At 38.5% G+C, this 288,358-nt stretch overlaps 2 protein-coding genes across 11 annotated transcripts; one reads left to right on the top strand and one right to left on the bottom strand.

The window, feature by feature from the left end:
- Positions 1 to 3,377: 3,377 nt before the first annotated feature.
- Positions 3,378 to 172,683, top strand: FSIP1 (fibrous sheath interacting protein 1). 10 transcript variants are annotated; one of them, XR_001292235.2, is made up of 16 exons: positions 3,378 to 3,508; positions 4,666 to 4,797; positions 6,149 to 6,338; positions 7,233 to 7,319; positions 9,118 to 9,290; positions 10,227 to 10,311; positions 13,496 to 13,591; positions 16,175 to 16,275; positions 16,970 to 17,077; positions 19,063 to 19,224; positions 30,021 to 30,158; positions 86,682 to 87,228; positions 90,289 to 90,312; positions 90,765 to 90,921; positions 91,034 to 91,199; positions 172,601 to 172,683. XR_001292235.2 is itself a non-coding variant. In XM_013940428.2 (14 exons), exons 2-13 carry the CDS (start codon positions 4,672 to 4,674, stop codon positions 90,309 to 90,311), a joined length of 1,836 nt encoding a protein of 611 aa, XP_013795882.2. In that variant the 5' UTR covers positions 3,378 to 3,508; positions 4,666 to 4,671; the 3' UTR covers position 90,312; positions 98,902 to 99,202. The 10 variants fall into 10 exon arrangements, 8 of the variants coding, with proteins under 8 accessions (XP_013795882.2, XP_067152731.1, XP_067152730.1 ...); XR_001292234.2 differs by lacking the exon at positions 172,601 to 172,683 and adding an exon at positions 98,902 to 99,202; XM_013940428.2 differs by lacking the exons at positions 90,765 to 90,921; positions 91,034 to 91,199; positions 172,601 to 172,683 and adding an exon at positions 98,902 to 99,202.
- Positions 99,212 to 116,728, bottom strand: THBS1 (thrombospondin 1). The gene is made up of 22 exons (XM_067296627.1): positions 116,569 to 116,728; positions 116,297 to 116,388; positions 114,979 to 115,556; positions 114,363 to 114,438; positions 113,893 to 114,089; positions 113,577 to 113,702; positions 111,889 to 111,982; positions 110,489 to 110,662; positions 109,916 to 110,092; positions 109,396 to 109,569; positions 109,086 to 109,213; positions 108,815 to 108,967; positions 108,051 to 108,269; positions 107,398 to 107,505; positions 106,849 to 107,008; positions 106,340 to 106,458; positions 104,165 to 104,399; positions 103,530 to 103,757; positions 103,123 to 103,394; positions 102,601 to 102,698; positions 102,335 to 102,474; positions 99,212 to 101,605 (listed from the first exon to the last, which is right to left on the bottom strand). The coding sequence occupies exons 2-22, from the start codon at positions 116,361 to 116,363 to the stop codon at positions 101,598 to 101,600; spliced, it is 3,531 nt and encodes a 1,176-aa protein (XP_067152728.1). The 5' UTR covers positions 116,364 to 116,388; positions 116,569 to 116,728; the 3' UTR covers positions 99,212 to 101,597.
- Positions 172,684 to 288,358: the final 115,675 nt, after the last annotated feature.

Here is a 288,358-nt window from a genome sequence, read left to right on the forward strand (position 1 = left end):
AATTTTCCAGATACATTTTCAGCAAGGAGAAGGTAACGTTATCCTCACTGGTTTCAGAAAAGTAGATTTACTTTGGATTAAATTGTTAACACTGACACTTCTGAGGTCACACTTGTGAAAGTACCGTCTTGAACATGCCTTGATATTAGGGTAATTACGATATTTGTTATGGAACTGTGAGAACCCAATCTCTGAATGTGTGCTAGGGTGGTGGTGGTTTGGGTTTTCTTTGTTCTTCTTTGTATATATCACGCCATGGTCTGTTCATTCACAGCAGTATGAGACGAGGGTCAGAGTTAACAAAGGTGTATGCAACAAAGTGAGAAATCCTGCATCACACTGAAGAAAGGGCACATGCACAGCACTGTGTGATGAAGTTGGGATCTTGGATATCTACCACTTCTGCTTTTGAAAGCTATCGGTACTAGCCTTGTCTTTATACCAAGTTCACATAAAACATTTCAGATGGATGTAAAAAGATTTAGTACTTCTGTAAAATTCAGCTTCCACAAATCTCAGAACACTTGAAAACCGTACATTAAACCAGTGTCTCAAAACTCACGTAAAACTGGAAAACAGATTTTTTTTCCATTTTATGATTGTGGAAAAAAGGGTTCTGCAAAATTCAGTTAAGGCCATGTTCTCCTCAGTGTTTTACTATACAATGCTATACTTTAGTGTAACAGCTATAAATTTTAAACATTTCACAGTTTACTGAAACTATCATATGACTTGTCTTAGCCTTAGAAAAGGTGCTATGGCCAAAGTGAGCAGCCATATTAAGAGAATATTCCATCATGCCTGTGATGGGAAATGCAAGGATGGGGCTGGTGAGCACCACTGTCTTTTCAAAGACAGTGGCAGATTATCTAGATATCATTTACATCTGTGCCCTTCATGTCACCTTTCAATAAATTGTTATTTACTGTATGATGATGTGCTGAAAATAAACTGATGTATCAGCCCTCTTATTTATTTTAGGATTTGAGATGAACCCTGTGAACCTCTTCTTTTCCTTTCTGTGTCTTTTAGGATATGTAACACACAGATCATAAGATCAACTCTGATTTGACATATCCTTGCTAAATGACTACCATTAACTCTCAAATGTGACAGCCTCATAGAAAATCTTTGCTGATTCTGTCTAGACGAGCAGCATTAAGAAATACACTGCTATATACTGGGCCACTTTCAAAGGAGATTTATGTTAGTTTATTACCAAACACAGAGAGCTGGAGACACTATCTATATCTGCTCTTTAGAGGTGGCAGGTAGTTCACAATATGGAAACTGACTGCAAGTCAGTTTACCAGCCGTTAAGAATATATACTCTAATTGCAGAAAGAAAGGAATACCAGGGTTGTTATACCTGGCTACTTTACACATGTTGTAATTAATAGTGTAATGTAATTCCTAGTATAGCTAAAAACAGATTTTAGTTTAGCTAGTTCTGCACTAAATTTTCCACTGCACTGCTTTCTCATGGTCCTTACTGGCCTTATATATTTGACTTGTGGATGTCAACATTCAGTCTTCGATTTTTGCTTTGAATTATGATACGCACCATCTGAAAAGCACCACACATTAATCTTCATAATACAGTTCTCCCAGCACTAGAAATACTCCATAAAGCCTCTATAGATTCCACTAAGGTACTGCATTAGCAATATCAGGATTAATATTAGAGTTTTAACATTCCTGGAGCTCAGTGTGCTCAAGCAGGAGGCTGAAATACATTTGGCTCACTAGAACATTTTCTGCATTTATCTTTAACACTTCAATTGCAAATCCTATTATATCATTACTGCACTAAATACCAAAAAAAGTACCAATAAGGGGAGAACAATTCCAAGAATGTGACAGCGAAGTGCCATACTCTCACAGAGAACTCTACTGCATAAGGCAAACATATGCCTCAAGAAGCTAAGACTTATTTTGGCAGAAAGATTTGACAATACAAAATTTACATGGAACAAAATGCAGGGTTTTTTTTTCCAAATTATTGTAAATTGTTCCTGCCAATGGATTTAACCTATATGGGTATCAAAGAAAGTTGTGTTTTGAGTAACTTGTGCCAACTGCAGAGACGGCCCCATACAAAAGTTACTCCTTGCATCCTATTTATTTGTGGTGGGAAAAAAAATTGGGGTGGGATTAGAAGTTTGGATAATCACCCTCTCCTATTATAATCCCTCATTAACAGTAAATAATCAGGTAAATAACGGTGAACCACAGTATTAAAGCTTTAATGAGTTTATTAAAAACAGTCATTCAACTACTCATGCTTACAGGTAAACACAAGACCAGACAAGCAGATCATCATCAGAACAAACAATGATAATCCATTTACGGCATGACTGTATTATTTTAAGAGTTCTTTATAGTACTCCTGTCAGATTAAACACTTCAAAAAAATTTTTTTTTTACTGAAAAGGGAATGACAACAGCTCTGAGAACTATACCCCCAGGAGGATGGTTGCACCTCACGCCTACGGCACCCTGCCTGCCAGCTCTCAACGCCGCTTCTAACGGGAAACCTTCCTTCCCGAGCCCTGGGAACTTCCCAGACTCGCAGACAGCGGCAGAGGCGCCAGGCTGGGGCCCCAGCCCCGCTGCGCCACCCGCTAGGGACGGGCACAAGGGCAGCGACAGCCCCGCTTCCGAGCAAGATCTCCAAGCTTTTAAGTTACGTATCCGCGCCCTTTCCGCGGGCCCTTATCCCACTGACTGCACACACGCACTCAAGGCGACTCAGCGCCGCCCCCGCGGCCGCGGCGCCTTCCTGCGACCGCCGCGAGGGAAGGACGAGCCCCGCCAGGACGCGCGGACACCCACTGCCGCCGCCCACCTGCCTCCCGGCGGGAGCCGCGGCCCGGCCCGGCCCGGCCCGGAGACCCGCGGCACGGCCCCGCCGGCCAGGCTACCTCCGCCCCGCACAGCCCAATGGCTGCGGGGGGGAAGTGAGGGGAGAAGAACGCCCTCCCTACAGAATTTCTCTCCATCAGGACGGAGCATACAGGATTTCATGGGACTTAGCCATTTTTTCAAGCTCCGTGAGAAAAGTAAAAGAGCTCCATTCTACTTTCATCTCCTGGGAGGCAATTAGGAACAGCTCGCCCAAACCCCCTTCCCGAGGGTGGTACCGCCGCGCTTTAAAGCGGGACGGGGCCGCTCTCGCGAGAGGCCCGTTGCGGAGCCGCCAGCGGGGCTGGGTTGTCCTGGAGACGGCGGCCGCGGCGCCGCCCGCCTGTGCGAGCGCCGGAGCCGGCCCCTGCCCTCGGCCGGGCCCCGGCCCCGGGCACGGCGGTGCCCTCTCGCGGGTCAGGCGGCGGCCGGGAGCGCCGGGCCCCGGCGGGGGTGCCGGTGCCGGGCCCGGGCGGAGCTGTCGGAGCCGCGGCTCTGCCGGGCCGGGCCGCCCCACCGCTGCGCGGCGGCCCCAGCCCCGGCCCCGGCGGCGCGGCGCCTCGGGGTGGAAAAGGGCTTGCTTGGTCGCTTGTTGAAACCTCTTGTAAGGTTATTTGTTGCTTTCTTGTTTCGGGAATGTCTTGGGTCTCTGATGTTGCTTATCTTTGTCTCTTCCGTTTTAATTATTTTGGTCGTCTGCGCTTACTTGGCTTCCCCCATCCCCAGCAAAATGAAAGAGGCTTTTACAAAATCTTTGGATGTCGTCCTTTGTCACCAGTGGGTAATTGTTGACACCGGCCTAGAAATAGCTAGGATTTGTCGAAGAACTTGGTTTCCTTGTACAGAGCAAGCGCACGTTCGCAGTTAGCTTCTCCAGGGCGCTCCCGCGGCAGCGCAGGAGGTGCGGGAGGCTCCGGGCAGGTTTCACGGCAGCTCCCTGCGCTCGCCCCGCTCTCGCGAGGGCTCGACCCGTGGCCGCAGACGCTGAGCGGTGTGAGGGAGCCGCCTGAGGGAACGAGCCTGGGGGTCGTGAGTTGGAATGACTGGATTAAACTTATCTTTTTAGTTCTACCTGCCTCTTTATACCGTGGTGTGCTGTTGTGGACTTGCATATGTGTCTCCGTTCATCCTTTTTCTTGCACTGAAATGAAAAGCTTTTATTTTGGACACTTTGAAAATTCCTGCGTGCTGCATACATACATAACAATGTGTTGTGAAGTCGCACAGTTTTTGCAGGGAACCATGCATTTCTATTCTTTCAATTCTTAACTGAAAAAGGAATAGGAATATCAAGTTTTGGTTTGGGAACTCCCACAGCGTGGAACTACTGAACTATAAAAAGTTTTCCACTGCTATGTTTGATGTCTTCTGGATATTTGTAAAATACCCTTGCCCTTTTGTTGGTACTAACCCTGGCAGTCCCTTCTCTCTCTCTCTCTCTCTCTCTCTCTTTTTTTTTTTTTTTAAGCTGCCATTGCGTTTCCTTTGTTGCTGAGATTAGTTTTAAGAGTTAGGCAAGTCTGTCAACACTAAGTAGATTTGGATACTTTGACTGGGTTGATGGTATAAAAACTGTACACTTGAGTGAGAAGCTAGTGCATACTGGAAAGACTTCTCAATATTGAATTGCCAGAAAGGATTTGAAACTTGTTTAAACTACATCTGAAATGTTACTGGGTTTGTGTTCTTGCTTCTTTAATAACCTGATAGTGTGGAAGCTTCCCTCCCCCTTTATTTTTATTTTTATTTTTTTTATTTTAGGTCACAATGGATATTACAAGGGGGAGCTTGGATAAAATTTCAAGGCCTGCATCTAGCTCAAGAGCTTATCCTAGTTGTAGATCTTTAAGCGCATCTATGGAGGTGTTAACAGCAGAGCCATGTTTGCCAAAGGTAATGCTTTCTACCTTCAGCAAGTTAAAATCTCTATGTCTCATTCTTCTTAGTAGAATGGCAAAGATATAACTTTCTGGGGTTTTTTTTGTTTTTTTTTTTTTGTTTTTTTAACTTTGCATAGAGTTCTGGAGTCAACAGATGTGCCATGGGGTTACATGAAACGGCATGTATATGGGCTGCTTCTTATGCGTGCTTGGAGTGATGTTTAATTTCATTTTTCTGAACCTGTGTTACTTTCTGGTTTGCTGCCGAAATGTCTATTCAGCGTTACAACCCAGAAAATGTGGTTGCGTTCCTCTTTGTGCTTAATCAAATTATTAAATAAATTCTATTTTAATCAAAAAAGCTTGATATTATGTTAATATTTAGATACATAGCTGTAGATTGTTGAGGCATGAGCCAGTATACGTATAATTTAACTTTCATCCCTTTTTCTGCTTTTAAACTTAAGTTGGAATAAAGATTACTTTGTTTACAGAAAGAAAGTATTTGAGAAATCCTCACAAGTTGAATTTTTGACTACGAGGCACTCCATGTAGTCAGGAAATGTTTGGATGAAATTAAAAATTTCTTTACGTAGTATTGCAAGATACCTGAGTCAGCTCCAGGAATTTGACAGACTCCTTTGGAAATAAGGTGTCTGTACATCCTCTGAAGATATTAATATCAGGGGTTAACTTAATTTTGGGAAAGGGGGGTGCGTGGTATGGCTGTTAGGATGTAGGAATTGGGACTCGAGAATATGAAATTTAGATTGATTTATGTAGGTGAGCTTCCATGAACATCCAGTTGTGTTGTACCTCTATTCACCTGTCTGTGAAATAGGATCATAGCTGGATGCTTCACAGATCTATTAAAATATTTTTTTTCGTAGGTTCATAGTCAGGTTTTAAGGTTGCCATCAGATGACCTTATATTAACAATGATGAATTAGACATAAGCATTTCAGCCCTTGGAAGATTCAACTCTATATTATAAGCAAGAGATTGGGATGTTACCTTGTGCAGAGCACCTATACGATAAGGCTGTTGCACACAGACTCTTAACCAGTTGGCTGTGCTCGCTGCTGCTGCAGATGGCATAGATCTTTGGAATCCCTTCCAAGTCTGGCAGTCGCAAATCTGGCAATCCAGGGAATGACGAGCATGTGAAAAAGGCACATCAGGGTGTTATCTACGAAACAGAACTCTGTAGCAGGCCGGAAGACGACTCTTCTTTTAAGACATACTCTGCAATCTTGTATAGAAGCACTGTTAGCCTTTGGAGTAGTATGTGATTATCATTACTGTTTTCCTCCCGCTATCCCCATTTCTAATTTTTATGGTAGTAATTAGTTTACTTTTCATAGGTTGATTCACCTGCCAGTTTGACCAGTAATCATCAAAGACACAGTTTAGAATACTGCTGTCTAGAGGAAAACAAAGATGATGACACAGAAAAATCTGACATCAAGAGAATAAGAACAGCTAAGCAAACCTCAGTGGAGAATATTACCTTCACTTTTCAGGAGTATATATGGAATCCTAATGAGTTGTCAGGTGGGGGAACGGCTAACATTTTTTTGAGTTGTGGCTAGACCAAATATCATGTTTGTATAATTTGGGTAAAAGTCTATCGGCAGACGTAAAAAGGATGCAAATATGTAAAAATCTAGAAGAGAAGTAGGAGGAAGACGATGGTGTCAAAATTAATACCTTTGCTTCTCTTCACTTGTTTGAATATGATAGAAACGGCAGTGATAATATAGTATGTGTCCTGTGACGTCCAAGCTGGGATCTGCTCATTAGTAATGGCCTAAAAGAACAGGCATCCCTCTGCATCTGATCCATGGAACCATGTTAGAAAGTACTTCCAGTAGTGTGTTTCTTATCAAACTTTTCACAGAGATCATGGTCGTTTGTGAGAAATTTTGTATCCTAATAATGGTCCATCAATCCAAACAAATTGAAAATTATAATAGATATGTTATAGGATTTAACAACTGAACAAGGCAAATACTAATAACACGCTTTAAATATTAAAATGCAGTATCTCTCATTTTAATGAAACAGCATGTATAGAAGTCGTTCAGTTAAAATTTTTTTGGCATTCTGTAAATATTAATAAACTAATTTTCCAGAGCTTCTGACCTATTTAAAAACACAGAAGTGAAGGCCAGTGTGTGAAGCAGAGACTTTGGATACAGTCTTCAAGTTTAGATAGATTTCATGGTGGAATTGTGGTCAAAAGAAATTCCTTAATTCCTGTACCTGTGTTTAGCTTGAGTCCTGGTGTAATAGTTTTAAACACTAATCCACTGTAGAGGCTCTGTGGTGTTCCCTAGCTGACAGAAAAATGTATTTTAGTCTCTTAATTGTTAACAGTTCAAATGGTATCTTTAAAGGTTCATTTCATATTATCATGAAAGGCTTTTTACTGTGTTTCTTTTTCAGGATCTATCTCTAATTCAGATTCTGGGGATGACAGTGCTGAAATACAGACTTCCAAATTCAGTGAACCTTCCCAAGGAAAAAAAAAAAGTAATGCAAAAGAGGGTATTACTTCTCAGATTTATAAAGCGGACAGTGCAATAAAATATTTTTTTCTTTCCTTGTTCTTAATGCTTCTAGGAGAATTTGGGACCTTAGTGTATGTGTGTGCATGCGTATGTATCTATATATATTTATATATATCTGTGTGTGTAAAAATACTGTAAATAGAAAATGTATATGCAATGTGATGTTCAAAGGTGGGTAATCAATTCTTTAAGGATTATTTTATTAAAGGATATTCACTTTATTTAATGTTAGCATTTGACTTTTATATATGTTTGGTCAATCTAATAAAGCAGAATCTAGTGGTGACTCTGTCTAGAGTGCCAGTCATCTAAAATAACATTCATTTCATTGTGACAGAAATTGGATAGAGTTCAACTTCAAAGCTTCACTCAGTAGGTTTAGCTCCAAATCCATCTACTGGGTTCAGGCCAGTTGAAATAAGTGGTCTTTTTTCATCTTTTGTCCTTGGAGCTTCCCCAGAGTTCAGTCAGATTTTTACAGCTTTTCCCTTGTTGAATCACTCCTCTCTCCTGGCACAAAGTAGAGTAATGTATCACGGTAAATCATGGGGGACAATGGGTGTGTAAAGCTTTTGGTTTCAAAAGATTAGAAAATGGAAAGGTACTGCAGGAGTATTAACTCTTCTGCATTTTAACTGTATATTCAAATTTGCTTCTAGTTTTTAATTAAAGGAATAGAATTGGAATTACTGCTTTTTGTCTTCAATATTAGAACTATTTTTATGTTTTAAACTTTGTTGCAATCATCCTACCTTTCAGTGGTATCTGTAGTCATCAGTGGTGTTTTTTTTTCCTGTATGTGTGTGTGTTCACTCACTCTTTTCTTTTTTTCTTTCTTTTTTTTCTTTTGAGTTTAGCTCGTACCTTTATATTGAGACTCAAACTGATAGTTTTAACAAGCTTTAAAGAAAAAATACCAAACCCAGAATAATTGACCTTATGATTATTTCAGCATTCAGTGCTATTTATTTGTTTGTTGTAAGCTTATTATCAGAAGCCCAATCTGACCAGAAAAACTTGGAAGCTTGAGGGATGGGGCAGTGCTGCAGTTGTCCTCCTCTGCTCTTGCTCTGGAAGCCAGGCTTGACCAGAAATGAGGGTAGAGTTTGGTGCTATAGGAAGGGGAAAGGCTAAAAGTGATCAGAAATTGTAATATGGCTGTCTAGGAAAAAAAGAGGCAATGTAGAAACTTTAAGTAGTGTTAGTTTCCGTAATGTTTCACTGTTTCTGTTTTACAGAACTGCATTTTTCCAGAACCAGTATCAGACTCTGCTTTGGTTGAGGCATAAGTTGAGACTGAAACTTCTGTAACGTTTAAAACTGGGAATATTATAGAGTCTCTCTTAACTTTAGGACTATTCAAGTTAATGATTGACATTTCAATATGTATTCTAGTAGTCAAAAAGAATTTCTCATGTATTCAGATTGAGTTTAAGCTTATTTTGTCTGTGATTATAGTCGATACTATGGAGATTTTGTCACTCTTCCTTTTTAAATTTCACTCACTTGCCAAAGGGACGGCTTCCCCCCCACCCCAATCCAACTGCAACAGCTAAGAGCTTGAGTCATCAATCTTTTAAAAAGGCTTTTGTATTTTCCCCTGCTACAAACAGTTCTAAAGTAAACATGATATATATATACACTAGTGAATGACTATACTCTTGTCTGCAGTTGCTATCATATTACTTGTATTTCAATTAAAAAAAAAAAAGAAAAAAACAGTACGTCAAGCTAATGTTAATTTAAAATCTAATCTACAGCAAACTCCTCCAGTTTAGAAGATCCTGAACAGACAGGTGTAGATCCTCTGATTCAAGCAGCTATAAGGAAGATGAATAAACTTGACACAATATTGGCAAAAAAACACTTTAAAGAGAGAACAATTAAAAAACAAGGCAAAGAAATGAGAGCAAAGCTTTGGGAAGAACTTCAGGTTAGAAATATACCACTTATGTAAATAAAATAGTGTATCTAAGAGTATATCTATTATCTTCTGTAATTGCCTTACAGAATTATCTAATTTCCCAGACACATTTTTTTTTTTTATTAAATAACTCACAGTTATTGGCTGATTTAAAGCAAAGGAATGGATCTTAAAAAGTAACTGAATAGTTTTTAATATGTATTGGCTGTGAGGCCTCTGAAACAGAGACATGGTCCTTAAAAATTAACGTGACCAGTAGCCAAACATACAGCTGTCTAGGTGTGATTTACAAGCACAGACAGTCTTATGTTTGAGCTCATCATTTGCAGGTATGATAAAGCATGACAAGAGGTAATATCTGTGAACCCAGTGCTAGGAGCATTTATTCTGCTCTAGAGTGACTGTTCTTAGGAACATTTATTCCAGTACTGTCTCTTACTGAAGCAGTTAGAGATGCCCCCTGAAGAAGGCGTGAGGATGCTACAGCACAAATTCCTTCACGTTATTCTTATCCTGGTCTCTAGCAGATAGATGTCAATTTTAGCCTTGAAACATGAAATTTAATATTTCCTCTGAAGTTAATTAGTGTCTTGGATATTTTCCATGAATACAAAATGTCAGTTGCTAAAAAGACATGATGGCAGTCAGTTTGAGTGCATCTCATCATTTCAGTGGATTTGGATCAAGAGCCAGGTATTCATTACAAAAGTTCTTCACCCTGTGAAAATGTGTCTCTGTATAAGAGACGGTACATAACAGAGACTTCCAAGTTCCACCATGTCTTCATAAAAACTTTAGGACATGTTCTGATAGCCTCAAGAAGAAAACAAGTTATTTTGATATGGTTTAAAGTTTGCTAGATTTGAAATTCTTATAAGTAGACAGTATTTTGCTACAACTTTAAATGTATACTGTATATATTTATGCTTTATTTCTTTTAAATAGTCTATTAGTACCTCTGGAAGTCATGAGGAGATAGAAAACACAAAACACTTTTTAGCTTTGGTCTCATCATGGCAGGATACAGCTGGTAAGTAAGAAAGACAAGTAAATACCCTGATATGATTATCTTGTATTTTGGGCATGTTTGGGCAATAAGCAAGGAAATCAAAATTGTTTTGGTAAACAAAAAAGTCATGAAGTTACTGATGTACCAGGGAGTGTTAGTGAAAGAGATCACCAGGCAGGAATACTTGGTGTAGGAAGGGTAGGTAATTAAAACATATCTTAATAGAACCTCTAGGGATGTTGTGGGCCTCTTGCATGTATCTGGGAGATTATTTTCAAGTGGGAGGGGGAGGGAGAGTGAGAAGGAAGCAATGGCAATGCCATGGTAAGGATCTGATAATATGACTGCATCAGAAGAAGGGAAAGCTTAAGTCCTTTTAGGAACTGTTAACAGAGTGACAGAATGGGACCAAATGATGATACTAGCTACTCAGTTACATGTTGGAGAACAAAACAATGCAGGAGGATGCACACTACCCAGGTCCTTGGAATGTGGCAACAGACATTAAATTTGATACTGATTGTGTTAAATTTAATTTACTTCTAAATTTACTTCTAAAAGAGTTGTTAAGATTCTGACAATGAGAGACAATTTGAGTAAAAGGGATCATCAAATAATATTGAGTGTAAATCTAAGGAAAAGGCAGAATACGAACCATGAACTTAGTTTTTTAGGTCAATTTTTTTCCTGAGAATTATAGGAAGTTCTAGGAAGGAAAGACAGGAAGTCTGGTAAGATAACTTTTGAGCTTCACGGTGATATGAAGATAAAGACAAAAATTTTTGAAATGGAAACAAACACACTGAGAAGAATCACTAGTTGTAGTTTAGTCTTCTATCTTAAGATAAAAACAGGCTAAGTAAAATCAGTTCAATCTTCAGTAGGGTTTAAAACACCAAGAAAATTCTGTATCTGCATTACAAGTGGACAAATGACTAAGGAAGGATCAAATTCTTTAATGAGAAAGGATGAACAAACAATTAGTGGTACAGAGAAATGTGGAATGTGATGCATTAAAAAAAAATACAAAAATTACAGTTAATATCAATAATGTAAAACCATAGATGGAATAGTGGCAGAATAAGTTAATGACTATTTAGAAATGTTTTCTATACTGTGGAACGCGTTTTCTACTGAAGAGCATGATTCTGCTGGAGTTCTGTAGCAAATGGTTGCAGCACACTGAATTATTTGTAGTTATCTTCAAGAATGCACAGAGGATGCGCCAGGTCCCAGAAGACCTGGGAAAAGACAAACATTGGCTATTTTAAAATGTCCTCCCTTGCCTTTCGGTTGCTAGACTCTTACGGGGGGGAGACACTGGAACAAACTGTGGGCATCCTGCTCACAATGTCTTTATTGGTGGTGGGGGGAGGAACAGGAGCAGATTGCTTGGATTTGTCAAGAACACGTTACGTCAAAATTATGCTCGAGTCGTTTTCAAAAATTTGCTGTTAAAGGACTGTCTTTCATTGTTGGAGTTCTCAGAGATGCGTCAGTCATATGCACATTCTGCAACCTGCCCTCCTTCTCTCTGCCTTGGCTGAAAGGGTTTCCTGGTTGAAAGAAAACAGAATTGTAGGGCATCCTGCCTTTTCTGTTCTTGGAGAGGGAATGAGGATTTGAGGTCTGAATGGATATTGCAGGGCAAAAACCTGAGCTTGACTATTTGGACATACGTGCATACTAATGTTGCAATGTGTGGTGAAAAAATTAAAACTTATTACTACAAGGTAAACTGCTGTTTTTTCTATACTTAAGTTTTGCTTATTAAGGGAAGAACACAAAATTTAGCTTGGTAAGGGTGGTATGTAAAAAGTGCCCAGTAGGTGTCAGTATTTAATTAAAAAAAAAAAAAAAAAAAGGTAGGCAAACAGTTCATTAGCAACTGCGTATTTTCTTATCTGCTTCATTTTGTTGTTCTTTTCAAAGGTTACTCCATGCTGTAGTGAACGTGTGACATACGGGTTCTGGTGTGCCATACTGGCAAAATTCTGCATAGTTTAGATCTATTTTTCTCCCCTAGCTTGATCTTTGTCTTATTCTTTCTATAACATGCTAGTACCTGACTTCTCAGGTCTGCTTTTGTAGGACTGACAGTGCAGATAGTTGTCCAGGTTGATAATGAAATGGAATGTAATTCATATATTTTGCTTTTCAGAGCTTGAATTTGATACAGAACTTTATTTGATGAATTTTTTATATAGTATATATATTTGTATACAATTTTAATAATATATAGCATTATAATAAATATATGTAATTATTATAGAACTTCATAATGAAGTATATATTATTTGTTAATTACATATTTTATATAGATAGATAATTATAACTCTTAATGTGGCTGTGAAATCAAACAAAGGTTCTGGGTACAAAATCATTAATAACTAATACATATCCCAGCCTCTCAGAAAATCCTGACACACTTGTGGGAGAAATGTAGGTTGGGAATTAATCAAACAGCTTTAAATTCATTCTTTTGTGCTCTGTGCAACAAAATCATGCTTTCAGCTGAGTGTGTTAAGATTTGTTATTACAGGACATTGGGTGTTTTCATGTGTATGGGTCTTTGCAGTATGAGTCCTTTTCTGTAAGTGCCAAGTACATAAATTGCATATTAATACTCTAGTTTATAACTGCAGCTGATACACGTCAGGACAATGACTTAGTTCTTTTTCTTTGAGTGCTTGAAGCAACTCTTGTATGCTAGGATATTTGAATGCTCTTTTCTTTAGATTATATCCTTGACATAAGCCACTTGGAAGCCTAATAATTCAGGCAGAGGCAGACATCAGCTGTGAAAATTTGGCTACTTTATTCTCACTTAAACCTCTAGATGACTTGCCACAAGGTGTCTGCTGAGGCTTTTGAGCATTATGGCCTAGGGGTGTATCTTTTACAATGTAATTATTTGTCCTGTATGTGTATTTACATATATATATGCAGCGGTTGTTAAAAACAAAAACAGAGATGTATGAAACAGTATAAAGAGTTTTCTTCTGTTACGTGTTGATATTAATGAAACACACCTTACTCTTTCACCTTTATTTCTTGAAAAATATGGTGGTGATGTAATTTATCTAAAAAGAGAAAGGTAAATTTCTGTAACTTTTGTGTGTGAGATTTTATACAATTATATGCATGAAACTAGGTCTTCTTTAAATGCGTTTTAATTAAATTATACTGACAAATTTCTTAACAGATCCCTTCCACATTAAAGATGACATATGTATTTCAGTATTTCACACACAAATTAATCCAGAAGATTATGATTGCCGCAAAAGCCAGCATAATCAGGGTAAGCTTTAGTAACTGTATAATTTGTATTTCCTGATATGGCAAAACAACACGTGAAATGGGTGGGTAATGAAGACTTTGCCTTCATGGCTGAGCCAAAAAGTCAGAAAAAGTAAGTTTGTCTACTGCAATCGCAACATTTCTTAGTTTTTGACAAGCAATAAAGCAGAAAAACTTTGTAGCTAACCTAGAGCATTTTATTCAATGTGATATAAAAATCTTTTCAAAATAAATAGAATTGTGCTTTTGTGCCATATTCTTTCCCAATTTGAACTTCAAATTTTTGTGGTTAAATAACTTCTCGTATGTGAATTGACATAAGAAGAGATGGCTTCAGCTGCCATTGCTGTCAGCTGCAATTGCTCATTTCTTTGGAGTCTACCATTCTATGTAAACAGAAGCGATCTAATCCTGGTGCCTGGCCAAGATGACAAGGACATAATAAACAGGTGTTCCTAAAGTTTGATGGCAGCAGAATCTCTTAACTTTATAGAATGTGACTGCATGTTTTAGCTTTTCAAACTGGGACCTCAGTCCCCTTATCATTTTATCACTCTTAGTCCACTGATACGTGATCTTAACTCTGTGTTACTAAATGCTTCTTCATACTGGGTTGGAGCAATCCTGTGCTTTTGATCTTCTCCATCTTCCTACCATCTATCTTCATTCTTCCCTTAAACTGGAACTTGACCCTTATGCTTCCAACTTCACCCCTTCACAGTTTTGCTGCAGCATCCTTGATTAGCAATGATAGCTTTTGATTACCTGAATTCAGGACAGCAGTGACTTCTGAAGCTCCCAACATGGGAGCATGGTTGGGAGCTGCTGTTGCACATACAATTTCAAGAGGATTTACATCCTCTTAGTTTGGGAACTCACGAAGTAGAGATCACTTGCAACTCATGAGCAGTAAAGTACTTAAATGACTTTTACTCTTTCTGCTGAAGAATCTTGATATGGTTTCTGATTTCCAAGACCTGTTGTTTTGGTTGCTCTTGGATTTCTGCGTAATAGTTGTCATAAAAGGTAGGACCTGAGCAAGAGGAGCTTAACTTGTTTAAGAAGTTTTTTCTATATACTATTTTATATGCTATTACTTAAGCAATCTCATTGAGATCAAACTTAGTCTTTCTTTTCTTTTAATCAGGATGATCTCTAATGTATTCCTTGTCACAGTAATCCATGTTTGTTCCTTCTTTACTTGAATGTTCTGAGATATTGTGTATGATGGCTCCCTCTCAAAAACACTCATGCTGCAGGTAGCAAAAAATGTAGTTTAAAAGTAATGTTTCATACATGCTGCATGTTATGTTCATGTTTTGTGTTTTGCTTATTTCAGAATACAACTCATCATGTTCATATTTATCTGTAAATTCTTACATGATTCTACTTCCTAAATAGATTCAAGATTTTCTCTTCTTCTGTTACCTGGTAACATCAGAAATAGTTTGGGATGTTTTCTGTAAATAACTGAATTTTTACAGTGACAGGGTTTTCTTGGTGGTCGGGTCCCACACTTCATTCCATTTGGGTTTGCATGCAATTTCAGAGTAAGTCTGACTGGTGAGAATGTTGCACAGTTTTTGTCCATAGTTTATAAAAGAATTCACTGAATTTACTCTATATCTTTGGGAGTTTGCTTTTAGTCTATTCAATCTGCAAAAGAGTTACTTTACATGTAAACTGTAAAAGAATGAGCTGCTAGAACCTGTGTTCTATAATCTAACATGTTAAACTGAGGGTTTTTTTGTAGTCAGAATAGCCCTGTTTTTCAAATCTCTACTTTTTCTGAGTAGTAAAAAGTATTGCGACCAATACTTTTAAAGTAGCGTGTGAGATTTAGAGGAAGCTGTTAGTATTTGCTTAGACTTGTTATTTAATTTGATAAATCTTTGGTGTTCTTGGTGATCGTAGAGGAATTACTGTTTTAAAACTAGTACAGGTCTCTGAATAACAGAATGTGTAGCCACTTTTATATGATAGATAGGAAACCATTGTTGCAAAAAAGTGTGTACTGGTTGTCAAAACATTATCAGATATAATTGTTACAAAAAATGTATGTGGTTGTTTAATAGATTTACAGCTCAAAGGTGAGCTTTGTTTTTAGAAAAAAGGAAAAAAATCTGTTTTATAAGCTATATTATAATATCATCAAATGTATCATCTGTTTTTCAGATGTTTTATTTTAAAAAATGTACTTGATAGGTCTCCAAATAGTTCTGTGGTTTCCCCCAAAACTGTTGTCTGGTTTTGTACTGATGAAACAATAAGAGGGTTCGAAGGAATGCCATGCCTTTTAAGGCCACCATGTTTTGTATTTCTGACCTCAAAAATGTTAAAGTATTTTAGCCTTCCCAAAGTTGGATGATCTCATATAATAAAAGCTCAAAAAAAAATTAGTCTTTGATAGTTATGTTTTCAATATAGCAATATGGTTAATAAAAATATTGAAAATGGCACATCAAAAGTTTGTGTATCCACTTTACATGTTTATTAAAGATTTAAGTTGAATTACTATTATTATTGCTCTGATTGAATCAGAAAAGGAGTGGTCTAACTTTGCAACTTCTTTTTCAAACTTCAGATCGTCCAAATGAAATAAAAACAAATGGATTTCAGAGTCAAGCAGAAAAAACACATAATAAAAGCAAAAGCAATCAGGATTTCATTAAAAAGAACATTGAGGTAAGCATTAAGACCTAAATTGTTCAATTTTAACTGAAACAGTAGTATTTAAGCACTTCTAGGGACAATTGGGTTTCTTTCTCAGGAACATTGGAAGTAAAATCTTACTATTAAATGTTGCTGTTTATTGCACACTGCTGTATAAGATAGTCCTCATCTTGGTGCTCATGTTTGTAGGGTTGGGGTAATACCCTTTTTATGTATTTGCAGAAGGGTAATGGAGATTGAATTGTTCTCTTTGTGCCTGGACATAGCTTGTTTTGAGGACAAGTGTTTCCTAAAAATCTTTCTTTAAATATATTTACTGTTAAGAGAAGCTATCCTTGTCTGTAGATAAGGACTAGATATCCAAGTTATTCATGTACAGCTCACACAGGACCCTCATCTACAGAAAACTTCTGTCAGAAAATAGATGCCTTGACTTCCGTGCTTTTGTTCCTCTAAGGCTGTAGTAGCTATAATGATTTTTCATCAAAAAAACCTTACGAACATCTATATCAAAGACAGATATAAAATTTTCAGCTTATTTTATGTAGGCTGCTAAATTTTGCTGTCAGAGTGATAATTTGTATTATGGCAATAAGCAAGATTGGATGTTAATTTCACAGAATTAGCTCAAACAGCAAAGTTTTTTTAATAGGGTTCTAAAGACCTTTTTTTTTTTTTTTCTCTCGTTTATTTGTAAATACTTCAGCTGTCAAAGGATTCAGGAAACCAGGTTGCTTTGCTTGAGGAAGAAAAGAAAAGGTTGATTGAGCTACTGAAAGATACAGAAGATGGAAGTGAATTACAGGGTCTTGAGGTATGGAAACTTTAATTTGTACTGGCCTGTTCTATTTGGCTTGCTTTTAGTGTAAATCTAAATTTGATTTTGTTTTAGTCTCATCACAATGTGACCTACTGTGGTAAGAGAGAACAGCTGAACAAACCTCACTGGATTTTTCTGCACAAATGAACTTTTATTGGCTTCTTTGTTCACTTTTCTAACACTTGGAAGTGCTCAGGGCTCTGAAGAGCAGCAGAACTTTCAGGAAAAATTAGGCACAGATGGAAGGAGCCTTAAAGAATACTCAGAGGAGAAGGTGACCTATTTCCTCTGAATAAAATGTGAGGATGCTTCCTCTCAACCTTAGTGGCTAGCTGTTATAATCTGTGGCAGAAGGGTCACCAATTACCTCAAGAAAAAACTCTTGAGAGTTTTTTGAGGACATGAACTTCAATCGTGCAGCAATTGGGCACACACACATTGAAGCTTATGTGTGCATTTGGAAGGATAATGAAAGATCGTGGCTTCCTACTCAATCTGTCTGAAAAGCAGACTAAGGAACCGGAAGTCTACTTAAATTCTAGACATTTATGTTTTAACGTAATGTTATTAAAAAGCAAGCAGTCTGGGCGTTGTGTTTCACATCTGCATGCTGCAGTAAATGGAAATAACTGGAGCACATAGAAATGCTCTTTCATATAGAGTGAAGATGACTGTCCCAGCAGTCACTGCTTCTAGGGGAGTCTGACTGATCTACGTTTCCACAAAATGAGTCCCAGTAGTGTGAACGTGTTAACTAGTTTTTTGATCTCCAGTTTCTCTAAGATTTCAGGCTTTCCTATGGACGTCTTGTTTTGTTCTTTGGTGATAGACTACAGCTCTCACACTGTATCTCATACCCTCTTTTTGATATTTGGCTTCAGGTGGTTTCTGCCACAGCAAGAACCTCTTCAGTTTCATTCCAAGGCTGTTTTTTGGCCAGGCTTTAACACTTTCTGACCATTATCAGGTAGAAAGTTGCTGGGCTTATACACAAAGCTGCTGATTATATTTCCTTCTTTGGTTTGCACCTGAGATTATTCCTTCCACTTCCCTCGGAGAATAGTAGAGAGTAGTGTATTATGTTCCATTTTGATCTGGAATTCTAAATGAATTTTAGCATCGTGCTGCTGTGCAGGCGTGACTGGGCGCGTACCAGAATGGATGCCCAACCGCATCCATTGCTGCCAGACTTTGAGATGTACAGCGATTGGGTGGAGTTTTGCAAGATGTGCTATTTTTCAGTGTAGTTTAGAACTTATCATTTTTATGCTTGTTGACTTGTCTTAAAAGAATGAGCTTTCTCTTTCAGGTTTGCTGTATAGTCAGCTCTCTGTCCAGTCCCTTGCACTTCAGTTGTAATACGGTGCTGTGAGACTCTCTAGTCTCCAGAATCAGAGGTAGTGTGTGTTTGTACAAACAAAGAGTGCTGAGATGCAAGGCATAAATGTTAGGAAGATGTTGATGGACAGTTTAGTGGGTTTTTTGAGAGCTGTGCTTTTCCACTTGAATATTAGCTTAGAGGGGAGGCATCTGGTTTTAAGCAGTCTTGTTTCAGGGTTTTGAAGTGGCCACTCCATGAGGATAAAGGCTTTGGACTTGTATGAAAATAAGTATAGTAATTGCAGTAGTCTGTTTAGGTTAACATAACCTAAACCTTTTTTTTGCTAAATGTTTTACCTGCATGTAGATTCATGCACTTTCTAAAAATAAAACTAAGTGCATATATTTTTAAGTCCACTTAAATTGCTGCTTGGTTATATTTAAAAGTGAAAAATGTGCATGCATCTAACTGGTTGATGAATACCAGCTTTAAGGTATGCTTGGTACATGAGTACTGACAGTGTTCATCTATGTATTGAGAACATATATTTTATTCTTAAGTACAGCTTGTTTTAAAAAAATACACTTTATGCATAACTGCTTTTAAAATCAGTTTTCTTTGGGAATGAGGATTAAGTATTTTCTTTATCTTTCGATAGGAAGATACATCTGGCTGGCTAGTACCAGGAGAAGGGTACACACCTGAACCAATGGAATTTCATCACCTAAATGAAATAGATATTAAGCTTCAGGTGCTATCTGATGGGGATTTTTCTGCAATTCACAGCTCTTGCTCAAAACCTCCAAGCCAGATTTATCAGGTATATTAAAGAACAGAGCTTGTGTTGCACATTCTTGTTTGAAGCGTGTGTTAAGATCTGATACAAATGGAAATGCACCAAGCTTTTTTATTTCCATTTTTTGCATTTTTCTTTAGTATTTTCTATTTGATCTCAAAGTACATGTGTTAAAGAATGAAGTAGTTTCAGTGCAATCTTTGGCTATAGAAATCATATGGAAAATAATGTGTTCCTATTTGAGTGGTATATGTTTTGAGAATTGTCTGATTTTTAGTATTTGTTGAAAGTGTGGAATCAGCAATAAATTTTATATACAGAAGTTGGTAACTCAGACTTTAACTGCACAAGGGCTGCAGGGTTTTGGTCAACATAGCACATTATCCATGATAATTCATCTTTGGGAATTGGAATTAGGTTTCTTCTATTTCAGCATTCCAAAGGTGCCTCATCAATTATGATCGTAATGATAAAGAAATTATCAATGAGCAATGTTAAAGACTGTAGAAAATATTGAAACAGTATGTGTCTGGGTTTTTTCAGGGTCTCTGTTGTCTTTTTCCCATGCCAGCAGTGATAAGAGCTGTTGGAATCTCAACTTTGAGAAATGACTATTTGGATTTTTGTGAAAAGAAAACTCCAATTTATCGTATACCATGTCCCGGTAATGTTGTTGTCCATGATATCCTGGGTGGAGTAGAACATAAAATACCATAGTCTGTATTTTTGCACTTATTTGCACAAAATTTTACAAAAATCTTATTTTGTAAAACTTCTGGTTTGTAGCCAGGACAGGTGTATCAGAGGCTCTGTAAGAGTGTACATTGGCAAAACTATGTCTTCAGTTATCCACTTACATGAAACATCTCTTTCAGCAGCTAAAATAACTGATTTTTTTTTTTTTTTTTTTGCTTTTTAAAGGCAAAGTTATATTGTTAACTGCGTTTTAATGTCATTTTTGTATTGATGTCTTTATGGACTTCAAGTTTTATTTCTCCTGAAATAATATTTACTATTTCTGTAAGAGTTCCAGAGGAATCGCATTTTGATGTTGATCATTTGCCAACTGGGATTTAATGTGTGAACCGCAACTCCCTCTAGTGGTTCATGGATCTGAGCTTGCAAATGATTGCTGGATCTTGTGTTCACTGTTTTAAGGCATCTACTTGAGGTTAGTGTGATTGCTGTGATGATGAATATTCTGGGCACATTTGCTCAAGTGATTGTTGTCACTTCCTTTTCAGATAAAAGCTCTGAAGTATTTGAATAGAAACTTGCATTTATGTGTATGCTTATAGAAAAGAGTAATGCGTTATCTTTTTTGAATAATACCAAACTTAACAACCAAAAAGAGATAGTTAATTCCAGAAATTACTCTTCATTATTCGCCTCCAAATTCCTTTGCTCTCTGCATTCCTGCTTCTCTGCATGTCCTGAGCTTCAGCCCTCTGGAGAGGGTTGGACATCTACTGGTTGCCTCAGTTTCATTGGGGTTCAGACAGTAGGCAGGTCAGTGTTTGATTCTTTGTGAAGCCTGATTTGGTAGGTGCAATCTGAGCCTGTCTGGCGCCATGAAATGACTGGACTTGTTTATGTTTACATATAACTGCAGCTGCTATATTTTTCCTGATGGCAAATGGAGGAGAGAATAGTTGTGTCAAATTTTGGGAACTTGACTACTTACTGCGGGAGCTTTTTACTGGATCCAGCCTTTAGTTCTTCATTCTTGGTTGTAGTTACTTTTGTGTTGGTACCTAAATAATAGCTATTAATTATATGTGTAGAACAATAACTGTTAAGTTCTGAATTTGGGTTAAGTTCTGAATTCTCAACCCCTTTTGTGTTCAAATTCCTTTTATAGTTGCTTTTTCAAACAAAAGGAAGTAACATGTGGCAGTAGCTGAAAAATTAATGACTATTTTGAGTTTATAGAGCTTCATGTCAAAAGACATGAAAAGTAATTCTTTTTTTTGCATGCAGTTGATCTGTGTTCATTGCCATTCATGTTTTTTTTAAACAGCTTTGTCTATCACAAGCAATATCTACCAATATTTTTATAAACTGAAATTTTTATAAATTTGTCTTTTTTTAAACTTGTTACTGTTTTAGAGCAGCAGTTCAGATATCAGAAACTATTTGAGTCATAGAGAAATGTCAGAATTCTTTATACAGAATGGCTTTTGGAACCTGATCAAAGGCAATCTGATTTGTGATGTTGAATTCTGTCATGGAACCTGTTAGATGGGAGAGGAATTTAGCTAACAACAAAATTCAGGCAAGTGTTTAGGGAATGACACTGCTTTCATGAGAAATGAGGGGAAGTCCCAGGTGGGACTAGGTTTCTGTCTTCTGTACTGGGATAAGTTCATAACACATCAGAAAAAGGAAGACTTTTAAAATCCTACAGAAAATGAGATAGAAAAATAGCCTTGAAGTGCACTGTGCTTGACACACACTTCATGGAGATGCTAACCAGGTGAAATTGCTATCATAGTCTACAAAAAGCACAGAGAAAGAATTTTGTTCTCCACATGGAGAATGTGGCAGACCTGTTCCTTCTTCTGTGTCTGTTCCAGCTAATTCTAAATTTAACTTGTTCCCGTGTCCATGATCTTGTTAAGTCTTCTCTTGAGCCTGGCATTTTTTCTTTCTTTGCAGTCATACACTGCTAATCTCTGCACCTTCTGGATGGTTAAAATGTCTGTTTTTTGTATATTATTTCAAAGATGCAGTGCATTTCCATTTAGTCTCCCTGCTGCTTCTTTTGCCTTCATCAGGGTCTGAGTCACAGAGTGCATTTTTTCATCTCTCATTGATCTCCTTCTGCACTTCCACTGCTTCATCAGTAGTTCTAGCTAAGATATTTTTCCTCCATTTAATTTCATCACAACTCTTTCAGGTTGTGCTTAGGTTTGAAACTTCTCCTGCAGCTATCAAAATGCACATCATTTAGCTCACTGAAATTTTTTGTCCTATTTTTTTAGCTCCTTGTTTAGAGTATGGCTGCTGTTTGTTGCAATATTACATTTTGGAGTGTATCTGTCAGGGCCATGAGGGTACTGCTGACCCTCCTTCTCCCTGCCCTCCTCTCTGGGGTCTCCCCACCCTGCCCAGCCCCAGGCCCCCATTTCAGCCCAGCCCAGGGCTGTCGGTGCCTGCCCCAGCAACACCATAGCAGTGCAGACTCCAGCCCTGCCATGGTCTTAATCCTGCCCCGGCCCAGCCTTGTCTCGTCCCCAGAGCCCTGCCAGGCCATCAAGAGGCTGTGTCTGATCCTAGTTACCCTCACCAGGCCTGATCTGGACCCTGACCTGTGGGATGACTCCCCAGCCTGGCCTCAGCCTGGCCCCATCCTCATGGACCTGCTTGGCAATCACCGGACTCAATTTTGAGCTGTGGATTGACTTCCCAGCTTGACCTTGGACCTGCCTCATCATCATGATCTTGCCTTATTCTCTGAATCCTTGCTTAGACTTCGCTACTGTCCTGCCGACTTCACTCGGGTACTGCAGGACTGGTCCCTGGCTGCTGAGGCCTCTGTCCTGCTGGCTGTGTTATCCCCCTCAGCTCCCATCCCTTAAGGAGCAGCCGGCCCTCACTGCTCACTGACAGTACCTTCGAGGTACCATGTATTTGTGGTTGTTTTATGACATGCTTAATATGCTTCTGGTTAAGTAATGAGATATGGAGAGAGGAAAAAAAAAAAAAGTTCTAGTTTTCCTGTTTCGTGCTCTGTTTTTATTGCTTCCGCGGTGATAGCTGTATTGTGTAGGGAGGAACCTGAAACCTTGAGAGAGTTGGGAAGTGCTGGGATAGCTCGCAGTGAGAGGAATTGATGTACAATGAAGATGATTAAAGATTGGAGACACGCTCCTAGTTCTGGTACTGCCTAATGCTTGAGGGATAGATTTTCATCCTTAATTACTTGTGTGTGTATTTCTTATGGGGGAAGAAAACAAACAAGGTGAGAAATGTTCTGTTTAGTTGTACTACCCACCTGACAGCTCACCTAAGTGCCAGTAGCAGCTTTGGAACCTCTATTGTCAATGTGATGCTTGAGCTAATAAAATAACTGATGGCAGAATTTGATCCAATCTTGGGAAAAATGAGATGCATTACCAGCAAATAACACAAGTGTGCTGACAAAAGGAAGGGCAAGACTGATACGCTGGCTCTATGCAGTTCCTGGGGGGAAAAAAAAGTTCTGTAGTGACTGCAGTTTCTTTCATCTGTTTTTTTCCTAACTGTTCTAACCCTGGCTTTACCCAGCCTTTCCTTTGCTTTCTCAGTTCTGCTCCTCTTTGATTCCTGTATCCTTGTATTCTTATGCTTTTGATCCAGCCAGCTTCATTGTCCAACCAGTAGGTTTCTTTCTCAGAACTGCTGTCCATTTCCCCTTTCTCTGTATCTCTTTCTCATCCAGTTCATGTTTTTCTTCACCTCTTCCCAACATCCAAACATATTTCATTCCCACATTTCTCCCCCTTCTGGTTTCATGTGCCTCATTCAGTATCATTCTCCTTTCTCTCTCTTGCATAGCTTCCCTGATATTTTTTCCTCGCGCGTCGTATCTATTCTCCCCTGTTCTTCTACTCCTTCCATTGTAGTCCCAAAGCAACGGGTTCTAGGTATGTCCTAGGTGTAGTGTTAGTTTCCTCTGAAATGAGTTGGTTGATGAAACAGGGTTTTAAGTAAAATTTGTGGATGGCATCAAATTGGCAAAGGTTGCAAATATTCTGGAAAATAACATGAGAATTCATAATGATTCTGATGGATTATATAAATGTTTTGAAATAAGGAATGGATTCAGAAAGTTTAAGTGAAACAAACGAACAACATGAAATGGGGATAACTGGCTAAGCAGTCCCACCCAGAAAAAGGGTCTGAATAAATTAATCAATTAATTTGTGAAAAGATCTGTTTTCTGATATGTTAACATGAATGCCACAGGCAAAACAAAGGAGATAATAGTTCTCGCTGCCCCTTGTTGGGGCTAATTCAAAGTGTTTAAGGACAAGTTTTGTAAATGTTTCTTCAGCGGGTTATAGCAACTAAATGAGGAAGTAAACTATCGGCAATGGAAGGCTGTGTAAAACCAGTTAGAAGTGGGAGACATTCAACGTACTAACACAGTGAATTAAATATGCAGAAATTACTTTATAAATCCTCACACATAGATTCTAAACTTTGAGAGGCAATGGATTTGTTGGTGAGACTGGGCATCTGTAGAATTCAAAACTGATAGTGAGGATCTGGCCTTGCTGAAGTCTCTGATAAGTTTCCACTAATTTATTCAAGTTTTCAGCCTAGATTGTATTACTACTTTTCCCATAACAGGGTAATTCTGTAAACTTACTTGCTAGATAAAAATGCTGGCACAGGCACTATGGAAGGCAAATTTGAATGCACTACAATATTTGTTTCCAAGGAGTCTGGCTTTTTAGATTAAAGTTCTAGTGTTACCATAAAAAAAAAAAAAACTTGAAATACAGATAAATTGTTATTTCCTATTACTGGACACTACTTACTCAGATCTTTGTTTAGAAATAAAGAAAATTAGTGTATGAACTACGTATGTAATGCTGAAAATTTATTTTCAGTGTGTCAAGAATTGTTATTGAACAAAAGTCTAAACTGGGATGTGGGTACCATTTCCTTTGGTTGAAGAGTCTTATTTCAGTGGCATCAATCTTTCTTCTAAAAAATCGGCGTTGAAATTTCTTCTGATTTGCAGGAGATGAGGATTTCATCTGTTGAGGCTGAAGAGAGTATAATGCATTAGTGATGGAGAACAGTGAAAAAAATTGTTGGTGTCTAAATCCTCTGCTTGAATTTTCATTTTGAATTTTAGAACTAATTAAAATGAAATTAGCCTAAAGTTACATGTCATAAAGATGCTCATCCACTGCAATTCTTGGAAGAAAAGAATGTAACTTTCAAAGTGCAAACACTTAATCACCATTGGCTTAATGACAGAGCTGCTTCCTGCCACTTCTAACTACTTTGGCAGGATATAGGAACTATGCTCTGACTCTGAAATCTTTAACAACTGGCTTTAATTATGCTGCAGTACCATAGTTTAGCTGTTACAGAGAAGCATACATATTCATCTTTTGTGCGGTCAGTCCAGCTGGATTCAGAATACTTTTCCATGACTAATGTTCTCTTTTACATAGAAATGTTTCTCATCAGAACTTTATTTCTCTCTGAAGCATTTCTTTCTTCTGGTGCCAGCTTAATTAAAAATTTAAAAATTGCTTTTGTGTTACTCAATATTTTGGGGGAAAAACAGATTAAACTGAATGTAATCCTGGAAGAGATAGGAGAGAATGGTAGGGTGAAGAATATGAAGTGTAAGACTGAGTGTGATGAGTACTTTTACCAGTTTGAAAAACTGGAAAATAAAATGAAAAGGAGACAGTGATTAAAGAAACAATAACATCCATGTGCTTGATTATCTTATAAAGATAATTTCTTTAATGTAGCATATTACCTTGATGTGTTCTTTTGTACCTAACTGGGTTCCTCTTATTGGAAAAATATTCCATCTTTCAACTATATGAGTAGACTACAGTTAACAGTTTAAAACTAAAGAATTACTCTTAAGGATAAAAGATTATGAAGAGACCCTAATGTTTTCATTAATGAACTCTCATATACTCCATGCCTTCGCTTCTCCACGACAGGTGACTTTGACAGGTAACTCTACCTCAAGGCATGGTTAAAAGCATGTTAACAAGCAGATCAGCCTGTTTTGCAGCTTAAGAAGGTTGTAAGGCACCAATATGCTTCATTAGGTGGGTTTTGGTTTTGTTTATTTTTAGAACTTTGAAGAAAAGGGAGTGCAGCAAATAATGTCAGTTACTTCAGATACTGGTTATTTACATTTATCTAATGGTCATTATAGTTTTGGCTGCTCTAAGTACTTGCATCTTCCCTTGTGTAATGTAGCTAACATTTGTATTTTCTGCTTCATCTTTAAGATTTTTAGACCTTTATTAATCTCTCATAAACCTGTTACCCACATCTGCTCTAATTTCTGCTTCAATTCCTGCACCTGCTTCAGTTATATTAATAATTGAAACAAAATGTTTTGAAGCATTTGAAATTTTGACAGTAAAATGCTTTTCATGCAGTAGTGCTTCCTACATTTATTTAATGCAGATATCTTGAGGAAAAATGTTTGAGTACATGGGGAAAAAATGCCGTAATTTTGCTCATCTGGTGTGAGTTCTGATCAGTTACTATTCAAAGGTGAGGCAACGGGCACAAACTGAAACACAGACAGCTCCATCTGAACATGAGGGAAAACTTCTTCACTGTGAGGGTGGCAGAGCACTGGAACAGGTTGCCCAGAGAGGTTGTGGAGTCTCCTTCTCTGGAGATATTCAAAACGCACCTGGACGCAATTCTGTGCAATGTGCTCTAGGTGACCCTGCTTGAGCAGGGCGGTTGGACTAGATGATCTCCAGAGGTCCCTTCCAACCTCAACCATTCTGTAATAAATTTATAGAAGAAAGGTCTTTCAAACCATGTTCAATACAAATATGCAATGTTTGTCTTGGGAGGTCCCTGAACTACAAATTGTTGGAGTCTGGGATAGTATATTAAGAAATTATCACTATAGGTTTGTTCTTATTCTGTGTCAGTGTGTATGTATTTGTTATTGGCTCTTGCTGGAGACAGGATACTGTTGGAGCCAGTCATTCTTATGCTCTTAGGTTCTGTTACGGGCTTCATTTCTGAAGACTTTGTTATGATAGCTGTATAACTTTGCATACTGATCATGTTTCTTTAGCAGAGTAAGTCTGTGAAAATAGGGTGGTTATTGGTCACATCCCATAGCATTTCCACCAACTCTACCTTAAAGAGGAGAACTCCTTCACACCTTTAACAACTTTGATTCTGTTTTGAACATCTTTTGTCCAGCGTGTTTTTTTTCAATGTTGGTTATTTTTAGAAAAGTGGTTTATCGCTCTTAAGTGATTAGAGCTTACTTTTCAAAGCTGACAATTCTATAAAAACTTCCTTTCAGAGTGAAATTCAGTGAAAATCTTCTAAAAACCTCTGTTCCCAAGGATTCTGAAGAATTAATCAATAATTAGTTATACAGTGTAACAACTTATGTCCTGTCATTTCCCCCTCCCACCCCCAAGACTGTAGGGAAAGGTATGTCTGGTAAATGTTATGTGTTTTACTCAACTTCATTCTACAGGGTTTTTTGGACATTTCAGGAAGTGCAAAGCTTCCAACCAAATTCACTGCTTATTCATTATTTGCATTATTTATTAGTATGCTGATTTGTAGGGTAGGATTTGGAATTCATATGACCTTTCTGCTCATTGCTTTATAGAAATTAACAGAAATTTCACAGTTAGCAATCTTGGAATTGAATTGGATTAATGAAATCGTGGGTGTTGGTTTTGTGGAAATATTGAAATGGGTACTTTTTGCTTCTGTTTTCTGGTAAATGTTTGAAGTTCAGGTTCTTTCCAGCACACTCTGATTAGAATTGGTAGGTATCGTGGGAGAGATCAATATTCAAGTAAGGTTCATGGAGAATAAAATCATCATGTTTATCTCAGTTATGAATTCCTTTTGATAGAACAATGTTGCCTTACTAGAGAAGCAACCAGGCTTAAAACTATGCTGCATGTGATAAAAGGAAAAATAACTTATGATGCATTGCTTTCCTAAAGTTTTAAGAGCTTGCCCATAAGTGCTTGCAGTAATTGAGCTGTCTCTATATAAAATGAAGGACCAGGACAGAGATCTGTATAAAACTATTTCAGGAAAATATGTGGAGAAGTTAAAGAATTTGAAAGTGATAACTTCTGGGTTGTATGGCCCCTCTCACTGTCACCTGTTTAGATCTTGCTGGTATTGCAGTAGTAATATTTTCCGGAGATGTTGTATGCAATTTGAGCATATTTTTGATTGAAGGCTGAGTTCACATAAAAGTATCAACCTGTAGTCCTTGCATACAACCCCCAAAATAAAATATTGAGAAGTGTAATATAACATTTAGCGAGTTCTCAGTACAACTAATTGCATGTTCTTATAGATGTATTCATAACACTGCTTTTTAAACCAAGTAATAACCACAGCTCTAATCCACACTGAGCACTAATTGCTCAGATGGCAATGTCTCTATATATGGCCAGATCAAGATTGGATTTAGAAATTTGGTTTAATTGCAGAAATAGCTGTAATTTCTTTTTAGAAAAAGAAAAAAAGTGAAATATGATGCCATCATCTTTTTCTTTTCTTTCCCCCACCACTTTTCATGAAAGGTTTCACTTGCATTAAAATCTGCTAAAGAAAAAAGCCATGCAAAAGCAATTCTTTCTTAGCAGAGGGAGCTTCGGTTGCTATACTTCAGGTTCCTTTGCCAAGTCTATGTTTATATTGTACATATAAAGGTCATATCCTTGTTTCATGTAATAGGCAGAAGTTTAAATAAGTTCTTTGGTTTTTTATGTTCTGTATAGGTGTCAGTTGTGTAGTTTTCTTGCCATTGGGTATCATATTTAACTAATAAGCTCTTGATATATTTAGAAGCCTAGCTTTAGACGCTCATTATTAGGAATTTTGGCTTTAAATGGTCCTCATTGTACTTAGCCCACTTTGGTGAGATTCCAGTCTTTAGCAGATGATGCTGTATGTATCCCTGTCTCTTGTGAGAAAAATTAATTAGGATTGTGGTAGTGCCAAAAACTGCTGATTGTAAATATACCTTCAAAGTTTTGTACTGTATTAAATCATTTTTATTCTCAAGCAAGTAATATTGTGATTTAAATGTCAGAACTCATTAATTTATCTGTTGGTGAGGAAAAAATTGTTTTCAGATGCTCACAATTTTTATATATAGTAGTTGAGAAATTTTCAGTTGAGTATTAAATTGCAAAGGTTGTTTTTTCTTTCCAATAAGACACACTATACGAACTTCTTTTCTGAGTGGTTTAAGATTGCTTGATCTGCTTCTGAAAATAAGGAATAGAGTATGTTTTATTAAATGGCTGCTCATGCTCCTTTAGGTTAAATTGACTGACAATTTTTTTTTCTAGACTATTATTTGGGTTACTTGGATTCTTATAGGATCCTTGGTTTGCAAGAGCAAACCCTGTTTTTTTTTTTCCTCAACTACCCGTAACTTTGCAGTTTTTTCAATATTTGTCATTCTGAATGATCTAAATTACATTCTGTTCTTGCATGTAGCAGTACTACATTGAACCTTGAATATACTCAACACTGATACGAATTTCAGACTCTGATCCAAAGCTACTGAAGAATGTAAGAATGTGTAACCCAAATTTTTAATGATGGTTGTGCATTGACTCATTCCTCAACTTAGAGAGAGAAGGGTTTTTTCTCATTCACCATGAGGTCTGGTAAACAAAGCCTAAAATCATTCTGGGTCTGATTCTTCCTTTCACTCCTGAGAGCTGTCAGCAAGGGCCTAATTCTGATCACAGTATGGTGAATAGGAGTAAGCTTTTGAACCCCTCATTCCACCTTCCCGACTCTCTCTGCATTTATATTGTTGTAACAGAACTTAAGCATCAAAGTTTTAGCTATGGAGATTATGAAATTTCTCTTCCCATGTGAAGGGAGAGAATTCTTTTATTGAAGTAAGTCCTTCCTTAGGTTTATCTACTGTGTTTAAAAATATGCGTAATGAAAATTATGCATTTGCTAGATGTGAAATTGACACATTATTCTAAATATGTTTTTCTTACAGAAAACAAATGAACACTTTTCTGGGTTTGAAAGAATATGAAGTCATATATTTAATTTATGCCTATTCCTTCTTTTGTCAGGAATCTCTGGCTTACGCAAACAGAAGACTGGAAGCAGTTCCAGGTGAGAAGGTTCTGCGATACAATAAGGAGCACCGTGATCAGCAAAACCGTCTGAAAGAAATAGACCATCAGCTGAAATCCCTGGAGGGAAATCTTGTAAGTTCCCTTTAAAAAAAAAATTTTTTTTTCTCTCTCTCCTTGGTTTATGAACTTTGGAATTTATCATTCCATGTATCTTTACAGTAAAATCCAATTCTGCAACCTTTCATGTATCCTGAAAGAATTTATGAAATACAAAGGAGAAAGTTTCAAATAAAAAGTTTTCATATTCTGGGAAATATATATTTTTTCAGTCCTAATGCATGTTACCCATTAACATAGTGTCTTTCAAAGTTAAAGAAATTACACTCCTCTCTTCCCCCCAGAGGGGGATAGCATATAAAAATAATCTTATATCTTTAAAGTATTTTATTATTGCTTATCTAACTCGGTGATTGTTAAAGGACCAGGTCTGGTGGTAATATGGTGTGCACTAAGAGTTGTTGTGTGATTTAATTTTGCTGAATGCATTCAGTAAGTTTCTGTAACTTGCCTTTCATTTAATGCATGAATTTCATAGACTCAAAAGAAGTTAAAATATGAGTGTGTAAGTAAAATAGTGTTAAAAAAAGGCAAAAAAAACCAACCCACCACCACTAATTTTTTAGAATAAGCTAAATCACATCTCATCCTCATTATTATCTTTAGTAAAAGTGTTTAGGGAAAAGGCAATTTAAAATTGAAAAGGGTCCTGTTATTAATCTAGTAGGCAGAAATTATACTTATTCCTAAATCATGAGAAGACTAAACTCACAGAATTGTGGGTGTTTGTCCATTACTGGTCTCTTCTTCAGTGGGTATAACTTATTATACTCTTCTGAAGTTACAACTAGGAAACATAACTGAAGGAAATAGTGGTAGGGGAACCTCAAGGACTTGGTATTTTTTAAAAACTTTTTTTTAATATATGCGTTTTAAAAATGTGCTATTTGATCTGTGCTGGAAGAGCTAAAAAAGTAGCTGATATGGAAGGGAATTAGGAACAAAATACATAAAACATTCAAAAACAGGTGAATTAAAAAGAAGATTCCTAAGATGGTACAGTTCTCATATGGGTTGGAAGCACATGTTGGTATTTGTTATTATATTGGTTCCTTTGTAGATCTTAAGAGAACAGGAAGAAAATCTTTCTCCCTCTGTCTTTTTTTTTTTTTTTTTTTTTTTTTTGTAATGACTGCTTGATCAAAATTTTGAAGGTTTGTCTTGCTCAGGTGAAGGCAGGAATGAAACTGCCGAACGCTCGAAAGAAGAAAGCATTACTGAGCTGTTGCTACTGGTCAAAAACTGGATGTATTTTTTTAAGGTTTGGACATTTTGTTCGGAGTTGCCTTTTACCTTTGAGATAGGAAGGCTTTTCCTTCTCCCAAGAACGTACTATGTGGGGAGGGCAAATGTGTAAAATAGTGCGTAAGAAACTGAGGTGAGATGAAAACTGGCATGAGGATTTTGATGAAGGGTAGCTGAATATTTTAATAGAAATTCTAAGTATTTTTGTACATTAGCAAGAAGCTTCAGTATAGTTAATTGACTAAGAACCATGAAAGCAAAGAAGGTGATTGGGAATAGTGAGCATGGATTTATCAAGTCATGTGCTTGATCAGCCTTATTGCTTTCTACAGTGAGATGACTAGATCTGCTAGATCGAGGTCAGGTCAGGGCTGCCACTCAGAGGGACTTTGGCTGGAGGAGTGGGCTGACAGAGACCTTATGAAATTCATCAAGGACAAATGCCAAGTGCTGCACTGGAAAGGAATAACCCCCTGTAGCAGTACAGGCTGGGGCCTGAGCGGCTGGGGAGCAGCTCTGCTGAAAAGGATGGTAGACTAAACATGAGCCAGTGGTGTGCAGTGGCAGTGATGGCGGCTAATAGCATATGTGGCTGTATCAACATGAGCATCACCAGTAGATCAAGGGAAGTAATTATTCCCCTTTGCTTGGCACTTGTTAGTCTGCATATAGAGTGTTGCATCCAGTTTGGGGCTCCCCATACAAGAAGGATGTTGACACACTTGAGCAAGTTCAGTGGGGGGCCACCAAGAGCTGGAGCACATGCCCTTTGAGGCTGAGGGAACTGGGCTTGTTCAGCCTGGAGTAGAGATGGCTCAGGGGGACCTAACAGGAGCCTTCCAATACCTAAGAGGATGTTACTGAGAAGACAGAGCTCTGGACTCTTTACTGAGTTGCATGGAATTGGAGCAGGTTGCATGGAGAGAATGTGAAATCTCCATCCTTGGAAATTATGAAGACCTGACTCGACAAAGCTGCAAGCAATCTGATCTAATATCATAGCTGACCCTGCTTTTGAGCAGGAGGTTGGGCTAGAGACCTCCTGAGGACCCTCTCAACCTGATTCTTTGATTCTAACTGGAAGAAGGTCAAGAATTTCTGTGTGCTTCTCAGCTAGTAATCATTATTATCACTACATTAGAGGTGCTGTACAAATTATAGTTTCTAGTATGTAGTTGATTTTGATGTTTTTCTTGTAGCCATAAAAACGTTAATATACAAGTTTGCTGTGTCAGACCAAAAATCCATTTAGTCCACCTTTGGCCTTGTGGAGGTCCTCATTTAGTAGTAGGCTTACCTTCAGCAGTAATCAGAGTTGGGATACATACTGTTCCAGTTACCTTTTCATAGCCCTTAAATAGGGATCTCCAGTGCAGATCAAAAGCTTTGTGTTTCAGATAGCAGCATAGCCACAGGGGTATAGTCTCAGTTACTGATAGCAGTGTAGCTGCGGTTGCAAAAGCTACAGCCACTGTCTACTTATGCAAGGGTCTTGGCAGAGTTTATGCTGACAGTGCTGCAACTGAACAGCCTCTGTGATTAGACTTCTAGCAGGATTAAAGCTAGCTTGGGTGCAACTACATGCAGTCCAGTCTGTTGGATTGAAAAAAATGTGGCTAACTGACACACATTTTTCCTGGCATCAGTTAATTTTGCATACTTATGGAATGTGGAAACAAGAGTATGGACAGGGAGGCAGTGATTGATTGCTCACTCGTATGCATGTGTAAGACAGCATATTTAGCTCTTCATCTGTTTATAGTATCAAAACAATAGTAGAACTTCATTTTAATACATTGCTTTGCTATATTATTGCTAGACAGTCAGAAGATGGGAGACAAACGGAGCAATTCTGTGAAACTTCAGTATATTGAATAGGTTAATGGGTAAACAGCTAAAATAAATCCACATATTGTCATCTTTTCTTAGTCATTGACCTTGTATCACTTTCTGTCACTACTGACCTTGTCAATGAGGCAAACACAATCTGAGGAAGTGCGTGTGGGAATTGTGTGGCAGTCTGCAGCAGGCCTGGGACATGCGGGGAGCTGCTGACTTATGCGAATGGTTTGAATGTAATGGGTTAGTTCCAAGGCTTGATCAGGTCGTAACAGTGGTGTTTGGTATCGCGCTGTGTGCAGACTCTTGCAACATACCAGGCATTTTTTTGTGGCTGAATTGTGTCCATTTAGAACTCTAAACGGATAGCCTGTAGTATTTATTTACAGTGTTTATAAACGATGCCAAGGTACCAGCGTATAACTCGGGGTCAGGCTAGCTTCACGGCATACTGTGCAAGCGCAGGAGGACAATTACCTGGTAAGGCTGCTGTCACAGGTACATACTGTTTCTTCTCATTGGTTGCTGCTCTGTAGCATAACTGTGAGATTTTAGCATATGGGTATGGGATATCTTGTATTTTGTCTTCTGTGAGAAACTTGTGTTGCCTGAGTAAATAAAGCAGCGTGGAGCTATGAATGAAAGCAGGATTTCCCCTCTAATAACAATATATATAGAAAATGCACACTTTTGGGGGGTGAAGGAAGGACAACCTCCAGAAAATACCACTTTTTTTTAGTTTCATATAATTGGTACCTTCTAATCACAGATCTCTGGAAAATATGGTTATTACTAGAGAAGACTGGAAAAAATAGCATGGTATCTTCTGATGCGACAAGTTATAATTAGCTAATTCTTTTCTTATTTGGTGCTGAAGTGTGTGCATCCAATCTGTATAAGTTAGCTAGGAGGTCTTATTCCCAGGATCAGAATCTCTAAAAATAGGGAAACTTCTACGCAGCGTGGATTGATGCCTCATTTCTATACCAAAGTAAAAGTTTGGCCATCAACTGTGTTAGCAGCAAAACTGCTCTTTGCCAGAAACTATGAGATGAAAAGCTAAACTGAATGCTTGGGGGAGAGGGGAAGTATGTAGATGGCATGTTTCCAAAGTAATTTTGTTATTTCAGGAAATACTGTTTGTGATTCAATAGGTGGCACTCTTCACTGCATGTCAGCAGAAGAATGCCTAGGAATGGTGCTAGGGATGTTTTACTGGTGAAAATGTTGCCATTTTTGTGGTATAAAATATAAATTGTGACTGATTTCCTCTCACTTCTGACAGGACTCCAGGTCTGTAACTTCTAATGTTCAGTTATTTTTTCTAGCTTAGCTAATTAAATTGCCTGTTTAAAGTTCATGTTGCGTTTAAATTTCTCCTTTTCTGTTTCCTAAGCCACTGTAACTTGCTGTGTATAAATCAAGAATAAATTCTTTGCTCTGAGTACAGGAGGTGATTTTTCAGCAGTTAAGAATGTTATTTCTGAATGCATGGTTATACTGTTCTTTATAATTATAAAATATTGCATTTTTCACATTTAATGGCTGAGAAATTATTTTTTAATGTATAAAGAAAACCCTGAGATAAAATATTTTGTTTGTTTCCTAAGTGGAAATGATGGATAGCTTAACTAGGAAGAGTTTAGCTCTGCATGTTAGGAAAGTAACTTGCAGTAGGTATAAAGGTAACTTTACTAAATTTTGCTTTTGTATGGAGAGAATGTTGCATTTCTTCCACTGCTATAATATGAAGGAATAATACAAATGGATTCATGCAATGGTAGTTTCATTCACCTTACTCTGCCTCTCTCTACATGGAGGAGGAATACATTCATAAGATTTCTGAAGTAGACTGTCTGTTAGGTGCTGGCTTCTGAAATTGTAACAACCTTTACAGGTCACTCCACTACACCTCACCTCATGTATGCTGTGCAACATGGTTTCAGCTGGGCCTGTGCACAAAACAAGGCTGGAAGACAGAGACTTTAATGTACTTTACAATATTAATATAAAAATCAGAAAATCTGCTTAAGTATTATGTTTGAAGTAACGAAACTGAGGCCTTTGCAACTTGAGGTCTTCCTTTACTTTTATTAAAAAAAGTCCTCAGTGAATTAATATACCAAAGAATGTATTGTATGCATTGTTGAAATACATTTCGGTTGGATTGAAATTTCACAATGTATCTGGACTGTGGTTTCTAGGCCTTGCTGAATTTCTTTTAGTTTTTTGTTTGACCTTAGTTCACTTGTTCTTCATTTGAAACCATGGCTGACTCTCCGCATTCTTTCATCTTTCAGTTTCCTGGAAACCACGGAGCTTATCTTTGTTTGGTGAACTGCATTGTTAACTACTGCTTCAGAGAGGGGGGGAGAATGTTCAGCTGCCAAATGCAGGTTGCTGAGCATTAATGAAAAGAATTTTGTACAGAAAGAATAAAAAAATGTAGGTATTTTGTAGTTTTTAACTAGTTGGCCATTTGCATTAATCCAGTAGCATGTTTGGGTGATGTGCAAGTTTCTTCATGACAGATAGTGGATTTAAAGGCATACCCAAGCAACCTGTTAGGTAAGATAGTTTCGCCTTTGCTGACTACATGGCTATTTGGAGGCTGATTCCGTGCTGCCAAAATCTAGACACAGATGCTTGTTTTGTTGGTTTTGTTAAATATTTAAATTCATATCTATTTCAAATCTGTGTGTGTGTGTGTGTGTATGTATATATATATATATATATGGGAGGGTATATATGTGTGTGTATATATAGCAGCTCTTATCATGACTGAGATATGGATACATACTTTCACAAGTGTATCTGATTCAGTGGCCAAACACAATATATAATTGCTAATTATTCAAGTCTTTTTGATATCATGTGGTATGAAAGTTGTATGTTTTCTGTTATCTGAATTCTGAGCTTTGCAGGAAAGTGAGCTATTTGGTGTAGGTGGTGCAGAATGAACATACAAAAGCTAGTAAATATAGCAGTGCTGTCAGGAAATGTTACCTGGAGAAGCTTACTCCAAAAGACAGAGTTCTTTTTCTTCCTGATGCAGAATGTATGTATCTGTGGGGAAGGAAGTCACAGGATTAAATTAATTTTTATTGTTTAGTGCTGGAGAAAGTCTTGCACACCATTTCATGGCTTACCCTGGATCAGGATGATGGCGGGGTTTGCTGGTATACATGACTTTATGCCAGCTCTTTCCCTGAAATGGATCGAATTCAATGTGCCTGATCCTGTGGCCTGTAGTAGGCAAATTCTTCAGAATGGCGAAGGAGGTCTTCATCTAGACAAATTCTAGATGAAGTGAATAATTCGTTCCTGACTTCTACCATAATTCCTTTCTTCCCCCATAAAGGGAAAAAGAGAACAAGATGAAGTCCTGTCATATATTTGCAAAGTAATTTGTCTAAAATTAGGCAGTTTTGTAATATGACTTTTCTATCACAAAGTCCTTGCAGTGATTCATTGCTAAAACTTTTGAACACAGGAACATAGCCATAACTTTTTTTGACTACTTTTTAGTAGTCCTTCTAGGTTCTTCCTGTATGTTGTGCAGTAACATTATAAATGGCAAACATCTTTATTTCAATTCACATAATATCATGTAATGCCTTGTTTCCCAGTAAGTATATGTTTATTCCTAAAAGTATTTTTTTTTGCTAAAATGATTTCATATTAAATATTTCATTGCACCAACTTAAGGTGAAAAGGACAACATGTTTCTAAATGAAGTTGAGACATACCACTTTGTTTTGTTTTTTCTTCAGAATTATTTATGAAATACTAAAGCTGCTTAGCCAAGCTTCAAACAGGTCTTGTTTATTGAAGTTTCACAGAATCCATTCTGATCAATGATACTTGCACAAAATAGTTTCAGAATGAGAAGTGGTAGTTTTTCCACCTGGGTGTAAATATTAACACGAAAACCAAATGTTCTTCACGTAACAACTACTACACACGTGAAGAGAGCAATAAGAGAAAACTTTCACAAATAATACACAATACAAAACATTGATAAAAAAAGTAAATATCTTGCTCATATTGAAATAATTTTTCTATGTATTGGTAGTTTTTTCAGAGTGCTATTTGACAAGAATTAAACAGCTGCTAGAATTATTTGTAGTAGATCATTTGAAAACAATTTAAGACATTGCACTAAGACTTTATAATTCAATAAAAAATAAATATTAAATATTTAATTTATATTAAAAGATTAAAATCAAGTTAAAATCTTAATGCTGTTTCTGGTTTATATGGAAAATTATTGTTAAAATATTTGTCTCAATGATAGAGCCAGTTAAATAGAATTACATCCACAGTATGGTAAGTAACGTTGCCAACTTGCATCAAAGGTTCTCACAAATATAGCATTTTTAGTAAATCCCATTCTTTTTCCAAATCTCTTGCATATGATCTCATTTTCTTCTGCAGACTTAACCTTTCTTTCTCATCTTTTTGTCCTATATGTTATTGTGTTTGCCATCTTAAAATAACAAACAATCTTCCTTTGACTTCCCATCCATCTCTAAATTCATTATATTCCTATTTGTAGTCATTGTCCAAAGTCTCCTTCAGTTTAATATCTCTAACCTGATTTAAATTTAATTGTAACTACATGACTTTCTTAATTGTCTTTATTTGTAAATGTTATTTGACCCTATCAAACAGATTCTTATTTGTTTTTTCTTAGGCAGTGACAGAATTCATGAAACTGATTTTCTTACATCCTCTTATATTATGCCTTCCTTGACAAATATAACAATGTTCCTGTATTTGTTTATTGCTTTTAATCATGTCATCCTTTTATCTGCCCTCCCTCCGTCATATCTTAAACCAAGTTACATGTATCCTCTTGCAAGGCGCTTCCCAGCTCCTTCCTAACTCCCCCTCCTCCCAACCGGTCATCTCTAATTCATGGTTGAGATAAATGAATGTCCTCAGAGCAAGATAGTGGCTTTCCTCATCCAGTTGTTATACTTTAAAGCCACCACATATTGCTGCACTGCCCTCACACCAAAGGCCCTTCAGAACACTTTTCAGTGAACTGATGAGGATCATATTTCTGATTTAAGACAGTCAAGCATATAGATAAATGTTGTTTCAGTGTTTTCCTGATACTGGTCTACCTCTATGTATGCAGCTGTTACATGGGTGCAGTTACAGATTTGTTTGGGGTCTGTTCTTCTTTGTTTCAACATCTAGGACCACAGTTTCCAAGGCTATGACAATGGTTTCTAGCTGTGGTGTTATTAAAATAATAATTAACAATTTGCCTGGTTAGTACAAGTGTTTACAGCAGATGATTTTTGTCATTGAAGTGTCCTGATTATGTGTCCCGAAGTGTCCTGATCTTTTGATTAGTAGCATGTAGATGCATCCTTCCATTTTAGAATTGAGGGCTGTGTAATTTAGAGTCTACAGTAAATGTCAAGATAGAAATTTAGTGGCTGTAAATTTTGAATCTTATATATGTGTGTGTCTCCATGTGCAAACTATGTAGCAGGGCTTCTAATCTTTTCTTGAGACACTTTAATATGTTAGGCTAAGATGGGTGTGTAATCAAACAGCAGCTCTAAATGGGAAGGATGTAATGTGCGTAGCAGATGCACAGGGTGCCGATACTTTCGTGAACTACATCAAACTGTTCGACAGCCACATGTGGCTCCTGGGCCAAAAACATCTTAGATATCCTAGCAGGATGTTATTTTTATTATAAGTATTCTTAATATTGATGTTGACACCTCATGTGTTTCAGTTTAAGCTGTATAATCTTTATGTGAAAATACTAGAAGGGCAATAGTAGTAAAGAAAAAAAATTTTCAGTATGCTTGCTGAGAGTATACGAATGCCATTAAAGCTGTAGATAGGCTGGATATTACAGTCCAATATATTAACTTGAACTGATGGTGTGCTGTGATACATTTGGTAATCACACAGTTTTATGAAAAAGCTTAATTGAAACCTGGAAACATTCTTGATGCATGTTGGCAGCCTGTTGGAAAGGGTTCTAGGAATAGCTTTGAGGTGACAGCAGCAGTATTTCTAGCATGAATGCAATAATTTTCTTTTCAGAAACACTGTAATACCATTTACAGATTCAAACAAGGTTTGTTTGGGAAATGCTTTGAAAGGTTTCCCGTTTTACTCTAAATAGTCCAATTGCGCTGTATATTTTTTTAGTTATTCTGCATAATGTGGGCCAGTATCAAGAAGTACTTGGAAAGTTGGGAAGTTGTCTTTCCAGATAATCTTCACCTAAAATGTTTCCCCTTTTCAGGATTCTGAAAAGCTGAGGACATGTAAACTTTTGCTGGAAAAATTACATGGATAGCTAACATTCTGCTACTGAGTGTTCCTGTGTTTTGCCAGTTTGGCATCTCCTGCCTAAACCTGTTTTTTGATTCCCAGACCAAGTATTCCTATGCCTACGGGCTCTGTTTGTTATACGTACTCAGAGCATGCTAACACACCCAAGTAGCATTAAGTACGAAGCATGTTACCAATCATGATTATGCTCTTTCTTTCAGAAACACAACCTATGAAGTTGGCATCTGTCTTAGAGTACACCTTCATCTTGTTCAGTCTCAGTAATTTCATCTCAGTAGCTTTAGCTACATTTCCCTTCACTTGAGGATGACCCAACCCCTGCATTATAAGTTTGAGGGGGAGAAGGACATCTTCATCTCTCCTGTGGTGAAATTAAGATACTCATTCAGGTACACAAAGTTCAGGGCCAAAACAGTATAAACAAGGATAGTATCTCTCTAGCCCAGTGATGGGGAGGATATGCCTCTGAAAGAAGAGAACTTCCTGAACAATGCTTGTACTTTGACTCTTTCATGCAAAATATATATGAACAGATTTGTGGGTGGGGACCAGGAACTTCCTTTTTGCAGATGAGGGTCTCATCTCTAACACCATGAATTTTGTTTTCCCTAGTGCTTAGCCCCAAGGCTGGGGTGAAGAGAGTTTTTACTCAGACTTGCTTATATCCTTGTCCTTGAGGTCACCCTTTGTAAGTAGGTGAAGTAGATTGAAGCTCGGAACTCATTTTCTGGGCATGTACTTCTGTAACAATGAAAAGCAAGTGCAGTCGTCATCACACAACTGGTTGCATGTACCTAAAAGTTACGGCTGCATATTTTGTGATAAATCCTAGTCTTTAACACAATCCTCTCTGATTCTGGAAGAGGCAGTGTTGTAGTGTTCTCCTCTTGGGCTGTTTTCTGTTGTCTGGTTTAGGGTTTTGCTTTAGATTTTTTTCCCCTCCTCCCTCCCCCATTATCTCTCCATGTCAGCATGGTGCTGCTTATGAATATTGTATTATATACATTGGTACATAATACTGCATTATAGTGATAATTCTGTATCTCATTTTTCACTCCTAGCATACACCTCTGTAAAGATGTGATTAATTAATGGTTTGTTACATTTAGTTACACCTATTCAGATAGTACCTAAAAAGAGGCCAGTTATATTTAGATGACTTTAGATGGCTGAAGATACTGACTGGACTTTATAGAAAATATCTTTTTTCCACCTCTTAATATGAGACATTATTGTTTTTCCTACTCAACCAGTTGTATTTGGGAGAGAATAGCTTTATTATAGAATAAATTACATATTTTTAAATTATGCCTTTGAGAATGCTTGCACTGTTTTCACTATTTTTTTTTTAAGTAACCAAACATTGTAGTAATTTTGCATTAGGGAGAAGAAAAAAAAAACAGTTAAAATAAAACAAACCTCTGTATTAAGAATCTCCCTTTGTATGTAGTGACTGCCCTCTTCTTCAAGCACCTCCACATTCTTCCTTTGGTCATCTTCATTTTCTGATATGCAAGGGGCTTTCTGGTGGGATCTAGTCATTGTTGATGTCTCAGTCATACAGTCTTTTCTACCTGGACTACTAGTAGTCCTGAGTCAGAGCTGAAAGACTGCATACTTTTTTTGGGGAGAACTCATCTTCTCTAATGTCCTGTTGTAAAGTAATGTAGAAAGTATACTGTGGTAGAGAGAGATGTGTCTATTGAACTTTAAACAGTCTTGATACGAAGAATGCTTAACTCTGAATGTTATGAAAAATTTCACTTTCTGTGATGCTCATGGAAAAAAGACTAAAACTGGATAACTGTTTATGCAAACATGAAAAATGTAATTCTAGCAGGTGTTTTTTCCTTCCTAGCTGCTTTTCTTTCTGTAAGTCAAAGCTTTCCCTCCAAGTGAAGTGGTATCTCTCAGCAGGGTGTCCTCATTCTAAAGGGAACTTCTGGTGCCTGCCCTCTTCTGGAGGCTTAAGTGTAATAGAAACTCTTTGAAAGAGTGCTGGAAGCTTCTTGTTTGCAAGGATCCATCTACAGGACTTCACTCTGTTTTTTGAAGCCACTTGTATTATTTTCTTAATTTCATAGAATCTTTTTTTGAAGAAACACTTTCCAATGTGTGCTTTTGCAGTTAATATTCTTTCTATTTAAAAAATTGCAAAGATTCTTACCTTAGGATAAGGTGATCTGTATATAAATATAGCACATTTTAAAAGCTTTTGACTTTATAATGTAGTTAACAAATCTACTTATATGATTAGGAAAGTGATTACGGTGGTGTTTCTTTATTGGTGGAATCGTCAGTTGTGTGCAATTCTCTGTACCCATTTGTCATTTAAGGTAATTCTTTGGGGAGATCAAATCTAGTATTAATATTGACTAGTGTTATTATTACTAGTATTTATAGGGGCAAAGATGGAAAGCAGTAATGAGGAAAGCAACTTCAAAGTGATAGCAGCAAGCAACCGAGGATTTTTAGTGCAATAAAGCAGCAAAAGAACTGTGAATTCTTTATTATAGTAGTCAGAGGGAGGCATCATGGGCTATTTTTGTAAGAATTGCTGTGATTTCAGGTACAGTGCCATGATGAATTTTCGATACTTTCTTATAAATGTATGTGTAGAATAAAGTGAATTCAAGGAATGGCAAGAGCAGTTTCTGTACAGAATGAAGAGGGTATGGACTGATTTGTGGGGAAAGATGAAAAGTAAAGATTTTGGTGAATGTATGCGTATAATCATTATGAATGGTACGCATAGAGTATAATAGGTTAGGAGTATAGATATGAAGGGTGGAGAGAAATAACACAGAATGGTAGTGTGAGCAGGAACAATGGATTGAAACTGAGTGTCAGGAGAGCTTGTGGCAATGGGGCGTACTGTGATATGAAATAACTTGTGACTAGCAAAAGCTCTTTTTATTCCTTCTCATTTACTAATTTTTTTTCAACTCTAGCTTAGGGAATGGAATAATAATTTGAAATATTTGGGCATAATTTTAAAAATCAGGATAATATACTGAGGTCTAGTTAGCTGAGGATCGTTTTTAACTTGTGCAAAGCGGTGCATAATAAGTGGTACATAATAAGTTCATGCAAATATTAATGCATAATAAAAAGCATCTTTCTGTTTGTAAGTAGTAAGGAAAATGAATTCTCAGAGTGTTTGAAATTACTGTATGATAGCTGATTTATTCTCCGTTTTGTTACCAAGCAACTCTCAGTGAGTGTTCAGTTCCTGAAATTGAATTGGTTGGTTGTTTTTGAATGGATACTGCTATCAAATGATTCTTGGTTGAAGGAGAAGGAGGGGGGATTTGTCCTGTACTAATTTATCTTTTGTATAAATTCTGATACAGAAATGGCCTTTTAACTTATCTTGGCGTTCTTTATTTTTTCCATAACCCATGCTTCTCTGTCTGATGATTTGTTTTTTAAATCTGTATAATAGAATGTTTGTAATTTGTTCATGAACCTTCTGGTGTGAAGTTAGGAATTTTGGTGCAATATGTTGAAGTAAAATAGTTCAAGCTTAGTATTGGAAGCTGAATTGATAGTATCAATTGGAAAATGAACTGATATGCAAATTTAGATTGCTTATGTTAATGACATGTTCTTACTCATAAAAATTAACAAAAGGTAAGTTAGGCTGAGAAAAGAAAAGTTACACAGCATAGGAATGAAATTTTTTTTTATGCAGTTGTTGTTTGTTTAAAGTAAAATGTTGTTCGTAGTAGAAAAAGTCATGTGTGTCTTGCTTGTTTTATTGCCAGGGGTTCACAACAGCATTAAGCTACAGAGAAAAGTGAGTGAGCCAATCTTTTAATTAAGCCATGATAGTGCATCATGCCCTCTTCATTAAATAGATACAACAGGGATAAAAGCCAATTGTTCCTAATAATTTTCTAGTGCTTTTGTGGTTAGTATATTCCAGTGGTCTGAAGGTCAGCTAGAGCTAGCAGACCATAAAATCCAACCAGCGAGAGATCTGGAACTAAGAGAGCTCAAGGATTTATTAAGTGATGTGAAACTCTATTGTTTTGTGCATGTGTTACATAATTGCTGTCAATGCAAGGCTGTTAAAATTCCCTGCTAGTAATAACACGAATACCATTTTATAGCTTCAAGAGGAGATAAAAGAAGTTTTTTAGTCAGCACTTCAACAATATCACAGCACATGTCAATTTTATTATTGTGAGGCCTTCAGTTTTGGCAGATGCTCTCCATTCTGGCCGTGGTCTGGTAATTACCATATAAATTAAGCAGTGAAATAAGCTGAGTGCAGCCTTATCCCTTCTGCCTGTAACCAGGCTGCAAGTACTGCAGTGTGAAACAGGCATAATTCAGGCTGATTTTATTTAGAAGGCCACATTTTGAAATGCTGGGCCTTTATCTCTATTCAAGTCAATTTAAAAGTAAATTGAAGCTATTTAGTTGCTGTGCAAACAGAAGGATCATTCATTCTTCACAAGGTACTCTCCATAATAGCATTCCAGGAATTAGTTTAATCCATCCAGGTTTGATTCATAGCCACTAATTATATTTCGGCATACATTCTAATGCTTCAGATTGTATGTGTCCCTACTTTAATGAGTTGTAACTAGTCCTTAAATTGGGAGCTTTGCACTTTCCTTTTATATCGTAACAGGCTTTACTCTGAGATTTTATGGGATTAAAGTACCACAGAAAGTCTAGGATAGTGAGCTGAAATGGGTGATGGATTTATTTTCTGTTGCTGTGTGTTTTTTCTTAATTTAGTTAATTCTGATCACTTGGGTAAATTTTTAAATCAAGAGTCCAAATGTAAAGTCCTCAGACGATTTTGATAAACTAAACATTTTCTTCCAGATGATAAAAAACTATATGTGTAAAGAGTGGGCAAAGAAGATAGAGATGCGAGTGACCTGATACTTTTAAAATCAGAAAATGTTTTTGAAAATAAAAGCCTAAAAAATAAAAATGTGATGTGACATTTCAATACATAATCATAATTTTAACCTGGCATTGTATTGCAGAAGTCAAAGCATTTTAGAGAAATAGATATTATGAATGGTGTAGTGGACACAGCACAATAAATGACATGGCCAATGTCTCTGAATAAGTTGGTGACAAAGCTGATGATGTAACTACAAACTTTTGATTTAAATTTCTCTCCTTTTAAATTTGGTGTCATGGAAAGAACTAGAGCAAACATGAATGTCATCAGTATTAAGCTGCAGTTAATTACCTTTTGCTTTTCCCAAACTGTTTTCTTTATAGATAAGATATGAACCTGCAAAACTGTTTTAGAATCTCTAATGCTGTTTAAGAGAGAACTGTTCAGATCTTCTGACAGTGAAGAATGTAAAGGAAGAAATTTTAATTTTTGTGCTTACTTTCATCTCTGGGGAATAAGTTACTAAAATTTATATAAATTATTTTTAATATATTCAGATTTCAATAAAATCAGGGTTCCTATCTTCCCAGTTTTCAAGATGCTTTTGGAATAAAACCTGTTTTCCCTATTTTGGTGTTTTGTTTTTTTTTTTTTCCTTAACATGACGGATTGGATTTCCTTTAACATTCTTGATGTGGAACTGGCAATGTAAACAGTGAAACAGAATCAAAATCATAGTTTGTGTTTTTTTTCATCTTTAAATATCAGAATTGTGTTTGACTATACAGAAATATACACCAATGTCAGAAGCTGATTCCAACTCAGTTAATTTTATTGTGCCTACCTCTTTGGTTTCAGGTATTTCTTTTTTTTTTTTTTGCTAGTTGTATGCTGTTTTTTGTTTCTTATGATGTGCACTGCTAAATGTTTGACTTGCTTATTTCTCTAACCAACAATTTATATGTAGTTTCATGCGACACCTCAATGTCCTTTAGAAACAAAGGTGCTACATAAAAGTTAGCTAGTACTTATGTTAACTGTTAAATATTGGGGTAATCTTTATGTGAGCATATTGAATATACTTTGACATAGGTAATCAAGGAAAACAGGTATCTTCAATATACCAGACAGATGGTAGATGACATTAGATGACTTCTTCAATTTTGGAGAATTTTATCCCCTCTCCTCCCCCCCTTTTTTTCCCCTTCATTTTTGTAAGTCTTCTGTGGGGAGGAGAAAAAAATAGATAAACCTTTTAAATAATTATTTTCTGTATATATACCTGCTGTATATATTATTACTTTCATTAGGGCTGTTCTGAATTTGCATTTTCTGAAAGATTAAATCGATTAGGACTTCCATAATCGCACAGAATCATTAGAGAAGTCGCAGAGAAGTATGAGTGGTCACAGAGACCTGTGTGGGCAGCGTCATTTAAGAATTTAATGCTGAAATCACTACTCGGTTTTGAAACTCAAGCCTGTCAATACATGCTTAATTTAGCAGCCATCCTTGGGATGTCTGGTTTGGTAGGACCTTCATAAAAGTATTTTCAATGCTTGACAGAAGTGGTCTGAGAAAACAGGTAGAAGAATAGATAAAAACAATGAATTGATGCTGAGACTATGGGAATGGAAGACCTTGGTTAACCATTACAGATGTGTCACAGTTAGTTTGATGCATTGTTGAACCTGCTTAAGTATGCGATTGCATACAATAAAACAATTCCAAGCTACTAATTATATTATACTGCTTATTATTTGGATTTTTGCCAGGTAGAAGGTGGTTAGGCTAAATCTAACTTGCATCTTCACAGTTGATCTCCCTGTAATTGAAATCCCATGGAGTTTAAAAAAAAATAAAATGTGAACTAGCATTTCATGGGGAAAAATGTGTTTGAGTATTGGCAAATACTGACTGAAAAACAGCATTCCACCACTGTGCTTCACTTTTAAAGGTTATTGATTTACTAGGCTTTACTTGTTTCTTTACTAACATACATCAAATGGTGAGATTATCAGCTTTTCTAAGGCAGTGGTCAGGCGATAAATAATTTTAAATTGATCTGGTCTCCTAAGGAGAACTCAGGAAATTTCTACAGAATATTCTTTGAGGAAATTCTCAGATGGCTTGTCTGCAGACAAGGTGGGGAATAACTGATAACTGACTTAAATGCTGAAAAACAGAACACTGCTGTAGAAAGAAAAAAAAATCTATTTAGTCATTGTTTTCTTCATACCTCTCCTTTTTTTCCCCACTCTCATTTCTGCTGATATTAGTGACAGGAGGTTAAGAGCAATGTTTGTTTGGTTTTGTGTTGAATTAATAATTATCTGGACTTGTGGTAGGCTGCTTTTTTTTTTTTTTCGGTCCTAACAATAAAAAACTGCTGCAAGAGGAAAACCAAAGCTTCACTGCAGGAGGAGATGGAATTATGTAAGAGCACAATGTTAGTTTTTTGCCAGCTAAATTTTATGTAGAAAATCTTTATTTTAGTGGTTTGCATGGATGTTCCATGCCAAGCAGCAATTCTCTAATGCTAACTCCAGCTGCGCCAGGTTCACGAACACTAGGCTGTCTTTAGCTATCTCGTTCTGTCTCTCCTTATTAGTGTAAAATGTTATATGTGACATCATGGCATTAAGTATTTGGTACAGGTGTCCAGGACTCTGGTGCAACTTCTTACAATTCTTCTCATGCCTGGATTATGTGGAAAGCGCTCTTGACAGCTTTTGCTTCATTTATCTTTCTCTACTCTCTTTCAGGCTGTCTGTAGTCATTATTTATATTGTTTCTCTTCACATCTACCAGTGGACGAGTGCACTAAGCAAACTAGGCAGCGCAAGTACTGGCTCTCAGTGCCTACTTTTAGAAATAGGAGGCTACTACATGGTTCTATGCTGTTCCTCTTATGCTTAGATGGTTTTGGATATGGAGTAATATTGGTTACTTTTATAAATTCTATTGAGCATGCAAATAACAGGAAACAAATTTCACTGTAAGGACAGCAAATTTTAATGTGCAATTTTAACCTTGATTTATAATTTTCCCTAATCTTGTTTCTAGAACACAGCATGCACTAAACACTTTCTAATTCAGGTTGTTCTTCATCTGCTCCATTTCAACATGTCTCCCAAACTACACTTTACTTAGCAGTAACTTCCTTGAAGCTATGAGATGCCAGGTGATGTGCAATTTGACTAACTGTATAAACAGTAAGGTTAAGTTAAATTAAATAGTGTTGATATACAATCTTGATGCAGAATACCAGAATCTCTTGCAGAAATAAAGCAAACTTATTTGTTAGCAACCTTTTTTGTTGAAAGCTAGAGAGAACTGCCAAGTTGTGTGCTAATTCATCTCTCTACATCTTGAAATCTTATATTCTTCACTAAGCAAAAAAATTGTTGCTTTAGAAAAAGCAACACTCCACACATTTTGTGGACCAAAATCTGTGATGTAGACAAAAGAAAACAATCTGTACCAAGTAGAGATAGGAATGATTTTGAGCTATTTAATATGATAAAACTCCTAGTGAAAGTTCTAAGAGGGAAGAAGCAGGTAAAAACATTACAAAATTTGATGGGATTAGCAATTTGTACATATTGCATGTAGTGGCAGTATTAAATGTCCTAGCTTGATGAGATAATGTATTAAGCATTAATAATTCTTTTTCCTACCTTCATTTCATTTAAAGCAGGTATCAAAAGAGATAATGTTATTTCATAAAGATTTCTGTATGTAGTCTGAAATATTCTTCATGGGAAATAGGATTTCATGTTGGGACATCTTGGTTCATGTATTTGTCATCAGGATTTTTTTCTGAAATTCTTAATATACATATTCTATATTATGTATTTATATATTATAATTAATATATATACACACACTCTATGGGGGGGAAGCAAAAATAACAAAGGTATTCTGTTTTGTAATAGTACGCTGAAACAGGGTAATAACAGTGCAAGGAGTGTTTGAATGCATACACCTGGAAACTATAAAAGTGTCTTGTATAATCATTCTTTTCCTTTCTAGAACAGATTTTTCACATGTATGTATTAGAGGATTTATTGACTGCTGAATCAAGACAGGCATTTCTTTGATTTGGAAATCAACTCTCTTGTGCTCCAGCATTTATTTAAAAAAAAAAAAAAGTAGTCATTAATTTCATATACTTATACAATACTTATTTTGGTTTTAAAATGTATAAACCATTGTTTTTTTCAGACTGCTGTTTTAGAACAATTTCATAATTTCATTTTTCTTCTGTGGCATTTACTGATTCAGCCCATACTTGGAGAATAGTCTGTTCCTTGAAATTAACCCTAGCAATGCCATCAAACACTGTGCTTTAAATTACTATTTTAGGAACTATCCAAGCACTAGCTGAATGCTTAAATACATTGCCCAAATGCAAAATGGGCTGTCTCTTATTTTCATTGTGTGCCTTTTGGATATTCTCTTAATACAGCATATCTGTGTTGGATTGTAATCAACAGGTTAAGTGCAGTGTGGTATAGATAATCTCAAGACTGTTGTAGTTGGATATATTTGAGTTTTGAAAGCTGAAGATGGGAGATACTATATTTCTAATGATTTTTATTAAAAACATTGGAATCAAGATTTTCATATTTAGATTTCAGTGTTATATGTACATTTGTTCTGTCTTCAGATCACTTTGCAAGCTTAACTGATATACACTCTTTGCATTGCACCTGATTTTTATTGGTATCCGTGCTTCGTTCTAGATTTCATGACTTCCAGGCCAGTGAATTGAGCATGTTTCATCCAGTACAGGAAAAATAAAGTATGCAAAATTGAAACCTTCTGTCCATTCCTGTGGTTTTTATGATACAGCAAGCTGAATTTGGAATGCAGTGATTTTAACAAGTGAGTCCAGTCAAACTAGCTAAATATTGTCTATAGAGGCCATCACAGCATTTCAAGTGCAGTATAACTAATCGTTAACATAGCTTGGTGAGATGAATGCCTCCTTCAAAGAGCTTGTTTCATCTACATAACAGCCTATTGTCAGCCCCAGCTGAAAACTGCAGGTAGTTTGTCCTTTGAAACAAAACATTCTGTTCTTGGTTACTTGTTACAAAAAGAGAGACTCTTAAAATCACACTTAAAAATCAATATAGGCTGGAATTGTAGGAATGTTCTTTGACTCATTCCTGCATAGCTGTCTAGTGTAAAATGCTTTAAAGTAATTAGCATGCATATTTCAACTTGGTGAATTAGCATTACATTGGCACAAAAAAATGCAGTCTGCAAATAATTAAACAATAATTAAAACAAGAATAAAATAGATTTCTTTTAGTATCTAGATCATAATTTTGAAAGTTGAAGTTCTCTCAGCATTTTGTATTTCTTTTCATCATGAAAGAGAAGTCTCAATTGCCCAAACTCTTTTGTACTGCCACTTCCTTCACAGAATCCCTGTGTACAGAAAGCAAAGTAGCTTATGCAATTACTGTAGTCTGAAGGCTTTCTCTGTGGATGCAGGGGGGTTAGGCAGTGTCTGTTTAGTGATCCTTCCCCTCTACTCAGCACTGGTGAGGCCATAGCTGGAGTACTGTATCCAGTTCTGGGCTCCCCAATACAAGAGAGAGATGGAGCTACTGGAGCGAGTCCAGAGAAGGGCTATGACAATGATTAATGGACTAGAGCATCTCTCATATGAGGAAAGGCTGAGAGAGCTGGGCCTGTTCAGCCTGGAGAAGAGAGGACTGAGGGGGGGATCTTATCAATGTGTTTAAATATCAAAAGGGAGGGTGTCAAGAGGATGGAGCCAGACTATTTTCAGTTGTGCCCAGTGACGGGACAAGAGGCAACGGGTACAAACTGAAACACAGGAAATTCTGTCTGAATCTAAGGAAGAACTTCTTTACTGTGAGGGTGACTGAGCACTGGAGCAGGTTGCCCAGAAAGGTTGTGGAGTCTCCACCCTTGGAGATATTCAGAAGTCGTCTGCACGTGGTCCTGGGCAACCTGCTCTATGTAACCATGCTGGAGCAGGGGGTTGAACTAGATGAGCTCCAGAGATCCCTTCCAACCTCAACTGTTCTGTGATTCTGTAAAGCTCAGAGAAAGGGGAATTCCTTGCATAAGATCGTGTATAATCCATATATTTTCCATAGATATTTAAGATTTTTCCCTAAATAAGCTGGCAATTAATATTCTTTTAAAAGACTACATCTGTTTCAGATAAGATGCATGTAAGCGCTATAATCATTGCAAGAATGATCATTATAGAAAACCTTCGTGTTACATAAGTAGATGCACAGTGTCAGTAAATGGAGTTCATTTATTTTAATGTAACCATAGCCCTGCATGTACATTCACCTGCTGTCCATGAATGCTAATGTTTTTACTTGGGCATCAGGTTACCTGAAAGGTGTATACAACTATAAGTTTTTTAGTTTCTTCTTGAAATGTTTAAGGGACCTGCTGAAGTCTAAGGCAGTCTACGGTTCTAAGCTGTAGTTAGTCATAATTTATGCTCATTAGAGCCATTTAGTAACATTGGTAAAGTCAGTCCAACAGACTTTTTAATTTACCTTCTAGAGAGCTGTCCTCTTGATCATCCTGAATATCTCTTCTTTGAGATAGCCTTATGTTCTTCTTCTTAGGCTTTCTTAAAACTCTGTAAATTAGTCATTCAGAATTGCTGTTTCTTTTGAAAGCAAAAATTGTATTTAGATATAAACATACATGCATAATAATCTTTACATATAAAATAGCTAATTATTTAATGAGGTATACTCTTTATAGGTTTTGGAGCAGAGTTTATCATAAGTCTTCAAGCTGGAGAATCAAGAAGCTTATTCATTGGTACACTTTTGTTATTATCATGACAGAGAGAGTTGAATACCTATTTGAAGAAGATCCCAAACCAAATTCATTTAAATTTCCTGAAAATGTTTCACAGAACGGTTGAGGTTGGAAGGGACCTCTGGAGATCATCTAGTCCAACCCCCCTGCTCAAGCAGGGTCACCTAGAGCATGTTGCACAGAATTGCGTCCAGGCGGGTCTTGAATACCTCCAGAGAAGGAGACTCCACAACCTCTCTGGGCAACCTGTTCCAGTGCTCTGTCACCCTCACAGTGAAAAAGTTTTTCCTCATGTTCAGATGGAAGTGTCTGTGTTTCAGTTTGTGCCCGTTGCCTCGCGTCCTGTCACTGGGCACCACTGAAAAGAGTCTGGCTCCATCCTCTCGACACCCTCCCTTCAGATACTTGTACACGTTGATAAGATCTCCTCTCAGCCTTCTCTTCTCCAGGCTAAACAGGCCCAGCTCTCTCAGCCTTTCCTCATAAGAGAGATGCTCCAGTCCCCTAATCATCTTTGTAGCCCTTTGCTGGACTTGCTCCAGTAGTGCCACATCCCTCTTGTACTGGGGAGCCCAGAACTGGACGCAGTACTCCAGATGTGGCCTCAGCAGGGCTGAGTAGAGGGGGAGGATCACCTCCCTCGACCTGCTGTCAACACTCTTCCTGATGCACCCCAGGATACCATTGGCCTTCTTGGCCACAAGGGCACATTGCTGCCTCATGCTTAACTTGGTGTCCACCAGCACTCCCAGGTCCTTCTCGGCAGAGCTGCTTTCCAGCAGGTCAACCCCCAACCTGTACTGGTGCCGGGGGTTATTCCTCCCTAGGTGCAGGACCCTGCACTTGCCTTTGTTGAACTTCATGAGGTTCCTCTCCACCCACCTCTCCAGCCTGTCCAGGTCCCTCTGAATGGCAGCACAGCCCTCTGGGGTATCAGCCACTCCTCCCAGTTTTGTATCGTCAGCAAACTTGCTGAGGGTGCACTCTGTCCCTTCATCCAGGTCATTGATGAAGAAGTTGAACAAGACTGGACCCAGGACTGACCCCTGGGGGACACTGCTAGCTATAGGCCTCCAACTAGACTCTGTGCCACTGATCACAACCCTCTGAGCTCTGCCATTCAGCCAGTTCTCAATCCACCTCACTGTCCACTCATCCAGCCCACACTTCCTGAGCTTGTCTATGAGGATGTCATGGGAGACAGTGTCAAAAGCCTTGCTGAAGTCAAGGGAGACAACATCCACTGCTCTCCCCTCATCTACCCAGCCAGACATTCCATCATAGAAGGCTATCAGATTGGTTAAGCATGATTTCCCCTTGGTGAAGCCATGCTGACTACTCCTGATCACTTTCTTGTCCTCCACAGGCTTAGAGATGGCCTCCAGGATGAGCTGCTCCATCACCTTTCCAGGGATGCAGGTGAGGCTGACTGGCCTGTAGTTCCCTGGGTCCTCCTTCTTGCCCTTTTTGAAGACTGGGGTGACATTGGCTTTCTTCCAGTCTTCAGGCACCTCTCCTGTTCTCCATGACCTTTCAAAGATGATGGAGAATGGCTTAGCAATGACATCCACCAGCTCCCTCAGCACTCGTGGGTGCATCCCATCAGGGCCCATGGATTTGTGGGTGTCAGGTTTGCTTAAATGATCTCTAACCCGATCCTCCTCGACCAAGGGCAAGTCTTCCTTTCTCCAGACTTTCTCTCTTGCCTCCAGGGTCTGGGGTTCCTGAGGGCTGGCCTCAGCAGTAAAGACTGAAGCAAAGGCGGCATTCAGTAACTCTGCCTTCTCTGCATCCTTCATCACCAGGGCACCCACCCCATTCAGCAAAGGCCCCACATTTTCCCTAGTCTTCCTCTTGCTACTGATGTATTTGAAGAAGCCCTTCTTGTTGTCCTTGACATCCCTTGCCAGATTTAATTCCAAACGGGCCTTAGCCTTCCTCGTCGCATCCCTGCATACTCTGACAGCGTTCCTATATTCCTCCCAAGTGGTCTGTCCCCCTTTCCACTTTCTGTGTACTTTCTTCTTCTGGTTGAGTTTTGCCAGGAGCTCCTTGCTCATCCGTGCAGGTCTCCTACCTCCTTTGCTTGACTTCCTACTCAGAGGGATGCACCGCTCTTGAGCCTGGAGGAAGTGATGTTTGAATATTAACCAGCTCTCTTGGACCCCCCTTCCTTCTAGGGCCCTAACCCATGGGATTCCTCCAAGTAGGTCCCTGAAGAGGCCAAAGTTTGCTCTCCTAAACTCCAGGGTTGCGATCCTACTTAGTGCCCTGCTACCTCCTCGCAGGATCATGAACTCCACCATCTCATGGTCACTGCAGCCAAGGCTGCCCCCGACCTTCACATCTTCCACCAGTCCTTCTTTGTTTGTTAGTACGAGGTCCAGCAGCACACCTCTCCTTGTTGGCTCCTCCACCACCTGTGTTTATTGTCTTCCTCTTCATATATATTTTGTGTTTGAGTGCAGTAGTCTTCACAGTGAAGTCTAGACTAGAAAACTAGCCACAATAATAAGTGTAACTTAGACTTCTCTAGTGAGCTTTTAACACGCTAACATATAAGTTGTTTAAAATATTTTATTTAAACATCACAAATATTTTACTACAACACAGAAAGTTTCAGATACATAGTTGTGAAGTAAATTGCCCCAACTCATTTGATTTAAACTAGATATACATCTAACAAAAAAATGGATTTGTTTCTGCTTCCATGTAGTATGGTTTTGCTCTGAAAAAGAAGTAGTACCTTCAAAAACCTGAATAAATTCATGGCAGTGAAGTTGTTGTGGTTGCCCATTATCTGATGTGTTGAGGTCCAAAATGTGTTCTCAGGTTTTAAAATTGACTAAAATTTTTTTTCTGTGATTCTGAATAACTTCTCTTTAATAGTACAGTTATCATTAAAACAAAATACTTATGACATTAAGTCAAAAAGCCTATGTAGTGTTTGAACATTAATAATATCACAATAGTTTCAAGACCAGTAGGGAAAAAGAACCAGCAAATCAAAATACTATACTTAGGCTGAGACAGTGCTATAATACAGAACACAATGAGTAACATATATCAGCTCTGTACAGAGTCTGTTTTGTATCTTTTCACTTTCCTTTTTCAGAGTTAATACTTAGATTATTGTTTTTGTTGGAAAAAGGGAACATCGGTCAAAAAACTATTAAAAGGATTATTATATTGAAGATAGTTAAAAGTCACCAATTGTCATTATCCTCCTTTCATTCTGACAGGTTCATCAGGACCATTCATATATAAATAAAGTAATAGGAAATCATGTAGACTGATTAACTGTGGAAGAGATAGTGACACATATAAGCCACAAGAGTTTCTCTTACATCCATATTTGTAAAGCAAAAGCAGGGTGTTAATTTGACTAAGAATGTCTGAAATGTCAATAGTCCATCTCTATCTTCCAGCATTTTTTCATTGTGTCTACAGTATATTGACATATGTCTGCACAACACAGTCTTTAGTAAGAACAGGAAACCTTGCTGTAAGTGGGGTTTCATTAGTATAACAGGTAGACTACAGAGTGAACTTCAGGTGATTGCATTTGAAATTCTTTATGAATTTTTAAGTGTTTTACTTCAGAGAAGTGTTATTGAGTTCTCTGTCTTTCACAAGACGTATAATAATATTTCAAGAAAGATCTTTTCTCCCACTTTTGTTTTCAGTTGTTTTCCTTTTCCAGAACAAATGTAATAGCTCTGTTTAAAAGGTCAGTATTTATATATTTTGTTGCTTCTGTGGTGTAGATTGTTTTGTAGGTGTTTCTGTGATGTACTAGCATTTACCATGAAGTATGGAAGTGCAGGGTTAGTAAAACCAGTGGGATTGTTCATATCATAATTATGTAAACATGTTTAAGATTGTTTAAGTGCACAAAGAAAGCTTTACTTATTTCATATTTTGAGGCTTTGTCATTCTCTTTTCACTATTGACATTGCAGGATCAGGCTCTATAATTTCAGGCCTGTGCTTGTAGTGTGAATTCAAAGAGGTATTTATAATTAAAGTTTGTCCTATATGTTTTGGGGGTTGGGCCTGTAATTTGCATGGCTATAAATTGTGAGAATAACTGAGAAAGAACATAATGAATTATTTTGGCCTATGCCTAGGAGAAATATTTAAAAAGGAATTTTAAAAAAGGAGTAGGCCATTTTGTGATTTTCTGAAGATAGCAAAAACATGTATTTCTTTTAAGAGAAAAATGTAAATGCAGTTTTTCTGGTTGCATATAGTTAATGAAATACTTTATCTTGTGCATTTTTTCATGACTAAATTCTGAGCTTGCACTTGTTACAATAAATACTTGATAGAAATATTGTTAGAGCCCTATCTGTGATGTTTCTGAGTTTTGTGGGATTTTTAAAATTATTGTTAAATTAGCTTTGGGCATGTATGTGTGTATTTGCATGTGCATCCATGTTTAAAATTTTTTCCTGACTAGTCAGGCAACAACTGAATTTTAAAAACACTATCATATCAGTAAACTGCAAAGCACACGTATGCTGTGTGCACAAATAGAGTAATTTTGCATGCAAATCACTGCTTGCATATGCAGTTACCACATTTAAGCATAGTAATGTGGAGATTTGCTTTCACAATAGGAAAATGCACATTCTGTATACATAATAAATTAGATGCATAATTCTAATCATGTGAAAAGAAATTTTTTTTGGACAACCAGATGCCATGTTACAAGAGAGCTTTAGCTCCTTGAGATGGCTGTCTTTGAGACATTGAAAGCAGAACAGAAGATAGGTGTTCCCTCCTTTGTTTCCATTCTCATAGTCTGTTGAATTCAGTCACTTTGTAAAACCAACTCTTTAAAGTCAGATTTATCTAATTACTAATGAAGAAATGTCATTCTTTTTGATAACTTGTAGCTGATTTGTTTTCTCTTAAAAAGCTCAAGCAATGATTCATATGCATGCATTTTATACAAAGGATAAGAAACTTTTTTGCTATAGGTGTGTTATTTGGCTGGATGTGGTTTCTTCCTACACTATTTCCATGTACCATTGCTATTCTACTTTAAGACCAACTGTCTTCTACTTTTATGGGAAACAGATGGAATGTCTGGAATTCCACTTAGAAAAAGGAATCTGTATCCTGCTGAGTAATAGCAAGACAGTGGTCTCTTTTTTTCCAAACTGTAGACCTAAAATTCAATACCAAAGGCATGCAAAATATTGAAGGTGATTTACTGCAAAGATTTAATATTGTTTCTTAAATTACGTAGCTATGAGGATTATATCTGGCTACAGATATAATCAAGAGATGAAATATAATCCTTTGCTGGGGAAGTACGTTTCTAAAAGGAAGAAATACAAGTAATAAATTTAAATCCTTTAATTGTTCATATTTTCAGTCTTCTTGATTTTGTGTATTTTACAGCGTTGCTGTTTACAAGCATTCATTATATGTGTATGTACTTCTTATAAGTTTACCAAGTTTAGACACTTAGTGCGAATAAAATCGTAACACATTGCTGAATGTCTTTTGTTTCTGTTGATGTCAATGGAAACTGGAGATACTCAGGATCTTGTTGAAAGATGTAGATTTATCATGTTCTTAAGAAATTTAAATAAATTATTCTTATGACTTAACTAGCAGGCACTTCTGAAAACTGATGAACCACAAATGCAGGTCTCCTTGTATCACGTAACTACAATATAAATAAGCAGTGTTTATAACCTCTTCTTATGGGCTAGACATATTATCTTAAGGAGAGGACAGTTTATAGGCATTTTTAGGCCAAAAAACTCCCCAAATCTTTTTTCACTGATAGAATTTTGTTGGTATTATTTCCTAGTTTTCAGTCTTCTTTCAGAGGAAAAATATAGATTAAGATGATGGAAATAATACATTAGAAGAACTTCAACACATTATTCACTGTGCATTCCCTCATTTTGAAAACTTGAGCAAGTGCATGTATGTGTGTATGTTATTCTTTTTTTTAAATATAAACATTGTCATTCTTATAATGTATTTAACTTTTAATTTTCTTCCTTTATAAAATGTTTGGTTTTGCACATGAAGTGATATAACAAGTTTTAGTTACCAGCATTAACAATATTTAATTGAACACCATTACTATATTAGTGGATATCTGAGTTTAAATTCAAAGTTCGATATATAACTTTTGAGTGCTTGTTTTATTTTTTGTCTCAATTTGTCACTAATATTAAAAACCAGACAGACAAGTTGAGGTTTTGAGTACTGTTCTGAAGTACACCATATAAATACACAATCCCGAAAGACATTTTTTAGATTTTGGAGCACATCTTCAGAAGTAGTTTAGTTTTTGGGTGAGCACAGGGATGCTTTCTCTTTTATTGGGAAGTTTATATATATCCCATCTAGGTTTTAAAAATCACAGTGTTAATCTATTGAGGACATCTGGCAGCTGAAAAAATCCTGTGTCTCTAGGAAATGCAGTTAGCATACATATTTTTTTTTCAAGTTGGAAGAACTTTCAAATTTTACAGTATTGTGATTTATAAACTCTGGGTAAAGTGCTAGTCCAGGATCATGATGCATGCCAGTGTATATTGCCTAATATTTCTAATAATATTAAAATACTTAAAACCTCAGATTGTCTTTTGTTATTTGTTTATATTAATCCTTTCTAATGAAATGTGGAATTTCTACAAACATCAGTAGTAGAATTGCGGAGGGCAATACTTAATCTTGCATCAAATATATGTTTGATGTCCAGCACTCCATGACTCTGAAGAAGTAGAAAAGAGACATGTATACTGTTTCAAAGGGGAAAGAGTAAGATTTTTGGGGTTGAAGTTTTGTTTTGTTTTGTTTTTTTAGAGGAATTAAAGCACACAGCTCCTGCTGAAGTCAGTGGAATTTGGGTGCCTGATGATTAGTTTTTGTCTCTTTTATAAGTCTCATTGTATAGGGTTATAGTATTTGTTTTCTAGACCTGTTTCTTTTGTGTCATTGATACCATTGATTTTAATAGGACTGACTTACTGAGTCATCCAGATCCCCCTGTCCAGGTCAGAACATGAGCACTTAACTGATTTCCAGTTTGTCTCCTTTTCATAATTTTATTTACCCTCTTTTAACTGCTTCCATAGATTTTGACTTCTTTTAGACCATTTCAGGGAAAGAATTTTATTTTATTTCTGTATTTAAACCATGAGAACATCACCATGTTGGTAAATCATGCTGAATAAATTCATGTGGTTAAGTCCAGAGTAGTACTGTGCAGGTGTGCCCTTCAATAAAGAATGAGACTTTTTGAGAGCATGCTGTCATATTTATACAAAAATTATACACATTTTTCTCTTGAATAGTTCTCTGTGGCTGAAGGCATACTCTCACTGAATATTTTAGAAGTCGTTCTAGATATGAAATGTCTCACAGACATTTCTTGGATGACTTCCAAACACAAAAGCTGTGCCATATACTACTGACTGATTATTAAATATAACATTATCATGTTAAAAGCTTTGCAGTACTAGCCAGAATGAAAAGGGATGCAGATATATCTCTATTTATCATATTATTTCTTTTCCTGGGTAGACCGTACTAGTAAAAGAGGCTCTTTCAAAATGTTAATTTTGGTGTGGATGACACTTGAGAATCTGTATTCAGACCAAATGAGCAGGTCAGAATACCTTTTCCAAGACAACCTCCCCCCACTGGCCCCCCAAAATCAAGAAGAGTGTCAGAATTCTATTTCAAAGATTCAGATTCAGGAGCAAAAGGTTAGAATCTGTTATGAAAACAGTTCCTGTGTGCAATGATTTTTATAAATATTGCTGTCTTGAAATTCCTTATTGGTATTCAACTGGATGATTTTCTTAATTGTCATTGACTTTGGAGATCTTTGTTTGAATTTATAAGTGACAACATATTTGTGGGTGTGGTAAAAATGTGAGGGGAATTAACTTAAGGCTTGAAATCAGTGATCTGTTTAAAAATGTTATTATTATAGAATCATTTAATAAAGTATAATAGAGATCATATCTAATAAAGTATGGTTGTAGTACGTAATGGCTCCGATTTAGATAACTGGTTTTGTACTAGGTTTCTAAGAACAGCAGAATACTCTTTCAGCAATTCATGAAATTTAAAATCCTCACTTCACATCCGTCCAAGCATGCCACTTTCCACATTCCTTTAAAGCAGAGCACAAATCCCTGTTTGGTTAAAGCTCCTCTGAGGCTGTATATATTTATTCCGCTTGTAGTCTGTAAAGCTTTTAAATTCAAGAAGCTTTTAGTTGCCATTAGTGAGACTGGATTCAAAACCAGGGGGCAGAGATGAATAGACAATGTCTGTGAACAATGCTTTGTTGAATTCCACACCACAGTGCCTACCCTGAGGAGGTTCTTTTCTTCATACTGAAATAAGAATTAAATAGAGCACAGTGGATCACAGACTAATGCTTTAAGAAACATTAAAAAATTTCTGAAGTTATTCTTGTGGTATCTTTGTCTGTTTCTTTATTATCTAAATTCAAACTGTTTTTAGTCCTTCAACCCCTGTTGTTTCTTACATTATTGCTTTCAATGCACCACGCATTGTTATTTCTGCCCAAGTTCCCTTCAATGAGAATGGCTTGGTCCACTGTTGCTTCTAACATCATATTGTAGGGGGAAGTATTGTGAACATGAACTACAGAGAGATTTTTTTTTAATTTGGAGTATTACTGTGATTATTAATATAGCTTATTTATTTATTTATTTATTTTTGCCTTTCTTCAGTCTTTATCAACATGAATTTGAAATTGGGTATTGAATCTGGTATTGTCCTGAACACTAGCATCTCTAGAATATGTGACTCCAGGGGAGGAAAATTCCTCTACTGTGACACAATTAATGGTATTGTGTTGTATAGTAAGCATGAATGGCAGAAATCCAGCTAGTCTGATGAGGAATGTAGCTTCAGGTTCTTTTGTTGTAATATTCAGAATTGGTTTAATCTGTGTATAAAGCTTTGTTAGTGCATAAGATTCCATCATTTTAGAAGAGAACATGAAATACTATTTAGCTACTAATTGGAGATGGGAGGGGATATGGACATTTTCTTCAGAGTCTAGGAAACTATTGTATAGATTTCATTTAGTCACAGTGAAACTGTGAAGCTGGAAGCAGTATTATTTATGTAGGCGAACTAACTTTTGTGCATACTAATTTTAAAGTTTAGTACTAAAAGGTGCTCTCATCAAATTTGCAGATGATAGCAAATCAGGGGCAGAGTCAATGCGCTTGAGGATAGGGCTGCTATTCAGAGAGACCTTGGCAGGCTGGAGGAATGGGCCAGCAGGAACTTTGTGAAATTCAACAAGGACAAATGCAGAGTCCTGCATGTTGGAAAGAAGAACCACTGGCAACAGTACAGGCTGGGGAGCAGCTCTGCTGTCACAGTCTGATACTCTCTGATGAAGTTCTTTTAGATATTCCACACCTGGAAGGTTTAATGTTTGATACCAGATTTACTTATTTGAAGATATTTGACACTATAAGGAATTTTGATTTAGCAGAGTGAAACAGCAATATACTGAAAACACAATACAAGTGTAAGTTAGACTTAGCAGAATATAGCAACATACAATTGAATCACAATACGAACACGATTCTTATTACTGGTCTCTGTAATATGCTCACTGTCACGATGCTGGGGGACCCCAGTCACTGGGAAGGAATATGTGGGTTGAAACCGGCTGAAGCCCACTGCTATCTTGTTACCTGTTCAGTTTTTATACTCTGTCTTGGGTTGAGCCACCCACACACACCCATTCACCCACCCCAGTCTCACCAACTCAGGGAGACAAACTCTTTTGATTAACTCAGAGGAAAACATTTACACATCCAGTAGATCCACTCAAGTGATATAGCTGTTTATCTAAAACAAAGACCACCCTATGGTCCCCATTGTGTGGAGATAAATTCAGCTTTCTTTGCAACAGCTGTGGTCAGTCACACCTTACATTCTTCCCTGAGCTTAATGGGCACGTGGCCCTTGCCCATCTCCTCTGAGCTTTCTTCTATTGTAGTGGTTTATTGATAAGTAACATCTGCTGAAAAGGACCTGAGGGTCCTGCGGGACAGCAAGCTGCATATGAGCCAGCAGCATGCTCTGACAGCAAAGAAGGCTGACAACATCTGGGATTGTATTCACAGGATCAGAGCCAGTAGATTGAGGGAAGTGATTATCCCCATTTACTCAGCACTTGTTAGACTGCGTCTAGATCCTGTGTCCAGTTCTGCCCCCTTGCGATTCCGGAAAGACTGATGAACTGGAGCGAGCTCAGCAGAGGGACAGCAATGTTTGGGGGCTGAAGCACCTGCCCTGTGAGGAGGGGCTGAGGGAGCTGGGCTTATTCAGCCTGGAGAGAAGGCTTCTAGTAGCAATCTTGCAATACCTATGAGGAGCCACACGGTGGGAGAATGGAAGACCACAGACATGAATTGAAATGAGATGTTCAGACTGGATAAAAGGAAGAGCTTTTTCGTCATAAGGGCAGTCAAGGGCAGTGGAAGAGGTTGCCAGAGAGGCGGTGCTGTCTCTGTCTTTGGAGGTTTTCAAGACCTGACTCGGTAAAGCCCTGAATAACCTGGTCAGAATTTTAATTTCAGCAAGAGCAAAGAAGGATGCTTCTGGATATCCTGAAACCTGAGGAGTAACTAAGGGTTAAGAGAGCACTTCTGTTAGCTACGTGAAGTTCAAGTCCAACTGAGTGCCTCTTGTATGACCAAGCTCAAGTCAGAAGCCACAGGTTAGGCCTCTGGGTATATATAATATGCTAACTAAGGAATGAAAAACCAGTTCTGTAATTGTCTTAGATTTGCCTTTTAGAGTGTTCAGTTCTCCAAGTGCTCAACCATCTCAATATGAATAAACAAGCTATCTTAAAATCCCTTGAATAACTAAACATTTGATGTTCTTCTTCGTACTTCTGAAATGAGAGTTCATTTCTTTATCCCTTTTCATCCATCTATTGTGAGGTTTGATTTGATGTGAAAATTTTATCATAAGGTTCACTTAATGATAAATGTTAAATTCTCTAAATATAGTTATTTAGTATTTTTTTCCCCACTATCTTGTTTTAGTATTTATAAAGTAAACACTGGTAGAATTGCATACTGCCATTTATGATAGAGTCTGCTTTGCTAATTCAACTTTGGGCAAATTTCCTTCTTTTTTGGGGGCAGGTTTGTATATGATGAAATTTATTGCTGCATTTCAGTATGTTTGTTGGCAGTTGGGAATACTTCAAATGCAAATGTTACCTTTCTCCCAGAAATAATTCTTCCTATTCTAAATTGCTACACCTTAAATTAAGAGAAGATGTTTTTATGAGATGTCAGTCTAACATGGTACTTCATTTTGTGTTTTGCAAAGAAAAAGCTTCATGTTTGAATGCTTGCCCATTTATCTCAATAAGTAGCTGCTGAGGAATGCTGCAAGGCTGTGCAGATGTTTTTTATAATGGTAAAAGACTGTTCATGTATTTGAAAGTATTGGGTATGCTCTGATTATGATCAACTCCTACCTGATCTGAACTTGAATCAAACTTGGTAGTTGCAATAAATGAAAAGTGGCTGTCAGCCTAGGGCGTAACAGAGGTGAAAACACTTCTAGAAATGAAAGCCAAGTTAGACAGGAATGGCTTTCCTTCCATTACTGAATTCATGTGTTTATCAATATTTGTTGATATACAAAGGCTTACCTCCCCCCCTTCCAATTTAAAATAATACTTCTAAGCCCTACTGTCCTCCATTTTGCTTAAGATTAATGCTTGGCACTTTTAAATCATTTTTACTGTCTCTGACCAAATTAAAAAAAAAAACTTAACCCTTCACAGATGTTAGTAGAGTTAAAGCACAGTTGTTTTAACAGAGCACAGCAACAGCTTTGGTACAGGAAATGAGGGCAAATATCTTTTCCAGTGGAAACTATGGAAAGAATTTAAGTAGAAAGAATATTACCCAAACTGGAATTTGGTTAAGGTGGTAAAACTAAAACCTGTACGCTTAAGTGCTAAGGGACTTCTCTAGCACAATTAAGACATTGATTTTATATCTTATTCCAAACAAAGCTGGTCATAGTACAGAGCCTCCGTATACCTCTTTAGGACATAGATCCGTTACTGATTCAAAAAGCTGGCTGAATCATGAGCTAAGAGTTAATTAGATCTCTCTTGTCCAAATTCTGAGCTGAATGTGATCCTGGTTATAGCATGCAAGATCATGCTGATGGTAAGACAGCTTTTTAACAGGACATGTAATAATGTGTACAATTCAAGATACAGTTCTTGTTTAGCATGTTTAAAATGTTCAAGTTTTATATCTTTTTAAAATTATTAAGTGTCAAGACAGTTTCTCAAAGGTGTATTTATATCATGGAAAAATGGTGTTTCTTTTCTGCCATGTTTATGTCAAGTGATATTACATGTATGAGTTTGCATGTTCCCTATGATGATATCCTCAGGTCTGTGATATCCTTACTTAACTTACTTTAGGAGAAAACTTTCCAGTGTAGCTTACTATCATTTCAACCATTCAGTGTTTCCAACCATTTAAGCATCTCTCCCATTACTAATAGATGATGGGAGTGTCAGGGCAGACAAAGTCAAGGTAGGGCTAATGTTTAAAATAAACTATCATGTTTTAAGCCTTCTTGAACATGACAAAATGGTACATTAGTTAAAATATTAATGCTGATATATTCTTCTGTATAGTAGCAGTCCCACTTTCCTAAAATCTTATTAATTAGTGAGAGAGTTATAAGAGGAATTAACCAGGTTACAATATATCAATGAGTATATTCATTGACAGAATACATTCAAAGAGCAAAGATTCCAGCTGGTTAGAAAGGTCTGTGGTATCAGCAGTAACAGGAGAAACTAGCCACTGCAATTCTGACCTCTTCAGAAGGCAGATTGTATTCCATTTCTGATTAACCACCTGTTGAGATCAAGAGCAGGTATGTTGTCCAGGCAGGATGTGAAGATGAAAACCCAGTATTTGAGAAGGAAAAGTTGTACCCCACCAAACACTGTGGGGATCTCAGATCTGCATTCCAGAGGGAGCAAAAGGTAGTAGTGGTTGATGATTCCAGCCTGAGAGCAATTAGGAGATTTGTCAGCCTAAAGTACTTGCCTTGCAGGTGAACTGTTTTTTTTCTGGGATTCTTAATGTGAGGTATTGCTCACATGGTGAGAGCAATGGTTGGTAAGAGTCATCAGCACTAATGACCCCTACTCTGTACTAATCCTTCCAAGTTTGCCGTTGTCAAGAGTACTCTGAATTTTTACCATGGGATGGTGTTTCACAAGCTGTTCATAAAGTAGTGAGGAGCACAATGGATGCTAGAAGGCCGCAGAAAAACAGAAATAGCAACTTGGGAATTTGTTTAGAAAGTAGAGTGGACAGGTTTATTCAAAATTGTTGAAGGGTGGATTTGCAGGAGGAACAGATAGGTGGATGTTAAGTAACAGTGTACTGTTGTGGGAATTATGCTGAATAAATCATATGATCTGGAAGTCTTAATATATGGTTAAGGCTGCGGTACAATTGGCATGGTGACTTGGTGAGAACTTGTATAAATGGAATATTAATATAAAGAACTATAGCCTTTTCAAGAAGGACAGGCCAAAGAACTGGAAGGAGAAAGTATATGTATCTAAAATTTAGAGGAAGTTGGAGTTATTGAATGATCTGCTAAAGTTTAAAGGGAAAATAAGATGAGACTAAAATGGGTTCTACTACAGGGCACCTGAGCAGACAAATAAATGGATTCAGCATTTTTTGAGTGATTGGCAGAATATTCTAGAATTTGGTGATATGAAGAAATTTTTTAATTACCCAGATATCTGTTGAGAAAGGTATACAGCAGAATAAGTTTAACAAGCTTTAGAATATACTGGTGACAGTTTTTTGGGGGTAATGTCGTAGTGCTATTTTTTATTGTGGAAGGAGAAAGCAACTTGCTGGAAATTTTCTGTGGATGTAATTTTACATAATAGGGAAAAAGAGCTGAGAATGAAAGTGAAAGGCAGCTTGATTGAGGTGACAGTGAAATGATAGCACTCAGTGCTTAGCAAAGAAAGCAAAATAGAAACAATGGTTGTCAAGAAGAAGACTTCAGTAAGCTCCGGGAACTAGTAGGTAAGATCTCAGGGGAAAAAGGAGTAGAATGAGAGCTTTTTTTTGGAAAAAAAAAAATTGAAAATTGTAAGGTCACAAGTGAAGATAATCCAACTGCAAGGGAAGGATTGGGACTCACTTGTTGACTTCAAACACATGCAGAAAGCATATACAAAGGACTAATAAAGTTGGATTAATAAGGGTGAATATAAAAGAAAACCATGAGTTTATGAAGTTTAATGAGAAAGGTATGTCCAGGATAGCAAGATGTGTTTTAGAGATTCCTTGTAGTAAAAGGAGACATCACTGAAATGGCCACCATCACTAAAAAATTCTGTCTACAAGCAGTGCTAACCTTACTATTTTCAGTGTCGGTGGAGTAAGATCTCTGTCTGTAATAACAAATAAAAAGGTAGATTATGTAAATAACCTTGATGTTTTCAAATTATCTGGGTTTGATGGACATCATCAAACTTAAAATACTGCCTGAAGAAATATCAGAAATATTAATAGTTAAAATTAAAGATGGTTGGGTTACTGAGAGACTGGAAATGGTAGTGCTTTTTTTTTTTTTTTTTTGAAAAGAAGGAAAAAAGAAACAGTTAATTAGTCAATTCAATTTAATTTGCTAGAAATTGTTTACAATAAGTAATCAATCTATTTTTATCCTGAAAAATAACAAGGACAAAACAGCAAACATGGATTTTTCAAGAAAAATAATGTAAAGCCAAAGGACTTTTTCCTATGACAGAGACATAGGAAAAAGCAGAAAGCATAGGAAAAAGCTTTTCCTAGCAGACAGAGACCATGTAGATAGAAAGAATAGATTCAAGTTGTGTTCAAATCTGTTTACATAACCTGGCTGGAAATATTAATGGTTCAGTGACAAAATGTCAGTGAAGTGTGGCTCCAGAGCGGTTTGTCCTTCACTCAGTTTTATTCTGAGTTATTATTATGTTTTATTATTATCTTTATAATATTTATTTTTACCCAGAAATTGAAATAAGCAGTCTGCTTATTAATAATTTTGGTAGCATGAAGTTGAAAGAAATTGTCAGTGTCTTTAAAAATGGGGATCATATAGAAATGTCCTTGCTGAACCACATCCTAATTTTTTTAGGCTAAGTGTAAGATGCTGTGTTTACTGCACAAATACAAAGGGGAACAACTGTGTAGGTGGAAAGTTTCTGGGGTTTATAGCAGATCATGAACTGCATGAGTCATCAATATCATGATGCAAAAATGTGGGACATCATGCTGTGATGTATAAAAAAAATAAGAAGTAATCCTGCTCTATGCAGTTTTGTGAGGCCTTAGCTAGAATCCTGCAGTTACAAGGACCTTATTTAAAAGAGGTGTGGACCATATGGAGAGAGTGCAGAGAACAGCACCAAACAACTTCTAGACCTCTGGATCAGAGATCTAGAAAATACCTAAATAAAAATGTAAAGAATTGGGCTGAATCTGCATGAAAGAGAGAACCCTGAGAGGGACGTGATATCCATCTTCAAGGACGTGCTTCTGCAGAATGGAAGGGAACAAATAGTTTTTCATAGTGAAAAAGAGAGCAATAGTACTTGATTTGAAGAAGGAAAAAATCAGGTGAGATATTAAGAAAAAATAAATAGCTAATGTTTTTGTGGAACCTTCATCCACTAGAGGCCTTTAAAAGAGGTCAGACAAATGTTCTATCGGAAATGACATGAGGATAGTTAATCTGCTCTGGAAGGCCAGGAACTGAAATAGGTGATCTTTTGCAGTGTGTTCCAGTTGACTTTTCACGTTCGTTTCCAAAATGCCTAATTTTCTAAATGGGCAGAAGGAGATGTCACACAGGTAAGAGCTAGATGCGCTCACAATGTGGGGGACAGCATTAATAAGGAAACCGCTATCCTCATAGCAGTTACTTGTTAAAAGACCTGGAGTGCTTATGCCAGACAAGACTTTCTACAGGGAGGCTACAGTTTACTTGGGTCGCCAGTACATGTGTACCTGTAAGTTGTTGAATACAAACAATTGTACATCTGGAGGCAATCTAATAACAGTCACCTTGAGGTGAATGTAAAACAACCTCAGGCAGTAAAAAAAGAGAATTAAGATAAACATTCTTTGACTAAATGAAGATAGATCAGCATGTACTGTGTAGTGTAATTTATCAGAGATTTTTTTCATGGTGTGTTAACAGTTATATAACATTGCCAAGTAAATTATTTCTTTGATGTATTATATCTTTTATTCCTTTTCTCATTCTGTTGAATTTGAAAGCATTAAGTATGGATTTGATTCTTTGAGCAGTCATGAAGTCTCAATAAAAGTTAAAAATGCGTTGCAGCTCAGGATATGCAGTGCTAACTTAACGTGAGATGTGGAATTGATTTCACAGTGTGAATACCTTAATGTTGTATAATGAATCACTTATGAAAAGAATCAAACTTATTACAGAACAGTATTTTCCTGGTTCATTAAACAGAAGGATTGGTATACTAAGGTCCATCCAGTAACCCCCTTATTGCCAAAATAAACTCATAGGATTTGTAGTCAGTATGACAAACTTCTCATTCTTACACTAATATTTAGAAAAAGGAGTTGGGGGAAAAGCAGTAAGGACAATGACTTTGAAAAAGTCCATTTAGTAGTAGTAATACTACTAAATTTCAGGAATAAAACAAGAGCTTTAACCTAAGGCTGAGAGGATTAAAATAATATTTGAGCTATATGCTCCACTTGCATCTCATGATGGAACAGAGCAAGCATCAGTTTGGTTTTACTATGCGGATGTCATATGTTTAGACGTTTTCTAGAACCTCTGGAGTTTTTCCTAGCTTGCAGTCTAGGGCTTGCTCTTTGTGGTTGAAGAAGAAACAGTGTGAACTGGAGAAGGTGGCTGCTTTTTTGAGTCACTTGCATATACACTGCAGGAATTGGCATGATAACCAGCCAAATCCAGTATGTGCTTGGCAATTCAGCTGTCCTTAAAACTGTCGGTAGGGGCCGGGGGAAGAGAATGTATTTGAGGGCAGTGACCAGCAAGACTGACAGAGAAAAAACTCATTGTCCTGAGATGATTGGGGGATAAGGTAGAAGTACACAATTTCTGTATGGACTGATGCAATAAAGAATATGTTTTTTGTACCACTCTCTGCCATCTCTCATTTGGACTGTCTATGCTGCAGTCCAGAAGTATGACTCTAGTTTGATACTGGTACTTAGACTGCAGCAGTGAGACTGCTACTCATAATGGAACTGTAATTAGAATGGATTTAGCATGGACTGCAAGTGCTGTCTGGGATCCTGAATAGGTGCTATGCTAGCTAGCCCAGGTTGAGTTCTCTGTTGCTGCTGTCATTCCTTTGGATGGCAATTCAGACACAACTTTAGGAAGACTTGCATATGCATTTGATGTATTTGAGAAAGAGGAGTCTTGTACTAAAAAAAATTTTGGGTAAATGTCTAACTTGATAATAATTTGCAGTGTAAAATTACTCAGATGAAATTCCTTTATTTTTTCATGTACTTATAATTTACATTAAGATGTCTGGGTGTTTTTTTTTTTTTTTTTTGAAGCTTTGTTTTGCTATCCATCTTACATAACTCAGTAATTGGCTGAGGATTTTGTTTTTGTTTTTTTACAGTAGTGAAGGATATAGTAAGTTTGTTGATCCCAGAGAAGGATGTAAATGTTTGTGTGTTTGTGAACCATGTTTTGTTAAACTGCTATAATGATATACCAAGACAGTAAGTGGGGTGCTGCTAAAGGAAAATTAATTAACGGGGTGTTAGATGAAATGTGAAATGGAGAGTCTTTCTTGTGCTTCTGGCACAGATAGTTGGACAACGTGGCATACAAAGAAAGGTTGAAGGAATTGGGTAGTGTAGGAAAGCATAGAAAAGAGACGATTCAAAGGGATCTAATCACAATCTTCCAATATCTAAAAGGTAGCTGTAGAGAAGATGGAGGTACTCTCCTCACATGGATACTAGATAAGAGGCAATGGGCGCAAGTTGCTTCAGGAGAAATTCAGTCTGGCTATAAGGAACAAATTCTTCAAGCAGAGAGCATTTAAACACTGGAATAGGTTGTCCAGAGAGTTGGTAGAATCTTCATTGCTGAAAATAGTCAAGACTTGGCTTGGCAGGGCCCTGGATAACATGATCTAAGGCCTTGCTTTCAAAAGAAGACTGGACCAGATGATCTCCGGAGGTCCTTTCTAAGCTAGCTTTTTCTGTGATTCTTTAAAAGTAAGAAGCAGTGGAATTAAGCTTGTCCATGTAAGTTCAGTTTCTTTTTCTTATGCTTATGTTTTAGGATCAGATAGAAAAGATGTTGATTGACTCAGATGGCCATGAGCTTGTTAGAGAAAGAGTAGAAGACTGCATGTCTGATTATTCATCCCCATCTGAATAGCTCCATAGCCCCTTCCCTGCCACATGATCAGTATGGTTTTTTGCATAATCAGAATGCTGATGTATCACATGATGTGATTGACATTGTGCCAGTCAGGTGATTGGAACTGATTATAGTTCATTCATGCACAGACAGACTGGCAGTGACATGACTGGATATATAAGTATAAAATCATCATTTTTGTTTTATAACCCAGGAGGCTAGATAGGATCTTTGGGAAAGCAGGTTGCAAGAAGCAGATCATGTGAGACAGTTGAGTTCCTTTGTCATGTTATTGGATGTGAAGTTTTCAAATGCATCTAGGTAGCTTAAAAGTTCAAGTATTGGCAAAACTCATGCGCTTGTATGATATGATTTACAGGATCTGCTTTCAGCTGAGGGTAAGATGCAAGTGAAGGATTGCAAGAGAAATATTTTACCATCTTAAAGCAATAGTGAATATTGTGAAAATACCCTAGGTAAAATGCCATAGGATATATAGGAAGCCTAAAGGTCCTGCATTTTATGGAAAGATTTTCCCTCAAGCTGGGAAACACAAGTAGGTAGATCTAATGCTGCTTTATTAGAATTCCTTTTATACTTAGATGTAGGGGGTTGTCAAAGGAGTGGAGGAGCAGAAAAGGTGATAGACGAGGGTCAAACTGAAGTGGACCACACTGTAGTGGTTCTGAAGGATGTTACAGCTGAACAACCCTTCGAACAAGCCAAAATTTTAAAGGCAAAGAAGTGTTTTAAAACCTTTTGCCCTTTACCCTCATTAAGCCGTGAGTTTCTTGATGCTCTTAAAAGGCTCAGCATAGAATCTCACATCTGGATATTGTCTGTGGTTTTACTCGAGCTCTTTGTAGCCATATTACAAGACTACCAAAATGTGTAAGTGCAAGAGGCACATTAATACACCATAGTATTACCTCATGGTATTTTATATAATCTGAATTGTTCATATGTTCAAACTACAATGTTATGTTTAGATAGTATTGTAAAACGTGCAAGCTGATTACATTGAGAAAGCTAGCTTTGGCATTCATCTTTAGGAATGGTTTTAGTATGTTTAATAACACTGACATTTTCATTATAGTTTTGTACTTTATAGTGTGAGGCATGTACTGTGCAGTAGGGCCTATGTGGATAATTTGGCACTTTTACGATATATAGCAGTCAGGAATAAATAACAATAAGGGATTCAGTGAACTGCACTAACAAATCAGATGTCTGCATCAATGCATATGCAGAGATTAGAAGATGTGTGCTGATGAATAGGCAGCACCCCATTTGCTTATGTTAACTATCTTTCTCTGTGTGAGGTAAGTGATGAGAAAATGAGTATATAAGTGTATGTTCCTAAATTATAGGAAATATTTTATTAAGGCAGTAATAATCAAGCAGGTTGAATTAAACATCTCTTCATTTTTATGAAATATGTCATCTCTTAAGTGTTTAGCTTAATTCATCAATATTTATTCATCTTTCCATTATTTTATAGTGGTCTCACCGTTATATTTTTCTCAATAAAAACATTTTGTTTTAATGTTCAAATAATGTAACATTTAATCAAGTGCAATGTCCTGCTGTTTCTAATTTCTCCTTTCGGAAGAAGTATATAATGCAATATTCTCTGCATTTTTGACTTTTTTTCTGCTTGCCTTTCTCAAACTCTAAAAATTTCTGCTGTAATCTTGATTTGCAAGCACTTTATGAACAAAAACAGCACTGCGAAGTGATCTGTAGAAGTGTTTTTTTTCTCATTTTGAGCATATTACAATACAGCATAGCTTGCCCATATTAGTATTCTTTCTTCCTAGCATATATTTTTTTATTCAAGGAATTTAGAGCTGTCTAGTCAAACTTTTTGGCTCCCTCATTCTGTCCCATAAATAGTAGCAGCTACATTTTTGAGATAGATAAACTAGAGTACAGTAAACTGCTAAACAGAAAAACTTCAGTAAACAAGCCAGGTGTAGAAACTAGAGGATCAACATGCTTTACCCCTTATCAGTACACTATCTTTGGTCTTTATTTCACACATAATAAAAATTATGTATAGAACTTTTAGTAGTAAATGAAGTTTAGCAGGTTAAACTAATATACAGGAACATCAGAACGGTCACAGAAGTTTTTAAAATTTAGGATCTGGTTCACTTTTGGGTGAACACAAGGGGTTGAATAAGATGGATCATTAGTTCCCTGATTAGATTAGTTCATAAGACTGTCTTTGTCCCAAGATCTGTCGGTGCCTTTTACACGGTGCTCTAACCTCAGACAGGCATGGTTTAATACTATAGCTATAACCAGATGTAAACTCCTGGAGCAGGACAAGGTTTTCTTTCTCTTCTTCATTACAGTATGATCCTATATGTTCAGGCGGTTGGTAAAGTACTCAACCCTAATGGTTGTCCAACAGCCAAAAGGTTCACCTGCTGGTAGAACTCTCAACCCGTAACTGCTTGTGTCAAATAAAGGGACTTCATTTGGAGAAGAGAAGCTGTCCTTTTATTCTGACATCATTATGTGTGTTATATCAATGTCCTAGCCGATGTCCACCGCTGATTTTTTTTCAAAGAGTAATCTCTTAAAGTTTTCAGCATGAATTTTTTTCTAAGTAATGAGAAAAATAAATCTTAAGTTCCTCGTTATATAAATGATTAAAATTCTTTGATCAGTCTGGTTATTATTCCCTGATATTTTTAAAAGATGGATTTTTCCATATGGTTCATTTTCATGAACACATGGGTCTATTTTATGGTTGTGGGAAACACTGTCATCCAGATTTTCTCTGCATGTCTGAGAGTCAAAGGTTGGGGATGTTTTTATTATATAATTGACTACCTAGTGCTGCAGAATAGGAATTTGTGTTGTACAAATCCACTTCACTTACTAATTTATTCTTATATTTTATTGTTTTGTTTTCATCCTGATATTTCTGTTTCTGTGACTAAGCGAATAAACGATTAGAATTAATTGATTAGGCACGTGGTGTGTATATACATGCATCCTCACAAACTCACTCTCCTCTCCCCCCTCCATATGTGGACTTAAATCACTGATTCCTTGTCATTAGTGAATTTTTGTTTGGTAAGATCCTCATATTATGAATATCTACCAAATAAACCCTAGGAACATCATGAGAAAAAGGTATGTACAGTGGGTAGGGCAACTCTGCTCTCCAACCTTGGGCAAGTCAGTTAAAACTGGATCCAGTGAATGTATTTTACCTTCTGGACTTTCTCTACCGTTCAAAGGGAGGATTAGGTGGCTTAGAATAATATTCAGAGCAGTAAGTTTACTGAGCTGGGAGTAGCCTAGGGCTAACTGATAAGAACAAAAAAAATGTGCCTGGACTCTCACCCTCTCTGGAGTTCAGGTATTTTATGTGGACTCCTGACAGGTGCCTTTGTCTTCTTAAGATCTAAAACCTAGAAACTCTGAAGCTAGGCACATTTAAAACATTTTTATTTCAAACAAGTAAGATCTCTTTTACTTACTCCATTTAACTTATGGCTCAAACATTTGCCTAGCAGTGGGAGAACTAAATTTAATTCTATGTCACCTTGCTGTTTCAAACTACATCTGTCGTCTTCTAAGAGAAAGCCATCCATCCTCAACAGGCTATAGAACAGATTCAGTGCAGTACTGTCCTTAACTGTAGTTGAAACTGGGCTCTAGAATGTGTCGAAAGTGAAGCTTTTTGGGGCCAAACAGAGCAAGCCTAGAAAGGTGCAAAACATTATGACCTAGTTTTTAGGGCATCCAGCTCTGACTGGGAAGACTGACATGCCTCAGTCTGCCTTCCCAAGAATGACTTGGGAAAATACCAAAATGCATTGGTCATATCCTTCCTCTTGTTATTCCCTTCATCCTCCATCTTTCTTTTAATGGCTTGGGGACTAAGCATATTGCTACCACTAAACAATATGAACTAGACCCATGTAAAGCCAAAAGTGAATGACCCATAAGAATACTTCCACTAACGCATAAAATAAAACATAGATTGCATCAAATGCATCAGGTACATTAAAAGAATTCTCATATCAAGTGGTGCTTAGCACCATAAGGGGACATATAAATGAACAGATTCCACAAGGCAAGAACAAGCTGGTTGTGTCTCCTGCTGACAGATCACTGAGATCCTCAATAATTTATTCTTAAAATTCCAGAAAGAATGGATTTCTGACACCCCAAAATGGATAGAATATCCTTGTGTCACTCATAACCACAATGTGTCTTTTTTAATTAAAACTCATTCATTTTAGCAATTATATATAGCTCTCATATTGCACCAACCCAGCTGGTATACACAAGCCTAATCACATGTAGTAGAGGCTACACTGCTACACTTTACGCTTTTCCCGTAAAGAAAAAAGTGCATCAAGTTTAGCAGTGAATGTCCTTGGTTAAAGAAGACTTTTAAATATTTATCATCGGCCATAAGCTTCTACTATTTTGTTTCACAAAGTATAACCTGTTGTTTTCTCAATATATTTCAATAGGAACTCTCTATCTAAACTGATAAAATGAATAAGCAGCTTTCTGCTAAGTGCCTGGAAGATACGTGCAAAATACTTGACTGTGTCATTGCCTACTGATTCAGCAGCTGTGATTCCACATAAATGAGAGTAGTGTAGTATTCTGTAAAACCACCAATGTCATCATTAATTCTCATCAGAAACACAGCTGTGAACTTTGGTTGTTATTTTTACGAAAGCAACTGGGCAAAAAAATTCCATTGTGCAGGAAAGAGAGTTCCAAGCAACTGGGGTGCACAGGGCTTTGTGTTTAAGCCATTGACCTTGTAATTTGATCACACAGACTTTTTGTAAATGAATCTTTCAGATCTTATGAGTGACACGTGAACTTTGACTTCATGGGCAAAAAACAGACTCAGTTCCAGTAGAGTCACCTGTATCCTAAATGCATGATGAATTTACATAACTTTATTTTGAAAAACATGAGTCTTTTGGTGCTTGCTTATCTTTTGCTAGGAAAAAATTAGACTTTTTTTCCCCCTTTTGGGCAGTGGTGTGCCTAGTGAAGTCAGTGAGATTATCCTGACTTAAAATGAGTATTAGTTGAATTGTCACAATCTGCATTTAAAAATACGTATTTTAGCCATTCTTATAGCAATTATATGTTTCAAATTGCAAAGAATTAACTTTTCTGTGAGCTACAGACAGCTGTACCATGTTATTTTTTGGTAATGTTTTTGTTGTTTCTAGCATTGTTTTAATTTCCCTAAATGTAAAACTTCTTAAAATGAGTGTTTACACAGCTGTTTTGAATTACATTTTATATATGAGCATGTTTAGCAGCAAATGGGTGAAAAATTGAAACACTAAAAAATTCCTAACTCATCAAGATAATTTTAAAAATATGAATCTTTTTTTCTGTTATAAATTGTTTAGATTTCTACATGGACAACATAATTATTTTTGGCCCTGGAGCAGAAAAGCATATACACTTATGCTTAAGTCTAAACTTTTTTAGGCTATCTGGTTTCCTGTACATCTTTCACTTGGCATTTGGCATTCTTCTTGATGATGAGGAGTAAGTATAGGAACCTGCCCAGTGTGGTTGTGTTACCTGTCAAAGGCCATCCTTACTTTTAGTTACAAACACATAGCTATCTCTTATTTACCAGGCATGGGTTTACCAGGAAAGGAGCATGCAGAGGGAGGGAAACATGCGTACTACATAATTGCATTATGTATCTGTTGGCCCAAAGCTTCCATAGTCAAATGAGAATATCTGTCTCTGTGAAGTAAGTAAAGTCCTTCTTGCTTATTTTGTATAAACAATATATGCTTCTAAGCATATGAAAGACCTATGCTTCTGAGTACAGGAATTAGGATAATACAAATAATAACAGTAAGGAATTGCAGCATTGCCCCAAAGAAAACAAAGGAGGTTAGTTCTCCTACCCTGTGCATAAAATTTATGCTGTTTCTAGTTTGGCAAGGTCATAAAATACATGGGTTTCACTCATAATAATACAGGAGTTTTATCAGCCTGTCAGGAATATTGTCATTGGTACTGTTGCACATTTGCTATACATGATATACAAGCCTGAGGAAAAACTATAAGAGTTTTAATAAGGAGTCAAAACTCAGGTTTACTTTAGTAGCTCAGTCCTACTGAAGAGTGAGCTTTGTAGTTAGACAGAAAATGAATAATACTATCATTTTGCATTTCTAATTTTATTGAGAACGCCTGTCAAACACTAAGTAATAATAGATAAGCACTTGTTTTATCACAGTCTTAGCTTTTTTATTGTTACATGGTAAATGTAAATTTCCTGGTAATGCATATTTTAATATTTCAGGGTTAAACTCATATTCTTGCACTTAAAGAAAGGATTGTTTTCCTCAACAAAACTAGAACGGGTACAAACAGGCTTGAAACTCCAAATAAAATGTTTTCCCTGGGGCAATGCTGTTCATCACACTCTTCCTAAAGGCTTTCATTTTTTTTGTTTTGAATGCAAATAGAAGAGCCAGATGCAGGTATCTCATTTCAAAATACCCTGCCATTATTTAGAGAAGAAAAAGATTCTTCATTATTCTCTTTCTTTTTTAAAAATCTATTTTCAGCACTCCATAGAATATATGCCCACATTGACAAGCACAGCTGCAACCTGACATTCCCTATAGAGACTTTGCACTTGCCATGTGGCAGCCAGCTCTGCCAGACGCAAAAAGCCCCCAAATCTTTATCAATTCTTTCTCTGACCTCTCGTGAACAGAGACTCAGATGTGGCAAAACCACCCACACCCTTGCTCATTTATCTATACTCATATACAGAGATTTTCTCTAAAAAGCAATGACAATTTCACAGCTTTTAAAACGGTGTTCCTCAGTGAGTATGAACTCATGTTGTGAATTGAAGGGTCAGAAATATTTCATGAGCACTAAATGGGAGTTTGCTTTCTTTCTCTTTTTAAAGGGTTTAATAGTCCTGCCATTGCAAACTAGGATTGCAGTTCACATAACTGCAAATGTTACCAACTTTCCTTTCTTTTCTCCACAAGTTTTGTAATTTTTGGTGCTGTTAAAGTCCTAGATTTTTGCAGTGCCATAATTTCACAAGAATGTTTGCTTCTGTTTAAAAAGAGAAATAAAGCAAGCCTTTTCTTCAAACTGTAACACCTAAAAGCTCAAACAAGAAAAAATCCAGTTTCAAATGTGTTAGACCTGATATTTTTGGAGAGGTGTCTGGACTCACAGTTTTTGTGTGACTGCTTTTGCCAGTACAGCATATGCTTTTTAAATTAATCTTACGAGATCAACTTCAGCTACAGGGTAATGAAAGCTAAGCCAGTGTGGTACCTTATAGGACTTGTTATTTAAAAGTAGGTGTTGTTACAATTCTGTTACTAAGAAAAGGACTTAGTAAATACTTAGTAAGAAGGCTATGTTTACAAAAGAAACTGTATTTTTTTCCTTTACTCAGATAGTTCAATGTACGCTACCTGTCTTACTTCACTACAGAACACATCTTTTTTCTGTATCCTGTTATTCCATATACAGCAGAACTTCCTTTGTTTCGAATTTCCAGTATTAGGAAAGAATATTTCTGTCCCCAATAATATATCACTGGTCAGGTTTACAGTATACAGACATACATGTTATATGGAAGAATTCAGTATTCAGAGGTACCTGCTGCTATTGATAAACAGAGCCAATAAATAAGAATCACTTAAAAAGATCTCCCTGGAGAATGTCAGGCAATATGGTCTGAACTCCTTAATACGTAAGCTATTATTTTTGCCCTTTTTTAGGCTTCTGGCAATAGCTGCTTTCTCTGAATCTTCATGGCTTCCTGCTCATTGGGCAAGTTGCTGTTTTTAGGGACTTTCAGCCACTTAAATGCATGGGTCATATCAATCATGTGCTTGTGGTTTCTCTGTTTTCCTTCTTATTGGAGGGACGTTACTTTTACTGGTGTTTCAACACTTGCAGTGAAGTGTTTTATATGATGAAAAAACAAATCTCCACGCCCTCAATTTATTCCTATTTATATTTTCTGTTCCTCCAATAAGTTATAGACTGTATTTGACCTGTGAGTGTTCTTAAAATCTTATGGTACTTAGTTACAGAGTTTTAAAATTGATATATAGGGTTCTGTGGCCCCATCACGCTACACTGTATCTACTTCTTGGAAAATAAAAGCCAACATGAGCAAAAAAAAGTAAAATAAATGGTTTTTTTTGTAACAGAAAACAGCTGCAACCACATCAAGGCATTTTTGTCGACTCCGTTGGCTTTGCTGAAAATTAAAGCCATAACTTAATAATATTCAAGGAAGATAGTTGTATGAAATTAAATCTGTTAGATGCTTAATAACAAACAACTAAAAACACAAAATCGGATGTTTAAAAAACTCTTTCTGAATGTTAAATAACGTAATTACTTGCAGCAATCTTGCGCCTTCTGCAGAGGCCAGAAAATGAAAGTCTTATTCAGTGTAATAGATCATAAATACCGGTTCAGGAATTTGTGTCTTATGTTTTTGCACATATGTACAGTGTGTGCAAACAAGAATTGTTTGTTTTTATAACCTAAGAAGAAGTGAAAGTACATGGAATCAAGCGCTCTAAAAACCGGGGTTAACAATTGACTGAGGGAGATTTTAGAAATGAGAGAAAACTTATACAGTGACTCTATATAGTACAATGATTATTTTTTATCTACAAATGCAGCAGCTTAGATGAGCTAAACATTGAACTGGTCTGAAATTAGAAGAGTTGAATTCTTCTGAAGCATCTTTTGATATCCTTAGAATGGATTGATTTTAAATTCAAGGTAATATAAATCAGAGACTTTACCATAGTTTAGTTTTTAAATCAAGTTTTTTTGCATTATGACTTAATTTTTTTTTTATTCTTAAACTTTTACTTATTTTCCTAAAGAACAGTTGATTCTTACTGTTTAGTGACTACTAGGTTATGTTGGTTTTCAATTAAATATGCCCACTACGCTAATTCAGTACCTCTTTTCCCTAGCCAAGAAAAGGTAGCAAGCAAAATTTCTTCCTTTGTAGATTCTTACTAGAAATTTGTGCCCTGCTGCTTTTGGATGAAAAGCGTAGTTTAGTTCAGTAGCAAGACAGCAGCATTTTAAAAGCATTGAAACTTAACTAACAAAATTTGTTGCTATATAGGATATATACAAGTCAAATACTCCATACAATCAAAACCACGATATAAATTTTAGGACAAGAGATGCCAGAACACTACAAACACTGGTTGTAGTTAGAGAGAGGAGAATGGAGTAACATTTTAGAGTTTCATTATGATTTTCTAGATGTTTTCAGCAAAAAATTAGCCCTGTTTAAAACTAACTGATTTCCTGATAACCGAAAATGTTATCTACAGTTACCAGTTCCAATGGCTCCAAGAGTCTCCAAGATTTTAGAATACTAGGTCTCTTCTTTCTTTTGTTTTTATTCATCATCAGAAGATGAAAACAAGTTTCTTGTTCTTCCAGCTTCTGTTTAGTTTCTCAAATTCAAAGGGAACAGTATTGAACTGAACAAAAGAAAGTAAATTCAAATGCATAAAATATCTCTCAGCACCTGCAAAAGAGACTATAGCTATCAAAATTTGGTTTATCAACTCATTTAACTTCAGACTCAGCTGCTTACCTAGGAGTACCTCCCAGCCACTAATTTAACCCTCTTTATAAGTTTGACAGCAAAAATGTATTGTTTGAATATAATTTTTTATTTAATGTAGAATAGTTACATGTTTTAGTAAGGTCAAAGTTTAACAGATTTAGCCATAGTTTCACAGTCCCAGGTGTTTTAGTGAAAGATTATTTAAATAGGAAAAATAGCTCTCTTTTAATTTAAAATAGAATTTAAAAATAATTACGATTACCCTTTAATTTCTTTTTTCTTTAGATATCATATATAATATATTCACAGTTTCCTTTGCTATTAGTTTGTCAACCATTTGGTTTGCTGTGTAAAACCTACTATTCATAAGTAAATCAGTTAGTTACTAAAATATTTGGGTTTACACTATAACATTAAATAAAAACTCACTTAGCTTTCCTTTAGAACACACAGGAATAAATCCCACATAAATCTTATGTTGTATTAGCACCTAACATTAAAAAAAAAGCCACCATGCTAAGGCAAATACAGATTTTAAGGAGTTTATATATGTTATTTTAACTATTTACATTTGAATGTAGTCTCCTCAGTACTGTTTAGGATCTAAAATACCATACTTGCTTTAGTTAATGAAAACGGATCTTTCAAAGTGATGATTTTCCTCAGATGCATGTATGCATGTATAGGGAATTGTGAGAAATAATTATGCAGAAGAATCTTTAATTACAGATTTTTTTTTTTAATAATAGATAGTTGTCTGATAGGAATCTTGGGAACTTCAGATCTGTGTGACATTTTCAAATTTTGTTTCCTTGAAACTTTGGTGAAGACATACAAATATAGATTTTGGTGCCAATGTGTGAAAATTTCAGCTCTAATATGCAGGCACTTAGAAAGTGTTACACAACTTGTAGACCAAAAGTTACAGCGAAATGAAGCTAAAATTGAAAGTAAGCTTCAGAAAATGAATAATAAAAAGTATGACTTGGATGTTGTAACAATTCAAAAATTAAGCTTTTTGGGCCTTTAAAAATTATAAAATTGTATCCAGATACTTATAAGAAGAAATCCATCCTTGTAGCCACCAAAACCCTTCATTATATCCCAGTGCAACACCATGCAGTAACTCTATAGCTTTGAGTAACGTAGCTTAGTGTCAATGTTATCAAATGAGAAGAAAAAGATTTTTAAAGATATTTTAGCTTTCTATTTTTTTCTACTTCTGTCACCACTGGCAGCCAGTTGCTTTCCCTTTCTTGAGTCTACAGGGTGTGGCATAGATGCTGAAGTGCAGTCTTTCATTATTTGCACATTCAAACCACAAGCAATTGATTGGATACTTTTGAGAAAGAAAAAAACAAGTATTATACCTCTTTGTAATGACTAAAAAATGCATGTTTAAATTAGTTTTGTCTGCAAGAACTTGTAATTATTTTCACATGTATGACCTGCAGGCTGTTAAAAAACAAAAAGAAATGAACTGCTGCAATTCAAGTGTCTCTCCTTCACAATTTTCACTTTTTTTTCTTGGTGTCTCTTGCTACTCTAAATAAGAGTAAAATTATATAAACTTATGTCCCCTTTTGATTTTCCTCTGCTAAGACTTCTGTCTGTTAGAAAAAAGAGAAAAATCCTGTAGGTTTTATTAATTTCCAATTTATTAATAAAATTAAGTTTATTTTCATTTCTGAATTTTCCTAGTATTTTTTAATTTATTTTTGCCCAGAGAATTTATGAAATTCTGAAAAACGATTCCATGAGCCTCATAGTGGTTCTGATGTTGTGGTTCTGATGGCTCCTGATATTACAAGTTTTAATTTTCTCTTCAGTCAGTGATGTTACCAGATGCTCACTAATATCCTCTCTCCTTTTTTTCTTGGTGTTCTCATCTGTTTCTTGCCTAGATACTTTTGTCCCTTCTGCTTTCTATGTATTAGCAGCAGCTACAAAAAACTGACTACCAGACCTTTTCATTTTCCCATGCACAAATAGTGGAATAAAATAGAGAAGGGAAAAGGTGTAACTAATAGGAGGAAGGCTAGCAGATGGAGGAAAAGAGTCTAAGCAGAAGATTTTCTTGTGTGGCTCAGGAATCCCATTCCTGCCTTCGTAAAATTTATTTATTTTCTGAAGCAATACAGAATTCCCCAACCCCCCCAAACTGGACTTAAGCACAATACCACCAGATGGTGAATCATGACTGTAGCACAAGGAGCTCTTAATTTCTGTATCCATTATTCAGCTTCCTGTCTTAATTTTTACTGTCACCCAGTCCATACAAGTTACCATCCTCTCCAGAAACAGCTTCACTGAGTTGAAAGCATGTTTATGATCTATTCTAATTATAGTTTTTCTCGTTACCTTCTGAAATAAGCCTTGCAGAGGAAATATTCTCTTCTCATGTTTTTTAAAGCGAACAAGCAAACACTGAAATCCTAACATAACATGCTGGGCATGTAGGAATTTCTCTGTAGAAGTGATTGTATGGCTCTCATAAGGATATATCCCCATAATGTAAATTAGTTTACAAGTTATGGATACCAATAATGACTTTCATGATGCAAAAGAACTTTGTCTTTCTAGCGTTTTTGAAAATTGTAAGAAGCTTTTTAACAATGACGTGATGTCTCTGTATTTGTATGCAGCGTGTTAATGGTCCACAGCAGTACTCGCTAGTACTGTTCGCAGGCAAGCGCATGGTACTTTGTTCCGTGAAGGTGAGGCCTTGCAGTTGATGGTGCATGTTGAACTGAGTATCTAATGTGGAGATACAAGGCAAAGATTGCCTTCTCAAAACAGGGTAGAGCTGGGTGTTCAAGAAACTATTAACCAGTCAGGAATAACTAAAACTTGCAAAAAACTTCCAGTGCTGATTTGTCCAAAGTTAGAATGTTATTTCAATAGATTCACGTACTTTCGAAATGGAAGATTTTGCCAGGAGGAGAACAGTTACTTTTGAATTGACTGTTACAGCCCTACGTTTCAGTAAAAATATAACTAAATTAACTTTAACGCACCAAAGTGAATTGTTTCAAGCAAATAAAGCATTATAAGAACTGTTCATTGTAATACTTTCAGCAGCAAAATATAAATATAAACATGTATATATAAATATAATCAAAATATAAATTTCTCCCTGCTACATGAATCCTTAAGTAGTCCTGGCTTTCTAGTGTTTCTTCATTTACTATGTGCCATTTTATGATTATTTACTCTAATTAGAAATAATAATCCTGAACTATTAGCTTTCTCCACATGCTTATATCTGGTCTCGGTTGCTGTGTAGACATGGAAAACAATCCTAAAGCTTTGAACTTGCAGGTCCAGAGTCACAGCAGGTCTGTCCATAGCTAACTACAAGTTTGCATTCCTACCACATGCAGTAAGATTTTTTTCTATAGACGCATGTCACCGAGGAATTCAGCAGAGAACAAGAAATCTTAAGGTGGAGAAGGGCCACAAGTGTGTGAAAAACTAGCCACACATAAGCAGAAAACGTCATTAGAAGGCTCCTAAACTCCTGGCTAGGAATTAGTTTTTTGGATCATTAACAGTAAAAAGCCTTGGAAATGAATAGGACTCAGTGTCCTATTAAAAATTAGCCAAAACAATTAAAAGGTTTTCCAATTTCTAGTGGGAACCAGACCTAATAGCTCATTTTCCTTTGTCTAGAGGGCTGTTTCTGCATTTTCTGTTACATTAATTTTATGTCCTGTGGCTTTTAAAGACGTATCTTTGAGTATTTTTTTCTGTATAGAAGTTGTAAATTATTTTACAGTGAGGACAATGAAAGCTTGGGAGTAGTAGAATCTAGTATCATCTTGAACCTTTACTATCGATTCCAAGTTTTGGTGTTCAACTATTAAAATTAACTGAGATTTTTTTCTGGTAATTGTGTACAAATGTATGTGTTGGAAACTCCTAATACAATTACTGTATTATGGGACCCCAGGTGTTATAACACTCATTTGGTTGCAAATGCACAACTAATTTTGGTGTGAGCTGTTTCTCCTTTATTTTGCTTAGCTGTTGCATGTTTTCCTGAACTCAGTTTCCTGATTTCAACAACAACCTTTCTGCTTTCATTTCAGTATAAATTTCTTACTGCTGGTTACCAATAGATGACTCATAGCCATTTAAGAGATATCTTTTCTTCTGTGTGTTCTTCCTTAACTCTAAAATGACTTTGGCACAGGATAATTACAAACAGTAAGCTTTTATTATTTTAAAACATAATTTTGTTTGAGAGGTATGTTAAATACTTTCTCCTTATTTCATTACAAGCACGTCTTATAAAATGATCCAAAGGAAGGAAGAGACAAAGACAGTAGAAAAATAAATAATATTTTACTTTATCTGCTTTGCCTGCAGGCCTGCCACTCAGGAAGAATACAAACCCACAAGTTACCAAACACTTTCAAACTGCGTAGCTGTTATAGTCATTCCCCCCCCTGTTGGCCTTAGGCCCTAAATCCCCCCACCTGGCCCTTTGGTAATAAAGTAATTAGCTTCTGCCTCTACGAGTTAATTGTCAATACAAGCTGTATGACTTTCCTCATAAAAGGAAAAAGGAAAAATGAAACTTGGAGGAGGAAAAGAAGATTGCAGTTTGGGGGGGGGGGGAGTGAGGAATAAAGGAAAAAAGAAAGGCAGGACAAGATGATCTTCCTCACTGCACTCATTTTTTACTCATTCATTCACACCAGATGCTGAATTCCTTTCTGTAATCAGTGAATTGTCCTGTCATTAACATTATATTAACTCTATATGGTCTTGGCTAAGAGCTTTAAGATATGTAGGTATGGAACCAGACTCTCAGAAAGCATGTGGGACTCCATGTGGTTTTCCAGATGTGAGAATCTTCTTTGGTATAAATATAGTTATGGTTGCATTGCATAATATTCTGCTGTGTGGATATGCTTACCCTAGATGTAACTGCGCCCTCAGAAGTAGTATTACTATATTACTGTGGGGCTCTACCTGAGTGAATGTATCTTGCTTCTTATAGTGAGAGCATTCTAATAGCGAGTACTTGCAAACAGACATTGTCCTGCGAGTTAAAACACCACTTCAAGAAATGTAAAGGATTCAGCATGGGCTAGTAGATTAGGTTTAGAGTGAAAGTTTGGAAAGATCCAAGTTTCATTTTTGATTTCTCATGTGTTTTGCTGCTAGTCATTTTCCCCTTTCTGACTTATTTTTCAACAGTATTTTCTCCACTAGGATTAAAATTCAAAAGTCTGAGAAGAGTTTGAAGGAGTCATAATTTTGTCTGATATCTAATTAGGTGTTCAGTGCTTATGGCTGCCATTTAATTTTAGTTATATAATCAAAATTACATTGACTGAGATCAAGATTAGTTGGCGCTCGGTATAGTTACCTGATTTTTTGTTAATCTAAATGAAGCTGTCTGCACACAACAACAGTCTGTTAAGGACTTGTGTTTGTTTAAAAACAATAAACATCTCAATGTCTTTGACACAATTATCTTCTGCTGTACTTATTGAAAGTGAACTCAGAGTGTCTTTGGGAATGATACGGGTGTGTACGGGAAGAGACCAATTAAAAAAACAAAGTTGAATACATCTATAAAGCTCAGTTTCAGTGCATCGAATAGTGCCTGAACTGTAAAGTAATCAGGATGTAATAGTGGCTATTAGCTATCATCAATGTCTGAAAATTTAAATACAGAATGGTGGTGGAAAGTGAGCCTGAATGTGTCTTATTCATTTTGTAGTGTCAGCTTGTAATTTTTAATACCCAGAACAAGTCTAATAAAGGAATAGTAGTTTCTTCCTGACTGAAAATTTTCCCCATTCATTGATATGAATGAACAGTTTTCAGATGTAATTCATGCACTCTGTGCTGCTCAGGCTGTGGTCTCATCAAGTCACATACTTCAAACAGGGTCATGTCTGTTCTGTAGTTGGATAAGAGACCTTCAGGAAAAAAATTAGATAGAGATTTGATGTTGATATTTCCTTTAAAACAATACTAGCTCCATGCCCCAGCATAATGTAGGCTTTGTATAGTAGTCATAGTGCAATGAATAAAATCATTATTTGATGAAAAACCCTGCAGCCTTAGGGAGTTCATTAAATTGTCAACTAATCCATTGTCTCTTGAAGGTTGGGTAGAACCAAAGTTTTGATTTTAGAAAACAAAAGTAAATGTGTTTGATAACTTTTCAGTAAATGTTGCATAGTACCTAACTATTTATTTTATATATATATATAAAGATATGATTGTATCTTTTATATCTCACATTTTGTGGGCAAATATATTATGCATATCTAAAATATGACTGGTATTTTTGTCATTACCAGCTTTACATTGTTTAAATTTAAATTGTTAGGGGGTACCAAGAAACATTAAGGCTAACTTCCCATTGCAAATCCTCTCTATGGAAAATGTCCTTTCCTGTTCTTCACCATTACCAGCTAATGTCAGTCATTATCTTTAATATCAGCTTTTAAGAAATGTCCAGTAAAGTAAACCTCTATGATAAAAATGATTAGCATTTGCTATTGTCTGAATAAGAAACTGACTGAAAAGATATATCTGTGAGCTATCCAAGCAATGGCAGCTCTAGAAAGAAGTAAGATTGTAATACAGAGGAATGGGCTTCCTTCTGTCATGCACCATAGGACATACTTTATGTGTTAGGTCCTGTAGAAGAGTAGATGATGTGTTTTTTGTCACATGTCTGAGAGAAGCTATATGTTGCATTTCTACAGTGAGCAGCTAGGAATAGTCTAATCAAGACGTGACAACTTTTGTTGGGCTGGTGCTGTTCAAAACCGTTGCTGACCTGTATTGCCCTCATGGCCATTGCTGACCCCAATTGTATTGCCCTCATGGCTTAAAGTCTTTTAGCAATGTGCAATTTTGGTTTCAGTAACTAAAATCTTAAAGTGCGTGTATGTGTGTATACACAACACATCTGCATATAGGAGAAAATATGTGCTTTGATAATTAAAACTGATATCTTGTGGAAAATTCCAAGTGAAATGAAAGGCTTCTCAGTGTCTCATGGACATCAGGCTTCTTTCTGAACTATCAGTGTATAACCTATCTAGAACCCAGTGGAGATGTTACGTAAATGGTAGAATTATGTACCTGCATACTTAAATTCAGTTTGAATTCAAAAACACTGGTAACAGTTTAAGAGTTCTGCCAGTGCTTTTCTATCTCTCAAACTTTTATGGTGCTACTTTTCATTAATTATATTTTGACAGAAAAAATTCTTGCCCTATTTTTTTCAGACTGAAGAACAAATGGGCCTCTCTGAAGAGCAGCTTAAGACCCTTCTGGAAGAATGTATGCCATCTCAGAGAACAATGAGCAACGTTACCATGCCAAAATCTCAGGAATCTCTTTCTTGTGGATTAAGTCCTCCTTGTTACACAAGTCAAGACTCCACTCTTCACTCCCCATTTACTCTTTCCAAAATGTTAGCTGAAGACCATATTGTAGGGATGTTAACAGATCAGGAAAAGGCTGGACTTGAAGACAAAAGCTTATGTGCTAATGCAGAGAGTGAAATCCCTGGCTACTATCTCAGCAAAGCATTGGTTGATCATAATTTATCAAAGGATTCACTGGCCCAAACAGAGGAACCTGATGACCTAGAAGGTTTACAGAAGATGGGAGATAAGAGTGTTACTGAAGGTTACTTTATGTCAAGAGCACTCAACACAAAAAAGTTGAAGAAGCCTTCTTTCTTGGGTGAACCATTATGTTGCATCAGCATGAACAATGAGCCATGCAGGGAGGCTGACATTCTCAGCATACCACTGCAAACCAAAGGAGGTGAGGCTCTTAACAACACTTTAGAACAGGCTTTTGATTATGATGAAAAACCAAACAGGTTCTCACCAAAGGTATGCACTGATACACACTGATTATTAGCATAGGGCAAAGATGTACTTTTATAAAACATAAAACTATGCCAAAAATGGTACGCATGAAATAACAGAATGTTTATCAAAATCTTTGCCCTGACATAATTGGCTGTGAGACTAGAACCGTTATGAAATAAAATGTTGATGGTGATTAATTCTGTGAGCTGGAAAACACTGTTAGTCGACAGTGTTGACTAACCACATATGGATTATCTTTTTGATAATAGAAAACCATGTTCACTCTTTTGTGGAGAACAAATAGTCTCTCGATAGTTGGTATGACAATTCACACAAAAATCCAACAGTGTTTCTTGAATGTTTTTAATGAGGTAAACTGTAGTATAGAAACAAACACAATGTAGCTATATTACAAAATAATAAGTTGCTTTCAGGGAATTCAAGCTTGCACATAGAAGATACCAAAATGAGTAAATATTGCATAATTTCTGTAAATTACTTCTTGTTCAGTAAAGGAAGAACAGACTTGAACCAGTGAAAAATTAAATTCAGCCTGTCTGGTGCTATAATAAGATCTTGGATATTTCTCTATTTTTTATGTCCTTTACTTAAATGCAATTATATAATGATTTTGTTACATAAATCTCCATTTACATTTTTAGCCAAAGACCTCTTCTCTTTCTGGAAAACAAACTGTTCGAATAAGCCAGATTTTAGCAAGTGCCTCTGTATCTTTAATTTCTTTCATAAAAATGTAGACAGTATGAAGATATTTATGATTAGAGTGCTCTAGTTTAATTGTATTAGGAATAAATAATTTTTTTTAGGTTTGTCAGGACAGATCTTTTGTTATACAGGTAGCCTCTTCCGAATTTGGAGAAACATTTCTGCGTGGTCATTGGTATCTTAGAAGAGCATCCTAATATCTCTTTGCTATGTTAGAATTTCAGAGTTATGATCACTGCTGTTTCTTGGATTGTTCATACTTAACCTTTCTACAGAGAAGGGAGTGATAATGTCTTCTTTTCAAGTGATTCCATCTATCAGAAAGCAAGAAGGCATATTGTTGGTGTGTTTACACTGCCAGACAAACTTGGTTCCCAGACTTACCTGCTATTCATATTATTTGTCCAAAATGAGACTTAGGCCGTAGTTACAGTACAAATCTGCAGAAGGGCAATTTTGGGACTGTAGGTTAGTTTTCAGCTAGATTCACATGTGAGTCTTGCTCTTCACATAAATGCTAGTGCCAGAAGTGGTCTGCACCAGACGAGAGGCAGGTGGTGGTGGTGGTGGTGGTGGTGGTGGTGCTGGGGAACACCACGGAGAACCACGTCTGCTGGGGCAATGTGATCTAATGCAGGATTAAAATGGCTATGTATTTACTATCAGTCTTGCTTCTTCAGCACCACAGTGAGGAAAACTGAAGTTTAACATGTGACCTTAATATGAATTTGAGTTCTCTTTCATTTAGTTTGAATAGATGTAGTACTGACAGAGCCAAGTGTGACCCAGTACCTTCTACCAGCTTCGTTTTTGTTCTCTATTAGTGTATTTTAAGGTGGGGTATATTAGTTCAAGCAAAGCATGCACTGTAGCCACTACGGTGTGACCTGAAGTAGGTAACTGTTTGGACCTGTTGGGGTAGACATAGTCAATATGTGGTAACTATTGCACAAGAGAGAAAAGGAAATTGCAACAAACCACACTGTCGTGAACAGTATTTTTCCATCCATCCATCCATACATTTCCATACATCTCATGGTAAAGTTTTTAAGAGTCTGTAAAGTGACTAGTGTTATGTTTATCACGTAATTTAAAGATCTTTGAGTCATAATCTTGCATTGTGTCAGAACAATACAATGTGGTGTTTTGATTATTTATTTTAGTAGCAGTTGAGTAATGTTCAACCATATAGACCTAAAATCCATACAGTTAATTGTACATCTTGATTTAGCGATCATTTAGTTACCCAGTATTAAAAAAAAAGGTGTCCTGAATTATCAGAACTCTCTAAATATTTTCTTTTTTACAAAAGATAAGAAAAAAGAAACAAGGAAAATTCTTCACAGATATTACTGTCACATCAGGCTTTGAGTCATTGTGTCAGGTTCTGTTTCAGTAATCTGTTAGATTTTTTAAAAATGGTGTGAAGAGGTAATCTTCAGGCAAAATAAAAGGAAATGGAAAATAAAAAACAATTTTGAATTTTGTAACTGTTATTACATTAGTGCCAAATGTTTGCAATTATCCATAATTTTAAGTTTAAACCAATTATATTATTTTATAATATTCAGTTAATGTTTACTATTACACTAAAACATATATCGAATATTAGCATTTAAATACTTATTTAAATGTTTAAATATTTATTATTTAAATAGCATTTGAATATTTATCTAAACATTTAAATAATTATTATTTAAATACATTTAAATAAATAAATAGCTTGATTTTCTACCTTGCTACACCTGGTTTAAACTTTATGTAATGCAACTCTATGTAAGCAAAAAAAATTGTATTTGTGTAAAACTGGTTTAGCAGAATTTCAGTTTTTCAGTCATTGTAGTACTGTAGTCTGTGATACAGATTTACTGTAATAGGTTAAAATGCATGTATATATCTTAAGGAAAACACTATTATTAACATAATTAAATATGCATATATATTATCATCATTAAGTTCTATCTATATTAAGCAAACTCTCATGTGCCTGCCAGAGATAAGTAATTCCTGTTTCTCTGAAAGAAATGGTAATTTGTACTAGGGCCATATGCATGTAAATACATGATGTTTACTGAGATAAACAGAAGCCAGACTTACCCAAATACATATATCAAAAGGTTGTTATTTCTCAGTTGTATGAGCCAATTGGTAATTGTTTCCAGCTTTTTTTCGCTCTATTAAGTTTTAAGCAGATGATTATCACAAACTGTTGTTGCTTTTCTCCTATTACTTGCAAATAATAATATTCTTTCAGCAATTCAGTATATGACTTTCTTTTTTACAGATGATCTGAAAATGGAAGTTTGAGGTGAGAGTGATTATACGCTTCTTTACGCAGCTGTTTTGCTAAAACTGCAGTTAAGTCTACATCAATGGTATTACACTGATACAGTATCATTTCAGACACTCTGACAGCAATGAATTATCATTATGGCAAAATTTTCCATGAAATAATTTATTCTTAAGAGAAAATTATTATTATTATCATATATTGGTGCAGTTGGATTACAGAATAAAAACTCTTGTACTTCATTAAATTTCCTGGGAGTGTTCTATCTGATAAATAAATGTACACATGCATATGTGTAGCAGTCTAACTATAGACAGATATTCATATGCATGTTTCTATTTATGAAAAATGTAAAATAAAACTTGTAAAGTTCCATTTTTATTGATGAGACTTTATTAGTACAGATGTGTCGTATGTATATAATAATTTTATTTTTCTTCCCTTACATAAAATGTACTATCTTCATGAAGTTAGCCAAAACCAGACCTCAGTTATCCCAGCAGAGTGTGCTGGAGCTAGCAGCCTGTCAGACTGTGGAGTGGTTGGCCCCGACTCGGTGAAGTACCTAGATGTGTACTTAATTTCTGCCCAGCAGACGTCTATTGGACTGCTGGTTTGATTAAAAAGGTAAAGACCTGCCCAAGTCCTTTGCTGGATCAGAAGCAGTCTGCTCAGCTCTTTGTCTGTTTTGTGATCCTGCAAAGAATGCATCCACACCGCAAACACTCTTCTCCTCTAGTTAAGAAGCATAACGCGTTTGTGAAAGATAGCGAGGTGCGTGCCGCAGTCCTCTGGCAGCACTGCAGGATCATTTGTTCCCCTACTTCTCTACATTGCAAGGAAATGTCATTAGCAGAATGAGGATCGGATCTGCGGTCCCTTGAAGAGGCTTTGTGTGAATAAAAGTGAGTTTGGAAGTTTGTCGCAACACTATTGGAATGATAATATTGGAATACGAAACTTTACAGTGATGGATAGTTGCAGGGGGAGGGCTGTTTGTGTGTGAGATAATAGTAAAAATTCACAGCAGGTTTTTGTTTGTCTTCCCTTTAACTATCATTTCTCTTGAATATTCTGCATATTTACTGAATTGGTCTTTAGTTTTTCATCTTATGCACCATAGTGTGAGAATAAGAAGAAATTATTAAAAAACAAGATTCTCTGAAAATATTTGGGGAGGAGATATTCTAGCAAAGATAACTCAACAGTTTTTCCCATTGACAAGCTCCCATTTGACACAAGCTAAAAGGAAAAATTCTTTCTTATATACTATACTAGCTATTTAACATTCAAAAAGAGATGTATGGATACAATGTAGGCTGTACGACTGGATTATAGCATAGGGGGTACTTGAGCTACTCTGAATTTTAGAACTAATGGGCCAGATTTTAATCTCGTTTACAGAGTTGTCAGTCTGAGTGGGTTTACACTCCTGAGGAAGTGGTAATCATGTGGACATAACAGAGATCAGAATCTAACCGATATTTGTTTTCACTAAAAAGCATAGATGGGACATTAATTTTGTCACATCCAAGTGAAACTTACTGTTTTTATTTATTTTTTCTAATATTCTAGAAATTTTTGTTGTTTTGTTGTTGTTTGTTTTTAGAAACGATTGCTTTGTTTTTAGAAACTGTTGTTGTTTTGCATCAACAACAAGAAAACGAACAAATACTGGGCATTCAGCGTTGTCCCACTGCCCTGTGTAAAAGGATTAGTGTAAGCAGATTTCACAGAGCTTTGTGAATCTACTCAACTAAATGTAATTCTTATGTTCCTTCAAAATTATAAGCCTGTGTCATAATTTCTTTTCTATACCATAATACTGACAAGTTTTTTCTGTAGTATTTGCTGTGTCTGCATGTTAATCATGCAGGGCTGTTCATTGACTGTAATGTTTCCACAGTCCAGTTATTTTCACGTGGAATGTATGTAGTTTTATGGACTTCTCCTTAAAACAGTGATAAAGAGCTAGGATAGTTGTTGAAGAAAACCTCTTCTGTTTCTCTGTTTCAAGTTTACGTTTAGAATATTTACAATATAAAGAGAAATAATAATTACTTTATAATAATAGTTACTTTTTTGTGTATTTTGTTGTCTTAAATCTTTCACTGTTATGAAATGAAGCTTTTCCTAGCATCCTCGAGGAAGAGCCTTGACACTGACTAGGCCTTAAAACATTCCTGGAATCGTAAATACATCTTTTTATTCTCATTTGGCATTTCTGGGATAAGCATATAACTTTGTATGACTGTTGATTTGGAGAGTCTAGTCTTAAAAAGAAGTCTGTTATTTCCCTTCAGATCTTGGGAAGTGCTGAGTACCCAGTGCACCAGTTGTTGTCACTGCAAATTGCTGCTGCTTAACACTTATAAAATGCTGGTCCAAAGACTCTTAAGATGGTTACCCAAACTCAGAGATTGTGTTGAAAATTACTGACTTACTGCTTATCTGTATTTGGTTTCTATTGCGTTATATTAAATCAGAGATTCTTCGGGAGGATTTTATTTCTTGCCTGACATAACAGATGACATATCAGTTCAGGTACTTTTTTTTAAGTTTTAAGTAAAACTGGAGGAAATAAAATTTTTTGACAAAACACATTTATTGATATAAGGTACATAATAATGGAGACAAAAGATAGTGATAAGGTTATTTGCTGAAACATCCCCAATACCAGGGGAAAAAGAAAATTGAGCCAAGGAGAGTTCATGGGGTTTTTTTGTTTGTTTTTCCCTTGTCTCTCTGTTGTGACCTACAATAACCCCTTCTTATGGCTCGCTCCTAATCAGACTGCCAGCTGGACTGGCATGGGGGTGACTGCTATCCTTGTGGAGTGGTGCAACAGTGATGATTAGGATATTTAAATGAATTTTCATGTGCAGCCTAAACTCAGGATTTGGAAACACGTTTTCCAAAATAAAGATCTTTGTTCAGCGTAAGTGCTATTTTGTAAAAGATTCTGACAATTAGCTTTTTTACAACTTTTTCTAGCTCTGTTCATCCCAAAACATAGCAGAGCAAATGAGACTGATTTTAAAGATATCCCTCAGACTTCTGGGCTTTGAGATCTGTTTTATATCATGGGAGGACAAAGCCTGTGTGTGTGTATAGTTTTATACTGTCTTGTGCCCCTTGTCTTATTTCCCAGTATGATTTTACAGCACAGAGTGAATAATTTTGTACTAAAAATGTAATATGTGTGAAAGCAAGATACCCCTGAAGATAAGACTTTCGTGTATCTATTTTCTGAGCAAGACATGACCAAACCATTGTGCCATTGTCACTGAGGCTCTTTAGTAACATAAATGTAGTGCTAGTGTTTGTTGGTGGCCAGTGCTCAGCTGTTGATACTGATTTACTGTAGTGGGCATGTTTCAATTCTGCACGGTTGGCCTTTTTAAATAACAAAGCTCATAGTGTTTTCCTCTGAAATAAGAAAATAAGGGTGATTATCTGAATCATTTTCATGACCTACTGCTAAATTGTTTAGTATTTTATGGTAAATAGGATTAACAGAGAGCTATGTATATATGTATGTGTGTGTGTGTATATATATCTATATCTACATGTATATTTGGGTATGATGATTTAAAGTTCTATATAGTATTGAGTTTAGTATACCATAATGGTACAAAAAGTTTCATGCAGATTTACAGAAATTATGCAGATTTACAGCAATTGAGACTCTTCCCCATTTTCAGAGAGACGTGACAGACTAAATTTCCTGTTTAAAAAAACCCCATTGACTATAGACAGCAATGATAAAAGAAGTGAAGTTATGGTTAATACAGTATTTTATTCTTATAAGTGCAGTATTCCAGTTTAATTTAAAAGTAATTAAGGGGTGAAAAAAGGCTTTATGATTAAAAAAAGAGGAAAAAGACACCCAAAAATCCACAATCAAAATTCTATTTTCAAGGCCAGACTATGGTTGTTACCTGCTTTGTGGGGCTCTAGAGCATGTGTTCCCTCTCATTTCTTGAGTAGGACTCCTGCAGAGTGTCTTGACACTCTGAGCACAGATTAAAAACAGGCTATGCAAAAATTATCTACTGCAGAGATCAGAGAGGAAATAGCTGCTTTCTTACAAGCATTACTAAACCAGGTCATCAGAGGAGCAAGGACTAATCTAGAAGTACGACAAAGAATGTCAGTGATTCATGTGCTAGAAAGGGTGCAATTACCTTCTAATCAGGGAGGAATAGATGAGAGGCTGTTATTTTCAGCTGAATTTCTGTCATCTCAGTAATGATCAGAATTTTTACATTTTATTAAAAAAAAAAAAACCTCTTTCCCAGATAAAATTTCAGAAAATAATATGAGAATGTGATTCTCTTTTTTCCCCTTCTTTGAATGGTTTTCTAACCACAGCTTTAAATAAAATCTGTCTTTTGCTTTTTAGGTGCAAAATCTGTTAAATTGTTTACATTTCCAAGAGTGCTTCCTGCTGCAATTACCAAAAAGAGCCCCACCTCTGAAAATCTTACAGTTTAAAGGGTAGACACAGAAAACAAGATGGTTTGGCAGATACTTGGGAAGTTGTTAAATTAAGAAGGTTTTTAAAATCTAGGAAAAATAGTAACTGTGAATTTTTATATCCTCAACAGATTTATTTGTTGAGAAATAATTGCTCTTTTATTTGAAGCTAGATTTAAAGGTCAGGAAAAGTGCTTCCTTTTTAAATAGAAGGGGAGCGCTTGAATACTACTAAAGCTATAACCTACAGTTATCCAATTATACATTTCATTGAGGGATTGGCTGGAATCCAGGTGCGCTAGTTAGAATAAAAGGCTCCCTGTCCTTATTTAAGTCTATGTGACATAGTTTACTGCTTGCAGTTGAATCTGCCTTATCTATTATGCTTAATTTTTTTTTTTTAAGCAAACTGGAATGCTCACACAGAATTATCTACTAATATCTAGAGTGACAAAGTACTTGAACATAATCTTGATTTACAGGCAGGTATTCTGGATTTAGAACTTTTTTTCCCTAACTTAATTTTTTTTTTTAATTTTATCTTGTTGTTGAAATACTATTCTGTGGCATTCTATACCATTCTTTTCCCTATTGTGAGCTTTGTGTATTTGGTATGCATAGTTTTGGTGAGAAAGGTATTGCCAGAGGCATTCTACCCTAATTCTGTGATAGCACTAAAATGGCATCTCCAAATGCATTTTGTGAGTGAAGCCATCAAGGGAGATTTTGACAGTATCTAGGTAGCACTAAGTTTAGCTCTTGTATGTGTTGCCTAGGCTAGCAATTCTTTAATCCAATTGAAAATTAAAGACTAATCATGACTGGAATTCCTGGGATTTGTATAAATTTGAAAATGCAAGTTTCTCTCTGGTACTTGTCTAATTTTCTGAATTTCCTATAGAAAGTTTCATCTTCAAAGCCTTCGCTGCCAAACACTTTTCTCGCGTGAATTCTCTTCCTCTCTCCATAACTGTGCTTAAATATTCATACAACTTTGTGCACCTGTTTTCTCTCTCTTGGTAAAGATCTAGAATAAAGACTAGAAATGACCTTGCAGATACGTTAAGAATGCTTTCTGTTTTACAATCTGAGCAATTCTTTCTAAGGTGAATTCATGGTGAAAATCAGCCAATTACCAGTTTATGGATTTTGTTATAAAATCATAGTGAAATCAATAGTCACGTACATTGTTGTCACTAAGATGCTTATCTTGCTAAGGTTATTTTAGTCTTTATCTCAATAGGTTATCTATCTCTATAGGTTAAACTACACATGCTGAACATAGGTTCAATGCAATGAAAACTTAAGCTACTGTATTTGCATGGGCTTTGAGAAGAACACACTATGGTAAGAAAATATTGCACTTATGAATGTCTCTCTGCAATACCATTAAACTCAGAGGTTTAATTATCCAAAAAAGTTGGCCTGGTACCCATTGACACTAGAAGCAGCATGTGTTGGTTGGTGCACTTAAGTGTCCCACTGATGAGACTCCAGGGAGCTGGGAACAGGATACTTCCCACAGACTTCACCTGTGGAGTTAGTTGCTGCTGTAGAGTGTAGCCACTTTCCATGTTCTTCCTGCTCAGTTTTTGTTTGTCAGTTTTTCGCTTGGGTAAGTATGGGCTTACTTTCCTCATCTATAGCCCTTTCTTGTGTCCCACTGTAACTGCGCTCTCCAAGGGACAGTGCATGGGTTAACACAAGACAGATGCTTGCTTTTATTATTCTAAGCCATGTATCATCTCCAATTCAGATGCTACACTGATATGTGCTATGTAAATGGATATAATAAATTAGCGTGAAAGTTTGGCTTGGGCTCAAACAAGATCATTGGAATGGTCTGCCAAGAGTATCTTCGCCCACATCAGTGGCAATTAGGAACTGCATATATTGCTGCCAAATCATGGGTAGCATTCATCCCTTCTCTTGGGCAGATGCTGCTCTTTGATGGATAGCACCTGTGTTATTCTTTTTCATGTATTGAGGCTTCTCTTTTTTAAACTTATGATTATATATATATATATTTATATGCACACATAACTGTTCATAGAACTGATTGGCTTTCTGAATCCAGAGTATTTCATACTTGTTGCAAATATGGTAAAGATATTTTTCCAGGCAGGAACTTTCTCTGTTTTTTATAGTTGCATCGGTTGGTGCCCTCAGAGGTAGAGCATTAGGGACCAGAGGTGCAGAACAAGTTGGTGCAGCAGGCCCAGATAAGACGGAAAGGGTTACACTGACAGTGCAGTCACGCAATAGCATACCACTTCTCACTCCAGTGAAGTGAAGCAGAGAAGACTGTAACTGCTGGGGGCAGAAATTCAGCAGCAGCTCATATTTTGGAAGGAACAGGTCAGGAGTTTTTTGTTATTTTTCTCCTTGTTCTCACTGGGATAAAATAAGGTGTAGAGGACTGTCTTCAAAAGATTAGTGACAGAAGAATAGGAAGAAAAACCCTCATAGAACAGGACTCCGCATTCTCTTTGTAGTCGCCATCACAATAAACAAGGTATTTTTGCCCCAGTGATTGAAAGGTGAGGCATAACCAGTCTTTGTTGTGGTTGATCTCTTGAAACCCTGTGTACTCTGCCGCCTCTCAGCCTTCCCTGCTCTTAAAGCAGCTCTGATTCTCATGGGTTCTGAAAAGTGATCCTTTAATCAGGGGTTGGACTAGACAATCTCCAGAGGTCCCTACCAACCTCAGCTATTCTGTGATTCTGTAATTAAAACAACAAAACAGAACAAAACAAAAGTCTCTTCTCCCCATTCTGCTGCAGGACCCCTAAATCCTATTTAGCTGTTCCCCCCTCCCCCTCCCCCATTGCTCCAATCTGCTTTTTCTTTAGTGAGTCAATAGTCCCCTCTGGACTGCCAGCCTGCTGGAGCCAGCTACCCCTCTATTGCCATAACTCCCTTTGTTTCCATTTTACCCCTGCCCTGCCTGCTCCACAATGTCCTGTGAAAGAGAAAGCTGGCAGCATGGGATGAACTGCTGTTTGTATTTGCAGGTGTTCCCTTTCCTTTAGGTTAGTATGGGCCAGTTCTTCCCAAATTTATTTAAATACAGAGCTTTTCTGTAATCAGTGGAGCAAGGCAGCCCAGTTGTAATTTGCATAACTTAGTGAGGATCTGCAGGTAGAGATCTGACAACTTCCATTTTTCTCTTCATGTGTGTCCTAGCAAAATAATACAGCGTGCTTGCAGGCCCTTTTAACCAGCTAGCACTGCTGCAAGTGTGGAGTTGTGTGTTGTGTTGTCCTTTGTCATTTCTTGTGAACAATCCAAACGGAGGGAGAATGGTTCTACACTAAAAAGTCACTAGACCGGAGCACCATTTTCTGATACATGCTGAGATCTGTGAAGTTGAGTTGACCTGACCATGCTCATGGGCCAGATGTTCAGGAGCTTGGGCTGCTACCAGAGAAATTATCAGGGCTGCATAATTTATGATTTGTCTTCTGACATTGCACATCTAAGGAGCTGGAGTTCCTTCAACACCCTCCCTGTGCTACATCATTGTGAAGCTATAAGAAGCTTTAATATGTATAGCATACATATAAATATATATGCATGATTTTGAACAGGAAGAGGGAGATCCAATTGTAACATGTTATAGAACACCAAATACTCACTTCAGAAAGGAAAAATATAAGTAAAACTTAATTGTCATTTCAGTTCCTCAGCAGCTATGTGAGGGAAAGGTTGAAAGGGGAAAATAAAAGCTGTGAATGTGTAAAGCTAAATTAAATCTATGCCAGTGCAGAATTTGCTTCAGGAGAAAGAGATACAAAGATTAAGTTTGTATTTCTGCAAGACCCCTTAAATGCACTTCTTGGCAGTAGATATGTAGCACTCTTCCTGTGGCCCCTGGCTTTGCTAAAGAGCTCAGGCCACAAATGAATGTCATAACTAAAGACTGAGAAACTAGTGTTACTGCTTTTATTTTAAGCAGTGTGTTCCAGCAGTTGATTTAGTGCTGCCTCGTCAGCTTTTCAATTACTCTAGCACTCTCTCTAGAATAGATATTGTTAGGAGAATATCTTGCATATGAATGGAAGAGAAAGGTGAGGTAGGCCTGGCTGGTAATGATTAAAATTCCTGAAAAGTTGTTTTGCCTTTTAGCTTCATGAAGGACAGTGTGGCTGTGTCTACACTCACATGAATCCTCAGTGATGACTCCAGGATCAAATTTGCTGATGGTCCATGCTACCTAACTGCACGTCCATCTGAAAGTACTTCTGCAGTTACATGTGGGATGAAATTTCAGGTGGACCCAGCCTTGTTATAGTTCCAGGATAATCATTGTTTCTTTGCAGAGATTGTAGAGATGTCTTCCTTTGAAGGCTGATTTGGTATGAATGCGCTATATATTAGTGTATTACTGATTCATGGAAATACTACAAAGAATGAATAAAACTAGATCAGGAAGATGTAAATATAAGTGTCCATGGTGGTTTATTGTTCCTTGTATGTAAGAAGCTTTATTGTACAACTTACTTACACAGCTTTAAAATGGAAAATGGTTAAAAATGTTTACAAAAAAGCATATTCTTAGAAAACTATGCTAGCAAAAACATGGGGAAGAGGGAAGCAAAAAATCTTCAGTTCAGTGTGCAAACATTTTATAAAAATAGAAATACTAACTCTACAGGTAGCATTTCATGATAAATTATTTAAATAGCATATCTACACCATTATGTGATTAACTAACAATGGCAATGAGAAAAATAATTTATAAAAATACAAGCAATGGTCTACAAGATGACAGAAAAAAATATAACACAACATTAGAAATTGTATTTGGCGTTTTTTCCAATGCCATTTCCTTACTGGGAATACACTTTTCTGCAAAGAATTTTTGACTATGTACAGCATTAACTTTTTAGTACTACAGTAGCTTTAAAGTTTGTTAGACATTGGAACTCTGCTTGATCCTAAGGTTTTTCTCAGTCACACAACAATGAGGTAATATTTGTACGTAAAACTTTCACTGTGTTCATTTTCTTTCCTTTTTGGAGGAAATATTCCTTTGGAGGGAAATATTGTAGGTATAAGGATGCTGCCCCTTCCATTGGGGAAACAGTCATCTGTTAATGTACATCAAGCCCTCTCCCTCTTCTACAAGGAGCTCCTGAAATCCTGTCTAGTCTGTAAAGAACTCCTTCTTTTGTAGCTGCACATTGTTGGTTACAATGTGTACCGTGCAGTGACACAAATAGCAAAATTTGAATGGATATTGATTGTGGTCATAATGCCTCTTTCTGCAGCCTCCTCAGGGCAGATATTCTGTTTTTGTGACAGGCACAGTGACCAGTGGTAAAGCACTGCAGACATTTCACAGCACTAACTGCTAAGAACATAAAAGGGATTCGCTCATCTCTAACACTATGGTTGAGAGACAGGAACTGCTACACTCTAAGAGGACTTGAGCTTTAACCCTGCAGAATAGTTGCCTGCCAGGCTACCAACTGCCTTGCACAAAGAAAGGAAAAGCCAACACTGAGCTCAGACTGAGAAAAACAAAACATTCCATTCCCCACCCTGCCACTTTTCCCTGTGCCTCAAATCCTTTATGGGAAAATTGCTCTTTGTAGCAAAGACATCGCCACTATCTGGTCCAAACAAGATTTTTCTCAACTAAAAAACCACTCTAGTTTCAGTATAGAACAGAGTTAATAAATAATCTGTATTTACAATCTTACAGTCATGAAGACTTGTAACAATGATTAGGTGGATAGTCTTGACGCATTTCTTTGTTTTAATCAATAATCTCTCAATCATTATAACATCAAGGATAGGTAAAAATAAATATTTTACAATTTAAGTATTTTATCTACAGGCCCCTTCCCCTCCCCAAGAAGTGAGGGGTTTAAAGCATCTATGGCATGTAGAAAAGGAATGTTTTTCATTGCTATTGTTTTTTGTGCCTTTTTAACCATAAAATATGAAGCACATGCTGGTTCCCTGAAGAACAGCACAGTGCTAGTTGAGATGGTGGTGCTCTCTGGCACCTTTAAATGTTTTCTTTCAGATATAGTAAGAAAGATCTGCATCTAACCAGGCAAAGACAGAATCTAATTGTGAATCCCAGTTCTCCCAAAGCTGGTGTGATCCAGTGTGCCAGTTTTTATCTTCTTCCCCCCTCCCACCATGGAAATCAGTTTTAGGATGTCTGTTTTGTCCTGTATAATAGAGCAGCTGATCTAGCTCATCACCCCAGCCCCCCAAAAGTCAAAGCCTGCATTTTCATCTGAAAGATGTGAAAAATAAGAGGATAATCATTTCTCCAAGTTAAATAGATGTAAACCAAGGTAGCACAAACCCCATTAAAAAAAAATTGTTCCCTTCCCTTAAAGAAAGAAGGGTTAGAATTCACCCTCCCACCCAAAAACCTCTTCTCCCCACACAATGAAAGGTCTTTAGTTTAAGTAGTCCACAGCACATCTAAAGATGTTCTTTTTACAAAATGCTACTCCATGGGACCTCCAGTTAGAGAGGCAGTGACACCGCACTGTGATAAACAGCAAAACAAATGTCTTTCCTACTGAAAGAAGTGTGCTTGTTCAATGAAGACAATTCTTATTTGCAAGAGACATTTGTTTCCTTCCATTCCAGCAGAGGTCAGATACCAAGTATGTTCTCACTTTCATTCTCTCAAAAGCATTCTCCTGAGGCAGGTCATGTGTTTTGAGTCCACATTTATGCAGAAAGAAGAAAGGAAGGAATAATATAATGGTCCCAGGATTTGTAAGGCTAAACGTTTCAGAAGGTGCAATACCAGCATTTTTAAATAGTCTCTGGATCCAATAACCTTGTGATTATGGGTCTGTGGAAAGAATGAGAAATATTAGATATCTAATATTTCTGTATTATTAAGCATGATTATGTCTAGAGATTAATGCCTAAAGACATTTGTAAAGAACATTTTGGTAAAGGATCCTGAAAGTGCTTTTGTACTTTGAGTTAAACTTCAGAATCTACTTTATGTAACCATTCATAATGAAATCACAATTTAAGGAAAATTTGGGCACATGGATCTACTGATATGCACATATTGCCTCTGAACTGCAAGAGTGCAATGCATGCACAACCTTCTGATTTGCTTGGTTGTAAGCAAATTACAGTTTATTTGCATATGAGATGAGACTTTCTTGCTAAGAGTCAGAATTCTGCATTTTCATCTTAGACTGTCATCTGTATTGATTCATTCTTTTTTTTTTTTTGAAAGAGTAATTCCAGTTCCAGAAAAGAAATATCTTAACATGTATTCCTATTCCTTTGAAATAGCAGGATAGAAATATACTTAAGATTTTATACAAACTTCTAACAGTGTAGAGTTTAGCAAAACAGTGTCCTGTGTATGCCTGCAGAACTTGCTTAAAATCAAGCCATGAAAGATCACGAACAAACTATTCCACAAAATGACATTTAGCTCTTTTCTTTTGATCTGTCCCATTCTGTCTTTAAAGCAGCTTTCTCAAAAGAATTTTTTTTTTTTAAATGGAGGCTAAGTAATCAGCTAAGTTAAGTCACATCAATAAAATGTCCTCCTTACCTCTGCATTCATATTTAAGATCTGAAAAGAACACCATTTCTTGGGAGAAGACAAATAATCCTAGCCGACCACCAGCATAGGTTTTATCATAGATTGGTCCTGAGTCTGCCATGATTTTCTTCCCTTCATACATTACAACTCTACAAAAAGACATCATTAAGTTATCTTTGACAAGCCTCTGTTGGGTTTATCTTTACAGATTTCTAGTTTAAGACAAATCATTTTTAGTTTTTGATAATTACTTCAGATAAAAGCATGGTGCTCACCTGATGTAGCCAGTCTTTGGTCTATGGCTAAGACGCCATCTGTATGCTGTGAAGTCTTTCCAGCCTATGTGACGAGGGTCATGCCACAAAGTTCTCACCTACAAGAAAATATTGTTAATTAATCACAGCCCTGAGATAACTTAGCCATTATTTTGGCATAAAAGTGTCTTGATGATTGTTTGTTTATGAGGAGTAAAGATTTAAAGTTAGTCAGTAGGCTCTGAAATGGGGTCTTTTGAAACTAGCTATATTTACATTTACTTTTAAATATGTAAATGGGAATGTACTTCAGTATTCCAGAAACAAGGCATTCCTTTGTGCTGGAGACCCTGTCTGCAGTGTGTACTCCTGTTAACTTTATATAATATTTCGCATGATTGAGGATAATTACAAAGTTATTTCTTGTCTTTGCCAAGAAGCCTATCCTATCCTGATCGGGATGTGCAGACTTGTGTCTACCTTGTTGGAAGGATAGCCTGCCTTGCAGTGCAGAAAAGTGGTTTATCAAAGTGCCATTCTTACCTGGCCAGGAGTATTTCCTGTGTGCCACAGAGCATTACGAAGATGTTCTCCTGGACCTGTGGTGGAATTCACAACTTTGATGGAGAGACCTGAGTAGCCTTGAGCTTTGGTTGGTGTGGAGTCCCAGTAAGACTGGGTGATCTGCTTCCACATGACAACGTAGAAACGACTGCTAGATTGGTAGCCAAAGACAAAGCCAGCATAATCATCATCCCTTTCTGTGTTGATGAAGAATGTGCCACTGAAGTCCACAGCATTGAATTCATCAAAACCTGTGTGGGCATTAAAGAAGGAAGTTTGAGACCCTGTTTTTTGTGATGCTTAAACAACTTCTTAGTATTTGTCAGTCCCTCCACCCTGCCCTGGCCAACGGTACAATGCCTGTAAGAGTTAAAATGTTCCCTTACCCACTGCAAGTCCAGGATCACAGTTGACTGTCTGAACCAGTTCTTTACCCTGGTGACGAACAACCCAGTTAGGATCATTTTGGGATGTTCCCTTGGGATCCAGGGGAATCATCTGAAATCGTCGGAAGTCAGTCTCACTAATGCCCACATTTTCAGGGCAAATGTCATCAATGTCTGGCACACTGTCTTGGTCAAAGTCATCTTTGCAAGCATCTCCACGTCCATCACCTGCAGGGTGTAAGCAATTTTACTGTGACAAATTCCAAGAAATCAGGCACTGGCAGTTGTTTGTTACCATAGTTGCTTCAAAGTCTTACGACATGGGATTGAAATCTTTACTGCAAAGCTCTGACTACCCAGGTACTTCTGGCAGACACATTACAGCTGCCAGATCAGTTACTGTATAAGTGCCCTTCCTCTCCATCCTGATATTTCATACATTCGTAATAAACTGGGTATGTGGTCATTTTTAAATTATTCCTTGCTTTTATTGAATACTGTAACATCAGTACAGACAATCTATTTCTTTGTTACTGGAAAGTTTTGTCCAGCACAAAATAGTATGAAAAGAACATAGTATCTAACTGTTGGAAGAGACTCTTAAAATTAAGTTACTATGGTACCAGCCATCTTACCATCAGAATCAGCTTGATCTGGGTTAGCAACCAGTCTGCAGTTATCTTTGTCATCAGGGATACCATCATTGTCATCATCATGGTCACAGGCATCACCTTTTCCATCCTTGTCATGGTCAGCTTGATTAGCATTGGGCACATAGGGGCAGTTATCAAGGTTATTTTGGTGACCATCTTCATCTATGTCCTGGTTGTTGTCACATTCATCACCTATGCGGTCAGAGTCAGTATCTTCCTATGAAAGGGAGAAATAAAGAACATTTAAGAGCCACTTAAAAAAACATAACAGAAATAGGAGCCTTAGCTCAAATTAATTGGGATTTCTGCTCGCTTTAGAAAGAGCTAAGATGGATGTAAGAATTAATACATGCTTCCTTAAGCTGCCTGTGCTCACTGTCTTGGGACTGCTTTGGTATTGCCCTGGTTTTAATTTGAATCCACAGCAGAACAGTGTGGTGTCAGCTTCTCTTCCTCTTTTTCCTTTTACCATGTGGCTCTTCTCTCACTAGAATCTAGCATGTTTGACACAGGATACTTCACCTCCCACCTGCTCTGGGGGCTTCCTGGTTCCAAGGACCAGATAAGGACAGAACTATTCCATACCTAGTCATTGGAGACTTGCATTAAAGCAAAGTCTACCAGGTGTTGGTTTAACAGCTTCCACTCCATATCATAATTTTCTTAAAGAAGCCTATAATGTTCTTCATGCCCTCTGACTCATCAGTAAGTTAGGACGATTGTCTTAGCAGTCTGCGAAGACTGCATGAACTTCTGTAGCTGCTGATCACATATTTTAGCTAGTCATTTGCTTACTCTGTTTCTAAAATAAGGAAAACAATCCAGTTATCTCAGAGGCTGCCTCAAGGTTTAGTCAAGTAGTCTTGCCAACACTGCTGATGACCCAGGAGTTGGTACTGACAGAAGGCATACCACACAATTCCAATAGCTACTAGTTCTGCAGTTTGGAATCTAATCTCTGCCTCCACAGCTTGATGAGGAAAAAATGTTTGAAAGCCACCAGAGACTTGTATTAAGATTCCAAAGTGTTAAAAGAGAAGCACTGCCTGTAAATAATGGAGAAGAAACTAGAATGGATCTTCAGCCACCTTCCACTCTCAGGGGAAAGTAGTCAAGTGAGTGACAAATAAGATTAAGTAATTTTATAATCTCAGTTTAAATCCTTCAAGTATCACTGCTTATAGGCTAGATGACAGTACTATACTAGATTCCACTGATTTGCAGCAGCTTTTCTAAGCCTTCAAGCATTCCAGTTATGTCCCTGAAGCTACTAATCTTATAGCCTTGTACTTGACAGGATGGCACAGGCTTTATCCACTTCCGTCTTCAGGTGTTTTTGAACAAATTGTGAGAGAGGCTGGATTCCCCTTAGACTTTAAAGTAAGAAAATTTTGCAAGTGTCAGAATATGCCTTTGCCTAGAAAAGTAAAGCAAGCTGTGCTTCACTATACTGGTAGACAAGTGATTTTTTTGAAATGCAGCTGTTTTGGACATAAGGACAAAGGTTAAAGAAAGGTTATAAACCTTGTGTTTGTAAGAAGTAAAATGCAAAGCTGTATTTAATACTTTGACCTAATCATGCCTGAGAAGTAACTCTACTCCTAACATATTTTAGAATACGTAGTATATCCTGGAAGTATGTTTAAGAGGCATTTGGCTATTGCTTCTATTCTAGAAAGATTGCAACTGGACTTTAAGGTGGCCAGCTTCTGCAATCCATCTCTAATTGATGGAAGTTTTGATTAACCAACAGAATTTCTGTATAATAGCAGCCTGATAAAAGTGTCCTGGCTACACTATGGGATACTGAAGAGGGTAGTCCCTGCCCATCTGAATTTCATGCAATGCTCCCAGGAATTTTAGATCCTTAGTATGAGAATCACTGTATCTGACAAACCTAAGAAATGTTTAGGAGATAATTAAATGCAATACTCTCATTGACCTTCACTAGAATTCTTTTCAGAAAATACCTAGCAGCTGTTTGAACTGTGAGCACATGGTATCATCTGATAAAGGCACCACTTGGCAAGTCAACAAGAACTATGTATAACAAGTCAAATTTAAGCTGTAACTTGTTATTAAAATATGATCTGCTACACACAAGAAACCATATTTCTATAATTCAAATCCACCATCTGTATAATGCAAATCCCCTACCTGGTCAGGATTGTGTTCTAGTGGACAGTTGTCACACTGATCTCCAACGCCATCCAAGTCTGTATCCCTCTGGTCTACATTGTAGACATACTGGCAGTTGTCCATTTCATTAAGGACACCTGCAAAATTAAGGAGAGCTCATGAATGCAAGCCCAAAGATCTAAATGCCACAAAGAAGGGCTGTTGAAAGCCACCACACAATTAGTGATAAATATTTGAAAGCATGAGGACCCTCTTACAATCCTGACACACCACTAGCTGCCCCGCCCCCCATTTCTGTTCCCACTGCCTGTGAGAATAGGGCTAAAATTTAACTGTCCCCAAATGTGTATATTAAAGTGACTTTCCATTAGCTGTGTTACTTTGATAGCCATTATGTCCTGAAAGCAGAGAGGTGAATTTTTGTCTTTTTGGGTATGAAATTCTGGTGAGAGTGGTACCACATAAGGCAGCATTTGATCAATCTGTGATTAGAAAGCAGTTTAAAGGTGTGATTAGAGGACACATACCATCTCCATCAATATCCACTGCACAGGCATCTCCTTCTCCATTGTTGTCTGTGTCAGTCTGATCAGGGTTGTGATTGTAGGGGCAGTTATCACAGCGGTCACCAACGTCATCCCTGTCATAGTCATACTGCTGTGGGTTGTAGATGAATGGACAGTTGTCCTGAAAGAGGGAGAAAGCAGTAAAGCTTTAAAAAGATTCAAGTTAAACCTTTAGTGAGACCTTATTCTGCTTATGCTGCTATACAAAAGGAGAAGTGAAAGGCAGGAAAACAGACAGTTAAAACTGAAATGCTTTCATCTCAAAACACCCCATTGCTTGCATGAGTGTAAGAATGGCTGAATAAAAATGAAGATTCATTTCCAAAGCTCAACCAGCTGCAGAAGGTTTTGTCTGCATAGCTATGCATATATAAAAGTTTCAAGGATAGCTGTCAATGCCAGCAATTTCCTATGGTCTCTCTTAAGATTACGGTCAGAAGCTAGACCCTAGCTTTAGGAAGGGGAACAGGAGAGCTACATTCACAAAGGCTGTTTCTTGTGTTGTCTTACCCGGTCATCAGGAATACCATCATTATCATCATCATTGTCACAGGCATCACCAATCCCATCCTTATCATAGTCTTCCTGCCCAGAGTTCGGCAGATTGGGGCAGTTGTCCTAGAAAGGAGAAAGTACACAGATGTGTTTACTGCTGGCATGAATTACATTAGGGTTTTTAGTAGGTAAGGTATAATCATAATATGCCAATCATACAAGTATTTTACTGCAAATCTACTGGTTTTACCCTCACAACAGTTTGACTAGTTAAGTCTAGAAGCCATAGTCCAAATCACTTTTAATACCAGGATCGTACCCTCTTTTTCTTCCCCGGAGGTAGATATCTGTCAGAGAAAAGTTGATACAGGTATAGCCTAAACTACATTCTTCCTAAAACATTTATAGTAAATATTTATAATTATTTTAGGCTTTTTTTCCTCCATATTGCAGGAATGTCTAAGGCAACACCAAGATACTCCTATCCACACCTTGACAGTGGTACTCCTACACAGAGGAATATTTTACTTGTTTTATTTGCACAGAGAGTAATTTAATAGCTCTAATTAGAGAGCAGCTTTCTTTACACTTCAAGCCTAAAATATTTTGTATGTTACTCAGATAGGCAAGCTGTTAAAACAGTAGACAGGAAAACAGCATAAACTTACTTTTTTACAGTGGTAAGTGGCATTGGCAACGCAGACAAGGTTCTCATTTGGCCATCCATCCAAGTCAGTATCTTCTCCACAGATTATGCCATTGCCAGCATAGCCTGGTTTACATTCACAGCGATACATAGGGTCACTGAAGTGGCCAAGGTAATTGCATTTGGCATTCTTGTTGCAATCATGTGTTCCATCTGTGCATGGATTACGTGGCTTGCAAACCTAGAAGACCACACAGACAGTAAATCCACTGGAAGCATCTTTTTAATCCCTCATTTTTCCCCAGATACACCAATAAGGCATGAAGAATATATGGCTATTCTGATCAGAGATCCTTCAATCAGGAAAAAAAAATTCTCATACATTCCTTTCTCTCCACTCCTGAACTCCAGCAGCAGTCTTAGCACCAATTACTAATAACCAATTGTTATTTCTCTTGCTCAGACCTCTTATTTTCAAATGGGACCAAGCACTTAAGGACCTTCAGGTCACATATTGTTGGATCGTAAGTGAATACTTAGGAAATTATTCTCCTAGAATTAAATACAACATCTGAAACTTCCTGTAGCTGAGGAGAACAGGAATTTTAAAACTCATTTTGAGCTCCAACTGGAATTGCTTAATGGTCCTATTCTGAATCAGAGGATGGTGTTTTATCAAATATACCAAGTCCTGTTTCCCTCTTCCTTGAAATGCTTAGCTGCTTTCTGTTGTCTAGAAACTTCATGAGGATTTGTAACCCAGAAGAGATGTCAAGTTGGCAGTACCTGTTTGTTAGCCATGGCATCCTCAACACTGCGGCCAAAGGGCTGCGTCCCAGTGAAACGTGGTGGACAAGGCAGACAGTTGTACCCAGGTTCAGTATTCTCACACCTGTGCACTCCATTGAAGACAAAGCAGGCATCAGGAACCTCTTTACACTGAAATGCAAGAGTATGAGAAAGAGGAGAACATCAGTTAGTGTTTTAAAGCACTGGGATTTTATTTTCCCTTCCCATTTTCTTCTGCTCCCTTCCAGTCAGACTCTGTCCTTCTTACCTCATCAATATCTTGGCAGTGGACACCATCACCGTGGTAGCCAGCAGGACAGGCACCACACTTCCAGGAGCCATCAGGGGAGCTGGTACATGTGGTTCCCGCAAAGCAGGGATTAGACAGACACCCATCTGAGAGACAAACAGATAGTGTTAAGATGAGGGACACTTACCAGGCTGCTACAGTACTGTGTTTTGCAATATGCCAATTGAAAATTAAGACTTGTGTTTTAGGGACTTTTGCCACAATTTTTAATTAGCGCTTTCAAGATTGACAACAATGTTTAGATGTTTATGGGAAAAGGGATACTCACCAATTGGACAGTCCTGTTTGTTGCAGACCTGAGTCCCTTTAGCTTCACCTATGCAAGTCTTCCCACCATACTGAGGCTCAGGATTATTGCAGAGACGACTACGTTTTTGAAGTCCTCCACCACACGTGACTGTGCAAGCATCCCATGGAGACCACGGTCCCCAGTTGCCATTAACTGAAGAGAGGTAGAAATTAGGAGACAAGTTCAGTTTTACAAACCAGTAGTAGGACTGAATTCAAGCTCATTGACTAAGGACTATTGCTTTTGTAGTGAGAGCAGTTCAGGCATTGTTCAGGCATAAATGACAGAATGTGAGCCCTAATTAGTGGGTTCCATGCAAGGGTCAGACCACAACTGCAGTAGAAAATAGTTTGTCTGAAACTAACTTGTGAGGTTTTACCTAGTCAGCCTCTTAACTTACAGGGAAAAGATTGCTAGAAACAGATCATATAGCAACCTCCTATTCAAGAATTTCACTATTTAAGCTGATGAACAGTAGTTATCACCTGGACATACTTACTTGGGCAAAGATCTTTCTGGCAGGATTTGGTTTCTCTTGCTTCACCCTCACAAGGTTTGCCATTCAGCTGTGGTACTGGAGAGTTGCAGAGACGAATTCTAGTGATCATGCCCGTGCCACAAGTGACAGAACATGATGACCATGGTGACCAGTGGCTCCAGCCACCATCCTGTTTAACTGCAGAGGAGAGAGAGAGAGAGATCTGTTATTAATAATAGATCTTTTGAAGAACAGACTTCAGTTGCACAGAATGTAGCCAGTACCAGAACTGTACCAAAGACTCAGTATGTTGGATAGCTACAGCATCACAGACCACCAAGTTGTTTTTTCACTAAAAAACCCCACACCTAAACTTGCCTGGAATTTTGATTCAAGAGAAGAGTCTAAACATACCTATGTACTGCATGAACTATCTGGTCCCTTTTACCTGATTAATATAAGGTCTGTAGAGCTAGAAGCCAATATGCCATCTCTGTGATAGAGCAGCTTAGCAGGATAATCTTTGCTGGTAAGTATTAAGCCAATAAAAGTACCCTGTGTTTTATTACCAGTGTGAGCAGATTAAGTACTTACACCTCTTATCACACTCCTGAAGATGGCAAGTTCGAGTTTGTACAGAAGACCCTTCGCAGCGATTATTGAGACTGTCACAGGACCGCCCTCTCTGTTGAATCCCATTCCCGCAGGTCACGGAACATGATGTCCATTCAGACCAAGGAGACCATCCATCATCAGCATAGTCACTAGCTGCAAAGGCGCACAGTTCTGTTACAGCCCGAGTAAGATTGCAGGGATGCGTTTTCCATAGTCTTTTCTCCCACTCCTCTCTTCACAAAATGGACACAACACTTCAAAAACTACATGCATCTTCCTTTCTCTTACAAGATAAATGCCATGAACTAGAATGTTTCAGTGCCCACATGCATCACCTATGTGTTTCAGGCATCTAAAGGCTCAGACAGGAATTGACTAGTTTCCTCTGTCAACTTCCAGCTTACTTTAAGACACAAAGATACCTAATTAGTATACAAGAACTTTTCCTGCATTCAGTTCTAAAAGGAATTGTTATGAGTTATGTCAAAACAAGAAGTGTTCTTGTAACTTTCTATGCCAGTTTGCTCTTTCTAGCCTTTCTGAATTCATCATTCAGATATCAGGTTCATCATTCAGTCACGAAAACTAGTTTGAGGTCGGTTTTGCAAGGTTTCTCTTTTCTAAGCACAATCAAGATTAATTAGGATGCACAATTTGCAGTATTATGTTTGCTGGGGAGAAAAGAACTCTACCCACAGAAGCAATTAGAATCTGAAAGATTCACATAGTCTTGATTTTAAAAATCTGAGAATTACAGTTCCTTGTTATAAAGCTTCTGGATAGAAATCCTCCAGAAACCCATTTGAACTCGTATATAAATATGCTTGATTCATAGCTACTTTGCAGATAAGGAGAGCTAGACAGTATTGTCCTCTGAAATATTTTAACTTGCTGAAATTTGGAGTGGCATAGACTACTGAAAGGCATTCACTAGTGAATACAGTATATTAGAGCTGTCTAATATACTTCCATAGCCTGTTCTGCCTACATTTTGTGTGCTGTATTCTTTGAATTTCAGAGATCCTTTTGAATTTTGTCTTAATGACTCTGATCCAAAGAATCCCCAAACCCTTACTTTCTCTACAGAAATGCAGTAAGATCTAAAACCTGTCTGAGTGTTCTAATTTTCAGGATGACAGTGGTCATTCTGTAGAGAAGTGGCAGTTAGAAGTAAATATAGCAGGTTTGTATGCCATAGGCTATTTAGTGAAGCATAGTCATTTCAGTTTCAAATTGCATGCAGTTAACCTCAAAGAGGCATCAGGCTAACCTAACTCCACCAGTGGTGTAAGGCTATATCTAATTGTGGTGCATTTTAGAGCAGTGTGTCTAGCTAGAGCCAACTGCTGCAGAAGCGTGAGGTATTTTTAAGTACTTACGCCAGCATCGAGGGCAGCACTCCCCATCAGGAATGGTGGCATTGGAACAAGGCATTAGAGGGCACGACACTTTCTGGCATATAGTGGCAGAGTTCTACAAAGAATTGTGAGAATCATGATAAACAAGTGGAATGTAAATACAAACTGTGGAGCCTGCACTTGGAGGTGAAAAGATCAAGTGATTAAAAAAAAAAATTTCTTTAGCACTTAGGAAAGACTCAGTAGTACATCTAGTGTACAGACTCTTGTATTTAGAGCTGATACAATGCAAGGGTAATTCCAGGTATTCTTAGTCAAACTTTGTCCCATCCCTGTTTTCTCCATCTCTTCCATATTCTTTAATTATTTTTCTGTTAAGAGTTGAAGTATTTTGGTTTAGCAGAAGTTGAACAAGGGTAGCCACAAGATGCTGTAGTCAAAGACTATTACATGATATCCCAAGTATAATTCCTTCAGACTTCAAGGAAACAAACCACGAATTTGAAGACAGTTTTCTTGTCTGTTAATATGGATTTATGCTGATTATATGGTAAAAATAAAATGATTTTAGTAGACTTGGCTCAAGAGCCATAAAATCCATAATTTATACTTAGAGGTTTTTGATCTTTAAGTCAAGCAGGCAGGGTAAGAACACCCACCTCCAAACTGACTAAGAGCTAAAGTGCAGTTTTATTTCTTGAAGGTAGCAGCTTGGTCAGAAGAACGCTCTCATGATTACCATTTTAGTCTCCCCTCTTCTCCAAGCAAGTGACTATATTAAGGTGACTACAGCTAACATTGAACAAGAGGGTTGGGAAAGCAGGGGCAGAAATCACAATATTGTTTGCTGAATACAAGACAAAAGATGTAAAGACCTATAGAAGCAGATGTAGAGCTTAGTGAGATACCTTTGATGGCACATTTACAAACATTCAGCTTTTAGTCGCTAAACAGAAGCGGGCAAATTAGCCTGCTCTTTGGTAGACTGCTAATCCAAAACACTTTTGCTAAAGTATACTCAAAATTAAAAGGAGCAAGCAATGAGGTTTAAAGAAACTGAAACTGTATATTTTAGTGTAATTTACAGCATTCCACAGAAGCAGAGTACAAAGCATAAATATCTTGTAAGGTGATGCTGGAATTCAAATAGCTAAACTGAAGTCTGGAAGGGACTGCTGTTGCATATAATCTGTAACAGCCAATGGTACACAGCTAGAAGTATTTGTTATATAGAGGGGAAAAAAGGTTGCAAGTTTGTTAAGAGCCTTTACAGAGTACTAGAATGTCTTTTCCTTTTAAGCCAGGAAGAGGTTCAGTGAGGACAGAAGATGGATCCAAGGTATTTCAGGGAGGAAAGCTGATAGCTACCATAAGTTTGTTCCGCTGCTGCCTCTTAGTTTACTTTGGATTTATGTAAAGAGCACAGGCATTCCCCAAATCATGAAATCAGACGTGTTAACTGTTGTATCAGAGTGATGTTCTGTATAATCTTTCTAAAATGCTGCCATCATAACACTGTATGAAAGCTGCATTCATACCAGAGAGTCCTGTAGGACGAGATACAAGCAGAGTACTTCTGTCGGTATTATCGTATGCCTATTCCTGTGTAGGATTCACTCTTTCAGACAAAAAATGTCATTAAGGAAATATCTGTTAATCTCAGCTCATGAATTTACATACAGAGGATTTATGAACATGAGGAATCTTACCTGGCAAGTACATTCAGTGCAGCTGTCAATAGTCCACTCTTCTTTATTTTTGTGGAAGATTCCATTATGAATGCACACTCCAGGAGTGATCTGGACCACTTTAGCAATCAGTTCATTTTCCTCAGTCTTAAGTGGGGGGTGGGAGTAGAGAGAAGATACTTAGAACTCAAGACAGAAAAACGGCCTTTTCCACAAAATTGATAGACCAGACAACAGTAAAGTTATTACTGTTCATCCAGGCACACAAAGGGCAAGTTAGAATTCACCCACTAAGCATCAGCTGATGAAAGGTAACGTGAATTTAACCAGCACTCACCACTTTGCGCACTCTATCTTGAAGTGTTGTAACCATGGACCGTAGCCCTTGCAGTTCCACAAACATGTTTGTTAGTTCATCACAGGAAAAACCACAGACTGCTTGGATGTCCTTTGTTTTATGGCCGATGTAATTAGTGCGTATAGCTGGGCTGGAACCATTGATGGGGTTGTCCAATGTAATGATCGCACTAGTGGCTAAGAGACAACAATACACACATAAGGTAAATGCCAGGGTAAAAAAATCCAAGGTAGTTTTTTACCATGTTTCTTTATCATTCCAAGGTAACATCTGCTAAACAGCTGTTACCAGATTCATTAGGGAGCCTGCAGAAAATGAATCTTATTTCTTATGCAATGTGGATTTGTATGTTAGCATACTTCTGAGTTCTGTCTCAACTTGTCTTCCTAACATACTGAGGAATTTGTTTTTAATAGGTCACTGGATTCAGAAAGAGACTGCAGACTTACAGCTGGAGCAGCCCTTGTTCCTCAGGATAGTTTCCAGAGTTGTTCCAAACACAAACCGCACATTCTGCAGCAGTCCCTGTGGAGAGAGAAAGAATTACAGCTACTTGCAGCAACAGCAAGGGGAAGAAGTGTAACTTGCATGGAAAGTGTTTCTAGACACAACTTCACATAAGATCATTAAGAGTAATTCACATCAGACAGACGTCAAGGTGAAACATTTTCCTCAACAAGAACAAGCCCTGCTTCCTGACATTCTCATCCTTCACCACAAGGACCTGGCAACTCTCCACACAGGAAGGAAAAAAACCCACATATTTCAGAAGCTTGTATAATAAGCTGAGTAATGAAGCTACAACTACCTGTTCAGAAGCTTCATGGCCTAGTTATTGCTGTAGGAAGTTCTAACCCTGCAAATCTGTGCTTCATTTAAGCCTCATTATTAAAATGTAGTGACTTTAGAGATGTTTCATATCAGATGTACAAGAACTGATTCGTGGTGGCACCTCTTTTACCATATTAGCTATATCTCTGTAGATGTTTGGGCTGGTTGAGCAGCTGATAAACCTTCAAGGCAGATGACTGAAAATACTAGCCAAAATGGAAGTGAAAGTCTTACCTGGAAGTTGTCATTGACTCCCCCTTTGGCAATACGGAGCCTGGCACTGCTGGCCAGATCCCTAGTGAAGATGTTCTGGATGGGGATGTCAAGTTCAGCATTCTCCATCTTCTCACACCCCACATAGAGCTGAGCCCGGTCCTCCTGCACAAACAGGGTGATATTCTTCCAGTGTCCTGTAGCTAGCAAGGCATCCTCTACTGACACTATTTGTTGCTTGCCATCACCAGAAAGGCTCAGGTCCAGGGTGCCTGCCTTGCCATTGGATACTAGACTGAAGACATGACCAGAGCCATCTTTCTGTTCCACAGTCAGCAGTGTGCCTCTACTCTTCTTGGCTTGCCGGAGAGTGGCCAGAAGGATGAAGCCCTTCTCAGCATGGATGGCATCTAGTAAGTCTTGGAACTTGTTGTCAGGGACAGCTGGGATGCGACTGGCATCTTCAATACGGTAAGCAGGGCTGGAGGACTCTGGTCCCTTTACCAGGTGCACCCCGGGTGCCCGGCGCCCAGCTCCCTTGCGAATAAAGCCGATGAGCTCAAAGAGATCGAACACGCTGTTATCATCTCCCCTTGACTCTGCAGAGAGATCAGAACAAGCAATCGGATATATCAGACTATGAGCAAGGGACAAGAAGAGACTGAGTTAAGTGCATATCTTCTGGGACTACTTAGCACATTGGCTCAAGTTCCATTCAATGCAAGGAAGAGTCTCATGCTAGAGCACAGACAGAAGCTGTGACAGTACCACAGTCCCACCAGGAGCTGCTGTGTGGCAGTACATGTGCATTCTTGTAAAGGAGCCAGTGGGCACAGGAGTGCCAGGTACCTGCTGCCTGATGCACAAAGGTAGTGGCAGTTTTGGCGCCTCAACAGCCCAGGCTGCTGTATCCTAGTATGGGGATATTGCAAAGAGCACTTGCTTAGTCAGGCAGGGTAAAAGCAAGCAAGGTAATTTCTCTGTGGCCCCCAATACATCAGCCTACTGCCCTATTCCTTCTCCAGCTAGTTCCTACATTAGATTCCTCTTCTCTGCCTACCACAGAGAGGTGGATAAGCTATGCTCTGAAGTCCTGGGGTCTCTACACTTTTCTTTTGAAGGTTCTATAAATTCCATGCCAGGAGAAGTTTCCTGTTCATGACCCATAATTAAATAGTGCTTAAGTTAACATTTTTGTTCACTGGTAGTTCTGGAGCTCTTCAGCGCAGAGCACAACTTCATCTGCCTACCCAGATACCAAGAACCCTTTTCTTTTCGCACCTCTATGACCACTCAGAGTAACAAAACTGCAGATGCAGAGCACTGAGGCTGGTCTTACCTGCGGCCCGCTTGGCCTCAGAGGCACTGAGCATGAGGAGGAGGAAGAGAACAGCCGCTGGCGCCATGGCAAAGATCTGCCTCTGAACCAACCTAGAGACAATCACGAAGGAAGAAGGTCACCAAGCTGCCACCGCATCCAGTGGCCCGGTGTTCACAGCACCGGCACCAGCAGTTCCCCAAGCGCCTCGGGGGCGGCAGCAGGGACAGGACAGGCGCCCGCCGTCACCCTCCGAAGGGCACCGGCGGGGCAGGAGCCGCTTCAGCACTTACCTGCGGGGAAAGCGGGCCGGCGCGATCCCGAGGGCACGGCGGGGCCGCAGCGCCGGGCACCCAGCGGCTAATATCCCCCGGCTGTCCCGGCGAAGGAGGGCGGCGGCAAGCCCGGGCGGCGGGTCGGTGTCGGGGTGCGCGGGCGGCGGTCGGCGGCGCTGTCCCGCCGGCCCTGCCTGGCGCACTGCGGGCGCCGGGCGCCGCGCGCGCCTTTAAAGGGTCGCTCGCATTCCTCAGAGCGCGGCGGGCCAATCAGCGGCGCCGTCGCAGGAAGCGGGGGGCGGCGGCGGCGGCCCAGGCACTTCGCGGCGCGACAGGCAACTTTCCACGGAGGGGCGGCCGGCGCGGGGAGGCCGGGCCCTCTCCCCGCCGCCGCCGCCGCCGGCCGCGCCGTGTCCCGGGGCCGCGGCGCACCTACCTCCCGACGGGCCGCGCCGCGCCCGGCCGCCACTGGGGGGCGCCCCGCGAGCTCCTATGGCGCGGCCGCCGCGCCGCGGGAGACGTTTCTCCTTTTATAGCCAGCCCCGGGGCCGCGGCCGCTGTGGCCCCGACGGCCGCCCCAGGCGGCCGCCCCAGGCGGCCCTCGCTGCCGCTCCGCGGCTCTGCCTGCGGCGCGACTGCGGCAGCGGCAGCGCGGGCGCCGCGCGCGCCTTCCCCGCCGGGAGCGGCGAGGCCGCCGAGGAGCCCCGTCCCGCGCACCTAGCACAAACGGCGCCCGGGGGCTGCGGGCGCCGCTCCCCGCGCAGCGCTGGCCCTTCCCCGCCCCCGGAGCGCCCCCACCGCGCCGCCGCGGCCGCGCCTCGGCCTCGGCGCGGCCTCCCGGAGCCGCAAGTAAACGGCCCTGCCTGGCGGCGGCGCGGCCGCCCGGGCCTGGCGGCAGGGCGCCGCCCGCGGGCAGCGCGCAGCGAGCCCGGGCGCGGGGCTGCCGCGGCGGCGCCGGCACCGCCGGCGATGCTGGTGAGAGCCGCCGCCGCCGCCGGGCCCACGGGGCGGGCGGCGCCGGCTCCCCGGGCGGACCGGCCCCTCCGCAGGGCCCGGGCCCTCCGCCGGGCCGGCCCCGGGAGGAGCGGTGCGTTTCCGGGGCTAGGCCGGCTCCGCCGCCTCGGCGCGCTCCGTGGGAGCGGCCACGCTGCCCTTGCCGCCCGCTGGCGCAGTAGCCACGACCCGGGTGCACGGAGGGGGCGATGCAGCCCGCGGCGCCGTGTGCTCGCCCGGGAAGGGCGCGGGGCAGCGCGGGGCGGGGGCGCGGTGTCCGGTGCGCTGCGCCCGCGCCCTGCCCCTGCCGGCCCTGTCGCAGAAGCGCCTCGGCGGTGGCCGTCGGGTGGTGGCTTAGTGTAATGATAAAGCGGCCAACACTGTGCTTCAGCTGAGAACCTCCCTTGTAATCTGAATTTCAGGTGAGAGGAAAGCTTTTCATGGTTAAAAGGGCAGGTTCTCTGTCTACTGTCATAGTCGGTAGGACCAAAAGTGACTTGAGTGCCTGAAATTGTTTTGAAGTGTTTGAATTCCAAAAATGGCCAGTCCCTCTGCATTCCCCAGGCTTTTTATATTTGGCATTTGCTCCTGTGGAAAGCCGAGTGTCAGTGAGCGAGGAGAATCTCGTCAGTCGATTGCATGTGTGGTGAGGGAAAATTGGGAGTGCGTTTGGCAACCTCGAGCAGTGATTGGATTCTAAACTAAGCTGAGCTGTGTAAAACACATCAGGCAGCCGGACTGCCTAATGTACGAGGCATTAGTGCTCTACAGATTGTCCCAGGAAATGCCTTGGAAATTCTTGAGTCAGTGAATGAGATAGCTACAGAACTGTATATATTAGGTAAAGCCAAAATGATTGTCAGCCTTTCTAATTTAAGAGAGAGAGTATACCATCTGAAGAAGGCCTTTTTATTATATTCGTGCAGGAAGAACCTTCAATCCCTCAAGATTAAAAGCCAAGAGAGAGGGAGAGATGAGGAGAGCCCTGCCAGGAAAAAGAATTAAGAGACAGCAAGATAGAGAGACTGACTGATCCTACCTGGACAGAGTTAATTGACAGGTAGTTGTGCATTCTTCATGTTCAGTCCACTAAACCCTTTATATACTTGTTACTTTCTCTGATTAATTGTCTCACAGAAGTCAAAGGGACAGCTGTTTATATGAGCTCATATCTGTAAGCCCAGAATGTTACTATCAAGCTTTTCTTCATGTGGAAATAAGTCAAGCTGAGGTTAGATTTGAAAGGCCATAAGAGAATTTCAGAAGTGTTCTTACATTAAATGAGGAAGTTGGGGCAGGCAGCCAGGAACTGTCCACTCCAAAATGAAAAATAATGCCCAACCTTTATCTCTTATTTCATCCAAAGGTGTGTGGATGAATCTGTAATCTTATGTCAGAATATTCCCTCTTGATTGTTGTGAAAGGGGGACCTTCTTATTGAGAAATCCCTGTAACCTCAGTGAACTATCATTCTGAAAATGGGTTGTTCAGTGTTACCATAAAATGCATTGGAGCCCAAATAGAAAACCTCAAACTTCCTCAGAATTTTTAAAAGAATTCGTAATTTGGACCCATCTCTAAATCTTAAAGAATCTCTAGGAAGCATCTTATTACCCCAGAAGTACACCACAGTGATGGGGGCCAAATTTGGCCCATAATTTTAGCATATTCTTCACTTCTAGGTCCAGCTTCTCATCACAGTGTGTACACCTAGCTCTGATGATCTCTGTGGAGCTAATACTGATTTACACCCATATAGCTAATGTCAGAATTTGACACTTAGCTTTATTCTAGTATGTAAGAGAAGAGTGACTTGTTGAAACAGTTTTAGTGGATTTTACCTGTTATCATTTGGGTGGGTTGAAGCATGTGAGCTATGCTACAGCTAGTAGCCAGATCCCAGGGTGCCTGCATGTTTTATATGATGAATCCATTGGTCACTCTCTGACTGTGAATCTTGGAACCACATCCTTCTTACTTCCTCTTGAATTTGGAGTCCTTTTCACTTTCATTGAATATTCACTGCAGAATATGTTTCCAGCTCTGAAGCTTGTTAGTATAGCTGTATTTGAGACTGTAAATTTTTTTTTAAGGTAGTCAATCAATGCAGAAAGTACGGTTTCAGTCTAAGGCAAACCACAAAAAAATGTAAAATTGACATAATGAAAAGGGTGAATTTCTTGATAAGACCTTCTGCCTCGAATCTCTTTATAATATTATCCTCTAGCACACAGAATAAGAATTTTTTTTGCATTTAAAGTTACATACATAGAAAGTGGAATCTCAATAATCTATGCTGAAGCTGTAATTTAGGGATAATAGAACAGACAATGTACATCAAAATACTGCTGCTGAGATGCATGGTATTAAAACAATTTACACCAGATTATCTGATATGTTTTAGTCACATTGAAGGAAAGCTTTAAAAAGATACAGTATATCTTTTGCTAAAAGTAGAAAGTATATGAATATACAAATATAAATATATAAAACAAACTTCATGGAACAGCATTGAAGATATAGAGTGTTTTATTATTATTATTATTGTTATTATTGTTATTAATTATTTTACAACTTAGCAAAGCTCTGAAAAGTTTTTATGATGCACAGAATTCTTTTGGCTTATTTTGGGTGAGATTCATTTTCCCTTCCTTCTAAGTTTGTTGGTTAGGTCCTTCCTCTACAAAAATAGAGAGAGAGAGGCCTTTTCAGAAGTCTGTTGATCCCATTTATTTTAGGACAGATGAATCCCTGAAGTTGGATGAGAAGGATCACACATTTATCACTTCCTATGGTATATTTTCTGTTGGTTTTTATTGTGCTATCAGTAATGGTTAGCTCCCAAAGGAAATAGATACACGTATTGGAGGGGTGGAGATTTGTATGCAGGGTATAACCCTTTCCCTATGGCCAGGAATCCAGCAGATGATTGTTCAGCAAATCTGTCATCTCTGTGAAAGGGGCACTTTATGTAAATTACTGTACAAAAAATGTTTCTTTTTTCCAAAATATGTTGGTGTATGTGTGCTTGACAAGGATATCCTGCTTATCAGTGTTCTCTGTTTGCAGGCGAGTTCCCCATGCAAACCACATCTGCAGGCTGCCTGCATACAAAAATCAAATAGGGTATTTTTGTCTTTGAAGTTCTTGCATCAAATGCGGGCCTGCTTGCCTATCAAAAAAATGTGTGGAAAATTGCAAATGTTCGATTAATGGCTAGCTTGTTGAACTAAGTCCTAACTACTTAATAAGCAGAGATATTTGCAATTGAATTTCTTCTGAATTATCATGTTGGCACAGCACATTTGTTCACTGCTAGTCAGATTTTGGTGTTGGCAAAAAGTAGTTCAGTTTGATGAGAAGAACCTAATCTAAAGGAATTAACTGTAGTGACAGGATTTTCTTACAAGAGTTGCATGTAAGATTGTACTATTGTTATACCAGAGAAAAAGTAAAGCCAGTCAATCATTTTTAAGCCTTTTTCCCTGGTAGGAAAAATCACTTCTTTTTAAGAAATAGAATTTATCATAAAGTATGAAACAAAAAATACTCCCCCACTCTATTCCTGAAATGGAAAACGTTTACTGTACTTCAAAGTTCAGATCAGTTTGCTTTGTCTGTGAAGGAATAAAGAGAAAAAAAACCAGTATTCCCTATCAAAAGACTTTTTCATGTACCTCCTTTGTCAGCAATGGATCAAAGGTAACCTTAGATATAGGCACCTAGCCTCTGCCTCAGCAAAGTATTTCTAGTCAGTGAATTGTTAGAGCATGCATTCAAATTCAAGTGCATAGTAGAATTTCCTCAGTTTTCATTCAAATTCAGAACATTCTTGCAGATATGCATTTTCAAATGTTTTGCTCAGCAGAGGAGAGCATAAGTATGTATGTTTATACATTTACATATGGGGACCTTTGATCCCATGAAGTAAATGAAAGCTGCTAATTTGCATCTGTGAGCAGTCCCAGTGTGATTTTGTGTGTTACAAACAAGCAGCTGCAGAGCTTATATTGCTTTCCAGATAGTCACAGATGAAGTAAAGAAGAGACTTACTAAGTTTATGTTCACCTATCAAACAGAGCATCTCTTGTCTGCACCATTAACTTCATTTAACGCAATCAGGCAAGGCTGGATTATACACAAGACAGAACACATACATTTTACCACAAAATGACACCACATTCTAACAAAATGCTATAGTCATATACAAACCTTTACCCTGTTGTATTATTCTTTTAATTAGGCAGAAACAATGAATTAATCATGGGTCCAATACAGCATTTTAGTAATGTCATTACTTACATTGCATAATTTCTTTTAAACACCAGGGAAGAGGGCATTGAAAGATCTGTGCATTAGATAGTTTGGCTGTTGCTGGTAGTCATGAGATAGAGAAAGTGAATAACGTATGTTAAAAAAATGACTGTGCTGTCATTACGCAGCTTGAAAGATGTGCATTTGAAGTAACTAACAGAAGCAATGAATAAACAGTAATGTGCTCCTGAGAAGGAGATTAACTGTGTGCTAGGAGGTGATGCGTCTGGGAGTTTCTTAAATGCCAGTTGCTTAAAATGCAGTGTCTAGAAGGTACTGGAATATAGAAATAAAAATCCTGTGTTGTAATTTCCTAAGTCCCCTCGATGTTATCACTTCATCTGTCTGCTTTTTCTGCTTTCGCAAGAACTGATAGACCATCCTCTATCACAGTTCACCTGTGTTATGAATTTGGTGTAGATTAACAAGCTGAGGCAGACACTGAACTTCACTGTTGAGCTGTGAAATAAAAAGTATAGGCTTTAAGTCATCCCCATATTTTTTGCAAGTAGCTGCAGTGTTTTGAGACAGCAGCTGTTAGACACTGTGCACATATAGAGTAACTGTAGACTGCTTCAGGAAGAACACAGGCTAGAAGAGATTGTTTCGTGTTGAGGGAGGAGACTGAATAACAAAATTGCCTGATGTAGTTATCTGCAAGTTTTTATCACGAACAATGCCTTGGAGTCAGGGAAATAAGTCTTGCCAAGAGATTATTTTGAGCATAAAGTAATCCATGAAGTTTATGTCTCAGACTCCTTGAGACACTGCAGTTGAAAATCACATGCATGCTGCTGTCTAATGGAACTGTTTAATGAACATATACGAGATACAAAGTGCATATAAAATATGGGGACATTTCTTCCAATTTCAGATTTCATTTAGCCTTTTCTTTATCCCAGAAGTCTTAACAGCAGTGTTGAATACTGCAAACCCTTACTTACTCCTGTATTTTTTAAATACATCATTAGCTCTGTCAACTTGCTCACATAAATAAAGACTACTGGCGTGAAGAAAATTCTTTAGGATCAGATTCTTATACTGCTCTATCTAGAGCGCAGCCTGCTGTGACTCATGTCTTCTGAATTCAAATCACAAAAACCCTAATATATATATTGAAAGGGGAAAAGCTGACTCCCAAATTATGTCACATAATTACTATTGGGAATGGAAGGAAAATTTGAGAAGACTGCAGTGTGTTTGATGCTATAGTGTTGCCTAATTGCACAGCAGTAGAATAAGCAAGTGGTTCTGGAGAGAAAGAGTCAAAAGAGTCATCCAGGGAATAAACAAGTGGGTTGTATAACACACCTTCCTCTCTCCCCTTGAAAAATAAAACTCATCTCTCTCACTGTCCAGTCACCTCTACATTCACTTAAACAAAGCTACTTAGAATATCTGAAATATGACTATCTGACAACTCTCAGTAACATCAGAGAAACCAAATCATTTGATCTTTAGTGAGGGAAAATTATCGTGGTCCTATTAAAGGCTGAAGGCTTGGTTTGCAAAGAAGAAATAAGGCACAAGCACTGCTCTGCAACAGTGCTGTCTCGGGACACTTTCATTCCATGTTAAGAAAATCCAACAGGAAATTGCCATAGGACATTTGGGCTTTAAATTCACATCCTAACATATTGTTTTATAGTCTCCCTGTTTTAACAAGCACCTAAGTCTGATGAACACATCAGTGGAAATAGTTGTTAGGACTTGGGAAGGTAGACATCCAGATGATTTTATCCTGGATTTGAATGTAGGGGAGTTATTAGGGGTAGAATTTTTTGCCTAATTTCTTAAGGAAATGAGGCATAGGTGATCATACACACATCATGCTGAGTGTCTGTCTGTATTTGTGTAATGGATTGCTCCCTCCCTCCCCGCTTTGAATCTATTGTTCAAACACGATCAAATTTGACAAAGGAGCAGAAATCTTAGAGAAAAGAAGTTCTTACAAGTGACATGAAAAATGGGAGCTAGATAAAGAAAGAAAACCCAAATTACGCAGTAAAGGTGTCAGTCAGCTTATTCTGTGAACCAGTCAGCTGCCATATAGCCAGTAAAATGCTCCATCCATTTTCAAACATTATTTTCAAACATACACTCTTAACCAGTCCCAATATTTGCTTTCTTTTGCCCAGACAATATGTAAATGAAGTGGGGAGGGAGGCAGAGTGGATAGATGAGGTTGCTGATCTGGGGAGGAATTGAATGACATTGCAGAGTCGCAGAGAGCTGGGCAAGGGTGAATGGGGAGATACGGAACATGGCATACAAGTCCAAAGGAACCCAAGCTACTAGCTGGTTTTGTAAAAATTCTGTATTATTGGCAGTGTTCTTGAATGACACCATCAATGCATGAGAAAAGAGTAGAAAAGTCAGACTGAGATCTCAGATAATTGTCTAATCCAGTCTTCTGCAATAAACCAGGCTCAAGTATAGCAGACCATCCCAAAAGGAAAATTGCCAACCTGTTCTTGTAAACTTTTTGATCAGTAAGATTCCACAACCTCTCCAAGCAGTTTGCTCACCCCTCTCCACTTGAAGAAGTACTTTCATAATGCTGTTTTCTTTATTGCAAATTGGTCTGATTTCTTCTTGTCCTTCCTTCAGTGGCCACTGAGATATTGGTTACTGTCCCCTTACGAGCAATCTTGTACATAATGAAAGCCTGTTATCATTTATCCCTTCAGTCTTCTAGACTAAACAAACCCAGTTTCTTCAATCTCTCTTCATAAGTCATATTTTCTAAACTACTTCTTCTCTTTGGACTTTATCCAGCTTGCCTTTAGCTTTTTAAAAAGTGTGGTAACCAAAACTGGAGGCAATGTTCCAACTGAAGCCTTAATAAGCCTTAATAAGGCTTAGTGAAGAAAAATAATTGCTGTCTTTTATATAGAATATTTTGTCAGCATATGCTGGGACGACAATGGTCTTATTTTTTCCTTTTACCTTCAGTTTTGCAATAGTGTCATATCATTGATCTGCATTCTGTCTGTGGTTCAGTGCCCTCAAGTCCTGTCAATAGTTTTTGTTGTCTTGCCAGTTATTCTCACTATGTGTTTGATTTCATGTCCCTAAGTACAGGACTTGGCCTTCACTGTAATGAATTTCACCTTAGTTATTTTGCATACAAGACTGTTTGTAAGGTAGAGCTCTTTGTATCTGAACATGATTTTAGCCAACTTTGCCAAGGTAAGTGAAGGATGAAAATGCAACATGTGTCAGGTCTGTTACACCTGGGCAGGGCAAGCCAGGAAAGCCTATCTTCTTTTTGGAAGCGATTAGCAGTATTACTTTATTACAGAAATATCCAAGAATATTCTTTAAATACCTGTAATGAGTTCTATTATTTAGTTGTGGGGTTGAAATTAGAGAAGGTTTTAACAGCAGCATTTTCAAGAACAGCCACTTCAAGTTTTGTGTTCCCACAAAACAGCCTTAGATGTAGCAGCCAAATCTAAGTGAATTGCCTCCTAAGAAGGAGCCTGATTTTCTGCAGTGGTGAAGACATCCAAACTTTAAGGCTCTTTGGAAAACTTTGACCAAAGAAACCTATCTGGAAACATCAGGATGCAATTTGAGCTTCTGTATCTACAAAGACATGCTATCCTATGTCTTGGCACACTGTCTGAAGTAAAATATACAGCATTGCAGCCATGCTTATTAACTCAGGCATAGCACTAACCAGCACTGTCTCTAGACCACAGCTGGTGCATGTCTAGCTGGCTCAGTGTAAGATTGGCATTAGTGCAAGACTATCTGCTTTGTCCATTTAAGCAAATGCTGAATCTCATGACTTTTAGCTTAGCCAAATACTCACAATCCAGTCTTTTTTTTCCAGTCTTATCCTCAGTGGCTATATAAAATTGTACCATCCCTTGATGGCAGCCTAATATTTTTCACAAGCAGTAAATGTCAATAATTGAGGATACCAACTGCAATTTTCTCTTAGGAGCTTTTATCTACCTGACATTCCCTGTGCAGAGTGGTGCTAAATGCACTTATTAAAGAGCTTATTCATCAATGCTTATATTAGATAGATACTCCTGTAGATTGCTAACTGTTGCATGCATGTGTGCACATACAGTATCCTTGCTCACATTCTCAAGCATGTACAGATTTAAAAAATGTTGCTCTTGATGCAAAGTGCATATCCTTTTTGGAGATTTTTAATTGTACCTTCCTGCTTTTGTCTCTCATCACTCAATTTACTTATTGAGAAACAACTCTAGGCACTGTTTGGATTCCAGTACATATATTTTCCTCTTACGGCTCTTCCTACAAACATACTCCATATGCTGAGTCCTAACAAAAAAAATACTGACTTGGTGGCATGAACAACTTTTTTTGCCATGCTGAGAAAAGAGCATTATTTAATGTACAGCTGCCACAAAACCAGATCTGCTAAAACATATTTCAGAATATGAACAATAATTGCAAACCAGACCTAACATACAGCCTCCAATTCACCCACAGAAATATAAGCGGATCAAGCATGTATATATTGCATTTAATAAAGTATATATCCTCAGAGAGAGATAAACAGAGTATTTCTGCTTTTAGTTAAAAATAGACAAGAAAGATTAAAATCAGGAAGACATTTAGTTTCTGAGGTTAATAAATCAACGTGTAGCTTTTCAGTTCATCACATGGTAGAAACAACCCCTGTATTGCTGAATAAATCAGTCTGTGTTGCTTTGTGTTTGACAAGATGTTTATTTCTAAGCCGGCAATACTCCATACAAAATAACCCATCTACGAACAAGTAGGAAATCATGTTTAATCAGAGCTTTCAGAAGACAGAAACCAAAAAGGAAATGGAATGTGTGATTGGCAAGAAAAAGTACGCATTTTCCTTTGCTCCTTCGTTTTTCTCTGTTGGAAGATGTTATTTGAGGTCAGGTAACCCCTGTAGGCTGGAGGGAAAAAAACCATAAATCCAAACCCCACTGCCTATGATATGTTAAGGAAAGGCATGTTTGTGGAGAAATTCTCTGAGCAGCTTGTGTCTCTGTATTTTAGAAGCAAGCGACTAAATATGTGAAGCTGTATGAGCACCGTTATGAACCTAAATGGAGACAGGGAATTCTGCATATCTTTTTGCACCTAAACATGTGTAACCATAAGGTTGTGAAAGAGGATAATTTTAACAAATTAGAATGTGATATTAATCAGATATTGCTGTATCATATATGACGATGATTTTGGGTCCTGACCCTGAGTAGGCTAGCTGCTATTGACTGTATCACTATCTGCATGTTTTTCATACATAGTTTTATGTCAAGTGCATTGTCAACCAAAACAGTCTTTTCCTTCTTTCATAATATCCTTACTAGAAGGAGAACAGACCGACAGCCACATCTTTCTGTCGGAAAGGCAATATTAGAAGTTTTCTTTATTAAAAAAAAACATGGTGTGTCCTGAACTTCTTCATAAATAAACAAGATATTAAGTATATTAATAGGTTAAAAGGGACCATATAACTACATGCATACAACTGAAATGCAGAAAGTATGTGTATAAAGGTTATGGGGTTTTTAATTTGCATACCACTGGTAACCACAAAAGGGAAATTTTGACAGTATTTATAATGCGTGCATTGATACATTTATAGGGGGAATGCTAACTCATTTATGGTAATTCATCTGCTTTTAAAGTCTGTTGGCTTAGTGTTTTCTCCCTATAAATGATGCTTTAAGAACATCAGCTTGTAGTTGTTTCATGAGGCAAGAATGTTAGCAACACCAAGAGTATTTTCATTTATTTTCTTCTCAGAGTTACAGCATTTTTTTTAATTGCAAAACTCCTCTTTAATTACCATTGTTATTTCTACAGTGGGAAGCTTACCCTGTTTTGGAATGTTGGTTTTGTACTTAATTCTTTGCCTTCCCAGCTTGTGTAATTCTGCATAGGCAATTATTAAAATGTAAGCTTGTCTAACAGCAAAAAGACCACAGGCATTGCTGCATAGAGATGAATAGCTGCAGAGTCAAGTAGGGAGTGAAAAATTTGAACTCGAGTAGGAAAAAGGCAGAGAACAGAACATTCGTGGGATCATTTGGTGATGGTACAGAGGATGGAAAGTCCACACTTCTGGGCCTTGCCATTCACTTACCACCTGATATGAGGCAAGCCAAATGAGTTATCCATACCTCAATTTGTCCATCTCTTCAATGAGGACCATAGCACAAACATAGTCACAAAGTACATATAGCTTATCAAATATAGGATGCTGTTATGAATTCAAAGTGTTTGAAAGAATTATATCTCTGTCGGTAAATATTTCACTTTTACAGATCCCACTAGACAGATTCTTTGTACTCATTTTGGTCAAAAGTCAGTAGAGAAAAGAATATAGTTAGTTGTACTATTTCTTTAAGAAACTGCTTTAAGAACAGTTTAATAAAAACTCCGCTTTTGGCGTTGGAAGAGATGAAGAGGTTTCAGCTGAACTGCATTAGGCAAAGCTCAAAACTTATCCAGGTGTCTGGAGTGAGGTAAGGAAACAGGGATAAGAACTAAAGGCTCAGGGAGGTTCCTGGAGGATGGGATAGTTGGACTGATTCTCAGAGCAGGGCCAGGCAGAACAGGGCTGGTGCTTTTTCTTTCTTTTGCACTTGCATATAAGCTTTTTTATGCTTTGAAATCTTTTAAACCTCATGCCTAAAGCCTTGTATAGGGGCATACTTTTGGTTAAGGTTTTCACAATAATGCTAGGCTAGTTGCTTTTTGCACACTTTATTTATTTTTTTTTTTAAGCAGAAATTTCCTGCTGTCCTAGGTCCAGAATGGAACTGGGTCTTTTGCAGGCATCTGATTCTGCATTCTGTGTTTATCTTACCTGGGTCTGTTTAAACAGTGCAACCTCATTCTAGCTGCTAGGTTAGTAACTGTGGTGGGATAGCCTTAGGGATTTATAGAGCTACTAGCGAGGACAGGAATAGCAAGTTGTTATCAACACCCCTGACTCTGATCCCTAATGACAATCTGAGTCACTGTTACTGGGACTGTTTGTTATTGTCCCTTCCTTTCTGAATGTTCATGTAGGATATGGTGCTGAGAAGACAACAGGAAATGATACTATAGTGTTAATCTAATAGGACCAGAAAGTTGATGGGTGTGAGTATGGTGATTTTTTTGTTTGTTTGTTTTCTTTTTTTGGCCTGATGGTCAAGTGACAGGATGTTCTTCTTCATGTAGCTTGTATTCTGCTTTGGGTCATGTTCTCTTTTCAAGTTTTAAGTGAGGAAAGCGTTTGTTTCTCAGAGCTTATTTTTTGTCTCATGATGGTATTCATTACTAAAACTTTAGTAAAGAGTGTGGCTAGACATACGATGCAAAACTTTAGTCATTTTATCTTGCATTATTGGTGAGATGAGATTTACCTGAAAAACCCAGCACAAACCAGGGAGTGATGTACAACAGGATTTGTACTGAGACACTGTACACCCTAAAGTGATAAAATGCTGTAATAATGTCATGAAAAAATTGATCATTAGAAAAACATGTCCATCTGTAGCTGTATAGTATGGGATTATGTAAGTTTACTGTGTAAAGAAATGCACCAGGAAAATGTGGTAATGTGTTCAGAAGAATCAGTTTTGCAGCTACTGTTAGAGATGGCTATATTGTTGCTCTCTTCTGGTTCATTCATGCCTTCAGTTATAGGCTCTGCTTAATTTATTGCAGCTATGAGCAAAGACACATGTTTTCTCAGCATTTGCAACAAAGCTGAATGCGTTCCCTAGAGTTCCCAAGGGGGTTCAAGTCTTAAAATGTTCAGATAAATCTCCAGTCATAGGAATGCTTAACCAAAAATATTGTAAAGGTCATTTTACTAAGGGGAAACAACAAAGTAAACATCTCTTGTATACTGGAGATTCCTTACAATGATGAGAGTTGGTGCATGAAATGGTTTTAGGAGAGGAAAACAAGCATGTACAATATAAATACATAATATTTAGAATGACTAGGCCTTTCATTTTGTCTGTCACTTCAAAGATTAGCTCATTTTCATAAAGCAATAATAAGACAAAATTTATAGTTTTGTTATAAAATTATTTTGGGAAAAATAGCTGCTTTGAAATTTCTTCCTGTCCATATTTGAGTACGAGTAAATGTATGGCTGTATAGGTAGTTTGGGAATGACACAAGTACTGCATGTGCTTCTAGCATGCACATGGTAGAAGTGCACTTAAAAACTATCTACTGACACAGTATTAATTTAATGAATACTGTTACCTAGAGTGTTAAGTGCAGTCTGCTTACTGAAACATTTGGAATCTGTGTGGCTGAGAAAGTGACCTAAAAAAGTTGCCTTTAGACTTTTATATAACCTCATCTTCACCTGGCTGCATTTCAGCTGAAGTTTTCAACAGTCAGTAACTTACACTTTCATGTGAGCAGCAGGAAAGACCTCAGACTGAGGGACAGAAGGTAGAGAAATTAATTGCCTAAAGAAAGGGAGGGGGGTAAAGGATGGAATGAGGAAACCATGAGAATAGAATCTCTGTGAAACTTGGTGACGATGACAGTAAGATTATTCTTATTGTTTGGTTTTACCCTAGGCCCCATAAAACTTTAATCCAGTCATGTGGGGAGAGGACAGTAGATTAATGTAGAAATTATTTGTACGAAAGAACATGCACTGGAACATGCTTTCCTAGCAAAAGAGTTTGGAATTGGCACTCAAGATGTGCAAAATGGGAGCAAATATTTGTTTTTGAAAAGGCCTCATAAATAAATAAAAAAATAATCCCCCTGAGATGGGAGGAGTATCACTGACAGTATGAATATGTCATACCATATGAAGAGTAGAGCAGTTACTTGTGTATTGCAATGGCCAGAAGAATGAACCAATATTGTTCTTTAGCAACATAGCAGCTGTTATTTTTCCTCTGGTGGTCTTTTTTTCTGTCAGGTTCTGAAGGGTGTTTAGAATCTGACACTCTCTCTGATAATTTCTTTAAGGGGAAAGTGTAGCTGCTAGTTTTTGTTTTTAGTTTTAGGCAAAACTCTTTGCAGTTACATGAAGTGCTTCACAGGTTTTTCTACAAAAAAACCCCAGCTTTTTATTTTGGCACAGATTCAATCATTAATTGGGTTTTGTTGCTGTTAGGAAATTGAGCAAGATAGTATTATGTTCTTTGAGGAAAGCTTATTTTTCTAAATGAAAGTCCATTTTCATTTGGGTTAGAAGTTGGTTTCCAATCAAAAGAAATGGGAACAGATAAAACAAGGAGAATTAGTAGGGGTAAAATACTACAAAATGCCTAAAGTGTCTTAGACTTACAAAAGGTTTGTGTAACTGAAACATGCTCTAATTTTTTCACCTGTACCTTTGGTGTAAGAAAATTTTAACTTCAAATCTTACCCTGCCTTGTTCTTTAGTGATATTTTGCTGTAGCATTGATGTTCTAATGTGACTTACAGTTTTAATAAATGCTTTTGCAAGTCAAGGGATAAACTGAAGGTCAAAATATTTTTTTGAAAATGGGAACTTAGGCTCTGAAGACCTTGTAGATAGTTTTGGCAAGTATGCTCTGTGGTCCAGAGTGTTACACTTATGTTGAACACAGCCTTGCTCTGTGAGCTTTCATGTTGCTTTTGGTGAGAACGTGTATGGAGGGCACTGTTCCATGGAAGAGCAGAAAACTACAGCTCTGGTCTATGGTCCAAGTTCATGAGATTTCAGCAGCTTTGAGTATCTTAAATAGAAACATGTCTGGAAATAGCTACTTATGGAGTCCACTTCCTGGCTATTGCTGGAAGTGTATCATAAAAGTCCTTTCTTTAATTGGCCAAGTTCTATACTAAGAATAATTAGGTTTTGCCTTTGCTGCTTTGATGGAAAGCCAGTTATAGAATCTCACTTTGGTTAGGAACCCGCTTTTAATTTCCAACTTCAATTTAATTATGAAAAATTTGTCATTTTTGACAATATTCAACTTAAATTGTTCTTTTTCATCTTGTGTTTTTTCTCTCTGAACCAAGTATGGTTCGGTTTTGCAGTATGTCCTCTTCAGCCTTCAATTTGTAGGCTGATCCCTTTCATGCCAAGATCCTTCCCCTATCATCTTAGCAACTTTCCTGTGAGTATGTGTCATGGATATAAATGATCAGACTTGTACACTGTACTCAAGTGAGGTTGTTGCAATGCCTTTTACATCATTGACCTTCCTTAGCTTAGCTGGAAATAAACTGACAAATATACACTGACACTCATTATTATTTCAAATTATCTGAATTATCCCTCAATCCCTCAGTGTGGCAAAGAGAAATGGTCACTCTTTTACTTTTTTCCTCAACCATGTATGTTTTGATAACCTTATGATGGGATAGCCAATGGCCAAAATATCATCCTTCAATTCAGTCATCATATTGCCAAAATATGCTTGCATCAAAGGACTATACTTAACAGCTGTGCACTCAGAAATTTGTTCACATCTTAACACTGACAAGTGCTGCTCATATTTTCTGTATCTCAATGAGAGATGTTTTAATCTCTTCCCTAGAATAGAACTTAGAAAAGGAGGCTGTATGACACTTTCTGAAGCTGCTGAGCACTTATGCTTTAAGTGTCTGAAAATTACATACAGCTTTTTGTCATTGGCCATCAGAGAAACTTTGCTTTTATCAGTGTTTACTTTAGGAAATCATTAGTTATCATTCTCCTTTAGGAAATGATGTTTCTGATGATAGACTTGAAAGACATGTGACCTCAGCTAGGTATTTGCTATTTACATAGACAGGGAAGACTGATGCAAGACCCTACCCTCGTCAAAATGAGGTTTAAAGAATTAAGCTCACAAATGCCATGCATGAAGTAAAGGATTTCTTGGGGAGCTGGCAAAGATCTCATGGCCAGTGATTTCCAGAAAAAGGTGGAATTCAGTCCTGAGGCCTTTTTTCTGCTTTCAATGCATACAGTTTTTATGTAAAGGTTTCCAGGGCTAAGATTTCTCTGCCTTTTTGGTGCATAGAACAGTTTTCACAAGATGTTTTCCAGAATTCTTCACTATGTGTGCATTCACTCACACCCACACGCACCCATCCACCCACCCACACACCTCTCTAGAAGAATGAACACTGCATGTCACATGAGCCCAGCAGAATTATGTCCATCAGATGTTCATTTTTGCTCCTGACCTCTACCCACCTGCCCTCCTTTAGTTTTCATTGTGAATAAACAGCTCTGATAGTGGGATTATTCTTAGATTAGTCGGTGAGCTCTTTAGCTTATTTTCTATGGCCTTGTTTACCTTGCAAGAGTCATTGAGCCTGAACTGAGTCCCGTACAAATGTCACAGAGCACAATGGCCTGGCATGAGTAGTAGGCACAAAACCCCAAGACTATTACCCTGCATAGGAAATGGCAGTGGTAAAATGTTAATGGCATGTTATCTGAGCTGGAATGAGACTGAGGGCTCTTGCCAAAAAAACAGCAGAGACAGAGTTCTGCAAAAGATCGGGGTGGCCTACCTGAGATAACTACCATCTCCATTTGGCGATAGACACCAGCAAAGATCTCAAAGCCTGGTCAAACTGGGCTTGAAGAGCAGAATAAGATTGCACTTCAAGCCAACTGTGGACCCGACTAATGGGAGAAATTATTCAGCACAGCAGAGATCAGAGTAAAGCTCCTTTATTTAGGCGAACCCCCTTTTGTTCTGCCTGCTCCCAGCTCCTGTGTCTGGAGGACATCACTGAAAATGTAGATCATGGACAGTTCTTATTGTGGTGACTGCGGTATGGAGGAAGCTTTATGTTTTAAGTTCCAATAGCAGCAGCAGAAATATGGAGGCTAATTTACCACATTTTTTTCCTGGGCTGCAGTTTAAATTTATCCTTTGGCTGAATCATTGCCTGTGCTCTTAGTGTGGCTCTCAATCCTTTCTTTTGCACCCAGAACTGTACAAAAGACTACAGTTCAGAGTCAGGATCTCACATCTCTCTTCCCTAATGTCCCTGAATGATGACATTGAGAATTGTGATTTATAAGCTGATTTAAAGTTAGATTTTAATGTTTAAATTCACAAATGGACTCCCCCTCAAAATAGTCACTTGCAATCATGAGTAAGAGCCTCATATCAGTCTATTGTTTTTATCTTGGAAAATACTGATTCCTAGCATAGTAGATGCCTATTGTCAGTTATGCACTGAATTTTCTTTCACTCTCCTCCCTCCAAATGTCATCAAAACCAAAATTACTTCATTTTGTCCCAGTGTGGATTTTTTTCTGAGAGGCTATTTGGATTTGACTGTGCCCGCAGTACTCTTGGCAGGCTTGTAATAGGCCTATAAACTTCCCAGTTGTGAGTGGCTGTTGGATAAAAGCGTTACTTTAAAGAATGACTTCAGGGTATTCATAGAAGATTCTGACGGTCTTACCCAGTGGATTTTCACACAGTGGTTTTTGCATCACTGCTACAGTTTTCCCCATGATTTCCTCATATAACCCATTTGAGTATGAAACTTATTAACATGTCTTTGTTTTTAAATGTCTTCAAGGCAAAAATGTGGAATGATTGCAATCCCAGAATGTTTTAAACCCAAATAAAATGACCAAAGAAAAGTCTGAAAAACAGGAGGGAAAATCAACACTGAGGAAAAAATGAAGGCTACTAGCAAAAAAAGGAAGGGGGCTGGAGTCTCCTGGAGCTTTTGTTGAGTCATAGCCATGCCAGCCTGCACCTCTGGGCTTCTCCGACATGTCTCTGTACTGATATGCCAGTCTGGAGGGAAGGTTAGGATTATCTGAAGAATGAAGAGGAATTTGTCTGGATTCAGAGCTACTCGCTGCCATAGGAAATCTCCCCCAGCTTCAATGAGCTTTTAATCAGGACCTCACTCTATTGCAGGCTCCTGAGTGAACCTCCACTTCCAGATCTCAGCTAGAATTGATGACTTTGTTTCAGGCTGGTACATTCTGGTGAATCACTCATCCATTTGCTATAGTGTGCATAGAAGAACTGTTTGTTCCAGAAGTGAGTCTGAATTAGAAATGTCAGATCCTGATTCAGCCTTTCCTACAGTTCAGGGGTGTTCCTGTCTGGTCTTTGGACCAAATCCCTCCCCTTTTTGCCCTAAACAATATCTATCTACAATATACCTAGAGAAAGGTGCCGTTGAGTAGCACTGTCATAGTTCATATCGCAAGGAAAGCTAATGAATGCAGAAATCATATTTTAAAAACCTTCATTTCAACATAATGAAACCAGAAATCACACTTAACCCATTCTTGCCCTGGCCAAAACAGCTAATTAAGAGCTGATGTCTCAAATTAATTTTAGTCCTGTGTGAGTGAATTAGGAGGCAGGACTTTGTGGCGTTTTCAGTTTGCAGAGTGCTTGTTTACTAAATCTTACAATGTTTGCCTCTTCTTTGAGAACAAGCTAAATCTGGGAGTGTAAGCGAGCGTGCTGCGAGATTTAGTGCATCTGACATCTGCAAAATAATGGTTCTCAGCCAATATGTTTATGAGAGAATAAGGCAAATAAAGATTACAACATATATAGGATTACACAGCATGGTTTTAGCATTGTCCTTTTCCAAGTAACTGCTACAGTATATGGCATCTGTGAACAATCCTTAGTTTGGCATTAAACTTTCAAAAAGCCTTGACTGGAGAGAATGGAAGAGCACTGTTTCTTCCTGCACTTTTTTGACCTTACATGTAATAGACTTGATTGATGTCTCTCTCATTTGCTATTTCCTTCTGTGGGATTAACATTTTTTATCATCAACAACTAGCTAACATATTTTATTTCAGTAAAATCTGCTAGTCCTTCTTCCTGGCAAAGTAACAGAAAATTGTCTTCAGAATTTGATTTTGGTGTGGTAAGCTGGAAGAGAGAAAATATTTTAGTGGAGGGATCAGGGCACCTTATCCCATTGAAATAAGTCATTCTGTAGATGAAATATAGCCTGGCCCATCTGCACCAACACCACTTCAGTGCCAATTCCAGATGCAGGGACCAAAGTCAAAACAAGAGCTTGACTTCCAGAGAAGAACAAAAGTTTCTACAGACAGCATGTTGTAAATGGAAACCAAGGCCCATTGCATGCAGCGGGCTGGAGTTCACTGCTGCTGACTCCTGTGTGAATGCAGAATGATCCATGGAGGTAATGTCTGGGATGACAGCAGCGCAGACGGTGGCCTGTGCACATCCTGTGAGCCAGCTGTTTGTGCCTTCAGCCAGGCTCTGAAGGGAAGAGGGATTCTTCAGGGATTCCTTTCTTGCACACAGCTTCCCTTTTCCTGCTCATCAATAGGCCTGGCTTCCCTGTAGTTTTCCCAAAGGGAAACTCACACATTCCTGGGATGAGGGGTCTGGTAGAAAGTATTTGCACATGGTGGGCCATTGGTAATTTATTTGCTGAGGTGATATAAGGACAAGAAGTGAAAGTACTGCCGGTAGTCTGTGATATAGTTAATCTTTTCATTTTCTTCTCATTTATGTAGTGTAACCAAACGTAGCTATGACAGGTGCCTTGCAAGTCATTAGTAAGGTGGTGTCTTCCCCAAACACTGGCTGAAGGCTTACATATTCTATCACGCTGCTCTGAAATGTTGCTTATCATGTTTTTCTTTCACAGCTTTTGTGGTATCCTTCATATTAGCTTATTCACTCAGGATATTTTTTCTGTTTCCCAATCTATGGTATGTGTCTGCTTATTTTTAAATAAATGCTAAAGCTATCACTGATCAATCAGACCCCAGTGCAAAAGTTCAGGTCCTGAAATATCCATTCATTTCTCTCTGGCTATTGTCATTTTAAGTGGACTAGGGAAGTGTGTAGTAACTTGCTGCTCTTCTTCAGTGAGCCTTTAAAAACCTAAATGCCTTCAGATAAGTTGAACTTCTGAGTGATGCTCAGAAGAAATGTAGTTCTGACAGTATTTTTGGTAGAAGCTAATTTCCTTCCAGTACCAAGCTGTTTGGCTTCTTAATGTTAAATGTGTATTTTAGAGAGATGTATATGCTGACATATATGAAATAAGATTGTCACATTCCTCTCATCTCAGCTAGAACTGAAATGACTATTTACTTCAGCTGTGGCATTATGCCTAAGTATTAATGAGGTACTTCACTGAAGAGAAGACATTTGGGAAATGATGAACTCATTGAGAAACCCATTCAAGTATAAGGAGGATAAGAAATCTATGAAAGATTAATTACTGTTATTTCATTCTGATACATATAATTTAACTGACACTGTTTTATATCCAGGAGGGAAGAATATTTTTCTATTTGTGTCATATAAGAGGCCTTCCCAAACAGAATGGATTAATGCAAGTCTTCATCACAAAGTCATGAATTAGCTCCCCAAAGAGCTAATGAACTTATTTGTGGATTACATTCTCACTGTATGACAGCAAAATGGAACATTTTAACTACATTACATTGAAAATGCAAGAGTCATAGAAATGACAGATGGAAAAAGACTTACTAGCTCACATTTCTTCCATTAGTAGGGCACAAGATACTTGTTCAGCATGTCACCATAATGCTGGGATCATTCATTTTCTCCCCTTTAGGACGCTATATTATAAAAAATAATCAGACAAGAAATTTCCCAAAGCTCAACAGGTGACCCTGAAGTTCAGAACTCCCTCGAGTAGGAACGAGCCTTTGGAAAGCAAAAATGAACCCAACAAACTGATCTTTCTCAAAGCAGGATGTTTTTGACCAGCCTGATGACTAAAGAACCTTCCCTAAATCCCCAAAGATCCTTCTGCCTGCCAAAAATGCTCCTTCTCACAAAATTAAAGGAGCAGATTATTTTTAAAAATTGTTTTCCAGAAGTAACTTTTCTGATTTACTTAAATGTTGCAGAACCAAATACTCTTCCAATTAAAGTACTTTCTGAAGGGAGATATGAAAATGTTTGTGTTAAAGATCCACACTAACTGGGTAGTTATGCCTTCTTCCCAGAATGATACAAAGTCTTATCTGCTTCTACTGTTACTTTTAAACTTCCTAATCCTATAGAACATGAAAAGTCAAGCCCATTTTTATTACATGCCTGGAAATGAAAATGCATGGGCATCACCTCTCCTTAGAATGCAGTATGGTTTACACATCTACAAACATTCTAAAAATAATTTAACTTTGCCCTCTCTTAAAATAGCTAATGGCCTTCAATTCCAGATTAGTGATTCACAATTAGCGATGTTGGAGGCCATAGGTATGAAAGAAAAATGGAATAGGAGTCCAATGGGAGCTGCCCTATCCATTGACACTGTCTTACGATAGTGTCTCTTACAAGGCTAAGACATATTTTTCTCTTAGCACTAAAATATATCTTCTTCTGACGGGGATGATTTTAAATAAAAGCATGATCTCAATTATTTTACAAGTTCTTAAAGATGGTATTCTGCACTTAATAATAAGGAGGGGGTAATAATAATCCTGGTGTTTTTTCCGTCATTTACCATGGCTAATTTCTGAGCATAATGCCTACTCTGAGCTCAATCGCTGCTTAATCTGCCTGTTAAGGCCCAGTAGAATGCCTTATTTTTCAATAATAGTGTGTCATAGTCAATGCTGTTACTGTGCATGGTTAGGCAGTCCTACCATCTTCCATATCTCTGCATCTCACAGCTTATTGAATCAATTCCTGACTTGATTTACAGATGCATTTCTAGAAGAGCCTGTGACTGCATTAGAAGAAATGTAGATTGATAGTGTGAACACAGTTATTTTGTCATGATTGTATGGTATGTTCAAAATTATTATAGGAAATTGAAAAACTCCATCAGCAGATCTTTCTGACTGCTCAGCTCACATATAGTTGCAGAAACATTTTCCAAAAGTGATCTGCAATAGAAACATTTTCCAAAAGTGATCTGGAATTATTTTCAACAAGCAACAAAGTCACTTAAATTGGCATGATAAACGCTATTGGAAAGCTCACATGTTTTGAACTAGACTGTTTTGTTTTGTTTTGTTTTTTTCCTGAAGGACAGAAAAGCATAATACAAAAAAATTAGGTTGTTTTCCTCCTTAGCATTCCACTGTCTGTAAAGTGCTACAGTAATCTGATATACAGCTGACCTAGTCCCATGCTACTGTATAGGGCTTGGTGGAATTGCAGTTCAAGGCTCTGCTCTTTGCTCCCAGGCTGGCTTTGTTCTCAGTCTCTTGATGCTCTGCATTATATCCTTAGCCAATTCAGCAGCAGTATTACACATGCTCACGAGGGAATCTCTGTGCAGCCTTTCTTGCAAGGAGGGATGAGCTGCCTCATTTGAGACTTTGCATATGGGAGGAGTACAGAAAAGAACAGGATGATTCAGAGTCCCCAGAGATGCAAAAATGTAGCAGTAGACTGATAGGGCTCTGTCTGGGCAAACTGGATTTGATTCCCCTATGTATGGTAGAAGTTAGTATAGCAAAAGCCATAGCCTGCTTGTTGACGGTTTTCCCATCAGACCTGCATTTGACTTCCAGCCTTTACAGTGCTAGTAAGCTGTAGGGCTATCACTGTTGTGGGGCAGAAGATGAAAACAAAGAAGCTAATTCCATGTTTTGGATCATTCCAATTGCCATAGTAGCTGTTTGTTTTTCTCTTACAGGGTTTGGCTTATTAGTGTCTTTCTTTCTTTCTTTCTTTCTTCCTTTTCTTTTGAAACCATTGTTAATAGGGCATGTAAATATTTTCCATGTTCTGCTTGGACATGTGCAATCTAACCTCAGCCCTTGTGAGAGCTTGCACTTCCAAGACATGAATATCTGCACTATCATAAAAAAGGAGATGAGGTTACAGGTTTCCTTGAGGACAATCAATATCATGAGGTTCAGGAAAAGTTCTCACAGGAATTTCGAGAAATCCTAACTGTTTCCTGGCTCAGTAAATTCCAATGTGTACGTGAGCCAACCCAGTCTTTTGTAAGGTCTCATAGTTCTGGAAAATCTATTGATGAACAACATCTGCTTGCAGCAGTGCCTATTTGCCATAAAGAACTCCTGTTTGGTGTTTTATGGCTTCCCCATATGCATCCTGTGTCTCAAACAGAAGGGTGACTGGAGAAGTCCCAGTATCTGTCATGCAGTATGTTAACACCAAAAAAGCTACATTATTTTTGAGAGAGGAAAGATAGGATATTTCCATCAACTTATATAACCTGAGTAATTATTTCAGAGCTTAGAATTGTTTTCATAGGCATATAGAAAAATGAAGTGCGTATATATTTTTGCTACATTTAGCATTATTTCCTTTATTAAATCAGGCTATAACATCAGGTGAGTCTTTTCATTGGGCTGTATTCTGAAGAGAAGATGTTCATATAAATAAGTATGCCAAGATACTCTTTGCTTTGTAGTGGATCTTTGTTCCTGCAATTTTCACTGATGTGTCTTTCCTTACAGACCAGTCAGTGGAGAGTAAAAAATACACCATCAATACTACAGTTTGCATATGGATTTAATTTTTAGGCTTAATACGGAGGGGGAAAGGTGAATGATGTGAATATTCGTCTCTTCTGAATTAGTAACTTATTCAAGGCAGGAGATACTCTTTGTGTTCCCTGAATTAGTAATTGTGGGAATAGGCAGTGCACTGTAATCCTTCAGTTTTTAAAAGAGTAATGTAATTTAAAATACGATGTTAGATAGTGCTGGAGCCTCTTAGTTATAGCTTCATTTTCTGTGAGTGTTCCTCCTAGGAATGCCAGATGTTTTAGGGCGCCCAGTCAGATACAGTGGTCTGGATCTACATTAATGAAATACTCCCACTCCTGGACTAAAAACCATGAAAAAGCTACGCAAAGAATTTGTAAAATAAGAGAGTGACAACCTGCATGGTGGTAGAACCAACATTTGTTTTAGAAAGTGAGTAAATATTTGCTGGAGAAAAAAAACAACTACAGTTGTCCTCATTTGTTTTTGCCTGTTTTGAGCCAAAGACTGACAGTGCTGTAGCTCTGGTGTTTGCTGTATCCCAGAAGACCTCAATATTACTATTTCCTTGGTGCCATGAGAAAATGTCTGCTTGTCAGAGGTAGAATTTTACCTTCAGGTGTGAGAGGCTCCAGGTTCTGCCCTTGGCTCCCTCCATTATCCCAACCCAACTCTCTTCCTTGTGCTAAAGCAAGCAGTTGATGCCAGTAGAAAGAGCATCATGAGAAAACAAAACTTTTAACCCAGGTGTCTGTCTTCTAGAAAATCAGCTTCCATCCAAGAAAGTCTTTGGGGATCTCACATATGGAACTTCTTAATAAGCACGAACAAATTTTAAGAAAGACATTTAATGGTCATTATGGTATGAATAATATTTTTCTCTTGGGGTAGATCTATTATCCCCAAATGGTATAAGTGAGACAAGTCATCTGTCTCCTTTCCAAAGATGGCTGCACAAGCCCTCATTTAAATGAACTCAGCCTGATGGGAGGTGATGTAATTCGGAACTGCCTGGAGTTGTTGCAAACGTGTTAAATAGGAGGCTGAACAGGCCAGTGCAAATTCTTTCTTTTTTCCAAGCTTCAAAGTCTAAGAGGAGCAAAACACAACAGCTGTAGCCAATGACTAGCTGGCTGGAGGAGGAACAGTCAGAGGCTGTAAAATGGTAACTCTCACACCATCGGCAGCCAGAACTTCAGTTTGAGAACCAGGCATAGCATGGGGTCAAGAAAACAAAATTTAGGGCAGGAGCAACGTCTAGGGTGGTGTAGATGAGTTGGTCTGTCATCTCATTGGATAGAAAAGGAGTTGGATAGCAAAGGGGGAGGTCTGCCCATTCCTACTTTCTACCCCAGAGATTTACTTGCTAGCAATGCAGTGAGCTTTGTATGTTTTTAGATACATTATGGACTTGGAGAGACATGATAGTGAATTCAAACTCAGCATCATTGTTGTGTTTTTCTGGCAAGTCTTTTCTTAATCAGTATTAATGATTTCCATCTACAACAAAATTGAATCCAGACCAGAACAGAGGATCTCAGTCTGCTTATTCTGTGGGAGGACTCAGATCGGGATGTGGCTCCAACCTTTTTGGCTCAAACCCATTTCTTGTCTGTGTTGTGGTTTTATGAGTTGATATAGCAAATATGTGACAGTTGTTCTCCTTTTTCTTCTCTTGGAGTTTTTAGAGAGTTGAGAGTTCCCACTGCAGTATAAGGCAGAAAACAACACAATAAGAAGAAGTCTGAATAATAATGGACATTCTGTACAGAAATCTCAATGCCAGGAAGAACAACAATTATTTACGGTCTCCTAAAGCTTAAGGATGTCATGGATGTTAATGCAAAGACACTTGTGGTTATTCATGAAATAGTCTCTTTTGGGGAAGAACAGAGACAGAAACACCATCTTCCCCAGTGGGTTCTACCAAGTTAAAATAACCCCTTCTATATCTCTGGAATTTGTAAAGGGACAGCATTGCTAGCAAAAAGAGGCAATCTTACTAAAGAATTTCAGTACAGTAATCTGAAGGATCAAATTGAGTTCAGACAAGTTCTGTCTGGTAGTCATTTGGAAACATGAAAACATCATCTGAAAAGAAAGTTTAAAGATCCTTTATTGGACACAGGATCCTAGCATTTTTAGTCAGATGGAGATCTGACTTTGATATGGCGAGTTTTGTGCTTGGAGGCCGCTGATGCCATTGATCCCTCTGGGACAGCACAGTCTTTAAAAATACATTTGCTAGTCAGTATATTCATCTGCTCACTGCAGCAGAGGGGAAATGGATTGTACTTTGGAGAAAAGCTGCAAATAGAAAAAAGAAGTGGTTTACTGGTGGTTTAGGAAGTTGTCTGTATTGCATTGCAAGGGGGATTTATCACATCTAATTTTAGGCAACTAAAAGTTAGCCATCTAATCTAGTTGCCTGGACATCTCTTCTACACAGTGCAGAGAGATGGACACCTGCAGCGAGGGACTATTTCCTCCAAAGATAAGTGCCTAAAATGGAAGGAATTGCTCTCTGGATGTTTCTGTCTCTTTCCACTGATTATAGAGGTAACATGGAAAACTTGTATGGGCTTGACACCTAGATTTTAGATGAACTGAATCCCTCCCTGTATGTCTTCCCGTTGTTGCAGGGGGGAGAGGCAGTGCCTCACTGGATGCAAATGCTGTGGAAGGTATTATGAGAACCAAGCTAGTGAGGTGCAGTGATCTAAACATTTATGCAATAAAGTCTGCAGCATTGTAAATTTCACTTAAAAAGTCAGGACAGGTTACCAGCTAAACAGTACCAGACTAAAGAATGAAATACGCTCCTGTCCAAGCAACAAGAACATTTTCTGGCCACTTAAAATTCCTCAGTGCAGTGTAATTGTTACAAGTGTACCCGTTAAGAGCAATCCCATGTCATTTAAGACTCGCTAATAGTTTTAGATATCTTGCTTTCTAAAACTACTTGTGATACTTTTGTATTATGCCTTTGATGGGCTTTTTGTTTGTTGATCTTTTACTGTGTTAATACTGTTACTCATGTCCTCTTGGTGGACAAAATGCCAATAAACTGTCATAACTCACTGACTTCAGGGCCTATTCACAACGCTGTTCCAATGAACAACCCACTTATGCAGTGCTCAAACCTTTGTGCTGGACCTTTGTGCTGGGCCCTTGTCCACTGATTGAGTCCACCTTTGGGGCATGAGAAACAAGAAAAGATGGATACTGAAGAGACTGTTCTTCTTGACTTTAACTCAATAATAAGCAACAGGTGAAAAATCCTCCCTCCTTTTATCCCCACATTATTTGAAGTATAAGCAGGATCATTTTTTGCAGAGCTCTTTTCTCTGTTGTTTTATTTCCTTCATGAGATGTCAGAAGCAATTAAGAAAGCGGTCAGAGAAATTGGAACAGTTTCCCTTTGGCTGGAGCCAACTTCACTCATGCTACAGTGACCTGGCTCTAACTGATACTGTCTTTGCTGCCCAATATTCCAGATAGCAATCTAAGTTCGGCAAAGAAATACTGTAGTGTGTGTATAGGTCTCTTATATGCTTCTGGTGCATCTGCTCTGTTATACCTGCCTAAAAATGTCCGCAGTATTGAACTGTTGGTAGCTGCAATTGAAAGGCTAGTCAGCACTGTAGCACTCAGAACCTGTCTTAGGAGGATATTCTACAAAATGCAAAAAAGTAATGCTCAGAAGGGTATTTCAGCCTTCAGACATCTTCCAGTCTTCATACACTTGCATATATCTCCTTGATCCACAGGCTTGTTCTGAGGTGTGTTGCACCTTTTACATTAAGTGTAGGCTATGAAAGCCTTTCTACCTTCATTTTGATCGTCTATATTCTTAGAACAGGATTTGAAAAGCCCTGACACTGACAATTTTGCTCTTAGATTTCTCTACCTGAGGTATCCTATGTCGGCACATCCTGATGCCATCAGCATATGTGAATTAAATGCTAGCCTGTATGCTTAGGCGAGTAAAGTTTGTGCTTGTAAAGGCAGGAATTTGTGATAGGAAGTAAATTTCTTGTGTAAAGTTGATGGGATTTTAGTGAATGCTCTGAAGTCCGTTTGAAAACACTGTAGGAGGTATTACACAGGCATCATGCAGTTTGTTATATGCAAATGGTTAATATTCTGGCGTTAAATTTGAGAGATAAATATGTCCCAATTTCAAAGCAATAGAGGCTTCTAAATTCAATTAGCCTACCAGTGTCAAGGGAAAGCTCCAGATACAAAATAACCATCTGGGAAAGGCAAGAAATTAGTTATGCATTGTCATGTTATGAATTTTTTCCCTACAAAGTACTTCACATTTCCTCCTATAAAGTTAACTGTATAGCTTGACCTTCACCAAGATTTCTTTTAGACACCAATTTTGTCTGGATGGAGAAAATACCAATGTGATGGATCCATCAGGCTGTAGGCAGCCAAATTCTCCTGTACACAAATCAGCACGCTTTAGTTGACTGCAGCAGAGCAGTGTCAATTTACATCACCAGAAAACATGGCCTGTTCTTGGGAATATCCTTTAGTTAAACTTGTTTTGTATCCAATAGTTGTAAATGCTGGATCGGTTTCCTGGGAGTCATCTAAAGAACTCTCACAGCTTCAGGTACCATACTGCGCTTTCCGATTGTCACTCAGCTTCCTTGTTTGGGCATTTCTTCCTCAACTCTGCTCTTAATGTTTTTTCTAAGACCAGCACTTGGTAAATAACTAGCATGTGGCATGTTCTGTAGCTGGATCTGAACAGCCACCTTGTGGTACATACATGTGTCTGTGGTGACAAATACTTTGACTGTTATGTCTTAGCTATGTGGTAGCTAGGCAGACTTTTAAGGCAGGAAGAAAGAGTTACTTACAGATGCCTGAGGAAAGATGGTAATGCACTGCTTACTGTCACTGGTAAGTTATCAGTCTTATGTATTTCAGGGATAGGTGCTTCCCTTAAGAAAATTTCCAGTGCGAAAGAGAGAGTAAGCCTACAATTATTTCTATGTTTGACTTATTATTTAAGCAAGTGCTCCAAATACAGATGTAATTTGTCAGTTTGAGATTTATTATTTCACCTGTCTTTAAATGGAAATGCAAACACATTGCCACTGGGAGCAGTGAGGTGTCTTGTTTCGTTGAAACTTGTAGAGCATGTTAACTTTGGTAGCCTCCACTGAAAGCCTTTTGGCTTTCCACAGTAATATTTTACAGTAACTACCAGGCACTCCTATGTCTCCTGCAGCAATTGGATTTTAGGGCAGCAGTATGTTCCCCCTTCTCTAGTGACACCAAAGGTACAGGTAGTTATCTTTCTCTATACTGAATTTTCACTGAAACTGAACATCATGAAATGTCCACCCTGCCCTGAGAACCAGCGTGAGACCTAAGCACCTCTTCATGCCCTCTTGCTCCTTAAAATAAGACTTATGATAAGACTTACATGATGGATAAGTGAGGGGATTCTGGAAGTGGTTTATTTTCATGCCTGGAAGAACAGGACACATTCACAGGTTAGCTGCTAATCAACTGATTTTTATGTATAGCTCCTTCTTGCCCATATGCCAACACTGTTAGGGTTACAAAGTTAAATACCTATGTGTTAGGGAATGCCAGAGTTAAGGTCAGCACTGTAGCTCTTTTTTGCCTGTGCATTTTTGAAGTCTTTCATAATTGCTAATTGTCCTCTAATTTTAATGCTAACCAAATCACAGAAAAAGTACTTGAATAACATAGCATGGAAGAAAATATTCAGGGCTGTTTCTGAAGCAAATGTGAAAAGATATTTTCTTAGCTGAGGGTATACTTTTCCAGTAGCTGGTAAAGAAAGGAATTTTCCTCCTTTCCATAATGGAAAACATTGTTGTTAGTTTTGAATTTGGTAGAAGCTGGTTTTTGTTTACTTATTAAAATGCCCACTAAATATGATTTTATAAAACTTTGAATTCTGATTTTGATTAAATGAGTCATTTGTTTTCAGTATAGTTTGCACTTTTCAGCTTTCACAACAGAAAATATTTCCTTAGTTTCTCACAAAATTTTGAGGAAAATTATCTTTTCCAGACAGATATGTAGAGGGCTCCAAACGGATCTAAAAATGACCAGAACGTCTATTAAAGTATTTGCATTCCAGGATGATGCTACAAAATTACTATGCTATTACCACTCTACAAGAAGATAATATTTGTTTACTGATAGCTAACTGGAAGAGGAATAACATGAAGATTGCTCTCATGTAGAATTTTAAGGCCATTAGGTTTGAGGATTTATTTTATAATAAATGATGTACCAACATATATTACTTAATCTACCAAAGGAGAAGTAACGCAAATATAGGAAAAAGCAGGAGTAGCATAAAGAGTAGCTTAAAAAGGAGATCAAGTGTGTCTTGTCCAACCTTTAACGTTAAAGTGTAATATTCAAAGTATAGAAACACAGTAAAATGTTTATAGGTCAAAATATTTTTGGCATCTGTTGTTATTAATGGGAGCAATATTTACTGCCATCTGGATTTCCTAATTTATTTTTCTGATATTGCTTATCTGGTGGTGCCATAGGACACAAACAGCTGTATTAAATTCCATCATGTTGTGTCACCATGACTCATTTCTTTTTTCTTATCTACGAAAGTTTCTTGTTATAAATAGCCTCTGACTTTTTGTGTTTCTGAAGTACTTTGCTCTCTAACGGAAGTGGTGTTGATTCTTTCTTTCCTCCTTTCTCTCTCTCTCTCTCTCTCTTTCTCTCTCTCTTTCTCTCTCTCTCTCTCTCTCTCTTTCTCGCTCTTTCTCGCTCTTTCTTTCTCGCTTTCTCACTTTCTCGCTCTCTCTCTCACTCTCTCTCTCACTCTCTCTTTCTCTCTGCCCAACAAAAGCAAATTAGCTTAACAGATGTTTTAGCTTCATCAGTGGGATCTAAATATATGTTTAATATTGTCTGTATAATAATTTATCTTCAGAGTCTGCTTTATAATATGAGGGGTTAATTAAACTTGATTTAAACTTCCTAACTCAGATTTCAGTTCACTCTATTCAGAAGTCTTGAGCAGATGACATTGAGATAGGGCTTTATGCCTGAATCTGTGGAAGTATACAGCTAAGTGAAAATTTTAGGGATGGCAACTTCTGTCTTGAAGATTTGGTTGTAGTGTTTGAAGCCTGTGTAAGATTTTGGCATCTACATGTGAAAGAAATAAATGCACACAAATACAATTAATTATTGAAATCTGAAAAGCCATAATTGTGCTATTTTGACAGTCTTTCTTCATTACTAGACCAACATCAGTGCATCAGTGATTTCTGTTTCTAAAAACTTTTTTTTTCTACAACTAAATCAATACACATAACAATTGCTTTGAAACTGTGGTAGGTTTTTTTTTTTTTTTTTTTTTTGCAAACTGGATATTTTAAGAATATCAGTTCAGATGTAGCTGGAAGTCTTTCAAAAATGTAGATTCAAATCTGCCTCAGATTTTGGGTCAGACCACAGTGTGGCCATTTTGTGCATATTTATTTGAAAAATGCTATTTTTTCATTGCCAGTGGCAAAAGCTAAAAGAAGATTCATTGTTTCTTTAATGAAAGGGGACTTCTGACAATGAAAATGGTTATTGTTCCACTGCAAAATCTCAGTGGTGCCCAGATATTTTTCTTTCAAAGGTTTTGCTCAAATTTTGTATATTTTTAATCTCTCAAAGCAACATGCAACCTATTGCTGCAGACATAATAGATATTCTTCTAACCACTTGGTACTCATTTTTCAAATGATCCAGTAAAGAGACATGCCTTTAGGTCAGCTGGTATAAAATAGGGGGGCAAGCTCTGAATTTGGGGAAGAAAGTCTTGAGTTCTCTCTTTGCTTTTCAGGTATCTGTGGCATAGCAACAGTTATGTCCCTTGGTAGGGATGGAATTAGTTACACTGTCTTGAGAGAAGTAATTCATTTTCTTGCAAAGCCCCAAGGACATGTATTTCTAACCAGCTAAGGGATGAACTGGCATGAATGTATGCATGTATGAGAGAAGGAGAGAGCAAAAGAGAGAGAGAGAGTGTCAGTCGCTTGTGATAATGTTGTCCCAAGCCTGACTCGCTGCACCTAAAGAGATCGAGCTCTTTGGTGGTGCTCTAAAATGCATCAAAATGGCATATCATGCTCCAGGTGCAGTGAGCAGTGTAGAATCATTGGGATTCACCCAAATCCTTCTAAGTCCTTTCTTGTGCTCTTCTAACCTTCTTTTGTACCCAGCCTGAAAGTATCTCTCTGGAAATGACCCATATGGGCATAAGTGCACCTAGTGCAGAGGACCCGATCCGGTAGCTCTTCTGCAAAGTTCTCTCCTATGGGCTGTGATGGGATCTAGGTGTTACCCCAGCACAGTCAGGGCATCATTTTAAATGCATGGACATGGAGGGGAAGCAGAAGGCAGGACCAGTTCTGGTGCTATTCACAGAGGTCACTGCTGAGACACAGAGGGTGTGGACATATTCTGGGCAAAACCAGCCTGACTCCATCTAAGTTTGTCTAGGGAAGAGATGGAAGAACTGACTCTGAAAGAACAAATCTGGAGAGATGCATGATAAGGAAATGATTCCTTAATACTTAATGTTTGAGGGAGAAATATGGCAACAAAAGTGGACCAGCATTTTCTAGGACAATATAAGGGGACAAACAACTTTGTGTTGGGTGAAAGAACAGTTGCTGATCCCCTCTGCATCCTAGGTGCAAGCCAAAAACGGTTTTCTGCTGGGAACAAGTAACTATAAGCATGCAAACAGGAGTTTGCATTGGTGTATTCTACCACATGTATGTAGAACGTTAAAGATGCAAATTAAATTCTGGCAACAACTGTGGTAGAAGAAGGGAGAACAGGAGAGCTAGCAGTAGAATTACAGTGTTTTCAGAAACAACAACAACTCAGAAAAATATCACTGGCCTAGGAAATATTTTCTGCATGGCTTGTGACAATATTTAGGCCAGAGAACTTGCAAAGCATCTTGAATATATGGCTCCAGCATCTGGAGGGGAGGGGAGTGCTGCGAAGGCACATCAATGGTGGTTCTGTGTGGCTGTATCCTTGTTCAGCATCCTGTTTATGCTGGCCTGAATTTTGCTCCACTCCTGGGTAATGATGCTAGAGAACATCTCGTGAAGGAGCAACTTCAATCACTCTGTCAGGTTTCTCAGCAGTGTAAACTTCCCCTTCTGCATGCTCTCATTGGTTGCTTACTATCCCATTCAGTCATTAATCTTCTCATAATTCACAAGATGATGAAGTAGCTCCTTGTGGAATAATACTCTTATATTGACCATTTCATTCTGTGTTTGGCTCTCTGACAGATGATGTTGCATGAGGAGAATCGGGGGCTGGAAAATTAAATTAAAATTCATAATAACACTTCTTTAGACAGACTTAACTGGGTTGAAATTAGGTTGTTAAATGGTATAAACCAAGCCACAATCTAGAGTATACAATTTTTTTTTCTTTGTACACAATTCACGGTATACAAGGCCTTTTCTGTTTTGCTGCTCCACTCAGATGCTAATGATACTTATCTCACTGATCTTAGTCATGCACGCATTTGAGAACCTGTGAGCCATGATGATTTGGGATTTGTTGGGTTTTTCTGAGTTATTGTTTTGTGTTAATTTTAAGAGCAGATATTTCTTCTAAACAAATCTATTAACTTTTGAGACTAAAAGAAAATGTTTATTAATAATCAGTCAGACATAGGACTACCCAGGTTCTTTCAAAAAAAATCCTCTTTCCCCAAAAGATATACACATATAAACAGTGAAAGGAACAGGAACAGGCCAAACTGGGTTCACATATAGATTTTCTCTGTATGGTATATTCTGAGAGGTACTGAAATGTGTGTTTATCTCTGTGGTTACAAAGATGAGGGGGAGAATGTTTATTAGTTGGGGTTACTTCTGGCTATTTTTGAGTGTCAGCAAAGTAAACAGAAAGGACGATTAATATACTCCTGAAACAAGGCTACTGAGTAAGAGCATGGCTGTCACTACTCACATTCACTTCTCAGGACAGATGTGCATTGTAAGGCTAGCAATGCATACAACTGAGTGGTGAAAACTTGATATTTTAATCAATGAAATACATTCTCTATATTTCATTGATTTTCCTCCCTCCAACTCATTTTACTTTTTAACCCAGTCTTTGTTCTGACTCATACTGAAGTTTTTTAGAGAGCCAAATTTTTATGTGTTTATACTGATCCTAATACTTCTGATGCCAGTTGGGGTTTTGGGGAACTCCTCTATTACAAATGAAGCATATTTGTGACAAAGAAAGAAATAAACAGTCATTAAAATAAGGTGTAGATTAATGATTATTTTGGAGAGAAAGAAACTAACTCTAAAGTATAACAGTTACTAGAAAATGGAGTTTGCAACTTGCTTCTCTGGAGGACTCTGTTAGGAAGCTGGTGAGTGCCCAGTGTGAGCAACTGGAGAGCAGAACAAAATAGGAAGTACTTTGTCCTGGGGTAATCATTACAGCAGCCGTTGCAGTCAGATGCCTGTCTGCCTGCACCCCTCTTGTAAGCTTTGCACCAGGCTGCTGAGAGAGGCTTCCTGCAGCTGAAGCAGAGCTGTGATGCTGAAGATAGCGCATGGCCATCACCCACAACATGTCAGGGTCCAATTCTGGGCTCCCCAGTACAAGAAAGACATGGACATGCTGGAGTGAGTCCAGCGAAGGGCCACATAGATGATGAAGGGGTTGGAGTGTCTCATATGAGGAGAGGCTGAGAGAGCTGGGACTGTTTAGCCTGGAGAAGAGAAGGCTCAGGGGGACCTTGTCAATGTGGATAAATATCTGATGGGAGGGTGTAAAGAAGACAGAGCCAGACTCTTCTCAGTGGCGACCAGTGGCAAGATGAGAGGTAATGACCACAAACTGAAACACAGGAAAATGCACTTGAACATAAGAAGACACTTCTTTAGTGTGAGGGTGATGTAACACTGGAGCAGGCTGCTCAGAGAGTCTCCATCCTTGGAGATATTCAAAACCCGAATGGACAGGGTCCTGGGCAACCTGCTCTAGCTGACCCTGATGGAGCAGGGAGGTTGGACCAGATGATCTCCAGAGGTCTTTTCCAACCCCAACTATTCTGTGATTCTGTGCGATTCTGTGAACAAACACAGCAAGGGGTATGAATTTTACTCACGATTTGCCAAGTTCTGTAATTTACATGAGCATTTATATACTGCAGAATAGCTACTTGCATAAGAAATAGAAACAGACACATCAGCATTTATTCAGTATATGAGTCAACAGAAGTAAATATTACATCTTATTTCTTTGATCTCAAAAAGAGAGAAATATATTCTGGAAAGTTTTAAGTCCAACACTCTACTACATTTCAGCTTTGCATTCAGGTTTAAATGCCACCTGTCTTTACTGTCTCAGTACAACCTTTAAACTATGCTTGAAGACAACCTTCCTTTTGGGCATCAGGTGCGTTGGTCCCTACACATGCAGTAACTGGAAGAGTAGGCAGTACAGATAGATGGAAATGCCACTGAGCAGATGGGTATAGTATTTCTCTTTGAAGCTTCATTAATGAGAAAATTTATCTCACAAATTAAGCTTTGAGGAAAAACAAGAATTAAACCTTTATTTTAGGCATATGACATTTCTTAGTAAATTAAGCACAACAACAAGTGTTGTCTTTAGAATTTCTTCTATTGTTTGTAAAGGTATAATTTCCTGTCCTGTATCATGTCAGAAAGCAAAGTCAGGCTCAGATGAGAAGTTATTAAACACTGAATTTTCCTCTTATTAAAATATGAGAAGAGTAAAGCCTTAAAGACATGCTAAGAGACGCGTTCTCAACTCATCATGTGTGATCTTGGCAGACACTTTCCAGGACTAGTTCTGAGAATATTTCTATTCTGCCATGAGAGTATGTAGGATCAGGAAAGGAAGCTTACAGGAGTCAATTGCGTGCAAATGTAGCAGTACAGACTGTTGCAAACAAAATTTCTTCCCTAGTGATGGTCTGTTATAACTACACTGACTTGCCAGATTTACTCCACATGGAATTTAATTCAAGTGTTCTGGCAAATCATCTTAGTGTAAAATCACATACGGACTTTAATTTCAAATCCTAAAGTTCTTGAAGACCTGAGGAAAAAAGGTACTGTATCTTCTAAATGCCACCTAGTTTTACTATTTTAAGTGTATTTCAGAAGCTCTTGTGATTAAAACCTCACACTGATTTCAGGTGGAGTTCTGCTTCCATGATATCACCAGGGCAATAACAACAGCGATAATTCTGATGGATGAGCAGAATCAGATGAAATAGCATCCAGCATAAGAACTGACCTCACCTCCCACCAAAGAACTGCTGCTTTTTCCCTAGGCTTTCAAAAGCATGACTGACTTTGCATTTTTTGTTTTCAAGTGGAACTATTAGAAGTGCTGAACTACCAAACATTGTTTCTGGTGCTATTTCTAGCTCATCTGAAACTAAAAGATCAGGAAATATCAATGGACAGCTTGACTTTCCAAGATTCCTATCTCAAGAAGAGTATTATGATTACATTGGATTTGTTAGGCTCTGCTTGGAATTTCCAACAACGAACCAAACACAAAAAGCTTACAATGTAGTTCAAGCATTAGCAAATAGAAAAAGACAAAAATAGCACTGTGATCACTATGCTGCTCTGTGCTGAGCATCTGGGGATCTTCAGAGTAAATCCTAAGGAGATTTTGATAGACATTGTGAAATCCCAGACTTTGGATTGCTTTGTGGAAACTGATCTCACTGAAGTTCTCCTATAGCTCATAAGTAGTAGTAGAAACGGAGCACAAAGTGGGTGTAAGTAAAAAGGTAAAAAGCTAAGCTCTGTTAACATGATCAGCTGTGAGTTTTCATGTTGACTGCAGCTTCTTATTAAGGACACATAGCCCTTAGCATATAGCTGCCAGAAGGGACTCTCTGTGCACATTAAAATCTCTGAGGAAGCTGCACTGTTAAGAGAAAGAAGCAAATTAAGGGAATTGTTTAGAGGCTTTATTTTCCCTATCAATAAGCCTAATTCAAAAAAAACCCAAAAAACTCTGTCTGGGAGACCTTGGGGAATGGCCTGTTAGTGGATGCTCAGGGTTTGCTAGCCCTGGCTCTGGTAGCAGCCGTTACTGTTAGGATTCAAAGTTCCACTCAGATTTTCTGCCTGTTTGTTGCATTTCATACATTGCCCTTCTATCAGTGTGTCTGCAGTGGGTGCTTGTGGCCATCGTGTTGCTCATGCTTGCCCTGCATCTGCTTGTTTTGGTAGCTCTGGCGGCAGAGAACGCCGGGTCCCTTTCATGTAGTTTTTGTCACATGTACTGCTATGTGAGACACTCGCTGCACTTTGGTAGTCTTCTCCACTTACTGCTTTGCGTGCTCTCTTGTATTCTTCCTCTGCAGATGGCTTTTCCTGGCTCTCATTGACCATGTGTTTTTTCAGTTTCTTTTAATGTATTTACATCTATCCCGTGCAGTTCTAATGAAGTACGTGTTCTTTATCTCCTTTGCTGTCCAGCTCTGAAGGCTTAGATCTGTGGAGGCAATCACTAACAGTAAGTGCAGGAGGGATTCTTAAGACAACCTACTCTTTTCCTGGTATGCTTACTTTTCTCCCTCTTGTAAGAGTGGAAATCTCCACTTGTTCTGTCTTTAACCCTGTAGTGACTTATTTTAGCTATGTCAGTTAGGCATCCACTGTCCCTTGAGAGACGTGAATGAGATATCCTCCTCAGGCAAATGGAAGGATCTGCCTCTCTGGGACAACTTACCTGTCTCTCCCTTTGACACAGAGGAAGCCTAGATGGCAAACCTAGGCTAATTGCCATACTTTAAGACAGCAATATCTAGATGAGATATATCTCTCTCCAGGGGCCCAGCTATGATGGTAGTATGTGTGAATGCTGTATGCTTGCAAACTGCTGTCTGTGATTTTTTTCATCAGCTAATCCTCTTATCAGGACTTTCTATGCTACTTTACCCATGAGACAGAGCAGAGAGCTGAGTGTCATCAGAGGCGCATTTGAATATGAGAGATAAGGACTAAGAGCTTCCTCATAAATGGGTCAGTTCTGGACTCATGCAGGTACTTCTTCACTACATGAAACAGAGAAACAGATTGGTCTAGGTAAGAAGGAGAGGGTACTGGTGAGAAACTAGAGCAACCCCACAAAAAAACTCCAGAACAGCAGGAGGACAAGCCGAATGCAGAATATTTCAAGCGTAGGTGGGAGGCTTAGCAAATCCATATAGTCAGGATTAGAAGTGGAAGATGAGAAAGGTCAGGCTTTTCATAACCTTAACAGTCCCTTTGACTTACTTCCTGAAAAGCTAACTGTGCTGCATGCTTTATTTATACCAAGAGCTATTCGTTCCTCCATCAAAACTGATGTTTTTATTAACAACTCTGCTGTTTTAGTTCAAGAGCAAAATTATCAGAACCTGAATACCAACAGTAAGTTTAAAGCATTTCAGCTGATTCATGAGTTTTCTCCACAAATTTTCGCAGAATTTGCATGACCTGTATATATAAAGGGATGCATTAGGTAAACTAACTGGCCACATCTGTGAGAAATAAGGCTTCCTCACATCAGAAGGAAAACCTTGCTTTTGGAAGAGCTGTTAAAATATTCCAGGCTTTTATATCCTGAAATAGTATTGAATGGATCAAATAAAACAGTAGTAGCAGCAATATTTGTCTTTTGGCTGTTGTCCAGGATTAAAAAAAATCTTATAGATGCAGACTACTTCTCATTTTCTTTATGATTAGCAAGCCAATCCTGCGTATGAACTATGTGCGATAGTCCCTGTGATGCCAGTGGGAATTCTGCATGCGGACCAACTGCAGAATCAGTTCCCACATGTAGAACACAAGGGCTATAGTGAAGGAGACTTTAAAATAGCAAGGTTATTCCCTGGAGAAAAACTAGCATTGCCTTGAAAGACTTTTGCCTGAACTCAGCAAATCCCTAAATGCAGCAACATAAGTCAAAGAAAACAAGGGAATAAATGTGGGTCTGTGAGGTGTGGGAGAAATGATAGGCTTTGAAATGTGGTTTATACTGTTGCTCAAATAAGAGATAAGTGATACGTAAGGGCAGACTTCCACAACTTCATTTCCAGTTTGGTCTGTATCCATCTCCGAGGAGTTTCCCATATGAAGCTGTTCAGAAAAAGACTATACATGTATAGTGTGAATTGTTTGTATGGACCCAGTCCTGTGCTTATGCAGCATCCTGTCGTAGTCATGGGAAATCATGCCTGTAAAAAAGGCAAGACTGATTATGTAATCTCTCTTAAAATACTACTTGCTCTTCCTCCAAAACTCGATTAAAAAAAATAATAATCTAGTGTTCCATGTCACTAGCAACAGCTCTAAAAGGCATCAATGTTTTACTTCATTTTTATTTCAGTTGACCACTCATAATATCTAGACGGTTTCCTGACTGCAAAAGTCAACTTGGAAGGAGCTGACAGGGCCAAGCCAGGTGAAAGTTGCTGTGGCCAAAGTTCAAGTTTATTTATACAGAGTTAAAAGGAGAAGTGAAAAGTTTGCTGACCTATTTATTTTTCTTTTAGAAAGCTTTGGAGCTGTTTGTGTAAAACAGAACGAAAGGTGAAAAAAAGAAAGTAGAATGTGCAGTCATATTATAGAAGTGGGAGTTAACGATCTTTTCACTGGTGATCTTTATGTTTTCATTGTATATCTCATTCTAACCCAGACAGGGATATCCATGATATTGCTGTTATTTTCCAGCTTAAGAGATCTTTGAGGCATAGACCTCTTTTTTTCTCTCTTTAGGTTGCTTAGCACAGTCTTGGCACTATGGAAAGAATACAGAAGTTTTATACAAGCAGTGAAATTAATGAAGTACAGTTTCCTAGAGATTCCTGTTCCAGTTAATGTTTATACCCTAATCCTCAACCCCCAAATAATCCTGGATTCTCCTTTATAGCATCCTGCAGGCTAGTAGCAGCACATATGCTGGATGTTTTGGTCTCAAACCTCTGCTGATTTGCTTGTCAGCTGCTGCCCAACAGAATACAAAATAGTTGGATTCTGCTTGCTGTTGTCTGCCTGGGCACTAATTTGAGTCTCCTATCCATTTTAATGAAACTTATAAAAATTCAACTATCTTTAAGATGTCCACCCCACTTTCAAATTTGATTGGAATTGGCCAGTAGGATCAAAAGTTCCTGGGGGAACTGCTGACAGTGGAATGTCTTGATTGCTTAAGTGTCCCTTCTCTAGAAAACCAGACCTAAAATAGTGTCACCTTATAGGCCACTGTGTGGGGATTACTGTTTAGCTGTGACTATTGATGGCAATCAGTTCATGAGCATTAAGCAACCTGTAATAAATGCTAACCAAGGTGAAACCAATAGATTGGTTCAAATCTCAAAATAATAAATTTAATTCTTGGTAAATAGCATTGAACCTAATGATTGCTTCCACAGATGCCCATCCAGGTCCCCTGCTAATAGCTTGTTAATCATGTCCTAGTCCATGTTTGTTGGAAGCGACATGTTTTAATGAAAGAGATACCCAGATCTCTTGGATCCCTTCCAGTTAGATTTCCAGCTCTGTCTCCTATGATCACTCTGGTTCTGTTTTCGTTCTCTTGACTGCTGACCTCTGTAGATGCTGAACTCACCATGTTAGCGTCACACATAGTGGGGCCCCAGTATCACTTTGAGCCTTCTTGTAGAACACTTGCATTGCAAGCTTGCAGATGATCTTGACCATGAATTACAGAATTTCAGCAGATACTGCTAATGAGCTTGAATAATCTGGCAATCTTTCTTGGGCCACAGATCACTTCAGTCTTCCTGTGTAGGGACTCCTGCTCTCTGCAATGAAGTGAAATCATTGCTTTTATCTCAAAAATGAACTAAGTTTTAATTTTTAAAATTTAATATTCCAAGGTGATACTAAAATTAATAAAAATAAATATAACCAAACATTCCAAAGTTTGTGCACTTTCACTGGAATATAATGTCTTTCAGTTTGAATAAATAACATAAGGGTCCTTGCACTGAAACATATATGATGATGCAGCTGGGAATGATAAAAAGTCTGTATTTTATTCATAACTTATTTATTTTTTAACATGGATCAGTTATAAAGGAGAACAGGACTCTAGTGGTCCTGTATGTTTATTCTGACTACTGTGATAGCTACTGTTTAAACAGTTGCCTCAGGAGGAAATCTGTTTTGAGTCTTTAGGGATGCAAAGAAATACAAACAGTTCAGTGGTTTTTTTTCACACAGGAAATTACCATTTTAAAGGGTAATATTAAATATCAAGAACCGTAATTGCTGGATAATTCTTCATTTCATTATGGGTTACTTGTAGATTTGTGATTCTGTCTGCAAATAATCCCAAAATTTGTTGGGGTTTTGAAGCCGGAACTGCTAAACAGTGACACAAAGACAGTTCAGATAAAGGAGGTTGATGAAAATTATGTCCTCTGTAGTGCAGCAACACATAGTAATCACAGCAAAACTTCTCTTGGCATAATCACAGTATTAAAAAACTTACTTGTATTGTGTAGTGGACACATTTATATCTTAGGACAGAACATGTAGCACCACATACTGGAAACTACTGTTCAGCTTATTTATATTATTTGTTTGATGCTATGCTCTTATAGCAATATTCAGGGGGAAAAAAGTCATAGAGTTGTGTGAAACTGGTTGCAGCAAAGACACTATTTGCTGCAGGCTTCACAAAAATGATGAAATCTGGCACAACCCCATCTCCTGTTTTATTGTTTGCCTTACAAACACTGAGAAGTAAAATAGTTCCTGTTTTAAGAGCCCTCCAATCTAAGTAGTTACTCCAAAATAGATAGCATTATTTCTGGAGTGCAGGATATCCCACATGCAGTTTTAGTTCTGTCTGTTATTACATCCAACCTCATTACTGTAAACTGAGATAATACAGTGGTAAATGACATCTCCACACAAATGTAATTTATGACTGGTATGGCTAAGAACTAAAACTCCAACCCAGTCTCAAGGACAACTGGGACCACCAAGGAGCATACAGGGGTTCTTCCCCTGCTCACCATGATTTCATCATGAGAACAACAAGCCAACCTGTCTTCTACAGATTCTTCATTCAGTAATTTTAGTCCTGTTTTTCCTGTTGCCAACTCGCTATGGACAGGCTGATTTTTCTGAATTTGTTAACTATTTGCAGCTTTTGAATGATGACTTTGCATCCAGTACCAAATACAGACTGCAGCTGAGTATTTGCCTCCTTATGTGACACCCATAGTTGATGGGTTGTTTAGGAACTGTTTACAGCAACTATTCATTCACCAAATGAGTTATATGTTTGGTTGGCAAAGCTGTGTAGTATTATAATATAATTTCAGCATTTACAGTATATATCTTGCCCTTACCCTGTCAACCAGAGAAATGAAAAGGAATTGGAAGTGACATAGCTTTCATTTATGTTTATTTGTGTTGGATCATGTTCTGAAATATTAAGGCAGTAAGAGGCTAAAAGTGAGTTATCCATGGTGTTGCATGGAGAGCTTCTGAATTATGTTACATTGAAAAGACAATGTCTACAGATTTGAACAAAAGCTTTTTTTTCTTTATAAAAAGAGATGAAAATGTCTTGGCTGAGAGTTAAGGTGAAAAAAAGGTATTAAGAATATGCCTCAGGAAGAAATATGAAGAGAAGGGAATCTCTGGTCTTATTTCTATTCATAGAAAGCAGGATCAAGCCCTTTCTCTGAATTCTATAAATGAGAAGAAAAAAACATGGTAGTCGGGACACAGAGTGAATGTATAGATCTACTGAGATGGTTTAGATCTAGTGTTTCCTCAAAACAAAGTTAGATAATTTGTACCAAGAAGAGCATTGGGGATTTTTCTCTCTGCTTATTTCAATGAATTAGCAAGAGAAAGATCAAAGATGCCTCTGTCATCCAGGATTCTCATCTTAAGTCAGTTTTCACTGGTGAGCAGCTAGTAGAAAAGGGAAGGATATGAGAAAGGAGTTAGCAGAGGAACAGGGGAAACATAAATAGAAAGGTTAAAAAAGAGAGGAGAGGTTTAAAAGAAAGATGGGAGAGAGGAAAAACATGGATCAAATGGAAGAAGATTAACAGATAGAGCCCCAGCAATACAAGTCTGCCAAAGTGCCCATTTTTTCTGAAGCTATTTTCATCAGCATGCTGAGCTTGCATCTTGTCTTGTGTGGCCCTGACTGCTTCTTGAATTGGTTTTTGGGGACTAGAAGCTTTCTACAGAGGTCAGTGGAGCCACAGGGATTTACACTAGCTCCCCCATGAAATCTGAAACATCTGATCACTAGGATTTATTTAATTGTGAGAGGTCATTACAAAGTGAAAGTGTGCTTCAGAGTCCTCCAAGAACAAAGATGCTAACGCTGTTTACAGGGAGCTTACTAAAATAGTATGCTTATGGGTATAGTTCAGAGGACAGAAACAGGTTATGTCTGTAGGAGATACTTATTTCTGTGTGCCCTTGCTTAAACCTGTGGTATGCGGTTGCAAAACTGCATATCATCTGGTGAGAAAAGCACATTTCACTGTAGTGCACATAATAACAGCAGCCCAACAAACAGCAAACTAAAGTATAAGCAATCCAGGTGGTAAAGCGCTGTCCTGGTGAGTGTTAAGAATACACAGTGCCCCAAGAGCAGGATTACTGTACCATATGTCAATATCCATGATACATAAAGTCATTCTGGGGAAATAAATGCATGTCTGTCCCACAGGTACCGATATGAATACATGTAGAAATCCCTCTTAGGTCTATGAGCCCTCTCAGTCATCCTCTCATTCTAACCCCAGTGGCCCTTTTATCCTCTGGACTGATGAAAATGGCTTTTTCTCATGGGTTTAATAAAACAATGAATTCAGAACTGATGGCAAACATTGGCCTTGGTTTTCATATGCTCCCTACTTTTTATCCCTCAGTCCATTTTCGATTCATGAGTGGCTTGCACTAATTTTGCTCATGTATTCCTTTTATTTTACAAATAAGAAGTAAAGCCAAATCACAGCAGGAAGAAAATTTTGCCAGATTTAAGGCTACTTTTCTCTATCAAAGACAATTGAAATGGCAGAATTTAATACATACTGATGGTTTCACATGAATTACTTCCTCTAACTAAACTTTTGTGCCTGGCTCTCGTGCCTGTGTTGTGACAGGGTATAGACTTGGCCTGCAGTGAGTGGCAAAGTGGTGAGGGTTAAGTGCTGAACCCTGGGGCTCCCCAGCTGGCTGCCCAGACTGCTGGGCTGGTGGAGCAGAGCCCCTGGGGGCGGACGTGGCTGGGCCTGGGATGAAGGACTGCCTCCTCCAGCAGCGAGGAGGGCCAGCCCCAGCACAGCCCCTCTAGGGTGGGCTGAGGTGGGGCCTTGTTTTTGCGTGAAGGAGGGAGTTTGGCCAGGAGGACAGGCATTATTTTTATGGTGCTGATCTCTGGTTTGCTAATTTGTTTATATCTCTGTGTCCAGTTGAATTTGGCCCTGCATTGAGGGAACTCTATGCTGTTTTTTATGAAAGGAGAGAAGCTACTTTCTTATGTATTTTAAACTGCTCAGCCACTTCAATGTTACATTTTCCAGAGATGTTTATTCATAAAGATATTAATATCCTTGAGGGACGGATAGTGCAACAGAAACTTCTCAGAGGTGTTGAAGACTTACTGCAGATTCAGACAGACACTAATGAATTGGTTACTGTATGCATATCAGTAGGTTGTGAATAAAACCTTATTTATTCATAAAGAAAGACTGGATTTTAGGCACAAGTGGGGTGAAGTTCTAGATGATGTTCTGCCAAAGTATTGTGAAAACAATGGTTTTGCAACTTTTAATTTTTTTGAAGACTGCAATTAACTTCTGTTTAATGAGTAAAGAGAAAGATTCAGTATTTTCAGGGAACCAGGAAAGTGGTGTATAAGCATATGCAAGAGAAAGAAAGAGTCATTTATATTATTGCATAACCTGACAAGCTTTATAGTTAAATACTCTTTAAGTTCATTATTAGATGAAAATCTGATTTCTGCCTGAAGAGTTTTCTGGTAGCAATTTGTTCCCTCTGAGGCTCTCATAGTTCAGGTATCTTCGTGCTACATGCAGGAAATAGACACTTCACAGTTTTTCAAAGTTCCTCTTTTTACTTAACATAAACTCCTTGAAGCTGTGATTCACTAAGTAAAAGTGAGTGCACAGTGCAATGTGCTGAATGGCATCCAATGAAGCTAGTTTTTGCTTCAGAGGAATGTGCACAAATACAAGTTAATGTTATTAAACACTAATAAAACATGTAACAAGAACGTTAAATAATAGAAAGGTGAGCACTTTAGTGCCCAAAATACAATCCCACTAGCTCTGGGTGTAGGTGTATGCTAAGTCTCCCATCACATGCCATAGACTCTGGAGCAGCCCTATAATGATTTTCCACTCAGTGCTTTATAGAAATTCTGCCCTTTGCTTTCAGCTTTGCACCTGCTGGCTTGCCTGGTCTTCCCAAACAGCACATACTGGCAGCTTTCTGATCGCTGCGTGAAGGCTGCAGCAATTTTGAATCAAGTTCCTCAACCACAGTTTGCCGTCTCACACATTCCCTTCAGGGTACAGCTGGAAGCAACTCATGGAGGAGCAGGCATAATAAACAGTGATACTACTTCTAAAAAATCCTTTCCGTTTATGCTTCTATCTCATGTTTTCCAGAAGGTGTATGGCTTCTGTAGATCATGTTTTAGAGTAGCTACTGTGTGATCTTTTCTTCTCCTTTTAGTCCTTTCTTTGTTGCTAAAAAAAAAAAAAAAAAAAAGGCACCTGCAGCAAGCCTGAAACTTTAGGCCAGAATAGTCTCTAGTGCAAACTGCCTTTATTTTTATTCATACTTTTTAAGGCAAAATACAGTAGTAGGTAGAGCTTCACAACAGAATCTACTGGTCTTCAGTAGCTGAGTTTTTTGTTTTTTTTTTAATGGTTAGACAGGAACTTTCCATAGGGATATTAAACCTTATTCATACTCTATATTTGTTCCTTTCCAAAGGATCCATGTGTGTTTAGTAAACCTCTTACATTTATTCGCATATGAACTTGTGTTCAAAAGCAGTTATTTATACTATCTAAAATGAACACAACCTTAAATTAAAGTTGTCTTTGACTCTTCTCACTGCAAGGACTTCCCAGAATTTACTTCTGAGTGTTGCTCACTTGGGAAGGCAAGGTGGAAACATAAAACAGGTGGTCTCTTCCCAAAACAAGCTCTGGCAGATCTGCATGCTGGTGGTAATTGCTGGATTTGGGGGGAAGGTGGCTCTAAGTCAGTGACTTCCTTTGCAGTGGTATATGATGGGGTTGTGTAGGGTTCTGCGAGTGGCTGATACAGAATTTGCTTGTCCTGAGTCCCTGGTTCAGATACTCTGAAAAAATGAGCCAAAAAGAGTGCAAACGAACCATCTCCAAGATAGAGACTTAACTTTCTTGTTTCATTTCTGTTGGAATATTTTAGAAAGAAAATGGTTTTAAACCAAAGTAAAAGTGCCCTCCCCTTTTTGTTAAAAAATAAAAACTGAAAACTTTTCATAATTTGTTTCTTTCTGTAATTTAAGAAGTGTTTTGATTGTCAAAAAATGGAAGAGCTTTGATCTTAACTAAGTATTATGAAAACCAACAAAAAAAAAAAAGAACAGGAAGAAACAATGAGGAAGGAAATGTTATAAATGCTGTGAATGATTTTTTTTTTTATTGTTGGCTTTCTTTTGGCCTTCTGAGAATCATGAAAACCTATCTCTGCTAAAGCAGACAGAGGGGCACATGCTAGATCTGAAGATAAAGAAGGTCTTGGCTTCAGTTCTCTAGCACTCAAATTTGACGTTCTAGTGAGAGTCCAGCTAGCTTCTGCTGCTGAAATGCTTCACTGGTTAGCTGTAGGATTTGGTGAGACTCTAAACTTTATCTTGAATATACAACAGATGCTAATCATGAATCACAGTATTGTTTAGACTGGCTTAGAGATGAGCAAAGAATTTGCAATCAGGAATTAATTTTACAGATATGTCTGATTTTCTGCTCATGGCTTATTTATGATTTCTTGTTTTAGAGTTCATTCAGTTTTCATCCTGTTATGGCATTCAGATATAAGTTTTGATTAATTTTGAGAGTAAAATTTGTATGATATAATTATAGAAGCTTCAGTAAACACAATTTATACCATATTAATTGCCTCTCCTTCATCTGCTACTCTTGTAATGGTGTTTAAAAATAAATAGACCTAATGCTATCTTTATAAGTAATAAGGTCAGAGCTCTGTGTAATGATGGAGGTAGTGTTATTTAGGTTAAATTGGCAACAGCTGTTTTATCTCTGTGACGTTATGGGGTAAGCTGAACTAACCTTCACCCCTGAGATTCTTTTACATATGAAATTCAACTAGCAGCAGAGGCACCAAGGACAGAAGAAATTGTAACCGTAATAAGTAAATGTTTTGATAATTTGAGTACCTTTACTTTTCCTTCCCTGTGTCTGACAAATGACTAAGGATAAAACAGAGAGATTGGTTTGTTGCACTGATTAGTGCTTCTCTCATTTTCAGAAAAAAAAGCTGTATTTTTTTCCTTCTTTCATCTGTTTGTAATCCAAGGAACCTTCCTCCTTTAATCTGCTTAATGATGCTGCAGCAGACTTGCAGAAGTAATTATTGAGCATTACATTTTCACAATTCATTCTTAGCACTTGAGAGGCTGTAGTAGTTTGCTCCTTTTAGAATGACAAAGACACCATCAAATTTAACCTACCCTTTGGTTTTGTCCTGCTAATGTGGAATAAAACAGGCAGCAGAAGTCATAGTAAATGATGTAAAATCAAATTACAGAACACTGATTTAACAAGACACATAAGCCGAAGAGCTGCATTGTTAAAGATTACTTACTTAACCTATGAGTTCAAGAAATGCCAGTACCCTACACTGTGGTTTAAATAAAACCTGTCTGATAGTTAGACATGGTAGTCTGAAAAGGAGAACAGGTTATTAAGAAAGAGAAGGAGAATTGGTAGGAATCCAGTTGGAGAGCAAACAAACAGGAAAGGAAGGGAACTTTCAAGTACCTGGGTATTGGTTTGAGAGGTTTATGACGTGAGAACCAGTGATGAATTTTTTGGTGTTCTGTCCTCTGCTTCACTGACTAGAATTTGCCATACTTTGTTTCTGATGTGTAAACTTCTATTTCACAGGTTCAGATCACCAGTGTTATTTTAATTAACATGGGAAAAATTCCCCTGAAGTTGCACAGGTTTGAAGTCTGTAACTTCTCAGTCCTGTTCACCCCTGCTGTGTTGAATAGCTTAGGTATTATATTGTAATAAGGTGTTATGGGGATTACTTATTTACTTTCTTTGTCTTTTGAAGTAGGTAACAGTTGTATAGTAGATTAATATTCAGCACAGGCTGATTGTTTCTACACTGGATTAAAACAGCAGCTGTTTGGAATTTATTACTGGAATGTCCTTAATACTTACCAAATCAGGATACTATGAGACATTATCAGTTGTTACGATAACAAGCAAAGAGTGAAAATTACACACTGTATTATGGGCTTTCTTTGTTACAGGTTGTAATTTCTTGATTGTATTTTTGAGAGTCTGTGATTTGCTCCGTCCTGCAATGATTTGGTCAATATGACAGATACATGCTGTGAAACACCTTTTGAGCTTCCTTGCTTCATTATTTCCAGTGTAGCACAGTCAAAAGAAAGCCTTCAGAGACATGTATACTATGGGATAGCATACTAAAAATGTCCTTAAGACATCAGTTCTTTTTTAAAAATCCTTCCTCTTGGCCTGAATCCATGACAATGTTTGCTCAGCAGTACACTCTGCAGTGTTAGCCTTTGTAGGTGTGAATTTTGGTGAGGTCCCAAACACTGGAATGAATTTAAGTAATATGCATAGTGACATTCCTTTCATCGAAGAGTAGGCAGCAGACTGGAAAACTTGATGAGTTAAAGGAAAAGCATGTATGGTAGTATGTTGCACGTCACGGGAAGTTACAACCCATGTTTCTACATATAAGGCCACAGTTCCGGTGGAAGCAGAGTGTTTGTATAAAAACACCACAAAAAAAAAGTAACCTAGTGCTGAATCTTTGAGCATTCCCAGATTACATCTGTACATTTTCCAGCAAACAATTGGCCTACACATTTCCCTGAAATATGGAGATTCTTTGGTTGTGCAGTCATGCCTTGGCTGATAGGAGGCTTCCTGTGAAATCTGTAAATCATCAGTACTGAGATAACAAAAAGAAGACCTAAAAGGATTATTTAAGTTAGTTATGTAGAAATATGTCTTCTACTAAACAGTACATCTCCCTAGAGCATTAGCACATTTATATACAATATTACAGCTGTTGTACTGGATTGGAAATGGTTAGTGACTGAGGAACTGGCAGGAATAAAAGGAGAACAGTAATGGTTTGATGACTGCCTGTCACTCACAAGTAGCAGCTGCATTTCCTTTTCCTTCAGCAACATGTGTTGTTTTTCCAAATGAACTAGTTAAATTCCATCTTACTGCAGTCTGATCATCTTAAAGGCTTTTTTCCAAGAGGAGAGCTAATAAACTGATGACCTCTGCCTAGCTCTAATTCTACAGTCTCAGCTGGAACGAACTGCTGTTCTTCATGTCAGACTCGGAAGAGAAGGGGATGGCCGAACAGTTGCTGAACCCCAGGGACAAAACATGCTTGCCTAGAGATGACAAACATGATGAGATGCCATGGGGGAAACCTATGTTTCATCTCCTTATGCTGTATCTAGAGAGGACTTCAGTCTCCAGTGCTGGGAGTCTAGTCTTTCATTAACATTCAATCAAGAGATTTCTCATTTTTAAAGGAAGAAAATATTAGCTGTGGAGTCCTTTGGATTTAAGTGTTTTTACTGAAGCCAAGTGAATTGACTAGCAGTAGAAATAGGCTGTGGTAAATTCTTTGCCACCACATTTGTCACCCCAAATGTCATAGGAGTAAGTGTGTTGACAGATGAGCTGTAGAAAATCTTGTTGGGTGGTTTGAGAAATTACTGCCCTAGTGCTCCCTTTGCCTGCTGGAAGTTGCTGTTTCCATAATAGGGTCAGTGGGACAGAATGATCTATATTTGCAGCTTGAAGAAAACAGCCAGCCTTTGCATGGAAAGGCTGAAAGGTGTGCTCATGTTCTGTTCTGCTGTTTGCTGCGGAAAGAGTACTGTCACAAGGCTGAAGGTAGATTGGCCAGATTTGCTATTAATTTCTTAAGACTAAGAAACCCTTATTGTCATTACGTGGAGGATTGCCATTCTGTATTAAGGTCTGATTCAGGAAAGCATCTCTGTTTAAAATGATACTTCAGCTAATGCCTTGCTCCTTTTGAATCAATTTGAGTGGTATTGTATATTTAATCAAATTCAGGCTTAAATGCTTTTCTGACACAGAGCCTAAAAATTACTATTGTGTATTAGCAATACCACAGACTAAATAGGGTCAAATTGTTCTCTGGGTAACACAGCTATATCATTAATGGTTTCACAGATGTTTCACAGTGCAACTTTGATGGGAAATTTCCCCCTTGAAATAGAAATCTTAGCAAACATTCTGAAATAAAATTCAGTTGGTAGAAATGAACATGGCTTCAAAGAACATAACTGCACAAATCTACAGCAGCTGAAGACTTAGCATGACCTTAACAAGTAAAACATTTGATTTATTATTTGAAGTTGTTTTAAAATATCTTTCTTTCTGTATCAGCCTTGATTTTGACCAAAACCTGCTGCCTATGTAGCAGTAATGAGCTGGTTAAATGTACAGAGCTACTTCTTGACTGAAAATTAAAATCACCAGAGTTTATTTATATTTTGTTCTCTAACATCTGATTCCTACAATTTCTTTATTTCAAAAAAGTAACATTATGAACAGAATCTACTAATTTGTCCTCAAGGTGTCTTTGGTATCTGCATGCAATTTTGCTCATGTGGAGCTCCTTAGTGAAAGGTTCATGGCAGCGTAATGTCCTTAAAATTGGTTTAATAGTAATATAACACTGTGATGATCAGGCCTTTTGTTTGCACTTTAGTAGGATATTTTCTTGTTTGAGTGATAGATATTATAATGTGACTTAGTGAATTCTGGGTGTGTTTTAATACAGCTGCAATTAAAAAACCCCAAACCTCAAGAAATCCTTTATCTGAGGCTAAAGTAATGCTGTATAGACAGCATGAACTCAAGAAACCTTAGTGAAAAAAATGACAAGGCAGTGAATCGTCACAAACATTTTTCCCCTCTGTTCTGCTTAACAGAACTAACTAATGTTAGTCATTAATGAGCAACAAGGACTTTCCCCATACACGGTTTAAGCAGCTGAGTGTGTTGACTCATCTGTGTTGAATGCGTCATGCCAAGACTTATCCATGTTATATATAGATGTATATTTGGGATTCCTTCTGCATGAATAATCACTGATAAACTCATAACTGAAGGGCGTAGCCCTGGAAAGGAAACTTTCCAGTCCTTGTCTTTAGGACCTGGATTTTACCTGTGAATGATCATGCCAGGAAGATTTAAGTATGAATAACAAAGTTAATTTTTGGGCTTTGCTTGTTTTTAGTCATCAAAAGAGTCCTGTTCACACAAATGTTCTCAAAGCCATTCTTTTCCTTCCACTGCCTCCTTACTCCAGAACTGTTTACTGCTGAGGCGTTCATGCTGTAACAGGTACAGTACTCAGTTCCCTTCTGCGAAGCGCATCACATGCTGATCTACAATAAACTACTTGGTTGTTGATAATTTCTTCTTCCACTAACAATAGCAACCTTGTTGGGCTCAACATCATTCCAGATGGCTGCGATGACATCTGAGGTTGACTCTTGCCTTTGAATGGCTATTCTTGCCTTTGGGCTGGACCATGTTTGGTTTTAGTCCATTGATTAATTTTCTGTCAGTGAGATTTACTGAACAGACTTATGAAGGTATAGACAAATGCCTAAATTCTTACAGCAATTTTAGTGTACTGGAAATTCCTTTTTCATCACATAGGAAATTAGCATTTTTGAAAAAGGACAGGAGGGAGGTAAAAACATTGAATCTCCTGTCTGTGATCTGTAGTAAACTGAGGTTGTGATTAATAAGTCAAACTCTTTTCAATATCCAACTTACCTTTTTTTCTTGCCTAAGCAAAGAGTGAAATAGTTATTTCCCAGAAGTGAAATGTGTTTTAATCCAGTTCTCAATCCATGTGAACAACATTATGATTCCATTCGCTGATTTAAAAAAATAAATAAATTCCAGGAGTAACTCATTAAAGGAGATCATCAGAGGCATAGAGGTTTAGTACGCTCGCTGGAGAACCTGCAGTCCTTCCTCATTTGTGGTTGTGAGTGGACTGCAAAGTCTGGCACGCAGTAGGTGCAGAGATTAGCTTTATATGTCAGAGGTAGCACGGATGCCAAGAAAGCGTAGAATGGAATAACAGAACAGGATGAGAGGACCAGACGTCCTAAAGATGTCTTACACATGCTTCCCGCATATGAGATTGTGTCAGATGTTACCACGTAGATTATTTGGATGCACTTCAGGGAAAAGTTTTATTGTCCAAGAAGTCTGGAACTTTGATCTTTGGTCTTAGGCTTCCCTCTTCTCTCCTTTCCTTTTCTGTGAATATAGTTCTTGTGTGGTAAGAGTTTTGAGAAAAGGTGTTGTGAATACTGTGAAAGAGTCCAGTCTTTTCAAAAGAGTAATGAAAGTCACATTTGCTCTGGTGGCAACACGCCCAAAGTGCGTTTATTTGAAGTGAAGTAGTTTCTCATTTGCAATAGCTTTTTCAACGTGGGGGAGAATTCTTCATTTTGCCATAATTGTTATTAAAGCCACATTTATATGCAGAATATATGTTGTCTACTATCTAAGGGGACTTTTTCAATTGATAAAAATGTCCAGCCAGGTAGGAAGCTGCTGTGATCCATTTTTATATAACTCCATGAATTTCATGAAATAAGTGTTTTAGAACTGTAAAACTAGAAGCGAGTGGATTCATATATCTGAGGAAAGTGTAACAGTATTTTTTGTATTGCTTTACATTTTGTATTTAGAAGAAATGATATTTCTCTAAATTCGATGGTCAACTTCAGAAACTTCCTGTCATCTAGCAGGAGAATGTCTGATTTAGCATTTGTTTACACCCTATGTGGTAGTTGAGTAAAACTAAAGATAGAGTATTTGGCACAAAATTTTATTTTGCAGAAGATATACATATTCACCCTCTTACGCTGACATTTACGGCTGTTAATATTGGGGGCTTCGGTTCCAAGTACCAAGTATTTTTCTTCGCCTAGCACTAACAATGCTTCTGTCATACCTATCACCTCCTTTAAAGATTATTTAGCCCTTATACGCTTAAATTCCTTGTGATGAGTCCTCCTGAATATTGAATAGTGGAGAAAATCACTGTTTTCTCCTACATATTCTTAATTCCAGGAAATACTAATTTAAACTTAATGAATTTTATGAATTTTGATCTGTCTCATTTCCAGCTCAGGGATTAGAATATTGCCCATGTCTTTGCCTCCTGCACTCCTCCTGTGATGTGTTATAGTTCTGTCTTTGTTCTGTTCCTGTTAGTTAAATTTATTATAGGTGGCTGGGAAGTGACCATGGTGTATAGTGGCTGTTTTGTTGACTCTTCTAAACTGGACATTCGTGACATGGTTCACCAGGAATACGTTTCTATGTCCTAGGCAGTCCTTTTGGTCTGATACTCCACACCAATTTGTTCTTACTTTTGATGGCCTGTGCTAATTTCCCCATGTTTGGGTGCTGGCCACTTGACAGGCATTTAAAATGAATTCTGCCTAGCTGTATATGTTGTTGTTCAGTAAAAACAGTATAAGCTGCAAACGGAGGAGAATTTGGACTTAATGGCAGCAATACTTTGTGGCTGCAATAATTCAGATGAACATAAACAAAGTAAAGGTTGTCAAAGGCATCGTATCAGCATAAGCAAGGGGAACATCTTACATCCCCAACATCTGACAAATTTAAGTCATTTGAAAGTTTTCTTAAAGCAGAATGGAACACTGAACTGAGCTATTTCTTGTTGATTGTACTGGTACCGTAAGTGTGTGAGTGCATGTGTGTTTGCCACGTCTGTGCATGCTTGCCTGTATTCCTAGCTGTGTGGAAAGGAAGTCCACAGCTGAGAAATTTAGGGGAAGTGAAAAGGCGGGGGGAATCTTCTTGAACTTGTGCATCATGGAAACTTGCAGGGTCTAGAAACACCAGCTTTGTAACAGCCCTTAGTGTTCAATAGGAAGAATTCAAAAAATGTCAGTAAGGACAAAGCCATTTACTGACAAGAGCGTAAAATATTCTCCTCATTGCCTCCTCTCTCTTGTTCTCTCTGATTTCAGCTATATGGAATTCCTTCAATGACCAACTCTTTTGCTGAGCAAGAGCAGGAGTTTTCCCCTGCAGTGGTTACGAACAACTTTCTCCTCTTTCTTTAAAGGAATATTCTGAAGAGCTACCTAAGTGCAGTTGTTAGCAAGCAGACCACACAAAGTGGTCCTTGGTTTAAATGTTTCAGAGGGTTATTGGGCATAAGCTGACCCTTGCAGTTCGTAAGGGACTGCTGGAATTCTCTGAATTGTTTCCAAATCTTAACTGTATTAAAAGCCTGTAGGCAAAAATTCCTGCCTTTGGTCCTACTTAATACATGAAAGCTTCCTAATGAAGTCCATCTCTTCTTCAGGACTCCCTGTTTTAGGGCAACTGTAATATCCCAGAAATACAGTGTTCTTATTGTAAGAAGAGATTTAGTTCAAATACATTACAACAGGAGTATTGATTCACAGAAGGAGTTCTTTGGTCAGCATCCTGGCAAAGTGTTTCCAAACAGTGGCTACACACAGAGCTATAGGTAGGAAGTCCATCCAAAGAAAAGGAAAAGTAATGTTGATCCAACTTCAGTTGGGTCAAGGCTGTTGATTTTATGGACAAAAGGAGAGAAAAGAGGGGGACGGGGTATTTTTCAGGAAGCAAATTTTTAGGCTATACCATGTATTGCTACATAGGATATATTATGTTTTCTGGAATAAAACCTGAAAAAAGAATAGGAAAGAAAATGCCAAGCCAGAATGCAAGAGGAGAGAGAGAAGCTTCTTTCTCAGCCTTACAGCAGTATGCGATCCTCAAGGGGCATTAGCGCATGAAAATGTCTTGCAGCAGTCCCCAAAACTGAGGAGAGGTATTGAAGTTATTTGTAGATTCACTGTGAACACAATCCTATACTCACCCATAGGAAGGTTGGAAGAGCAGCAGTGTTGTACAGTGTGTTGATATTCCATCTCAGAACAATGGTTTGTAATTACTGCTGAGGATTAACGCTGCTTCTCACAGAGGCAGAGCTCGTGCAGCCTTCCTGGCTTTGCAGATCACCAGATGGTATTACTCAGAGCAGAAGCTGAATCTGCTCTTTGCAAAGTAGACTATGGTGAGCCCACCATGGTCTAAAGTCAAAATGCAAGCCTGAAATCAACTTCAAGGAAAGGGTCTGAGTCCTGAAGCTTGTATGAACATTTTGTACATTTGAGTTTGTTACCTTCAAATCTCACACTGTATGTACTTGAAAATATCTCATTTCCACTTGTCATTAGGGAAGTCAAGCATAATTTGGGATGAATACCTAGAACTCTATGGTATGTCTTAGAGCAAATTCTTTTTCCATTAAGTTTTGAATAAAATTCCATATCAGACACAGATTTATATATATTAAATCCTATACAAAATTATTAAAAAGGTGATATCTTTTATAAGACTCCTCCATAGATTTCTAACATATGAAAAAAACAAAATGTTAATTCTTTTCCACACCTTTCAATTTTCCTGTCACTTTTGGTTTTGATCCAGTAGATACTAAAATGACACATTAGCAGAAGTGTGTCAGAAGTGGGTACCTACAAACACCTTCACACCTTACGAGTCCCATGAAGAGCACATACTACTGTAGATCTGAGGAAGGAGTTCCTCACCTTCTCTCCTAGTTTAGTTTTGAATTTTTTTTTGTATTCTTTCTAAGATTTCATTCCATATACCTGCAGTACCATCACATGGAATAGGTGAAGTACTCAAGGAAAATGGCTATTGTCATGATTGTCATGATTCTTTCTATTGGTTGTCTCAACTTTTAGTTTCTCAGGTAACACTTAGCAAGCCAACTGCTTTGCTTTTAAGTATTTCTGTCCTCATGTTGTTCTCATGTTTTTCCTCTTTTTGTGTAGATATGAAGTCTCCCTGATCACACTGAAGATCTGACTGTTTTGGCATGACTTTATAAAAGTGATATTTGGCAGATTATTCAAATAGTGTTTCTGTATTGTTCTGTATTGTATTTTTGAAATTTTCTTCATTTACAGTAAAATGAGAGAAATCAAACATCTCAGAATATGTCTCTTTCAAATTTGATCATCTTCCTCTCCAAGAAAAACAAGAATTTTGCAAAAATTTTGAATATAAATGAAGGTAAATTTTAAAATTTGTGCAGAAGATGCAGGGACTACCTATCTATCTAAGAATATCTAATATTTTAAATATTTATATAAATATTCATAGTAGCCTTAGGATTAGCTTCTACAGTATGAGTAGCTGTGTTGCATATAGATGGCAAAGATGTTCAATGTTTAATTTTAGTCATGCACATTAGGTTGAAAATGGGTAATAATGCAGATTTGTGTTGTAAGGATGCATAGGAAAATTCAGATTGGAAGGGATCTCAGGAAGTCTGTAGTCCAGTCTCTTGCTCAAAGCCACGTCAACTGTGAGGTCAAAACCCAGGTTACTGAGGGATTTAAACAGTCTAGTCTTCAAAACCTCCACAGTGGAGATGACACAATCTCTCTGGGCAACTTGCACCACTGCTTGACTGATAGTGAAAAAGTTTTCTCTTTTGTCCAGTCTGAACCTCTCCTGTTTCAGTTTATGATCATGTCTTGTTCTCCTTCACACACCCTGAACAGCCTACTGTGGAACTTGGACAGGCTTTCTGATCCTGCTTGATGTAGATGGCAATCAGTTCACCCTGAGTTCATCGAGCGCACTTGCATACTAGGAGATATTCCTCTCAGATCTGGAGTCTGTTTCTTTAAGGACCCAAACATTCACCTCCGTCTCACATTTATCCACCCTCATTTTCTTTGCTTTCCTTGGTGCCCCATCTACATCCAGCTCCAGCTCATTTCTGTCTTGCTGCACTCACTCTGTTTTATCTCATTTTGGCAGAGTCAACACTTGTACACTAGAAGGAACTGTGGTATTACAATGACAGGAATACTCTGAAAATCTGGGCCAGGGAGAAAAAGAAAAAGAAGTAGCAATTGCCTTAAGGTATGATACTTGAAGCTAATACATTTTACGTTGCACTGGGTTAGCTTTCTGCACACAGTCGTTGGTCATAGTTCAGCTGATGATTCACAAGCTGTAGTTGCTTGTGATCTGAGTTGTCTCTGAGTGTCTCATTCTCTGAATGACTGTCTCTTCATAGCCCGAGTTTCAAAAGTTAGCAGTCTCAATTTTTCCTCTGTCTAGAGTTTTCATGGTTTAGGCAGTACTGCATAATATCACTTGGAGCTTTCCAAAATTTTAAAGAGCACAAAAGATTAATTCCATAGTCATAAAGTGAGAAGTTTCATTGCTGTTCCTGTGACTGTCTTGCATAATGCTGGGAGAAGGCTTGTCACTATAAATTGTCCTTCACACTGGAATAGCTTTGCCTAGTGAGTAAGTGAGCTTGGGAGTCTTTATTCTAGTATTTCTGCATTACTGCTGTTAAAAGGCTTAAATTCACTGTTCGAATAAATTTCTTGCCTTCACTGAAAAAGTGTAAGTGTCTAGGAATGGAAAAAGATTGAGCAAAAGGGGTAGAGTATATTCATATAAAAGTATACATATAAAATCTTGCAGGTTCAAATTTCACAGAAGACTTGGCTTGGAATAACCTGGTTTATCTTTTCTAAATGCAGGCTAATGATGACTGAGTATTTTGCTGCTGCCATGACCTTGCTTGACTTGATATAATATGCTATATTTTGGTTGTGTTTTGTGATGTAAAAAAGGGTATACATTTCTCAGTGATGTTGTCATTCAGAGACCTCGTGCCTTTATAAGCCAGGTCCCAGTTGGGGCTAAGGATTGTGCGGAGGGTGGATGACACACCAGAACTTAATGATCTACCCAGTACATTTTGTACTTTGAACAAAAACTGCAAAAGCTTTTTCTCTGAGATTAATTTAAGTATTCCAAGGAGCTATCAACATAAATTAAATAGTAATATGGATACTCCCTTTTGAACCATCTACATATGTTCTGCATTGAACTAACATATTTTAAACAAACATTGCACAATGGAGAAGACATAAAAAGGCTTTTGATTTGGGATCCCCAGACGTACGACCTACTTTTGTCCATGAATGCAAACTTTAAGTGTCTGGAACTGTTCCTTATGTTGCTCCATTTGTTTTTTCCTGTGAGAGATATGTTGACTTCAGTTGTGTGGCTGAGAATGACCTTCTGAACTCTGTTGGAAATGACTAAACTGATATTTTCTATCCAGTTTTTAAGCACCAAGGTCTACTATACCATGTACTGACCTTTTAAGTGGCTTTCTTGAGAAACTCTATGAGCAAGAGCATAGACTGTAGACTGCCTCTCCTTAAAGATGGACCTAGGCCAGTAGGAGTTTAGCATTGATTCCAGCTACATCAGACTAATAGCATGGTAGGTTGTTGAGGCTAGCTTTTCTGCTGCCTGCAAAACATTGTATTGTGATTTTTCTGCCTGCTTTTTTACCTGTCTAGGAGGTTTAGCAGCATTTGTATTTTAACTACATTTTAATCTCACTGAGTGAGGGTTGCCCTTTAGAGACAAATGCAAGAAAAGCAGTCCTTGGCTAGATGTCCCTCCGACATAAAAGTGAAGTCTTGGAAATTTCTGAGAAACTCTTGTTACAGTCAGCTAGACTGTCTGAAGGGCTTTCATGCTCAGCAGCTGGGCAGAATACAGGAAATTCGGTCGAGGAACTGCAGAGTTAAAAAGGAGCACTCGAGAGGCTGAATTAAATTTTTCTGTGCGTCTTTATCCATGCAGTCTACGTGCTGTAGGAGGAGACTCACAGTATGCTCGCTGAACTATTGCACCTTTGGCTCTATAGCAGCAGTAGGCTCCCATGCCTTATGTAAGGGCCTCTGAGGCTTCAGTTCTCCTTTCTTAGTACCTTTATTGAGCATCTCAATAAAAAGACTAAAACAGCACATGTAGAGCACTAAAAAAGATACTGAGAGTAAAATGGAGACTCGTGTAATTCACACAAAGTTCTTATGATTCCTTGCAAAATACATATATATTATGAATTTATAAGTTTAGTTTGGACTTTCCTTTTCCATTTCCACAGTCTGATCTCAGAAGTGCTATAGACCACTTTAATCTAGATTTAACAAAACCAGTAAATCACAACTTCAGAATAGAGTATCACACTGTACAAGAGTAAAAATTTAAGACATTTCCAAAGCTCTGAAAATGAAAGGCTAAGAAGAACTGATTAAAGCCATTTGACTCCTTCAAGAGATAGAGAGCTAACCCTGAGCATGTAATTGTCATAATAACTTATGACTGTCTACCTGAACTAATTGTGAAGTGAGGTGTGGAAATTTTTTTTCCCTACGAAGATAGTATAAAATAGTATGAAGTACAAAGATAGTATGAACAAATTGTTTTGGGCAAGTTAAGGAACATCTCAAATTTTCCTTTCAAACTTGGTCCGGAGTCTCTAGAACTAAGGAGAACTAAATGCTTTGTTGCTTTGCTCCGTTTCCTCCTTTCCAGGAATGACCTGTACTATAGAATTCAGCAAGAATGAGATCAGCTTTTTCAGGGAAATTGAGCCAGTCTATATGGAAATTATTTTAAATATGTGAAAACCGGAATGAACATAAAACATCTAGGATTCATTAGATAAGTGATAAATAAATCTCTGAATTCTGCAGTTCAACTTAAATCTTCTGAAGAAATTTCTTATGTTTATTAAAAAAATAAGAACTTACAGACTTTTTCTTAAACAGCTAGTTTGTCATAAAATTGGGAATAAATATGATGAATGGCCAAAGCACTGTGAGAGAGGCTTTTCTTGAATTACTAATGCAGGCAAAAAATCCTAAACCAAACCCTTTACAGTGATCTCTACAGAAAGCTGGGCCTGTTGAATTTCTAACAGTTTTGTACTTCTAGAAAATTCTAATAACTACCGGCTTGCTATCAATGGAAACTTTTTGAAATACTCATAGGAATTTTTGTACAATCCAAAGTGATTATTCAGCTGAACAAGGAGAGTATGAATAATGTGTGCTTAAACATTTCTTTAAAACCACATATAATGGCTTCAGAATACATTCATGCATTTTTGATAACCACTCTGTAAACTTCTTAAGGATATCTATTCTGTTCAGATACTTCTTACAAATGGTGATCACTACATTTGTCACTGTCCATTTTCTCCTTCATGTAATGTTTTAAATTAGTCATCTTTAGATTATTCTCAGTTCCTTTATTTTAAAATGGTCCTTTATTTGTAATACTCCCTTAGAAATGGGAACTATTTTTGTCCTTTTGGCTTTTGTATTTTTCAAATGATCTCTTCTCCATTGTTTTTGAATACAGTTTATTGCTCATGTGGCTGTCTGTTTATCATCTTCAGGTTTTTACAGCATATGATCATGGCAAAATGTCTTTATACGTTTTTCAACATTATCAGTTACAGCTATACTTTTCTATAGCTGTTCATTAATTATTTCTGCAGTGCTCACCTAGGTAACCCAAGACATTGTGTTATTCTAAAGTGTCTATAAATAAAAGTAGGTCTCATATAGCTTAAAAATAAAACCTCTCGGCAAAATGATGCATTTAAGAACAAAATATTTCCAGAGTTCAATATAAATCCTCTATGTGGAGCTAAATATAGCCCCACATTTGTCAAATTGAAAATTCTATAAGCACAAATATCTGAACTAGAACCTTTGATTCTTGTGACTCCATGGGAATGTTCATCTACAATTTGTATTGCTGATTTTAAGAAGTTTTGTTAGGGATCAGTCATGTGGCAGAAAATACCTTCCTTATGTATTTACATTTGCTAGGATACAATCTTGCAAACATAATTTTGCAGGGCAACTGATGTGGGATAACTCACTCAGACTTTTAATCTCACTTTGTAGCTATGGGTAGGCAAAGTAGGCTCAACAGATATTTCAGTTGCTTATGTGTCTTGGCAACAACTTGAGACCGGTCTTGATGTAGCTCCTAGGAGATCCAAAGACTGCTTCAGGATATAAATTAATATTGACCTTTAGTAAGTATGGCAGAGTGTGGCACTTGTTTTTGAGTAATAAATATTTAAAACAAGTATTTTTTTAAAAGACAGTTTAGAGACAATATTTACTATGAAAATACTATTAAGAGCTTGGTTTCAGAAAGGAAACTGCACAGGCTTTAGAAAACCACAAAACACTGTACAAGGGTTATTCTTGTAAGGGCCAAATATTTTTAAGAATTGTATAGAATAAACCTGAACTCATTGACAAACATTGTATATTTCACCTGTGTCTTGTCAGGATGCATCATGGAAATGTGGCTTGGTCTCATAGGATCAACACTGTTTATCTGAAGTTCTGCTCGTACTAAGCCCCAATGCTTTTAACAGAAATTACATTGAGTGAATTTGAAGTATTTTTCCAATTCTTAGTAAGCTATGAATCAAGTGAGCAGAGAACTTTTAAACTGCTGAGCCCTGCTCCAGGCATTTCTCCCAGAGACACTCAGATTCTGCATCAGGTTGAGTCTCAGGCATGTGCTATTCTCTTACATGCCCTAGTTTCAATAGGAAGGAGAAGAGCCATATGGGAAGGGAGAAGTGTGCTCTGCAGCCTTGTTCCTCTTGTGGGTGTGTGAAGGACCAGGGCCCTGCGTGGCCCAGGGACATCATCTCCTCTGCAGTTTAGATAAAGCCACAGGAATTTCTGCATACCCAAAGTCTGACCCTGAACCAGATAGCAGGATACTTTTGTAACCAAGCTTCAAGGTTTGGTCACAGGAGATTCTTAGTGAAAACTAGGAAAAATAGGGTTCTTTGATGATCATAGACTTCCATCTGTGATATTTTCCTCAGTGATAATAATAATGATACCTGTTTTGGGTTCTCAATGTACTTGCCACACACTGAATAATTGTTGAATAAGAGTTACTACTTTAATATTCCAGGTCAGTACACTGAGGTTTGTGACTAGCTTAAGGTCACACAAGTCAGCAAAAGAACAATAAACAGAATCAGCAAGTGCTGGCTTACAGTCCCTTTACTGCAACTAATAACCGACAATCACTATGACATTGATCTAAAAGCATAGAGGTACCTAGCAGATAAGACTTAGTCTGATCAAGGAAAGCCTTATATGGAAATTTTAGCAAGAGAAAAATGGAAACTGAGCCAGATTGAAAGAAAATATGAGCTAAGGATCAGTTATTTCAAAATAAATTGCATAGACTTTCCCTTTTTTTTTTTTTTTTTTGTCCACAGAAAGGGACAAAGCATTAAACATAAACATAAAAGAGCTCTTTGGAGATAATACATCAGGACTCATACTTAATAGCTTTGCAAGATTAGGAATGTTGGGAGAAAAAGGTTAGCTCAGAAGTTGTTGTGTATGGACCCAGCAAAAAATTCATTAAATTATCATATTATTTAAGGCTTAAAACTCCCCCTCCCAGAGCTGCTTTATGTAACATGAAAATGGATGTATTTATTTGTGCTTCTTTATGCAGAAAAGGCAAGAATATCATTGCATAAAAGAAGAGTGAAAGGTTAGGATAAATATTACAGAACTGTTAGCATTTCAAAAAGGTTATGTTTTTGTTACACTGCTTGTAAAATGATACTTGCTTACCACTGTAAGTCCTCCTGTACTTAGAATGTCATTAAAACTTTACTGAGTAGGGTATTGGAAAATTGAACTGTAAACTAAATATAGATCATTCATCTTTAATAGAAACAGCATCAGACACATTTTTCCTGGAATCGTATTAAATATCATTCTATTTTCCTCCTAAAATTCAAACGTATCTGTGATCCAACTGGAAATATGCAAGGCAGAATTAAATACCTTTTGGTATTGTTTGAGGATTTTTTAGGAATTACTTTTCAAAGGATACAATGGGCTTTTCTTTTTTATCCCACGGATGGAAAACATGACTTTCCTCCTGAGAGAACAAACTTTTTATTTCCTTTGTGAATTACGGGTTTGGAACTATCCAGATCACCTTCGTCTCTAACATTACTTTATAAAGGATTCCACTCTGCACTTGAGAAAACAAGAGCTAAATATTTGCCTAGCTTAAAGATGACTTTGAATGGAAGGGAGGCCCACTGCACAGGACACTAGTTAACTGGGCTTGTTAGTTTATTATTAACGTTTATTAATAACATTTCATTTAGTCTGGCGTGAGTTCCTTTGGATGAAAGAAATGAATCACAAAGCACACTGGAATTAAGAATGTCTCATGAACTTTCCACCCCAGCTCCCAAATCTCTGTGTAAATCAGGGTTTAATAGCTTTTCTTTGGAAAGGTAGTGTTTGAAGAGTGATAAATTGTTTCTGGAGAGCACAGACTTAGACGTTTGCCTTTTTTTTTTCTCATTTGCTGAAATCTCAGTTGTATCAGGATTGCATGTTAATGGTCAAGGTATACACGAGGCTTTGTTTCTTGCTTGTGAATCTTGAAAGCAATGAAGATATCTGTTGCTGCATATATGTCTAACCTCATTCCTACTTGTTTCCCTAAACTCTTGGACACAAGTTGTGGCTATTGAGCTGCAATGCCCTTGTAGGCTGTTCCCAACCTCTGTTGCCCCTCCGCCATCTGCTCCACTATCCTTGCTTAGCTCTTTGTACACATGTGTGGAGAGCCAGATCATCAGATTGATGCAGGTTAAAATAACCTTGGGGAAGAGGGGAGCACACGATAGGTTGTTTTTCGTCCAGATTAGTTTCCTTATTGGTTTTCTGGGTGTTCATACTTGCACTAAGGAAGTGTTTCATGTGTGGGGTGGAGTTGCAAGGACTGTTAAAACCAGCTGCAGCCAAATGTAGAATGATGGCCTTGCCTCTTGTGGAAACCTGATGCTTAATGTTTCTATGTCTTCTCCTATCCTGACAACTGTTACTGGAATATTTGTTTACAATTTTTTTTAACTTCTGTTACTGGAATATTTTCCTCATCCTCCTAAAACAAGATTAGTTCCTGGCTTCCTTCAGTATTTCTCTTCCCATACACACTTTTTGGTGATTGTGTCAGAATGGGGTACTACATGGTTTGCATCTTAGTAACAGCCTTTGTGTGCTCAGTGAATAAAAAGCAGAGCCAAAATGTCTTAGGGTGTAACTGGCAAAAGTGTCTTTTTAAAACACATAGAGGCAGCAGAAGCATCTTACAAAAGCAATCTTACAACTAGGTTTACCATTAAGGTATTGATCTTTACAAAAGGCAGAACAGATGCAGCTTCTCTGGACTTCCTCTTTTTTTTTTTTTTTTAGTAACCCTAAAAGCTTGACCCTGCATTGTTTGATGCGTCAGTTCTTGATTTAGGCTGAAGATACAGGTTAGGGTTCATAGAATAGGCTGTCCAAGATACAGTAAGAAGGGTCTTATAACAGGTTGCTAAAGTAATGTGAGGGCTGCTGTTAGAGCACTCTTCCAAATATTCCCTAGCCATGGGGGCTTGCAGAGTCCTAAGAGGTAAGTTTCAACTTAGGTAGGGTTATGTTTAGGGTTCTGATGAGACCTACATTAAAAATGGGGCTCAGAAGAGGTTGTCTAAGTCAACTGAGGACTTCTACTAGAATTCTTCTGCAAGCAATCCTTAGCCATGGGGAGTCAAGGTGTACCATGGCATAACTGTCAGCCTAGGAATAGGGCTGGTGTTCTGAGAAAGCCAAGAGAAATACTATCCCCAGCATAGCAGCTGTTCAGATTCTGAAGTGATGAGAGAGAAAAAGAAAAAGATGAAGGAATATATAAATATATTTCAACACTGACAATAGTGAAAAAAAATTGCAAAACAAAAGAATGTGCATGAAACTGAACGTACACTAAGAAATTCGAATGCCATATTATGTCTGAGAGCAGGACACACATGCAAAATTTCTCCCCAGCTGATGAAATGTGAAGTTATTGGTGTAAAGTGGTAAAGCTCCACTGACTTCAGTAAATTTGCTCCAAATTATACCAGTTAGCTTTCTGAACAACTGTTCTACAAAGTGTTAATAGCATAATTAAAATTGAAGCATACTGTTCACAAATGTGAGAAGCTATAAATCCATAAGAATGCCACTCTTACTCTCTCATCCCTCCTCCCCCTCAGCAGGAGTGCAGTGTGAAATTAATGAACAGTACCAAGCCAACAGTGTCTTTGACAAACCTGAGAAAAAGGAGAAATATAGCTGGCTCCCAGCCAGTTAATGTCATTGCCATTCACAGAAATATTAAAGAATTCCAAAGCATTGAATGTTACAGGAGTGATTATCCCATGAGAACAAAATGTCTGGTTCATCATGCAGAATGAGGTTATGAGAGGCAACAAGAAGTATTGTTTAACACCTTTCATCTGCTTTTTTTTGTTATTACAGTTTGATTTTTGTACTACAGTAGCAGCTAGCAGCTCTCAGTTCATTTACAGGGCAACTACTACTAAACATGCCAAAGGAATATCTTAACAGCTCTTTTGTTGTCCTCAGTCTTTTTCTCTTCCTCCAACATGCTAGAAGCTGAAGTCAGCCTGTTCTGATGAAAGATTGAGTGCCATGTATGATTTTAGCTTTATCTGTGGGCAAGATTTGATAAAATCCATGGAGTGAACATGTACAGCGCTGCACAGGGCCTGAGATCAATAGCAGTCAGGGACTGCAGCTTAAGAGATGCAATTGCTGAGGAGCTCTTCAGCTGGTCCTGAAGAGATGGAAGTTTCCAAACATATTGGTTGTTCATTGTAAATCATGACATGCCCCACACTAATCTGAGGGGTCTGCAGTTCTCGGAACTGGAGATTCATTGTCACGAACACATTGCTCCGGAACACAGGGTGCAAGTATAAAGTAATCATGCCATGTATTAAGTGTTCTTGGATTTGGCTAAAATCTCATCCTTTCAGTGACTTGCAAGTATGTTATACCAAAATCAGGCAGGGTGCCTGCATAGTCCTTGAAAAAGGACACTGTAGGTGGAATAGCTCCTGATTTAGTCTTTTAGAGGGATTTTATAGGAATACCTCACATTAATTGAAATGTTTTCATAACTTTGTAAAATTATTATAAGTAAAAGCACATTTAAACCCCTCTTCCCAAACACCCTAAAAAAGCCAATTTCCCCGTGTTTCTGGAAATGGTACAATAGCGTCAGGTTAGTGCAGGTTATATGTCTTCTCAGAATTTTTTTTTTAATAAACAAGGATATTTTCTCAGTGTTCAAAGACAAGGAGAATTACAAGTAAAGAGCCTTTGTCTCATTATCATTAAATACAATGGACCCTAACCTGATCTTTCTTTGTAACACAGAGAAATTTAATCCAAAGAATGCAAATAGAAACAATGCCCTTAGAATATCTCATGAACCAGCTAGAGAAGTTAACATATAAAAATTCCAGAAAGAAGATGGCAATACTGCTGCTGAAAGGAATGAATGTACCCCCAGTGTAAATGGGGGGCTCTTCCTGTCTCCTTTCCCTCCCTCCCATGTTGGTCTCACAGGGGTGGTGTTTTGTGCTGTCTGGCTTTCAGACATGACAAGGGCCATGCCATTTGGGGCCCAAGTTTTATGCTGCAGCCCAGGTGGCACTGTGACTGCCCCACTGCTGCAGGGGCTGACTTGGGGGAGAAAAAGTGGCTGCCACAACCAGAGGGAGAGCTGCCCTTGTAGCTTTTCCCCTTGTAGTGGCCCAGTCCGCAAAGCTGTGCCTCTGTGCTGGACGTGTGTGGTGCACAGGAGAGGTGGGTGACAGGGACTAATGAGAGACTGAGCCCCTCTTTGCTCTTCTTATTAGTTTATGCCAGACTGGTGAATAGAATATGCTATGAGAAGCATTGCTTGTGTGCACTAAACCACTGTGATCAAACACAAAGAATTAGAGGATAAAAAGGACCTCGAATGACATTTTGGGGTGTTGTCACAATATGACTAGCATAGCCCTAAGCTCTCATTCACACTCAAGTGCCTGTATTCTGTCCCCAGTTTTGAGGGCTGTCATGTACCACTTACACAGTTGTGCAATCAGCAACTACATGCATGAGAGCTCCACTGTTCCTTGATGCATCCAGTACATGACTGGGCCTGTATTTCTGACTGCAGTTCAGGGTAGGAGGATTACTGCTAAGTCAAGGCAAGCAGCATTTCCTTGTTATCTTTTCCAGGTGACAATCTGATATAAGAATAAATTGAAAGAGCTGGGCATATCACAGATTTGCTGGATGCTCAGAGGAGACCTTGGAAGGTGAAAGTACTCTAGAGACACAAAGGTTCCTTCTCTCTGCTCCAAAAGTTTCTTTTGTTACCTGTTATAATAGTGGAGATCTGCTCTAATGTTCTGTACTAGCTGCTGTTGGGATTGACTCTTTTCTTTGTTGTTTTTTTCTGATCCTATATCAAGCAGACGGGCTAACAGAAATAAATAGTAAGTATCAGAGGAACCGAACACATATTTTTATATACAATTCAGAGTGATCCAGAGGTTCTCTCCAAGGGAGCCTGGGCAGCCTCATGCTTTGCCTCCTCTTTCGGAATTTGTTTTGTTCATTAGAATTTAACAAGAATCAATATAACAGCATCCATGCTGCTGATAAATGTAATTTAGCTTTTGGAAGGGGTAATTGAAAATATTTCAGAGAAGTAGAAACTGAAAAACACACTGCAGGGGTTTCTATTTTTTGTTGTTAAGAAGTCATTTATGCCAGTAGCATTTGCTTATGCAAGACTTTCTGAAGGTCACTTTTATTTGAAAATATGGGCCAAAAAAATCCAGACACTATCTAAAGTGAGTTGTAGCAAGAAAAGAAAGTATTTGGAAGCCACTGGAACCAGCAGATGATTTGGAGTAATTCATTTCAGGTATTGGGCCCACCAGCTGTACAAATGATTGAGCTGAGCTATAATATTCTTCATGGTTTATTTTCCTCTCTCTGTGAAACCATTGAAAACAAAATATACGTTCAAATGATCACTCAGATCCTGCAGAAGGAGTTAGATTTTTTCTTGTAAATAGGCATCTCCTGATGTGGCTGCTACAGGTGACTTTTTTTTTTCTCCCCCCAAAGTTATATCAAAGATCCTCTTTATAGAGGAGGCCGCATGTAATACTGTGAAACATTCCTGCTCTCCAGCCCTCCTGCTTTACAGTCTCTGTAAACAAACATTAGCTTAAATCAGAGAGTGTGGACACAAGATAACCCCTTCTGCAAACAGTGTGTGACTTTTAAAGCTAACACAGCAAGTATGTTGTCTCTCTCTCTGACCCCTGCTACTCAGGAGAAGGGAGTCTCCTCATAACTCAGCAGTCAAAGAATTCTTTGATGTGTTTGAATCTCTGTGCTGAGATCGCTGCTCAACGACATAGGAACGTTGAGAGCCGCTGCTCTAGCTTCGTGAGGTTGAAGTGTCAGGTCAGACTGAGACATGATTTGCTTAAGTTTGCCAAGACCATGTCTGATCTCGGATTGCCTTTGGAAAACCCAAAACAGTGCATATCTGATGTACTTACATGCAAATAGTACTGCAAGGATGAGTGTCTTTGATTGCATAAAGGGGTACTTCGCAGACTCCTGTTCCTGTGACTCACAGTGGATACTTTCCAAATGTCTGGGACCTATTCTTTCATGAGAGAAAAAAAAAGCAAAGCAATTTCCTTTTATTAGTCCAAAAGGACATTTCACAATAAAAAATACTTTTTGAAACCAACTCACGCTGTTATTTTTAATGCGGCTCTGAGCTCCTGATTAAGAGCCTAATCCAGCTCCTGCTGAAGTAAGGGAAGTCTTTAAGTGTCTTGAACAGAAGCAGATATAGTTCAGAAAATGTAGAATTCTTGAGTGGGATTTGTTGTTAAAAGGACCCGTGTGCCACTGATTTTCTTATGTATACCTTTCTTGAATTTTGCTTCAAAATTAGGCAGTTCTTTTTGCTTGCCTTTTATACAACAGCCCCCTGGGCATTGGTTCATATCTCCTTATTGCTTCCATTCTTAACTAGGGTTTTTAATTATATGACAATTATGGAAACTCTAGTCCCAACATAGGAATCCAAAATTGGGTACCTTTATCCATGTATAAGTTACTTGTACAAGTCAGGAATGCCCTGATTTTCCCTGTAATGCTAGCACTGTGGAAAACAACCGAAATTATGAGAAGAAATGGCTGCCCTCTATCTTACTTTCAAAATGCATTAGGCTCAAATATTGATGATTAATGATGACTTTAGCTACCCAAGACTGAAAATGTGATCTTTCTTTCCATGTTGTATGGCACAACAATTTGGCTGAAAAGACAGTGCAGATCTGGATGGAGATCTAACCCAATAAAAAATCATATATTTCTTTACGTAAACCACTAGGCAACAGTTATTTGGGGGTAAGGCTTTCTAAAATGACTGTGAAGAAAGTATAATGTGGAGTAGCACAAGAAGATCTTAGCTTGTTAGTGGTGTCACCAGTCATCTACCTGTGAGTTAGCTGAGTCAATAGAGTCAAGGCTTCATCACCATTTCCTGCTTCCTCCTGTCCTGAGTCCTGTCATCAGTTTGACAGCTCCAGAGTTCAGAGGCTTTGTCACCTACTGTTGATGGTATTAAAGGAGGAAGTGAATGAGGTATTTCTTCTTTTAAATTGTGTGCAAGTGGTTTGAGGTCTGTGAAATCATTATGATGAAGATTATCTTCCTTCACATAATCACATAGTCTTGTTATCAGATAGTGGTCTGATATTCTGTCCCCAGTATTCTAAGTTTATTATCCTTAAACAATGAGGTTTTGATAAAAACAGCAAGAGAGCTTCTATTCCAAAGTATTTCCTAAGAAGGGCCCATGAATTTGCAGAGTTAGAAATAGAGCACACAGAACATAAAAACCCCAGCTTGGCTAGATATGAGCCTTCGTGGACTTAGGTTTCCTAAACGTGTGTTACCAACATTCTTACAGTACTTTGCTTTGGGGTAAATTTCCTTGAAAATATGATCTGTGTTAGTTTGTTTCTGGCTAGTTTAGGGTGAGCTCAGGTCTGTTGAAATGTCTGAATAAGAAGGCACAAATTTTTCAAAGCTGCCACTCAGACAACAGCATTGAAAATGACAAAGCTGGCTGTACTGTCAGAGCCTTCATGTTGCAAAAACAGCAGTCCTGCGAAAGTGAACCACTGCTCAGTAGGTGGTATCAAGGAAGCCTTTCCTTCTTAGAGCCAAGAATCTTCTTAACCCCTAAACTGTATCAAAACTGAGGTTAAATCAGTGTAATCTTCCCACAGAAACATGTTCAAACAGACCAGTCTGCAGCATTTTGGTAGTTCTGCAAACTACTGAAACTAGCCATGTTGCTTTGATTTAGAAAATTGCATGGAGCTTTTTTCACTTGGCAGCTCTCCCTCCTGAGCTGAGCTAGTTTGCTTCAGCTCTGTGCAGTAGATAAGAGAGTGCGCTGCTTAAACACCTTGGGAATTAATTGATACATGAATCTGCTTTATCTTTGTTTCCTTTATCTCATTTCCAGTATAAAGACAAATGTAAGAAGCAGTACAGCAGGCCAGTTTCGGGATATATTCCCCAACAACTACTGTTATTTCAGCAGAAGCTTTCAGTTAAAGACAACATTGTCTAGACAAAAAGATGGCAGTTTGTCTTCTCTTTGAACAAAAATAAACTCTAAAAATTTAAAAAACGTTACAGGGCCTGACTGAAACTAACAAAAGCTAAGTAATTCAAAGATAAGGATGACTGAATCAGGGTGGCTTTACTCAATTCATGCTGCTCAGAAGCGCACAAGTATATCACTAGGCAGCTAGAATTAACTTTGAATTGAAAGATAGACCTTTGTTTTTCACTTAAGGTTTCCTTTTTATTTTTCTTTCAGTGTCCTTGCTATCTTGAGCTCCTAAGCTTTGATATTTTAGGGTAAAAATGTTATGACTAATGGGAAGTAGTTCAGCTGCAGCAACAAGAGTTGTCTTCAGTGATTCTAAAGTCTAATGAGGTCTCTATTTGTACAATATCCACTATTAAATATTTTGAATGTCTTCAGTAACTATTTTCTGCAGCATTTATATGGTACTATACAATGATATAACTCTTGTTAAATTCTACAAAATGCCTCCAAATATTTACAAAAATGTGTTATTTTCTGTTCAATTTTATCAGATTTATCCCTGAGACCCATGTGCTAGGGGGGAAAAAAGAGGGGGATTGTGTCTTAATTACAAAGTAGAAGTAGAAGTAATTTTGTAATTAAACTGAAGGAAACTGGACAACATTTTTACTGTCACAAAAATGTTGATGTAAAAGCACATAACACCCCTTTTTTATATGAAAAAAAAGCTTTTGTTAGCTTCCGACTAAAACTAGAGTGTGCAATGCAGAGAATTCAGCTCCAATACTGGCTTAACCTTGTTTTTGCCAGAATTTTCTTAAGCTGTGTACATTCTCTGAACAGTTTATAGCGCTGACCCACAAAAAGTTGCATTAATTGTTGCGTTCTGTGACGTAGTACCGAAATGCTCTTAAGACAGAATTGCCACATCCGTCTTCTGTATCATGAAATTACAACCTCAGCATCAATATAAGGTTTTTGTCCATACATGCTCTCACTGTGGAATTAACTGGTGTTATGACCCAAAAGTTTCCTCTAATATAAGCTTTGTCCTTATGCAACCTCTCCTGAGTATAATGGTGCATCTAACTGGAATAGGCTGACCATTTGGGAACACAGGGTAGTAGCTGGTCAGGCTGTAAGATCAAATTAGAATAGTTTGTCAGCAGTAATACCATCATGCAGTGTACCTTCAGTGAAATTTTGCAGTATTGCTTCTCTTACTCAGCTTAGATCAGTAGTTAACTTGAGTTACTTTTTGTGGTGAAGAAATATATGCATCCTTCCTGACTGGCTTTTATTTAACTTTTCCCTTTTCCCAGCTCCCATTCGTAGCAAAAACCCTCTTTCTCAGACTCAGTGGTGGTTTAAGCCTGAGCTACCTAGCCTGGTTTGGCATGTAAATTAGAGATTAAGTACTAATTTCATTTAGGCTAATAATCCATTTTCAGTGAAGAAATTGGCTAAGACTTTGAAGTGTTCATAGTCATGCAGCTGCCTCCCTTCAGTGCTTTTCACTGAAGAACACAAAATCACAGAATAGTTGGGGTTGGAAAGGACCTCTGGAGATTGTCTGGTCCAACCCTCCTGCTCAAAGCAGTCCAGTCGGATTTTGAATATCTCCCAGGTTGGAGACTCTACAACCTCTGTGTGTAATCTCTTCCTGTGTTTGACCACTCTCACAGTAGAAAAGTTTCTTCTTATGTTTAAGTGGAATTCCTCTATTTCAATTTGTGGTCATTGCCTCTTGTCCTTTCACTGGGTACCACTGAGAAGAGTCTGGCTCTGTCTTTACTCCTCCCCCATTCGGTATTTATACACACTGATAAGATCCCCCTGAGCCTTCTCTTCTCCAGGCTAAACAGTCCCAGCTCTCTCAGCCTCTCCTCGTATTAGAGACGTTCCAGTCCCTTAATTGTCTTTGTGGCACTTTGCTGGACTCACTCCAGCATGTCCATATCTTTCTTGTACTGGGGATACCAGACCTGGACCCAGCACTCCTGATGTGGTCTCACCAATGCTGAGTAGAGGGAAAGGATCACCTCCCTTGACCTGCCGGCAACACTCTTCCATATGCATCTGAGGATACAGTTGATGTTCTTTGCTGCAAAGGCACATTGCTGGCCCATATTCCACTTGTTGTCCACTAAAATCCCCAGGGCCTTTTCTGCCAAGCTGCTTTCCAGCCTGTACTGGTGCATGAGGTTATTCCTGTCCAGGACTTTGCATTTTCCTTTGCTGACCTTCATGGGATTCCTGCCTGCCCATTTCTCCAACCTGCCAGTGTCCCTCTGAATGGCAGCGCAACCATCTGGTATGTCAGCCACTCCTCTTCATTTTGTATCATCTGCAAACATACTGAGGGTGCATTTGGACTCATCGTCCAGGCCATTAATGAAGGTGTTAAACAGTGATGGCCCTCGTATTGACCCCTTGGGTACACCACTAGTGACTGACCACCAGCTGGACTTTGTGCCACTGATCACAACCCTCTGAGTCCAGCACCTCAGCCAGTTTTCAGATCACTTCACTGTCTGCTTATCCAGGCCATACTTCATCACTTTGTCTATGGGGCTGTTATGGGAGAAAGGGTTGAAAGCTTTGCTAAATTTACTGGGAATTTTAAAGCTGCTCATTTTGCTTAAGAACAGAGGGATATTTCCAGAAGCTTTACCAGTATTAGGTGAACTTAAAAAGTGCTTTAATGGGAATGTGATTTTTTGCAGTGTAACTACTTTTATCTTAGCTTGGCTACTCTAATGATTATCTATCCAGCAATCCAGCAATAGAGTCATCAGGATCTCTTCTATCCTAATGTATAGAAAAGGAGAGGAGGAGCACTCCAGGTGTTCCGTGTTACACCTGCTTCTAGGGAATCAAAGAAAGGCCGAGATCTGCCTTTTACCTCCATCCATCCCTGTCCCTTGCTTCTCTTTTCTTTTCTCAGAGATGAGGCCGTGGAAGCAAGCACGGTCCAGTGCTTCTAGTGTTCACAGCCATGTAAGAGATTAGAATTTAAGGTTTTTCTCTACTGTAGTCCCCTAATGAGACCTTTTGTAAGTCATGTAGAGACAGATTTCAATATTATTTACATGCTAGTCTGCTTTTCTAACATCTAAATAGTGTAGAACAGCTGGCTTTTTGTCTCCCTATGCCTCAGTTCTTCATCTGTAAAGTCTGGGCAACTGTATGTCCTACTACAGAGGACAGATATACTGATGAGAGTGAAATATCAACAGGCTTAATAAAAATATAACTGTTTTCCTCTGTTGAGGGGGAACTTGCTGGGTCAGCCTCTGGCAGTTTCAGCTCCTGCTGATTTCCATGGAAAACCTGGAGAGAAGGAGGGTGGAACCAAGGGGAAGAAAAGGACCACTTTGCTTGCCGTTATGGCAAGCAAATCAGAAACATTGAAAAGGAGCTTTTAACAAAATAGAGAATCTGTCCTGTTCCCACTTTTTGGACTCCATCTTCTTTTGAAACTAAAATTTATTCAAAATACAGTTTATCTCTAGTGCCAGGATTTAATCTCATTGCTTGAACTCTTTGGTGGAATTTAAATACTTTCTAATTAAATGTGTTCAAAGTTTTCCCTCAGGACAAACTGGGTAAGAACTTCAGGGTCTAATCCATTATTTTGCATTGATATTATTTAAATCTCTTGAGGGTACTTTGCTCTTAAATTCATGTTTGTTTTCATATACTAATACCACTTAAGAGCTTATCTTTAATAATATTTTTATTAGACTGTTTTATCATTTTTAATATTTAAAACATCTAATTCATTTATACAAGTGGTAGCTTTTTCACCCCTTGTAACCAGTCACTCTGTGTAGAAAAAGACTTAGGATTTTATTATCAAGGATTTAGGCGCATCCTGCCCCTACTAATTTCAGTTAAGAGGATGACTCCTCAACTCTTTGAAAATCAGGGTCTTTGAGCCTTCTCTGAAATCCATTGAAGTCCATGCTTTCCTTGAAAGTGGAGATCTTATCGTGCAACAATTTAGGTGAAGTCAACCTGTCTCATGGGGTGCACTTTGTGTTAAATGTTTATCTTTCTAATTTTGACATTTGTTTTTGTATTTGTCTGATGTTTAGTTTGCTTATCACAGTGACATTTGGGAGAAATGTGAGCTAAAGCTTCTCATAGAGTTTTCATTTCTATATATTAACACCTTCCTCCTATCTCATTTTCTTCCTTCCCTGCTCATTGCACTACCTGCCATGCAGTCTGTCCCATGACATTTTAAAGGTGCTTCACATTTACTTTTTCTCTTTGTGGAACAGTCTGTATCCTTCCACACTGCTGCCTCTGTGCTGTACTGTGCTGAACTGACCATTTTTGAAGGGCACATTTTATGGCACTCTCCCATCACTGCTCATTTCTCAGAGATCATGGCCCTTTCCTTTCTCACATATTCATTCACCCTGGGTTTTCTTCCTGTGTATCATAGTCTGTGAATTTATTTTTACAAGTGTAATAAAACTGGATGATATGAATTTCCTAATTATGGCATTGCTTTTCTACACTGAATTTCCAGATTTATACCTGATTTGAAAATAAAAAAGGTGTCATGGGCTATACATCTATTTTATGTCCCAGTTAGATAAATACATTTGCTATGTTATCCTTCTATATATATATGCCTAAAATTAGATGACAGTGGTATTTTCTGCACAGCTGAGTTAGGCAAGAACTAAGCATTTCTCATTTAATTTATGTTTAGAGCTGCAGGATATTAAGCAATGAGCTGCTTAAATAATTCAGTAGACAAAACCTCTTGAGTAGTTGTCACATCCTCTTTTAATTCAGATTGTGGAAAAGGCTTGTCATTTAAACCATTCTTAATTAGGTTTGTTTTCTAATGGCCTGCAAATCCTGGATGAAAAATAGCTCCGGTGAAACCAAGAGGAATTTGTTTTTATTTGGAATCTTTGCCATCATCTTCTAGTGGAATTAAGCTCTAATAGAAAACTTGGGTTTTTTTCTTCTCAGATTGGAAAACCAGGGCCTTGTTGTCATTTACACTTGAATGCCTTTGTACCACTGTAGTGGTCTAAAGGAATCTGACTATGGATAGAAATAAAGGCTTCTGGAGGTTACAAAGAATATTAATGCTATACAAAGCAAAATCATCAAAATCATAAATTACCAAGTATGTTTTTTGCAAAAAGAGGGGTATCAAAATAAAGAAGAAAACACTGTGCTTTTCTGGAAGCAACACCTTGTTTCAAAGCAATCACAATTTGAGTCAGAATGGAAATGTACGCCTTCTCTAGAGCTAACTAGAGAGAACATTAATAAAATCAAAAATGTGTGGGCTAAATTCTCCAATTTTTTCTTTGGCAAGGTACTAGATTGTTCACTCTTTTAAAAACTGAAAGCTCCTGCTTAGAATATCTAAATTCTGGAGATGGATGCCTAGGTCTAAGGACCCGTAAAAACAAAGCAAAACAAAACAAAACAAAAATCCGATCAATAAATTTAAAACAAATGATTCAACTAAAAAAAAAAACACAAAAAAGCTTTTCTATAAAAAGTTCATAGTTTCTTCGACATCCAGTGACTTACTCTCAAAGACTTTTTTTCCATAATCTGAAGCTGCAGATTCTTGTATCAGAAAATGGCACCATAGATTACTTGTATTGCAAGACTGAATATTGCTCAGCATGGACATCAAGCCAGGGTTATTTTTTGAGAAAAATTTTGTGTTTAGGGGGAAAGTAGAAAGCATTTTTGTGGCATGCTGATGTTTTTAAAACAATGGTTGTTTAGAATTGCTCAGAGGACTGGAATGTCAGAAGTAGTCCCAGAGAAAATGGATTTGTTGGCAGAAGGCAGATAAAGTGGTCAAAGTCATGTGCTAAGTGCAGTTTGTTACATGGCTTTGTGATTTACCACATCATAGCAAATATTACCACACCTGTGGATGTAGTGTATGTACAAGAATACATAGCTACCACCACACGCTGTAGAATTTTAAAACATGTACAATGTCATAGCCAGCAGCCACATGCTACATTGCTGTAAAAATATCAGTGTGTCTAGAAAAGAATCAACAAACTTTCTGTCTAACAAAAATTTTGAATTGTCAATAAACTTGATTTGAAGAATGCTTTTTCAACATGTTTTTCCAACTTCTTGCGCATGATGAAAAGCTGTGGTTTTCAAAGTGAATAATATACAAGATGGCTCTAGTTTTAACAATGCTGAAAGTTCCAGCCTGCAAGATTCTTCATGGGTCTTCAGTATATGAATTCCATAAACCTAATATAGTTCCATAAACCTAAATTTGGAAATAGTAAGGAATACTCAGTGCAAGCAGATTGCAAAAGCAAAAATCCATCCATGATTACATCAGGTAGCACTGAACAAGGGTCATTTGTTTTTCATTTACAAGTCTAAGCAAATCCTCAACTGTTTCAGAAAAATTCTTGAGCTTTCGAACCAGAAGGTTGTTGATATGGGGAGAAGATTGGGATACTTTGCTCTCTTTGTTCAATAAGATAACAGGAATGGTATTTTGCATAAAGAGTAAGATTGCTTTAGAAGCTCTTTGCCTTGTTGTTTGATATCAGACATGAGAAAAGCAATGACATGCAAAATGTCAAAGCAGGTGTGATTCAGCCTGTTTCAGGTTTAGTTACTAGCTCTAAGCCAAGTTTTGGTAAGAGTTTGTGACCCCTTTTTAGCAAAATCATGTCTGCTTGTATGTTTATATGGAAAATGTGTAAAAAAGAAGAAAGGAAGAAAAAAAAAGAGACAGCTTTTTCTTTTTATTCACATATTTTTTAATTTAATCAAATCCCAAACTCAAACTGGAATTCAGCAAATGTGATGTTATCTTAAGAGAAACAAGGAGAAGTTTTACATCAACTGTTGGAAAATGAAACAGTCCTTTTTTCAGATTGCTCTGCTATGTTAAACTGGAATCTGCTACATTAGAATAGATGGCTGAATGTTGGAGAACATGAAACCACCCATCTAGGTCTTCAGGGATGCTCATCTCTTATTTACTAACTTGCAAAAAATTTAGTAGAGTTGCTGTGTCAACTTCTTTGCCAGTCCCCTCTTTATACAAACGGTGTGCTCAAAGAAACGTGGTATAGCTAAGGAGAACCAGACTGTATTATCATCTTGCCTCTCTGAGTACCTATTTTTTCTCATTTGGTGACAGAGAAACAGGCATATATGCATGGTGTATAGTAAGAAATAAGCAAATGATTCAACATGAGCACTGTTGAGAAACAAAGTAGCTCTTTGGCTATAGAATAGGTTGCCCTGCTCTTGAGGAGGTCCAGGACTGAGGAAATGTGAGTGTAGCTTGTGGAATACCTCTTTCCTGCTCTGCAGAAAGCACAGCTGAAACTGTAGGCCATCCATGTGCACTTGCTAACACCTCAAGTCTTACTTCTCTTTATTTTGGCTTATACAGCTTTTAAAGCTCTGTTCCTCTGGGAAATCACTGGCGGTATTTTACATCTCTTTCTAATTAAGCTACTCCTTAATGGACCAATCCCACTGACTGTTCAAAATTCTGAGTGGGGTAGGAATTGGAGCCAGATTTAGTTCCAGCTAAATCTCGCATAAAAAAAGGCGATGCTAATGTTTCTTGACCCTTGTTTTTCCTAGACACATTTCCTTCACTGATGCTAAAAATCAGTTTGGATCAAACCTTCCTTAGCTATTGAAGGCTTTGGAATCCTAATGAAGTCAGTATTTTTAATTCTGGCATAGAAAATTTAAGAAAGGATTTAAATTATCTGTCTCCAAAGCTGAGCTGAGAATCTGTAGAAGAAGGGAAATGAAGGATTTTCTTTTATATTACCACAAATAAATGTATGTTTGCTCAAATGACTGATGACACCTGTCACTACCCAGGACAAAACCAGCAAATATACTTAGGCTGCTGAAATCCCAAATATCTGTTTTCAGAAGCAAATTTTTGTTTTGTAGGTGAGATCTATTTATAGCGACCTAACTGCTTTATGATTCTAGTCTTCTTTGGAAAATGACATATGGCATATGGAATGTGAAACAACTCTTGGAAATGTAATTCATCCAGATTTGATCCGAAGTAGAATATACTATTAGAACAGAGTGAAGTGATAGACCCCTTTTACACAGTTTGCTATGTTTTGTATATTCTGCGGAACAGATCTTAAGTGCTGCTTATAATGAGAGCATTTTCTTTCCAAGAATTGTTTTTTAAACCTTAGCAAAGGAAAGCAATGCAAACATAAATGAAAAGAAAAAGAAATAAAACATGAAAATGAAGTTTGACTAAAGTTTGAACACAGAGAGCAGACATACAAGTAGACAATATAAATAATTAAAAGACAATATTGGAATGCCACAAAAATGTTAAGCAGATTTCAAGGACTTAAAGAAAAGTATATTAAACAAGTTAGTGGCAAGAGACTGGTAAGATTTTACTCATTTGAGAAATGTAGAGTAGTTACAGATGAACCATGGTTACTGAAAACCTGACAGTAAAAGCTAATATAATCCCCCAGAAACAACTCGTTCTTCAAGACTGGGTTCATGATGTTGGGAAAAGTGCTGAAGACACATAAAGTCAGATGGCTGTATGTCAAATTAACAGTACTAAAGCAAGTTGATGCATCATCCATTATTATTCTGCTGGAAGTTTGTATTACCAGAACTTTACATGTACCTCACTGCCTATATCTGGCAATTCTGTTTATTTATTGGATGTTATCAGAACTGCAAGTCAAACTTGCCTGAATTCATTTCGTTATAACATTTGACAGAAAAAGAAAAGGAAAAGGCTTACCAAGGAAAAAAGTCTTCTTTCCTGAAAAAATTTTTGTTTCACATGATCTCCTTTTCCACAAAAAAAGAATGTTTCTAACAGTCCCTGCAGGTGTTTATTGAAATACAAAAAAAAGCTTTTTGGTTTTTTTTGCATAAAAAAAATCTGTAGAAATCGATGTGCTTTTCCTCAAATCTCCCCTGTCATTATATGGATGAATTCTGTTTGCCAGCTTTCTTCCATCCTTTCCTTTTCTATCTTGTTTTTGCTGAGGAAATAGCTAAGTAGGAGAAAATAGCTCATTTGCTCAGTATTTTGAATGAGGGGCATGTGGTGATGCCTTTAAATTTTTTTAAATGCAGAGTCTATTTTGGTGCGCTTTTGAGGGATGGCTTGGCTGAAGAGCTGCAGTTCTTTGAGGTGACACTGGAATTTGTAGAAGTACAAACAGCATCTCACCACAGAAGTCATGAGTGGTACCAGTGTTTTTCCACTCTTCCTTTCACTCTTATTTTATGTGGCTGAGGAATAGAAGGGAAAAAGCCCCCTAAGCCCTCTCCTTTGACAAAAGTACAAACCCAAAACGTTGGAATCTGGAAAAAGGGAGACATAAAATGTGTCTAGGGGATTATTATTGCTGCTGCTACCGTTATCATCATCAATAAGTGAGGTGATATTATTGTTACAGTTTTCTTTCTAATTATTGTCAGTAAGCAGGTGTGTTGGCTGTAAGGATATGTAAATGTGAACTTCAGCACTTACATTCTTGCTCAGAACTTTTCAGCATGCAAATGCAGCCACCTAACTTTCCAAAAGCAACTACATTTCTCTAATGCATCAAAGGCCCTGCATTTCCTTTCAATTACAATAGTGTAAATCTTGTAGTCACTGATGTCTAAAGGAGCTCTATCCAGGTTAGCCAAAGGCTAATCAGTCCTGTGATTTCAGAAGAAAACATATGGACACAGCTATTTCAGATAGCCCAGGACTAAGTTCTGAAAAGCTTCATGATGGGTCCTGCCCGAATTACTGACCTGCAGGAAGCCAGAAGAGCATCTGTTCCCTTCAAACTGCTGTCTCTATGGTCACTAGCGTACCACTAGCTGCTGTCCTGTGACTTTATGCTCTTTCAAAAGTCTTTTCTAGTGTGCTTGTTTTTTAGCTAAAACTTGTAGACATGGGAAGGAGAAGCAGCTGCAGCAGTCCTTAGGTAGCCAATTTGCTTCTGGCTGCTGTAGACAACTTCTTGCTTTCTTCAGCTGGTTAGTTTTACTTGCTTTTTAAAATTTCTGTTCTGTCCCCTGGAGCTTTCACCATCCTTGGAGATGTGGTGCATCTTCACACCAGCTAACCAATTCCTGCTATGGATTTACATGCTAAGCCTGAATTATTTCAAGGCCAGAAGAAATGGTTTTAAGGTCTATAAGTACTTTAAGGAGTTGGAAAGCCATCCCAGAATTCAGATTGTATCATTCCCAATTGGACATTATTCATCTAGAAATGCCACATTTACATCTGATGGGACAACTCTGGTCAAGTTCTAAGTGCTCATCTCCTCGTTTTCCCCTTTGGGCCTGGATTGCCTGTGAAACTACATTTCCCACGATGGATCATAATTATTGTTTCCCATGAGGAATTGCTGTTCATCCAGGGGAAGGAGCCTGTTATGAGTTTATATCATGGAAGCAGAAGAAACAGGGCCATAAAGGAGAGGAGAGGCTAAGGTGCTGAAATGGCAACTTCTACAAAGCATTTTTAAATGGATATTCCTTTTTGTTTAGAACCAAAATTTTTGTCTAGAGTTTCCTGACTTTCACCAGAAAAAAATCTGCTTTTCTTGACATTTTGCATTAATTTGACATTGGGAAAAAAGCCATCTGCACAATTCCTCTATAAAAATGAAAATGCAAAGGAACTATTGGTTGTGTGGGAGCTCTCGGGTGCTGCTCCCTCAGGGAAGGTGTGCAGCAACCCAGCAGGATAGCAAGGCCAGCAGGGCAGGGCAGAGCCTGGCCAGCCAGGGCCTGTCCCACCACCCCAGCAAGGGAGTGGAGCAGGCCAGGGGGAGACAGGGTCAGCCCCAGCCCAGGTCGCCAGAGGAGTCTGTAGTGATGAGGCAGGGCCAAGGTCAAGTTGGGAAGTGGAGTCAGTGAGTCAGGGTCAGGGTGAGGGCCGGTGATGGTCACCGGGGTCAGACACAGCCCAGCGATCACCAGGCAAGTCCACAGCGCCCAGGGAGCTGAACGCACAGGAAAGGGAAGGGTGCCCTCAGTGCCCTTACAGGAGCTGCCTTGCAATGGTGAAGACCTCCGTTAATTCTATTTCTTTTTAATGGGGCTGTTTAGAAGTGAGAGCACAGGACGTGGAATTACCTCTATCCTTGACTCCCTGGGTGACTCTACACAAATTTCCCAGTCTTTCTTACGTCTCAACTCCTTCATTTTAAAATGATTATAACAGTGCTCATGGAACTATCCCCATAATGAAAGTTCATACCACACTTTTGTTGTAAGAATAATGGGATTTGTTTTTAACTCTAATGTGGTGAAAGGCTTTCGGTTTGAACATGACATTTTAAAGCTGAAGTGTTTAAACAAATGCATTATAAATAAAAAATGCAGATCAATTTATAAAGCATTTTGTATTATATCAAAATGCATGGATATATAGAACACATTATATGCTGTACTGGCTGAATAGCTTCCATAAGACATTCTTGAGTAAAAATACAGCATTTAAGGAGTGATGTTAATACCAGGTGCAGGAATTTCTTGAATAGATGTTACTTTTTTCCAAGTGGTCTATCTTTATCCACTGAAAATGCTGAAATATTTACTTTGTCTTTTTAAAGTTGATGACCTTAATATCTCCTGAAGTTTAATGTACAGGAAAACTATGCACTGAATTTACTGGGACCTCTAAACACAGTTGTTTGTTCTTCTTCCCTTGTTATCACATCAAGCCTACAATTCTTGCACTGCATTTGTGGTGCACATAAAACCCCATACCAATAATTGTTCTTGGCATGCATCTGGTTACACTTCCTCAAAATGAGTTGTTTTCAGCTTAAAAATAACCCCTGGCTTACAGATATTTCTATCATTCACTAATAGTTAATATTTTTCTTTGGGAAATAAATCCTTGTCTTCAAGATTATTTTTTCCAGACTCACTGCAGATCATTATAACATGCTAAAACCACGGACTGCTTGAATGTCCAACATGAGTGCCTGTGGTTAAAGGTTACTTATTTTCTAGGAGATAGAGGTCACCTGGTTCCTACTTATATTATAAACACATTCTTTGTGTCTGCTTAGAAGCATAACATTTTCAGGATTGTGTATTCACTCGCCACTTTCAAGCATTTGTTCTTTTATTTATAATTAGTTTCTGGAAAATGTAAAGGCAATTTGTTATTCACAAGGCCTTGAAGGTTAACATTTCAGCTTTGTGTTTTCAGTATGCACACTCACAATCACTCATCCATTCACATCTAAACACACATACATATGCCAGCTGCCTAATGTTAAAGGAGCAGTATGATACTTGCAAAAGCTAGGAAATGCTGGAAGTAAGATTCGGTCTCCTTATGCATAGACAAATGTACATAATTTTTAAACACATGATAACACACTGTTTTGTCCAGAAGCTTTCTGTCTCATTCAGTATGAAAGGTAAATGGCCCTCATTTAATGAGAGGATTATTTTTAGTTTTGCTCTTACTTTAGGTTCAACGGATGGCCCCCATATCATTTTACTGCACACTATTCAAATCCTGTTCTGTATACTGAATGATTATTTTTCTAGTGGATTTCCTATGTTGTCCACAACTGTAGTACTGGAATGCTTCATTAGTTTTCACAGTATCTCAGTAAAAGGGGAGGAAGGTACTTATCACAGGGATGAAACTGAAGCATAGAAGCATTAAGATCAAAAGTTTCCACTCATTTTGGGCACGGCATTTGAGAAGGTGGCATGTGCTTTCATTTCTCCTACAGGTGGACAGAGTCCTCATCCGGCAGGGCTGGGGCAAGGTAGGTTCTTTACAGAGCAAAGTGGAAATACAGAAATGTCATAGGTCATCACCTTGATACCTATAATATTTACAGGCTTTTTGCTGATGAGTTTCCCAGATATGTTCTGAAATCAGAGAAAGAGTGGTGTTCAGAGGCCGGGGTTCCAGTCTGTCTTGTACAGCAGCATCCATGGGAAGATGTTTGCTTTTCTGTCCAGTTTTTGCTAGCTTGAACTATGCTGCCCATACCCTTCTGCATGTCTTTGTCCCAGTCCTGTCTGTTCCCTACCCCTGCCTCCTCTTCCAGTCTCATTTTCTTTATTTAGCTAGTCCCAGACTCTGCTTTTCCAGTTTCTTCATTCCAGTCTCACTCTCATCATTCTCTTGTCTTAGATCTGTCACCCAAATTGCAGTTTCTGTCCTGGCCCTTGTCTGGTCACTCTAATCTGATTTGCTCTGGTCATGTATTACCTCTCTCTGAACCACCCAGAACAGTTTAATCTCAGTTCCCAGTTCTTGTCCAGGGTTTCTCACCCAGTTTCAGTGATGTCACCCCTTCTTGCCAGCTTGCATTCAGATTTTGCAGTGCCTGTCCACTTCCATGTAGTCAGGTGCCACAAGGGATGAAGATGTCTCAGGCACTGGGAGGAGAGTGCTGTACCTGGGAGTTTCTGCAGAACTACTCATTTCTACTCAAAAAGTCTGAACTATGGTTTTTCATTTGGGCCAAATTTGAGCAGATTCTTAAGAGGAACACAGTCCTAAGTCACGGTTAAAGGGTCGGATAAAAGAAACCTTGATAAATGAGAGTGCCTTGTTTTATGATGCTGCCTTTCCACAAGCCTTAGGGCAGTGTGGTTCAGCTGTGCTTCTGTGTGGCCTCTCAGGGAAGGGGAGTAAAAGAAATGCTGTCTGTCCTTCATGGCTTGCCAGAGCATGATGTAATAGAGGAAACTACTCCAGTAAGAGAAGCAGGAGTAGGAAGCCACTCCTCACTGCACAGGTCTCACCTCCCTATTTGGTCTCATCAGTAGCAACCTCCACCATCTGGAGCCTGCAAGGAGCGCTCTTCTGGACAGCTCTTACTGCTGCCACAGATGGGCCTGTGCAGGGGGTGTATGTCTCTGAGGAGTGCAGAGGTGCCACTGCCCTGGCTTTACTGCCCTGCTACTACCACAGCTTGTTCTCTTGTCCGCATGCTTTGCCAGCCATCCAGGCAGTACCATTAACATATCCTTGCCTCAGAAGTCCTGGCTGGTGTCATGGCAGCTGTCAGGAGAGATTTGCAGCTTGAGCAGGAGCAGCTAGAGTACTTCACACTTGCCTCTTCCACAGAGGACCTCCAAGCTGCTCTCTCCCCTCGCCTCCCCATGCCAGCCTGCGCTGTCCCTCGCACCCTACGCGCGGGAACTGGTGGCACAATCACCACGCTGCTGAGATCCAGTGCTGCTGCCCCGGGGCTCCCCTATGGGGGACAGCTATTCTGCAAGCCATCATTAACCGATATCAAAATTTGTTTTAAACAAAATGACAATGTCTCTTTTGCACTGCTATTTTTCAAACTGTACCAGGTTCTGAATGTATTATTATAAAGAAAAGAAAACTTCAAAGCCTAAAAGAAAGTAGAAGTCAGATAATAAATGCAGGGAAAGGGACAACAACTCCCAGATCAGAAAAGCAGACCAAGTGCAGAAACCGTTCCCCCTCCCCAATGTGTTGATGAAAGATACAAAACTTCAGGAATTACTAGTTTGCAAGCACTTTAGGAGGTGTCTTAAAACAGTTCAGAAGTTTCAGCTGTCCTGCTTTACACTGTCATGGTTTATGACAGCTTTCTCTGAGATGTTACTCACTCTTTCTCTTACTGCCAGTCCTCTCAAGTCATGTGTATGCTTGGCTCTCTAAGTGATACAGGTCAAGGGCAAGGTGCCATGCAATAGTTTTAAATTTAATGGTTCCCAAAACAGACTTCTGTTGACAAGGTATCCAGCATAATGTGGTGCTCTGTCATTTTATAGAGTAAGTTTTAAAAGATTAAAAATTCTTAAAATTTGGAAGAGACAGTTAGGCATGAACATTTGGCATGAATTTTCTGGATCAATCAGTTAGGCAAACAAAACTAATTTATTTTGTTTCCAAGGGCTTTTTGTTTTGTTGTGTTTTGCATTTTTGTTAAGTGCTGTTGAAATCTTCCAGATTAACAGCATTTTAGAAGCTGGAGTTCTCTATTATCAAACATATATAGCATTCATGACCCAACAATACAGATTAATTTTACCATGGTTTAAGAAACTGCCCTCAGTTTGACAAGCCTGATGAGTTGACCTGTGGAGTATTAAATAAATAAATAAAGTATTGCTAAGGTTACCAAACACTGTATTTGAGTAAACAGCTGATTCCAACAGCCATAATTCTCATACGCTTTGTAAGAAGCAGTATTGCTGAAATCATGTGAATATTTGATAGCCTTACATTCCTCATTGTAGTTAAGTGCTGTGGTGGACAGCTTTCTGAATTGCATGTTTTCACCTATTAATGATTTATTAATAAATTGGAAAGCTAATTTGTTTGAGATGAAATTATTGCACAATACTTGCATAGAGAAACAATATAAATCACAAGATACATTGTTTTCTCAAAGGAGGCCCTGGCATATACATGCATCCAGCTTTTTTTGGAATGAATCACACATAGAAGCTAAACTGCTCACTTCTAATGACTCATTTCTAATAAATTTCTTTGTTAGAGCTCAGCTCATGAAACAAACAACCAGCACTGATTTGCCCCATCCCACAGTTTATTTCAATCACTATTGGTTCTTATCATGTTATGTTTTGTGTTATGGAGGGACCTACGTGCCTGAAAATAAACATAAAAGCAATGTATGGTATGAATGGGATGAAACCTTGGCTTCACGTGCAGTGCATGCACCAAAGCAAAAAACATTTATTGTTGTTTGACAATTTTAAGGAAATTTTGACCTGGCTTGATAAAAGGAAAATCATTTGCCCTGTTGAAATGAGCACAAATAGTTTTGACCATATTTCAAATCAAAGGGAGTTTAGTATATACATCATGTGGTCTGTAACATGATTTCTTTCCCACTTCATTATCAAAGAAAAAGAGGGGGAAGATAACATCATTAGGACACTGACGGGAGCTCTAACTGATAATACTTTCTTATGCTAAAGTTTGTAGAGTTTGTAGGTTGTACCTATCCAGACGACTGATTTCCATGCCAGAGATCACAGCACAAGTCTCTCTTCTGTTTCAGGTAGGATGCCTTAAACAGCAGTGTTGGATCATGCTTGCTCCATTACTGGATTGTACTTCTTTTGTTTTGAAATATGTAAATCTTCAGAAACCAACAACACCTGCCCTATATAATCCCTAGTTACAGGGCCCTGAACTTTTGGGTAGTTGGGATAATGAAATGAAAAAAGGATTATCCAGCAAGACTTTCTCATATTTTTGGAGTATTCTGATAAAAATCTGTTTCTTAAGGTTATTCATTCTGCTTCCATGTTGTAAAAGGACACAATGATGGGCAGGGGTGAGAAAGACACAGACATATGGAGTAACCTCTACAATTAAAAGATATATTCACAGTGTTTTTTGTAGGATTAGAAATGGATACTCTTGTATATCTCTTGCCAGCTCACCAGCTCTAACTTAATGACACTTGGCACAGCTCAGAACTATCTTAAATCAAAATGCAGTTTTGTGCTAGGGAGAGGTATCAAGGATTAAATAACCCAGAGAATGAAGTCTTTTCTCTTTCCCCAAGGTGGTATTTTGCCATATTGTGACTCAGGCATTTCTGTTTCCTTGGTCCCAGGTGTTGGTCAAATGTAGCTCCTCATAAGGTGTACTGTCTGTAGATAGCGATACTAGCAAGGAGGATAAGTATGACGTACTGAAGGAAAGCTGCAGTCAAGCATGTGTATTCAGGTGTCCCCACAATCTCCTTTCTACCCAGGATACTGACACGTATTCCAAAGTTTTATTCTACCTGATGTGTCATTTGCTGAATCATTGTACTCTCAGTCTGTGAAAAAATGAGGATAGTCAAGAGGAGAGAGTTTGTTTCTCAGATTAGGGAGAGACGTAAGTGATTTCTCTGCCAAATTCCACTGATTGTGACAGAAGGAGGTGCTGCAGGAGTGGCAGAACATAAGTACTCTAGACATTCAAGCTAGTTATGCACGGTGCCTCGTCTTAAAGATAAAACCATTTCAGCCTTTAGCTCGTTTAGTGAATTTTATTTTGCAAGCTTCTAGACTTGTAGCAGGATGGTTCGTCAGACAGTAGAAGTAGCACAAACTATGCAAAAGTAGGAGTGAAGGTCTTTGCAGTTTCTTAGTATAACTGCTTGTCCTGTCTAGCCATAATTTTAAAGGTATTGCTATGAGCAGATTATTAGTAAGAGACTTGCAACTGAAGGTTACATATTTTTAAAATTACATCTGATGTAGTGCGGAGAGAAACTATCTGATTGTAACTGAGAGCTACATTCTTGTTCCTGATACAGAATCAGTCTGCTGTAAATAGCAATTGCTAGTAATTCATTGATAAAAAGAATGTTTATAAGCACTTTTTCTAAAAAGTGCAGTTGTTGAGGACTGTTTAATTTACAGCAACTTTCCCTTCCAAACATTCAGACAAATTAGCTGCCACATCAGTTTTCTCAAATCTCATGGGCTTTAAATATGGTTCTGCTTTAAAAGGTGACTGTAAAAATGGTATCATGGGGTCCTATCTTTTCCACTGCCCTGTTGTTTTGAGTGTGCTCAGTTTACAATCTTTCTTCCTTAAAACAGGCCAGTTCAATCAGGTCTGTGAGAATCATCCCACCTTTGCAATTTATGCATCATGTTCTGTAAGAAAACCAAAATTTTACACCCAAAGTGCAAACACGCAATTGGACATAGCTTTACTGAGTTGATATTCTACCTCCTCTTCTAGTTGTGGTTTGTGAGAAAGCGTTAGCATAAATGCTTAATTCCAGGAAAAAGTAGAACTGTGAATCCCAGTCTCCTTGTAGAGAAAAGCATGTCTACCCTGGAGAAGGGCTGTAGCTTAAGGCAGCATTTCCTTGTTAGTTTAAGGGCCTTCCAAACGACATGCTGGCTTTTGTGGAACTCATTTTTAGTTGCTTAAGACTCTGCAATGCCTTGAAATGGGAGCTGAATTACCTTGTTCACAGCTATAAATTCCCTGAGGTGGTGGAAAGGTAGGTGTTGTAACAATCCTTCTAAACCCCCTTGATGGATCTGTTCCCTAATAAATAACTCTGTTGATGATGCAGATGACTGTAAAAGGAATCCTATTCTTCTTCCTCCAAATCTTTTCAGCCTTCTCGCATACGATCTAATAAGCTGATAAATACTGGTTCTTGTCCCCTGAAGCAGCTTCCGTACAATTTTTCATTCTAAAAAACCCCCTATTCCTTGCTTTTAAACTCAATGCCTAGGTGTAATCCGAAATGCTCAACAGATTCTTTAGCTGGGTCATCCTGTTCCTTTATAACCTGTGTTTCAGCTTTTTCTTGGCTCAGGACAATATTAATTTTAAATACTTCAGTGAAAAAAAGTGTGGTTGAAAAACATGATGCTACATCCTCCTGCCAGTATTTGAGCCAAACCAGTGGTTAAGAAGGCAGTTCCTTCCAAGCTTTTGCTTCAGGCTGGTGCTTCATCAATGAATCCTTTCATTTTTAACAAATTTTTTAAAATATAAGATATATGGGGACCTTGTAAACTCTTTGTTTGTAGCAGCAGTATATGACCTTCATATCATTTAAAACCCACTCTTAATAGGGACCAGAGTCTGTATTCAGCAAAGCACTGAGATATATGTTTCAGTCCGATAAGAATGCATGCCTGAAAGTGTTTTCATTGAAACAGAGTGGATTAAGTCCACACTAAAAATAGAGCACGTCTGTACATGTTTTACTGAACTGAGAGTGGTTTGCTGTGAGATAACCCAGTACAGTTTTATCACTACTATGCGAGTGTTCAGTAGTATGTAGAAGAGCTGAGAATTATTATTCCTTTTGTTCACAGCCAGACTTATTCTCTCACATAGAGATGTTTTCTGCTGTGCTTTTTTATAGATTGAATTAATCACAATTCTCTGTTCTGTAGATTCCTGCTGAGAAATAGTTCTTCCTTTCTATTCTTAAAATAGATATGCATGGTTCCAGCCATTTCTTGTTATACAGATGTCAGAGGTTACTACAATTAATAATTTGTCTCAGATTGTGATTGCTTTTTTAAAGCAAGTTTATATTTTTTAATTCTGCAGAATTTTTATTGTATACTATTCTCTTGTAATGTACATACTGGAATGAATGATGAATTTTACCAGTGTTCCCATGAATTCCTGCTAAATGAGAACTTAGCTTTCCAATGTTAGAGTAAAACAGACTGCTCTGCATAGCTGGCATAAAGTAGAAGTGGTTAAGACTGTCAGAAGAATACCTAGGATATAACTCAGCAGCTGAGATTATGCTGAACAGTGGAATCATTTTCAGATCGCACCAGGCTGAAGCAGATAAACTGTGGCTCAGTGAACAGAATGTTTACAAGTAAAGTTTCCTCCGAGAAGGAAGTCTTCCGCTTTTTTTTTTTTTTTTTAAATATGCATGTATATTTTGGCTGTCGCCTGTGAAATTGCTTGAATAATTGCAGGCAGCATAATATTCACTTCCAGAAAGTGCTAAAGGCATCTTCTTCATGCAGATATGTATTTTAAACTCATAAATTGTTTATTATTCCTCTGAAGAGATTACTTCAGGTTTAAAGTGAGCATACAGACTTAGTATTTCTGGTCAAATTTATTCTCTCAGATTATAGAGAATAATCTGGTAAATTGTTTCTACTTAAAGAATGTAAAGAAAAATAGTCTTGTTTTTGTTACTTAAATGATTAAAAAATGGGTAAATAATATCTACATAATGCCTTTATGCATGCTTTTTCTTGTTAGTCACTGTTGTATATCTCAACTTCAGTTTTATCTTAAATCCTCAGTATTAATGCAAGATAAAAAATAGCATTAACAGCATACAATTCATCATGTGACCATAGATGGAAGTGTGAGAGATAAGAAACCAAAAAGAAAAAAAAAGGAAAAACGACTAGGTGGAGTTGGCTCAAGCTTACTATAGTGCAGTGTGATCCATTCTTACTGCCCTTGAAACTATGCGTGCCGTTATGCATACCACTGGGAAACAGTGGGAGAAGGTGATAGGCCATTCCTGTAATTCAGAAAATGACAGATGAGCCATCTTTTCAAAACAATAGTTTCTCTTACTAAAGTAAATGGCCATATTTTAGGTATTTGTCATTTCTTGCTTAAGGCACTTCTCAGGGACATTTTTTTTTTAACCGTGTTTATCCAGTATTGCAATTATTTTTATTTCAAAATCATGGTGAGAAAGAATAAAGGCAGAATTTATCCTTAATCTCTTTATCCTAACATTCTTAATGGCTTATCACACCACAGCTCAATTATTAGTTACCCTAAAATCCTTATGTTACTGTGGTGGCAAATAGTACTTCCATGCAACAGCAGATAAGACCTTTCTTGTATGCTTCCACTGTTCTAGTTCATTTAGCAGGTAATCATCCAGTCACATTAAAAAAAAAAAAAAAGCTTTGGAAAGTCAGACACTACTCTTCCCTGTGCATCCAAAATCAGGAGAGGAAGTCAAATGCCTTATTCCGGTCTGGGGCTAAAGGGTCAGCAACCTCTGGCATAGGTATCAGAGGCAGAACTTGGAAATATTTTGGATAAACAGCAGAACTAGTGGAGACGTAGAACCTGGAGCTCGTCACCCTGTGGGAGGCAGCAGCTACTACAAACTGACTCACTATATTTCTGGTCTCTGAAGCTGTCGCAAGCCCACAGTGACAGTACACCAGCAATAATAATGAACAGCATGTAACTACTTTGAGAGACATCTTTGCGTGAAATTCTCACTGGCATACTAACCCTTTAATTTAGGAAAGAAAAATGCATGTCCAGTAAACTAGTCTTGAAAGGGCGCAGGCCCCCTAAGGCCCAGAAAGTTAGAGGAGCCCTAGGCATTGCTATTGCAATGTACGTGCTGAGCTCAGAGCACTCACAGGGTCCTAGCACCAGGGCAAAGGAGAATTTGCAGCAATCTCCCACCCCTCCCTTTCTGTGCAGCAGCTCTCCATATCTGTATGTCTGAAGGATCTTCTTAGGAGCATATCCTCAGAGTGGAGTATTTGAAGTTGCACTTTTCTATGCCTACTTCATCTGGGACCCCTCCCGAAGGCCACACAGTGAAGTGGAGAACGTTGTGGTCTTTTTACAAGAGAGGACACCTCTCTACCTCCCTTCTCCCAAGGGGTGAATATACATTGTGCTGAAGTCTTTGGTAACAATTTAGACATTCTGCGTGCAGATAATATAATACCTTTTTTTGCAGATGTGGTTGGACCAAAACAGATCTATTTCTGCAACTAGTCCTGGGATCTTACAAGGTCGTATTTCTTTCCCTAGATTTTGAGGAATCCTGACATAGCTAAGGTGGTGGGGATGACCTCAAAGCCACTAATTAATATTCCAGAATGTTAATGGCTCAGCAGGAGGAGCAAAGTGGGTTACTAAGGAATGGCAGTAATTGCTCAGTAACTGAAGTTGGACTGCAACTCTGTTATAAATTTGAATTTTGACACTATATCACCATCTCCACCCTGTACCCACAATATCCTGCTGAAAGAGAAATTTTAGCATTCCTGAATTTTGGCATGCTTCATCTTATCCTAGAATCCTAGAGAAGATGGTTAAAAAACAGCAAAAGAAATTTAAATCTAGGGGGAAGAGGAGGTATGAAATCTCACTGGCTTTTGGATTGGCAGTAAATGAGTAGTGTGCTATGAAAATTTAGTTGCCTTTGGTTTGCTTATCCCAACCCGCAGTGGTAACTGACTGCAAGTGTGGGAAATACAGTAAAGCTACTTAAATCTAGAAACAGAGTATGCAAGCCTGTGCTCTAAATTCAGCTTAAAGGTAAATGCTTTGAGGGGACTGGGTACACCCAGGGCAGACAGAATCCTTGACAAATTATCTGTTGAACTATTAAAATCCTTTCTTGAGCATCAGAGAATTAATATTTTTCAGAGGCTAGGTTGGCCTTACTTGAATGCAATTTGCAGGCATCACTAACTCTCAAAAAGTAATAATTTAATGATCCTTAAGGAAACATCCAAAATTTAAGCCAAAATGTTTAATGTTTGCCAAATCCTAAATGAATTAAAAAAGTGGGAAATGTTGGGAAATGTTAATTGCAGAAGGTAATTCCAACTTTGACAATCATAACAGGTCTTAAAGAAGTAAGTTCATTCATTCAATGATTATCACATTATCATGATTTTATTCTTTATTGGAGCAGTTAATTTTACCTATTTCTTCTTTTTTCATGTGTGTGTTTCAGTAGGTCCTGAAGGTCTCAGCTGAGACTGTAAACTCTTTGTTTTTGACATATTGTGATGTGAAACATAGAATCTAAAATCTGAAGAAATGTGGATCACATTATTTTCTTCAGTCTACAGATTGGAAAAGGTGGATGAATCACAAAAATGACATTCTCATTATATCTATTAAATTTTGAAAGTGGTCCCCGTTCTCCTTAGACCCACTACACTGCTTTAACCTCAAGACTTTTCTTCCTCCTATGACTGACTTCACTCATTTCTTTGAGAAATCTTTTATAAGGCTCATAAAATGTCAACAATTTTAAGACAATCCCCAATGTCATCAAAAAAAAGCAAATTTCCCATGATTTTGTACACCTCATGTCACTTCAGTATTAGAATTCCCTGGGAAATTTGGTCAGTAACCAGATTAAAATAAACATTAAGCATTTTGAAAATGTCACTGCAGTTCTATTTTTTTTCAAAATTCTTGTCATGTTCTTGGCTTATAATACCATTAACATGACTTGGCCATGTTTTGTTATGTTGGCCTTACTGAGGAGAAATGCATTTTAGAATTTTGGGAGAAGGTTAAAAGGCTACAAAAGGTTGTTTTTAAATATCTAAAGATCACTATTTGTCTTTATAAATGTTGTTAGTTTTAAACTGATCTCTCTCTAACTCCAGCTGCTGGGTCATGGAAAGGCATTGATTTCCTGGTAGAAGTACAAGCAAAATGCGGAAGAGGGGACAAAAGTGAAGATATCCAAGGGCAAAATGTGTTTGGATGAGTGGAATGGAGATTTCTTGAGAGGTCACTTTTAGCACAAGGATTATGAGTAGGACAGGGTATTGGAAGGCCATGAGAAAGTGATGTAGATATAAACTGTCCCAGGAGCGTGAAGTGTAAGGGACAGGGTATGCATCTGCTGTGGACCTGTGCAGTTACACTGACTGAAGAAGAAAGTCAGAACACTTAGTTTATTTGTATTTTTTTTTCTGTTCCTTTTGACCTTCATTCTTTTGAGACCATTTTTAGAAAATTTACTCATCGTGTGGCATTTGAAATACATTTTCTGTGAGTTCTGGAACTTTCTGGCAGTTGCAACCTTAAAGAATTGTTAGGGAAGTTTTTTATTTATGAAACATCTTAGAGTAGTCAAGTCAATATTCTGTTTTTGAGCCAAATTTACTCTCTTGTTAACAGAAACTGTTCTTGCAATATTGTGTCATTTTCTCTTATTACCTAAATATATTCTTCAAGATGATAGTGACTTGCCTATCGTAGAAGAAATAGGTTTTATTTTACTATATGGAAATTTAAAGAAGTGGCAAGAAAAATGGATCAGTCAAGATAAAAAGCAAACATAGTTAAAATTGGACAAGTTTATCTCACTGAGAGTAACTGTACATATGTGTGTTTTACATTTTATATGCTCATGATTTGATGTTGGAGAAAATCTGATGTCAGGAAGCCGCAGGACAGGAATGTTTATTATATTCCTTTACAGAGAAGTTCTATCCCCAAACAACTGCTTGGAAAGAGTCAGTTTCAGATATGCAAGACTATTAAATAAAATCTTTTATATAGGTGGATAGATGTCTATATGTATATACACACACATCTATACTTATATATATATCTATACCTCTATATAGGTGACAAATATGGAGTGCTTAGTTTTCAAAACTGAATGTCTACTATGTTTTATGTTTTACTAACTTATTCACTAATCTACTGTGAACATGTACTGAATATTTCAAATGAACCTTGCCTCTAATCCAAATGTTCATCTAGGGAAGACATAATCATCAAATCATAGAATGATTTAGTTCGGACAGGGCCTCAGTAGATCGTCTGATCCACCTACCTACTCAAAGCAAGAAGAACTTGAAATCAGAAAACATAAAACTCCATGCATAAAATTCTGCTCACCCTTTAACTTGATAAATTATTTTAACTGAATTCAAAAAGAAGGAACGGAAAGAAGAGTCTTGATAGGATGGCAGCTTATCATCAGTAAATGGATGTGACTGAAAAAACTGAAATGATAAATTCTGAAATGGAACTTTTACTACAGGTTTCACTACATAACCAGAAAATGTCCCATTTTGAGTGAACTGAAATTGCCAGCTAATTAATGCCATAAAGACATAGGCTATAATTTTTGAGATTGAGGATGCTAACACCTTTTTTGGACTCTTCTACCCTATATGGAAAGTGTACCATAGATAAGTAAAATTTTCTTTGGAGTTTCAATTATATACATTTTAAATTGTAGTTCAAATCTACTTGGCAGTATATATTTAATTGGCTGTGTGTTCCTTTGCAGAAGTGACTTTAGATACACAGAACTCCCACTGACTTCCAAAAGTTTTATCCAGCATAAGAAGATAGAAGCAAGGTCCATAATTAAACATTACATGTAAAAATATTTCTGTCATTTTTACAGTTCTAAAAGCCATTAGGAGCTGTGGATTTTTAAGGAAAAGATATTGCTAAAATCAATCCCTAAATGAAATAGAAATGGCTTTTAAAAATTCTATATAAAAGGAAAATTTCTTCTGAGGACAGTAATTCTCTCCCTTCCCACATAAGCACATTCTCTTAGCAAATTCAAGCTATGGCAGTTTTGGCAGCATGGCCATTTCATTCCATAAAATGACAGCTCAGACCTAGCATTCTGCTACCGTCAAAGTTTGATCTGACTTTTCCCTAGATATCATCAATGATATACAGAGGCATGTGTATAGCTACATTTGTGCACAATGGGAATTGTCTTTCAAAGGGAGTAAGGTGTTTGCATTGAACTACTGAAAGACTGCTTGAAAATAGTCTCAAGCAGAGAGAATTTTGTTTTCCTCCTCTTTACAGACCTGTCTAAATAATCGTGTGCATTTCACTACAAGACGGAGGGAAGAGTGACCATGGGGCAAAGAAGGGAAGCTGAAGCAAGGGTTGCTTATACTGATGTTTTTTCATTGCAGATTGTTTGCATTATTGTGCCAAGAATTTTTAATATGCTTTAAGATGAGCTGTGTGCCTGCTACTGTCTACCTAGTCAGATCAGGCTTATATGGTTTTGGTATTACAGGTTTCAACTAGTTTGTTTATTATAAGACAGCTGGGCTTCTCAAGTTTGCAATTGAAATTAACTGCAAGCAGTGAAATAGTATTGTGCATTTCACAAATTTATGCTGTATTTCACAGCAATTTTGAAGTTGTGCTGCTTACAGATATTTATCAAGGTATGGATGCAAGCATAGGTGGATGTCTGTTTATTTTCATAAGAGGTGTTAGTGACTTTTTGGAGCTGAAACCTCAGGGTTCAACACTGGCCCAAATGACTTTAAACTGTCCTATTGATATTAAAAAAGCTATTTGTCTGAATTCAATTTACATTTTAATGCAGTAAGGTTTTTTTGAAAAAAAAGATACTGACTGCAGTATAGAACAAACCAAGGCCATGATTTTCAATATTGAACTAGTAAACATAATTGACTCCTGTTTTGTAGAAAAAAAAAGCCCAGCAGAGGTTAAATATTGGCAGAGAAAGTCAAAATTAGAGAATCTAAGCAAGAGGCCTCATTAGTTCTATAGGCCAAAAAGAGCTGAAATTGCTCTCAAATTTAGGGTCTTTTCTGGAAGAGAAAGTGGATATAGATGCATGAATCCATGTTATTTCAGATATTTTGGCCCTAATTTCTTCCCTGAGGAGAACCTGCCAACTTTAATGATGTTGGTGATAAAGCACCACTTTTTTTTATCTGTTGCCAATGGTCTGGAAAGCCTGGGTGGAGCAGCACTGTTGATGCTCAGTGAATCTAGATGTTCTATAGTTTTGGTCTGGGGATATGTTATGTGTCTGCTACTTTTGGACCCGTGAGTGTGGGATGGTTCAGATCATTACCTTGGTAGTCACCTTCCATGAGATGGTACTTCAGGGAGATGGGGTGGGACTGGACCTACAATTGTGTTTTTTTTTCACTCATGTGGGTTTCAGGGGCAAAGTGGTCTCAACTTGGAGAATTTTCACTTAATTTATTGCCCATTAACACAGACTTCTAATCACTGATCTGAGTATTTGAGGAAAAAAGAACATAAACACTTAAAACACTTTTCCTCCCCCTTTCCCAAGCTCAGCTTAAGCCAAATGCCTAATCTCCCTGCTTCCTGGTCTCAGCTTCCTTTACTTTCACTGCAGGTCAGTCCATTTCAGTTTCTCTGGTGAGGTGACAGGTAGCACAGGAGTTTTGGGTCATGTCTGTAAGTTTCTGCTTGCTCTGTGCTTCTTTCTGGTCTTTCTCTGCTGCTCTTTTTCTTAGTCTTCCCTGCCCCAGCGTGGTTCCCCAATGGCTGCAGTCCCTCAGGGGCATCCCTGCCCTGGTGTGGGTCCTCCATGGTTGCAGTCCCCCAGGGGTGCAGCCCTTTGGCATGGAGTGCATCCCTCTAAGAGTGCATCTTCAGCCATGTTTCCAACAGTGTGTCTTCAGTTGTCCATCTCCAGCCTCTAACAGATGCCTCTTTATTTTTTAAATACCTCTGAGCAGGCGCCATGTGCTCCTCTGCCTGGTGAGGTTGTGGTGAGTGATGGGGTGTTTGCAGGGACTGGCACATGGCAGTTGGTGAACTCCTCCCACAAAGAGCACCCCTGCTGCTTCTGGCTGCTGCAACCCAGCCGTTTATGCTCACTGCAGTGGGGTTCATTCAGTTTGTGCTGGTAAAGGTGTTCATTTTATAAGATGCTTCAAATGTTCCTTGGGTATAGATAGTGAATGGCTCCTCAGCCCAGTTAGAGACTCGCTTGAAACATAAGTGACCTGACTTCTTCTCCCCACCCTGGTTAATATCTAATTATTTTACTTTACAGATTAAAAGAACTTCAGTAGAGGAGGCTGAAAGAGACTCTCACTGAGTGATTCCTGAAAGGGTAGCTGAAAGATAAGGGAAATCTTTATTCAAATCCCTGCATTGAATTCAGACTAGAGTGACTTGAACACAGATCTTCTACATCCCATATGAATGTTTTCAAGTCCTGCTAGTTAACAAAGTGCTGTCAGTCACCACCATGAGCATTCATCTGTGAGGAGTCTAATCCTGTCATTCAGCGTTCCTTGAGCTCATCTCTTGGATTTAGGTGCCTTACAGTCTAATCACTGGATTTCAGGAGATCTCAGGGGGGAATAACATCCCTTGCCCAGGCCTGAATATTTCAGAAATGCCTATGACACAAGATTAAAATCAAGTAGGTACATTTCAAGCCAAAAAGGGATGTGCTAGTGAGTTCAGGCACTTTCAGCACAAGGTGGCTGTCTCTCTAGGGTATTCTGAGATCCACTATTGATCATAAATGCTTGAAATCCTGTTTTAAGCACAGATGCAGTTTTTAAGGCAAGAGTTTATGCATGGGATCATTTAATACTTTCCAATTAATAGAAACAGCAAAGTATAAAAGACTAGGGAAGAATAGAGTCCTTTTGAGAAGGCTGAATGACAGACAAACTATTCATGGTTCCAAATACTTTTTGATTAGAAGAGCCTCATAATATCCCTGTTTCCTGGTAACATCTTGTATCAGACATAATAGATTAAGATAAATTGGTGAAGGCATATTTTATTGCATCCCCTGTAGAAATAGCTGGCAATGATTTTTTTGTGTGAGTATGTTCATAGGAGCTGCTTTACATTTCTTAATGCTTCCAGCTTATAAATGTAACTAAAAAGAGCAATAAAATATCTGTACACCTCTCCACAAATGTGATTGTCCAGAACATTGCAATAGCTGCAGTTCAGTGCACTGAGACCACACACGCAGTTTAACATTGGCTAAGTTAACAGGGACAGCATTAAGTTAGTGTTTATCTCTGATATTTTGCAATGAAGTATGTATCTATATTTTAAATTGTTTTTCAAAACATTTGTTTATCTTATTTTGGCTTCCTGTGACAAGATGCCTGTTTTTTCCCTTGATCTTACTAGAATACACCGGTTCTGACTGATCTGCATTTAAAAAATATTATTATCTATTATTTTCAAACCACTTGCATAAAGAAATCTTACTGAGAAAGATATACTCTGTCACAGTTACTTACTCTGTCACAGTTACTTACTCTTATTCTTACAGTAGATATACACCCAAGGTATTGGTATCCCATGCTCAGTGCTTATGAGCTTCCTTTGATGGCAGAATTTGCAAAGTGCTGAACACTGCTATTGATATAGTTAAGCATTTAAATATCTACTTAATTGCACTGAAATCTATGGGACTACCTGTGTGCTTATGATTAAGCATGTGATTCAGTAATTTGCTGGCTTGGGTTCAGAACGCTCAGTGCTTTGCAACCTGGCTTATTAAGCACTGATAATGCAATTTTGAAATCTTAATTTAAAGGTTAGCTGGACAAGGCAATATTTCTATCAGGTAATGCAATCTACTTGTGATCCTCTCTTCAGTTTGCAGTCTAATGTTTGCTTATGTACAGACACAAATGCATCAGGGCCACTTGCATAGCAAATGAAGGACCATCCAAGTCATAGTCAGGGTAATGCATTGACAATGCATTTGGCTAACAGATTTTACCTTGTTTTTTAAAATAAAACCTTACTGCATATCATATACAAACACTAACATGTCTGATGCCCAGCATGACTCATGTTTAGTTATTAATACAGTCCTCGAGATAAGGTATTTGGCAAGAACATGCTTTTATGCGTGCTGAAACTAAGAAGGTTATATAATACCAGCAGTAGCAAACAGCTTTTTCAAAGTCTCATGGAAACCATTCAGAAGTGGGAACTGAATGCCAATTTCATTATCACCTATAACGAGCCAAACAATAAGGCATTGTAGGCTCACTGGCTGTGCTCGGAACAGGAGTTTTAAGTGCATCGGCCAGTAGGTAAACGCAGTCAAGCTAATGCCTGTCAGATGGAATAAGTCTGTTAGCAAAGCTGTTAAGAGTATTTTAAATGTTAGTTAAAACTTTTCCAAGAAATATTCATGGGGGTGAACATGGGAGGATGCAGTGAGCCAGGCAGTTGAGTTGTTAGTAGTATTGGATACACAGTAGTCTTTCATCCACTGATCTTGGGATATTTTACCATGTGAGTAAGTGTTTTTATGTGCATTTTACAGACTGGGAAATTAAGAAGTTAAGGGCTGTGCTCAAAGGGAACAATAACATTTTAATCTGAGGAAGGAGGATGCTAGTGAGGCAGAGAAGAGTGATGGAAATGTTTCTAACTGCAGTGTTTTTATGGGGAAACATATGCTGATGAATTCAGAAATAGCTGCTGATGTTGCAATTTACCAATTTATCAATTTTATTTTAAAATGTAAAAGCGCTAATGAGAATTCATCTCCACAATTCTCCAGCTTTTCTAAGAAAGATCTATCTTTTCCTGAACAATCCATTGAGAAAACGTGAGAACAAATCAATGAGCAGAGTTGGTAGACAAGGAAATTCCCTTTTCCCAGTTACATCCAACACTTAAATAACAATAAAAAGAGGCCGGACTTAAGAGACCGAAGAACCAACGTGAGTTTAATTGTATAGAAGCCCTGTCCTGAACAGGGAGCATTCTGGGAAAGGTTTACAATGTCCTTCAAAGAAATCACAAGAGAAATGGTGTCCTGGCTAATGATAAAGGGCTATAACTGCATTAGGTAGCATTCTAATGATAGTCCTTTTCTAGTCAACAGTACAAAATCAGAAAGTTTTGTACATCCTGATACACTTTAAATAAGCAGAACTTTTATCAAAGATGATGTAGAATAAAATATATTAGACCAACACCTTTGCTCTGTAAACCTTCAGATAAAATAAGTTCCTTCTAATTTAAGAAGAATATAGACAGCTGTTATTCAGACTGAAACAGTAATTTGGTGAAAGAATTGGAGTTTTGATGTTTGGAGTCTCCCTTATTTTTGTGGAATACCTCCTTCATACACTTCTGAGGATGGCACCCATTCAGAGACAGACTGTCACCAAATAATACTTGCAATGCTCTTGAAGGAGTTCCACCCGGAAGAAGCTCTCTCTCTCTCTTCCTGGGAGAGCTGATAATAAAGACTTAGATCATTTCCCAGTAGCAGTTAGCTTTTACCTTTCAAACAGAGCGTATTGCATTCCATAAAAAGGGTGTTCAAAAATGTTGCTGAGGAAGAAGGATCCAATCTGCCGAATTTTTACAGATGTGTTAATACCACGTACCTCCCTCACAGATTGCCAAGGTTAGCATTTACATGTAATAAACACCAGATTGTCCTTTGGTGATGCAATACCAATTTAATTTTTTCTACTCATACCTATTAAAATGAATAGTAGGGCACTATTCTTTTACTGTACCATTGTCTCTGTAGTTTGAATCTAGAAATGTGGCAAACAGTATCGCTCTTCTGAAGAAAATAAGATATCATAGTCCCCCCTTTACAGACAAGAAAGCCCAAACAGCAGAATTCATAATTTTTGGAAGGTGTTACCCAGCTACTATGTGGTAAAAGCAGGTGCACAATTTGATACCCTGGCTTTTAGTTCTGTGTGTTGATGCATTTATTCTTTAGCAGCAGCTCCAGAAACCAGAAGAGTGGGAAAAGTTGTGGATGGGATTGTTCATTCATTTCCAGGGTTTTCCAGTGAAGATTCTGCTATACCAAGTATATCACTTGTCATTCTTTAAAATAACAAAATGAAAGGAAATTTTCATTACATTATTGTTTCTATTTGTTTTACTTTCAGAGGTTCTCAGGGGAAAGTTTTTGCTTATATAAAAAATTCACAGGATGAGGGAGGAGTCCTTGCTGACAAGTTATTATAAAAGTCTTCTTTTCATTGGTACAATTTCATATGTGACAAAGTTTTAATACATTTTTTGTATTGTAACACTTAGACATTATAGAAATGAGGAAGGCATTACAGCGGACAGTTAACCCAGCTAATATTTGTTTCATGAGAACAGTAGCATCTTTGACCTTGAGGAAAATGTGAATTTATATCCATATAAGGTCTTCAGAATTAGCACCCTTTTTGCAGTTTGGGATGAAGCCAATGTTTAAAAGTTATGTAAATTTACAACTAACTCTAGATGTAAACTTCCTCAAATTATTATGTGTTTTATCTGTGGATCCACCCCCTTGCCATGCAGATATAAAGCAAAATTATTGCAAACCTCAACAATTAACAATAAAAGTTAGACTCCGGGTGAAAAAAGAAATGACACATATTTTGATGGGGACATGTACATTAATGAAAGACATAAATTTCCTGGCTTAGGTTTATCATATCATAGCAATGCTAGTAAAACACCTCAAAAGGACATCTAGCAGGTGATATCAGGACCTCGCAGACCAGCAAGGTAGCCTGAAGTTTATGCAGATGTCTGAAAAAAAAATTGGTTATTAAATATTTCTAAAATAGCCAAGTCTAATTTTAATAATGAATTCTATGTTTTAGTGTGTTTTATATGAAACAGGGAGTGGAATTCAGTGGACCTAAGTTTATATCTAAGCTGTAGGTATCTGCATCTGGGTTAGCTATAATGACATCTGTCTAAGCTCTTATTATAGTCACTGGAGTTTAGAGAGCAATTTATTTGACCAAGTATAGTTGTCTACTTTAGAATGAGCTGAGTTAATCTCTAAACCCCATTGATTATGTTGATTGGATCTCTGTTGATTATAAAAGTTTATCTAGCTACCTCCATTGTCATTGGCAGCATAGACATTAAAGTTGGGCAAATGAATCCTCCTCCCCCCCCCCCCCCCCCAAGGTGCCATTTGGAAGGACTGGGAGAATTCAAGCATTGGGTTAGAAACAGAACTCAAAATTCTTATGTTTCATGTAGAATCTAAATATTAACACAGCACGCAGGCAATATTGACATCAGTATTCAGACAGTACAGTAGTGAGGGCCAAAAAGTATATAACTTCAGACTGAATTTAAAATTTGAATTGGACTGCAGTAAATCATTTCAAAAAAAGTCCGCATCTAAAATAGACTGTAGTATCATCTATCTGAGTTCCCTCTTTAACTCAACTGTCCAGAATAACCCTTCAGGTTTTATTCCCTGAAGACCTGTCATATTAATATGAAATGGGACTGAACAATCTTCCTCAGCTGTGGTCCAGATTTTTTTCAGTTTTGAGCAACAGACACTATTTGTAGGACCACTTCCCATTGCCTTACTTTTTCCCATGGATTTCATGGACTCATGGTTCTCAGATTGGGCTTCCAGTTTAGGAGGTGATCTAGATCTGTGATCCAGAGAAAGCCAGAATATTTAATTACTTTAACATGAACACATTCTTATTCTGTCACCACTGAGTTAAACAAAACTAACATTTTTTTTTTTTGGAAACAGAGCCTTTCTTCCTGAGAAAGATTCAAATGTAATCATGTAAAAGGAGCCAAACTCGTATCTCAAATTTTATTTCAAAGACACCACAGAAGACCAGTCACATATGTATTTCACAGAAAACTAGCAGTCTGTAAGGTGAATTAATCTTTTCAACACTAATATCCTTGTGTAGGATCCACCTCTAAAAATGCAGTTTATATGCCTGACCTTTGAAGCCACTTTATTGTAGAAGGCTGGCTGCTCTGGTGGTTGTGTAATCAAACTAGGACTGGGTTTGTTTGTTTTTCTTCTGTTAGTAATGAATGAGTTAGGAATGAACTAGCGTGGTTTGTGATGACAGATTTAATATGTTGTTGTCCTCCAACTTTTTCTCAGAGTTCTGTTTGTGTGTGTGTTTACACGTACGTATGCATACGAGAATTAACAAAGCTACAGAGTCAAGATTTTGTCTCTGTTGGAGACTGCCCATTTTTGTCTTTGGCTGTCAGTTTTTTATTTAGCCACAAAACAGAATTAACTGAAAAATGCTTCGTTTCAGTTAAGAGTTTTGGCAGGGGTTCTTAGACCAATTTTTGGGACATCGAGATGCAATGCAATTTTGGTATTTGCCCCGCAGTTTCTCCCATGCACTTTTTTTGAGAAAGCCAAAGTAAATCAGAGATTTCCATACAAGACAGAAAGCAGCCAAGAACCTACTTTTTAAGAATTCCTCCTTGGCATGGGAGGAGTAGATAAGCTGACTACCTCACTGTGTTGCTAACACTCTCCTGCCATGTATGTGCCATCCTTTGAGCCCTGGTTTTACAGGGTGTGATAACATTAAATTTGTCTAAATAGTGTCATGTCTGTTTTAAAGTCTGTTGTTAAAACCCAACCCTATATTGGAATGTCTTTTTATTCCTCATGCCAAATTTTCCTTGGGAGGGAAGTTCTAAGAAATACATTGTTGTTGCCTTATGCTTTCAGGCTTGAATGCCTCTTCTCATATCGGGTAGTAGGTATATCTCTTTTTGCTTACTGTAGTAGTAGCTATTATTTTATCAGAGATCTGTTGCAGAGTACACGTGAGGTAGATTGACAGCAGTTTCTGTCAGCTGCTCACATGATTTATTTTCATCATTTTGGGTGTCTCTGTCTAACCAGAATTATGACCTAGTCCAAGCCAAAACTCATTATGCTGAGACACACATGGTAACATTGTAATCTTCTCTTAATATTACTGGAAATAAGCATCAAATAATGTGCATGATGTGCTGTTTTGATTTTTTTCCATTGTAAATTCCGTAAGTAATGTGACAATTGATGTAAAGCAAGATTATCTGCAAAGTGTGTGTCACCAGAAGACAGTAGAAATTGCTCATTTCTTGTACTTCCAGTTTTCCAGACACTTACAGTTCATGCTTGCTCATTTTGATCTATGCCTCAGCTAGTGATGATGAACCAAGAGAGAAAATAAGAATACAGCAGCACTTATCTGGGATCTCAAATAGTGAACTTTTCTCTTGGCATGAACTTGTTTTGTATATGCTGTTCTTCCCATATGTGCTTCCCATTTCTAAGTGTAAATGAAATAGATGAGAAATGTAATGAGATAGAGTCTTTTCCATTCTTGACTTTCAAATGCAAACTGGGAGGCAGTCTAGCATTAATAGCTGATGACGGGTGGTTGAACTTTGTGGATGGCTCTGATTGCAATCTCATTGTTAGTGGACTGTTTTGAAAACTGAAAAGCATTCTCAACTGAAGATATAATGACTGAACAGGCATCACAGCTTAAGTTGTCCCCTCACCAGTAATGTTTTCTGTGCAGATGGAAGTATGTAGAATGTAGCAAGTAATAAGTCTGAGGGGCAGAATGTAGATTGAGTTTGCATTGTGGATGTCCATCCTAGTAATTGTTTTCTAAACATTGTCTAAATTAATAGTTATGAGAATGCTTTTTAGCTCTTGGATCAGGAAGTGCAGACCGGTCCCATTTTCAAGTATCATGTCAGGGCCAGATCCAGGTGTCCACCAGTCCTTCCCCTGTGCCGACAGCTTCATTTCTGTGAAATTTATCCCTGTGCATGGGCTGCAAGGGAATTGAGGCCAAGTTCTAAGCACATCCCTGGTCTGGATGATAGGAAAACAGTATTCCAGGGATCTGGGAGGAACTGGGTCTCAAATCTTGATGCAGAGAGAGAACAAAAGTATCCAGAAGAGTCTCTCTGGCATCTGTTCCCATAATGCCATTATTTTAATTAAGAACATACAAGCTTTCTAGTAGCTTTCTTGGTTATAGCTGAATACATCTAAAATTCTTATAAAAATGCACTTTACATAAAATTTTTCCAAAATCTTTCATGGGCAGAAGAAAACTTGGTAATGGAGTGTTTTAAAGGGACAGATGAATGGGAGTAAAGTGGAACCAGAAAAGAGGACAGATGGGATGTTACGAGAAAGAAGAAAAATTGAGCATGCTGGGCAGGAAGAGCGGGATATTGAAGCGAGAAGAAGGCTGTGCGATTCCCTTTTTTCTATGAATACTGTTCGTAGAAAGGTGAACAGTAAAATGTGAAGTGACAGTATGTACACCGTTGAGTGTTCCAATAACATCAGCAGACCTAAAGGGAACTTCATTTCCTGTTGCTTCTCCTGTTGAAAGGAGCTCTGCAGGGCTGTGCCGTTCTTTCTCCTAAAATATAGAGTTTCTCCTTTTTCTGCTAGGCTCAGAGCAATGATTTCTTTGCAGACTTGTATCAGGGTTTTCTGGGTTTTATTTACTGTCAATAGTTAGGAAAGAAATTGGACTAAGGTTTAATATTCTTCATTGCTATCACCAGATATGTTTAGTAAATTCCAGGCATGGAGCAGGTTCTGGTATTCATCAGAAATTGTCACCTGAAAACGAACAATATTTTCGTTTTGAGCAGGGCATGACCTAGAAACTGGGGATGTGGTACAAGTCTGGGAAGTTTTTTCATTTTAAATTCAATATTTTGTCCTAAAAAATATTCCTTCTAATTCCTGATCCTTTTCATACATGGTAGATGCAGTGTTGTACTGTAGTGTATTGTGTGTAGGAGAATCTCTGCTTTCATTTAGTGAGATTCTAGTCCTGGTGGTCTTAGGAGGGCAAAAATACTAGGAATTGGACAAAAGCTATCCAAATTAACATTTTATTGTGTTCCAAAATTGTAGTTCTAGGGTCATGCTTGAGTACTTGGAGTTAGCAATAATATATGCTACATCTATGTTTTCTGCAGCTGGTAATTCATGATATTGCACATGATCATGCCAAGTATTGAAATAAGACTTCTTGTACCAATGATTGTATTTAATAGTCTCTAACTATTGACAAAATACTTTCATATTGTAAAAGTAATACACAGCTTAGAAGTTGCTCAATTAAGGAAAATCATATCACATCATCCTATTTATTTCATTGACTTAAAACAACAATCAGAGGAAACTTAGTATAATACACTTATTTGTTATGAAATTCTCCTCTATGATTATACCCATGCAGAAAAAGACTACTTAAAGGTCATCTTCTGGATAGGAAAGCTTATGACTCAAAGAAAAAAAAGACCATAAGAATGATCAAAGATTTTCTTGATGAATATTGGAAATATATTTTAATTATGTTAGGAATACTTTATTAATCATTTCCCATCTTTCCATAATTTTCTCCCATCTTGCATAAAGTCATGGATTCCTTGGCAGATAACAAAACCTTTTGAAGTTACAAATGATAGCACTTTTCACTAAGGAAATATTTAAGAAGTTCTGGATCTTAAGGGAGGTTCCAAGAAATATGAATCAAGTTGGATGTTTAAAACCAAACATACAAAAAAAAAAGCGGCAGCTATAGCTGCTAAAGTTTCTCCCAAAAAATGACACGGTGGGGTTTAGCAGAACTAGAGATTAAATCAATGTATTACAACTGGTGTAAAGATCACCCTGTAAGTGATGATGGGGGAGGAGCAGGAAGTATGAAAACCTCTACACCTTTGTTTTCAACAAATAATTCCTTCGTAGATTTTGCTATCCTGGTTCAAACGATGGGAAAGTAAGTGTGCAGATGCAGTATGAGAGATCTTTAAGAAAGCTGTGTTCAGTTAGGTCTTCTCAACTTTTCCAAAAGTAATTGTCCCAAAATAATATAAGCTGAATGGAATTCTGAGAGATGATCTGAACCATCTGACTGGCAAAAGTACAGGGCTTATGGCTGTAGAAATGCACTCCATGGGCCAAATTAAATGTGATCACCCTAAAAAAGCCAGACACCTTTATTTGTAAATAAAAGAAAACTTGAGTTTAATGTAAGTAAAATTCTGCAGTCCATGAGGCAGATTTGCCACTAACATCTGCTTGAATCATAACTTGCAGAATTTGGCCCTGTAGCACTAATTGGCAGAGGGTATATCTTGCTGTTAAACTTACCACTCTTCATTATCTTCAGCTCTCCTGGACAGATACGAAGTTTCGCACACAGACCTTGAAAAGGATGACAGCCTACTTAGTTGAGTGTTTTGCTAAGGTGGAACTAGTGAATGAATGAGAAAGACTGGACTAGCATGGTTGAGAAGGTGGGACTATCAAATAAAGAGAAATAAATTCTGAGGAGATATGTCATGCAAACACAGATTTAATGGGAGTGACAGAGGAAACTTTTACCTGCTCATTAGCACTGGGCAATTCAGCCCATGTTCCTGCAACGATCAGATGCATCTTCCCCTGCAGCATTCTACAAATCACCTTGGGAGCCCTTATGCAGAAGCAGCACTCAGTTAGGTGAAACTCATTTACCACCATAAACATAGATTTACTCACATCCGCTTATTTCAAAGCAGTAGCTGATGTTGGTGGGATAAGCTCTTTCAAATGTGTTCAAATTAAATACAACAACAAATATTAATGAATGACAAGACTTGATTCAGTCCAAAAGCTAGGGTAAAAGCATCAGAATTTCCTGAGGGAATTCCAAGTTCTGATATGTACTGTCTTACTAATAATTAAAAACCTTGTATTTCACTGGACTCCAAAACCTGATTTCTTTGATGTTCTTTTTTCCTCCCAGGAATGTTTGAATGGCCTGTTGGCACTGGAAGGCTGAAAATGCGGGGTCAAATGACTGCTGGAAGCACAGATGTTCTTAGAACTTGTGGGCTTACCTTTAGAATTAAATCTGAAAAAATATTTAGACACTGACGTTACATCAGTTTCATGTTGGTGCCTGAATATCTTTGAGGATCTAGCCCTTAATTACTATAGTGTAGGTAAACAGAAACATCTAAGATAAGATGACCTGACTTTTAAAGAAGCTGAACATCTGCACTTATTATTGACTCCAATGAGAATTGCATGTTCTGTGGCAGGAAAGTGGAGTCTCATGTTCTAATATTCAGCAAACTGTGTAAATTAGCTTGTCTTCCACCAACAGCAGTAATAGCTTTTGAAATGAAATATCATGTGTTAAAGTCTCATCACAAGATTTTGATTCACAGTTGTCAAATGGTTTGAACATACTATCGATGAATGGCCTGCAGCTCAAGAAGTATTCCCAGAAATCTGGCAACTAATAATTTACACTAATTAGTGTATCCAAGAAGAATCGTAATCCACTAATTGCAAATTCGATAACAGAACAGATACAGAATAATTTTAGCCTTATCAACAATATCTATAGCTTCACTGTTTGATAGTGATCTTACTTGTGAATGTGAGGTTAAGGAATAAAATGATTAATAAGAAAATTTTGCTCTCCAGCTATTGATCCCATGTTGTGATGCAGAAGACTTGAAATGCAGGAGAATGGTATGCTTACCTAAAAGCTGCTTCCACATTTACTTAGTTTGTGTTGCTCTTTGTTTATTCTCAATTTTTTTAAGTGAAGTGTGGATTTTTAGTTCAATTAATAAGATCAAAGTTACCCAGTGAAAGTCATTAAAAGGACCAGTTTTATCCATTTCCCAGAGCTTTCCTGATTTTTCTACACAACTCCAGCTTCTTCAATGTGGCTGTAAATTTGAAATCCGTTTCAGCGATGATTCTAAATCTGTAGCCTATGTTCATTTTTCAGAAAATACCTCTCTATTTTCCTAATTTCTGAACAATCTGTCCATACTGATATTCAGTATGTAGACTTTCCTACTTCTGTGCATAACAGCATAGAGTTCCTCCTCTTACAAGTCTGCTGCAGTAATAATATCAGTATCAGCCTTGATGAGCTGGAATTTCCTGCATAGTGGACATACCATACCATAAATGTCAGTTGGTTAAGCAATGAGATAAACAAGTGACATTCTCAAAGCTATTGCTTCCATTATAGAATGTATGACACTTACACTTCCTTTAATCAGTCTCTCCTAGGCAGAATTTAACATCCTCTTTCAGGGCCACACTGCTTGAAAGGCTATGACTTCGACCTCATGGGCTTCTCTGCTTCAAAAAGATAGGTCCGTGACCTCCAGCAGTAGCATGAGATTACATATATTCATATATTACATAATTATATTTTGGAAATGTGTGAGATGACTTGCATTTCAGGGCAGTTCTACTGGCTTTCTCGAGTAAATAATCTCCTCTGCTTTCTTAAGACTACTAATGAGGATTGTTTAACAGTATTAAATCCCTGGTGTAAATTAAAGACAGAAAAAAGCTCCAGGCTTGTCCTTTATGCAGAATATGATCTCCATGTATTTATCCCATCTTATTTTCTAAATATGTCTTATTTGCTTAATGGAAAAATCACCTTGGCATACCTAGGGAAAAGCACTTTTCAACACGTCTGTGCAAAACAGTCTCTACTAAAATGGAACAAAAAGAAACACACTTTTTGCAATGACCATTAATGTAACCAGATTTAGTATAGCCCAGTAGCAAAACATTTGTTTCTGGTACATGGAAAATGTATTGTAGTGTAATTCATTTTGTTATTATGTAACTGCTTTCTGCAAAAGCTATAAAAATAATAGGATAAAATATTTTCTGTTTTATTTTTACCCAAGCAAACTAAGGTGAGGTATTAGTTTAGCAGGAATTGATCTGTTCTCATTCCCTTGAAAAAGAAATTGAATGATCAGATATGCTTAATGAACTGTTTTGGATAGAATGTACTAAAGTACAGAGGAAAAAACTTCTAAATAACAATTCCAGAAGAAATCTGCAAAGTTATACAGGGTTCATACAGTCATAAAATCACAGAAATGTTGGTTAGAAGAGACCACAGAGATCTCTACTCCAGCCCACCACCTGGAGCAGGACTATTGTTAAAGCCATCAGGTCAGCCATGGCTTTAGCTAGTCAAATCTTGAAAACCTCCAAAATAGAGACTTCATCACCTCTCTGGGTAACTGTTCCACTGCTGCACTACCCTCTTGGTGAACAAGTTTTGTCTGCTCTCCAGTCTGAACCTCCTAAATCACAATTTGGGCCTATTTCCCTTGCTTTACCAGCTGCCAATAGCAAAAAGAGTTTGTCTCCATCATCTTTGTAACTCCCTTCAAGTAACTGTAGGCTGTATTTAGATCCATCTGAGCCTCCTCTTTGTCAGGCTAAACAAACCCAGCATCCTCAACCTCTCCTCACAGGTCATGTACCTTAGGGGTCCACTGCTGGACCTTCTAGTTTCTCAATTCGTCTTGAACTGAGGGACCCAAAATTTGACATAGCAATCCAGGTGCAGCCACAGCAGTGCCAAGGGAGTAATAATAACTTCCCTTGATTAGCTGGCCACACTCCACCCGTTGTGTGATTTGCTTTATGCATCATGAGAGCACAGTGTTGGCTTATATTTAATGTGGCCGCCACTGTGACTCTAAGGTCCTTTTCCACAGGGTGCTACTTAGCCACTCAGTTCCCAGTCTGGGCTGATACACAGGGTTATTCAGCACTCAGGTGCAAATATTTGCACCTCTCCTTGCTAAATTTCATGAGGTTTCTATTGGTCCAGTCCTGAAGTTTCTGAAATTGCTTCTGAATTGAGGCTCTACCATTTGGCATGTCAGCCATCCCTCCTAATTTTTACTGTCTGCAAATCTGCTGAGAGTGCATTCTGTCTCCTCATCCAGGTTGTTGATGAACATGCTGAACAACATGGGTCCTAATATCAGTCCCTGGGGTACTCAGCTCACTGCTGGTCACCAACTGGACATTGAGCTACTGATTATTACCCTTTGAGCTCAGCGTAATAGCCAATTTCCAGCCCATCTGCCAATCCATCCTGACAGCCCTTATCTCCTCAGTTTCCAAATAAAATGTTGTGGGACCCATTGTCAAAAGCTTAACTGATTTTTTTTTTAATGTACTGAAGTACTACATCCACCTCTCTCCACTCATCCACATAGCCTGTCATGTTACTGCAGAAGGCAACCAGGCTAGTTAAGCATGATTTGCCCATGGTAAATCCATACTGACTGTTATTGATTACTCTCAGAATCACAGAATCACAGAATGATTGAAGTTGGAAGGGACCTCTGGAGATCATCTAGTCCAACCCCCCTGCTCAAGCAGGGTCACCTAGAGCACGTTGCACAGGATTGCATCCAGGCGGGTTTTGAATATCTCCAGAGAAGGAGACTCCACAACCTCTCTGGGCAACCTGTTCCAGTGCTCTGTCACCCTCACAGTGAAAAAGTATTTCCTCATGTTCAGATGAAACTGTCTGTGTTTCAGTTTGTGCCCGTTGCCTCGCGTCCTGTTGCTGGGCACCACTGAAAAGAGTCTGGTCCCATCCTCTTGACACCCTCCCTTCAGATACTTGTACACGTTGATAAGATCCCCTCTCAGCCTTCTCTCTTATTCTTTATGTGTTTGGAAAGATATTCCAAGAGGAAGCACTCCATGATCTTTCTTCCAAGAGGCTGACCAGCTAATAGGTCCTGCTTCATCCTTGTTGCATTTCCTAAAGATGGGCATAACATTAGCCTGTTTCCATCTGGGATGACCCTCAGTTGCCATGATTTTTCACAGGTGATAGACAATGGTCCACAATTCCATTAGCCAGTTTTTTCAGCACCCTCTAGGGTATGTGTGTGTGTCTGTATGTGTGAATCTTCTCCATGTATACAAATATATGGGTTCCTAACCTGTTAATCCCCATCTGTTGGTGTTTCCTATCCTTTCCAAATTGTGCTGGTATGCATAGAGATCAGGAGCAGGCTTTGTATGCGAACACCAAGCAGTAAAGGAGATAATACTTCAGCCTTTTCAGTATTGTCCACCACTGGGGTAATTCAGCACATTTTCCCTGGTCTTTCTTTTGCACCCAGCAGATCTGTTGAATCCCTCCTTGTTAGCTTTCATGTCCTTGCTATTCTTAGCTCCACCTGGACTTTGGCCTCCCTGATTTTGTCCCAAAGTGCCTGAGCACTGTTTTAACATTCTTCCTTTGCAGCTTGTCCCTGTTTTCATTTTTTATATGATCCCTTTCTGCATTTTAGGTCATCAAGAAGCTCCTTGCCTTAGCCAAGCAGGCCTTCTGTCGAAATTCCTAGTCTTCCTGCATAACAGGATGGTTTGTTCTTGAGCTCTCAAAGAGTTTTCCTTAAAAATCAACCAGCTCTCCTGGGCACCTTTTCTCCTCATGGCATCTGCCCAGGGGATTCTGCCTGGCAATTTCCTGAATAACCAAAGTCTGCTCTCCTAGTCTAGAGCCCTAACACTGCTGCTTCCCTTCCCAGCCTTCCTCCAGATCAGTTGTGGACTCAGTTGTGCCATGGTTGCTGTTGCCCAGGCTGCCATCTCTGACTGCATCTGTCACCACTTCTTCCCTGTTGTGAGCAGCAGGACAAGAGGAGCATTACCCCAACTGGTCCCTCTAGCATTTGCATCATGAAATTGTCATGAATGCAAGCAAGAAACTTCCTGAGTTGCTTGTGCAATGCTGTGTTGCCCTCCCAGCAGATGGGTAGATGGATGGAACTGCCTATTAAAAGGAGAGCCTGTGACAGAGAGACTTCTGCTAGTTGTTTGTAGAAAGCCTCATCCTCTCCTTGGTTAAGTAATCTGCAACAGACTTTGATATCCCCCATGTTCCTTCTTCCCCTTGATCTTGACTGAGAGACTCTCAACAGACACATCTTCACTTTTATACTGGAGCTCCCTGATACAGAGCTCCTTGACACAGAGCATGACCCTCCCTTCACTTGTTCCCTGCCTGTTCTTCCCAAACAGCCTCTGCCCATCCATGACCGTGTCCCAGTTGTGTGCATTTTCCCACCAAATCTCCCTGATTGTGCTCACGTGGTAGCCCCGTGACTGGCTTGGACTTACAGTTCTTGTTTTTTGCCCAGAATCTCTGAACTAGTGTACAGGCAGCTTAGGAAGGCCTCTTCCTTCTTTCTGAAATATAGCAATGTGATCAAAGAAGCCAAATCCTTGCTGGTGACACCAGATGTGCATTCATTGGCAGCTGGATGCATTTCCTGACTAGATCCCCACCCTTGACCAGAAAGACTAAAGAGAACACAACCTGAGCCCTTTTCCCCTCATCTTTGTCTCCAGAGCCCGGTAGTCATCTTTGACCTGCTCAAGATTTTCTCTGGCTGTGTCACTGGTATCCAAAGGGATGCTTGCCAGGGATAGTAGTTGGAAGGCTGAAGTCTAGAAGAAGTCTATTCAAATCTAGAAGAGACCTAATGAAACTCTGTAATCTGGAGGAAGAAATGTATATTCTGAACAAGGTGATTTCCATCCATTTTGCATCCCAAAGGAGGCCATGGTTTCAAATACAGGTGGCTGCATCTTACATTGCTGAACTGCAAGACAAATAAAGTCATTAGAGTTATGAATACTGAGTTCATGCTTGCCAAAAGAAGCTAGGGCTCTACCTCATGGAAATTTATCTATGATCACAGAGGCTGTGATTTCAGAGAGATACAGAGAGACTGATTTAATAGTAGCCTGTAAGCAACAATTCAGTCCACAAGGAATGACATCAGTTTAGCAGCGTTTAAAAAGAGTGTTGCTGTTTGGTTTGCTTCTGTTACATTCTCTAATTCCTATCTGAAACATCAAATTTTGATATGTTCCATGCTGAAGTAATAGAAAAGAATATAGCAGATACATTACAAATTAAAGCACCACAATGACTACACTGTATAAAGAACAAAATACTCATCCCCACATAACTCTACAAATGGGAGAGGATAGCAAAACAAAACAGCTGTTATTATCAGTGAATGCTGTGTGGTAGAGCTGGTGTAAGAATGCAGAATACTTCTGCGTTTGAGGGGGGGGGGTTCAGTACAAAAGGTGAGAAAGTCTCCTTTCTTCATGTATACACATATTGAAATAGGTAGGTATTTACTTACATGCCCACATCAATGCACATACTCCACCTGATTAGCCCAGAAAGGGTTAATCAAGGGCATGGTTACTTCTCCAGTTGAAATTTGCTTGCCAAAAAGAAAATGAGATATGAAGAAACTTGCAGCCTAGGGCAAAATAGGGGCAGTGGGATGTTTTATGTTATTTTCACAGCTTTGCTCAGCCTATGTCTCAGAAGTACTGTTAAATGTGAATTGTGTGGGGGAGGGAGTGGCTTAGAGTGGAGGGAAGAATAAAAAAAATCTCTTGCTGTTGAACCTAAGTTCAACATCTGTGAACTGCCAGCTAGAAGCTAGCTTTTTGCTGGTGAAAGAGGAAATGGTAGCTCTTGATATGATGAACTAGTGAGCCATAGGTCTGGGAGTATGCCTGTTTAGACTTGGAGCATGGCTTCTAATGACTTCAGAAGTCAGCCTTCAGGAAACATGAGAAGCTGATATGTAAGGGTCTTTGGGAGTGTAAACTGGGAAAGAAGGAAGTGAAGAAGGGTTGTCAGCTAATGAAGGCAGCTATAGTAACAATACAATGGCTATAGTAACAATACAGTGCTAAACTATTTCCACAGAAGGTAAAGATGAGCAACAGAAAGGATGGAACAGGGTTCTAGAAGTTCATTATAGAGGAAGAGAAAGGAAGGCTCAGGTGCCTGCAAGGGCAAGAGTGCAAGCTGCAGTTGATAGTGAAAAGGCTAAAGCAGTGAATAACTTCTCTGTTTCCGTTTTCAGGCATTGCTTGTATTTAAAAATTTTATGATGTATTTTTAAAAGGAGATAGAACAGCAGTCCTGTCAGAAGAAACAGGTTGAATTATTTCCAGATAAAATAAATACGGTCACCTTGCATGTGCCTAATGAAAATTAGTGCAGTATATTTAAGCCACTAATTGAAGTAATCTCTGAATCATGAATAGTTGTTTTTGAAAATCTGGAGCCTTAAAAAAAGAAGATGCTGGGGATTTTTAAGTGTGGATTCTAAGAGAGATGCTGTTACTTGATAACAACAGTGAGAATAATAAATTTATAACCAACATTAATTTTTCAAAAATGGATTATGATAAATCTACTTTTTTCTTTGACAAGGAGCAGCAGATATAATTTTATCTTAGTTATATATATATAATGTTAGCTTAGTACAGCTTCTATATTGTCACATCAATTCTTATAGTTAAGCTAGAGAAGTATGGTCTGGATAATGCTTTCCCCCTAATTTCTATTGCGGAGCTGCCTGGGTACCCATATACAATGAAGAATTATTAATGATTCCCTGTCAAACTGGGAAGGCATTTCAAGGAGTCTGTTATCAGTTTTAAGCAATATTTTAAAGTAATGACTTAAATTTTGGAAAAGAAAATAAACTCAAGCTAGGACAGCTACAAGTTTAGGAGACAGGATCAAAACTTACAGAACTAGTCTGAAACTAATGAGATGAAAATCAATATGGTGGGTACAAAAAATTGTGGTCAGAAGAGAGAGATAAAATGCTAAAACACAAAATGGGGAATAACTGACCTACCACAGGAGAACTTTAGAAAGTGTTGGGAAAAGGGAAAATTCTCTTAGTAGATTCCAAATCATCAAAAATTTGATGTTGCAGAAAGACAACTTACATTTTGGGATACGTTAACAGAAGTATCATATTTAAGACAAGAGACAATTATTTTGGTTTAGTCATTGCTGGTGATTGTTCACTTGGAGTACTGCACAAGTTGCAAAAGAGGTAGACAAACTGGAGGGAATACCTATGTAGAGCAATAAGAATGGTAGGAGTTTTTAGAACACATGGTCTGTGAGGAAAGATTTGAGGAATTTGATTTCAGTCAGGAAAACAGAACACTTTGTAAAAGAATAATAATAATTCTGTCCCCCCAAAACTCAGCTAGCTTACAAAGCGCCTTCAGGAAGGGGGTATCTGGGAGACTGCTGGGCCTGGGTGAATTGTCTTGCTGAGCCACAGATGAGCAAGTTGGCTAATTTGTAGGGGAAGAAGTAGGGAGAGACCCGGTCATGGTAGGCGGAGCACTGCTGCCGGAAAAGAAGGCGGGGCTTTACAGCATTATAAAAGAGTAGGACACGCTTCATTAAACGCCATTTTGCCACTCCTCATATTGGTGTCTGTGTGGTGATGGTCCGGGGTCTGGGGAGAAGGCCCCGTGCCTCCTCGGTAAGAACGAGAACGGTAACAAGTGGTGACCCCGACGTGATTCCGAGGAGGCGGCTCGGCCGGCGTAGGCACCGGGAGCGTGAGGAAGGGATCCGGATCCGGAACTATGGAGGCCATATGTAAGGTAGTGATGGCCTGCGCCAAGGAATGGCGGGCGCCGCTGAAGGCGAGCGCGATACGAGCGTGCGTAGAGAGGCTCGTAAAGGAGGGAGCGATTACTTCTCCTATGGAGATTTTGCAGGAGGACCGTTGGCCGCAATGCACGGCCGCCTTGGCGGAGACCCCTATGAGCGGGGGGTCGGCGAAGGATTTGAAGGTGTGGGGACTGATACGCATGCTCCTGCAGAGGGCGAGGGAAGAGCGGGAGACGTGGAAGGCAGCTAGGGAGGCGCTGGGAGGTAGTGGAGTGGTGGCGGAGGCGCAGGAGACGGGAGGACATGAAGGGATGGAGGGGAAGGCGTCGTCGGAAGAGGGCTCGGAGGCGTCCGAGGAGCGGGAGAAGGAGCCCTGTGACAGCCGGCTGGTCATGCCCGCCGGACTGGAGAGCTCGAGCTCGCAACCATCTCCGCCACCGCCACCCCCTCAGTACCCCTGGGACGAGCTGAGGCAGGCGAGGGGCGAGGGGCGCCCCTGCCCGGCTGCCCACAGCGGCCCTGATGGGGAGGACAGAGGGAGGATTAGGAGACCGGAGGACTGGTTGCCCGGGGCTCTAATGGTGCCCCATGAGAGTTGGGGCCAAGGCGCGGCCGCGCCCAAGAATGGCGACGAGGGCCCGAGCGGGAGAGGGAAGCGAGTCACGTTTCGAGAGACGGGGCACCCAGAAAGGAGAGGACCAGGAGGGGAAGATGAGATGGAACAGCTGGTTAAGCAACTCCAGGGCGTTTATCGAGGGGAGGAGCGAGAAGAGGGAGCAGAGGAGGAGGGGGAAGGACGAAGTGAGGGAGAAGGCGGGGCGGAGGAAACAGAAGTCGGTTTGGAGCAGGCGTTGCGGTTAATGCGGAGGTTGGAAAGGGAAGTGCAGAAGCAACAACGATTGCTGCAACAAATGGCCAGCACCCGGCCCCGGGGGCATGCCGGTGAGGAGAGGCCCCGAGCGGAATTGTATCTGCCGGACTGGCAGCTATCGGCGGGAGCTGTGACGCTGCGGGGCCTGAAACTCACTGCGCCCCCAGAGGCGCCAACGGCCATGCCGGTGAGAGTGGCCCCTGGGGGCCTGGTCGAGTGGACACCCATCGACCCGAAGGCAGTGAACCAGCTGTCGAAGTGTGTCGCAGAGCAGGGCCTGAGGCACCGGGATACACAGGCGGCCTTGGATACAGTGTTCTCGGCGTCCTTAACCCCGTCTGATTGCCGAATGCTGGCCCGAGCGGTGCTGGCCCCCTCCCAAGCCCTTTTGTACAAGGATATGTGGGTCGGCCGATTACACCAGGAGCTGACGATAGGAACTCGGGACCAAAACCATCCACTTTACGGGTCAACCTTAAACCGCCTGAAAGGCAGCGACAACGCCATGACTACTTCACAGCAACAGGCCGCCATGCTGACGGCGGGAGAGATACGAGCCGTCACGACTGCGGCACGTGCCGCGTATGAGGATCTGGCGCGTGTGGTGACGAAGACAGACCCGTGGGTGGCGGTGAAGCAACGGCTAACGGAGTCATTCTCCGCTTTTTGTGACCGCCTTTACGCCGCTATTGAAAGTGCGGAAGTACCTGAGGCGGTGAAAGCCTCACTGATGCTGGAGTGCCTAAAAAATCAGGCGAACGACGACGTTAAGGAGATCATCCGGCGAGCCCCGAGAGATTTGGGACCTACCCAATTAATGAAATACGTGCTGGAGGAGCAGAACCGGTTGCCTGCAAGGGAAATCCGCACCGTTGTCGCCACAGCCATGGCGGCCCAGGCCGCGGTCGTGCAGTCGAAGACATGCTTTGGGTGTGGTCAGCAGGGCCACATCCGCGCGGCCTGCCCGAGGGCCCGTCAAGGGCTGGGAGCCACTCCAACCCCGCAGATAACGTGTTGGGCTTGTGGCAGGCCGGGGCACCGGGCACGTGAATGTCACCGCATGGCGCCGGGAAACGGGCGGTGGGGAGGCTAGTCGGGGACCCCTCCCCGCGCCCAAAGGAAAGCCCCGGCTGCCGTGTATACCCAAGAGAGGGGGGGGAATCCGAACGACGAGGGCCCAGGACAGTGGCCCTGGTACTAGACTGCAGCCGTCGGCCGGGGGCCACGGTCACTTTAGAGAACCCCTGGGCCCATCCCCCGAGCTTGCGTCTGAAGATGTTGGTGGATACTGGGGCCGATGTCACATGCATCCCTCTCCGCATGTGGCCGAAAAACTGGCCGGCGGACCAGGGAGGAAGTCTCATCGGGGTGGGAGGCAACGCGAAGGCGTACCGCTCGCGGTTCGCGTTGAAACTCACCCTGCATGACCCTGACGCGAAACAGCATGACGTGCCAACCCAAGCGACAATTACGCCTTATGTCACCGAAATTGCTGACCCGGTACTAGGCCGAGACGCGCTCAGCCAACTCAATATCAAGATCAGAAATTTTTGATGGGGGCCACTGGGACCGCCGCTAATAAGATCAGGGCTATACCCTTAAAATGGAAAAATGATGACCCGATATGGACTGACCAGTGGCCCCTGACTTCGGAAAAATTGGAAGCGGCGCAGAAGATAGTGGCTCGTGAACTGGAGCAAGGGCACCTAGAGCCCAGCAATAGCCCTTGGAACTCTCCGATTTTTGTGATCCCAAAAAAGACTAAGGACAGTTACCGGTTGTTACATGACCTGAGACGGATTAATCAACAGATGTGTGACTTTGGACAATTACAACCGGGACTGCCGGTACTGACGGCAATTCCCGAAAATTGGCCGACTATGGCAGTAGACATCAAAGATTGCTTCTTCACCGGGGAACACCGTTTTCACGGATGCCTCCTCCAAGACCCAGACAGCGGCCGTCGCCTGGCAGCAGAATGGAGAATGGAAAGAGGCCACCTTTCGAGCGGCAGACGTCAGCGTTCAGTACCTTGAAGCCAAGGCTGTAGAAATGGCCTTGAGGATGTTCCCTGATGACCACCTGAATATCGCCACAGATTCCATTTTCACGTACAACCTGGTGAGACAAATGGCCACGCGGGGTTGGGCGGGCACGCCGATCGCCACAATGTTAGAAGATGCCTTGCAGGCGCGGACTGGCACGGTTTGTATTACGCACGTCCGGAGCCACAGCAAAATACCGGGCTACTATCAAGAAGGCAATGCGGAAGCCGATAAGGCGGCCGGCAGAGTGATGACCCTGCGGGAGGCCAGGGACCTCCATGAGTGGCTGCACGTCGGAGCCAAGGCCCTGGCCAAGACTTGCCACATCCCCATCTCTGAAGCCAGAGGCGTGGTCGCCACGTGCCCGTACTGCTGCAGGCGACCTTTGCAGGAGGGAGGGACGAATGTCCGAGGCCTGATGGCGAATCAAGTCTGGCAGACCGACTTTACCTTATGTCAGAGGCTCCGACCAGATCCCTGGCTGGCAGTCACGGTGGACACATACAGCGGCATGATCGTAGCCACGCAGCACAGGAAAACCACGAGCCGAGCGGCCCAAAAGCACTGGGCGTACGCTATAGCTGTGCTGGGGCTACCTCAGACCATCAAAACCGATAATGGATCCGCATTCACATTGGCGAGCACCGAAGGGTGGGCGCAGCGATGGGGAATCAAAATAGTCCACGGCATACCATACAATAGCACGGGGCAAGCCATAGTCGAGAGAGCCAACAGAACTCTTAAACAGAAAATTGATGTGTTGGGAGAGGGGGAGGGCATCCCCGAGCACTCAGCCATCCCCAGAGAGAAACAAACTGAAATTTTACAAAAAGCACTGTACGCCCTAAACCATCACCTCCAAGGGGAGAATAGTCATGAACCAGTAGCAAAGCATTGGGGGGGGACGAACCCAACGGAGGGTCCCGAGGTACGGGTCAAGAATCCCACGACGGGGGAATGGGAGACCGGGTGGAGACTATTAACGCAGGGCAGAGGTTATGCTGCGGTCGCGAGCGCGGAAGAGGGCCCGGAGACCGCGAGGTGGGTCCCCACACGATGGGTAAGGCCGCTTTTACGCAAGTTAGAAGCTCATCGAAACAACTCTGACGCCTGAACTACAGGCCGTGCTACCGCGCCCTCCATCGAGTGCCAGAGGACTGCCCCCGTCTTCGGAATGTGCACTGGGCCCACCCCTGTTGCCTTTAATGGTCGAGGTTATATATGTGTCTCCGCAGATCGTGGTCCAGTGAAGGTACCCAGCAGGAACGCGAAACCTGTCTTGACTCACCATGACTCGTCCAACGGGCAAGAGGATGGGAAACCTGATGCTGGGGGTACTGCTCCCAGTGGTAATGACACTTCACCGGATTGACCCCAGGCCCAACATGTGGGTAACCTGGGCGAACGAGACGGGCCAGCAAGCGTTCTGCTTGTCACTGGCCTCAGCTACCCGACCCTTTAGAACGTGTTTAGTAGGGGTCCCAAGCTTTAGCGCGGCGGCTTTCTCGGGCTTTGCTACCGGCAATTGTAAAAAGAGTATCTCAACCGCTACCTGCAGTGCTGCGCTCATTAATAGTTTAAACGTGACTCTGCCCTGGAACCCGCAAGAATTAGATCTGCTCGGGGCAATGCGTATCGGAAACTCGTCCAAAAACTGGACACAAACGTGTCTAGTCTTTGGGGGGGGCCCGGGCTTCGGAGGAAGTAGAGAGGGGATTACACCACGCAATTGGACTAATATCAGCCCTAGGGACGAGCATTATCAAAACTTAAGCGCCTTTTGCGGCATCGATGGACCCACCAAAAAACCCCTAGGAGCTTATGGGTCCGAGAACAGACCCTTCCAGGGCCCATACAATATAGGGCCCCCCAGGGGATTACCGCCTGGAGTATTTCTTATATGTGGGGACCGTGCTTGGCAGGGCATTCCTGGGAATGCGTATGGGGGACCGTGCTATCTGGGAAAATTGACACTATTGGCCCCGGATACCAATTGGTGGAAGAATGTCACAAGTGTGAAGATTGCTACCCGCCGCAAGAGAGCTGTTACTGGCTTATCCCCCGACTGTGATGACAGGGTGTCCCTGTTAAGCCCCACAGAGCGAGTGTTTCTATCCCTTTTTGTACCCGGGGCAGCCGCCGGCAACGCCCTGAAACAGATCGGGCGTTTGGCCTGCTGGGCGGAAAAACAAGCCAATGTCACCACGCAGGTGATAGAAAGCCTGCTAGAAGACCAAAATGGCCTAAGGCATGCCATCCTGCAAGACCGGGCTGCAATTGACTTTCTATTGCTAGCTCAGGGCCATGGCTGCGAGGACTTTGAAGGCATGTGCTGCATGAACTTATCCGACCACGGAGAATCGATTCATAAGCAGTTGCAGTGGCTGAAGGAGCACGCCGGTAAGATCCGCCAGGATCATGGGTTTCTAGACGGATGGCTGGCAGGCATATTTGGGAACCTGCCGCAGTGGCTGGTAGGGCTGCTTGCTGAAGGGGTACGCATTGTGCTGATCCTCCTGGCGGTAGGAATATGCTTATGTATCTTGCTTAGCTGCATTAAGGGAGCATTGCGGAAGATGATCGGTCAGGTTTGGGTTGCTCACCTGCGGGAGGGAGACGCAGGCGGGGACTACGTTGCCCTCGTGGAAATGAACGGCCCCGCTTACGAACGCGTGGGGGCATAACCAACAGCGCCCAGGAGAAAGGAGAAGGTCAGCAGGACCGCAAGGAACGCAAGAAGCTGCCCGGGGACGATCCCGCGTGACTAAGTGACTGCTATGCTACGCTAAGTGACTGCTATGCTACGCATGAGCCTAAAAGCGGTGGATGGGAGAGGGGGAGATGTAGGGGAAGAAGTAGGGAGAGACCCGGTCATGGTAGGCGGAGCACTGCTGCCGGAAAAGAAGGCGGGGCTTTACAGCATTATAAAAGAGTGGGACACGCTTCATTAAACGCCATTTTGCCACTCCTCATATTGGTGTCTGTGTGGTGATGGTCCGGGGTCTGGGGAGAAGGCCCCGTGCCTCCTCGGTAAGAACGAGAACGGTAACACTAATTACCTGTGAATTAGCACCATTCACATCCTCCTCTCTGCAACAGTTGTTGCCACATCTTTTCTATATTCAGGTAAAGTCTCAAGATGCCTGAAATAGCATTTATCCCATCACAGGAATGGGTATGTATTTGTACAGCTTCAAGGTATATTGTGGGACCAGAGTGAACAATTTAAATTTCTTTGTCATTAACCTTGTAGAGCCATATAACTGAGCTGCTTTGGTTTTCTACTAATTAAGAGGCATATTGGGTGCCACAGACAGGGCATATAGCTTTCACCACCTACTCTACCCACATGCCTTAGGACTGCACTGGTGATAAAGCCAAGCTTTGATTATTGTAGTTTTGTGCAATATTCTGGTGAGTAACCTAAAAATGTTTGGGAAACTTTCAGTCACCCTTTTGTTCTAACCTAAATACATCACTACAATGCAGTATTTACATTAATGCAGTCCCAGTGGTCATTACCTTTAACAATCACTAGGTGAAACTCATTCATGAGATGGCATCTTACCAGAACAGCAATTCAACTGAGTGCATGTCAGGTGACTGGAAAGTCCCATATAGTTTTTGGTCAGTGTTTAAAAGCATGGTTTACTTCCATCTGTATTTGAAGGCTTTCTCCAAGTCTTTTTCCTGATGTAGCATAATGATATAGCAGCTTGCATCCCTGAAGATCTGAACACCTTGCATGTAAGTAAAATGTGGATAATGTTTCAAAAACAACAGTAGAAATATTATTCTCCCAGGTCATTTCACATCTGTGCATCTAGTCATGCATGCAGAAAAGAAAATTATAATTATTCAGACAGACTTTTTTGATAGTGGCTAGGGAATGAATGCCACTGATGATTTGAGTATTTGTGCTGGGTTAGGAAGAGACTGTTGGTACAGAATGCATCCTCTGGAATAAGTTCAAATACCAAAGAGCACTTTCTCTATTGCTAAAATAGTCTTTGCTGTCAAACATGTTGTGAGGTACTGCAGGAAGTAGGCAGTGTTCTGTGATGGTGGTTAACTAGGTCATCTCTGAAGAAAACAGAACAATTTGATTCTAAGCTGGATAACTACCAGTGCTCTCCTGAATGATCTCTTAGAGGCATAAACATCAAGGCTTTATGCCCCAACTCTTTAAAAACATCACAAGTCCTGCTTGCAGCTAAGAAACTGTGTAGCATAGAGAACTGAATTTGCCATTCTGCAATTTATTGTCTTTTTTTTGTATTTCATAACTAGTGAGTGAGAAAGCTAAACTACAGGAGCAGATACCATTTCACGCACAGAGGAAAGAGGCAGGGACATATGTTCCGATGAGATGGTTAGTTCAGCTCTAAAGGTAATGGAACAGGTCTGGTCTCACTTTATTATTCTTCCATCTGGAGATGGATATTATCATATAAACAAGTCTATAAAATAGTGCTGCTAACCATCCTGGTTGTATGGTAAAACTGAGCCTTTCATCTGTTAGGAACAAAGAAGCAAAAATAGTGCAGATCCTGAAAATGATTGTTCGCAGGATCATCACCTTAAAAATAAAACTCCTTCCTCATATCTCCTGGCAAACATGTGGGTCAGGCATGTCAATGAACTCTTATTTCTGACAAGTTTTGGGATGGGCATATGTATATACATACATATATGTGTGTGTATATATATATGTGTGTGTGCAAATACATATACGTGTGTGTATATATGCCAGTGTATATATAGGAATGGCTATACATCCTGTTTGTGGCACCTAAAATTTTCAATCAGCAGAAAACACAAGCAGCTCAGTTCTATGACTCTACAGGCTTAATAAGAAAGCAGCTTACTGTGTTCTGGTCTCACAATACACAGTTATACATATTCCCAATAAAATATATGTAGGTCTGTGGTTACATGTATGGATGGTCTTCATGGTTTAACATGACATAAAAGATGGCTAAATATGAAATAGATGCATGATATATTCTTTGGAAAAGCAGTTTTTAGGGCAACAGATGATGTCACTAGTCTTGTGTCCACATCATGCTCTGAGGAGCTCATGCCACTTGGACTTCGAAATTCAAAATGGGATGAAGAGAGTGTGAGTCTAGATAGCACTGGTGAACTTTTTCATGAAGAGTTATTATGCTAGTTATTTCAAGACTAGGCAAATCTAGAGTAATACATCATGTGATAACTTTGCCATGCTGAGACTGTTGATTAACAGATATAAAGAATTCCAAATTTATAACAATGTCCCCTGTCTTACACTAATTCAAAGTTCCCTAGAGCATGTAATGGTTTCTGTATTATACTTAACTGGAAATTCCATACCTCTGACAGTGCCAAATCCACTATAAATTCAATTAAATATGACCTCTATTGTCATTTATTACTCCCAGTCTGTGGATTGCTGCAACAGTTTCAAACATCTGGACTTGTCATATCACATTATCTCAGAACAATAACCATAAATTGAGAGACTGGTCCATTTAATAGAATGGTATCTGTATGGGGCCAGAAAATCACAATCAAGAACATTCATGCTTCCCTACTTAGAGCGTTGCGGAGGTGGGGGGAGACAATTTATATCAGTTTATGCCCTCATCTTAGTTTTCGAGTGGAGATTGATTTAACCCAAAAGAGTGCCCTCTCTTTTTTTTTTTTTTTAATATATATTATTTTTCATTTAACGTAGGGCTGTATATTATTCTTGAGCAGTCAGGAAGGAAAAAAAACTGTTAGTAAGTCCTCTACTAAGGTTTCATTCACTGATCTGTAATATATAATCTTTTAGTAGCTCTTCAGAGATGAATGTCTATCTCTAATGCAGTCCAACAGTGTTTCCTGATACTCATTTGTGAGAAGGTCCTTTAACTGTTTCTTAACAAAAACTGTGTGAGGGAAAAAAATCCCTTTACTGAATATTCTTTTTTTTTTCCCCGTGTTTATAAACTATGATAAATAAATTACTTGCCACTATTCTTTTTACAAATTGTCGTTATTATTGTTATGATAACAACCTACTGAAGATCTTTTGGACATAGGGGAATCTTGTATAATCTCAATCTTGGAATATGCTGGGTGAGTCTAATGCTGGATTGTCCACAGCCCACCTATAACTGCCGCCACCTTTCTTCCCTACTGAAAGGGAAGATTTTCTTCAGAAAACTAAGAATTAGTTCATCCTGAAAGAATAAATTGACTGCTGGACAAAAGGCATATGAGACCAGTGAACCACTCAAGCACCACTTAGGAATGCGGTTTGAGTGATAAGGGGGAGCTGTGTAAGCCTTAGCTAGGGTTTTCAGAAGTGCCAATTTTATGTGTTGACACAGACGTGCAGATTGACCACAAATCTTCAAATCACTTGCACATCTTTGAAAATCCTACTCCTTTTAGACTGAAGAATGTTATTTTACATTTTCAGACTGGAAAGCAGAGAGTACAGTAATGAGCACAGAGCAAGCATTCGATATGATATAGCCTGTGATCAGGTTTTCAGTTTAAAGGTATTATAACTTGTTTTTATTTTATCCTGAAGTAACTAAAAGTCATTTCTGTAGCCAAATCAAATAATGTATGCAGGCTTGCTTTTTAGCAGTTACAAATGAAGTTAAAGTATATTTATATAAGAATTTACAGGTGTAATCAATATTAATTGCTCTTCTCTTTTGACCACTTAAGAATGAGAGCATCTTCTCAGGGAGACCTTCCTGCATATTTCAAGCATTTCATTCTCCATATTCAATATGCAGAAAACTTGCTACAGTAAGCTCTCTTCTTGGATTTGCATTGGTGTTCTCAGTTCCTGAGTTACAGATAGTGCTGGCTACAAAACAAGAGTTTTCTTGCTTGGAGAAAATAAGTGAGGCTTCAGCATTTGTTTTTGTTTCACACTTGGGCAAAACCAAGTTCCTTAGAAATGTTTCATGACACAACAAGCGAGATACTCATAAAGCCAGTTGCTCAGGACTCTTCTGTGGGAGACTGAAGTTGAAGTCTCTTGCTGATCCTACACTCAGTTCAAACTAGAAGTTTTAAAAAAGAAAACTGATTTTTCTTGTGGCTTGTATTACAAATGGCAGGTGTGAAACAGTCCCTGCATTTAGGTGAGATGTCAAAATGGTACAAAAGTCTCTTTGCAGCCGCTGTCTTTACACAGCAGTTCTCTCTTCACTAAGAGCATTCAGCTGCTTTCTTTTTCTCATTCCTCAGTTTTTCAGCTCTAGCTTGAAGAAGACAATGGGTAATCTTGTTCACTCCCTACAATCTTCTGAGCATCAAATTATGGATGCTTGGCAAAAGGAAAAAAGGAAAAAGTTTTCTGCCACTCCGTCCTCTTCTAGGGAAGCCCTATAATTCTGTGCACAGACCTCCCATGAAATTCCAAATCTTTTTTTTGTGTTTTGTTTTGTTTTTTCCTATTACTCCCAGATCCTGCCCTGTTTTCCTAATTTGTCTCTGCTGGGAATAGTTTCGCCACCTTTTCTGTCTGGAAATAAGGAACTCATTAAGAAAATGATATTGCCTTTAGCATGTCATGTAGTTTCTCTCAAGTTTACATTTCCTCTGCCCTAGACTATATAGTTCAATTATCATAAGCTTTAATTTGTTCATTTAAAATCTACATTTCATGTCATGTGCCATTTTTATTACTAAATTTCATTAACATATTTTTTAAAGAGTCAATTGGCAAATGCTGTTTAAATGTACATTTGAAATTAGCTTTAGTTTGAAGATCAGCTTTGAAAGTATCAGTATAGAGTAGGCTTCTGCAGTAGGCATGACAAATTCTTTTGCTCTGCTGTACCTGAGACAAAACAAAATAAATTCTACCTAGATTTCAAAGATCTTTGATGAAGATAGAATACTATCATTCTCATTACATGACTCCTAAAGCATCTATATTTGCACTGCAAGGAATCTCTCTATTCCTTACTCAAACAATGCAGCTAACTTTTTCCTTTTAATAGTGCTTATCATTTCCTCAAATATCAGCATTTTTCAAAGGAAGCAGATGAATTAATTACAAAAATTTATTTGCTAGAATTACGCAATGTTGTGGGAAAATCCTTTGAGGCGAATGAGAATTAATGGTATGTTCAAGTATTTTTAGTTGTTTGCCACATTCAGGTCAGATAAAATCCCCACCAAAATTGTTTCAAGTTAAGAGAAACTTTCACCTCAGTTCTTTCCTGAAATTTACCTAATCCTGATTCTAAGCTCAAAGACAGCTCATCTCTCTATTTAGATCTACCACACAACTCAGCAGCTTTCCTTCTGGAGATCTCTACAGTTCAAAATATACCAGTAGAGCAAAATAACACACTCCTTATGGCAAGTGTCCTCCTCTGTTTCTATGGGCTGCTGAACTGGGATGACCCGTTCCAGAGAACCCCTAAAGGCCTTTACCTAAAAAATTCTGGATCCTGGCAGGGGGAATCAGTGTGCTCTGTGTTTCAAAGCCTGCATGCAGTACTCACTTTGTACTAAAACCTACTAGTGCTGATATAGAAAAAAGTTTCCATGTATCTAGCTAATGATGAATCTTCCAGAAACCTTTTTTCTCTTGAAGGACATTTCCTTGCCTGAGCAACAAGTGCAAAAACAAAGATGTGAACTAATATTATGGATTAACAGGCAAAGTCTCAAACAGAAAGCTGCATCTATGAGTCTTGTTTCAGGGGTAAAATTCAGGGCAGTCTTACAACAGCATAAAATGAGATTGAGCTCTGTCACCCGTTTTTCGTTGAAAGGCAAAGTTTCTTCAACCCGAATTCTATACTGAGGACAAAGTATAATTTGCCATTGTGTTTCTCAGTGTTGCAATGTTAGGTGATCCATCCTTCCTGTGTTCATGTGGTGAATGACCAGAATAAGACATTTCCTGAAATGTATTACAGTGGACACCTGTTTGATTATTAGAGATGGTGCTTTTTTTTTTTTTTTTAATTAGGACATATATGGCTCTCAAGTGAGACTTCCAAACTCTTCTTTGTGGTGGAATTTAAATGGGTATGTTAATGGCATTGTGTGTATCTAGATGAAGATCACTGAGATGTGTTAGAAATAGCAGCTTGTCATAGCCCCTAGCAATGGTTCTTGAAAGGGATTCCACTGCAGTTTTGCCATTTTGTTTTATTCTACGTATCTCTACAGCTCTTGTCTGTTGAATACCACAGCACAAGCTCACCAGCATGGTCAGATTGTTATATTTATGAGAACAGCAGTCAGATCATTTGTATGTTCTTTGTGTCAATACAAGGAAGCATAGAAGGGAAAAAGAAATTAGTATTTCTGCTGTGTAACAATAGTCTGTTCTTCTGTGGCCAAAAAAAAACTTAATTCAAAATACTTTGATTTAATAAATTAATCCAGCTTCAGGCTGAACTTACTCAAATACTGCGCTAATGCAGGATGAAGAGCTGATGAAAGACTACTGGCAGCTTCACAAAATCACATAAAGGTTGAGGTTGGAAAGGACTTCTGGCAATCATCTAGTCCAACCTCCCTGCTCAAGCAACTTGGTCATCCGCAAAAATTCTTCTTACACATGTGTAATTGCAAGACTGCCCACCATCATTTCTGTAAGTTTGGAGGAGAGAGGGAGGTTTGGGTAGGTATTTATTCATGCCTTGACAATTGCCAAACTTCTAGCGGACAAAAAAATGCATTTATAGTTTCAGAGTTTAGCTGCTAAACACTGTACTCTGGTCCAGCTGGGTCCTAAAATTTTGCTTCTTTGTGACAAAATAGTTTTACAGAGAGCACATTTAGAACCCTGATATACTGTGTCACATTGAAAGGCTGTCTTCTAAATTTCTGTCAAGAGCTTTCTGTGACCTTGGTAGCAAAAATCAGATTTATTTATTTACTTCATTCATTTTATACCAGATGTTACTTTGGCAGCTGCTGCTGAGAAATACTAAAATTGCTTAAAAATAATACATCAATAACATCAATGCGCATCACAGACTTCTGCTTCAGATGCTTTGGGATGAAATACAAAACCTCCCAAATCTCTGGAAATGAAAACAAAAGAGTATGTGCTGATTTATGTTGCATTCTGAAGGTCAATAAAACTGGGATCTGGCAAAGAGCATTGGAGTGCAAATTGCTTAGGAGACATCCACCGCTGGATCACACTGAGTTGTGTTGCTAGTCTGCAGAATTTAACAACAGAATGTGACAAGAAAAGCACCTCTACTGATAATTTAACTGTTTAATTAGCCTCTGTTAGGCAATACAAGAACAAAATGTATTTTGGCTTATGTTGGCAAAAAATATCTTCTAGTCAAATCCAGCAGAAAATATTTTTGGCTTTTAAAGTTATTTCACACCCACAGCATGTGGGTGGACTGTGGAAGACTGATCTCCCCAGTAGCTCCAGCTGCGAAAAAAAAAAAAGACCTCAGCCTGTATGGAGTCATTTGAGGGTCATCCATTAGGTCCAGTTTGTATCACTCAAGATTAATACCTGGATGTGTGCAGCAAGAAAGAGTTACTCCAGTTCAGTTAGGAATGAAGACATAAGAGATGGTTCACCTCTTAGCCCTGGTCTGCATCTTCACGTGATAAAATATGCTCTTTTAATAATCACAGTTCCTGGTGGTCTCAGCAGAGAGGCCAAGGATAGATTAAGTTGTTCTGAAGTTTGAATTACTTTTTCATATACCTTTTGGAACAGAGGTCTGTGTAACTTGACTGAAACACATTGGAAAGAGAAGCTAGAGGAAGTTACTGTTGTTCTTGCATGTGACTCATTAACAAATCTATTTCTTGTACGTTGTCAGTGTCAGATTAGTTATAGTTGTGATGTGTTTGAATAGGCTGCATGTGCCACACCAGGAGAGGTGGGGGAGGCCACACGTTCCTTATTTTTCCCACCAATAGTAAATTTTGCGTTAATGTAATATCATAGCAAGAGGCAGTAGGAAGCAGCTAAAATGTCAACTTCTTCCACTTCTCCAGCTAAATCAACAGTAGCGTCTCTGCTGGTGCCCTTATATTTTCCTAGAAAATTGATGAACAAACAGAAAATAACTTAATGCTTGGATTGCTAGTTTGCAGTATTTTTAACTCTAAGAGGATGAGAAGTGAAGACCTGCAGATACGGAAACAGGCTCTTTCCATCACTGAAACAGAACCATGGGTATGCTCTTGGCAAGTTGCTCTGTCTTGTGTTCAAGCTTCATAAATACAAAAGCATAGAAGTAAATGTACGTAATTAGCATCAGAAATGTTCAACATATGTAAAGATAGGGATGTATAAGTAGTAAATATGTTAGTAATTTGACTAAATAAGGTTCTGATTAAAACTTCAAAGGACTTGTGGCAAGTCATGATACATATTTAAAGAGAATAGCCTCTATTCAGAAGTTGGGGGAGGGTAAATCAATCTCCTCTCTAAGAATCAGTAACTGGAAAATAGAAAATGAGGCTAAGATTGCTTGACTATATTCTTTAATTTCAATGATGAAGGGACTCCTGATAGTGTATTTTAACCCTATTTAAAAGCTTGTCTATCAGTCTATCTATTTACAGAGAATACTGTAAATAAGAGTTACGCTGTTATAACATTGAGCATTGAGAATTAACATTGACAATACTCCAGTCTCACTTGTTCTTTTTCTTATTATAATTATTCATTGCTCTTTTAAAGTAATGGCTGCAATTGATTTTTTTTTTTTTTTTTTTACAAATATTTGAAGGACTTAAAAACACTGAAATATAAAAAAAGAGTTTAAAAAAAAATCCTTTGAAAGAAAAAATCTGGAATGCATGTGAGGAAATGTGTAACACAGCCGCTCTGTGGGAAGAAACCTTTTATACGCAGACATCATTATGGCTAACACATTAACAATTTGCTAGGACGTCCCTCACTACAGCAAATGCAGAATGCACATACGCAGACACAGATGTAATCTGATCCTGGGAGAGGAACTAGGGGCTCACAAATGGACTCAGTCTCTCCGAGTCCTTAACAGTATGCTTTTCGTCCTTCCATATTGTTGGTTATTTGCTTGTGATCAGCTGAGCTTAGTCACTGTATTTGCTGGTGAACTAGGCTGTAACATCCTTTGGTATGTATAAGAATCTTTGCCTGATCCACAGAATGATGTAAGTGAGAATTTGGGCATATTAGGCCCCTCTAGCAAGTTCAGGCTGTATCTGGATGGGAGAACATGCTTGCCTGTTAGGCAGTTTGGTAACTGAAAATGGACTTTGACTCCCGCTCAGTTAGTAGTTTAGACCAGAAATTTTCAGCCTGTGGGTCATAAACTATTGTCATCTGCAGCCTACAGAAGGTCAGTTTAAAAAATAAAATAAAATAAAAGCCTATTGCTACTAGGCTTATATTTGTTCCACAGAGGTCTGGTCAACCCTGGAAGATTTGCAGGGATATGCAAATTTAAAAAAAAAAAAAAAAAAGCATACAGAAGAGATAAACCTGATATAAGCAAACCCTACATTTCAATGAACTAAATGGAAAGAGTAGCAATAAAACTGACTTAAGTACCTGTGAGGATAAAGTCTTGAGGTGAATTGTATTAAATTCAATGGGAGCAAGTTTAGGCCTGTATTTGGATACATTTTCTCTCTAAAAATAAACAATTATCTATTAATCAAAGAAGCCTGAAGACCTTTGGAAAGGATAATTTTAAATTAATAAAAACCTTAAATATTCCAAAAGTAAGGAACTGTAGAGAAAGACCTCATTGTTTTTCTTGTGAAATGACCAGTGATAAATGTGTAATGCAGCCTGGTTTTGGAATGACCATAGCAGTTTTTCTTTTGGATAAAAACAGACTATTGTTTTATTATGGTATATATATTTGTTAGTAATATTGCGAAGTTTATGAGGAATCATTATGCACATAATTAAAACAATCCTATTAAAAAAAAAACCTTGATGTGCACTTTTGCCACCTGTGATGTATGTTTTATTCTGTGATGTATGAGCCTCTGAAAACAAGAGGTTAAATTAGACCCCCACAGGATTTAATTATAGATGTAACTGCCAAAGGGGAAAAGAGAGCTTTAGAAACTGGTTTGAAGTGCATTTTGTCACTTAAACTTTTATATGGTGCATAATAAATGGTGCATATTCAAGATGAGTCAATCAGCATGTTTATTCAGGGATATTAACAGTGGTAAGGGGAAGTTTAGGGCAAGCACTTTTTAAAGTATGTCTTTATAAAATCTGTGTTTTAAAGATATAAAACTACTCAGAATCTAAAAAGAAGAATTTTGAGTTATTCATAAAGTGTTTTCGGTTTTGAAGAGTTAGTGTCCATCTTCAGAAATGATTAATTCAATTTGTGGTAAATATGCTTACAGATAAAATCAAATCAATCAAAAGTCTCTAGCGTCTGTATTGAAAAACTGTATGGGAAATTTGTGAAGATTTCCTGTTGTAAACCACTGACTGATTAGCTTTGTATGAATCTTTTGTACAAGCTTTAGAATCTTAATCAATTTGCAGTTGGGATTTATAAGTAAATAATATTTCTGTATATTAAAGATGAAGAAAAAAAGACTCCACAATCTGTGGCCCAAATTCTACTGTTGAAGAGGCAATGGTGGATTGCTGTATTTGTAGAGTTGAAGGATTTTTCTTTCTTCTTTTATAGGATTAAGGTCTGTTACATAGTTTCTCACTAGTCAAGAGTTCAACAAGTTGTCAGTGTGAAATTCAATCTTAAAAAAAATGTTGTAGGAATGAAAAAACAATACAGAGAAGTTGCTGACTAGTTGCAGGAGGAAATGAAAATGATTTCTCTGGTTCAAAATGCCATAACCATGCGATTTCCAGGGACATAGATTATTATGAAATGTAAATCAAGAAAGAATATGCAAATAAAAAGGAATTTTAAATTAGAAAAGCAAGCATATGTACAGTTTCTCAGTTTTTACTCATGTAGCTTCAAAGAACTTTCTTTTTCTGGCTGGATAAATGAATACAGTTCTGATCTTTATACATCCTATTATGGAAACAGTGTCTGGACATGCTGAACTTGACCCAGGATGTGTGGGGACAGAAGGAAATACGACAAATATGAATTGACGCCGTCTCTTCATCCTCCCTCCCTAGGAATTTTAGTTATTAATGTAAACAGAATTCAATGCTCTCACATGATGACAAAACAAAAGCAGGACATCATTTTTCTTCCCAGAACAAATTAGTTCTTTATGGCATAGTCATTTGGTATTTAAGGTCATTTTCAGTTAAACTGGCTCTAAAAGTCTAGGCAACTTTCATTGCAGGGACATCTCCTGGATACTTTTTGTATAGCAGGATTTCACTTAGAAGATAACAAGATAAACAAAAGTAGGAAACTCTCATTACATACTAATAATTATTAATAGATTTAGTCCAAGCCTATTACTGCAAAAGAATTTCTGACTGCCAATGTTTCCATCTTAATTAGAGGTAATTTATCACAGTTGTCAGATAGCTCTTACTAGTGTTACCTGCATATTATAATATGTACAACTCTTTTTGCATTTTCTACAGACCTAGGATGATGAGTAGGGAGAAGCATAGCTTGACTCTTTGAAAGTCATAATTTTCCAAGACCTCTAGCAGAATCCACAGCAAGTCTATTATACAGCAGATCCAAAAAAACCCCAAAAAACCCCAGGCCATAAGTATCTGTCATAAGTTTGTGTAGTAAGCTGTTTGCATACAGACTGGGGGAAAAGAAGTAGAAGAAGCAAAACCTACAAGCGTTGCTTCCCAAGCCCAGGTTGCTAACTGTTAGACTACATAGCGCACAATGAGAACAGTGCTGAAAGATTTCTTTTTTTTTTTTCTTGCACAAATTCTATAGTCAAGTTAAAATAAAGGCATTTGTAGTTAACAGCTGGGCATAGGTCACTTGGCTGTTTTTTTTTTTTTATTTATTTAAATAAACTGGAAACGATTGTTGGAAAATCACTGTAAACATGAAACAAAAGCTACTTATGATAGCAGTGAGAACTCAGCTCAGTAAGAACATTACAGAATATTATAAATAAATAAAAATTTCAGCCAAAATAGCTTGCTTTCTACCAAACAGACCAGTATATACCAAACAGCCAGCAGTTAGATCACTGTTTAGTAAGATCAAAGTAAATTGTAACTACTTAAACCTGTTGTAACCTTCTAAGTTTCCAGAACAGCTTTGTATTTATTCGTGAAATGAAACTGTGCAGAGTATAAAAGAAAACGGATTTTGAATGATTCATGATTTTTAAACGTGCAGACTTGCTTCCCTCTTCCAGAAGTGAATAGTCCCACTCAGTAGGATACAGATAATGTCCTATCAGTTAAAATCTTCGATATTAGAAACCTTGCACCAAGAAAATGTGGAGATATAAACCACTGACTGTGATCATGTAAATGCTTGCTTAGCATGTCACTTTGGATGACTTATTTTTCATTTTTACTTTTAACTGCTATTATTGTATTTGCCCAGACCCTGTCTTAAACCATTGTGAAGGAACAGGTATGTTAAGAGCTGACTTCTCCATTGCATCTAGTGTTATAAACTTATGGTGTCTGCTCTCCATAAGTCATGATTTTACCATCTGGGAAGATGAAATGCCTGAAAAGGAATGTGCACATGAGGTTTTCTTCTTTGTAATTCCTTAAAAGTCAGCTCAAAGCTCATCTTGGGGAAAATGAAAAGGTTCAAGATCAGATCACAACAAGGAGTCTATACAAGCAATGCACAGCGAGGAAAGACAGAAGACTGTGGAAATACAGACAAAAATTAAAACTTATCTTCCTTATTTCACAGTAATAATTAAATCTTAAGTTTTTTTTTCTGGTAGACTTATTATTGCTCAGCAAAAGAAAAAGTATGGAATGGAAGAAAATTTAGGCTATTTAGGTCTAAATCTTGACTTCACTGCAACTGCATTACAGAAGTTGGCCCAAAGCCAGGTGAAATGCTCTTGAGAAAGCATATCATTAGTGAAGTAATGCAGTGCTAAGGAAAGGCATGCTTGACGAGTAAACATGTGGAGCTCTGTTCTTCTTTTCTGCATTGATTTTTGTCAGATTCAGTTTATGAGGGATTTCCAAATTTTTCCTTTCTCCTTATTATGGTTGGCTCTGTGTACTGTTGTTTCTTCTCCGAGGGGGGAAAATAAAATTTGCAAATTTTTCTGTTGGTCCCATGTTAGTGTTACACCTATTGTAAATGGAAAGAAAGTCTACTCTGAAGAGGTCACTTATTTTTTGTGTACCCCTGAGCCAAGTTTTGATTCAATTTCCTGTTGTGATAGACACTGAAACAAGCACAGAACACTTGTTTTTCTCCTCAAGTTGGCACATAGGAACTTTTTTGTTTGTTTGTTCCTACACACATAGAACACACCTGCATTTTTGTGACCTAATCTTGCTAAATGGAACTGGAATGAGTTAAGCCAATAATTTTTTTTTTTTTTTTTTTGGTTGTAATCCCCTGGTTACATCACAGGGGATGCTGTAGCATTGAAGCTTGTCTCAACTCCTGATGATTGTCTTTCAAAGTCAGGAGGGCACAATATCATACCTAACAGAATTTGCGCAAACATAGGATCTTACAGGGTGCACATAAAGACATAAACCTATATGTGTAGTGGTATAAATGCAAACAGTGCAATGGTATAAATACATAAGCCTTCACTAGTTGGTAGTGGCATACAGAGTCCCGCAGGGATTTTGTGTTATACAAGACATTTAGAGGTAGATGGAGATGGCACACAGTTTTTGAGGAGATGGTGAACAAGGAGCCATCCTAATAGCTTGTGGATACCACTCATCTTTTGGCAATTTTAGTAAGAGTTATGCGATTATCACTAAAGCTAATTTCACGGCTAAATTCCAATGTGAATAATTACAATACAGAAATGTTCCCCAACAGCTCAGGCAGAGCTGGCACTGTAGAGCAAATTAAGTCAGTCATGTGTGAGCAGCTGGCCACCATGCAGCAGACAGGAGGATAGGTGACAGCAGAGCCACTCCTCCACTTCTGTGCCGTAGAACTCGGGCCTCCAAAGCTGATCCCATCCCCTGAGTAGGATTAGGCAGTCACTAGGAAGACATGCAGAACAGATAATCTATTTAAGTTTTAAAATCCAAATTATCCTCTTTCTTCCTGACTTCTGAGATTTAAATTAAGCTTGGGATCTTGAAGCTTGATCAGATCATTCTTTAAATCCTATATTAATTAGGGTAGCATGTGTTATTCTCATTCATGCAAATACACAGTATTCATCAGTGTTCTCAGCTTGCCTTATAAATTGATGACAAAGGTATCATTTTGGATTAAATCAAATTTTCTCCTGAGAAGGATAAAAAATTTTCTCTTTGGGTAGCTTCAGGAATTTTTTTCCAGAAAAATGCAGCTGATCACTGTTTTCAAAACCCAAAGGTTGTCTTTCAAGTCTGGTACTTGACTTACCCTCTTTGACATTGGGCAGTGGAAGGGACTAAATTACCCCTTGAGAGCCGTTCTAGCCTTCTTTTTCATGATTTGTTGGTTTGCCTACCAGCTGTTCAGTTGAATCAAAAGCTCAGCTTTTGAAGCTCCTTTGGATCCATTCCACTTATGGAATCACAGTCAGGATAGCAGATTGAGGCCAGATTGGAAGATCCTGTTGAGACAAGAGGGTGATGTTTTAGTGGCCTTGCCCTGTGTATATTTCACATACTTTCCATATAATCCCATATTTTGCTAAATTCTGTCTCAGATGAAATATTTACTATATGACTCAGAAAAAATGTTTGAGGAGAACATTTCATCCTGTAAAAGTAGCTCACGTTGGGCTGAGCTGCTGAGATTCAGTGGGCACTAGGGTCTTGTCTTGTGTTTATTACTTTCCTCATGTAATTATTAATACATACTTCACCCATCAGAAATCTCAGGAAACTGGGTTTCTTGTGTGCCTTTAAAAGGAGTAAGAAAGGTTATTTAAAATCTATCAGCTCATTTCTATTCTCTCTTTTTACTCTTGGGTGGTGGTGTGCAAATGTCTGAACACCGGTTATCTCTTGAGCTCAGGCTATCTATCAGTAATCAGTTTTGATTTTAACTAGAAGAATCACTTCCAAGAGAAACAGATTTCAAATCATTGGTGGTCTTAAGTTACAGATGAAGTGATCTAATACTAGCTATGATAACTATCTCATGCTAGAGCAGAATCTGTTCTGCCTAAAGTTTGCTTTCCTCTCCTTCTGAGTGTGTGCTTTAGTACTGCAGTATCCATGCTTTTAATATTCCTTTAAATCCTCTACGCAGTGAATATCATGAACAGTCTACCACATGTACACATCAGAACATTCACTATACTGCCCTAACCTGATAGTCATGACAAGTCAGCACCTGAAGCTGTATTTTCCCCACTATTCTGTGGTACGTTGTAAGCACACATCATGATGCTTTACAGAAACAGTACTGCATTTCTCAAAGTGCAAGAAAATGTACAACAGTTACATAGGCAGTAACACATCAGTCGTGTTTATTTATTTTGATTATCTTTCTCAGCTGAGAAAGGTTGTGCTAATATGTTCTAAATGTACAGCATATTCTACAATGGGCTTTATTTAAATGCAAAATAGTGACTGTTTCCCCAAATTTATTGATTTATTCAAAGATTATATAGTATATTAGTATATTATGAATGCCAGTAACCATACTCATTCAACATCAAGCACCTGTCATTCCATGCATATAAAATATTACACTGAATTTCTAAAGTTAGCATGTAATAGAACTTCAGCATTCCAACACTGGTTTATTTAAACAATAAGAGATAGTGAATGTTCCCTTGTCACCTTGCTGAAGTCTGATGATGAAACAAGTTGTTACATGAGTATCAGAATTAGTAATTTACTTTTGACTTGTGTTTGAAGTCCTTAGTTAAATGGAAAACTCATTTTTACGTCAGCAAGAGACATTAAAAACATTTGTTTTCTGTATCCGCTGGCCTACCTCTGAGAAGTTTGTAGAAATGGAATGTCTTTGAGGCATTTAGTTGCTGTCAATTTTGGTTGAAATCAGCTGTTTCTTCAGGAAACTAGGCTAAAAAGTATTCTATACACAGTGGGTTTTGTTTTCCTTTAAATAATATCAGCATATGTATATTGTAGTATTACAAACATAATGTTAAGGCACATGAGATCAGAATATTGAGGTGTTTTTCCACTCTGGAAGTAATTTTTTGCTGGAGTGCATTAACAATTCCTGTTACCTCTTGTCTTTGTTGTCCAGTTGCCAGTTTGCCACTAATTAAAATTACCTGAGCAGCAACATTCTGTATTGTTTTGCTCTGTGAACTGAGATGCTGACATCAGGACATTCTGACTTCCAAATTTTCGAGAAAAAGAGAGTATGTTCACTAAACTTATTTCTTACCATTTGTATGAGTATTCAGGAGTTTGAGAGTTTCATTGAATAAGCAACAACAAGGCAGATTACATACAAGGTTGAACATAATGTTCCTTCAGGAAGAGAAGAAAGGCTGAGAAGGCTAAGATAGGCTGAGGAGCTGGCATGTCCTAACATTTCTGTGTAAATGCATCAAATTTTATGGAAAACTACTGGCATCTTACATTATTCATTTTAAGGAAAGAAGAATATAGAAGTCAGATTAATAAACATCTTTATAGACATATTTCAGTAAAGAATATTCTGAAAATATGAATTCTTTTGTCCACCGTTAGAACAGAATAAACATTAAATGGTGAGTTTTTCACAGATCTCTAATTTAAAGGAAGTCTGAAGATGATACAAAATAATTTAGAAAATTTCTTCAGGCAAGTATCCATAAATCCAGGTAAAAAAATCCAAACCTGAGTGTGTGGGATTTTTAGATTTTCTTATAAGATAGATTCATTATGGTTTTAGCCTGTTAGAAATTTCATAATAATTTCCTTTACTCCTGGTATTTTCAGTAGAAGTTGGAGATCAAAGAGCTAGTCAAGATGCTCAAAGACTTTTTAAGTTCCTCAAACTTGTTTAACACTGAACAAAAAGTAAATTTGGACTTTATTTTATCGAAACCAGTTACCACTCAACATCTCAACTTTAGACAAATCTCTGTCTAACAATTGGATTCTCAACTGATATGATGTAATGCTAACCTGTTTTCCTCCAGCTGAGACTCCAGCTATGAAACTGTAGAATTTAAGGCCATTTCAATTACCATCCTAATTGTATGCATTGCCCAGAGGTTCTACTGCCTTATTTCCAAACATTTGATACAGTTTGAACCAGAATGTTATTTTGTTAATGGAGAGTCATGTTTAAAATGAGTCATATATTAAAACTATCTACCCAGCCTCCAAGGATTAATTAAAAAGAATGTGCCAAAGTCAGTGGCAGAAAAATACCATAATGATGAACAATTATTACAGCATTAGATCCTTCTCTGGCAGAAGATGCATTCTTTGGATTTTCATGTCAATACCTAAAGCAGCAAGAGCTGCCGCAGTTAGCTGTTGGCAATTTAATCTTTGCCTCAAATTGCAGGAGGAATGCCAGACAGAATTTTTAAAACTTCAGGATTCACAGACTTTGTATTGCATGTGCGTGTAAGTTAAACCTATTGGAACCTTTTACCACATATTTACTGTAGAAAATTCAGGAAAAGGCAAGATCATTTATTCAAGTTAGAGGTTATGATGGTAAAACTATCATTTTGAAATGAAGATCCTTTAATGAATATTTATCACCATTTCCCCCCACACAGACCCCAAAATTGCTTTAGCATTCCTTGGCACCAATCATCTCCCTTATTTTAGGAGATGATCTTATTTTCATGTCAAAACAACTTGAAGAAGAAAGAACAGTATGTCCCATGAAGCATGTCAAACCCAGATCCAGTCAGCAATTCAAATTTTGATCATTTTATATTATGTTTCTTAAAATAGGTGCTTCTTAGCACGAGTAATTTCCTGTTAGACTGTGGAGAGGGACTTCTCAATCATTTTCTAAGCTAGCTCCCACCTCACTTGTGACTACCGTCATTGAACTATTCTGTCATATCTGACTGAAGGCTTCCTACCAATGCCTAGATCCTAATTCTAGAGCAGTATAACTTCACCATCAAATATTTGAGTTACTATAGATAGTGCCTTGTTTCTGAAGAATCCAATTCTGTTTCCATTTAATGAAAAATCTTGCCTTCATGGGATAAATGTGAAAGCATCTCTCTCAACAGTGGTAAAGGCCTGTGTAGGCTATTAGAAATGGAAGATGAAGGGAACAGTTCAAAACCCAACATTTCCTTGGAATGTTTTCAATTATTATGATATTTTTTGTAGTATTTTGTTGAATGTTGTTCAACAGGCATCTGAGGATATCTTTCTCACATAGTTTTACCTAGATATTACAACAATATAGATAGCATCCATTCTGTGACAGACTGTAAGTAGTGGGAATGGTCATCCGGACAATGACTTAGACTCTTGCTTTACCTCATAGGTACCAAGTATTCCCATCTCTCCTGAGGCTTTTGAAAATAAGGTTCTGCTCTGAAGAAAATGCCTGTTTTGAGGAGATTACAAAGTTTCATTACTTTGTCCTTTGAGATTAACTAAGTTTAAAAACAGTGACATTAGCTTGCTAAGCCCTGGGACACTGTGACAGTTGAGGTGGCTCAGACAAACCTTCAGTCCCAAAAGTCAGCTGTTTCTCTTTCCTATATCATCACTGGGGATAAGGAGACTTGAAAAAGATTTCAAATGTTTTAAAAGAGATATGATTTTTACAGTATTTTTTTCATATCTTTTTGTTTTGTTTTGTTTTTCTTAAAGCAGTCCTACAGTCTTTTGCCAGATAGCTCTTTCATGTTCTAGGTAGCTCTCCTCTAGGGAGGAAGTTTCATATTCCTCTCTGAAGAAAAGTGCTCATGCTAGAACTTAGCCTTCTCTTGTTTGATTGCTGGCATACTGCTTTTAGAAGATGATAACATGCAGTGACTGAATTACGCTGTTAATGGGTCTCTTCAGATCAGGATTAAATGGTGGAAATTGTGGAGGAAGTTCACATTTCCATTATCCTGTTTTGTGCCTGGTCCCCAAATGGATAAGAAACATTGGGTTTCTGTGCTGCCATGTTATGAAGCCTCAACTCTCATATTCTTCCATAACTCCACTGCCCTTTTCTCAAAAGGTGCTGCCCTCTTGCCTCCTGAGTTTTCTCAAACTCAGCTGCATTTCAGTGAGTAGATTAATACTGAAATGCATGACACAATACCTATCTTATTGCAAGTTCCAGTGGAGAGAAGAAATTAAAATTAGAGCTAAAGAAAAGTTCAAGCAGGCAAATTGTTCTCCCCTCTTCTTTCTGAAAAGTTCACATGATGGATGGGATAACAAGGCTAAACAGAAAAGTTGTTAGCAAGAAACAATGGCAGACTCCATTTTTTTATGTGAAGTTACGTTATTTTATGTTTTGTTATTTTTTCATTGTGAAATGATGCAATTGACTTTTTGAGATTGCTTAGTGTTTTTTCTCCATTTTTGGGGGAGACACAGCAAACTAGAATCCAGTCTACCCTGGAAACAGAGTGGATTATACTATCAAATCCTGTGTTGCAAAACTGCATTAATTACAGAGGTGAAGACAGATAGCTAAGTAGAAATTCAGGTGGCATCTTCCCCTCTTTCCCTTTCCCCATCCCTCAAAAGAATTACTATTACACAATCATTTGAAGAGTTGAGAAACTTTTTCTTTTGTTCTTTGAATCTCTTTTTGTGTTTACAAATAGCCTGCAAATAATTTTCAATTTTCTTGAATTACTTCCTAGGCAAAACTATCTGCCAGGTAATTTATTTGGACAAGCTTTTAAGCCCATTATGAAACAGTTGATTGCAAATATTATGCAGTAAGATGAGAAGATATGAACTATTTTTATTAGCTACTTAATCACATGGTATTACTTCTGTTTCCTGATTAGATGAGAATGGATCTTTGAAATTGGTTTCCAGATAAATGTTTCTGATTACAAATTTAAAAGCAACATCCCAACAGTATTCCGAAAAATCTTCCTAAAATCTACTCTGCCTATCCTGCTATCAATCTTGTCTACCATAGTACTGGCATCTTGTGGAACAAAAGCTGATTTAAGAAAAATACATCTTTTTCAGTGCATACCTAGCAGATGTTGAACAAAACATTTTGTGAGTAGATTTGGGGTCTGAGCAGTAAAGATAGGATGCAACAGAGGAACATACCATTGCACATATGAATGTTGTGGTGGTTCATTAGGATGCAGTGCTGGGGAAAGTCTACTTCTATACAGTTCTGTAATCATCCCTGGAAATCTTATGACCAAGAAAAATGCAATTTATCCTGGGATTGCCCAATATGTATGTAGTGAAAGGATGTGGTGTGCAAATAAAGAGATTTCAGAGGAAGCAGAAGATGGATTAACCATAAACCAAGGCTTTTCCTCTTTTTGTGGGATAACTTATCTCTATGGATACTAATAAAAAGCAGTCTCAGCACTCAAGAGAATAACAGAAGTTCAGCACTTGTGGCCTTCCCAAAGGGAGCAAGAAGAGTAGGGTGCTCTTAACATGTCCCATAATGTCAGCCTGTCTAAAGCTTTGTCCACACATTAGGGCATGTGACTGCAGCATGAGGAGACATGGATGAGCTAGCTTTGTTTGAGTCAGCTTGGATAAAAGGAATATGAAGACATGACAGCGTAGACTCCAGTCACGCAGGTAAAAGCTCAGGCAAGTGTGTTTAACCAGTGCTGAAGTCCATGCCTTTTTCTCATCATTGCTACTGTTATCTTACCCAAGTACAAAAAAGCTGGTTCAAAACTGCCATAACCATGTGTAACTGTAGGCACAGCCCCATCCCAAGTGGATCATAAAGAAATACAATGGAAATATAAAATTGTTATTTTTCTTTGTTATTCTTTGCTCCATAATTGTATAAGCTAATATTTGGATGAAGGACAGTACCAGCAATTGTGACTCTCTTTCAGGATGAGTTCTTATGCCAAGGACTCTGAAAACAGTGAATTTTAAGAAGGCCTAAGTAGTCATATTCTCAGAGTAATTTTCCTGTGCCTATTCATATAGAACATTTTAAAATGCTTTCAGAATGCTAGATTTTGCTATGAATAATACTTTTACCAGAGCTGCATTCTTTCCCATAGATTCCATCTGTTGGGTCTTGAATTTATTTGTATCTCTGTGGCAAAAGGAAAAAAATGGGGAGAAAACAACTATGCAAGAAAAAAATTATGTTTATTTTAGATTTATTTCTCGCATTTCTGCTGTCAAAGAAAAGGAAATAACTTAGCATCACATAGTAAGAATATGTTAATGTTTTGATCTCACTTAAGTCTGTTTGTGATTAAGAAAAGCCCTACAAAAAGTTTTAAAATATGTACGACTCCTTGAAGGATTATATCATGAATGTTAGATTTTTATAAGATGCAGACAAAATTCAGTACAGCAGTGTATAGAAATCCGGTCTATGACAGTTTTGACAACTGAAAAGCCCAGACTTTAGTACTTCAGTACAGATGACAAGAAGAAGCAGCTTTTCCTTTTGATTTGTTGGTGAAACTGTCTGAACATTTTCAGGTGACACAAAACTAAGTAAATGAGTCTTGAAATCTCTTGGACCATGACATCCTGTGATATCTTTATTATGGAATCTGCAGACGTCACACTCATCCCATGATTCATTATAACACAGCATTTTATGATACCTCCTTTAAACTACTCCAAAAATTCCAGTCAGGTAATGTGACATACTACTCAGAAACAAAAACAAAACAATAAAATGGGATTAACATTCAGCACTTGAAATAATTTTTGTTTTGAAATACAGAAGCAAAAGTTATACCTGGGCTAGAAGATGGCTTATCTAAAATTGACAGATACCCTTTCTCATAAATTAAACATGACCTGATTTTCACACATTCACATGTTTTCTACCAGTATTGATGGACAGAAAGCTTCTCTTTCCACAAAGAGTCATGTAGATGCTTGTGCTTAGAAATCTCTAGTATCAAAGTCTATATAGTGCTAAGGGGAACTTTTCTCTATGTGAAAAAATAACACACCATCTCAGGCCTCATTTATGCTCTTAAGTGGAGCTGAAATGATGGTCTTGTACTTGTCCCTCTGACAGAAAACAAATTCATACTCCCATAACAGCTTGCCATAGATACCGTAATGGTCTGCTAAAATCTTCAGAATGAGAGGTTTTTCTGAGAAAAGCTTCATTTTTCTAGCTGAAACAGACATTACACACATTCCATGCTAAAATCTCTATTTGTCAGAAGTTTCACACTACAATCAGTTCTTTGAATTGAGGCAAAGAATGTCAAAAACTTGGCCAGTTAATGAAATTTGAATTAGCTGCTTTGAATGTGCATTTGAATGTGATCTGTTCTAAGATTTCCTGTGCCTCTCTTGGCATCTGCTCACAGCTAAGCTGATTTCTTTTTTTTTTCCTGAAATTCTTTTTCAATTTCTCCATGGTTATAATATGTAGAAATTGACTTCTTTTTCAGTAGGGAATGCAAAAGTAAAGGAATGCATTGTATCTCTGATGAAAAAATGAATAGGAATTTCAGAACTTGGCTTAGAGACTAGCCTGAAGCCTGTGGACTTATGGGAAGAAAATGCTTAGCTGTCATGGGAGGCTTTTCATCCTTATATGAAGTCTTTTTAGGCAGATGTCCTAACATCTCTAGCATAAAATAAGAAAGGTCAAATTTTCAGTCATTATACTGCAACATCTAGTACGGATTGCAGATATTTGTAGGAAAATTCCAGAGCTCTTATTAGTGGCAATTAGTCTAGCATACACTTTATAAGATACTTTTCCTATCACTAGAGTATATAGATAATTATATATATATTACAAGTATAATTAGGGTAAAATGAAGATGTACTATTTAATTTTCAATAACAAACAAATATATAAGATCTAAAAACAGGAGAAAAAACTTTCTGCTCAAGAAGTTTCAATGATTCAGACTGAAAACATGGCTTTAAAATTTGTTTTCTAGAATGTAGTTTAAAGTGCTGGAGGATTGTCTGTAGCAGATGTAAAGGAACCTCATCATTTGCAGAGGCAGAACCACAAAGTCTCAGAGACAATGCTGGTGAACCCAATATATGCAAGGATAACTCTCCATATGATTCATTGCAAGTGAGGCCCAAATATGGGGATAACTATAGAGAAGAGTTATTACCAGCTGCAGATGACAAAGGACACTTTCGTCAGTCTGTGCCAGAAAGAAAAAAAGAAACTTGCTGTAAAACGCAAGATGGGCAAATCAGAAGGGACACACATCATTCCGGCATAGCCTTTAGATACATCTCATGAATTTCAGTCAGCTGTAATTGTTATTTAAAGGTAGTTTTTTTCCACCTATTAGTCTCTCTTCCATTTTGTTTGGATTGATCTTTAGCCAGTTTTCCCCAGCTCACACTCTCAATTCAGACAGGCACCTGAAGATCAAAGGCTTTTTATTAGTAGTTAAAGAGAGATGATCCTCCATATATTTGTGAAATCTCAAAGTCATTTCTCAGTCTTCATATATGGTTTTGCAATACAGCCTGAAATATCATAGTTAGTTGATCAGCTGAATATACATTTAGTGGATTTAATCATTTGTAGAGTCAGTGGAGTTAAACATAAACCAAACAATGTTGTCCAACAGTGTCTAAGGTGATGGACTACTCTCACTGAAGAAGAATCAGATATGCCCAAGCAAAGTTCTCTCAGTGAATCAAACGAATCTTTTCCTGGTAAGGCCAAAAGGAACAAGCACATCTGGATTTTAGGTTCATAGTTGTACCTCCTCAACATCTTCATTCAAAAAAAGCAAAAAAAGAAGTGATAATTAGCAAGGCTGGCAATTTTATGGGATGGCTTCTGAAGGATGGGCTAATCAACCACTCATTTGAGATTATCTGTCCACTGATCTTCTGCTGACACAAAGAAAAAAATCATGGCTGCCAAATACTTTTAAAGCACCCATCACTGTCTGGGTGCCAAGCCTGCAAGGCCTATTATTTTGATGCATCTTGACTGGGTGTAGAAGGCCACATTTGGAAATCGTTCTCTTTGATAGATGTTGTTTTCCCCTTTGGCTTCCTAGGAAAGTGAAGCAATTAATAAATATAATAAAGTTGCAGCACTTAGAGGTGAGCTTTCAAACCAGTCCAAGAAAATTATTATTTATATAAAATAATTCTGAACTGAAACCATAACTGTCTCTCCTTCCACAGAAACACGGTTGTTACCAATAGTGTTTTGATCTGACTGAATTTCATATTTTCACACTTATTTCCCATATCTTTTTGGAAAGATAACATGCTTGGTTTTTACCAGTGAATATTTTAAATCTGAAACAGTCAGTGAAATGTATTTAATGTTCTGATTGTCACTTCTGGAGTGCTTTGGAAACTGAGATACACTCCAGATGTGGCAATGTTTTGTAAAACTGTGGAGTATCGTTGAGCATACCTATGACAGCATTGTTTGAAGTTTGAAACTCCTAAATCCTATTTCTATTTCATGTGTAATATTTAGGAACTTGATTGTTTGATATTTTTCAGTTTGGAGTGCCAGAGTTAGAACTTAATGTAAATTCTGAAGATTAAGAAGGTTGACTCATTGTATTTGTTACATTTGTGCAGATTTATTGGAAGTTTTTTTGTAATATTGCTTATTTAATATTTAACATGCCCTCATTTTTTAAAACTCTCTTGTGCAAGCCAGTTCGTGCAATGTGACCAAAAGCATAATCTTTTCTGAAATTATGAGTATTCCTAAATATAATTGAAATAAGTGGCTGCTTGTGACACTAATTTTTCAGGGTCCAGATCATGGGCACACACTTAAATGACAAGAAAATTCTACTTGCCTTTCTTTGGTTTACTTCAAGATCAGATAAGGAAAACACACCTACCTTGAACAGAATGCTTAGAGAATCTTCCTCCTTATGACTGCAGTTCATCTAAAACTCAGGGCTATGCTTACATAAAGCACAAGGGCAGAGCCTTTGACATCAAAGGCACATCTCTTGTACTTAAAATTAGGCCAATTTTAAAGTGGCCTGTGGCTTAAGAGGCTAGAGCACAAACTAAAATCAGGCAGATTTCCTTTCTAAAAACAGCCACAGTACAAAAAACTACTCAATATGTGTAATTTCATCCACTCTGATAATTCAGTCTGGCATGCAATTGTTTGTGGTCAGAACAAAAGACAATACTTGTGCTGCCGGAGAGAACATTGTGTTGATTGCGATGAACAATGATGAACAATCTCTTTTTTTTGTGTGTGTGTGCCTGGTTCACACAGGTGACTGCTAATCCAGGATCACAGGATCATGCAGGTAGGAAAGGACCTCTGAAGGTCTCTAGTCCAACCTCCTGCACAAGATAGGGCCAGCTATGGGTCAGAACAGATTATTCAGGGCTTTACCCAGTCAGGTCTTGAAAGCCTCCAAGGCTGGAGGTGGCACAACCTTTCTGGGCAACCTGTTCCACTGCTTGATTGTGCTCGTGGTTTTTCCTTATATCCAGTCTGAGCCTTTCTTGATGCACATCATGCTCATGCGCTCATGTCCTGACCTCATGCCCCACTGAACAGCCTGGCTCCCTTAATAGCATCCCTGTATGTACCAGCAGGTTGCTGTTCGATTCCCCCAAAGCCATCTCTTCTTCATCCAGGCTGAACAAGCCCAGCTCCCTCAGCCTCTCCTCACAGGGCAAGTGCTCCAGCCCCCAGCCATCTTGGTGGCCCTCTGCTGAGCTCACTCCAGTTTACTGATGTCTTTCCTGAATTCAGAGGGTCAGAACTGGACACAGGATCTAGATGTGGTCTAACAAGTGCTCTGAGTAGAGGGGGATAATCACTTCCCTCCCTCTGCTGGCTCTGGTTTTGTGATGCTTCTGGATGCTGCTGGCCTTCCCTGCTGCAAGTGCACACTGCTGGCTCACGTGCAGCTTTCTGCCTGCCAGAACCCCCAGCTCCTTTTCAGCAGAGCTGCCCCCCAGCCAGTCAGTTCCCAGCCTGTGTCACTGCAAGGGGTTCATCCTTCCCAGGTGCAGGACTCTGCTTTTGTCCTTGTTGAATTCCATAAAGTTCATGTCAGCCTATTCCTTCAGCCTACCAAGATCTCTCTGGATGGCAGCCCTGCCCTCAAGTGTGTTGACTGGTCCCCTCACAGTTTGATGCCACATGCAAAATTGTTGAGAGTCCAATCCGTCACCTCCTCCAGATAGTTGATAAAGATGTTAAGCAGGATGGTCCCAGGTTAGAGCCCCTGTAATACCCCACTTCTAACTGGCCCATTAACCACTACACTTTGAGCCTGATCATCCAGTATTTTACCCATTTAGTTGTCCACTCATCTAGACTGTAATGTCCTGGTAAATTTCTGCTGGCTGAGTTGAATCTATTCAGTGAAGTCTCAGTAAGCAACAGAGCAAAGGATCCATGCAACTATGAATGAGGAAGGAAAAGGGAAAGAGCAGTGGTAAATGAACTAGAGAAATGAGACATCCTAATCAGCCATGGCAAGCTGTTGGATCACAGAATCACAGAATGGTTGAGCCTGGAAGGGACCTCTGGAGATCATCTAGTCCAACCCCCCTGCTCAAGCAGGGTCACCTAGAGCACGTTGCACAGAATCATGTCCAGGTGGCTTTTGAATATCTCCAGAGAAGGAGACTCCACAACCTCTCTGGGCAACCTGTTCCAGTGCTCTGTCACCCTCACAGTGAAAAAGTATTTCCTCATGTTCAGATGAAACTGTCTGTGTTTCAGTTTGTGCCCGTTGCCTCGCGTCCTGTTGCTGGGCACCACTGAAAAGAGTCTGGTCCCATCCTCTTGACACCCTCCCTTCAGATACTTGTACACGTTAATAAGATGTCCTCTCAGCCTTCTCTTCACTAGGCTAAACAGGCCCAGCTCTCTCAGCCTTTCCTCATAAGAGAGATGCTCCAGTCCCCTAATCGCCTTTGTAGCCCTTCGCTGGACTCGCTCCAGTAGTGCCACATCCCTCTTGTACTGGGGAGCCCAGAACTGGACGCGGTATGCCAGATGTGGCCTCAGCAGGGCTGAGTAGAGGGGGAGAATCACCTCCCTCGACCTGCTGTCAACACTCTTCCTGATGCACCCCAGGATACCATTGGCCTTCTTGGCCACAAGGGCACATTGCTGCCTCATGCTTAACTTGGTGTCCACCAGCACTCCCAGGTCCTTCTCGGCAGAGCTGCTTTCCAGCAGGTCAACCGCCAACCTGTACTGGCGCATGGGGTTATTCCTCCCCAGGTGCAGGACCCTGCACTTGCCTTTTTTGAACTTCATGAGGTTCCTCTCCGCCCACCTCTCCAGCCTGCCCAGGTCTCTCTGAATGGCAGCACAGCCCTCTGGTGTCTCAGCCACTCCTCCCAGTTTTGTATCGTCAGCAAACTTGGAGGCTGAGGGTGCACTCTGTCCCTTCATCCAGGTCATTGATGACTAAGTTGAACAAGACTGGACCTAGTACTGACCCCTGGGGAACACCGCTAGCTACAGGCCTCCAACTAGACTCTGCACCGCTGATCACAGCCCTCTGAGCTCTGCCATTCAGCCAGTTCTTAATCCACCTCACTGTCCACTCATCTAGCCCACACTTCCTGAGCTTGTCTATGAGGATGTTATGGGAGACAGTGTCAAAAGCTTTGCTGAAGTCAAGGGAGACAACATCCACTGCTCTCCCCTCATCTACCCAGCCAGTCATTCCATCATAGAAGGCTATCAGATTGGTTAAGCACAATTTCCCCTTGGTGAAGCCATGCTGACTACTCCTGATCACCTTCTTTTCCTCCACATGCTTGGAGATGGCCTCCAGGATGAGCTGCTCCATCACCTTTCCAGGGATGGAGGTGAGGCTGACTGGCCTGTAGTTCCCTGGGTCCTCCTTCTTGCCCTTTTTGAAGACTGGGGTGACATTGGCTTTCTTCCAGTCTTCAGGCACCTCTCCTGTTCTCCATGACCTTTCAAAGATGATGGAGAATGGCTTAGCAATAACGTCCGCCAGCTCCCTCAGCACTCGTGGGTGCATCCCATCAGGGCCCATGGATTTGTGGGTGTCAGGTTTGCTTAAATGATCTTTAACCTGATCCTCCTCGACCAAGGGAAAGTCTTCCTTTCTCCAGACTTTCTCTCTTGCCTCCAGGGTCTGGGGTTCCTGAGGGCTGGCCTCAGCAGTAAAGCTGAAGCAAAGAAGGCATTCAGTAACTCTGCCTTCTCTGCATCCTTCGTCACCAGGGCACCCACCCCATTCAGCAAAGGGCCCACATTTTCCCTAGTCTTCCTCTTGCTACTGATGTATTTGAAGAAGCCCTTCTTCTTGTCCTTGACATCCCTTGCCACATTTAATTCCAAACGGGCCTTAGCCTTCCTCGTCGCATCCCTGCATACTCTGACAGCGTTCCTATATTCCTCCCAAGTGGCCTGTCCCCCTTTCCACTTTCTGTGTACTTTCTTCTTCTGGTTGAGTTTTGCCAGGAGCTCCTTGCTCATCCATGCAGGTCTCCTACCTCCTTTGCTTGACTTCCTACTCAGAGGGATGCACCGCTCTTGAGCCTGGAGGAAGTGATGTTTGAATATTAACCAGCTCTCTTGAATGCCCCTTCCTTCTAGGGCCCTAACCCATGGGATTCCTCCAAGTAGGTCCCTGAAGAGGCCAAAGTTTGCTCTCCTAAACTCCAGGGTTGCAATCCTACTCAGTGCCCTGCCTCCTCCTCGCAGGATCCTGAACTCCACCATCTCATGGTCACTGCAGCCAAGGCTGCCCCCGACCTTCACATCTTCCACCAGTCCTTCTTTGTTTGTTAGTATGAGGTCCAGCAGCACACCTCTCCTTGTTGGCTCCTCCACCACCTGGGTCAAGAAGTTGTCACCAATGCTCTGCAGGAACCTCCAGGACTGTTTGTGCCTAGCTATGTTGTCTTTCCAGCAGATAGCAGGGTGGTTGAAGTCCCCCATGAGAACCAGGGCCTGGGATCGTGAGGCTACTTCCAGCTGTCTGTAGAAGGCCTCATCGACTTCCTCTTCCTGATCAGGTGGCCTGTAGTAAACACCCACAACAGTGTCACCCATGCTAGCCTGCCCTTTAATCCTTGCCCATAAGCTCTCGACTCGCTCTTCATCCACCCCTAGGCACAGCTCAATACATTCCAGTTGCTCTCTCACATAAAGAGAAACTCCACCACCTCGCTTGCCTGGCCTGTCTTTCCTAAAAAGCACGTAGCCATCCATGACAGCACTCCAGTCACGCGAGCTATCCCACCATGTCTCTGTAATGGCAATGAGATCATGGCCCTGCGACCGCACACAGATCTCTAGTTTTTCCTGTTTGTTCCCCATGCTGCGTGCATTGGTGTACGGGCATTTCAGAGAGGTGATCGAGCATGCAGGTTTCCCAGGAGGGGTACAAGAGGATCCTCCATAGCCACATCCCATGCGCACTTCCCTGGCTGCGTTCCCCTGCTGGAGGCGTCCCGACTTGAGCTGTCTTTTGCTGACTACCCTGTCACTATAACTCTCCCCTTCCCCCATCTTTCCTAGTTTAAAGCCCTCCTTACCAGGTTGGCCAACCTGTTGGCAAAGACACGCATGCCCCGCTTCGTGAGGTGGATCCCATCTCTCCCCATCAGTTGTCGATCTTCAAACAGGGTCCCATGGTTGTAGAAACCAAACCCCTGTTGCCAACACCAGCGGTGCAGCCAGTCGTTAACTTGGAAAGTCCATCTCCTCCTCCTCTCATCCATCCCCCCTCACTGGCAGGATTGAGGAGAAGATGACCTGGGCTCCCAGACCCTTGACCACCATCCCCAGAGCTCTGAAATCCTGCTTGATGGTCTCCAGTTTGCCCTTGGTGTCATTAGCGCCCACATGGAAGAGCAGCAGTGGGTAATAGTCCGAAGCGTGGACAAGCCTTGGCAATCTTTCCATGACATCTCTCACGCGAGCCCCTGGCAGGCCACAAACCTCTCTAGACATGAGGTCAGGTCGGCAGATAGATGCCTCCGTCCCCTGCAGCAGGGAGTCCCCCACAACAATCACCCGCTGCTTCTTCCAGGCGTTCCGGCAAGGCACAGGGTGTGTTGTTCCAGGTACTTCCCTTGCAGCCATGCCCATCTCCTCCTCATCCTGGAGGGCGCTAAACCTGTTCTTCAGCTGCAAGTCTTCGGGAGGAGTAGGAGCCTTTCTCCTCCCACGAGCAGTGACCAGTTTCCAGCCTTCATCTACGGTGTTATGATGTACCGTTTCACACGGCACAGAGCCCTCTGGCAACTCCACTGCTGCAGGGGGTTGGGACTCCTGGAGCTGTACAGTCTCCGAGAATACCCTGTCTATCTCTTGCTCTGCTTCTCGGATGCTGCGCAGCCTACTGACCTCCTCCCGTAACTCCCTTACCTGACGACACAGCTCGTCAACAGCAGCACACCTCCTGCAGGAGAGCTGACTGCCAGCCCAGGCCTCCCGGAGAGGCCCCAAGCACTCCCTGCAGCCTGAGACCTGTAGAGCCGCATCTACTGTCAGAGGGTCTGTCTGGGTCCCAGCCTCTGACACAGCAACTCCAACAGCCACTGGGGAACGTGCTGTGCGGTGTGTCATGACCATACTTGAGGAAACCTACACCACAGGGAACAGAAACAAAGGTTCCTTCATGCACCCTTCTGCACAAACTGCTGCCTCTGTTCACTGCACTCTAGGCCTGGCTCTTATATAGGCCTCTCCCTAGCACTGGCTAAGAGGGTGCTTGACCTGCCCTAATCAAGGGCCACCGGGATCAAAGGCCCCAACCCCCTCTGGCCAGGGGCAACCAAGAGAGCTCCTTAGCAGCAGCCACTCCTAGCTAGAACTTTTCCCACAAGCTTTTCCCAGGAGAAGTCAAGGCCTCCTGCAGTTGTCCTTGCCTAGCTTCCCCTTTCCTGTTAACAGGAATCACCTTCTAGTTCCTCGGGGGTCCTCAGAAAGCCCACAACTTCCAACAAGATCCTCAAGTTCTAGTCAGAGCCCAAACACTGCTGCACAAACTGCTGCGTCTGTTCGCTGCCTCTGTTAGCTGGATCAGTTTTGCAGTTTGTGCAATTTCATTCTGAGTGGTATGAACTTGCAGTGTGTCAGCTGCTCTGTAGTAACTGCCCATTCCTGCCCCAGTATAAGGACACACTCCTGTCTTCCCTCATGGACTAAGTATGAAAGTATATCCACAGGCAGTTTTCCATTGTCTGTTAACCAGTGTCCTACAATGATGATTTACAAGCAAGGTCATAGTCTAGTTTATCCTGTAGTAACTTGTTACCTGCCCAGACCCTCAGACACTTATATTTGAACATGACTGGCAAAGGGCTGAGTTAGCCCTTCACTGGATCAGATAGAGAGTGTAATGCTATAGCTACCTTTAATTAGAACAGAGAAGTGTAGACTTGAGTTTAACCTTAAAACATATGAGTGGAAATCTCACTTATAAGATCTTAATATTTTCTAATTTTTGATAACATTTATATGATGCTGAAGCCATGTAGAAATCAGATAAAAACTCGCTCTTAATTTCTGTTTTATGTCTGAACATTGTAACGTATACCTTGGATTACTATTATAGGTTCTCTTATTTACAAACTCAAGTCATATTTTCAATGATAGGCTGTTTAGGTAAGCAATAAGGAGGCCCTGAAAATAGTGGCTTTGTCCTCACTCTCTTGCGTTGCTAACAGTAGCGGTAATAACAACGTCATGCTTTCTTTTCACTGTCTGTGTCTTTCTGTGATTTTGATGAATGACAGGTGACTTGTTTTGCATATTTTCTGTACTTCTTCATGCTCTGCTAAGGTACTGTCTCCCTAGGAGTGCCTCAGATAGTGATTTCTTATTCTTTGGAGGTAATTAAATACTTCACTAACTCACATCATTAACATAATGAACATCCTCTCAGAGCAAATCACATTTTGTAACCATATCATAGCCATTAAAAAAGCTAATTTTAAATCATCACAAAAATGTCTTAAACATGGGGCACACGGGCCGTGTGGGGGCAGGGAGCTGTGGGAGGCTCACCTCTGTAGGGCTGCTGGATTCATCTACTCCCTAATATTTACTACCACTAGTTACTACCAGAACACAGTGGGTAACATTTTTTCTGTTCTGACCCAGTACAGCAACCCTGTACAGACAATTAAGGATGCATTATAAAATTTCAACAGCCATTCTTAGCCAAAAATAATTAAAAATGTCATAAATTCCTACTCAGTTCCCTTTACTTCATGTTTTCCTTATCTGATTCTTTACTTTATCCTCCCTACATGAAGTCATCTGTTGTTTTTGTATCAACCAGCCTTACCTTTAGACATTCATCTTGTGTAACCTTTTAGCTTTACTGCTTTTATACTCCTTGAATCCACTTGAGGGAAGAACAATCACCATAAATTTAGTAGTTGTTCTACTGAACAATGAAAGCAAAAAATCAAGAAATAATTCAATGAACAGTGTGAAAACCAGTGCAAATTATGTCTGCACACCTACTTGGTCCATAACCAAGGTGATGTGAGGTCTGAAAGAATATTTTGTCATTTTTCTTTGCTTTCTACCAACAGATCACAATGAAAAAATAGTGGAAGCTGACATGTAGCTATTCACATTTCAGTTTGCTGTTCTTAATCCCAAGTGACCTTACAGTAGCATTTACCTACAAGTATGAAAAAACACAATGCCCCCTAAAAGAGTCTGTGTGGATGGACTCTTATGATAACAATGTATGGGAACTTTAAGTTCTAGCAAAAGTACTGCACCTCCAATAGCACAGATTTAACTAGTAATGGATTAAATCCTGACTCAAAGAATGTTGTCTATTTGCTGCTTCAAGAAACATGTGAGGTCTCCTGTGAAGCTACTTACTCGTATGCACTTAGCTAGAGATCAGAGAGGATCACAGCCTGAAGTTATATGACTTCAGGTTAGAAATGAATATCAGATTTCTTAGAAGCAGATGAATGTCTTGTTTTGTTTGACAGAGCTATACATAATCAAAGACATCGCAATAGCTTATGGCTATGTATTTAAGTTATTTCTCTTGTGGATACGATGCACACAATTTAACTGCCTAAGTATTTACATATTTTCTGAAACTTCCTCGTTGCAAAAGAGGAATGTCTGTCTTCATAATTGTCAAAACATGCTACTCTTTAATCTGGCATAATATTTGCCTCTCTGGTACTGTGTGTCAAGAATTCAGGCTCAGGTTGTAGATGGTATCAAATTTTAGTAAGTGATAATGACATTAGGGGAATGTTGCCAGGAGAAACATCTGAACTATGCAAGTTAAAAATTGCCATTCAAGCACTGTTTTAAGGTGCTTCTGATTATAATACTCCTTTGAAATGTCATTTAACTTTTTAGGTCTATTTGTACTAGGCAATGCCTTTTGTAGGAAGCTAAAATGCTTTCTTATCTCCTGTGAAGTGCAACTGAGTCACACTACACACAGATCATCCCCAGAAAGCCTTTGACCCACTTGTTTTACTAGCAAATCCTCCCCCCCCCCCCCCCAAGGAAACATGCATAGCAAATGCCTGGTGTTACTCACTTAGTTCTGTAAACCTGAGATGTTTGAAATGAAAGTGCTAGAGATGAGGAAGACTTTCCTAGCTGGGTGAAGTATAGATGCTGAGCTGACTAGTGGACCATATTAGAGCTATCTGTTCCACTTGATTGTTACAAAATTCTGAATGTTGTTTTGACTAGCTATTAAATTAAATTATTTTGCATAAAGTATTGTGCAGCACAGAACTATTGTACTGCCCATGCAATATTGTGAGTTACTATTTATACCTAATTCCTCATATCTATAACTTTCCTGGACAACTGAGCCCTTGGCTGGGGGACACCTTAAATACCTGAGCTCTTACTGTTTTATCTTAAGCTACTATGAATCTAAAATTGCACCCCTGCCTAATCCTGGGTACCCAAGTCCAAACTTAGCCCATGGAGTGCCCTTTCTTCCACCTAAGTCCTGTGAAGATCCCAGTCCTCTGACTGCTTGCCACTCATGGCCAGCATCTGATACCTCACAAATGGCATCACTAGTTATCACTTTCAGTGGGTGTCGGTGTAGTAGTGATATAAAAGTCCATCATTTATCTAATACAGTAGTGGTTATAGTACTCAACCTTTGATAGAAACTGTTAGTTCAGCTCACTCCTTAATCCAGACCAATACCTTACACTTCTTTGAAGACTACTTTAATTAGCACATCAAGGAATTTCCAGATTAAAAAAAAAAAAAAGAGGAATATTCAGTGAATAATAAGTGTATGATTCTGGAGATCAGGACATGAGGGAAAGGAAAAAGGGCAGGTCCAGGGAGAAATGTGGAACAGGACAGAGGGAGAGGGAACAAGTGAGAAGGAAATATGACTCCACAGTTTAATTGAGGTACCCCCTGGGAGCATCAAGCCCTGAATCTGTTCTTTTCAGGTTTTTTGCCAGTGAACGTTTTTTGGAAGGCAAAGTTTGTGCTGCATGTGATATCTTTTGTTAGACAAAACAGTATGGTCTGAAGAATGCTTGTAGGCAGATACTCTCTGGAGAGAATTATATGAGGATCACAAGTATTTGATGGCTTTATAAATGTGAGATTTTGAGCAAATCATCCCTGTCCTCCCTGTTTCTTTTTGACAGCTAGCCACTCTTTGCTCAATGTGCCAGGTGACTGGAATACCAGTCTCGTGCAGGACTTTTGCCCCTGCTCTGGGCAGAGAGTGCTAGTACCCAAGGTGCTAGTAGCATTCCCAGGCTCAGATGCTGAGACCATGTCTACACTGCTTGCTGAGGGTAGCCCTGAGGCTGATGCTGAGACCAGACAGCAAACTTGCAAGAACAGGTCAGCTGTGACCGGATTCTACCTGCAAAAACATGCAGGGACACTATTGCACATTTGCAAATAAACTGCAGGCTGTCTGCAAGACAGCTGTGTGATGGGATGGGTAAGATTCTGTGCTCATTACCGTGTTCATAACTGTCCTAGAGATCCCTCTTTTTGAGAGGTGTAGATATGACCAGAAAGCTGTTGCTACGCCTAACTTGAAAGTACAAAATCCCATTACTCAATCCAACCTTTAATCCCTATGTCCGTAACATGCCTATAGCATTTATTTATAAATGTACCCTTAATATAAATGTGAGCTGTCTATTTTGACAGCGCTAAAGGCAGGGAAGAATTAAGGGAATAGGACAGTTTTGTATATGAACACATACTCATTGGATTTTCAGTGTTTAGCCCTCAGTCAATAGAGTGGAATAAGCACTGTGAATGAAAAAGTCAGGTGTAACTATAAATCTCACTGACAGAAGTGATACATTTGGAGTGACTATTAGGCTTGAATATTAAAAAAAGCTGATTGTCCTTTATTGTCAGTGCTATTCAGACTTTCTTGCATTATATATAGTGAATTTATAGTACGACAAAAGTGAATTAAAAGGTAAAGAAAGGAATGTTATCAGTATATATAGACAAAGATAGAATAGACAAATCATCATTTAAGAAAGTTTTGTCCAACTTTTAGATTATATTCACACTAAGCCTGACAAATACTGCTTTTGTTACATGGCTCTTTGGAGCAATTCCAGTGAGAAAATATCTACTCTCATACTGAACTAAATGTAATATTATGGATTAGTACTGCAGTCAGGATACATCATTGAATTTATTCCTTAAAAAAATACTAAGAAAAGCAGTTGTTAGCATATTGTAAAAAAAACCCTTGTCTAAAGAAGCTCAATCTTCTCTAAGTGAATAGAGTGTATTGAGGAAAATGATCAGAAATATCCAATTAAAAATCTGTTTGTTAAACTTTGAGTGAAATAAAGACACCTAATCTTTCCAAAATCCCTCTATCTTTATTAAATAAAACCAAAATACCTTTATCTTTATTAACTAAAACCAAAGAAAATTATTTACATATAATGACTATGAAACCATATAGGGAATACAGAAAAATTAATGGCACATTGCAAAAACTGTATTTTACCTGTATACCATACCTGTATATTTTCTTCTACAGTCAGTGTATTCACAAACGACTGCTCTAAAGGGTTTTAAAGTAAAAATGTTGACATTTATAGCAATGTGAATAGTGCTTCTGTAATAGAACAGAAAATGCATTTTTTGGTCTGCTCACAGCTCCAGATGGCATGCTGATTTAGAAATGAGGTAGATATTAATTACCTTCAGTATATGTGGTGAACAGAAGGGGGGATTGATTTGACAAGTCTATTGTACTCTATTTCTTTTGTCTAATATAGGATTCTTTAATTTATTGCTTTCCTTCCCAGAAACTCTACAGTAATATTAGAGAAGTGCTGATAGTGTGAATATCACTACAGTGAGCCACCTGTAGGTAATAGCGATGTGACCTGTTTCTCACAGGTATCAAATTCTGTAATTACCCTAAAAAAAATCAGATCAGGTGTCTTCTACTTGCAACTATCTTTCTTTTGTTCATTTGTTCATTTTCTCGTTTTCTCATTCTTTGTTCTTTCCCAGTAAATACATGAATTTGGACAGAGTTTTAGGAAGAAAATGATAAATTCTTTGAAAAATGTTAACACTTTGAAATCCATCTTGTATTTCACTGCATGACTGTCAGTTGCTTGTGTCACTTATATTACTGCATGTAAGGGAAAAGTTAATGTTTGTGAGAGGAAGAAACCCACAAAATATGAATATATGTAAGTATTAAAATGGATGAGTAATAAAATCACAATCATTTACAGCATTTCTACTTCCTGCTGAGTTATTTAATAAGTCAGAAAGAAGACTCAAGTCAATATGAAATACTATGAGTGTAAGTCAAAGGGCAAGTGAAAAAGGCTACTAGGTTGAATCTTGCAAAGACTGTTCAGAATTGAAAATCATCACTATATCATATTTGTAAGTTTTTCTTCTTGAACTGAGTCAAAAGTCTCATTTTGCTTCCTGTTGGGCCAGTTACTGAATCTGAAAATCATTGTCAAAATTGGTCTTGAATGCTATCTTCTGGGAAATCTTTAAGGAGAAGACAATAGATTTGAAACACTTTCAGAATTAGAGTTATCTGTATTTAGAAGATGGTATTCAAGACCAGTTTTAACAAATGTCCAGCTTTATCTGTAAATAAACCTAATTGCAATACCATAGATTTTCCAATGATAAATTGAAGATCTTGCTCCCATTCCAGAACTGTGTATAAGGGTATTTTGGAAAAATTTTCTTAGATTCTTTATTTGAATGACAAAAGTTCAGATATTTTGCTCTTAAAATTCCTATGAAGTAGTTGCATATGAAATGCCAAGTTAGACCATTTGCTGAAATAGGACAAAGCCCAACATTATAGCTATACTCTAGGTGATAACTTCAGGTTTAAAATCACCACTAACTTGTGAACCTGCCCCACAGTGGGTGGTAATGAGAAATGCAAGAGATTATATTCAGGTATTGCTACCATTCTCACTAATTCTTCCTGGCATCTTGTGAACCTGCTGATGCTGTCAAAATCTGCTCTAGACTGAGTTGCAAAGGACAACTTCTTTTGGAAAGCCAGTTGTGCTCCAGCATCATCCATTCCACCTCATCATCATGAACATACCTGGTGTTCTGGAGATCTGGCAAATGCTCTGTTCTCATACTAGCTTAGGGAGAGCAGGATTGAATGGAGTGTCAGTGGAGAATTTGGGCAGTTGTTCCCCACTTAACTTCTGTGGCCTGTCAGATCTGAAAGGAGTCAGAATGAAAAAGACTCAAAACATACCAAAAAAACTCTTCTTATGCACTCGCTAATAGATATTCACTGATAGTACTAAGTAATCAATCACATCAGAGGAAAAGCTAATAGACTGCAGAGCCTCTGCATGTTAACACTGTCTTTAGACATCACTTGGTAGACATCTCTGGTGTAATCTTTTGGAGAATTTTGAATCGACCACTTGACCACTACCACCAGGTGATTAGAATTCAGACAGTTCAGAGGATTTCATTCTCCAGGGTCAATGATCCAGCATCTTTCAGATGCATTATGCTTTTTTAAATTTACATGAGCATCTTCATGTTTTTTTGACAATGGTTCAAAAAGACATTTAATGAAGTTTTGCCAAGCCATTGAAGAGCATTAATGTATTTTCCTTAGAGAATTTTGAAGCAGAAGTTAAATGTTCTTTTGCATATTTTTTAACTGTAAACATTTTGAAAGAGAAACTGCACAATCAGAATCATGCATCTGAGCCCTCTCACACCCTGCTGTTGAAATTAATCCTTTTCTTGCTATAAAATTTAGCATGATCTGTGGTAATTTACTTACTATTTCCAAAAGCCGTTCTTTAATCAAGCTTTAATCAAGGAAATGATTTAGCATGTTACGTTACAAAGAGCAGTTGATGTATTTTAAGATCAGAATTCACTGAATTTATAGGTTGTCCTTTTATGGTATAAATGAATAGTCATATATTTTTCCTTTTTCAATAAAAGCTAAAGCGTTTAAGCCAACAAGAAAATATTTCCATGCTGAACTGGTTTGTGGATATCTTTCCAGCAGCATTTGATTTAAAACTGCTAAACTCATTACCTTTTTTTTCTATGGTGGATCAAAACCAGGATCTCCAAAAATATTACTACCATTCTCAGATTGCCTACTGACTATATGAAGGAATCAGTTTGAGATAAACTCCTCCTAGGTATCACAGCCAGTTTGGAGACTGGCCGAGCCACATGCCCTTTGGTATCTTCTTAAATGGAGAAGCCAAATTTGCATTTTGCTCATAAAATATGTCTGGGACTTGAATATTTTCAGAGCTACTTAGAATGTCAACTTTTGGCATGTTTACTCTCCAGCTGCGAAACACAGCATAACACATCAAGTGATAAAATGGTGAATGAATTAGACAAGTCTCTTTGGTCACTAAATAGACTTTCAGACAGCTTCTGACAAGCTAAAATTACATATTTTGTTGTTTTTTTAAAATCTTTTTAAAAAGTTTCTTTCAAAAAAATTTTTTTGATTGCTTTACTCCATACACCTGACTGTCTCTTTCTTTGCCATTTGACTGATTTAAGGTTTGAATCATTTAGTTTAGTTCTAAGCCATAATTTACTAGCAGCAGCCTTGCTGTCCTCAGTTTTAGTAATTTCCATCACACACTGGTAGAACTTGAGGCATCCAAAAATATATTGACTCACAGTCTAGGTATTTGGTAAATGATCTGCATCTTTCCTTTCAGTTTTTCATTGCGTAGGTATGTGTGATCATTCTTCACATAGCTGTCATTATGCAACAATAAAAACTTTAAAATATACAAATGGAAAGCCAAATGAGAATAATCAAATGAACAAAGTGGCTGGAAGGAAAAGTGTCTATGTGAAATTTTCCTCTATAAAATTTGCATTTGTTCTAATGGCTCCATTTCATTATGTTCGTGAACAAATTGTCCGTTCTCTTTAAAGACAAGTATGCAACAGCAGTGCGTGCCACTTAACCTCTATTCTTAGCAAAATGAGCCTTGCAATTCTGTCACACTGTGTGTTTGTTCAGCTTGCTCATCTATGTAAACCTCAATATTCATGCCACAGTTAAAGGTTGAGTGTCTTTGAGGGAGAACAATTGTTTATGCATACAGAGTACGTGTCTTAGTAAGTCACTGAATTATAAAGTAAAACACTAGGATTGGTGCAATTAGACATGAGTATTGTCTCATTTACTACTGTGACACAGAATTGTCTTTCCATAGGAAAATCAAACAAAACACAAGAGGTGCTTGATTATTCTGATAGCGCTACTGGAGATCTGAAATCTGTTAGTAAAATAATTACAATGCAAATTCTAAATATTTAAATAAATAGAATATTTAGAATATTTTATCTAGAATATTTTTCTAAAAGTTCAATTTAGTTCAATAATCATATACTATCAGACATTTTAATGAGTTGCTTAAATTGGTGTTACTTGAACAGATGGGACAGTCCTTACTGAAAAAATTTAAAAAGTGTATTCTATCTCTAACTTGATAGTACCTACTCGTTGTTCTCCTAACACTGCCTATTAAAATGACCAAACTGAAAACTCAAATGTAGCTAAAAACAATTTAAAAGTGTTTGCTTTAGCCAATTCAATAGACATGTCTACAGGTGACATTTTTCCTAGCTGGATTGAGCTACCTTTGACAGGAATTTATTCCAGGTTGGTTGTTCTAGCCAATGGAGACACACAGGCACCTTCAGAAGTGTTTTATCCCATTCCAAAATAAGTTTTGGAGAAAAGTGTGATGAACCACACACTGAATATGCTTGTCTTCTTCCACTGACTGTTGAGAAACCCTAGACCGAGAGTAACTTAGTAAAGACCTTCTAAAGGGCCTCTGGCTCGTTTGAGTCATCTAAGCCCACTCACTAGTAGAGAGAGAGATGCTCATCAACAGAGCACTTACCATACCTATTTTGGATACCTGTCTTGGAAGATGCTTTTCATTTTCTCTCTCTATTTACTTTAGAGGTAGTCTAGTTGATTATTGTAAAGTTAGATGCCTAACTTTTAGATGATTAATTTAGGCAAGATGAATCACCCTGAGTAATATGCTGAAATCACTAAATGAGGCATAGTTATAAATGGAGATAGAATTTGGCTCTTTCCTCTCATTAGCGTAGACCTCTGCTTTCAATCTGCAAGATTATTATGTGAGTTTGTATTTCTATGTAAGCACATAAGGAATTATACTTACTACAAAGGCAACCAAATCAAGATGTATCTTATTCTCTTCCCACAGGCATGGGTAGGGTTTTGATTTTCAGTGATTTAAATGTAGTGGTAGGTTAATCCACAGAAGTTCAGGTTCTAACCACAAAGATTTCCTTGTGTGAATCTGAACTGTCATGCTTCAGTATTCAACAGTATGGGATTGCACAGCCAAGAACAGCTTGTGCCCTGGTGACCAGTCCTGGAATGTGAATAGAAGAATGGTTGAATGACAATTATTTGAGGTAATATTACAGTGTCTTCCTGAACAAACAGTCTTCTGGAATGACATTTCCATTTGTTGTAAAGACAGATTCAGGCTGTCTAAAGGCTTAGGCTGCCTTTTCCCTATATGGTCATTCCTGGCTTGCCTGAGCTGGAAAAAGTGGTATGACCTCATGGGTTGCCATGAGAAGCCAGAGAAATGTCCCCACATCTGAAATATGCAAATCATACCAAAATTAATCAACACTTTTGTATTGCCAGAATGTCTGAAAGTAGTTTTCAAAGAAGAGTTCCGCTGTCAAAATTTCCAAAGAGCTAGCAAATTACGAACTTTTTCTTCCGAATAATTTATATCTGGCCTTTTTTCTGAGTATCAGATAACATTCTCAGAATGGTCTGATAGTGTAACCTGGTCAAAATCAATAAGACCAGTCTCCAGTTGTGATGTCCATTTCTTTTCTGGCTTATAATGCTACTTATGGATAGTCCCATAGAATGCCATTATTTAATGTCCTGTGGCATGTCTTGGTGAAGTGGTGATGGTTGGAAAAACCTCAAAAATACACATGTTAAATTCATTGGGCAATGGAGAAATGCTAGAAAAAATTCTGGTAATTTTAGATATGGCTATGGTACCACTTACAGTTATAGCCACCAATATTTCCCAACTACTGCTATGCAAATTAGTAAGTCTTCTAAAGCTTTTATTATTCTTGACTTCTGTTCCTTAACTTAACAATGATCTGCTCTTATGGGAAGCTATGAACCGCTGCTTACCCTCTTCCATTCAGTTTTGCATACAGGAGTGTGACAGGTAATGAATATGAAGGAGTATGGGCTACTCCCAACCCTATTCCACTGTTGCAGCCACAAACCAGTGTGGCTATAATTCACACCATTGAATTGAAGAGGGCAGATTCTGCATCATACCACATTACATAATCCTGTGGTAAAATTGGTAGACTAAGAAGTCAGTTGTTTAAAAATCTGTCACCGAATGCAAAGTACTGCTCATATTTATAATTTTCCTCTCTGTATAAAAATATTATTGATTGATGTCCCTATGAGACCTGCTAAGGAACAGAGTTCCTGACACATAAATGTGAGAGAGAATCTTTAGCTGTGACCTGGGATTACATGTATTTTCTCATTTATACTGCTATGACATGCTGGATTCCTAAAGAATCAGAAAGAATAAGCTGTAGGCCTGTTTGATCTTTGTTCCTTGGCTACACTGTCTTTACCTGAAAAAGGGAAAGAAAAAACAAAGTTTTTCAAGACTTTTTGCTTCATTAGTTTTGTTTTGCAGAAAGGATTCATGAGCACTCTTCAGTTTATTTCTAAGAGTTATTTCCAAAGCTGTTTGTTCTGAAGTACTTTAATGCTGGATTTAGCTTCTATATATAAAATTTTGCAATAAGTTTCTCGCCAATCCTTTTTTTTCTGATTCGTTCACCACAATTTTAGACATGTTCTGTATCCTCAAACAAATCTCCCCCCCCCCCCAAGTCTTTCTTGCAATAACTAACAGGGTATCATGTAAGGGGTGAGAAGGGCCAGACAGCAGAGATCATTTGTGAAATCTGCTTTTATCTGTTAGCTAGAAGTGTCTGAACCTCTTCACGTTTCCTGAAAAGGGGGAATTCTTCAGACCAGAGGCCGATCCAGGACTGACACCAGATCTTTGCTGTGTGCACTGTGATTCAAGGAATCCACATGTGGCTAGGAGTCATGCCAGAATTATCCTTTCTGCTTTCACTGAGGAAGCTACATTACTTCCACACTCAGAAGATTTCTCAAAATGATAGGAGAAGAGATGTCCTTTCCTCTAGACGTTGATTACAAACTTCCTATACCTTTATATTAATATAAAGGGATTTTAGAAAGCTATGTGCCAGGCAAAAATATTTTATAATTTCTTCAAATTCTTGAGGATTTTTTTTAAAAATACAAAAATAAATTTATATGTCTAAAATATATTAACACATAACTATATAAATTAATCTGTATTGAATATATTATATTATAAAGTATTTATGTATTAATCTACTTAATATTCAGATTTCTTTTGTCCCAAGTTGCTGTCTTCCAAAAGTCTATATATTTCCAAGCTAAAATAAACAGGTCTACACTGCTACCTTATGTTTGACTTACAGGATATTGTATTTTTATTCCAGAAACTCATCTTTTCTGTCGGAAAATTAATATTCTTGCAGCATATTATGATGCATAACAACAACCTAGGCATAGTCTGTATATGGAATGGCTAGTAGTTTTACCACTGATCCAAAAGCTGAATCAATGTTCTTCAGTAATTTGATTTTCAGGAAGTACATGCAAAATACCAGGAATTTAAGGAATTGTAAAATTTTCTCTTTCCACGTGCATACTTCATATTCACAATGCCTCCATGCAACTTGTCACTTTACTTTTGGAAAAAGAAAATTCACCTGGATTGTTAAATCATTTGCAATAAATTGATACAAGCCCCCCAAAAAGTTTAAATTACTAACAATTCTTAAAAAAAAAATCTATGAATGTGAAAATATATTGAAGGAGTAGAGAAACAGGCAATTATCAAGTCTTTGCTTGGTAATGTGGGTCAAAAAGGAGGACCCACAAATGGATGCAGGGAACAGCAGGAGATTTCAGCATCTTTTTGAAGAAAATTTTATATTTTTTCTGTTCTGTGTATATATATCCTTTCTGTACCCCAAAATATGAAGAGAAACAAAACTAGACAAGCAATACTTGCATATAAACAGCTGTTTGGTGTATCCTTCAACAGCAGGAAACTGTTACTGTGGATGTTTCAGGCCTTCTCCTAGCTCTTGCCTTTTTGATGCGTCCCATCAAGTTCTTTGCCAATGGGATTAGCGTTAAAATGGCAATCTCCAAAGTACACCTTTTGCAGTTTCATACGAGTGCAGATTCTGAAATACTTTTGTATGTTTACTTTATGATTTCTTTATTTAACTTATGTATTATGAGCTGATTAAGCATACTTTTCTGTAGTATTCCAAAGCACAGCAAAAAAGCAGAGTAAATGGACATAGACTAAAAAGATATCACAAAGATAAATAAAGTCAATAATCCACCTTTCATCACGGAGCCCTTGGTTCATCTGTGTCCAGCTATTAAAAGGCCTGATCCTCTTATTTCAAAGACTTTCTTAACAGCTTGCCTATTCAAAAGCCAATAAATCTTGATATCAGTTAGCATGACTTAGTCTTTGGTTCCCCGGCCATTGTAAATCAATGAATAACTCTCACTTTTTAGTGAATTCACCAGCTTTCCATTTTCTCTTTTTAGGACATATTGGAGCAGTTTTTCATTTGCTGTAATGACATAGAAGTCAGCTCCACTGGTCACTGAAGTCAATAGTACCTTCTTCCACACATCACAACAGACACTGACCTGGCATTTAGCTGCACAACACCTAGGCACGTGGCAAAATAAACTAGTAATTTATAGAAAATACATTTCCAGTGTCATGATGGTTGCTCACTAATTACTTATCAATAGATATACAAATCGCAGTGCTGCTGCAACTTACATACTGTTGAAATGCTTTTTTTAAGAACTGAAAACAATTAATTTGGTATGATGCCTTAGAGCCTTTTGCAGGAGATGTTATCTTGCTCAGTAGAAAATTAGATCAAAATGGCACCAATAAATGAATGTTTTTCATAGCTTCATGTGGTTACACCACACCATTTGTAAATATCAGAATAAATATGTCTTCCCACAGCTTTTCATACATGACACAAACCCATATGAAGATCAAAGCCATAACCATTTTATGGGTTTCTATATATGTTACTGCTGTTGTGGCAATGATTTAGCAGTTTGCAGCTCTTTGCCTTTCTGTATGGATTTTTGTAGCTGCAGGAACTGTGGGCACTATGTTCAAAAGTGTCTCATGGCATGTGTTTGTGTTCATTTGGACTTAGTGGCACTGAGACCCATGCTATTCCTTACGCAATGCTAGTTCTTGTCATCTCTGCTCCCAGGATAGACTCAGTGTCCTCTGATCATCCCATTTGTTCTCTCTTCTCCTTTTTCCAGTGAAAATATCTTTTTCTTAAGGGAGAAGAGCAAAACTGTGTGCAAGATGCCAACTCAGGTATTTCTGTTTCCTCTGGAAGCATTTGCCCAGATAAACAGTAGGATTGATTTGCCTTTTCCATTTCACATCACACTAACAGTTCTACTCATTCTGTTATTGAATAGTATACTGAGTCTTTTTGTCTTTTCCATATAGAAAAAATAGCTTATAAAAAAATCCTTTTATTTGTGTTATGTCCAGAACCTTTCATTTTTTGCTATTAAGTTTATTCCATTTCTATTTTTCCAGTCCCAGAGGTCATCCATTCTTCCTTTATGCCTCCTCCTTTACAATTATGATGGCTCATAACTTTGTATCATCAATAATTTTCATTAGGACACTCAAATGTTTTTGTGCCAAAATCACAGATGACATAATGTACTAAACAGTCCTTAAGGAACAAATTTAGGAACGTCCCTTGCACTGTCCTTTTTTCTCCCCTTTAATACTACATTTGTTAGTTATTCACCCAGTTTAGAAAGTTTGCAGTAAATGTGTAACTGTATCAAATGCTTTACTGAAACCAAAATACTAAATCTAAATCTAAAGAGATATGCCAAATGCTTTACTGAGATCTAAAGAGATACAGTCTACTCCATTTGTCTAGAAAATATTATCAAAGAAAGGGTCTGTATTAACCCTGGCCTATCTGACCTTTGATAAATGCATATTTCAGTTTATTCTATCCCCTACTTTTACCATTTATGATTGCATAGTCTTTCTTGCAGAATTTGTAGCTTTGTGTATGGTTGAGGCTAAAAGGGGTTTCATTGCCCCATACAATTTTTGTCTGCCTGTTAAAATACAGATGCAGATATTCATATCAATATGATTACCTCAGACATGTTAGGTTACCTAAAAATCTTGATTACAGATCTGCAATTCCACATGCCAGTTTTTTTTTTCTTTTCATCATTCTGCATTTTCAACATTCAGCATTTTTTCAGTAGTCATCATGTTCTCTTCTCTCTGAAAGCAAGAGAGTGGTAAACTTCTGAGCCTTGCTTCCTTCTCAGTGATGATCACACATCCTGCATGCATTTGCACACCCTGTATGCCCAAGCGCGCTTGGATGCTTCTGTACTGGCAGGCACGTTTGCCCAAGCTGTGTATAAAGCAGACATATTGACAGAAGGCAACAGGGCTGTGGTTGCTTGCTTTCCCTAGCTGCTGAGTGTGCCAGCAGTGCTGCTGCTAAATCCTTTATTTACTGAAATTCCTAATGTGTTTTCTGTCCTTTTTTCAAGTGCCTTGTTTTGTTTCCTTGTGCAGTCTTCTATTGTTTTTCCTTCATTGTGCACTCCTCTACTTACCACCTTTCTACCTTTCAGTTATACCTGCTAGAGACTTCTATATTCGTAAATGTATGCTGCAAATTTTGCCTGAATGTCTGGTTGACTCCTTAGTAACTTTTTTTCTATTCTAAATACTAATGAAGCAGTATATAAAACTCGTCAAAGAAAGGTCTGGGTATTTTCTTTTTATGGTACTTTCTTTTTTCAATGTCATAAATGGGGAGGATCCATTATACAGTTTTACTGTTTAAAGAGCAGAATCACAAGAGGATTTGGCTTTTTTTTCTTTAATAAAAAATGAAGCTATTGTCCATATCACAGTAATTATCAGTAGTCAGTTTGTCCTCACCCATCCAGATCCTGCTTCTCTCAAAGTTATTAGGCAACTGCAGAATAAAACAAAGTAGAGGAAAATAAGAAAGGAGAATGGCCAACATGTGCAAATAGGTGTGATGAAAAAGCAGAGAGTTTTGTTATTGTAAATAAAAGGAAGTTGGTAACTGATTATCTTGGCTGAAGAGGTCAACCAGTAAAAACTGGTCAAGTTCTAAAGCCAGGATTATGATATCCCATGACAATCATGGGAGACTCGATCCCTTATTAGCACTGTAGGGTGGAAGAGTTCCTCTTCAAAGACTGAAAGCTACATCACATAACTGCTCAGTTGGAGAGATCTTGTAGTGTTGTACCACAGAGGCTGGTAGAAAAGCAGAATCATAAACAGAGGAGTATTTACTGCTTGTGCCTCACTTTTACCAGGCTATGACTGCTATGTATCCTGCTACTTGAACTTCCTGCACCTCTCCAAGTCCCACAGCAGTTCTTTAGGCCTCCTCCCTCCCTACTGCACACTGTTATCTTCAGAGCAGGATCAAAAGCACTACCGGGAAGCCTGGTGACAGAGTTGAGACATACATGACTAAAGAAAAGCAACTCCTAACAAAGTCCCACAGTACACAGCTGTAGACTCTGTCACAACCCCAGAACTATGTTTTTTATTACCGACCACAAAAGTTTTAGAATCACTTGGTTTTCTTCTGTGGCTTAAATAACTCTTGCCTTGTGGATCATCTCTTTCCTCATATCCTGAAAGTGGTGGAAACTTATCAATAATTAATTTAAAACTGGGAAAATCACTGGTACTAACAAGTGATGCAATGAGGGAAGACAGAAGACCTAGTAGACTTTTTCATCTTTAATTTCAGTGATTCAGAGCAACTTGTGAAGTCACTAGGGATCATAACTGATGAAATATGTTCTGGAAAGAATAGTTCTAGGGTTTAATTTCAAGTTCTTAGATTTTCTTTGCCTTTTGTATTTGACCATTAATTTATACACTGAACCAGAGAATAAGCTTTTCACTCTGCTGTCTGGCAGAAAAGAAATTACCTTTCATTATGTTCATAAATCAACTGATGGTTGCATGACTAAGATTTGCATTTCTAATATAGTCACCAGAAGCTATTTTAAAGTAAATTGCATCTGCAATTTATTGTAATTAATGATAAACTAGTCCTGACAAAAGCCATCGTGACATGTCATAGTAAAACATTTTGAAACAGTCATAAGACAAATGGAATGACTCCTTTAGGTCTGGCTGGCTAACTCATAGGGTGTTCATGCTCTGCAAATTCCTTGTATGTGCAAAATAAAGCCACACCACCAAACCTAAAGAAATAAGTTGTAATTTGTTTTTTTTCAGCTCATGAACTGTCTCCTTGGGCCATCTCTGATAGTGAAACTGTGACGCTAAGTCTTCTTTTACAAAGACCCCCTAGCCTTAGAAAGGAGAAGACCTAGAAAGGAGAGTAATGCTGCAGAAATAAAGAAAATGGACAGATTTCCCAAAGAGAACCAGGAGTTTCCTTTCAGACACCTAAAACAGTGGCCAGATTTCCCAAACTGTTTAGCTGCAGAGTTCCTACAGGGAGCATTGAGAGCTACCTCTTGAAAATCTGGTACCATCTGCTCCAGAGCTGCACTTCTTCCATTTCATCCAGGCTAGAATGTCATACAGCAATTATTACGGTATCAGGGCATCAGGCAAAAGTCAGGTGCTTTGTCACAGGGCAGGATATTTCACAGCTGCTTTAAATAATCAGCATTCAAAACATACTCTGGAACCATGACTATTTGAGACACTGCTGAAGAAAGTCCAGGGACTGTACGTAGTGAGGAAGTAATTTCCTAGCTGATGAATTCTATGGGTAAATCGAGCATTGCAGCGTGCTGTTGGCATGCTGTGTTTTGTCTTAGGCTTCTCATGGAAAATGCGAAGGTGAGAGACCCAAGTGACTGGCAAAGGCCCCAAGGTACTGTTTGTTACGATGCAAGTATTAGCCCCAACAACTGAGCCATACTCCTGTGCAGACAATTATAACTGGAATTTCTCCAGGGGTTTCATTTAGCACAAGCATTTGGGTCCCCTTCCTGCTCCACAGAGTCCTCCAAAATACACTGTGCTCTGTCCATCTCCCCAAAGTAGTAGCTGCATTTCATTAGTGAGCAATATGCAACCTCTAGAGAGCAACATAGTGCTACACTGAATGTAGGTCACTATTAAT

Source organism: Apteryx mantelli, chromosome 4, assembly GCF_036417845.1.
Source record: "Apteryx mantelli isolate bAptMan1 chromosome 4, bAptMan1.hap1, whole genome shotgun sequence".
Taxonomy (NCBI): domain Eukaryota; kingdom Metazoa; phylum Chordata; class Aves; order Apterygiformes; family Apterygidae; genus Apteryx; species Apteryx mantelli.

What these genes read in the sequence shown, in the direction of transcription:
- FSIP1 (XM_013940428.2), top strand. Translation starts at nt 4,672, where the DNA reads ATGGATATTACAAGGGGGAGCTTGGATAAAATTTCAAGGCCTGCATCT. An exon ending in CAAAAGCCAGCATAATCAGG is followed by an intron (nt 13,592 to 16,174) that starts GTAAGCTTTAGT and finishes TTCAAACTTCAG; the next exon opens with ATCGTCCAAATGAAATAAAA. An exon ending in CTCCAAGCCAGATTTATCAG is followed by an intron (nt 19,225 to 30,020) that starts GTATATTAAAGA and finishes TTCTTTTGTCAG; the next exon opens with GAATCTCTGGCTTACGCAAA.
- THBS1 (XM_067296627.1), bottom strand. Translation starts at nt 116,363, where the DNA reads ATGGCGCCAGCGGCTGTTCTCTTCCTCCTCCTCATGCTCAGTGCCTCT. An exon ending in GAACAAGGGCTGCTCCAGCT is followed by an intron (nt 114,090 to 114,362) that starts GTAAGTCTGCAG and finishes GTTGTCTCTTAG; the next exon opens with CCACTAGTGCGATCATTACA. An exon ending in ACTGCCAAGATATTGATGAG is followed by an intron (nt 108,968 to 109,085) that starts GTAAGAAGGACA and finishes CTTGCATTTCAG; the next exon opens with TGTAAAGAGGTTCCTGATGC.